This window comes from Plecotus auritus (genome assembly GCF_963455305.1).
Source record: "Plecotus auritus genome assembly, chromosome: 5".
NCBI lineage: Eukaryota > Metazoa > Chordata > Mammalia > Chiroptera > Vespertilionidae > Plecotus > Plecotus auritus.
Genome location: NC_137776.1, coordinates 148,304,902 through 148,593,259, shown reverse-complemented (window position 1 = coordinate 148,593,259; position 288,358 = coordinate 148,304,902). Strand labels below are relative to the sequence as shown.

Below are 288,358 nucleotides of genomic sequence, written 5' to 3'. Positions count from 1 at the left end.
GTGTGCCCAGGAGAAGAATTTGAGCAAGATTTGGAAAGCAGAAGTAATCATTCTTGGGAGGTTATGAGAGTCAAGCCAGGAGATTTTCACAGACCCATTTCATAGTCCTACTTCAGGAACTAGTCACAGTTCTTAAGCAGTTCTAGCTATTCCAGGTGAGATTCAGTGACTACTTTTCTGATTCTGGAGCTGAGGCTTTTCAGATCTTTTCTCTCCAGCTCTTCTCACATTCACATCATTCCTTATTCCTTCAATGCTTGTATTACCTTTGTTTTATTTATTTTATTTTATTCATATATTTTTGTTGATTTCAGAGAGGAAGGGAGAGGGAGAGAGAGATAGAAACATCAATCATGAGAAAGAATCATTGATCGGCTGCCTCCTGCATGCCCCCTACTAGGGATTGAGCCCACCACCCAGGCATATGCCCTCGACTGGAATGGAACCCGAAACACTTCAGTCCACAGGCTAACACTCTATCCACTGAGGCAAACCAGCTAGGGCTTGCCTCTGTTTTAGATGCTACACCACCTCTCTGAATTATCCCCTAGTCATTCATTCTCTATATCATTACTCTCTTCAATTATCTTCTTAGCACATCCCGCTAGCATTTTCCATGCTCCCTACACTGCAAAAGCATGAATGGGAACTTTGGCTGTTTTGTTCACTGCTATACCTCCAATGCATGGCTTGTGATATGAAGTCCTACCTTTGAGTAGAAGTTCTAATAGCTTCATAATTATGAAACTTGTAAGAAGTATACGGTAAAAGTAGAAAGGAGATTGTTACTTGAGAATCCCACTAAATATCAATCTATAGAGTAGAAATCAGTATGATTTTTTTACTTCTTTTGCAAATGAGGTATAGATGCAATGATTAACTACCTACTATAGACAAGCCAGGAACTGTGCTAGGCACTTTTACATAAATTATCTCTTACTTTTCTATAAAATGAAGTGTCTGAATCACATGTGCCTAGATTAATGTACGATTCAATAAGCTGCTAAGAAAACTCAGACCAGATGTCTCTATCTTGAATCTTAAGATCTTGCTTGGCCCTGGTCCTGTTCTCTCTAGCCAGAACACAACAGCAGGCTCTTGGAAGGAAAAATGAACTATTTAAGAATTTACTGATGGAATCAGAGGATCACAATTTGATACAAACTCAGAGAGCAGCTCAGAGTCTGCTACTTAAGGTTAGAATTTGTTATGCTGATGCCTCATCTTAAAGCCTGGGAATTTTTGTTGGCCATCCACCAAAGCAAAAATGAAATACTAAAACACTACAGTGGTGATGTACATGAGATAAGTGATAAAGGTTCACCTAATTTGCAAATGGCTCTCTTTGATGAGCTTCTTTGCATCTTTCAATCGCTGACTTCCAGTGCATTATGGGTAAAAGTGTTCACAGGTCTGTGATTTTCTGCTTCCTCTTAGGCACATGGGACTGCACTTTCCAGGACTCTGGCAGATAAATGGAATTAGATGGCTGATTTCTAAGTGAGAATGACTTATGCCACTTCTGGTCAAGGCACTTAAAGGCCGGTGTGAATGCTCTGTGCTTTCTCTTTCCTTCTCAGAGACTCTGGAAACCATGTTTTTGAAATGGCAGTGACACAATATAGTAAGTCTCCTTCAGCCTGGATCTAAGTAATAGTTTGGAGCAAAGCTTTCACTGTAGACCCATATAAGATAGCAATGTAGAATCTATTAAATGAATAAAAATTAAATCCTTTTCTGTTAAGCTACTGAAATGTGGAGACTAATTTATTACTACAGCATAACAGCCGTGGGCAAACTACGGCCCGCGGGCCGGATCTAGCCCATTTGGCTGTTCTATCCGGCCCGCGGAGCTGAAAGAGCGGAGGGTTCTCTTGCTCTCCCCTCCGCTCCTTTACTTTGAATTTATATTAGTTCACACAAACACTCCATCCATGCTTTTGTTCCGGCCCTCCGGTCCAGTTTAAGAACCCATTGTGGCCCTCGAGTCAAAAAGTTTGCCCACCCCTGATCCTAACCTGTCCTGACTAACATCAACTCCAAGATGCTCCTTCCTCATAATTTCTACTGATAAGTGAATAATGCTTAGTGAGATTCCAGGTAAGATTTTGAGGGACACTGCACTTTTCTCTCTGGTATACAAAAACACTTTATATAGATTGTCTCCATTATGCATATAACATTTCCACAATAAAAACTGTAATGACCATTTTCATGTGAAAACTAAGGTTCAAAAAGTGAATTGATTACCCATGGATAACCACAATTCATTGGAAATAGCTGTAAAGAAAATCAATATGGACTTATTCCCAGCATCAGGCCTTTTTCATTCATAAAATAATCTCTTGGGCTTTTCTGGGATAGCATCCATTTCTTCCCTCTTATAAAACCCCTTACCAGAATACCACAGTGCTGAAAGGAAAAAGTAAAAAATATAGTAGTAGCCTTTTAAATATAAAACCTGAAGTAATTGTATTGTATGGCATGTCTGTGGCCTTAATGTAAATTATTTTTTTCTTCGATTCTTTCCTATTCTGCTAATAGCATGGCTTCCAGAGTAATCAAGTTACCCAGCCAACTAAGTTCTTGCATTACTAAAAAGTATTTCCCGAGAACAGCGTGTAGCCACTAAAGCTTTTTCCCCCATCCTGTGAAAAATGTAACACTGGCTAAAAAAGAAAGCCATTCTTGGAACCAGTTTGGAGTTTGTTGGTTTTTTTTCCTTCCCTTCAGCTTATACTAACAATTTAAAAGCTGAATAAGAGTGAAGGACTATATTGCATTCATCATCAACACTAACTATTCAACTTCTGGTTGCCCTTCAGGAAAAAAATTACATATATATATATATATATATATATATATATATATATATACATATATATATATATATAAAATTAAAATTTATAATAGAAGCCTTTTTAAAAAATCAAATAGAATGTTTAAAAGTTTGAATATAATAATAAATAATAGAAGCATAGAATAAAATAAATTTATTTTTAATAATCATTGCATTCCATCCATGAGCTTTTTAATTCATCTTATGTAGAATAGATGCATCCAAATAAGAATAAAGAGGACTGGCATTTTAAAAAATCATTGACTATTATTTCCTCTTAGTATTTGTCCACTCTAACCAATCCAACTCAAGAAGCAGAGTAGACAGAGCTCTCAGTGGAGAGAAACCCCTATGAATCCCGAGATAGAATTTATATATTAATCAGTCGATGCATGAAACATACAGCTGGACCTCAGTAAAATGGGCTTTTGATGCCATTCCTCTTTTTGCTGTAGTTAGCATGGCTGGGCCTTCTTTCACAGGTGATTTCTGTTCCCTTATGCCTGCCTCACTTCTGCATCTTCCCATCTCCTGACTTGGGCTTTATCTCCTATTTCTGGACTCAGGCTTGTCTTTTGAACTCGATGATTGTGTCAGGCAGTAATTGTTTGTTTCTTCTGCTCTCAGTTTTGTTGTTTTTTATTTGCTCTCAGATCTGTTTCTCTGTACATTAGCAAAACAATTAGAAAATAAAATCTAAAACACACGTATTTACAGTAGCATCAAATAATATCAAATATCTGAGAATCCTATCTAATAAAAGAGTAATATGCAGATTGACCATCACTCCAACACACAAGATGGCTGCCCCCATGTGGACACAAGATGGCTGCCACAAGATGGCCAGCAGGGGAGGGCAGTTGGGAGGGACCAGGCCTGCAAGGGAGGGCAGTTGAGGGTGATCAGGCCTGCAGGGGAGGGCAGTTAGGGTTGACCAGGCTGGCAGAGGAGGGAAGTTGGGGGCGACCAGGCCTGCAGGGAAGGGGAGTTGGGGGGGACCCAGGCCTGCAAGGGAGGGCATTTAGGGGCAAACTGGCTGGCATGGGAGCAGTTAGGCATCAATCAGGCTGGCAGGAGAGTGGTTAGGGGGTGATCAGGCTGGCAGGCAGAAGCAGTTAGGGGCAATCAGGAAGGCAGGCAGGCGAGCAGTTGGGAGCCAGCAGTACTGGATTGTGAGAGGGATGTCCGACTGCCCTCGAGGGGTCCCAGATTGGAGAGGGTGCAGGCTGGGCTGAGGGACACAAACCCCTGTGCACGAATTTTGTGCACCGGGCCTCTAGTAAGTCTAATAAAAGATGTGAGAATCTTCTACAGTGAAATTAAATAACTCTAATCTGTTCAAAGATGTGAAAAAACACACCCATAATAATGAAGGGATAAAGCATGCCGTATCCTCACATTTGTTATTTAATGTGCTAGTATTAGTAGTAGTACAACCCAACAAGCTTCCTTTAGTTGGTTTTTGCACAGTATACTTCCTCTATACTTTTACTTTCATCCTTCCTGTGTTATATATTAAAGTCATGTATCTTATAAACATATTTTATTTTCACTCAATCTGACTGTTATGGACTTTTATTGAAATATTTTCTGCTTAAATCTTTTATTTATCCTATTTGTCTGTTCTTCATTTTGTTTTCTCTTTTTGCTTTCTTTTGAATTTGCCAAGTAGCTATTATTCAATTTTTCCTCTTTGCCAGCTTTTAGTTATGCCTCCTTTTATGATTCTTTTCATGATTACCCTAATTCTCTCTCCTGCTTTATCTAATCTCTTGTTAAAACAATCTATTGAGTTCTCAATTTCAGTTCATAAATTTCTGAGTTGTAGAAGTCCCTTTACAGTATTTTTTTATAGGTTCTAATTCTCTTGCAAAATACTCCATTTCAGCACTTTCTGACAATATTATTGTCAGTACCTGGATTACCTAAAGGTGTGTAGTCTTCGTGTTTTTCCTCTTGGATATCAGTAAATTAGTCTTGTTGGCATATCAGGTAAGATTTTTTTGAATGCCAGGCATAATGTATTTAAAAATGTAAAAGTTTCTAATAATGTTTTCTTCAGAGATAATTTAATTTTTTTCAGGCAGCTAATTGAATGAGGAAATTATTATTATCCAATAAGAGATTGAGATGATTTGAGATTTGAGGCCTGTTTTGGAAAATCTAGTCTAGTTTCAGTTTATACTTATACCCAGGGTTTAGACCTTCAGAAGACTCAACCAAAAGCCCGGGACATTTATCAGTTTCTCATTTTGGAGAGCTATGAACTCTAATTCTTGTCTTCTGAGCACCCCAAAACTGTGAAAAGCTCTGTACCTCTTCTGCTTGAGTTCGTGGTTTGTGCTTCCCTCCAGATAGAATTCATGTTTGTTTGTTTTATGGTAGGGACTTGGCAGCACTAACAACTTGAAAATTCACCAATAAGTTTTTCTAGCCATATTAGTGATTGTGCTTTGTTTTTTTTTCAATTCTTTTTTTATTTGTCTTGCCAAATAAAAAATGTCTCCTTCTGAAGGACATATAAGAGACCTGCAGTATCCATAGGGGATTGATTGCAAGACCTCCCACAGACACCAAAAGTCCCTGTGGTATTTACATATAACCTACATCCTCCATATACTTTAAATCATCTCTAGGTTACTTATAATACCTAATACTATGCAAATGCCATGTAAATCATTGTTAGGCTATATTGTTTAGAAAATAATGACAAGAAAAACACATCTGTACATGCTCAGTACAGATGCAACCATTGTAGGCTAACTATACAGTACATACACATCAGCAACAATGCAACATTTTTCAAATATTTTCAGTCCACATTTTCAGTCTGCATCCATTGGTTGAATCTGTAGATGCAGAATCCATGGATACAGAGGGCCAACTGTATATTTTTTAAGGTTCCAAGTGAGGGTGCTGACATCAGCTTTATGTGGAGGATGTTTATCTTCCATCCCATCCTCCCTGGGTTACAAACTCTGTCTCCTATTCCCCACATGTGGACCTTTAACACCTAGGGTTTTAGCAGATTTCCTCAAGGCAAAAATCCAGCTCCTGTTCTCTGTTGCCTCTCTTCCTTCTCATGGACTCCAAATTCCAGTTATCTTATATTAGAGGCCCATTGCAGAAAGATTCCTGCAAGAATAGGGCTTCCTCGGGCCTATTCCTGCAAGAATAGGGCTTCCTGCAGACTGAGCGAAGCAGAGAAGGCAGCAAAGTCTGCCGAGGCCCCTGGCCCAGCTGACAGGCCCGGACACTTCCAGAGGCTGGGGAGCAGTGAGGCTGGATCTGCCACCGGAGTGGGCAGATCCTGCCTTGCAGCTTGGTCCCCGCGACCCCTGGCCAGGCCCACAGGCCCAAACACTCCAGCAGCAGTGGCAGAGGGGCAGATCCAGGCTTCTCAATCAGACCCGGACACTCCAGAGGCGGCAGAGCAGCGAGGCTGGATCCGCTACTGGAGTGGGAGGATCCTGCCTCTCCGCTTGGTCCCTGCAACTGCTAGTTGGGCTGAAAGGCCAAAATACTCCAGCGGCAGGGCTGAGGGGACTGGGCGCCGCCATCTTTGTGATGGAGTGACGGTTAATTTGCATATTACTCTTTTATTAGATAGGATACTTTAATCCCAGCTCAGACATATATACTGTATACTAGAGGCCCAGTGCACAAAATTCGTGCACGGGGTGGGGGGGAGAGCTGTCCCTCAGCCCAGCCTGCACCCTCTCCAATCTGGGACCACTCGAGGGATGTCCGACTGCCCATTTAGGACTGAAACGGTCAGTCGGACATCCCTCTCACAATCCAGGACTGCTGGCTCCCAACTGCTTGCCTGCCTGCCTTCCTGATTGCCCCTAACCGCTTCTGCCTGCCAGCCTGATCACCCCCTAACCACTCCGTGCCAGGCTGATTGATGCCTAACTGCTCCCCTGCCAGCCAGTTTTTCCCTAACTGCCCTCCCCTGCAGGCCTGGTCACCCCTAACTGCTCTCCCCTGCAGGCCTGGTCCCCTCCAACTGCTCTCCCCTGCAGGCCTGGGTTCCCCCCAATTGCCCTCTCCTGCAGGCCTGGTTGCCCCCAACTTCCCTCCTCTGCCGGCTTGGTCACCCCTAACTGCCCTCCCTTGCAGGCTTGATCGCCCCCAACTGCCCTCCCTTGCAGGCCTGGTCCCTCCCAACTGCCCTCCCCTGCTGGCCATCTTGTGGTAGCCATCTTGTGTCCACATGGGGGCAGGATCTTTGACCACATGGGGGCAGCCATCTTGTGTGTTGGAGTGATGGTCAATTTGCATATTACTCTTTTATTAGATAGGATAGAGGCCTGGTGCATGGGTGGGGGCCAGCTGGTTTGCCTTGAAGGGTGTCCCAGATTAGGGAGGGGGTTCCCTTGGGGCGAGGGTCCTGTGGTGGTCTGCAGGCCGGCCACGCCACCTGGTGACCCAAGCGGAGGCCCTGGTATCTGGGGTTTATTTATCTTCTACAAATGAAACTTTGTAGCCTAGAGCGGAGTCAAGCCTTCTGCTTGCTCCGAGGCAGCAGCCATTTCTGTTGCGATTTATGTATCTTCTATAATTGAAACTTTGCAGCCTTAAGCGGAGGCCTGGGCTGGCCAGGGTGTGCGGAAAGCTTGGCTTCCTCCATCTCTGGGGGCAACCCTAGCCTCCTGCTCTTTCCAGCTCCATGGCTGCCGCCATTTCTGTTTGGATTTATGTATCTTCTATCATTGAAACTTTGTAGCCTTGAGTGGAGGCCTAGGCCCGCAAGGGCAGGCGGAAAGCTTGGCTTCCTCCATTGCTGGGGAAACCCAAGCCTCCCACCTGCTCTCTGTGGCCTTAGCCATCTTGGTTGGGTTTATTTGCATATTTGCTCCTGATTGAATGGTGGGCGTGGCTTGTGGGTGTAGCAGGGTGATGGTTAATTTGCATATTACTCTTTTATTAGATAGGATATTCCATCTAATATACATATATACATTTTTTGCATGTTTCTCTTTTTTTTTAATAAATCTTTATTGTTCAGATTATTACAATTGTTCCTTCTTTTTCCCCCATAGCTCCCCTCCACCCAGTTCCCACCCCTACCTCTGCCCTTACCTCCCACCACTGTCCTCATCCATAGGTATACGATTTTTGTCCAGGCTCTTCCCGCACCCCCCACACCCCTTTCCCCTCAAGAATTGTCAGTCCACTCCCTTTCTATGCTCCTGATTCTATTATATTCACCAGTTTATTCTGTTCATCAGATTTTTTTATTCACTTGATTTTTAGATTCACTTGTTGATAGATATGTATTTGTTGTTCATAATTTTTATCTTTACCTTTTTCTTCTTCTTCCTCTTCTTAAAGAATACCTTTCAGCATTTCATATAATACTGGTTTGGTGGTGATGAACTCCTTTAGCTTTTTCTTATCTGTGAAGCTCTTTATCTGACCTTCAATTCTGAATGATAGCTTTGCTGGGTAGAGTAATCTTGGATGTAGGTTCTTACTATTCATCACTTTGAATATTTCTTGCCACTCCCATCTGGCCTGCATAGTTTCTGTTGAGAAATCAGCAAACAGTCGTATGGGTGCTCCCTTGTGGGTAACTAACTGTTTTTCTCTTGCTGCTTTTAATATTCTTTGTCTTTTGCTCTTGGCATTTTAATTATGATGTGTCTTGGTGTGGTCCTCTTTGGATTCCTTTTGTTTGGGGTTCTGTGCGCTTCCTGGACTTGTAAGTCTATTTCTTTCACCAGGTGGGGGAAGTTTTCACCGGGTGGGGGAATTATTTCTTCAAATAGGTTTTCAGTATCTTGCTCTCTCTCTTCTTCTGGCACCCCCATAATTCGGATATTGGTACGCTTGAAGTTGTTCCAGTGGCTCCTTACACTATCTTCATATTTTTGGATTCTTTTTGCTTTCCCGGTTGAGTGTTTCTTGTTTCTTTGTATTTCAAATCTTTGACTTGATTCTTGTGATCCTCTAGTCTTCTATTAGATCTCTGTATATTTTTTATTTCAGTCAGTGTATGCTTAATTTCTAATTGGTCCTTTTTCATATCCTCGAGGATCTCACAAAATTTATCGGCCTTTTCTAGAAAATTCTTGAAAAACCTTATAACCATGGTTTTGAACTCTATATCCAGTCATTTGCTTTCCTCCATTTCTTTCATTTGTGATCTGTTTCTTTGTCTCCACATTTTGGCTGCTTCCCTGAGTTGATAGAGTGGCTTTGTGTGCTAGGTGTCCTATAGGGCCCAGTGGCTCAGCCTCCCCAGTTACCTGAGGTGGACACTCTTGGTGCACCCCTTTGTGGGCCATGTGCACAGTCTTGTTGTAGTTAAGCCTTGATTGTTGTTGGTATCCCTGGGAGGAATTGACCTCCAGGCCAATTGGCTGTGAGGATCAGCTGTGTCTATGCTGGGAGAACTTCTGTGCTGGAGACACCCTTATGAGACAAGACTTGCAAAAGCCTCTGTGCTCAGCTTGGATGGGGCGGAGTCTCAGGTTAGAGCAGACAGCATTGGTTTCCCATCAGCCCTGCCCTAATAGGCCCCTGTGTCTCAGTGTCTCGTGGTAATTGCTGCAAGCACCTCTGAGAGAAAGCCGCCCTCGAGTTCTGTCCACTGCCAGATAGTCCAGTTTCTTCCCAAATGAGTCTGGGTCCCCAGAGTCTCACCCGGAACTAGAGTTCAGAGCCGTCTGGAGCTTTTGTCTCCCTCCCGCTTGAGAAAGCCAGACGTGTACTCAGTTGCCCACCCTCTCCACGTGCACGCCTCAGTACCTTTGCCTTCCACAGTTCCTCTGAGTTTTAGTGTGCTTTTCTCTTTCCTGACAGTCCAGTTTCACCCTGTATGAGTCTGGGTCCCCAGAGTCTCGCCCAGAACTGGAGTTCAGCACAGTTGGGAGCTTTTGTCTCCCCCCCACTTGAGAAAGCCAGCCATGCATTCAGTTGCCAGTCCTTTCCGAGTGCATCTCAGTACCTCTGCCTCCTGCAGTGACTCAGTGTGCTTTTCTCTTTCCTTCTAGTTGTAGAATTTCCACTCAGCCAGCCTTCCTGTGGTTCTGGATGATGTCCATTTTGCCTTTTAGTTGTAGTTTTGAAATTGTTGTGTGAGGCAGCAGTTTAGGTATTTACCTATGCCGCCATCTTGGTTTCTCCCTACATATATACATGTTTAATCTTTATTAATTTTTAAATCATTATGTCTAGTATTTTTAACCTTCTCCACCATGAAATGGACTAATACACACCAGTGATTAATACTGGTTATGGGAAAGTGAAGAGAAGGCAAGTAGAGAGAAAAATTACCAAGTTTTTATGTTGCTTTATTCCATACTAGGGGCCCAGTGCACAAAATTCGTGCACTGGGGAGGGGTCCCTCAGCCCAGCCTTCTCACATACTGGGAGCCCTCAGAGGATGTCCTACTGATGGCTTAGGCCCTCTCCCAGTTGGGAGCGGACCTAAGCCGCAGTCTGGCCTCCCTTTGCGGGAGGCCACTGGGCTGATCAGGGGAAGGCGCCAGCCCCATCACCCTGCTGCTGCAGCCACTGCCAGTCACCAGAGACGCCAAGATATTTTCATCAACACGGACTCCAGTCCCTTCACCATGAAAAAAATGACAACTTTCTTTAGGCATTTTCAAGATGTGTCTTTCATAGGATATGACATTTCTTTCTTTATTTTTCTTTTTATCCTCACCCGAGGATATGTTTCCATTGATTTTTTTCCCCTTCCCTCCAATCCCAGGCTCGGCCCCTTCCTAAGCCTAAAGCCTCCGCCCCAGGCCTTAGGTTTTGGAAGAGGGCACCCTCCACCCCTCCGATCACAGGCTTGGCCCCTTCCCAGCCTAAAGCCTCCATCCCAGGCTTTAGGCTTGGGAAGCGGGCCCCCCTGCCCCTCCAACTGCAGACTCGGCCCCTTCCCAAGCCTAAAGCCTCCGCCCCAGGCTTTAAGCTTGGGAAGCGGGTTCCCCCCCTCATCTGATGGCCAGGTGGGAGTGACCTGGGTGCTAAGGAGGTTCCCGGGACCCAGGTATGTATGCAAATTAACCTCCATCTTTGTTGGGTTAATTTGCATACTCACTCTGATTGGCTGTGGGGGTAGCACAGGTATGGTCTATTTACATGTTTCTCTATTATTAGGTATGATTACAAAAACCTAATATGCTAAGTGCCCGGCCATCTGGACATCCATTAAACGAATCAAAGCATAATCCTATATAATAAAGAGCTATTATGCAAATGGTCGCCACGCCCTCGCACCAGGGCTGGGGGACCTGAGGCCATGCCCCCCACCTGTCGGGGCTTGACAGGGGACCTGAGGCCATGCCCCCCGCTCAACAGGGCTTGACTGGGGTGGGGCTGGATGGGTCTGGGTCTCGCGCGATTTCGAAGCGCGCACAGGTGGGCAGGGACTTGACTCCGGTTCCCACAGCGTGCCCCAGACTCTGACAGGAGGGAGATTTTCATATACATTTTACTAATTTTCTTTCATCTCTGACACTTCTATTATAGAGAAAGGGCAAATAGCAATATTATAATATTTCCTCTAATTAATTCCCTTTTAATGTGCACAAATTTTGTGCACTGGGCCACTAGTTGCTAATGATATGCTAAGGCCACTCAACCACTTGCTATGATGTGCACTGACCACCAGGGGGCAGACGCTCCGACTGGTAGGTTAGCTTGCTGCTGGGGTCCGGCCCATCAGGACTGAGTGAGACGGGCTGGACATGCCCTGGAGCCCTCCCATAGTCCCTCCCTGGCTGGCCAACCTCTTGTGTCCCTCCCCGACCCCGATCGTGCACCAGTGGGGTCCCTCAGCCTGGCCTTCGCCCTCTTGCAGTCTGGGACCCCTCAAGGGATGTCAGAGAGCTGGTTTTGGCCCAATCCCGCAGGCCAGGCTGAGGGACCCCACGGGTGCACAAATTCATGCACCGGGCCTCTAGTATTTTTATGTACATTTTATAAAGTTTGGAAAGTTAATGAGATTTTTGCAAAACAATATAGAGAAAACATTTTTTTAAATATTTATGTAATCCTTTAACTTCTCTATGTACTTCATTCTTTAAGTGAGCTGCACTACTAGCAAGTTACATATTAGGTACACATTAGGGTTATCCCTAAGAGAATCATGTTTACCTTCAGCTTTTATCAAATGTCATCATATAGTCAAGTCATATGAAATTCAGTGTTTTATAAATTATAAAAATGTGATTGAGGTCAACATTTATTACATCACTTACTGCCCTCAAGGAATTATATAATGGCTTAGAGCCAAATTCTCAAGCCAGCTACAGCAACAAGGTTTGAGCTTTATAATGTGTATAATTATCCTTTTCTTTTTATTTGATCCTAACATTTTCTTTTTTGTGTGTGTGCCTTTCATTTTGGTTTGCTGTGTTATAAGCTGCTTCAAATCATCAAAGGGAAAAATGGATTTTTTAAATGTGTATTCAACAGAAGAGAATTCTGAATTTCAAAATTAGATTTTTCTGAAATATTATCAAAATGAGAACTAGTGATTGAGCCACTTGTCCTTTGAGTCTTTGTGGGTCACAGAGAATGATCATAAAATTCAATAAAAAGGTGTTAATAGGGTTTCTAATAAAAGATTTAATTCTGTATAGGTAAGTGAAGGAGTATTATGACCAAATTCACATTAATTAACTTTGGTTTTGGAAATAAAATTATAATTGATATATAATTTTTGATACAAAAATTAGATAATCTATACCACTGCATTTGACTATGCCACTCAATTTTGTATTAAGTCTATTTATTAAATAAAAGATTAATAACAAATGATGAAAATTTGTATGGACTAGAATATGCACTAATAATTTCTTTGAAATTCTTTCTCTTAACATTTTGAAGTCAAACTTCAAAGAAAGTCAAAATCACAAACACTTCGAGACATTATTCTCTGTTTTATAATTAATTTATATCAATAATTAGGAAACAAAATTTATATATTAAGCAATGTGAATCCTTGTTATAGCTCCTGGGGTGGAAGAGCAGCTTCACCGCCCACTAAATGAGTGATTTTTGTGCTATTTACTTAACCTTTCTGTGCCTTCCTCAACTATAAAATGGAGATACTGATAGTATCAATATCATATGATTGCTGCAAGAAATAAAAATTAATATTTGTATAGCATTTACCACAATTCCTGATACTTAGTAAGCCCAAAATAACAATTAGTGATTATAATTATCAGGCAAAATTTTTTGTATTACAATATATAAATGACTAAGTATTACATCAGTAATCTTGGAAACATTTTCCTCCCTCCTGTTAAATTAACCCTTAACCTTCAGCATAATGACAAATTTTGTTTGAAATAAGGTTATTTGTTATTGAATTTGGACTTCCTTTTAAGGTGGTACAAAGAGTCAGTATATATTCATAAAAACAGCATAAAGAAGAAAATCAGTAGACTCAAGTTCCAATTCTGAATTAGATTCAAACTTACCGCTCAAGATTATAATAAAGGAACACACACACACACACACACACACACACACACACACACACACACACACCACGCATTCACACAATACCCTTTGAAAAGATAGTTCTTATTCTAATGTAAGAAAAGGAAAGCAGCATTTACTATTAATTCTGCTAGATAGTTCATCAACAGTATCTTATGTAATCTTCACTGCAACCTATTAGGTAAATATTGTTATCTCCAATATGCAGACAAGAAAACAGAGGCTCAGACAGCTTGGGCAGCTTGTCTGCACTTACTGAGTTATGAATCGCAGTGCAGGAGTTCAAACCGCATCGACTACAAATGGCTAACACATTCATTGTTCCTGATGACATTATTCATAGAGGAAAGTTGCTCAATAGATGTGTGGGGCTTTATTAATGCTTAATAATACAGAAACCAATGTCTTAAATTAATCAATCAATTCTTTTTCTACTCTACAACATGCAAGTCTTCTTGAAACATATATTTTAGTGACAGCCCATTAGATTAAGATTTTAATGAGTAAGGTATTTAATCTATCCTATCTAATAAAAGAGTAATATGCAAATTGACCATCACTCCAACACACAAGATGGCTGCCCCCATGTGGTCAAAGATGGCTGCCCCCATGTGGACACAAGATGGCCACCACAAGACGACCTGCAAAGAAGGGCAGTTGTGGGCGATCAGGCCAGCAGGGCAGGGCAGGGCAGTTGGGGTGACTGGGATGGCAGAGGAGGGCAGTTGGGGGATACCAGGCCTGCAGGGGAGGGCAGTTGGGGGGACCAGGCCAGTAGGGGAGGGCAGTTGGGGGGAACCCAGGCCTGCAGGGGAGGGCACTTGGTGGGGGAACTAGGCCTACAGGGAAGAGTAGTTAGGGGTGACCAGGCCAGCAGGGGAGGGCAGTTGGGGTGACTAGGCCAGCAGGGGAGGACAGCTGGGAGTGACCAGGCCTGCAGGGGAGGGCAGTTAGGGGCAATCAGGCCAGAAGGGGAGCAGTTAGGCTTCGATCAAGCTGGCAGGGGAGTGGTTAGGGGGTGATCAGGCTGGCAGGCAGAAGCGGTTATGGGCAATCAGGCAGGCAGGCAGGCGAGCGGTTGGGAGCCAGCAGTCCTGGATTGTGAGAGGGATGTCCGACTGCCCGTTTAGGCCCGATCCTGGTGGGATCGGGCCTAAACAGGCAGTCAGACATCCCTTGAGGGGTCCCAGATTGGAGAGGGTGCAGGCTGGGCTGAGGGATACACACACACCCCTCTCCCACTCACCCCCCTCCCCCCGTACACGAATTTCATGCACCAGGCCTCTAGTATATATATAAAAGCCAAGCAACTAGAAGGACTGGAGCGACTGTCATTATGACGCGTTTTGCAGCAGGCCAACTGGTCCAATGGGGGCGGGGACGGCCAGCCAACCTCCTATGGTCCTTCCCCCCGGCCAGCCCACCCGCAATCGGCCCTCCCAACCCAATCAGGGGTGGGGCTGTCCAGCCAACCTCCTGCAGCCCCCTGCCAGCATGGCCCCAATAGTACCCCCCCCCCTTTCGGGGGCAGGCTGGCTGACCAACCTCCTGTATCCCCTCCCCCCGGCTGGCTAACCCTGGTAGGCCCCAATCGGGGCAGGCTGACTGGACCCCACCAGTGCACAAATTCATACACTGGGCCTCTAGGGTTACTATAACTGCAATTTAAGGGTAATGAAAGAGAGGTTGCTGCTAACAAGGGCAGAGATGGAGTGATTTGTCTGACTATCCCAAATATAAACCCATTTCTAACCCTGCAATGTAAGAAGCCAAGTGTTTTTTTAATATCAGAACACTGCCATCGTTTCATATTTAGAATCTGGTGTGTGAGAACTAAGAGAAAACCTCATTTCAAAATAACCATTTCCCAAGGCTGAGATGACCCACTCATCCACCTAAGTCCATTGCTCTTTCCAAAGGACAGACAGGACAATTAAAAACTCCACATGGAAAAACATAAAGGGGAGTTTAATCATTGACACTTGGTAGAAATATCAAGCATGAGCTAGAGAGACAACGGCTTTGGAATCCTTTTTGAAGCAACCCAGGTAAGAAAAGCGATTGGCACCAGCATCGAGTCTCTTTCTCAGTTCTCTAGGAGAGCTCTTTGCTAAATCTTTCTAATACCATCAAGCCTGCATTTTTATTCTTCCTGTACAAGAGCTTGAAATCAATTCACTGTCAGGCAACAGCGGTAGTATTTGTCCCTTGTCCCCGGGAAAAATGGTTAATACCAAAAGATGTTGATAGCTTCTATTTCTAATGGGAAGGTTTGATCAACACGATTTGATGCACATGGAGGAAGGAGGATGATAAATTCGGAGACAAGCCAGCCCTGTCAGGAGCTACATCACTTATAATCCTGCCAGAGCAGACAACGTGATTGTATATCCTCATTAATGCTATAATTGGTATCTGGAATCTGTTCAAAAATGCTGATTTACTTTGTAACGGAGGATTATGGCTGAATTTGGAGTTCTTTATGGTCTGCAGATGCTTGTGAAATTCAAATATAAAAACTGTCAGCTAAACATCTCATGAAAAGCCGTACCTTATACTAATCCAAAGGAACATGAACAAGTGCTTGAGGGGATGAAAATCCACAGTGTGTTTCAGCAGCTAACCACTTACAGGAACATTAACATTCCCGGACAGGGCTGCTCGCTGAGTTTCTAAAGTAACTTAGGAGCTATCAGGATTCAGTTCTTAACAGACTTCAACACAGTGGGAGGAAATTGTCAGTCACCAGCCTCCAGTATTTATGAATTATTAATGTTGGCTTTCTGGGGATTTTTTTTTCAAGTTTTGCTTTTGTGTGCGTGTTCAACTGAGTAATTCAATAGACTGATGGAGACATGAATAGATATGCTAACTAGCACCAAGGTTAACCTTTAAAGTTCATTAAAGCTGTCAGCTTTCAATGAAATATTTTCACGTTCCTTTTTTTCCCTATGAACTGGAATATAAACATTATTTGTACACTGGGATCAGAGGTGCTTGGGATAAAAGGAGACGCCACCCTGGCAGCGATTTTTTTTTTTTTAAATCAAGACAACACGAATGGGTTTATCAAGAAAGGCATCTTTAAAAATTTTTCTCATTTACAAATCATGCCACCAGAATATATTCATGGCCTACCTTTATTACAGTAGTTTTCAACAAAAAAAAGGGGGGGGGGGAGAGAAAAAGTGATGGCATGTCCCTATTGCTACAAAAGCTCTCAGGAAAAGGAAAAAAAAAAAAAAAAGAGCGGGAGGGGAAGGGTCGGAACAAAACCCACATCCTGCATTCATGGTCAAGATGGACTTTAAAGCTGCTAACAACCTTTTGACAAAACGGAGATTCTTTTGGGAAATACTGGGAAATGCGGGGGCCCATCATGAAACCAATTATGAAGTGTTCAAAATCTTCAAGGATGCTGTATCCATGCACACTTGCTGATCAAACCTAAACTATAAAGCCCTATTAAAAATCACTCTGCTCTGAAATAGTTCCTGGCACTCTTTAACTTTAAAGTGCTCCACTTTTTCCTGCTGAGGTTTGGCTACCATATGGAATCATCTGTCACCTCATATCACAGGCGAGGGCTCTCCTACGGGCCTTTCCAATCACTGTGCATTTCCAAGTCCTCCTTTTATCTCACTCCCGATCAAAACAAGAAGTGAGGAAATGTGAAATGAAATAAGGAGACGTGATCCTTTTCCCAGTCTTTAACTGCCCACCGGTTCGCAAGGATTCCATTATTAAGGATACAGAATAAGAAAGCTGCCCATTCTTGATGTGTAACAATAAATGATGTAATCAATTTAATATCTCAGCCTTCTTCTAAAGGGATCTTCATTCTTCTTTATTTTTTTTCCTCCACCACATTTCTTTGATGTCAGCAAGAAATATAAGAGAATGATTTTTATCGAACTTCATAAAAGTGAAGGGGAAAAATTGAAGCAAAGAACATTGGTCTTAGAAATACTTGAATTCAACACTTAACTCCCTTACCAGATCAAAGACATAACCCACATCTAATTTTCAAATTTATGTCTACCAATAGATGCCCCAAATTCGCAGTGCACATGCTCCAAAGTAGGGGCACCCAAATTATGACCCATATACTAACTCGGCATCTTTTTCAGCATCTATGCCTTTGAGACTGCCCCCTGAAACCAGAACTAAAGAAAGCAGCTTTGAGCAATTGAAATTTATTATTTACTTCCCCTCCTCTCCTTCAAAGCTATTTTTTCTCTTTATTTTCTGATATCTATCTTTTATTATCATTTATAATATAGCAGTATATATTAGAGATAATTTTTAAATTATTAATGTGCTTTATTTGCTTTGCATTTCCAAGTGCATGTCCAAGAGCCTCCATCTGCCTGGGGAGATGTGTTAGGGAGGGAAAAATAAAAATAAAGACTGATGTAATATTCAGCATCTGACATATGAAACAGGATTTAGCAGAAAGTCGGTAAGCTTAAGAGCCATGCAGTTTTAGAGAGAAATGATTCCCTAAATGCTTTTATTTCCTCCTTTAGTTTATTAACAAGCAATCCTGGAAGATCCATGCCCATTGAGTTCTTCTTAGTGTTGACAAAACCCCATTTCTACCTATTCACAGGAAATCTCTTGCTTAATTGTAGAAGATGAAAATGTAGGTAGGGAAAAACAAAAAAAACTCCTCACTTGGGACTTGGGGGATTATAGGATGAAAAGGAAGAAAGAAATGAGATTCGGGTGTTCAGTCTTGTGTCTCCTGATGTCCCCCTCTCAGACTTTATCCCAGAGAAGGTGGTGTATGCTATCAAAAAGAAAAAACCTCTAAGAGAAGGAAATTTTGCTCCTCTTTCTCCATTTGGGACTCAAGGAGGAGAGGACTGTGCATAGGACCTCACACCAACATATGGCCACTCAGCCTAATTAAGAAAGAAGGCCATGTGGTTAGGCAGAGGGATCTGGGATAGCAATGCTGATTCTCCCTCAAGACCCTTGGCCTGTGGGCACCTGAGTTGAGATCCAGCCAGACTGATTTGGGGCCTGCCATGCTGGGGCCAAGTGACACCACAGCAGAAGTTAGAGCGCTAAGTGGGAGGCCTGATAGAGAACAAGGGTCTGCACCATGAACACTCAAGAACCAGAAAATGACGGGAGCCCCCATCCATCACCATGGAGACACCTAAGCCCCTCATATACCCAGATGCCATCCTAGGAGGGGAAATAAGAGGAGGTGGTACCTAAGCAATTTTACCTAATAGAAGTTGAACACTTTCTAAAGAAACAGTTTAAATTTTTTGGATCAGACCAAGTTTTATTCTAAATTGGATATTTTGTCATGTTTCCCTACTCACTCTCAAGAAGAATTTCAGAATTAGCTCCTCAGGTGATTCATTTGCACATTAAGTTTAAGAACCATTACCCAAATTTATAGCCATCCTTGCTAAAATGAAAACTAATCTCTTGATTAATTGATTATGAGAAAAACAGATATTCTTTTTTTTTTAAATATTTTTTTATTGATTTTTTACAGAGAGGAAGGGAGAGGGAGAGAGAGCTAGAAACATTGATGAGAAACATCAATCAGCCGCCTCCTGCACACCCCCCACTGGGGATGTGCCCGCAACCAAGGTACATGCCCCCGACCGGAATCAAACCTGGGACCCTTGAGTCTGCAGGTCGACGCTCTATCCACTGAGCCAAACCGGTTAGGGCAAAACAGATATTCTTAGAACTAAAGTTAGTCAGAAATTTCTCCCTAGGATCCTCCTAGCAAAACTCCCATGCAATGTTTTCAGTAGCAACCTTTTAGAGAACACACAAAATGCACTTCTTGGGATTCTTCTAGAATATTCTTTGCTATATGATGATGGAGCCTCAACAAAAAGCAGTTCATTAAAAACAATCTAATGCTGAACCAACACTGTAAGAAGAGGATCTAGCTTATTGGTGGAGCTTGGTTCAGAGGTTAATTTTAGAATATCTGGTGGAATTGATTAAATGAAAGGCTTTGGAACAAGCTTCCCTTTATAAATGTTGTTTCAGCTTGAATTTTGCTAAATGCTGAGTGGGCCCCAAGTTCAAAAAATACTCATTGTGGGGCTAGCTTATGTGCCTCATTAAATACAGACATATATCTAAACAAACAATATATTTTGGTTTGATATCCTTTATAAAATTTGAGTCACAGACTGGGTGGCTTAAACAACAGAAGTTTTTCTTACAATTCTGGAAGCTACAAGTCTGAGATCAATGTGCTGGCAGGTCTTGTTTCTTCTAAGGCCTCTCTCCTTGGCTTGCAGATGGCATTCTTCTCCCCACGTCTTACTGTGGTCTTCCCTCTGTGCACGTCTGCGTCTTTATCTCTATCTCCCCTTCTTATAAGGACATCAGTCATTTTGAATTAGGGCCCATCCATATGATCTCATTTTACCTTACTTACCTCTCCAATGGCCTTATCTCCAAGCCATGTTCTGAGATGCTGGGGGTTAGGCCTCCAACATATGAACTTGGGAGGAGGTGGTGACACAATTCAGCCCAAAGCAAATTCCTAAGTAGGAGATCATAGTGCTGGCAACAGGAATATGTTCAGGGTGAGTATGTTCCCCAAAGTCAGACCAATAAGATTCAATTTCTCTGGGGTAAACAAGAGTCTCTTTTCATTGGAAGTTTCAGCTTTGGAAATCTAGCCAGGAGTTGGTCAAATGTGCATCCCACATCTGGGATGGGCTAGAGTCAGTTCCCCTGAACCTCAGAGACTAAGAGTGTGGGAAAAGTAAGCAGACATTGTGCAGGTTCAGGGCGCCAAGGGCTGAGTGGTGCATTGAGAGGGTAAGTGCAGGATGTGTTCCAGGCTCCAAGGTACCATGCCGCTCTGGAGAATGTTTTGTACATTCACAGAGAGTTGCCATATACCCTAGAAGCCCTGGTATAATTAGGAGATTGGGAAATGTGTGGTAGGCACACAAAACTACCCGAGGTGCACTATACTTTCCCCAAACCCTTCTATTCCAGTCCCCCATCTCTTCCTAAGCTTTTTTACATGCATATTTAATGTATTCTATGGGTCTCAAGTTTATACATTTTGGTCCACTAATTATACAAAAACAGAGCCCTCTCTGTGTCATACTTCATGGAACCCTTGTGTCTAGAATGGGACTCCAGGTTCCCAGGACCATAGGCCTCTTGAATTAGCCATTATTTTGTTCACACATCTCACACACAGGCCCCTATTCTATGGAATCCTTCTATTTCTACCTCCAATCTATCTTTCAGTGGCCAAGGTCTTGCTACCATGTGCTCCTTCCTTCCTGAAGCTTCCTGTGAGGTTTAAGATGTGTGTGTGTGTGTGTGTGTGTGTGTGTGTGTGTGTGTGTGTGTGTACTATTTATTTTTATTATCATAACACTCAGCATTTGATCAGACAAAAGTAGAACTACTATGAATGGTCTCAAATATAAATGTATTCTACCAGCCGTGGGCAAACTACGGCCCGCGGGCCGGATCTGGCCCGTTCGGCTGTTCTATCCGGCCCGCGGAGCCGAAAGAGCGGAGGGTTCTCTTGCTCTCCCCTCCGCTCCTTTACTTTGAATTTATATTAGTTCACACAAACACTCCATCCATGCTTTTGTTCCGGCCCTCCGGTCCAGTTTAAGAACCCATTGTGGCCCTCGAGTCAAAAAGTTTGCCCACCCCTGGGTTAGACTGTGCCTACTTATGAGAGCTTATGAAGCAGTGTGGGCAATTACGGTAATTTGCAAACTGCAGTTGGGAAGGAAAGTGGAAGAGGATGAGAAGACAGACAAACTGCAACCCTTGAGAACAAACTGGATCTCGAATCTGCTGTTCGCCACCTCCAACCCTAGTGCTTTGGATGGTCTGCAGGAAAACCTGTGCTCTGACTGGGACTTTCATGCCCACCCAGTTCAGGAAGTGAAGAAACTGAAAGAGCAAATCTGGTGGGAGCCAGGGTGGGTGTGGGAGTGGGTGTCCACCCAGGCAGCACTGTGAGCTGGCAGACAAGAGACAACATGTGTGAGCTGCCACCATGTCTGGCATGCTGTACCAACCTTCCAAAAATAACCAAATGGCTTTGGCTTCACTTTGGCCTCTCAAATCTTGTACAAATTTTTCTAGTGGCCAACTTGAACCAGAAACCAAAAGGGAATGGATATTCTGGGAAGTGTAGTTCCGCTTAACTAAATTGGCACACTACAAACCACCAGACCTAGCAAGTCTAAATGTATTTATTTGACTATAAAAATGTTGTCTATTTTTTAACTGTACCATACATAAGTCTATATTAAGGCTATTTTAAGAAAAATACACTCAAAATAAAACTGCATAAACCTTTGCTAATGACTAAATACAGGTTAATGTCTTTAGCTGGAAAGAAGTATTAACAGATCCGTGTTGAAAGGTAATCATTTTTTAGTCTAAATGTGTCATACATTGTACATATACTAGTAGAGTTTACACAATGACTTCACATGTATTATTACTTAAATATCCAGTCCTCCCCATGATGTGTAGGGCCTGATGCCCACTGACCCACTCACTATACAGGGTAGAGCAAAGGAAATTTACAGTTGTTCATATGGAAAATAATGCAATAATTAATAAATAATAATATAAGAATAAACTCTGTCTTACATACTCACAACTATAAATCTACTTTTGCCCCACCCTTTATAATACCCACAAGACTTCTGGCCCTATCCACTTGGGACTTCCATAGGTTTCATTTTGACCCACAGCTTTAGGAACTTTAAAAGGTCAAATCTAGCCCTGGATGATGTTGCTAATGGTTAGAGCATCAGCCCACACACTGAAGGGTTTTGGGTTCGATTCCGATCAAGGTTTGCAGGTTTGATCCCCAGCCCCAGTTGGGGTGCATATAGGAAGCAACCAATTGATGTGTCTTTCTCACATGGCTGTTTCTCTCTCTCTCTTTCTCTCTCTCTCTCTTCTCTCTCTCTCTCTCTCTCTCTCTCTCTCTCTCTCTCTCTCTCTCTCTCTCTCTCTCTCTCTTCCCTTCTTTCCACTCCCTTCCACTCTCTCTAAAAATCAGTGGGAAAAAAAATATTGTTTGGTGAAGATTAACAACAACAAAAAAATGTCAAATCTAATCTCTAATCTGTTTCCATGTTGATAAATTGTTGGAATCTTCTGTTATGTAATGTAACTATTCACTTAAAGGGGGATGCATCTATATAATGTAGAACTATTCAGCTTTTACAACTGATATTGTAGAGAAGCATATTTAACACATTGTGGACAGATCACAAGAATTCTCGCTTCATATTACACAGTGTTTTACAAAGTATCGTACTTTAAAAAGATATTAGCTTGTAAGAACATGTAATAAATAACTTCAAAATGCAATGGGTATTTAATTTTAAAGCGTGCCTTCAATATTTATGTAAAATGTTTTATGTACTCGTTCAATAGAAACTTATCTCGCCACTGGGTAAAGCTAGCAATAAAACTACTGGTCCGCAATGTGTTAATTACTCAGAACTATAGGAATTAAGAGGAAATAAGTTATATAAGAACACAGTCTCACTTTTATAATCCACAGCACATGTGTGATAGAATCGTCCACATGCAGACAAGCTGACTCTAGGTGCTTGGCTATAGTATTTGTTGCTGGCAGCTGAGAGTCATATGAAGCAGAGACACTAAGAATGTATGATATGAATTAACTTAGAAACTTGGTTTGTCTTTTATCCTTCCGCTCTAGTTGGCTTTAGAAACCTCAAAAGCTGCAAGATGCGTAAAGTTTATCTGGATTATCTTGTCATTTGGAGCACTCAAGTGTCTGCTTCAATATGCCTTAGAATCATAATTGCCAAATGAAAGCAATACTGTGTGCTTCTCACATAGCTTCTCCCAAGGATCCCAAAGCACCAGAAAAATGCTGCTTTCACCTCCCTTCACTTTCCTGAAGAAACTCAGGATATAGTCCTGGACAACTTGACTCCTAAAATATATCAATTAATCCAAAGATAAACTGTCAAGAGCATGTTTCTACAAATAGATATATTCTTATTCCTATATATATATATATATCTATATATACAAGTATATATAAATATATAGATAGATATCTGAAAAAATACCAAACTTTTTGTCCTATGGATTGTACCATACTTTTTTTTTCCTTTCTGCATCTTTGTACTGGCCTTTCAACTTTTAAAAGCAAATGGTATTCCCTTATTATTTAAATTCATAACAGGATTGCAACCAGAGATAACTGATTCCCTTACATATGTCTGCAGCTATGTGATGCTGATGTATATCAGCTTTAGTGATTACTGGGTAGAAGCCATTCTTTCAGCCCTGTCTTCCACTCATTAGCATAGTTGGATCCACATGGTACACGTCTTGCCCAAGCTCTTTCTGCAGTCAGCATCAGTGACCAAGAGAAAGCCCTTGGTATCCTCACTCCACACTATTTCACACCAATCTATTTTTTCTTCATTATTTTCATTCTCAAATTATGATTTGGTCACACAAGGTTCCTATATATACACGTATTTTAAATCAAAATCCAGGGTAGTTTGAAAGACTGTAATACCTTCATTTATAATCAATACTTTAAAACCATTTATTTGATAACTAGAGGCCTGATGCACGAAATTTGTGGAAGGGTAGGCCTTCCTTCCCCCAGCTGCCGCACCGGCTTCCATCTAGCACCCGGGACCCAGGCTTCCCTCCCAGCCCCGGCTTTGTCCAGAAGCTCGTCCAAAAGGACATCCGTCTAATTAGCATATTACGCTTTTATTATTATAGACTAGTGGCCCGGTACATGAAATTCGTGCACATTAAAAGGGGGGTAATTAGAGGAAATATTTTAATATTGCTATTTGCCCTTTCTCTATAATAGAAGTGTCAGAGATGAAAGAAAATTAGTAAAACATATATGAAAATCTTCCTCCTGTCAGAGTCTGGGGCACGCCACGGGACCCAGAGTCAAGTCCCCACCCACCAGTGGCACCTCAAAATCGCACAAGACCCAGACCCAGCCGGCCCCACCCCCACTGGGCCAGATCCAGACCCCATTAAGCACCGCCGGGTAGGGGGAACAGCCTCAGGTCCCTGCTGATTGCTCCTTAAGGCTCATTATGGGAACTCAGCCTCCACTGTGAGTGCAGCCATCTTGTTATGGAAACCCTGCCTCCGCTGTGGATGCCGCCATCTTTGTGATGATGTGACAGTCAATTTGCATATTCCCTCTTTATTAGATAGGATTGTTGTAATATATCTTTTGGGGTCAATTTTGCCTTCTATGAAAAATATGCATTATGTCTTTGTTTATTTATATGCATAATTTTTAAGAGCCTTGGAAATCTAAAAAGTCCAGAGTTACTGTTACCTGAATATGTTTAAGAGACCTACTCACTAATTTGGTGAAAGAAATTACAGTAGAATTTATACATACATGAATGAATAGGTTATATTTTTAAAACTGGCATTTTTCTCCCTAGAATGTGAAATTTTTTTGCTTTGCTTTTATTCCACACATTTAACTTTGAAATAAATAGGTTGCTCCATACCCTAGTAATTGTGGATGGACAGGGTCACCAGGAAACAATAAAACTGTCAACACAAACTAACGACAACTGGGCACAAGGTAGCAAATAGGACATGAGTGTTTTATGAGAAGAGGTCGGGAGGTTCAATTCACGGGAAAGAAAGATGGGTTTTGCCATCCAAACAGAACACAGTTTACAAGTTAATTAGGCTTCTAGAACTTGTTCCAGATGGGGAAATCGCGTGGGAGAGAGATACATGTCAGCAATGGAGGAGTCAGGGATGAGACACAAAGCCACAACTTGAGTTGAGATCAGGGAAGAAGTTGATTAGGTCAGGAAGAAGACAAAGACATGGGACCTGGAGCAACAGGGGGAGATGAGGGCAGCATAAAGCCAGAGATGAGGCCAGAGGACCGGAAGTGGGAGAAGCACAGAGCCCTCCCTGTGCTAAGGCCACGGGCATACCATTAGCTCTCTCCTTCACCTGCTGTTTGTGGCCACCTGGTACTGATGTAGACAACTCAGCCTCAGAACCAGAGGCGGTGCTCTGCAGTGGGATTTCCCAGCTGAACTAAGAAGTACTGGATCAAACCACCATGCTCGTCTATGCTTCATGTGTCAACCTGCTGAATCTAAATTATACCTACTTTATATTTTTGAGGATTCTATAAGGTCAAATTAATTATATGTAAACAAAAAGTTAGTTACATCAAAATATACATATGTTACGTATTGTGCAAAATCTACATTAAAAGAGTACACATCTTATGTATGGGAACAGTTATTAACTAGACATTGCAATATACACAAATACTAGATCATTATGTTGTATACCTGAAACTAACGTAATTTTATATGCCACTTATACCTCAATAAAACAAATTTTAAGCAAGAGTACACACATACTGCCCTCAGCAGTCCCGGATCTGTCTCTTGCTTCAACAGTATTTGGATGAAACAGACCCAGGGACACCTCTAGCCCCTACCACACTCCTGCGTCTATTCCAGTCACCACCTTTGGAACCACCTCCGAGACCAGCCAACACACCGTTGTTGTTTTTCTACCTTATCTCCTTGTTGCCGAACAACCATGAGCTCCCAAATTTGCCAGAATTATCCCTCCTGAGTGGAGGCTGCAGTCAAGGACCTGGCCATCCTGCATCTGTGGGCCGCGTACACCTACCTCTCTCTGGGCGTCTTTTTCCACCTCAATGATGTGGCTCTGGGGGGTGAGTTGGCTCTTAAAGTTGTAGAAAGCGTGGTGGCCGCATTCTCTTCCAGGACGTGCTGAAGCCTCCCCAAGATGAGGGGGCAAAACTCAGGACGCCATGGAAGCCGCCCAGGCCTTGGAGAGGAACCTGAACCCTTTTGAAGCCGCAGGCCCTGGTTCTACCCGCGCAGACCCTCCGCTCTGTGGCTTCCTGGAGAACCACTTCCGGGGTGAGGAGGGGAAACTCATCAAGAAGATGGGCGACACCTGACTCACCTCCGCAGGCTGGTGGCCCCCAGGCTGGGCGGGGCGGGTATCTCTTCGAAGCCTTTGGAGCCCAGAGGCCTTTGAGGGGCCCCTCTGCATTCCCCTGTGTCTAGTTTTTACCTGAGCCTCTCCCCAATACTACTACCCATTCTTTTAACCACCCTGAAGCCCTCTCCCATGCATTGGACTAAAATGGAAACAATAAAGCAAAAAGAAAAAAAAGAAAGAGTACACCTGGTACATAAATGCAAATATAAAAATGATACTCTGCAAACCTTCCTTAACAGAGTCCTGTGACCTACGACCACACTAGGAGGCAGGGCCAGGCTAGGGTGAGAAAAGTGAGACAGTCACTTCAGGTACAAAATTTAAAGGGATGTCAAAAATCTTAATCATCAAGACAGGTAACATTTTAATGCAATATTTATTAAAAGATCAAAATTTTATCTATGATGAACAAAATATCAAAATGTCCATGATGAACAAAATATCAAAACTTTAAATAAAGACGATTCTGTCACACATGTGCTGTGGATTACAAAAGTGAGACTGTGTTCTTACATAACTTGTTATCTCTTAATTCCCATCGTTCTGAGTAATTAACACATTGCGGACCAGTAGTTTTATTGCTAGCTTTACCCAGTGGCCAGATAAGTTTCTATTGAACGAGTACAAAAAACATTTTACATTTCAGGGCTCACCTCACCCCTCACCCTAGTCCTGTAGGATTCTGATTACAGAGGGGTTTTTTAGCGCCTCCATGAATTTTCCACCCAGGAACCAGAGCCCAGTGTCTTGTAGGCTTCACCCAACTGCCAGCCCTAGTGTGAGGTCTTTGATGAAAGAATAGGCCACCATTAACAGTCCTCTGTCCTTCCAAGTCCCCTAGCATTTCCGCTAAGCTGTTGGAGGGGCAGCCCTTCTACCTCCTCAGGTGCCAGAGTCCCCTCCAAACTCCAGTCCCTGGCTTTTCTAGGCCCCACAGATCCAATACCTAGCTCCAGAGTTAGAACTGATATTATTAGCTTCTGCTGAGTTAACATCACCTGAGTTATGTGCTCTCCCACCAGCCCATCAATACTGGGGAGTGGGACCCTCTCTATTAACTCTCATTAGATCACCAACATCCACCACAGTTCCTGGCACACCCCAAGCATCCAGTAAACACTTGAATAAACAAGGGACTCCTCCTTAGGCTACAGGCAGAAATGAATAAATCAGAGACAAATCCCCAAAGAAAAGGAAAAATTAGTGGTGGCTGAAGAAATGAATTAGCAGGCTGCTTAAATTGCAGTCTGAAGAATCTCCATTCAAAACATTCCAATCGCTTAGAAAATAAATTGGCAAATACTCATTTGACACATTTGTATAGAGCAGGAGCTTGTAGCCTGAGGCCCACTGGGGAGGAGGCTTTGAAAATTCAGAACCCTTAAAATTAATTGCAAAGCATATATGCATGTTTTGGGGGTGAGTAGAAGGCAAATACGTTTCTTGATTTTGTTAACAATCACTGTTCTAAAGATTATATTAAATGGCAAAGTTCATCCTAGACTTGGCCCAGTAAAATATTTTTTATAAAGTAAAATACCACTAATTATGATGCAGTTCACTCTAACGTGGGGGGCTGTTCACTGATCTGGGGGTTTTATAGTAGCACCAATGACATGCTCTTTAAATTCTATTACTACCAGTACACCTCTGTCCATAGTGTTCTAAAGTTGATTATTTGGCTTGGGTTAGACAGCCTGGAGCCCTGTCAGAGATGGACAGAAAATCACATCAAGTGTCCCAAACATAAAGCACTTTACAAGCAGCCCTCGCCTCTGGCCATTTGGCAACTTCACCAGCCCCTGGAGGAAAAATGTCCGTGTAACACCTGATGCTGCTTTCCTCACCTATTAGTGTCTCTGCCCCTGCCCCTGCTCTCCACTGCAATGCTAAAAGTTCCCGCACACTCAGACGCACAACTGTCCACAAGCATCTTAGATTTAATGATTCTAGGTACTGGCAGGAATCTAATGTTTGTTCCAGAAGTTTCCACACAGAACCAGGGATTAAAGGGTCATATTTTACTTCCCACTCTCATCCCTGCCTCCTCTCACATACACACCAGAGAAATATCTGTGTTCTGTATAATACTTACTTGGGGGAAATAGATTTATAAGAGGGCACTCATTTCACAGAGGAAGAGAGAAAGCATTAAGCCATTACTATATTACTCAGGACTCTTAGTAGCAATGATACTAGTAGAATGCCAGTCAGACTGCCTTATGGTAGAAAAAGAGTAGAGGGATGTATCAGCTTATAAAGGAAATGACAGGGTTGTGGGGATTACCAGCCTCAGGAGAGGCTGGACCAGCAGCTCTCACAGGGTGCTCAGAACTGGATCGCTTTCTGTCTGTGTGTCAGTTCTCTCCCAGTTGGTTTTATTCTTAGTCTGATCTGATCCTTCACAATGTCTGCCGGACAGCCCAGGTGCCCACCCCCACACTTCAGAAATATCAGCAAACAGCTGAATTGCTCAATAATTTCATATTCAGTCCTGACATTGAATCTCATTGTCTAGGTCTCTGTCACATGTCCATTCTTGAGCCAGTCATTGTGGGCAGAGGGCATGGAACAATCTGATTGGCCAGACCTGAGTAACATGCCTGTATCTAGAACTAAGGCATGAGACCAGCATCACCCAGACTGTGGGGGCTCAGAGCAAGGAGCTGGTATTTTCTCAGAGGAAACTCAGGGTGCTGTTAATGGAAGAAAATAATATGATGCCAAGCAGTCTGTAATAAACAAGCATACAAAAACTAGACCCCATTGCAAATGGGGAGATTAAATGACATGCCCAAAGTCAAATAGAACTTAGGAGTGACAGAGACAGACAAAAACCTGTATTTCTTTTTCTTTGAATATATTTGACCTGTATTTTTTTATTTGCAACTTAGGTGGATATATTCATTTGCTAGGGCTGCCATAACAAAATACCACTGCCTGGATGGCTTAAATAACAGAAATTCGTTTTCTCACTGTTCTGGAGGCTGGAAGTCTAAGATCAAGGTGTCAGCAGGGCTGCTTTCTTCTGAGGCCTCTCTCCTTGGCTTGCAGATGGCTGTGTCCCCCTGTGTCTTCACATGGATTTTCATCTGTGTGTGTCTATGCTCTATTCTCCTCTTCTTATAAGGACACCAGTCATATTGGATTTGAGCTCACTCCAATGACCTCATTTTAATATAATTATGTTTTTAAAGGTCCTATCTCCCAAAGAGTCACATTCTGAATTGGGTTAGGACTTCAACATATAAATATGGTGGAAGAGAACATGATGCAGAATATAACTTTGAGTTTCATTACACCAAGCAAGTTGGATGTACTTTACATAAGTGAGTGAAGGTAAAGACATAAGCAGTGACCACACACATAGAGATGGGTATGAATGCATACCTGCCCTGGCCATATATGCATAGGGGAACACGTTTGCCATCTACATTCCCTAGTGAGTACACATGTACCAAAGATGAACTAAACAGGGGAACAGCCTTTTGCCATCACAAATTTTGCCTATTAAAGGTTACATAAACTATGCTTGCAGCAATTTTAACATTTTTTTCAAATAAACTACTTCAAAAACTAGCAAGTTCTCATGAAATTTTTATCAAATAAGATAAATCTTTTACCCCATTTATACAAATGTCAGCCTCCACATTATCTTTTTCACACTTCTTATGCATAGGGCAATAAGGAATGGAAAGTACAGAGATTAATTTAGGTAACAATTACCATAATTCACAATTGCATTAGCACCTATTAAGGTTCATTGTTCTGTGGAAATTTTAATGATACATTCTTGAGTGAATAAAAGCAGAAGATGATTGGAAATAAAATTGTTTCTATGTATGCTGACAGGACTGCTGAGTGTAATAATATATTTCAGAGGCGACCTGTTTGGAGTTTACTCCATAATTTTATGTAAATGTTAATAACTTCATGTGTTCTTCCGCCTGGGTTAAATGCTAATTTGTGTTATTCCAACAAAGAGAGTGCTGCAGGGTTATTAACAAACTTGCTCTGCCAAGGAAGCCGGCTTCTGAAAAATAGCTCCACAGACTTCAAAACAACAAAGGTGTCTTCTCACTAGGGGGCTGCCAAACTTTTAGTTTCAAAAACAGCTACTCATTCTTAAAATGTGTAGCCAAAACCCAAGAAGTAAGAAAGTATTTCCTTAAGTATAATCAAGTACATTCATAATGTTGGTTTGCATCAATTTCTTCAGTTCCAAAGGTAGATAGAAATCTTCTGTTTCTAGGTACCATAAATGTAATATGTGATACAAATGGCTCTCTATGTCCTGGTTTCTTCCAATTCTTAGAGATTAGAGTCAGCACATAGTAGGTGTTCTTAAAAATGTGCTGACTGTAAGAAAACTCCCAATATTTACAAACCCTCATTCAACAAATGGGAATAAAATGTGTTGAAGTGTAGTGTGTCTGTTTTGCATCTGCAGAAATTCTCACCCTTATTGCCCATGTATGCATACCCTCAAATCAATAGAGAACAAGAACAGACACAGATGGAGAAAGAAGAGGGTGTAAAAATAACACAGCCTTTTAAGAGGGTTGAAAAACTATAGTACTTTCTTCCACAATTTCATTATCACATCCTAAAGCAAGACAATCAAAACATTCTGCTTCAATATTACAAGGTATTTTGGAGATGAGTTGGAAAACAGTCAAATCATTTGCTTTGGCCTCTGAGTGCCACAGGGAGGAATTGTGGGATGTGAGTTTTTGAAGGAGACTTGAAGGTCATCTAGTGAGAGAATGCCCCAGGTGGTATGACAACCCCAGCCCAATTCACAAGCCAGACACATTGGATGCCTGGCTTGTCTAACTCCAAGATCCATGGTCCCTTCTCTTTCATCCACAGCCCAACCCAAGGATGACCAGTCTGAAATATCCTCCTGTATTTTTTGTTTTGTTTTGTTTTGTTTTGTTTATGGCACCATGGAGCAGTGTTTTAGGGTGAAGAAATCAACAGTCTTTGATTCAGTCCAGTTAGAATGGGTCTCAGCTCTTCTGCTTACCTGCAGCACAATGTGGGCCAATTGCTGACTTGTCTAAACTATCCCAGCTCTTCAGCAAGAATATGTGAATGATCAATCATAGAAGTTCTTGTTCTGAAACAGTAGCAAGGATCTGGTTGAACATTCAGTTGAGTTCTAAACTATAATTAACAGAGGATTATAGGAATTGCACTGATAGCTGTCTGATATTATATGAAAGCATAACCATATTGTTCAACATTGTAATCAGCTATACTATAATTTTTTAATTCATTTGCACATTTTCTAGTTCCACAGAATTCTGGGGGTTAATATGCTGTGCTTCCTAATTACTTACTCATAAAAATGATTTCTCTCAGATATTTCAATATCTAAAGGTCAATCAGTATTGATTTCTCTACCAGTGTATAAGTTTGCCAAGTCAACTCTCATTTGAGAAACATTTCTCAAAAAGAATGTCATCATGAATGTTGTCATCAAAATCACTATCAATAAACCTTAGGTGATTTCCTCTAGTAGGCAAAGGCTTTGTTCCTAAGGGAGATGCTAATCAGGTTTCTGGGGACCAAAATCCGTAGTAAAAGTCTACAGTTTTCTGAACTCCAAGGTGGTTGCCTGAATTGCATTTAAGTTCTTAACTTCAATTTTACTTTCCTTTGTGAGATCCTATTTCTCCAGTACCTCTGCCTTCTCTGTTCTCCTTCTCTCTGTTCCAAACGTGCTTACGCCTCCTGTTCTACTAACGCAAAAACATGTTTCATAGATAGTCTCTCCATAGCAAGTTTTGCCAACTTTATCCCAGTTTCACAAACACATATACAGAGATGTCACATGTAGTGATAACATGGCCTAGAGTAAGATAAAACAGAAGCCAATGGTGGATAAATTTTAAAACAAGGCACTATTTTGGTGATTCAGATAGCAGATGTCAACTCAGAATATATAGTGACACATATCAGGAGGCAACTGCTGTTGAGAATTTAGGAACTACAAATAACTATTGAATCATTTCCCAAGCAACTCACCATGCTAAGGAAAGAGTCAAAAAATAGAAGTACATTGAGTACTTCAGCTTGTCTCCAAAGTTAGGGGCACTGATTACTTATTTTTATTCTTAAATGCTCTTCTACTAATATGAGCTAAGTCTGTGTTTATCACCACCAGACCTATAATTGCCTTTTCTGTCAATATCTGCCTTCTTACCCAGTTTTCATTTTCCAACAAAGTACTTCAATTCTTGAAAATTTAATAAAAATATTTGTAATCTATCTGTCTTCCCAAGACATTAGAACCAAGCTGAATGACAGTAGGGATCATATCTCTGTTTTGTTTATTGCTGTATCTCCAGTCCTAGAAGAGTCTCTGGCATGTGGTAGGTGCTTGATAATATTTTTGAAAGAATAAGTGAAGTGCTCATGCAAATATCTGGTACCAACTACTTAGGAAAGGCAGGGTTTTGGGTGACCAAGTAATTGATGCCATAGAACATTTTAGTGGAAATGAGAAGCATAATGGGACTAGCAAGTGGCTTCTAAGTAAACTAGAGAACTTAGGGAAAGAAAATGATGAACTCAGGGCTTTGATTTATCAGCTCAAGGTCTGAGTAAGGGATCAGAATCTTCTGTGATATCCCTACAAATAACTATTTTTTTCCCCTGTAGACACAGGGCCAAAAGTTCTAAAAAAACAAAAACAAACTAAAAATCAAATCTTTCTGTAGTTGAATTACAAGGCAAATAGAATTCACAACCCCAAAGGGTTTCTTATGGTAAAGTTAGGACATTGATTAAGATAAAACAGAAGTATTAATTATTTTTATTCCTAAACGCTCTTCTACTAAAAATTAGAATTGGGACACATGGACAAATTGTAGTGAAACTGGAGACCACAAACCCCTGAATTCTGCTGAGGATCCTTTGCAGGTAGAAGCCCTTCATCCTGATGGAGGTCGGTATTCTGTTGCCTAAAAACTCTACAATAGCTTCCTTTGAGGAATTTCCCAATCCTCCTGAAGACCAGCACTACCTATCCTTGTTTCTAGACTTGAAAGCTGACTCAAATCTCATCAGGCTCCCTGGTGAGTCACCGGATATTGCAAGATATTGTTAATTATACAACAGAAACCTGAGGAACATGTATGGAAATGGATTCTAAGGGTATTGGTTCAGGATAAAAGGAATATAAGGGACAAAGATGAAATCATTGATGTGAAGGTTCTAAGCCAAGATCCTGGATTCAATGGGCCACTTTATGTGGCTCTAAGAATTTGCTTGGCTAAATCACTGAAATCTGGTAGCTGAAACACTAAATGAAGATGAAATGACAAAACTCCATTGGTATGTTGTAGAAGACAGTATCCAAGGCCCAGGAAATTAGAATGCTAAACTAAAATTATCATTTAAAAATTGCTCACCCACTGAAAGAGGGTCCGGAAAATGCTTGGCCAAGGCAGTGAGAAACACCGCTCTAAAGGGAACAGCTGCATCCTGGAAGCTCTCTTCAGTGTCTCTTCTCTGTGGATCAGTAATTACCATGAGAACTGCTGCTACTGAACTGGGCTCCCTGCGTCAATGCAGGGGATGGAGGCAGGTAGAAAACAGTAAGCTGAGTGTGGGTACTGCAATGGTGGTGAGCTGAAGCAGTAATCAGGTAGCTTCACCTACAGAAATCTTTGTCATTGGCTAATTTATCATATATTCTTGCAACTGATTTGATTAAACAAGAAAGCTCTTGGTGTGATAAATACAGGTCTAATATTGATCACCACAAATGTTTATTCAAATCCTTTGCAACTGAAATCATTGCAGCATTATTCACAATAACCAAGACATGGAAACAATGTGTGTCCTTCAATGGATGATTGGATAAAGAAGATGTGTTACATATATGCAGTGAAATACTACTCAGCCACTAAAAAAAAAAAAAAAAAAAAAGAAAGAAATTTTGCCATTTGCAACAATATGGATGGATCTTGAGGGTTTTATGCTACATGAAATAAGTCAGATGAAAAAGAAAAGAACCATATGATTTCTCTCATATATGGGCTAGAAAACCAACTCATATATGGGCTAGAAAACAAATGAACAAAGGAAACCAACATACAAGCAAACAAACTAAACTAAACAATACTCATGGATACAGACAACAAAATAGTAGTTATCAGAGGGGCAAAGGGTGGAAGCAGAATGAAGAGAGTGAAAGGTCAAATACAAGGTGATAGAAGGAGACTAGACATCAAGTGGTGAGCACACAATAGAATATAGTGATATCATATTATAGACTTGTATACCTGGAATTTACACAATGTTATTAACCAACTAGAGGCCCAGTGCACAAAATCCGTGCATGGGGGGGTGTTCCTCAGCCCAGCCTGCACCCTCTCCAATCTGGGACCCCTTGAGGTATGTCCGCCTGCCCATTTAGGCCCGATCCTATTGGGATCAGGCCTAAATGGGCAGTCGGACATCGCTCTCACAATCCAGGACTGCTGGCTCCCAACTGCTCGCCTGCCTGCCTTCCTGATTGCCCCTAACCGCTTCTGCCTGCCAGCCTGATCACCCCCTAACCACTCCCCTGACAGCCTGATTGATGCCTAACTGCTTCCCTGCCAGCCTGTTTGCCCCTACCTGCCCTCCCCTGCAGACCTGGTCACCCCTAACTGCCCTCCTCTGCAGGCCTGGTCACCCCTAACTGCCCTCCCCTGCAGGCCTGGTACCCCCCAACTACCCTTCCCTGTAGGCCCAGTCACCCCCAACTTCCCTCTTCTGCCGGCCTGGTCACCCCTAACTCTCCTCCCCTGCAGGCTTGATCGCCCCCAACTGCCCTCCCTTGCAGGCCTGGTCCCTACCAACTGCCCTCTCCTGCTGGCCATCTTGTGGCAGCCATCTTGTGTCCACATGGGGGCAGGATCTTTGACCACATGGGGGCAGCCATCTTGTGTGTTGGAGTGATGGTCAATCTGCATATTACTCTTTTATTAGATAGGATAAAGGTCTGGTGCATGGGTGGGGCCAGCTGGTTTGCCCTGAAGGGTGTCCTGGATCAGGGTGGGGGTTCCCTTGGGGCGTGGGGCAGCCTGGACGAGGGGCCTGTGGTGGTTTGCAGGCCGGCCATGCCCTCTGGCGACCCAAGCGGAGGCCCTGGTATCTGGGATTTATTTATCTTCTACAATTGAAACTTTGTAGCCTGAAGCGGAGCCAAGCCTTCTGCTCGCTCTGAGGTGGCAGCCATTTTTGTTGGGATTTATTTATCTTCTATAATTGAAACTTTGTAGCCTTAAGCGGAGGCCAAAGCAGGCTAGGGCTGCAGAAGCTTGGCTTCCTCCATCGCCGGGGCAACCCTAGCCTCCTGCTCTCTCCAGCTCTGTGGCTGCTGCCATTTTTGTTGGGATTTATTTATCTTCTATAATTGAAACTTTGTAGCCTGGAGTGGAGGCCTGGGCCAGCAAGGGCAGGCGGAAAGCTTGGCTTCCTCCATTGCCGGGGAAACCCAAGCCTCCCTCCTGCTCTCTGTGGCTGCAGCCATCTTGGTTGGGTTTATTTCCATATTCACTCCTGATTGGCTGGTGGGCGTGGCTTGTGGGTGCAGCAGAGGTACGGTCAATTTGCATATTACTCTTTTATTAGATAGGATGTTACCCCAATAAATTTAGTAAAAATTCAAAAATATAAAGAAAGCCCTGGCCAGTGTAGCTTGCAAATATGGTAGGTTTGATTTCCAGTCAGGGAACATACCCTGGATTCAAAATCAATTTTAAAAAATTTTTATAAAAAGAAAACCATGTTCAGGTTTCTCAGAACTGATAACCAAGAATGAGATCTCCTTAAGGATGCTTTATTCACTCTTGGCCTTTATGTGACCTTTAATTTATAAAATAAGATTTCCTCTTGTCCTATATCTTAACTTCTTACTTTCTTTGTGTGTGGGGATTTGATGATGGTGACAAGAATTTATTATTTTTTTTCTTTGCATTTTGAAGATGAAAAATAATTATCTGTGCATAGTTCAAACTTATGAATTATTATTGGGGTAATAATAGTTATATGTAGTATCTACCTGAAATGATTCTATAAATTAAGAAAAATCTAATTTTGATTTCTTTTTTAATGGTATTGAATTTGGGTACATTCAAAAAATGTCCATGAGGGTACTCTGTGGGAGGTGGGCTTCATGCTGTTGTTGCCAACAGATTTCTGGCATTAACATCTCAATTCCCTTTTTCTTTCCCCTTTCACCTTCCCTTTATCTTCAAAGACTATTATCCTACAGTCCAACCTGCTTTCTCTCACGTGACATGAGCACACATTATTTCTCACTCAGCACTGCATACTACAGTTTGCCATTAAGTTTAATATCTAACTATACATGAATGATTACTAGCCATCTGAAAGTCAAACCACACTATGAGACCTCCCCTACTTCACACCAAAGGTTACAATTTGTAACAATATTTGTATTCCCTTAGGAAAATTATTATATAAATTTCTGGAATATCTTCACACTCGATATTTAAATTCACATGATCATGCAATCATTCTAGTAGAGGAAATCTTCCTGAATTTTTATATTGTCATTAGAAGTGTAATCTTGCTTAAAGAAAAAGAAAGTTATTAAATTGGAAGAGTTTTATATCTCCAAGTGAAGATTCTGAATACGGCATCTTTGAAGAAAAAGAAGAGCTACTTTGGATAGAAAAGTCCACTCGGCCATGTGCTTGTCATGTTGTAAGTGCTCATAAATACTTGTTACATGAAAATTGTAAATTTCACCCACTCCTAAAACCATAGAAAGCTTTTCTAATTTTTCTTTTGCCACTTTTAAATAGCATACCAACTTATTTCCACAATAAAAAGAAAAATTTCCTTCTACACCTACCTAAAAATTTAATTGTAGTGAAGGAGTAAAGAGAGAGAAAAGATTGAGAAAGAAAAGAGGAAAATAAAGAAAAAAGAAGAGAAAGAGGAAGACAAGAGGAGGAAGGAAGGAAATGAAACAATCTGCCTCCACATTTGGTTGCTGTCCTGAGATTAAGCCCAACCACACAAAGCCCAAAGGAAGCAAGCCTCACTTCACATTCAGCTTGCAATTCATTTTGTGACTCTATCTTCATGCCAGCGCATTTATCTGCAGTTTAAAATGTGTTATAAAGTCAAAACTTAGAAGTAAAATTCTTTCACTTCCTAACACTAGAGTAAGCGTAATACATCTGCCTGTTTTGGTTCATTTCTAAGCATTTCTCAAAGGTTAGTTCCACTTTGCCTAAAAGATAGTATTTTGAACCACTGAAAACTGTTTCATCAAAACTTCATCATAATTTATTTTTTAAAATTCCCCATTGGCAGATATTACTATTGAAATGGTTTAACATGAATCACCTTGCCCTCTTAATTTTATTTCTAAAATGCCTCTTGAATGTGCCCTTTGCCCATGCCCGAGGCACTGTCTGTAAGTCCTGAACACCTCCCATCAGGCCTGGTATGAGGTCCTGGGTTGACTTCTGTTCCAATCTTTTCTAATTCAATTATTTCTTTAGGCTGTTATCAGGATTATTTTCCCATGACATAAAATAAATCGTGAGTTTATTTTCTTCCAAAGCCTTCAGTGATTTTCATTTACTTACAGAATAAAGTCTGAACTGCTTCAAGATCTTTTATCATCTAGTTCCCAAATACCTTCCCAGCCTCAACCTCTTCTTCATCCTTCTACATATATTAGATTTTTGTACCAATGAGTTTCACAAACATTTTCACATTGCTTTGTCTTTGCTCATGGGAATTTCTCATCCAGAATGTCTTTACTCTGTTTTTATAGTTATGGAAATCCTAGTTCAACTTAAATATCACCCCCTTATGGAGCCTTGGGTTCATTCCCAGCTGTAGGTCATTGCTCTTTCCTCCAACCTCCTATACCACCTGGAGTAAATTAATATAGTAGTGTTGGAAAAAGTTTAACAGTTCAATCAAACTCTGTTCAGGGATCATCTTGGTGTTAGAGAGATGACTTCATTTCCAATGAAATACTAAACAAATGAGGGTAAATAAAAGAAGTATGTATCGACTCCTATAACCCAAAACCCAGTTGAACTGGCTGAATGTAGTACCCAGCCAGTTCTCAGGGATCTGCCCTTCATATTTCTTGGATCTGGTTTCTTCCATGTTGATTTCAGTCTTCAGCAGATCCTTCACTCGTGGGTGATAGGAAAGTGGTTCTCAAAAGCCCCATCTTTACACGGTATTTTTAGCTTTTAATCTCAGAAGGAGAGAAATCCTCTTCCACAGCACTTATATCAACATCCACCCCCAACACCACCACCACAAGACACGGATTGCTCCTGTCTGGGTCATGTGTCCACCTTGGCTCTATCCCTGTTTCTGGGAAGTTTGGATTCTCTGATTCGCCAGCATAGATCATATGCTCATTCCCATGGTGAAGAAGGTGGGGCCAGTGACAGACAAGTACATCAGAACCCTGTAGAGTGAGAAACAGTCTTCAAGAGGATAGTGACTTGTATGCATTACCTCCTCTATTGGATACTTGTATTGTGTCCTCTGTTACAGCTCACCGTTTAATTCTAAGCTTCTTGAGAACAAGTTACTATACACATGCAATAAATATTAGCCAAATCCAGTAAATGTTAGCTGAGTGAAGGACAAATCAGGCAGATGACAAATGAAATAGCAACCAAAGTTACCATTTTAATAAACTAAGTTGTTGTTGTTTTTTACATTTTCATAGCCTCATTAATAAGGGGATATTTTCCAGTGATTAAAGGAGATTAGAGTTCGCAGAAAGTGGGGGAGAGGTTAATATTTAAGAAACAATCTATTTGTTTAAAATATCACACCCCACATGCTTTTAGCTATGATTTGGCTAGAAAAAATCTATTTAAATTAAAAATGTTTGACTTAGAAACATTATTGTTTTTTAGTAGATAAAATGTTGATGTAGTTTATTGCCATCACTAAGACAATAATGCTTAAAACCTGCCTTTGTAACTTCTCACAATTTGGCAGTCAGTTTTGTTTTATACTCTTAGAAAGTATGAAGTCTTGCCAACTAGATTATTTAAATCTTCAAAGTGGAAAATTAAAGACTAGTTCCTCATTTCTTTCCTTTTCTTAGTAACTTTAAATAATCTAAGAAAATAACCCTGCTTTGCATGTTTTTGCTTGAAATAGCCCAAGTGCTTTATGTAAACTAGTCATTTCATTAGCATGATGCTACACAAGACAGGTGATCACACTTGGCCATGACATGGACAGCATAGCACTGCACACACCTAATTTGGATTGTTTCCTTTAAGAAACTTTTTTCTCTCTCTCCCTTTTTAAAAATTGATTTTAGAGAGGGGAAGAAGAGAGAGGGGGGGAGAGAGAGAGAGAGAGAGAGAGAGAGAGAGAGAGAGAGAGAGAGAGAGAGAGAGAGAGAAACATCAGTGTGAAGGAGTAACATCCATTGGTTGCCCCAACCAGAGATCAAACCCAACATCTGGGTATGTGCCCAGACCAGGATTTGAACTGCAACCTTTTGGTGTACCAGATGACACTCCAACCAACTGAGCCACACTGTCCATGGTTCAATGAGCTTTTAACAAAGCAGTTTCTAACCTTGTTTTCATCAAATCTTGGTGTAAAGGTTAAGCATTCTGGATTTGGAACCAGACTTAATCTGATATTAAATCTAACTCTGCCACTAATTCGTTCTGGGCTACTTAGCCTCCCCGAATTTCAGTTTAATTCATCTGTAAAATGGGACTAATATCTGGCTCAGCGATTTGTGAAGATTAGAGAGGATTCTGTGACATTGTGTATGAAGTTCATGGTACATTCTAAAGGTTCAATATATTATTATGATGGCTATATTGTACTTCTACTGGTACCTATTGCTTTAGAGAGAACATGAAGCTGGAAATCACAGGGAATGGAATTTTCTTTTTTGTTTGTTTGTTTGTTAATCCTCACCTAAGGATACTTTCTCTATTGATTTTTTTAGGGAGAGTGGAAGGGAGGGGAGAGACAGAGAAAGAGAAACATCAATGTAAGAGAGACATACTGATTGGCTGCCTCCCAATCAAGCCTGCAACCTAGGTACCTATCCTTGACTGGAATCGAACCCTTGACCCTTCAGTCAAAGGCTGATTTTCTAACCACTAAGCAAAACCGGCTAGGGTGGGATGGAATATTTGAGCAGTTGTATTAAAAATACTCCTGTTTAAAATGGAAAATGTTTGTGATGTGAATGTTGGCATTTAAAAGACAGAACGATGTCCTTATTTCATCGCTGATATGATTGATGTTCTGCTTTCAACTCCTGGTGAACTAATGTTTTATTCTTGCAACTCCTACCCCCAGCAATGTTCCTCCTCCCCAACTGAGACTACCAGTATTCTGTGCCTAAAGACACTGCCTCCATAGATAAACCATGAGGATCACAGGCCAGTTCCCATGTGACTTTTCACCTCCCACAGGATAGAAATAGCTAACTCTATCTGAGATTAAATTTAATCTTTTGGGAAAATGTAAAGCTGCAGTACTCCAATTTCTTAAATATAAAGATGTGAGATGAAGCGAGGCATGGCACACAGGGAGATCTAACAAGGCATCCCTGGGCCCTAATGAGGCCCAAATCATGAAATGTCATTATGATTAGAGTCATGGAAGCATCAGAGTGACAGAGGCCTGCTTAACTTTACAGTTGTCATGATTCTGGACTGAACATACTACCTCCTGTAAAGAACACTTAGGTTTAGCACATGAAACAGCAGGTGTCCATTCTTATGCCAGTCCCCACCCACTGTCATTAGAAACTTTTTGTTTTGCAAACATTTCAAAATTACAGCAATGTTGCAAGACCAGTTAAGAAAGCTGTGTTACTTTTGCTCAGATTCACACATTTTGTTTTGAATGAACACATGTTCAGGATGTTAACTCATTATTAATGAGGGAAACAGGTGAATTTTATAATCAGTTCAAAGGTTCATTTATAGATCAGGAATATGGAAATGAATTTGCAAATGGATACAAAACTGGCTTCTTCCACAATAGGGGAGGGAGGTCCGCTGAGCCTCCACTGGACAGAACTCATTTGCCTGCCTTCAGACAAGAATTATTCGGCTTTGCCATGATGATTCACTAATTTTTAACATTCTGCCACATAGCTATGCCCTTTTCCTCTAATTAAACTTTTTCTGAACACTTTGGGAATAATTTGCATGCATCATGCCCTATATCCATTCACATCTTTAATTCACTATGAATTGTGAGAGAAAACACATTCCCTTACATAACCACAGCAAGTCATTAAATTCAGAAAATGTAACTTTGATACAATACTTTACAGTCCATGTGGTCAATTGTTCTAGTAAAATTCTTTTTTAAAATATATTTTTATTGATTTCATAGATGAAGGAAAAGAGAGAGAAACATCAATGATGAGAGAGAATCATCGATTGGCTGCCTACTGCATGCCCCACACTGGGGATCAAGCCCACAACTACCCCGGCAAGTGCCCTGACCAGAAATTGAACCATGACCTTCTGGTTCATAGGTCAATGCTCAACCACTGAGCCACTTCAGCTGGGCTGTTCTAGTAATATTCTTGATGGCGTTTTTCATTCTCTAGTACTGAATTCAGTCCAGGGTCATATATTTCATATAGTTATTGTGTCTCTTTAGTCTTCTTTATATATTTTAGAAAAATTTGCAGTTGGAAATTTAGCCAAAGATTGTGGCATTTCTGTATTTGCCTGTGGGTTTGTGTTGCTTCATTGATGATAATATCCTCAGCTATTATGTCAAAAGCTGACTTTTTTTAAGAAATGCATTTTGACTCCAAAGTAATACTTGAGGGGGAAGGGGGAAATAGCAAGCATAAATCAGAACATCAAAGGAAGTCCCATCATGCCTACAGTGTACAAATAGCTGTTGATGAGTTTGCCATGCTTACTGAACTGAGTAAGTATAAAAGCTTTTCGTGTGCATTTCTATTTTCAGGCCCCATACAGTACGTTAACCTCAGAATATCAAAAGGAATCAGGGGTTCTGAGCAGAGTCGCCTGCGAAGCAGTTCGAGTGACACTCTTCATTACACTATCTAGATTCAGGCTTCAGACAAGCAGAACCGGCACTTTTCCAACCTCTCACCTAAAGTCAGGCATACACAGTCACCCAAATCAGTGGCTGCCTCCCCACAAGGGCCCCCAGACCTCTGAGAATGTGGAGTCCACCAAGGCCCCCGGAAAGCTGAGCCTGAAATTGTTAGGAAGAAGCTTTTTGCAAAGAATCTCTTCTTGCGAGGCCCAAATAAACAGCCCCTGCAAGGCTGCTCGCCACACAGTATGTCAGCACGTATTATGCAGTCTGGAGCTGAGGGGATGTGTCAGCTGCCCATTAGACCACACTAAAATAGAATTGCTGGGCGCCTGAAGCATGAAGCATGATATTAGATAAAGTGATGAAATTGCACTCGATTAAAGAGCCAGGTCAAGGACAGTTACCTCAGGAAATTCCTTTTTTCCTTGAATATCCTCGCAACTTTGATGAATTTATCGTTTTCTTGCTTATTTTTCATTATCATCTGGGGCTTTATGAACAATAAAATGTGCCCTCAGCAGGCACTGACATATTGGAGTGATCAGAATCATAGGGTATGTTGATTCAAAGAAGGAAGGTGGGGGCGGGGGTAAGAGGGGATTGACATTGCAGCAGGTCAAAAGCCCCTGGAAATGTTGGATTGATTTGCTTAGACAATTGTTTGATTTCTCCCCCCCCCCCCGCCCCCTCTCTCTCTCTCTTCCCTCTCTCTAACCTCTAACTCATTTTTTCCCTAGTAAAGGGATAGGAAAAAGAACAGAAAAGGGTAATCTTTTTTATTTTAGGCCAGTTGAAGGATAGGAGCAGAAGCATATGGCTTGGCAGAAATTTTTATTTTTATTTATTTGATTTATAAGGACAGGAGAGAAATGCTTCTTGCAAAGGGCTTCTTTTATCAAAAGGACTTGCAGGCTGAAAGTAAATGACTGCATACCTGCCTTGCTTCTTAAAACCAAGGGTGGAAAACTACAGCTAGCCAGGGGAAAGCTGTCTGGCTGTTCCCAGAGTAGGAAGAAAACGCATTTTGGTTCATGAGGACTGTACTCTGACTTAATTTTATTTATAATAACATTCAAGAAGCAAAAGACAATGAAATGTGAATATTCAGAGAACTTCAGTTGCACCTTTAGAGGGTACTGGTTCTCCTAATCCCTCTCCCATCCCTCATACACTGCCATGGAGACGGAGGTTCTGAAGTCAGAAGGACGTCCCTGGTCATCCCCAAGGGAGCAGCACCAAGGCCAGCTAACAGGATCACATAGAACTCTAATTCAGTTGGTTCAGTTTCTCCTTCTTCAGGCCAGAAAAATCCACAGTTGCAAACATACTCATATGGAGGCTTGGGAATACGTCTGAGGTATAAGCTTTCAGCATCATTACAAACTCAAACTCAATACATGATTGAGTTGCCTGAGTTCAAGGACTTTGTGTGCAATATTTTAACTTTGGTGCTCAGGTCTGCCCTAGGTCTGTAGTCTGCTGGAGGTTTTACATTCCTCTTTCTCCCTTCATAAAACAGGAATAATATTAGCATACTGTACCTCTTCTAACCAACAGGACTGTTAATGAAGATGAAAGCAGTTCATTTATGTACAAGAATGTTGAGTTCTTCAGGGAAAATGTGTTATCTAGATCCCAAACAGTGCCATAATTATATTTCCATGACAATCTTAAATTTTAATATTGGGGGACCGACCAAGAATTTGTGTTACACACTGCACTTATTTGGAATGTGAACCAGAGATACACTTAAAGTTTAGATCTTCTTAGGCATTACCTGAATGTCTCCAGTAATTAAACGTCTTTTATAACATTTCCTAGGTAAGAATCAATGTTCAAGGAAAGACTATGTTAAATAATAGCCTGGTGGGACAGGTAGAAAATGCAGGAGGGCTTGCTGGGCATAGTATTGGTGCCTCAGTCTTCATATCTGATAGGACAAAAAAAGTTCCTTTTAATTACAGAAAAAAATGCACAATTATTTGCTATATAGAAATATTATAGACAATTGCTTTCGGTTCTGATCAACTGTAATCTTTCTTTTTCCCCTTGGAACTAATAGGTTTTGGGGTTTGTTTGTTTTTCAAAAGATTGAAGTGGTTTGAAAGATCAGAAGGCAGTTGTGCTAAATTCTCTATTATTAACATGGGAGTGATAACAGCTTTCTTATCCCTTGGGAGCAGAGGCAGCAGTAGGACGCCGTGGATTTCTCAGTGCAGTAGTCGCAAGCTTTTCACCAAAATAAAAGAAGGAATAAGACTAATAAAATGATGGCTCTGGTACTTTCTCTAAGTAGGATGTGAGGGTGAGAGACACACAGATAACAGTGAGGGCCAGGAAACGGGTGGGGTTTTAAAACCTCCCTTCCACTTTCTCAGTGAGTTGGATCCTGTTCTGTTGGAGGCCATGGACTGCATGGCTTCATTTAACACGTTTTCTTCCTCTTCACCAAACCTTGGGCAGCACCAGGCAAGAACTGGATTCTACTTCTGGGTCATCTTGCTCACAATGAAAATTACAAGTTTTATCCTGAGTAACAATAAAAAATAATTCCTTTGAAGCCTCTTCATTGGCTCTTCTAATGAACATAGTAGAGAAGAACACGCTTTTTAAAAATCACCCTCCTCTCTCCATGATACACTCAGTAAATATTCCATTATAAGAAGGGTTTGGTTTCCCTTGTGGATCATGAAATCTCCTGGGTTATACAAACAGAAAATGCAGTTCAAAGTACCTCAGAGCTTCGCTCGAGGCAATGGGTGCTTTTTATTTTTTCATTCTTTTCTAAGAGGCTCCAATTAGCCCAACGCTCATTCGGTTTAATAATGGAACAGGAAACTTCCTACAGGCGGCTGCAACAGAGCCTGAGTGGAGTGTGCTACCCTGGGAGAATCAGGTCATTTTCATATCCGCTGGGGAAACACACGCCTCCTGAGAGGAAGGGATGGGGCAGCTGACCTCCCGGGGCAGGTGGGGACTCCCCTAGCAGAACATTCCCAAGCTGTGCTGAGGTGAGGTCTTGTCCCAATCAAGTCACCTTTGGGTTTTCTTCTTCTCCTTTTTAAAACTGATGTGATTATTGCATTTACTTCATTTTAACATTAGAGAACTGAAAGGAGGAAATGCTCTTGTCTTCTAGTCTGAAGGGCGCGGCGTTTCAGTTCTGAACACTGATTTCTGTCACCTCTGCCAGCCTGAAGAGAGAGACACATTTCTTTTTCTCACCCTGATGCCTTCAGTGACATGACACACGGATGATGGACTATGTAATGATTTCACCAAGCCTGATCTTTCTGCCTGGGGGCACACATGGCACTTAAAGCCTCAGCGAAGGGGGAGGGTATTTATTATTTATTTATTTGTTTGTTTGTTTGTTTGTTTATCTATCTATCTATCTATCTATCTACTTAATCTCTCAAGTCAAGAAACCAAAATATTTAAAAACCTACCTACTCTTTAATCTTTTACACAGACGATTTTTTTTTTTTTTCTGAGTAACTGTCCCCAACAACCAAAATGGTCAAGTTCTAGTTACAAGAAAATTATACTAATATTCTAATTGTGATTCGTTCATGTTTTTAATTGCTGTGGTTTTTGTATGACACACTCACCCCACCTCCCACCCCTGCTTTACCTGGGCACTGCGCAGAGGACAAATTACTTGTCCTTCAATCTTAAGGTTAATCCATCAGTCATGTCACTTTGACTGATTACTTTCTTCCCCAAGGTACCACATGGCACACACTTTCTGCTGGATTCAGCTAGATTCGTTCCCCTCCGGTTCACTGTGTTTCAGGTGATGTGATGTGCCAGGGACCTTGCTCACAGCCAACACTGGATTTCTTAAGAGCACTTGAGCATCTCTTGAATGACATGGGAATTCCTCGAACACCACTGACATGGTGATTCTTTAGCATAGGCCATGCCATGGTCTTTTTTTTTTCCTTCCTGCCTAGCTTATCCAGGGAGGGTTTAATACAGGGATGAGTGAGTGAACAGAAAGGAAATGAGGTAGGTCACATAGAACTGGGTTTTAGATTAATTATAGCCACACATAACATTAAAAATTAAACTACGTTTGAAGTGGCCTCAGGAGAAATCTGTCAATTCTCAAAATCCAATGGCATTTCAATATCATTCAGGACAAAATTGAAAAGTGGCCAATTGGTCTTACAACCTAACATAAAGTGTGTAAACAAAGAGCATAAAGGAATAGCAGAAATACATTTTGTTTAGAAAGGCCTCGACAATTGAGATGTGTTCAAAGACGGCTCTCAGTGGCCCTGTCTGTAATATGTTGTTAATTGTGACGAAGGTTGATTGAATTTCAGATCCCAAGCAATAAAGGAGAGAAGAGGGGTAGGTACTGCTGGTGAGGGAGGAACAGAGGGATAGAGGTTAAAGAAAGTATCATTGAGAAATGACATTTGATCAAGAACTTGAAGCAAATGATTATGTCAGCCTTATAGAATCTTTCAGGTAGAAATAACAGCAAGTCAAAGGCCATGAGGTAGGTTATGCCTGATGAGGAGACCAGGTTCTCATAGACTGTTGATGTAAATGGGAAGATAGAAGGATATGTGGGGCCATACGGGGACTCTCTTCAAGATGCTTGACACTAGCAGGCATGACCCAGTAGACTGGGAGAAATTCATAGAGTAGAGAGAAGGGTGGGAGAGGGGAGGTTTGGGGAGTAGGTAGGTTTTTAAATAAGAGAGGGGAGATGAAATCTGGTCTATATGTGGAGAGTTGGCTGTGGAGGAACTTAACAGTTTACCTATTCATGGGCACTCCCCAGGGAACAACGGAGACTTGGTATTGAGAGCTTTGAAAGTTCTCTTCTGAGAGAGAGAGAGAGAGAGAGAGAGAGAGAGAGAGAGAGAGAGAAGTCATTGAGAGTAAGAACAAGGAATAAATAAATAAATGCTAGAGGTTTGAGGAAGGAGAAAATGTCATAAACTAGTCATGTGGGGCAGTGGTTCTCAAAGTGTGGTCCAGGCCAGCAGCAGCAGCACCTGGGCACTTGTTAGAAGTGCAGCTGCTCAAATATCACCCCAAACAGAATGATTCAGAAACGTTGGAAATGGGGCCTAGCAATCTGAGTGTTCACATGTCTCTTTCCAGTGACTCTGTGGTAGTCTCAAGTTTGAGAACCACTAGTTCCGGGTAACAGGAGAGTGACAGATGGTGGAAATGTATGATTGGTGGACAGAACAAAGGACTTCCTTTAGGACAGTGGTCGGCAAACCGCGGCTCGTGAGCCACACGCAGCTCGCGAGCCGTGGTTTGCCGCTCTGTTGACTAATGAGTTTGCCGACCACTGGACTAGACTAAAGGTTATCATGTAGTTGGAAGCTGTGAGGATTAGGCAATTGTTGCATACTGTGTGCAAAGAGGTAAAGGGTAGTATATGACAGTGGTCGGCAAACTCATTAGTCAACAGAGCGACAAACCGCGGCTCGCGAGCCACGGTTTGCCGACCACTGCTTTTAGGACAAAGTTCAGGAATTTAAAATGAGATCATTCAGCAAGCTTGTATGGCTTTCTCCAGCCATGACCATCTCTGTGAGTGCCAGAGCAAGCCAAGAACAATTAAATAAGACTGTTAAGAATATGTTCAAAGGCATAATATAGTGATGGACCATCACATAGTAGGTAAGGTGGGAACCAAAGGATCATGAAAATCTATGACCAATGGTTAATAGCTCCTAGTGGGGCCAAAGTTTCTTAGAGTTGGGGTATTAGTGAGAATGGGCTGGAAAGAGAAAATGCTTGAAACTGCAATTCTGGAGGAGTTACACTTGCTGCTATTGACATGTCTAGGGTATGAACTTTGGAGTGAGTGGTGGAGGCAGAGTAGAGATATGAGAATTGGAGAAGATGGCATAAAGAAACTGAGAGTCTAGAATATTGGAAAGATCATATACATGAATACTGGATTCACCAAATATGCTAAAGAAGTGGTAGTGAACCAGGAGCTAAAATTTTCAAGAAATTAGGATTTCAATCCTGGGGGGTGGGGGCGGGTGCGCAGGTTGTAGGTGACTGTGACAAGCTGGAACACTGATTGATAAAGACCAATGACATGACATTTAAAGATGATAATTTTGTTGTTGTTGTTGAGGTGGTGGTGGTGGGAAGAGGCAACATGAAACAAAAAAGATAACTGCCCTCAACCTCCAGGCCTAGAGGTGCAATAATCTTGCAAGACACAACAGCCACCAATTCAGGGGGCTGGGTGAAAAGCAAGTCATTTCCTGAGAGGAGAGTCAGTTCATTTAGAGCAAGTGAAAGGAAAGTTCTGAGAACTGTGAGGGAGCTCATGTCTGAGCATGAATTCCAGAAGGCAGTATGGAAGGGCTCTAGGACTTGGGGACAGGTTGTAGAGTAGATGAGAAAAGGGGAAATATAGAAATAGTTAAGGACAAGAGTCCAGGAAGATGAGAAATGATTGGGAGAACTAGGCTTCATGTGGGTTCATACATCAGAGAACGGGGCACAATGAGATTTGCCTCAATATTCTCAAAGTAGACATTGAGAACAAGGCTGGGAGTGTTGTAGGGCAGTGAGAGTGGGGGTCTGGCCAGGAGCGTTATCAGGCCCTGTCTGTATTCCTATTAAAAGTGGTATGAGGCCAGGCATGGGCTGTCTTATCCTTGGAATCTGGATAGCTAGGAGACAAGTAAAGACTGGGTATGAGTAATCTTCAGTTGGATCTATAAATGTCTCTCCAATCACAGTAGTTTGGAGGTGTCTTAGAAAATGGTGTTGGAAGTGAGGTGAAAAATAGGTAAGAGGAGACTACTTTAATTTCAACAACCTAAACTCAAAAGTTACGAGGTAGTAATAAAAGTTCCACTTATCTATTCTTATTTTTGTTAAGCCTTGGAAGTGAAAAAAAAATATGTAAAAATGTCTGAATTTGTATCTATTTTCCCTTCAGTTTTGTGAGATCCAGTGATTGTACCTCAAGTAGATCCACGGATATAATTTCCAGCAAGAGGGACCCCTTCATCCCACGTTGATGCCCCATTCATTCCTCCTGGCATGTTTCCACATGAGGAGGTATTTGGTTTGTTTACTGGAGAAGAGATTCTGGCTTGGTGGCTTGAGCACAGGTCTTTGGTGTGAGGAGTATATCTGTGATGTACAGGTACATACTTTCCTGGGGATGCATACCTTGAAAGCAGTGAAAAGGACTACCAAAACAGCAGTGGTTTTGGATGCCAAACCATTTCAGAACAGCTAACTCCAGAGGAAACCTCTGCAAGTCTGGCAAGAATTCCAAGGTCTCCCTCCGGGCAGTACACACTCAGTTTTCACCATCTAAGCCCTTGCTTAGTGTGGAAATGCTCAAACGCATTAGAATCCATGTAATATGCCTTTTGTTGCATGATATCATATGCAGAGAGAGAAGACCCATTTCATGCACTCGCCCTCATAGCTAGGCTTAATGTGTGGCAAGGGAGGGGACTGATGAAACATAATGCCTCAATGATTAAAGATCAATTGTAGAAGTATTTAAAGAGAGCATTATCAAGGAAACAGGTAACAGAGGAATGTCTGGACAGCTGCTAGCCACTTGGAGTATCTGAAGAGAGCTGAAGAGATGACAGAAAAAGATTTGCTTCTCCAAGGACTGCACTAAGAAACAAAGCAAAACAAAACAAACAAAAAAGTGTGAAATGACAAACAACCTTTAAACCTGTAAAGGGACTTGCCTTTACAGTGGAATGTCAGTCCCTTTCTCAGCCACTCACTTTTCATTACTGTTACCACTAACCACGTTAACAGTTTCCTCTCTTGATATTTTCTTCATTTAGAAAATGTCATTTTAAAAACACAAACGGAATCAAACTATAAATATTATGCTGTAATTTTGTTTTTAATTTAATGTGTTTTGGCATGAAGATTTACTGTAATCCTTTTTTCAATTGTTTAGTGTTCTATATATAGGTATGGCATAATTTATATAACTCATCTCTGTGAACATTGAAATGGCTTTTATTTGGGTCCATTATAAAAAAAAACACACCCTGCAATGGATATCCTTGTGCAAGCCTATCTATGGCCTAAATTCCTAGACGTGTAATTCCTGGTCAGAGAATGCAGCATGTTTTTTAGCTTGATGAATAATGCATGTTATTTTAGTTTCAAAGTGTTCTTATGAATAAGTCAAAGATAAATAAAAATATGAAACTAAATTAAGAAAACGTATATGATAGACAAAGAGATACAGTTGGTTATTAAGAAATGAAAAGATACTCAATGTCATTTATAATTAAAGAAATAACAATTTAAACACAATTGTAATTTACCTATAAAATTGATAAATACTTCTAAGTTTGATCCTACATGTGCAAGCAGTTGTCATTTGTTTAGAAGGCTCCTTAGCAATAGCTTTGCCAATGTTTTAACTCCCTAATGCCCTGCCACTTGGCCTCAAGTTACATACACTCTACTCACCTGATTAGAAGATCTTTAGTCACTAAGTATAGTTTATTCCTCAGTTTAGAAAGCTATCTGACTCATTATGGATTGATTTACTAGTCTAACACTGAAAGCATTTTATTTCATTCATTTAATGAGTGTTCATTAGGCATCTACTATGTGCCACTGGAATGTAGTAGGGGGTACAGTGGTAAATAACAATGGATGTGGCAGACAAGGCCTCTGTTCTCTCAGAATTTTTATTCTAATGGGAGAAGGTGGCAACAAGCAAACACACAATCTGATATATGTTGTCCAACAGGAGCTGACAAGTGCTGTGGTGGAAACAAGACGGATAAACTGATGGCAAGACAGGTATTGATTGAGCGGTGGGGGGTTATTTAGCTAGGATAACAGATACTATCTCTAAAGAGATGACATTTAATCTAAATGCTGAATGACAAGAAAGAGCTGTCATGCAAAGACCTGAAAAGAGCCCTCCCAGCAGAGACCACAGCATGAACAAAAGCCATGGACTGGCAGAAGGACCAATGTTGGAGGGTGAATTGTGTCCTCCAAAAATGTACATGTTAAAACTCTAACACCCAATGTGACAGCATTTGGAGATAGGGCCTTTAAAGAGGTAATTAAAGTTAATGCAGTCCTAAAGGCAGGGCCCAATTCTAATATGACTGGTGGCCTTATAATCAGTGGAAGAGACACCAGGAGTATGCAGGCCAGAGGGAAGGTGATATGAGATGGCAGCCATCTGCATCTCAGGAGGAACTAAGCCTGCTGCCACCATGATCTTGAGCTTCCTGCCTCCAGAATTACAGAAAACAAATGTCTGTTGTTTAAGCCACTTGTCTGAGGTATTATGTTGTGTAGCTCAAGCACACTAAGACAACCAGCATGGCTAAGCTTACTGACCAGAAGGTAATAGGGAGAACATAGAGTTTGAGATGTAGGCAGAAGCCAGGATGACAAGGGCTTTAAGGGCCGGGGTTAAGAGGCTGGGTTTGGTTCTAAGAGTGATGGGAAGCATGAGAGGGTGACATTTTAAAACCTCACTCTGACTGCTTTGAAGAGAGCGGAATGGGATGGGCCAGTGGTCGGCAAACTCATTAGAGCCAAATATCAACAGTACAACGATTGAAATTTCTTTTGAGAGCCGAAAACCAACTTCTGTGCATGGGCCACGAAGTTTCAATCACACTGTACGTGCACGCCCACACGTGGTATTTTGTGGAAGAGCCACACTCAAGGGGCCAAAGAGCCGCATGTGGCTCACAAGCCGCAGTTTGCTGACCACTGGGATGGGCAAATGGAAAGCAGAAAAGACATAAAAAGCTCTTCACAGAAGTCCACGATCAAGAACAAATGATGGTGTTGGCTAGAGTGTAGAGATGGAGGTGGGGAGAGATAAACCAATGGGGGCTATGGTTTGGGGTAGGCAAGGGGGTCCCTCCTGAAGGCAGGGTGGTGAGAATGATCCATCTTGGTAATACAACCAGTAAGTGATACTGCGTTTATAGAGAATTTTAAGACAATAATAACTCCGACCAAAATCCTCCTCTGTTTTTTGTTATCATCATGCGCTGACAATTCTAGCTAATGTCAGTGATAAAACATTCCTCACAGCAAGCATGGACATCTCCTCCCATCTCCCACCACCCACAATGGTATCCCACTGCCTGGACCCAGACACTGGGAGAGGAAGTGTGAGCCCAGTACCCACCAGTTACAATGAGGCTAAATGAGTATTTCAAATTCTCCTTATAAGACCAGCAACTTCCCCTTCCTCCCCAAAGGATGAGCAGATAAAGGTGTGAATGAAGAAAGCAAAGAAAGCAACAGAATCTCCTTTGCCAACATTTTTCCTCCTGATGAGACAGAGATGATCTTTCTTCTGTGCCTGAGGCACAAACATAGGGAAAGGTGGCAGGGTATCCCAAATTCTACTCAGCCTTCTCTTCTATCTCAAACCTTTGGACTAGTGGTTAAGGCTACAGTCAGCCAAGGACAAGGCTATCCCCTGAAGGAGGGTGCTAGCAGCGTGTCAGGGCAGTCCTGCCTCTCTTGGGCAATTCCCCAAAACCCAGCAAGACTCTGAGTCTCATTTCCTGGCTGAAGTGAGCTGCGTAGCTTAGCTTGTGCACCAAGAGGATAAGGAAGGGTCATACAAGGACATTAAGTTATTTCAAAGGCTCAAGTTGAACTGTAGGCTGAATTCTTATCTCAAACTATATCCCAACACATTGGCCAAAATAGCTCACCAGAGATTATGGATCCAAATCACACAACATTGATTCCCAAATATAAACAACGGATCACTTCTCTCACTGTTAAAGTTCTCAAAGAAATTAGTGTTCAAGAGGGAAATCAAAATGGAAATCCCTTTCCCTTTCCTTTAATTCTTACCTTCCTCTTCCATTTCCCTACCTGTTCAGAGCCTGGGAGTCCCACCCAGCTGCTGCAGGTTGTGCCAAAACACCCTAAGAATGGATTTGTCCACCCTCAGAATCTAACGTAACCCACGTTTCTTAAAGACTCAAAAAATCACCTGCCGAAACCGGTTTGGCTCAGTGGATAGAGCGTCGGCCTGTGGACTGAAGGGTCCCAGGTTCGATTCCGGTCAAGTGCATGTACCTTGGTTGCGGGCACATCCCCAGTGGGGGGTGTGCAGGAGGCAGCTGATCGATGTTTCTCTCTCATCGATGTTTCTAACTCTCTATCCCTCTCTCTTCCTCTCTGTGAAATATCAATAAAATATATTAAAAAAAAAAAAATCACCTGACTTAGGAGATGACTGAACGGAGCATCAGACACATACAAATAGTATTCTTCTATGATCCCCAGTGGAAGCATATCAGAAATAGAAGCAATGTGCCCCTTTTGCTTCTGCCAGCAGTGGATCAAAGCTGAGACTTGGTGGAGGAAGTAGCACAGAGAGGGGAAAAAGTATGAAGAAAAAAAATCATCTTGTCTTTAGAGTTGCCAGGATGCCAGTTACTCTATGCCAGCTGTCTGGAGTATACAACATGTTCACTTAAACTCAATGGGGAAAATTTTTCATCATGAGCTTCCACATTCTGCCATATGCTCCACCCTGAGCCTTACATAAGGCCAAAGCTTCCTTGCCTGAGCCCCTGCTGTCGGAACTTTCTCCCTCAAAATGCTGAGGAGAAACAGGCCTCCGTTTGCCATGTACTTATTCCCCCCAAAACTGCAGTAGCTGTGGATTCCTTTAGCTTTGTGTGGATATCAGAATCCCATAAATGTGTACTTCAGTGGCCTCTGAGAAATAATGACCCCAAAAGCTTTGTCTTCTCAATTTTTTTCTTGATTTAACTGCTCAAGAGGCAACAAAAAAATCCCTTATTAATGAACCATTTCCTGGTTCATTAAGGCCACCAAGCAAATATCGGTGGCAAACCTGGCTACTACTAAATGTGGTGAAATGAAAGTTTGATCCTCTAACCCCATGGTGGGCAAACTGCGGCTCGCGAGCCACATGCGGCTCTTTGAGTGTGGCTCTTCCACAAAATACCATGGCCTGGGAGAGTCTATTTTGAAGAAGTGGCGTTAGAAGAAGTTTAAGTTTAAAAAATTTAGCTCTCAAAAGAAATTTCAATCGTTGTACTGTTGATATTTGGCTCTGTTGACTAATGAGTTTGCCGACCACTGCAGTGGTTCTCAACCTTTGTAATGTCACGCGCGACCCTTTAATACAGTTCCTCATGTTGTGGTGACCCCCAACCATAAAATTATTTTCGTTGCTACTTCATAACTGTAATTTTGCTACTGTTATGAATCATAATGTAAATATCTGTGTTTTCCGATGGTCTTAGACTCTACAGCAGTGGCTCTCCGCTAGAGAACCACTAGCAGGGTCGCCTAAGACCATCGGAAAACACAGATATTTACATTACAATTCATAACAGTAGCAAAATTACAGTTATGAAGTAGCAACGAAAATAATTTTATGGTTGGGGGTCACCACAACATGAGGAACTGTATTAAAGGGTCACGCGTGGCATTACAAAGGTTGAGAACTATTGCTCTAACCCAAACAGCTCCATAGGCCAGGACTAGAAGTTTGCTGAAACAGGTGTGCACCCAGGTGTGCATACCTGGGCATGGGATTTGAAAGAAGATGCCAGTATTTTTCCAATGATAAGACAGAGTAACTCCACCTGTTAGTAAAGTGTGAGCCATTGAATACAAGCCTCTGACTCTTTAGATTGGCTACTTCTCCAGTAGCAGTGGTCGGCAAACTCATTAGTCAACAGAGCCAAATATCAACAGTACAACAATTGAAATTTCTTTGGAGAGCCACATTTTTTAAACTTAAACTTCTTCTAACGCCAATTCTTCACAATAGACTCGCCCAGGCCATGGTATTTTGTGGAAGAGCCACACTCAAGGGGCCAAAGAGCTGCATGTGGCTTGCGAGCCGCGGTTTGCCGACCACTGTCCAGTAGGAAAGAGTAAGGTACAGAGAAAGAGGAGAGAGATTGAAAAAGGGAGAACACCAAGTGTTTACTGTAACACTTTCTCCTTTGTTCAGAGTGCCAGACTGAGAGGCATGAGTGTATTAGTGGTCAGGGTTCCAGCAGAGAAACAGCAACAGTAGTGTGTGTGTGTGTGTGTGTGTGTATGTGTGTGTGTGTATGTGTGTGTGTGTGTGTGTAAAATAATATGTATTGCAAGGAATTTGCTCACCCAGTTGTGAGGACTGGCTAGGCAAGTCTGAAATCTGCAGAGTGGATCACTAGGAAGGCCAGGCTGGAAACTCTGGGCAGGAGCTAATGCTGCTGTCCACGGGGAACGTTTTCAGTCAGGGAAATCTCAGGCCTTCAACTGACTCAATCCAGCCCACCTGGATTATCCAGGACAATCTGTTTTGCTTAGAGATAATTGATTACAGCTGATAATCACATCTACACAATACCTTCACAACAATATCTAGGTTAGTGTTTGAATAACCAGGGACTATAGTGTAGCCAAATAGACACATAAGACCAAGCATCATGAATAGTGAGGAGAAATGTCTACCCTCCTCCAACATCTGGGGTAAGGTGAGGGGGAGAGTTTCAGACAGTGAGAGCAGCAAGCACAAAGAGGAATTGGGGGAAACTCAGAGCGAGGAAGAAAAAGCTTAGAGTTCGATTGAAAAATAGGCAGAGGCAAAATCATGAGTTCTCTGGAATTTTAGAGCTAGAAAGTTTGAATTTGATCCAGATAGAGAAGTCTTGGGGTTTTAAGATAAGAATATGTGAGAAATGTGTTGTGCAAAGATCAAGTGGGTGTCTTATCAGAAGGGCCTGGAAGAGGCAAAACTGGGGACCAGATGGCCAGCGAAGAGATAGTGGAAAGGATCCAGGTCAGAAATGTGTTTCTAGGGGTAATGTGGAAGAGCAGGGTATAAATTCATCAACTCTTTAGAATATTTAAGAAGTTGAATTTTCAACACATGGTAAGGATTGAAACTGGGATTGGGAAACAGAGAAGTCCAGTTGGCTGTGATTTTGGTCATGCATTTGCTGAATTAGGGAATTGAGAAGGAGATAGGATTGGTGTGCCCTTTGCTCACATGTCCTGTGTGTAATGGATTCCATATGAGAGGGTGTCTGTGAACATCCACATGTTGATAGGCAATTCTAGAGCCCTGGGGAGATGATTGAGCTAAAAATAAAAATTTGTTATCTATCCATATATATTTAATAGTGATTTTTGCAACGAGATTATTTAGGAAGTCTGAAAGCAGAAAACCCCAAAGAGAATAGGAAAAGAGGAAATGAGAGTATAAATGAAGAGAAAAGGGCCAATGAGAGAATCTTCAGGGACAGTGACATTTAATGGGTTGGGTAGGAAATGAATCTAGTGAATAACAAAAATGAGATGAAGAGGAAGTGCATGCTCTTTCCAACCACTCCCTAAATGATGATTTTTAATGAAGTGCTACCTTTCATCCTCCTCCATTGCATTTCACCAAGGATTTGTGAAATGCCCTCTGGTGTGAGACACTATTCTGGAGACACAGCGATGAGCAAGTTATGACTTCAGCCCTCAAGTACTCAACACCAGGGTCCTCTACATGGCCACTACTGACAATTTGACTCAGATAATCCATTGTTGGGAGAGGGGAGGCTGTCCTCTACATCTAGGCTGTTTAGTAGCAATTCCTCTACCCCAAATATAACAGCCCAGAGTGTCTGTAAACATTGTCACATATCCCCTGGTGAAGAAAATTCACTGCCAGTTGAGAACCACTGCCCTGAAATCAAATGGCAGAGATAGACATAATAACCAGAAAAAATTACATCACGATTAACGTTATAACAGGTTTACTATTGATCAAGATAGTTGCAAATGACTGAATCCATTCTTGCTATATAATCAGAAAGAAATGATAAATATTGCCAGATATTAGGTAGCTTATGGAATCCCTTGAGACTGCACGGAACAACACAGCCAGAAAAAACTCTGAAGCACACCTCCACGTCACCCTGGTGAAACACCACCACTCCACCACCTCCACTTGACAGTGAGTATATGAGACAGGGTGCCAGAGCCCCCACAGCTACCCTCAGGAAACCTGTCCACACTTCTGCCCCCAGAAGTTCCAAATGACCTTCCCATGTGATGCCTACCCGCTCTCAAATTTTCCATCGGTATGTCTGATTGGCGAAACCAAAGTTACATACCAGGTTGTGGGAAAATAGTGCCAGTTATGAAGCAAGGAAATGAGACGTTATTCACAATTTTAAAATATAACATCCCTTTCCAGCTTACAACCTTTGAATTTTATGTTCAAACTAGAGGCCTGGTGCATGAAATTTGTGCATGGGGGGGTGTCCCTCAGCCCAGCCTGCACCCTCTCCAATCTGGGACCCCTCGAGGGATGTCCGACTGCCCATTTAGGCCCGATCGATCAGGCCTAAATGGGCAGTTGGACATCTCTCTCATAATCCAGGACTGCTGGCTCCCAACTGCTCGCCTGCCTGCCTTCCTGTTTGCCCCTAACTGCTTCTGCCTGCCAGCCAGAAAACCCCTAACCACTCCCTGCCAGCCTGATTGATGCCTAACTGCTCCCCTGGCAGCCTGTTTGCCCCTAACTGCCCTCCCCTGCAGGCCTGGTCCCCCCAACTGCCCTCCCCTGCAGGTCTGGTCACCCCTAACTGCCCTCCCCTACAGGCCTGGTCCCCCCCAACTGCCCTTCCCTGCAGGCCCAGTCACCTCCAACTTCCCTCCTCTGCTGGCCTGGTCCCCCCCAACTGCCCTCCCTTGCAGGCCTGGTCCCTCCCAACTGCCCTCCCTGCTGGCCATCTTGTGGCAGCCATCTTGTGTCCACATGGAAACAGCCATCTTTGACCACATGGGGGCAGCCATCTTGTGTGTTGGAGTGATGGTCAATTTGCATATTACTCTTTTATTAGATAGGATAGAGGCCTGGTACATGGGTGGGGCCAGCTGGTTTGCCCTGAAGGGTGTCCTGGATCAGGGTGGGAGTTCCCTTGGGGCATGGGGCAGCCTGGGCGAGGAGCCTGTGGTGGTTTGCAGGCCAGCCACGCCCCCCGGCGACCCAAGGGGAGGCCCTGGTATCTGGGATTTATTTATCTTCTATAATTGAAACTTTGTAACCTTGAGCGGAGGCCTGGGCCTGCCAGGGTGTGTGGAAAGCTTGGCTTCCTCCATTGCCGGGGAAACCCAAGCCTCCTGCTCTCTCCATGGCCGCAGCCATCTTGGTTGGGTTAATTTGCATACTTGCTCCTGATTGGCTGGTGGGTGGGGCTTGTGGGTGTAGCAGAGTGATGGTTAATTTGCATATACTCTTTTATTAGATAGGATTCAAAGTCATAAATAAATATCTCCTTTATTCCTTTGCATGAGCCTTCTATTTCTAACTGACTTCTACATATATTCACTGAATGACCCAACCTGTATTGCAGCTTGATTCCTCTTAATAACCACTCCATTCTACCGGGTGTCCAGTCAAGAAAACTTGGCAACAACTTTGATGTCTCTTTAGTCTGTGTCTATTCAGCTGTCACATTCCATGGACTCGCCGAAACCGGTTTGGCTCAGTGGATAGAGCGTCGGCCTGCGGACTGCAGGGTCCCAGGTTCGATTCCAGTCAAGGGCATGTACCTGGGTTGCAGGCACATCCCCAGTAGGGGGCGTGCAGGAGGCAGCTGATCGATGTCTCTCTCTCATCGATGTTTCTAACTTTCTATCCCTCTCTCTTCCTCTCTGTAAAAAATCAATAAAATATATTAAAAAAAAAAAAAACATTCCATGGACTCTACTATCCCATTCCCTCTGTCCCCAGTTCAGGTTTTGGACATTTCTCTTAATTTATGTGAGTCTAGCTAGTTATCCTATTCAAGCTCCTTCTCTCCCTAACTGCCTGAGTGCAGAAAGAAGGAATTAAATTCATTGAAATTCTATGATGTGTCAGATGTTGTGGCAGGGATTTTGCATAACTGATCTCATTTAGAAGCAACTGGATAGTGTGAGAGGAAGAACTATAAAGTAAGATAATTCTAAAAAGCACAAGCAACCAAAAAAATAGATCAATTAGATTTTACAAAATTAAAGTCTTTTGTGCATCAAAGGATACTGTCAAGAAAGTGAAAAAGACAGCATATAGAATGGGAGAAAATACTACAAATCATATAGCTGATAAGGGATTAGTAATCAGAACACTTAAAGAACTCTCACAAAGAGACAAACCCAATATCACACAGACAAATGCATTAATTAAAAAAATAAAAGATAGCATTTACTCCATCAAGGATACCTGAGCTTTCAGATCTTGAAGAATAGTATGTTCTTATAATTTCCTTTTTAAACATGATAACCAACTAATGGCTTAACAAAATGATGAGGGAAAGAGAAATCTGTAACATATATTTAATCTTGTGCTTTTGTTAGCAAAACAAATATGGAATGAACGTGTTTTTACCACATCTGCTTAACCTTGGAAATTCACCCTTCTGTTCGCTCTTGCTCTGGAAGTTTTAAATGGCAAAGTCATTCCTGGTTTCATTTGCAGTCTGAATGAGTAATTCAATAGTAACAGTGACATCTGAAACATTTGTGGTTTTGTGTAACATTTCCTCTGAGAATTCTAAATAAACCAAAAACACTGAATAATGCAAAGACCCTCCTTAAAAACTATAGAAGAAAACAAGACAGTGAAAACAACTCTTTTTTGTAATATAGCCTTATTAATAGCAGAACTCACATGACCTAGACTTGTCTTTTGACCAATCAATTCATTAATAATAAATTTCCGTAAACATCAGTGAATTGGCATCTAGCTCTCCTCTTCTGAGCTAATAACAATGTTTGCTTAGTAATAGTAAAATACAGGTGCGGTTTTTTAACTTTCCTTATTTTATTTATTTATTTATTTATTTATTTATTGAATCTTTATTGTTGAAAGAATTACATATATTCCCTTTTTTCCCCTTGATCCCTTCTAGCCTGGCCCTGCCCCCAAAATACAGGTGTGTTTGTTTAATTAATCATGTAAGTTGTACAATATGTTCATAGAATATAAAATGATTATCAAATAGATTTTTACATATATATATTACTATCCCCTCTACTTAAACATAAGTCAGGAGGTTGTATGTAATATTCTAGTTAAAAAGATACTCCAGTAAACTGAGCCTAAATCCATTCATGCTAGTGTAGGTATCTTTTTAAGGTGTGCACACAGTATTAATTGATCTCCCAAACTAAGATCTCCCATTTTTAGATCGTAAGTATTTATAGTAACTATAAATCCTTTATGAATTAATCAGACAACTAGCCAAAATATCAAAATACTTCAAAAGAAACTTCACAAAAATACTATGCTTAAGTTTTCTCCGCTACTTCTGGCTAAATAAACTAAAAAAAAAAAGAAAAGGGGAAATTTCCTCCAAGCATAAGGAAGCAAAAGACTTCAGAAATCCAAGAGGAATGACCCACATTTTAAAAATAATATTGGGTTTTAAATTAAAAACTTAACTAAATGTGGATCTAGAAATCAATGTGCTCTGCCTCAGGGCCCGAGGGAGAATTCCAACACAGTTCTAAGTACATAGTAGGTGCTCAGTAAATCATTGCTGATTGGTAGAAAAGCAGTGACAAAAATCTCAAGTTTTTCTATAAATAGGCTGAGTCAAGGTTTTCTCTTCGCCTGAGGGTCCACTTTTATTCTATGCGATGTGGATGAGCCAGAGAGTGTGACAGTAAGATGGCAAAAGGAAGTAAGACAGAGACACCCATAGGAAGCTGTGGAAGAGGGACTTTGGAATTGGCAAAGACAAAAAGACCAGTTTTTTGTTCTCCTACCCCTTCAAAAACAATTTTTTTTAACTGATGGTATTTTCTCTATTTTCTAGTGTGGGAGCTACCAGTCACATGTGCCCATTTAAATGGAAATTAATTAAATGGAGAATAAATCTGGGACAGGCCTAGCTCTCCCTCATCAAATGGCCCTCATAGCTCTAGTGGGTAAGAAAAAGATGGCTTCCAGTTTTGAGTAATTATTGATTCCTTCACCTCTTCAGGTCCTCCTCAATACCCAAAAAGTACACAAAATGGGGGACAGCGGGACCATCTGGGGAACTCTCCCCCACTGTTTCTTTAATCTCCTATTGAATGACACTTTATGGTGCCCAGATAAATGTTATTGCTCCCTGGGTGTGCTGTGGGTGTTTATACAGAAGGTGTAACCCTGAGGAGACTAAAGCACCGAGAAACTGAATGGTTACTGTTCTAGAGGATGACAGGTGGCACGTCCACGAAAATTAAGGAATATTTTTCCAAAGCGCACTGGTCAAGTGATGAGTGTCACATGCACCTTCATCAATCCTATGCAAAAACACCAGTGCTTCCCTCTCTTAAAGGTGTTACCATTAAAAGGGAATTAGCCTACTTAGGAAAGAGGGCTGTGTGTATTAAACTTGAAAACAAGATTTGACAAGGTGACCATCTGTTTTCCCTTTCCCACTTAATTACAAAAAAAAGAGTGGTACTTGAAGCCAACCAAAATACCCGGGGAGGAACTGGGATTATGACATATTCATTTTCTCTGCAAAGCGGAAACCTCACGCTTGCTCATATGGCCACATTGATGAGCAGCAGAATTAGGGACCCTGAGACTCATCTCCCACCACAGCCACTGGGCTTGAAGCCAGCCAACCTGAAAACAGTGACAAACTGAACCCACTGGTAAAGCCTTCCCTGGGGAGGGACCAATGCCCCACTGGATGGCGCTTGCATGAAATCATCTCTACCCAAGGTCAGAGTTTCTACCAGCAGTTTGTTTGGTGTTTATTGTTTTCAAATAAAATATGCTTGAATGCCAATGTAGGGAAATAGCTCCTTGTAATGGAAAGCACCACACAGAAGTAATTACTTCAGAATATTTGCCCTTGTGTAGACATGAGTTTGCAAGAGCAAAAGTAAAATCTGTGTCCCTTAACTCCTTGGTATTTTCCTGAAAATATAGTGACCTTCATTCTAGCGCCACTCTCTAGTGTGGGAGCTACCAGCCACCTGTGCCCATTTAAATGGAAATTAATTGAATTTAAATAAATGTACATTTTAATGCCTCAGTCATACTAACCACATTTCAAGTGCTCTATAGCCCCAGGTGGCTAGTGACCAGCACATTGGATGGTATAGAGAACATTTCCACATTGAAAGTTCTACTGGGCAGCACACTAAAAAACGTAAGGCTGCCCCACCAGTGTGTCTCAGTTGAGTGTCAACCTATGAACCAGGAGGTCACGGTTCGATTCCTGGTCAGGGCACATGCCTAGGTTGTGGGTTCAATCCCCATTAGGGGGTGTGAAAGGAGGCAGCCAATTAATGATCCTCATCATTAATGTTTCTCTCTCTCCCTTTCCCTTCCTCTCTGAAATCAATAAAAATATATTTTTTAAAAAAGTAATGCTTTACTGAGATGGAAATGGGGAGGTACAGATAGCATATTCTTTCAAGTTCAAGCTTTGACTCAATTCTGCCTTTTACTTGGGCAAATGACGTAACTCCCTAAGACTCAGTTTTCTTCACCTAAAAAATGGGATAATAACAGTAATGCTTCATAGGATAATTATGAAGGTTAAGTAAAATAATCTAGGCCAGTGGTCGGCAAACTCATTAGTCAACAGAGCCAAATATCAACAGTACAATGATTGAAATTTCTTTTGAGAGCCGAAAACCAACTTTTGCGCTTGGGCCACGAAGTTTCAATCGCACTGTATGTGCGTGCCCGCATCTGGTATTTTGTGGAAAAGCCACACTCAAGGGGCCAAAGAGCCGCATGTGGCTCGCAAGCCGCAGTTTGCCGACCACTGATCTAGGCAAAGTATCTAGCATATTATACCACATCCCATAAATGTCATTTATTACTGCATTTCATCAAGTCTAAGATGCAGAACTTTTTCACATTTTAACATATCACAAATTCACATGTAATTCATAGTCAGTGCCAAAAAAAAACTTGGCAGAGGAGTGAGTTGTGACATGGATGTCAATGCCTGCACATGTGCCAATTAATATGTGCCTAGAAGGTTATAGATTCATCTGAGTCTCACCTAAGCTCAGATAGAAGCTCATTAGCATGAAATGCATTTGAACTTTATTTTAAATTTGGACTGTAATTATTATTTAAAACTAGAGGCCCAATGCATGAAATTTGTGCATGGGTAGGGTCTCTAGGCCTGGCCAGCGATCAGGGCTCATCTGTGGGGCAACTGGCGGGGCAATTGGGTGGGGGGGCGCCCTGCTGACATCCGCCTTGGCTGGCCTGGGGCCTGCAGGCCGGGGGCAGCTCCTTCATTGAGCGTCATTAATGTTTATTAATGTTTATTGCATGTAACATTATTGCATGTAAGCCCGGGTCCTGGGTGCCAGCAGCCGGAGGGAAGCCAGTGCCAGCAGCCAGGAGAAGGAAGGCCTACTCTTGCATGAATTTCGTGCATCGGGCTTCTAGTAATTTATAAAAGATAGACTATGAGATGCAGTGGAGGAGGTCACCATGACAATACAGACAGTGTCCAAAATACACTCAGGAGCACATTTGAACTCTAAACGTAAAAAGACTTTGGCTCAAACAAAACTTATGAACTAAAAGATGTATGTCTATCAGAAAGAAAAAAAAGTTGTGAATTTTTGTAGGTGTTCATTTTTTTCTAAAATGCTGTTTCAAAATTAATGATGTATGGAACAACTTATGGTATCAAGTATCATGAAATGTGATTATCAACAAGAGACACATGAGGAAAGCAAAAGGTAAATCCCTAAATCTCCTAACATTAGCACCAGAACACAGTTTGTTTGTTTTTAGTTGTTCTTTTTAGTCCTATTGTTAGTAATATATTTCATCCGATTCAGAAAATTAGTTGTAAAACACATAATTATTTTAACAACCACTAAGAAAAAAAAAAACATGCCAACTAATCTGATAAAAGTGCCTTCTTATTATTTAGGGTTTTATTTTATACTATTGAAATGATTAATTAAACGTTTTTACTGAGATTTATGTCATTTACCACTCCTGTGTATCCACAAAAAAAGTAAAATATTAACAAAAATGTCAATGATTAAGATACTCCAAAAATTCTTCACATAAAGCATCCAACAGGCCTTGTAATCCAGGCTCATCATGAGAATATCGTACCTGAGTACTCTGGAGGAAAATTAACAAGGATTGAACATCCATCATCAGCCCTAAAACAGTTCTGAGTCAAGGCGGGGTGGGGCACCCACGCAGGGAGAAAGAAGGCAGGTGTCCGTCCATACGGAGCCAGCACTCACCTGGCCACCAGCAAGCCTGAGAACACCCCTTTCCCTTACACAAGCCACCCCACAGTCTCACAAGTCACTTTTCTGTCCTGGTGTTTTACAAAAAATAATCTTTTCTGGGCGTTTCCCCCCTCTGCTTTTTAAAAGTGTCCTCATGCATTAGAAAGAATTCAGGAAAACAATAACAATAGCTGAAGAAAAAATTACTGTCCCAGAATCTCATCAATATTGGCGGCAATTTGATATATTTCCTTCCGATTTTTTCCCTGTACACTAATTATGAGAAGACTGATTATGCAATTTTGTTTGTACTGTTTTCACTTAGTATTTCCCAAAGCAATAAATGTTCTACCAAAAACATGCAGAAGGGAATCCAACAGGAATCACTTTTGTATTCAAAGTGATTGATTTCTGTGTTTTCCCACACGATTTTATTGAAAGATAATGTATATTTTTAATAGAACTTGAGAGCGTGCTCCACTATTGGCTATGGACTTTTCTCCCAAGGGGCTGACAAACTGTTGGCAAGTGCTGACGCTGCTGCTTCTCTGACCTTCTCAGATGACGTTAGGACCTATATTTCTTCTTCAAATGTCTCTACTTGGTTTGCTGTCTGAAACCTCAAAGGATCATAGTGGTCCAGTCATGAATAAATTAAATCCCTACCCTTCTGCTCTGTTTTTGTGTTTTCCTACACACACGATGACTTTTCCTATCAATGCACAATCCATAGTATAATCTTTTGGGGGGAAATTTTTAGTAACAATTAAACTCAACACATGGAATAGTGATAATGCCCACAATAAGGCTGAAGTGAGAATAGTGTAGTCATACCACATGCTGAGGCAAGGACAACATGGTATAACCATCACCTGAGAAATTACACAATGCTTTTATTTATGGTAAGGATCACCCTGACTTCAATGTGTAGAAAATGCCATCTTAAAAATTAATGATTATCAGTTTATAAGGAAATATTAAAGGTGTGCTAAACTAATACTACGGGGATCCAGTCAGCAAAACCCAGACCGCAGGAAACTCTGCAGGTCAAACAAGCTGGTTTCTTCAAGTAAGTTACAAGGGAGTTGGGGACGGAGGAGGAAGAGAAAAAGGAAAACAATAGATTAACAGAGACTTAGAAGACATTAAAAATATATCAACCCATCTCAACGTATTACCATATTCGTGAGACAACTGGAAATGTGAACACTGGATAGTTTAAAATATTAGAGAATTATTATTCAATTTTAGGTGTAGAGATGGCATTATGGTTATATTTTTTTTTTTGAAAGAGCCTTTATCTTTTAGGGATACATGCTAAAATATTTACAGAAGAGATGAGATGAAATCTGAGATTTGCTTCAAAATAATGTGGAAGGTAGAAGTGAACAGGGGCGTGTCTGTGTAATAGGCAGACCTCTAAAAGCGCCCCCAAAGATCCCCAACTTCTGGTAGTTACACCCTCATGTAATTCTCTCCCCTTTAGTGTGGGCTGGACCTAGTGACTTTTTTTCTAAAGGATAGAATTCAGAATGGATGATGAAACACCTCTCTAATGATTTGGTTGCAATAGACTGTGACTTCCTATCTTGCTCATCTCTCTTGCTCTCTTTCTCACTGGTGCTCTGATGAAGCAAGCTGCCCTGTTGTGAGGTGCTCTGTAACAACACCCACCTGGAAAGAAAGGGAGGGAGGTCTCTTTCCAAGGGCTCAGGGGTAAATGAATCCTGCCAACAACCACCTGAGTAAGCAAGGAAGTAAATGCTTCCCCAGTGAGATTTGAGATGACTACAGCCTTGTGGGAGACCCAGAGCCAGAGAATCCACATTAGCCCTACCTGGAGAAACCATCCTATCTAATAAAAGAGTAATATGCAAATTGACCATCACTCCAACATACAAGATGGCTGCCCCCATGTGGACACAAGATGGCCAGCAGGGGAGGGCAGTTAGGAGGGACCAGGCCTGCAGGGGAGGGCAGTTGGGGGCCATGAAGCCTGCAAGGGAGAGCAGTTAGGGGCAAACAGGCTGGCAGGAGAGCACTTAGGCATCAATCAGGCTGGCAGGGGAGTGGTTAGGGGGTGATCAGGCTGGCAGGCAGAAGCGGTTAGGGGCAATCAGGAAGACAGGCAGGCAAGCAGTTGGGAGCCAGCAGTCCTGTATTGTGAGAGGGATGTCCAACTGCCCATTTAGGCCCGATCCTACTGGGATCCCAGTAGGATCAGGCCTAAACGGGCAGTCGGAAATCCCTCGAGGGGTCCCAGATTGGAGAGGGTGCAGGCTGGGCTGAGGGACATACACTCCCATGCACAAATTTTGTGCACCGAGCCTCTAGTGAGATAATAAATATATATGTTGTCTTAAGCTGCTAAATTTGTGGGTAAACTGTTTTACTCCAATAGATCACCAATACATTATGCGACCAGACTGGCCATGGTTTGATGATTTTGAGGCCAGTGAAAAGTGTATGGGGGTTCATTTCTTCTTCTTTCTACTTTTGGATATGTTTGAAATTCTCCTTAATAAAGAACACTTAAAAAGCAATCAGTGAAATTTGGTGGTAAGAATTCACTGCTTTTCTTGTCTTCTGCCATTTAATGGCAGTATAGTTATTTTCCATATGGCTAAGGTTAGTCTGTCTCTTCCATTTTGGTATGTTTTCTATTCTGATTTGTCTACTGGGCTCTGTAAGACAGTAAATATTTATTGAGTATCTGCTAAGTACTAATGAAAATGTGGCCTAATGCACTAATTAAAAAAAAAAAACTAAGAGAAAAGACTCTTCTTAAATTAATTTTATAATCAATTTGGGAAATGGCAACAGGATAAATGAGTATAAACTGAAGTGATGATTAAAAGAATCTATAATAATAAAAGTGTAATATGCTAATTAGACTGGACAGCCAAAAGACCTTCTGGAAGTCATTCAGGATGTCCTTCTGGATGAAGCCAAGACGACAGAGGCAGTTTGGGGAAGTCAGGCAGGCAGAAGGGTTAGGGGCAATCAGGCAGGCAGGTGAGTGGTTAGGGGCAATCAGGCAGGCAGGCAGAGGAGTTAGGGGCAATCAGGCAGGCAGGCAAGTGGTTAGGGGCAATCAGGCAGGCAGGCGAGTGGTTAAGGCGATCAGGCAGGCAAGAGAGTGGTTAGGAGCAATCTGGCAGGCAGGCAGAGGCAGTTAGCAGTCAGGCAAGTGGTTAGGGGTGATCAGGCAGGCAGGCAGACAGGTGAGCGGTTAGGAGCCAGTGGTCTCGGATTGCAAGAGATCAGGGATCAGGCCTAAACCGGCAGTCGGACATCCCCCGAAGGGTCCCGGATTGCGAAAGGGTGCAGGCTGGGTTGAGGGACCCCTCCCCCCCCAGGACAAATTTCATGCACCGGGCCTCTAGTATATAAATAAAAAGGGGGGAGGAGCTCTGGCATTAAACTAAGGAAACACAGATAAGGACAAATTTGTTAGTTCAATTTCTAGGCTTTGGATTAATTGGTGTCTCTGCTTTTGTTTTGTTTTGTTCTGTTTTGTTCGATCTGCCTTAATTTTTACTATTTCACTTGTTTTTAAACCTCTATTGGCAGGGCAGGAGAGAAAACATGTAATTCAGTAGTCAGATATTCCCCCTTGTCAACACACATAGAAAATGCTAGAGATGATGGGGACAAATAGCAAAAAATAAATATTGAGTTAATTAACACAAATTAAATATTGAGTGGAGACTTGAATTCCTACCTAGCATGCAGCTTGCAGATGCATTATAGGTCTAAGTTTATAAGGTCACATCTCGATAAAATTTAACAAGTGTTTTAAATATTTAAAGTGTTTTTTATCAAACCCACATGTAATTTTCTTATCTTCTTTTGACAGGGATAATTTTAAATGAGCTATTTGCCACTTTGTTCTCATAAAACGATTATAGGATGTGACTCACTGAGGCATAAATTATGTGAAAATGCTAGAAAGACATCTGCTGAGCATCAGCAATTAAGGGCCAGTAACACGGCATCCGTGGGAGCAGGTTTCTTTCCCTTGCGACCTAGTCCACATGGGGAGAAACTGTGTATAAGTAGTTCAACGTACAAGTTCTGGATGGAATCACCTGGATTTAAACCCAAACTCTGTTACTTACTCGGGGTACAAACTTGGGCAAGAGCTTTAAATGCTCCAAGCTTCAGGGTACTCACCTGATGAGAGTAAATTATAATGTAGTTAACTTCTCTCTGTGTTACAGGGATCCAGTGAAATAGCACATGTAAGTGGCTTAGCACAGAGTGAGGCCCCATAACTGTCCCTCATCATTATTATTACCAAAACCAACAGATCAGAGACTCTTGGCTACCCAAACCCATACTCTTAGGATGTATGAATGTGAATTATGGTATAGAGTACAATAAACCTCCCACTCCTCTTCACTTAATATTTTCATGTGAAAACTGGGGAGGTAAAGTTAGGAAGATAAGTTTATACACATAATTTGCTTCATTATGATATTGCAACATCATATACTTTTAAGATCCTAGTACTGGCCTAACTCAGTGGTTCTCAACCTGGGGGCAGTTTTTGCCCCCTAGTGAGTCCGAGGGGAAATTTGACAATTTGGGACATCTGAAGACATTTTTAATTGTCACAACTGGGAAGGTGCTATTGTCATCTCATGGGTGGAAACCAGGGATGCTGCTAAACATCATACAATGCACAAGACAGCCCTCAACCACAAAGAATTATTCAATTCAAGGTATCAGTGTAACTGAGGTTACGAAATTCTGCCCTAGATTTCTCCTTTTAGTTGGCCTTTAAAGGTTTGGAGCAAGCATTTAACAACAGCTAAGACTGCTTTGAAGCTCTCTTGCTTTCAGCCAATGGAACTGCTCGTGATTCTTTAATCACAATGGCCAAGACTTCAGAAGGCCTCTTTCTGATGCTGTTAGCTAAAATAGACTTTACTTTTTGAGAAGTAAGAGTAAAAGAATAGTTATACCTTGAATAAACAAAAATCTCATATTGTTCCTCATATTGTGACCTGGCAAAACAAATACATATATTGTACATGTTATAAATATATGACATATAAATAAAGATAATGCACCATTTTGTACTTTCCTCTACCAAGAGTTTGTGACCCAACTGACCCAACCCCACTGCATGTTAAGGATGAGTAGAAGAGGGTAGAATTGAGCACCACTTATATTTCTTCAGTAGCTCAGATCTTCCAACCAACCCTCCGCTCCACTTCAGTCAAAACACTTCTGACAGGCTCTGTGAATATTTCTCCACTAAAAACCAACAATAGACCCCCACTGCCATCAGCTAACACACCATTTCACACCACCTCTTATTATTTGAAGAGGTTGAAACCAGAAGTCATATTTTTCCACACTGAAAATATTTGAATGGGCTGTCAAAAAGCCTCTCAGAAATGTGCCCCATCCAACAGCAACAAACCCTGTGCAAACAAATCAAGTGGTGCAGAAATCCTTTGCACAAGATGATAGGGGAGGCCTCCATGCTGACACTGTAGGCAAGCCAAGTTTTCATGTACTTGGATGGCTGACCTCCAACTTCTGACATATTCATTATATTCCAGCATGTCGGCTGCAGATTGCATTGAAGTGATGACAGCTACAAGACAGCCAACGAGGAATATGGCCATTCTGGCAACAGGTGGCCTTTCACTTGTACTGGGAAAGTTAATCTAGTTTATCATCAAAGTATATTATGTTCAAGGAGTGTCATGTTTTGAGAGTTCTAGTGACAGATCAAATAGAGAAAGCATTCTTCCGTGGGACATGACATTTTGGGGAGACCAATCCTTTCAAACCCTTCATTGTTTATGCTTGATTCAGATCTGTTAAGTTACTCTATTGTCTCGAGGTTTACCTTACAGGTTTCAAATTATGGTTTGTGTCCCTTGTCAAAGGCTAATGGAGCACAATCTCACCTTAAATAATCAAGTGCCTCTACTGTAAGGAAATTTTAATGACCTTAATTTGTCGGCAGAAAAAATATATTGAAGAAAGGGCCAGCAGCAAAAGTATATTCATATCCAATGCAAATTGACCATCACATTTCAAGATGAATTTTCAAATTATATATGTTCAAAACCAGCTCTGCCTACCCCCATTCAAAATATAATTTTTAAAAATAATCAGTAACTTCTATCCAAGGCTCATAATGGAGAAACAATGGCCCCTGGAGGGTACTAACTTCTCTTTGGGTTTAACCTTGGATTTTGGCAGGAAATCCCTCTCCAACCTCTCTCCCATTCCCACTAAAGCCTGAGATAAATGATGCTACATGGTAATATTTACTCAGTCATCCATTCCATGGCTGCCTTCCAAGTTGGATGATTATGTTTTGCTGCACTTTGGACCTCATTTGAAGAACTCTTAATACTTCTAAAACATAGGGAGGCAATCAAACTGCTCATTTGCCTTGTGGAAAATAATTTTGATTTGCTTGAAAGTCTTATATCCTATTTGGCTCATTCTTTATAAAGAGTCTTAATATGGGAGAAATAAAGTAATACTATTTATATTTATTTCATTCTATGTGAACTCTTTTTTTGCCCAGGAGCAGTTCAAAACATTTAATCTCTAAAAGCAAATTAATGTTTCTAACCCACAAATACTTTTCTGCATTTAAAAGGATAACAATGGCCCCATAAGCATACATAGAGAAGATTACCTATTCATAATGCTTCCCTCCTAATCTTGGTCTCTAAGAACTAGGCATCAGCCAACTCATCTCAGATTGTTGATGATTCTATAGCATTAACCTTCCATCCTAGCAATCTGGCCAGTGCTTCCTTGGGTATTGGTCAAATTGAGTACTTTCAGGCCAACAGTCTCATATCATGTAGTTCTTCTAGCCACTGAACACTTCAGAGAAAAAGAAATATTGACACATGTAAAGACATCAGAGTGACATGATTTAGTTCTGTTCTGAGTACTCCATCCACCAATCACTTAAAACATGAATTCAGTATTTTGTTTTATCTTACTTAAACAATCACTTACATAGCTCTTAGGATGTGTTAGACAATGTTCTCAGTACTTTTCATATATATTAAGATACGTAATCCTCATAAAAATACCATGGGGTAGATACTATTATTACACAGATGTGGCAAAAGTAGGTTTATAATTGTTCATATGGAATATAATACAACAATCCTATATAATAAAACGCTAATATGCAAATTGTCCCCTTGACCGGGAGTTCGGCCAACCTCCCGTGTCCCCTCCCCCGAGGCTGGCCCAGCCCAATTGGCCCGACCAGGGCAGCTGGCTGGACCCCACCCATGCACAAATTTGTGTACCAGGCCTCTAGTTAATAAATAATAATACAAGACTAAACTCTGTGTTTCACATACTCACAAATGTAAACCTACTTTTGCCCCACCCTGTATCCTTCTTATTGATGAGAAAACTGAGGCACAAGAGGATAAGTGACTTTCCATGGACACTTGTGGCAAGCCATGTTTGAGCTTCATTAGCTTTGCTCCAGAGTCCATGATATTAACTACAGTGTTATGCTATCTCCACCAATAGCATAAGAACAATACTAATAATACCTACAATTTAATGAGCCACTATGAATGACATCTTTAATCCTTACCACAACCCACTGATGGAGATATGATTATCATCCCCATTATGCACATAAGGAAACTGAGGATTAGGGAGGTTCAATCACTTACCTAAAATCTCACAGCTAGCAAGTGGAACTTGGGCTGGAGATTGTGGAAGTAAAGAGGTGAAACAGAAAACAGTTCTGTGTCTTAAGCTTCTAATAGGTTATGAAAGAAGATGTTCATTGGTCTGGAAGCAATTGGGGACATTTTTAGAAGTGTGATCTTTACTATTCCTAGAAATGGAAAGTGAAGCTGAGATTCTGATGTGCTGGCCTTCCTCAGACATTATAAGTCCTATTTCTAAAGGACTTGGAGATTTAGTTGTTACTCCACTAGGTTAATCAGACCCTAAATCTTTAAAAATACCCAAAGCTAATTCACTTATGAAAGGGAAGTAAAAAAAAAAAAAAAAAAAAAAGAATCATTTCACAAAGGTAAAATTGCATTGCCTTTAAGAATCCCAGCATTATATTGCTTATTTTTTTAAAATTATAATTAGAAACGTAAAACATTGGCTTAGAAAATATACTGATATCAGGAAATAAAACATACTAGCAAATGTCATTGTTTTATCAGGCAAAATACAAAAATTTCATAAAAAAAGTAACACAAATAAATAATCACAATAAAATATTAAGGTTAAAATCCCCACAAATACTGGAATATTGTGTAATCACTTAAAATTATGTTTACAAAGATTGTTATGGGCTTGAGATAATGTTTATGTTAAACAACAAAGTAGCATAAAGTCCGTATGTAAAGTATAAATCCAATTCTTTTTTAAAAACCTATTCTTTTTGTCATTTATATGCATACTAGAGGCCCAGTGCACGAAATTCGTGCATGGGGGGGGACCCTCAGCCCAGCCTGCCCCCTCTCCAATCTGGGACCTCTTGAGGGGTGTCCGACTGCCCGTTTAAGCCCGATCCCACCTCTCACAACCCAGGACTGCTGGCTCCCAACCGCTCGCCTGCCTGCCAGCCTGATCACCCCCTAACCACTCCCCTGTCACCCTGATTGACACCTAACTGCTCCCCTGCCAACCCGATTGCCCTTAACTGCCCTCCCCTGCTGGCCTGGTCACCCCTAACTGCCCTCCCCTGCCGGCCTGGTCACCCCGAACTCTCCTCCCCTGCAGGCCTGGTCGCCCCCAACTACCCTCCTCTGCTGGCCTGGTCACCCCCAACTGTCTTCCCTTGATAGCCTGGTCACCCCTAACTGCCCGCCCCTGCAGGCCTGATTGCCCCCAACTGCCCTCCCTTGCAGGCCTGGTCCCTCCCAACTGTTCTCCCCTGCAGGCCTGATCGCCCACAACTGCCCTCCCCTGCCGGACATCTTGTGGCGGCATCTTATGTTCACATGCAGATGGCCATCTTTGACCACATGGGGGCGGCCATCTTGTGTGTTGGATGGTCAATTTGCATATTACCTCTTTATTATATAGGATAAATTTCAGGTGGTAAATGCACCAAAATGTTAACAAAGGATAGTCCTAAACTGTAGGATTAAAAGTGGTATTTATAGTAGTATTTATACTCTTTATATTTTTTAAAATTTTTACAATTCAGCATATATTACTTTAATAATCAGGAAAAAAAACTAACAGCAATTAGAAAACCATGGACTAATGTCCCACTAAGGTATCTATTGTGAGCATTTTGCTTCCACAGCCCAGGTCTGAAGGACTGAAGACAGGTTCTCAAACTAAACTGAAACCTAGCTAGAAGGCTACTCAACCAAGGAAAGGCATAATATACAGGAATAATAAAAATCATTGTCAATATGGAAAAGTAGTGTGGGAACCTTGATCATAGTACACCGGATGTTCAAGGCCAATTTGAGTGTGGGGGCCCTGTCCAGAATACACCGGATACTCAAGGCCAAGTTGCCATAGACAGGTGCAAGGACACAGCAGTTTCACTGTTTGTACTGTGCAGGCATACTTTTCTATAACCCAAATACTGAGGTCACTATTTTGGCAAGAAGCCTCTTTTCTCTAAGTTGGTAAAAGGATGTGTTGTTGATCAGCCAGTACATGGCTGCTTGGTATGGGTCCTGTGTTTGTAATGGCTACATGGTCTGTAATAAAGCCTCTCTTATATACATAAAAAAAATCATTGTCAAAAGAGCCAGAGAAACAAATGAAGTCGATCGATGGGTGTGACAAAATCCTGTGTGTGAGCACAATAGTACCGACCCCATGGGATATGTGGAACAAAGTCCATGGTCTGGAAGAACAGAGCAGAAGAGGAGAGCTGGAGCAGAAGACGATTAAATTCAGAAAGAGGACCAGACATAGCCAGAAGCTACAGACCTTTACTTTTGTGACTTAAGTAGCTTAGGGAAGGCATGCAGGCTGTACCCCAACCAAAAAGACAGATAAGCTCTCCCCACCCCCTTTCCCTTGCTTTGTGGTTTAATGATCATTTGTTTGCTTGGTACCCACTGCCTCCATACTGCTATCATTTAAAGTAATTCCTATATGTGGGGCTCCTATATGTGGGGATTTCTAGATACTTATTTATACATTTATATATGCAGCACATTTAGGCAATTTAAAGGATAAAATAAAACTACTTTTAAACATTCTGTGAATCATGATAACTTCAAACTATCAATAGGTAATCCCTTTGTTGTGGGTATAAATTCACATGTGAAAAGGCCTTCCTGGTAATTTCCAAGCATTAGGTCCAATAAGTTAGATGATTAGATTGTTATTGTTTTATCTTTTAAATGGATAAATATGCACTTATATTAGGGGTGGGTTAAATGTCAGCTCTGCCATGTTCTTGATGTTTGCCTGTGCTTAATCGTTGTTATTATATTTTATCTGGGATGTATTTGCAGGAATCCTTTAGTCCACTTCCCATCTAAAGGTTGAGATGCAAACAAGATTCCCTATAAAATCAACTACTGAAACAGGCCCATATAGGCTATAAGAGGTTGCAGAGAAACCGGTTTGGCTCAGTGGATAGAACGTCAGCCTGCGGACTGAAAGAGGTTGCAGGATGCTGAAAGCAAGAGAATGGACAACCATCTGCCAACATCCCATTTATTGTGGAAAACTCCAAAATAAGTCACCTAAAGTAAATTAAATACACTATTAGTAAATTTTATTTCTTTTTTTATAATATGTTAACAGAATTAGAAGATATAACGATAAGTAAAATATTTAATATTTCCCCACCAAAGCTCAATAGATACTTTCATGGAGTCATGCTTTATAGGCTATAGACAGTCTACTATATTATTTCCCTGAGTTTAATCAACAAACAAGGTCCCCCCCCCCCCCCCCCCGCTTTTTTGGCAAATAAATGTAAGGACAAAATCAATAACAAGTGTGCTTACATTTCATTAGCTTAAATTCATATTCGCTAAAGGAATATGCATATGTTTTTTGTTACTATTGGACTTCTGAGCAAAAGGAGGGAGAAGCTCAATCTGAAGACTAAAACTGTAGAGCCTTTAAATATTTGCTATTCCAGTTGTCCTGCTTTCCTTCTTTGAAAATTGGCAGCTCTGGAGTTCAATGCATTTAGATATTTAGTTTATGTTAAATCAGCACAATTATCTTGTAAAAATTCTGCATCATAAGTGGTTTGGTAAGCACATTAGCTGATTCACATATTACCCAAGAGGAGACATGTCAACCAGAGGTGCTGATAGATCTAAGTTTTAAATTTTCCAAATACAACAGCCACTTATCTGCATGTTTAGTAGCCATGTTTGCCATTTTACTCATTATTCACCCACGATCTAAACTTTTCTTCTTTATTTCTCTTGGTAATGAGAGAATTTAAACACCAATATCTCAGCCATTTAGAGACATTCATAGTATGTCATCTCTACTGATTAGCAAACTTTTAAAAAAATTGTATCTACTTTTTCCCTGATCTATTTTGTGAAAATTCCATTATCATTATTTCCTTCTGCTAACAAACTCCATTTGCTTTTTGGCTATTATCTTTTCCTTGTCATTCATAACAAATGGAGCAGAACCTTGTTTAATTTTTTCCCCATCTATTCTACTCCTGTCATGCTTTTATTCCCCCTTACATATAGATCTAAAAATAAGAAAAGGAAGCAGTTCATTAAAAAATTATTTGAATTCTTCTCGCAGCACACAGGCTTTCATTTGGGTGTCAGGTTAGATTCTTTATCTCATTTTTATTCTCCCAATTGGCTCTTTCTCCTAGCATGGAATACAAGGAAACCCTTTAAAATAATCTTCCTTAAAGTCTGATACCCACTGTTATGATCTATAAAACTAATTTGTATGATAGCCTTCAGTTAACCATGGTAACTGGAAAAATATTGGCCTGTTATAATTAATTGAAAGCTCTTAAAAGGCGCCAGATATCATAAGACACAGCTCTTTACCCTCCACCAAACCTGCTCCAATATTCAAATAAATTATATGCATTCGAGAGATAGTATCCTAAACTTTCCATCTATTTTCCAGTGGGCATGCTAATAGACATTAAATTAATTGAAGGGAGAGTGCCAGAAACAATAATAAAAAATGGCAGTATAGAGTACTAATAGCAATTCTTAAAAGTAATTACTTCTTGGAAGGAGTGTGTGAATAAGAAATGAGAGACAAGGTGAAGAGGCATTCAGTTGCTGCTTATACCCCCTTCTGTATCAATTTAATATTTTATAGCAAGCATGTATTTGTGATGGTTTAAAATAATATAAAAAAGGAAGAGAGCATATGAAAAATAATCACCTGTTTAAGTTCAATGCTTCTATAAATAACTGTAAAAAATAATTAATTAATTACCTGGATAAGTAATTAGCTATTTCCAGCAAATAATATATCCTAAAGTTATTGTCAAAACACTAGTGGTTTTTCTGAGTTAAAAAATAGCTATATTTAAATTATATTAAATTCACATTTATATTAAGTATACTTATAATATGTTACAGTGTATGTTTGTAAGTCAAATGTATCTTTTACACATCTTGCATATTATGTTTTTTTTACAGTTTGTTTTATTTATTTATTTATTTTAAATAAATCTTTATTGTTCAGATTATTACAGGTGTTCCTCTTTTTTTCCCCCCATAGCTCCCCTCCACCTGATTCCCCACCCCACCCCATGCCCTTACCCCCCGCCACTGTCTTCATCCATAGGTGTAAGATTTTTGTCCAATCTCTTTCTGCACCCCTCACACCCCCTTCCCCCTGAGAATTGTCAGTCCACTCCCTTTCTATGTCCCTGATTCTATTATATTCACCAGTCCATTCTGTTCTTCAGATTTTTTATTCACTTGATTTTTAGATTCACTTATTGGTAGGTATGTATTTGATGTCATTTTGTTGTTCATAATTTTTATCTTTACCTTTTTCTTCTTCTTCCTCTTCTTAAAGAATACCCTTTAGCATTTCATGTAATCCTGGTTTGGTGGTGATGAACTCCTTTAGCTTTTTCTTGTCTAGGAAGCTCTTTATCTGACCTTCAACTCTCAATGATAGCTTTGCTGGGTAGAGTAATCTTGGTTGTAGGTTCTTGCTGTTCATCACTTTGAATATTTCTTGCCACTCCCTTCTGGCCTGCATAGTTTCTGCTGAGAAATCAGCTGAGAGTCATATGGGAACTCCCTTGTAGGTAACTAACCTTTTTCTCTCGCTGCTTTCAAGATTCTCTCTTTGTCTTTTGCCCTTGGCATTTTAATTATGATGTGTCTTGGTGTGGTCCTCTTTGGATTCCTCTTGTATGGGGTTCTGTGCACTTCCTGAACTTGTAAGTCTATTTCTTTCATCAGGTAGGGAAAGTTTTCTGTCATTATTTCTTCCAATAGGTTTTCAATATTTTGCTCTCTCTCTTCTTCTGGCACCCCAAAAATTCAGATGTTGGTACGCTTAAAGTTGTCCCAGAGGCTCCTTACACCATCTTCATATTTTTGGATTCTTTTTTCTTTTTGTTTTTCTGGTGGGGTGTTTTTAGTTTCCTCATATTTCAGATCTTTGGTTTGATTCTTGGGGTACGTTGATCTACAGTTGAGTTTCTGTATATTCTTTATTTTAGACAGTGTATGCTTAATTTCTGACTGGTCCTTTTCCATTTTTTTGGCATTCTCATTAAGATCCTTAAAGGTCTCACTAAGTTCCTCAGCGGTTTTTAGAAGATTCTTGAGTAACCTTATAAATGTGGTTCTGAACTCTATGTCATCCAGTAGTTTGCTTTCCTCCATTTCTTTCATTCGTGACATGTTTCTTTGTCTCCACATTTTGTTGCTTCCCTGTGATGATGGAGTGGCTTTGTGTGGTAGGTGACCTATAGGGGCCAGTAGCTCAGCCTCCCCAATCATCTGAGGTGGACACTCTTGGTACACCCATTTGTGGGCTGAGTGCAAAGTCTTGTTGTAGTTAAGCCTTGATTGCTATTGGTACACTGGGAGGAATTGACCTCCAGGTCAATTGGCTGTGAAGACCCGCTGTGTCTATAATGGAAGAACTGCTGCACTGGAGACACGCTTATGGTGCAGGACTTGTTTCAGTGGAGCTTTGGTGCTCACCGAGTCTGCCTCTTGAATGTGTCACTTATGGATGTGAGGAGTTGAAATCTGGTGTCTCACACTGACCACTAGGTACACTGGCTTCTGGATCTCCAATGGGGTGCAGGTCAGCTACTGTCTGAGGCCACCCAGCAGGAGCTACAGCGAGAACTACAGTTTTCTCCTCTTTGCTTGGGGTTTGGAGGTTTTGGAGCTGTCTGACCCAGGCTGCAAGTTTGCTAGGTTAAACTGTGATAGGGCAGGCCATTCATATGCTAAAGCCACTGCTTGGAACTTGGGTGGGTTTGTAGGTTGTGTGGGGCAGGGTCAGGGAGTCACTAGGCTAGGGTGTGGCAAACAGCGATGGCTGCCAGTTAGCCGGCTCTGCGTCTCCGACTGCATCCCCGGGTCCCGCGCCCCGCGCCCCAGCACAGTAAACAATTATTCCTGTGTGTAGCCCTGCAAGCAAGCCACCCTCACTTTCCGACCCAATGGAAGACAGTCCAGCTTCTCCCCGTAGGAGTTTGGGTCCCCTGCGTCTCCACAGAAACTGGAGTTCGGAGTAATTGGGAGCTTGTCTCCCTTTGGGTTGAAAAAGGCAGCGCTCTCAGTCGCCCGCCACCAGCCCAATTCTCGTGCCTCCATAGCTCAGCTTTTTAGCGCTTGTGCACATCTCAATGCTCTTTTCTCTTTCCTTCTAGTTGTAGAACTTCCACTCAGCCATCTTTCCCATGATTCTGGGTGATAGACGTTTTGTCTTTTAGTTGTAGTTTTGAAATTGTTGTGCGAGGCAGCAGTTTAGGTGTTTACCTATGCCGCCATCTTGGATCCTCCTGCATATTATGTTTTAAGGTCATTTTAATGGTTGAGGTCCATATAGGCAGTCGTTGGATGCCCAGGCATTCAGTTCAGTTCCCACCTGCTCTGGATAAAGAATGAGGGACTTTATCCAGAGCACTTAAACTAGAGGCTCTGACCAGGCACACCTGATCACACTGGGATCCTGCCAAACGTAGAAAAGAGGGCAATTACAGTGAAAATGTGCAGACTAACCAGTGATCTCCTGGTCGCTTCCCTGGTTACCTTTCAGAACGATGGCAGGCAATCTCCTAATGTGCCCCATACTCACAGGAAAATGGATAAATCTGGATGACCTAATGAAATTGTCAGCAAACCCACCCAGCAAAGGCCACCAGTTGCTAAAGCCCCGAGCTTTCACTCACCTTTATTGCCTTGTTTTTCCATGTGACCATTTTGGCCAGAGATCTCCAAGGGTTCACCAACAACAAGTATGAAAATGCAAGATCAAAACAAACAAATATAGAAAAAATGCAGAAAAAAATAAGAGAAGAAAATTATAATTAAATTTTCAAGATGTTAGAGGAACTCATCTCCATGAAACAAGAACAAAATGCTATTTTTAAAAAAGAACATGGAAACAATAAAAAAACTTACAAAATTAAAAATATGACAGAAAGAAATGATCGTAAAAACTTAACCTTCTGTGCCTATTTTCTCAGAAATCAACTGATGTATTCAACCAAAATAAATAAACTAAAACTGAGGAATACTTGTCAGATAATTCATTTTTGTCCTGATTTACTTGAATCTGTTTATCTATCTATCTAGTGTTTTATGTACTATCCTACAGGAATGATATCATACTTTGCATATTGTTTTATAAATCACTTCTCTCACAAAATAACATATCAACATCCTCTCATAGCAAGTAATACAGGTCTACAGATTTTCATCACTATTTTAAACCCTGTCTAGTAAGGCTTATAAGCATTATTGCATTTTATTAATCCCAATTTCATTTACATATATGAAATAATGTAGCATATACTTTATGGAAGTGTCTTCTTATGAACTGGAATGTTTGAGGGGATCTGTAATACCTCTGCTCTATGACTTCCATGGCCCACACACTGGAAGCTACAGCATTACAGGGAAAAACACGCTCATCAGCAAGGAACCAAAGTCCCTTAGTCATGTGAATGTAACACACCACAGGTGCCAGGTGGAAGTCAGTTTCAGAACAAAGCCCTACAGTGTCTTGAATTCAGAAGGAAAAGGAATCTTAAAACAGCATGATAATAAAAAATAAAATAAGAATACCCAGAAAGCCTACAAGCAAATAGTCTATGAAAAAGATGTTGTCTGTTTATTTTTATTTAGATGGGATTTTTATCTTTAAGATGAAATATTTGAGGGTCTGTTTTTATTAATACAACATGAATGGGGGTGTGCCTTTATGCTGGTTTTTTAGCTCCTCAAGGGATTGAAAGTAAAAGCTACATCACAATTTAAAACTTGCTTTTCTGCACTTTTCCAAACCCACTACTTTTGCCAATTACATTAAGGTTAGAATTTGCTGGAAGCCAAGAATATGACCCAAAATAAGGCACAGTCTCTGCCCAATATAAATATCACCGAAGTCGTCTGCTTTCAACTGCATGAATGTTTTGTGGTATTTTTCCTAGTTATTCTCCTGGAAAATCCCTATTAACATTACCAAGTAACTCCAGTCCAAGAAAGAAGTCAATCAAGATCATCTGAAGTCCAGAAACCTGGCTCCCCGTGATCCAGCACCATCCGTAATGTCTGAGAGCCAAGTAGACCAGAGTAAGATGACACTTCCTGTTCTTCCCTCCTGGTGTCGGCCTCAAACAGGTTTCCTGCCATGAACAGCTGTCACCATAGAGAACTTCCCAATTGCATCCGACCTGGTGCAATATGTGTCAAAAGAAAAATTATTTTCTCATTAGTCTTGCTACCTTAATACCAAGACAAACACACAATTTTTCCAAGTTGAGAGGTAGGAAAGTCTGATGGCTCAAGTTGCTAACCAATTACTTGTTCTTTCCTAAACACTCACTTCAGAAGATATATTTTATGTTAATGTCAATTTATACAATAATATTTGAATTTCACTGGTGATTACTGCCAGCTGAAAATCAAATTCACAAGCATAACACCACTGAAAATGTTAAGCTGTAACTGTATCGCCAGCCCTCAGAAGAATGCCTGGCACACAGAAGGCACTCAATATATGTTTGTGGAGTTAATGACTATCCACAATAAATAGCAATTTAATAGCCAAAAGAGGGGATATGATTATGCTTGGGGAGTGTGGGGAGGGAGAAATAAAGGGAAGAAAAGGGAAGAAAAAGAAGGCCTTAGAAGTAACCATAGAAGGTTACTAAAAGAAAGGATGGACAGAACAAAAAGAGGCTATAAGAACCTGAGTAGGAGAAGCCAGAAAGATAGAGAAAAACCTTCAAAAAAAAGTTATGGAAGAGTAAACAGACTATTTCAGGATAGGGTATAATATTTCCCCTTTTTTCACCACCCTTTTTCTTTCTCTACAGTCTTCTTAAACAAATGGATCAATTTTCACCTTTAAATTTCATTCTGATCTTTTATAAAAACTAATTTCACATATCCATTATTGAATCCAGTACAAGAACAAATATTAGAAAAGAACTACTTTTTTCTTTTTTTAATATATATTTTTATTGATTTCAGAGAGGAAGAGAAAGGGAAAGAGAGAGAGAAACATCAGTGATGAGAGAGAATCATTGATTGGCTGCCTCCTGCGCGCCCCACACTGGGGATCGAGCCCACAACCTGGGCATGCACCCTGACCGGGAATCAAACTGTGACCTCTAGGTTCATAGGTCTACTCAACCAATGAGCAACACCGGCCAGGCAGAACTAATTTCAATAGAAGCATTTTTCTCTTTTAATAAGATAAATGGATGGATAGATAGATAGATCGAAGATACATGAATGGTTTAATTAATACCTCACAGTATCAATTTCATTTTCATAGAAAGTAGCCTGAATAAAACAAGTGTTCCAATAAACAATGAGAAGCTGCCTCACTTTTTGTATCTTGGAAATTACACAGCATCCCTTTTGCATATTCTATTGGTTGAAGCAATCATAAGCCCACCAGATTCAAGGGGAAGAACAGACTCAGCCTCTTGATAGGGGAGTAGAAAGTCCCATTGTAGAAGAGTGTGGGAGACTAAAGCTATTGTTGTGGTCATTGTTGGAAAACACCATCTGCCCCCCTGACTTTCTGAAGCTCCAGGTGCGGCCTAAGGCCTGGAGCCATCTTGTGCTACTGCCTTTCCCTGGGAATGCTCCTTACCCCGAGACCAAACCTTCTTCAATCACCACAAAATTTCTTGCTCAGCTGGGGTTGCTACATTCAGTACCATCAACTGAATTCCTCAATCACTCAGTCTTCTGAATGCAATAAGAAAATAATGTTTTTCATGTACCAGTCTTGTAGAAGAGAAATATTGCCATGGGAGACTGGGAGAACGAGGTGAAGGGATTAAGAAATACAGATTGGTAGTTACAAAACAGTCATGGGGATGTAAAGTACAGTATAGGGAATATAGTCAGTAATATTGTGATAACTATGTACGGTGTCAGGTGGGCACTGGAACTATTGGGGGGAACAGTGTAAAGTACATAATTGTCTAACCACTATTCTGTACATCTGAAACTAATACAAAATAATATTGAATGTAAAGTATAACTGAAAAATAAAATGTAAATTAAATATTAAAAAAAGAAAAAAAAATCCTTCTCCTAAACACAAGAGCTTACACTTCCTCCCTATTCTGACCCTGATGGAATAAGGTCCTCCTTCCTCAGTGCTTCATTCTGTAGTTCTTACTATTGTCCTTACCAAATAGCACTGCAGGGATCTCATGGCTTGTCTGTCTCCCAACTAACCCACTCAAGAGGGATGGTATTTCATTCATTTTTGTAAAATGCAGGTCTAACCCTAACTAACCAATCCTGTCTTGAAAATCATAATGCCATAATGACATAATGCCAGGACATGGAGACAGAAAACCTGGATTTCTATGACACAGGCCAATGCACTCAACTTCTCTGAGCCTCAGTTTTCTCATCATTAACATGGGCATATGACAACCTGACCTGCTTATATAACAAGGATTATTTTGAGAATCAGCTGAAATGATAGGCTATAAAATTACAAGGCAATATTTTCTAAGATTAGTTTCTAAATATAGATCTTTACTCTTTATTGTAAAAGCTTATAAAATTCAGTACTTTGCACTAAATATTTTCTCTGGTCCATCAATCATACCAGACTCTGTTGACTTTAGTGTTTAGGGTCATAAATCTAAACTACACGAGAATATAAATTTTAATGCACTTTAATGAACCAAGCCAGAGTTTAAAACAGGTATATCAAGTGGTTTTTCCACAGAGTATTTCAATTCAAAGCAGGAAAATAAATTCCTGAGTAAATAAAGAATTCCTCAGGAGCACAAAAGAAATGAAAAAGGGCCCTGGCCAGTGTGGCTTAGTTGGTTGAGCATCACCCCATGCATCGAGAGGTCTCCAGTTTGATTCCAGGTGGAGGGCTCGATCCCCAGTAGGGAGCTTGCAGGAGGCAGCTGCTCAGTCTTTCTCTCCCTCTCCCTTTTTCTCTTTCTAAAAAGTCAATAAAAACATTTTTAAAAAAGAAATGAAAAGGCCGAAACCGGTTTGGCTCAGTGGATAGAGCATCGGCCTGCGGACTGAAAGGTCCCGGGTTCGATTCCGGTCAAGGGCATGTACCTTGGTTGCGGGCACATCCCCAGTGTGAAGGAGGCAGCTGATCGATGTTTCTCTCTCATCGATGTTTCTAACTCTCTATCCCTCTCCCTTCCTCTCTGTGAAATATCAATAAAATATATTTTTTTTAAAAAAAAGAAATGAAAAGGGCACAATAGATCACTATGAACTTACTAAAGAAATGTGTAACATCTTCCTAAGATTTTACTTGGCATTTTGCATTTAGAAATAGTCTTCTTTAAAGTACTTGTTAAGAAAACACATATCAGTCCTCATTCATTATATCATTTTTTTAGAGAAATAAAATAATTCACCCTCAAATCAATGAGTATTTGCTACTTGGAAAGCAATGAAAATTAAATCATGCTAATAGTCCTTCTTTCAAGCCTCAAATCTTATTTTCTCAAAACAAATACTTACATATAATAAAGACTGTGAGGTTACTACATTTAACAAAAACAAGAACCAAATTATAAATATTCCATACTAACAAAATTGGTATGATTTTTCTCTGGGGAAATTAGCAACTCAAAATCTAAGAGAATATGTGATGAGTCAAGTATAATTTTTATATTCATTATCTCTAATGCATAGAAAATTAACAAAATATAACTGAGAAAAATAGACATTAATTAATATTTATGTGCAATTAGTTTTTATACAGAAAGGTTTCCAAACGAATCTTAATCATATTGAGGGGCATTTCCCACTCATACTGACATGTATCTACACTTCTGTCTCTGATGTAGACATGGACCAGAAGTTCCCATTCTACCCAGGGAACTAAGAAATGTAGAATATCACCAGGTGATTCAGATGGTTAAGCAGGCTTGGAAACCATGACCTGAGTTACATTCCATTTGCCAACTTCTTCCTGCCTCTCCTTGTATCTGTCTTTCAAATTCTCCATCCCTTATTTGGCCCACTTGGCTCTGTGCCTCTTTCTTCCAGCTCACAAGTGATGCTGGCACCATAACACCCCAATGTTCTCAGGGTTAACCAGTATGATTTTGAGTCTTTAGGACCATGAAGGGCCAAAAAAAGGTGACGAAATTGGTCGTGTTGCCAAAGCAGAACTGTGAATCCTCTGTATTGCAACACTTTAAAAGGTCAGGAGTCATTTTAGCAAGAGAGTATGCTCACTTCTCAGCTCCTCCTGCAAGCAGAAACCAGTCCTCAAAGAAAAGTTAATATCAACTGCTAGTAATGCAGGGGAAGAGAGCATGGGGAGGAGCACTATGAATATGATGTTCCTTAGCCAGAAAATCAGAGTTGATGAAGCAGCTCATGTGGTAGATTCACAGCATTACTCTAAACATCCCTAAATCCTTTTCCATGTAACTTGGCAAAGCCTCCCACTGTGGGCAAGGTGATTTGCTCTGCCCCTTACTCTGGATCCAGGCATGTGACTTGTTTTGCCCAGTAAAAGGAGGTATTGGTTGCCAGCTTTAGCAAATAAAAAGAAAACAGGAACCCAGATTGAAAAATGGTATGCCATTTCCAAGCCTAGACCTCAAGAATCCTTGCTTATTTCTACTAGCCTTTGTGCCTCATCTTCCTAAGCCAGTCTGGTGGATCCCAAAGGACTCCTTGAAGCATGAGCAATAGACATTGCTAGTCATAGGCCAATGAGCTTGTGGTTATTTGTAATAGAGCATTATTATATTAATAGATTGCCAATATAGCCCATAAAGGGAAATAATTATGCAATAGTGGAGTCTGTGAATTTGCTAATTAGAGATTGTGGTTAGCTATTAGAGCTGATTAATGATTTCCTTCTAGATGCTAATAAATATGCACCTCTCCCTTCCCACCTCATCCTTGAAACATTAAGGAGGGCAGATCTTATTTTCTATTCCTCCCCTCATAGACATGAGCTAAGACCTTCCTACCTGTCCATTACCCTCCCCACCTCTACCTCCAAGAATTGGGTAGAAGTCCTGGCATTGTCTAGGGCAATATAAATAAAAAGGACTGATTCCAGCAGGCTTATTGTTCTGTGGCTTCCTAAGTAGTCAGGCCTGATAGGTTTACCTAACATCCCTGAGCAGGGCCAGAGTAGAGGCATATACTAGCCAACTGGAGCTACTTCGGGTAGGATGTGCAACAGTATGAATGGAACTCTTGGAGCCTCAGTTGGTGGGGATAAAACAACCGAAACCATATAGCAGAGTGAGAGTAAGACAAGTCCTTCACCTCCGTGTACAAATGGCCAAAGGAAATGGCCTCAGAAACTTATCCTGTGAATCCTGAACCTTTTAGCTAGATAAAAAATATAAAAGGAGACCAGAGAGAGTAGAAAAAGGAAATTGGCAAAGGTTTTTTATTCCTTTTTTTAAACTTCCCTTTTCTTTTTCTTTTTTTGAAGGTGTTGCTGTATTGTGAACCCCTATCCTCCCTTTTGTGGAAGAGTGATGGGGGTGCCACCTTCTGTCTTCAAGAATGGTGACGGAGAGTTTTGAGGACCCCTCCAAAAATGTTGAGGCCCATTGGGCAAAGGATCCTGGGAACTGATGTGAGGCATGCCAGAGAGAGACCCAGTTTGTCTTGTCCTGCTCAATAAGGAAACACAGCAGGTGAGAAGACCCCAGCAGAAGGAGATGGAAGAATGTCACTGGACACCTATGGGCTGAGAGAGGAGTTACAAATGACCAACTGCAGTTGAGATGAGTCCCCATAGATCATGGAAGCTGCAGGAGGAAGAGCTCAACAGGGTACCTAAAAGAGCCCCAGCCCTAGCTTGTTTGGCTCAGTGGATAGAGTATCGGCCTGCGGACTGAAGGGTCCCAGGTTTGATTCCAGCCAAGGGCATATGCCTGGGTTGCGGGCTCAATCCCCAGCGTCCAAGAGGCAACTGATCAATGATTCTCTCTCATCATCGATGTTTCTATCTCTCTATCCCTCTCCCTTCCTCTCTAAAATAATAAAAATATATAAAAAAAAGAGCCCCAAAAAAGCAGTCATGGAGAAAAGGTCTGTTTTAATCATCAGCAACCTGACAAATCTGGGCAGCTTTAGGCCCAGGGTAACAAAGCTGCCAACCTCGTGAAAACCATATTGTTCCCTTCTCTTCTCCTACTTTAACCTTGGAAAGGAACCAGCAGGTGAGGAAATCTGCAGGGAGGAAGAGGTGAGCAAGAAGGACAAGGTGAGCAGGGTGGGCGGGGAGTTGAGAGGGGAGGGGAGCAGGGAGAGGCAGCTGAGAAGTGAAGACCAGAGAACCATTCCTGAAGTAGGTCAGAGCTAAAGAAAGGCTAAAGATTGAATGCTGTCACATTCAAAGTTTTGATTAACATCTTTACCATGACATTCTAATTACTGCATTGAGATTGTATTTGCAACCTAAGGTGACCGTGGAGTATCTTCCTAACTAATAAAAGAGTAATATACAAATTAACAATCACTCTGCTACACCCCACAGGCCACGCCTACAAGCCACACCCACCAGCCAATCAGGAGTTAGTATGCAAATTAACCCAACCAAGATGGCTGCTGCCACAGAGAGAGTAGGATGGAGGCTAGGGTTGCCCCGGGTGATGGAGGAAGCCAAGCTTTCCGCACAACCTGGCCGGCCCAGGCCTCCGCTTAAGGCTACAAAGTTTCAATTATAGAAGATAAATAAATTCCAACAGAAATGGCTGCTGCCACAGAGCAAGCAGAAGGCTTGGCTCTGCTCAAGGCTACAAAGTTTCAATTGTAGAAGATAAATAAATCCCAGATACCAGGGCCTCCGCTTGGGTCACCGGGGTGTGTGTGGCCAGCCTGCAAACCACCACAGGGCCCTCGCCCAGGCCGCCCCACACCCCAAAGGAACCCCCACCCTAATCCGGGACACCCTTCAGGGCAAACCAGCTGGCCCCCACCTGTGCACCAGGCCTCTATCCTCCTATCTAATAAAAGAGTAATATGCAGATTGACCATCACTCCAACACACAAGATGGCTGTCCCCATGTGGTCAAAGATCCTGCCCCCATGTGGACACAAGATGGCCACCACAAGATGGCCAGCAGGGGAGGGCAGTTGGGAGGGACCAGGCCTGCAAAGGAGGGCAGTTGGGAGGGACCTGACCTGCAAGGGAGGGCAGTTAGGGGTGACCAGGCCAACAGAGGAGGGAAGTTGGGGGCAAACAGGCTGGCAGGGGAGCAGTTAGACATCAATCAGGCTGGCAGGGGAGTGGTTAGGGGGTGATCAGGCTGGCAGGCAGAAGTGGTTAGGGGCAATCAGGAAGGCAGGCAGGCAAGCAATTGGGAGCCAGCAGTCCTGGATTGTGAGAGGGATGTCCGACTGCCTGTTTAGGCCCGATCCCATGGGCTTAAAGGGGCAATCAGACATCCCTCGAGGGGCCCCAGATTGGAGAGGGTGCAGGCTGGGCTGAGGGAAATTCGTGCACCGGGCCTCTAGTTTATATATAACACTGGAGGCAAAAGCCGTAAGATTTGCCAGAGCTGATATCTGGAGCAGGGGATATTAGTCTCATGGAATCAGTCTTAAAGGTATATTGGGTGCAAGACTGACTATAGTGCTGTGTTTTGTTTATGTCACAAATGATGGCTGTTAAACTTGCCTGTTACATACTGTGGAAGCTGCGTTTTTTACTCGATTATTTATACACATCCTCTCCAGTGTCTTGTCTGCACTTAAGAATGGGTGAAATTCTTTTGTTTTCAGTCACTGGATCCTGGCTGTGGTCAGAAAGAGACTGTAGGTGGTGACTTGTTAGGGATCAACAGTACTGAGTGTAAAATATACAAGGTAGACTGGAGAGACGAGGGGACATTTTTCACCTCCTTCCAGGTTTCTGGTGATCACGTGGACTGAATGAGCCGTGTCCAGTCCAGCCACCTGCTTCCAAAGACCCCTCTTCTTCTGTGTCTTCCACAGCCCAGCTAAGTTGCCCAGTCCTCATGTTTTGTCTCCATGTATTTATATAAGATCTCCCTACCTTGGGAGTCTGCTAAATAGCCAAAGCCAGTGTCCCTCGAGAAAGTGGAGATGAGAATTCATTTCAAGATCTAGAGATTGTCTAATACTTCATTGGGCTAGGGGCCATTACAGATCTAGAATATTCCCTAGGTTTTAAAAACATATGGAAAATAATAAAGTAAAATTTAAAACACCAGTGTAGAAATAGAAGCAGAACCTTCTATTCATTTTTTTTCTATTTTTGAACTATTGAACTCTGTCCTCAAGCTATATAAAAATGATCACAGCTTATTATTTTTAAAAAGCAAAGGTAAGCTTTGCCTTGGGGCTGGCGAGGCTAATCCTCAATCAGGATTATTTTTTATTTAAAGGTAAGTTATTGCTTACATTACCCTATCATCTCCTCATGCTGTGCTAGTCCAAGACTGGTGGCCAGACCACAGTCTCCCTGGCAGGGAAGAGTCCGCCTCGCCCTTCAGACTAAGACTAAGAGAGGAGTGAGGAGGACAGCAACCCCGAGGGAACACAGCGAAGCCCCCCTTCGCTGATAAACCAAGCTCTCAAAAAGGAAAGGAGATGCTAGTGAGGACTTTAGAGCATGCCCCCCGCCAAAAGAAGCCTGTTTAATTAATTTTTGAAAAAGCAAAAAGGACCAAGAAATCACTGGGGGGAGGGTGAGAAGTATTGATTGTTTAGGGAGGAAATATAGCTACCTCTACCCTAACTGGTTTGGCTCAGTGGATAGAGCGTCGGCCTGCAGACTCAAAGGTCCCAGGTTCGATTCCAGTCAAGGGCATGTACCTTGGTTGCGGGCACATCCCCAGTGGGGGTTGTGCAGGAGGCAGCTGATCGATCTTTCTCTCTCATTGATGTTTCTAACTCTCTATCCCTTTCCCTTCCTCTCTGTAAAAATCAATAAAATATATTTTTTAAAAAAGAAATATAACTACCTCTGGAACAACAGGGGTATGAACTTCACAAGTCCCCTTATACACAGATTTCTTTCAATAAATGCTGTAAATGTATTTTACTTCCTTATGATTTTCTTAATAACATTTTCTCTAGCTTACTTTATTGTAAGAATACAGTATATAGTATAATACATATAGCATACAAATATGTGTTAATTGACTTTATATTCTTGGTAAGGTTTCCAGTCAACAGTAAGCTATTAGTAGTTATGTTTGTGGGGATCAATAGTTATATGTGGATCTATGACTGCATGAGGGGTTAGCACCCCTGTCCCGCATGTTGCTCCAGGTTCAATGGCAGATCTGGACTGACTTGGTGTGGAAACCCTAAACTGTAGATGTGTCTCCTCCCTTGGAGGGTTCACCTGCTGCTGCCTCCATCCACCACACAAATCTTCACACTTTCAGAAACATTTGATGTTCTGAGTTCAAGCTGGACTATGGAAGAGTTTTAATCTATTTCAATTCAACAAGAAGTTATTGGGAATCCAGTTTGCACAAGGCACTGTGCAAGGTGACATGGAAGCAGCAATACCACCCTCAGAGAGCTTTCTGTCAAGGTTAGACATGAACAAAAGCAATAACGATAACTACAAGATAGTCTTTGGCGCATGCTGTAATACAGGGAGCACGAAGGAGAGAAAGACTAAATCCAGCTCAATGCAGGGGGAAACATGTTGGGGAAGCTTATAGTCAAAGCAGCCGCTGAGATGCACATTGAAGGGTATAGAGTATTTCAAGAGGTGGAGGCAAAGGAAAGTGCCATGGAAGACCCCGAGGATAATGAAATCGTAGCATTTCCACCCTGCATTGGACTAGCCCATCCTAAGGCCAGATGGACAGAATTCCTGAAGATCTTGGCATTGGGGGTGAATCGGAAACACACAATGTGTTGTCACTAAGGTCATGGGATAAGAACAGAGCCAGGGAATCAGGCCCTGCTCCTTCTCCACCCTTAAAAATGCCTGTTTTCACAAATAGCTAAGCATTTCTTGGTTCATAATGAGCTAGTCCAGTGCCATCCAGTCTAGGTCCTGGTGGCCCTTCACCTGCCACTATGGTAAATGGCTACTGTGAAAAACAGCACAATGGCAATACTTGGGATTTACAGCCTAAGTTTTGACTCATTTGCCTTAGTCAATTCCACATCCTTTCTTACTCACTTTACTTTAATTTTCCAATATTATCTGCCAGCAAGCTCCCAATAATCCCAGTTTATCTTTCCACTGCAGTACCATAGGTGCTTTGATAAGACCACCAGGGTTCAACCAGTGCCTGCCTCTGGGCCTCCTGCCCTGGTCACATCTGCAGGCAAATCTCACACCAGATTCTACTGAGTTCAAAGAGCAGGAGTGGGTCTCAAATGCAGTGGAGGGCTGCTGCCATCCCACCCAAAGTATTCTTCATTGCCAATGGAGTAATTGGGTATTTAATTCCATTTTTAATCTCTCTTTATTTGTTTTAAAGTAGCCATGACAGAAAATACAATATGCAATTTGGATTTTGTTCCACAGATGGATTCAAATGGAATGGGCTATCACAACTCCTTTAAAGGGTCATCTGAGAAGGGATGCATGTTGATGCCTTTGCTTTGGAAAGATGTGGGATGTTTTCTTAAGGAAGCCTTTGGAGCAGCAGTTGCCAACCAGTGGTTCGCAGACCACTGGTGGTCCGTGAGGTACAAATGGTTGGCAACTGCTGTTCTAGAACCACAGGCCCAAAGTCAGAGACTGATGGGAGATCTATAAACTACAGGTGTCGCCTATAGACATGACCACCAGGCCACCTGCTCCATGGCACAGTCAGGCTTAATATCTCCCCAGTCTCCCCCTTTCTCTGTCTGCACTGTCTGTCACTGTCTGAAACAAACATGTGAATTGCTTAGTGAAAAATGGTTCAGAACAGATCATTTAGGGGAAAAAATATCTGGAAATTGCCACCTTGAAGTCAATAACTCTGAAGCTAAAATGACTCCTAGTAATAGAAAGGCATGAAGGGAGAAACCAAGATGGCGGCATAGGTAAACACCTAACCTGTTGCCTCGCACAACAATTTCAAAACTACAACTAAAAGACTAAACGTCTATCACCCAGAACCACGGGAAAGCTGGCTGAGTGGAAGTTCTACAACTAGAAGGAAAGAGAAAAGAGCATTGAGACGTGCACAAGGGCTGAAAAGCTGAGGTACGGAGGAGCGCGAATCGGGCTGGCGACGGGCGACTGCGAATGCTGCTTTTTTCAACCCGAAGGGAGACAAGCTCCCGATTACTCCGAACTCCAGTTTCTGGCAGACGCAGGGGACCCAAACTCATACAGGGAGAAGCTGGACTGTCTGCCATCAGGTCAGAAAGTGAGGGTACTTTCTTGTAGAGGTGCGCACAGCAATCATTGTTTGCTGTGCTGGGGTGCGGGATGTGGGGACTTGGAAACGCAGAGACAGCCATAGCTGTTTGCCACACCCTAGCCTAGTGATTCCCTGAGACCCCGCCCCGCACAATCTACAAACCCACCCAAGCTCCACACAGTGGCTTTTGCATATAAATGGCCTGCCCTATCGCAGCTTAACCAAACAAACTGCAGCTCTGGTCAGACAGCTCCAAAACCTCCAAACCCCAAGCAAAGAGGAGAAAACTGTAGTTCTTGCTGTACCTCCTGCTGGGTGGCCTCAGACAGTAGCTAACCAGCACCCCATTGGAGATCCAGAAGCCAGTGTATCTAGTGGTCAGTGTGAGACGACACCAGATTTCAACTCCTCACATCCATAAGTGACACATTCAAGAGGCAGACTCAGTGAACACCAAAGCCCCACTGAAGCAAGTCCTGCCCCCTAAGCATGTCTCCAGTGCAGCAGTTCTTCCATTATAGACACAGCGGGTCCTCACAGCCAATTGACCTGGAGGTCAATTCCTCCCAGGGACACCAACAACAATCAAGACTTAACTACAGCAAGGCTGTGCACACAGTCCACAAAGGGGTGCACCAAGAGTGTCCACCTCAGGTAACTGGGGAGGCTGAGCCACTGGGCCATATAGGACACCTAGCACACAAAGCTACTCTACCAACTCAGGGAAGCAATGAAAATGTGGAGACAAAGAAACAGATTACAAACGAAAGAAATGGAGGAAAGCAAATGACTGGATATAAAGTTCAAAACCACAGTTATAAGGTTTTTCAAGAATATTCTAGAAAAGGCTGATAAATTCAACGAGATCCTCAAGGATATGAAAAAGGACCAACTAGAAATTAAGCATACACTGACTGAAATAAAAAATATTATACAGAGACCCAACAGCAGACTAGAGGAACGCAAGAATCAAGTCAAAGATTTGAAATACAAAGAAGCAAAAAACACTCAACCGGGAAAGCAAAAAGAAAAAAGAATCCAAAAATTTGAAGATAGTGTAAGAAGCCTCTGGGACTTCAAGCATACCAACATCAGAATTATGGGGGTGCCAGAAGAAGAGAGAGAGCAAGATACTGAAAACCTATTTGAAGAAATAATGACTGAAAACTTCCCCCACCAGAAGAAAGAAATAGACTTACAAGTCCAGGAAGCGCACAGAACTCCAAACAAAAGGAATCCAAAGAGGACCACACCAAGACACATCATAATTAAAATGCCAAGAGCAAAAGACAAAGAGAGAATATTAAAAGCAGCAAGAGAATAACAGTTAATTATCTACAAGGGAGCACCCATACGACTGTCAGCTGATTTCTCAACAGAAACTATGCAGGCCAGACGGGAGTGGCAAGAAATATTCAAAGTGATGAACAGCAAGAACCTACAACCACGATTACTCTACCCAGCAAAGTTATCATTCAGAATTGAAGGTCAGATAAAGAGCTTCACAGACAAGAAAAAGCTAAAGGAGTTCATCACCACCAAACCAGTATTATATGAAATGCTGAAAGGTATTCTTTAAGAAGAGGAAGAAGAAGAAAAAAGTAAAGATAAAAATTATGAACAACAAATACATATCTATCAACAAGTGAATCTAAAAATCAAGTGAATTAAAAATCTGAGGAACAGAATAAACTGGTGAATATAATAGAATCAGGGGCATAGAATGGGAGTGGATTGATAATTCTCAGGGGGAAAAGGGTGTGGGGGGTACGGGAAGAGACTGGTCAAAAATCGTATACCTATGGATGAGGACAGTGGGAGGGAGGTAAGGGTAGAGGGTGGGGAGGAACCGGGTGGAGGGGAGCTATGGGGGGAAAAAGGAGAAACAATTGTAATAATCTGAACAATAAAGATTTAAAAAAAAATAGAAAGGCATGAAGAAAGCTTTGCCTCTCTCTGCCTCAGTTTCTCCCTTTGTGCAACGGGGATAAAAATGGTGCCTACCTCATAGAGGGGCTACGAGGAATAAGACTAGAAAAGCGCTTAAAAACAACCCAAGGCACATCATAAGCATCAGTGAGCGCACAGGATGAATGGATATAGTGTCAGCCCTGCAGAACGCTCAGCCCGAGCGGCGTGGCGTGATGGAGGCTGAGCAGGATGCCATGCCCACCTCTTTGCTGCTAACCAAAACCACACGCCGAGAGGAATAGAAAGGCTTTCTAAAGAAAGAAATCCTCCTTAGTCATAGCTTCAGCTCTTTTCCTCACATCCAAACCCACCCCTGTGCCGTTACAGTCTCAACCACAAGCGTGGTTATGTGGCTTTCAAATGACCACACGCCCCACCAATGCTTTCCTTGGCTTAACAGGCGTCTCAGGCGGTTGCATGCTCCATTGTCTCAGATCACAATCAATAAGAAGGTGTGGGAAGCTTGGAGAAGCCCCATGTAGATCCATTCCAGCAACTTCAGTGATCACTCCTGAACAGAATTAGATCAGTGGGATTTCGCTCTATCCTTTCTGCTTAAAGGGACACATACCAACAAGCCTATGAAAGAAAACCCAACATTCCAAATGACTTGTGTGGAGATAGGATACTTTCACCCTCTCACCCCTGATTTCCTAGGGACTCTGCCCGGAATCTGGAGATGAAGATGTGTCCACCAGGCTCCGCTACAAGGGAAAAGGGAAGAGAACTAATCTTGCAGTCTCCACCACATGGCCTGCTCTGCTGAGTTCTCTTCTATCAATTAATCCAACTAAAGTTCACATTATTAGAAGATCTCTAGATTTTTATGCTAATTTCCACTTCCGCTTTCTTAAGGGAATCTGACTTTTAGATTCCCTAAACAGAACATGTGTGGTAAATCATTAAAAAGATGTATGGAGACATAGTCTCAGGGAAATCCCTGGAGAAGGGGGTTCTGTTGGCTGCTGCTGACTCAGCAAGGGCATGTGTGCATCCATTTTCCAGATGAAGAAACTGAGTCTAAGTAAGGTCAAATGGCATCTGACAATCACACAGATACTAAGTCTGCACACCAGGAGGACTGATGTTACTATCTATCTGCTTTCAAGTTCAAAATCCTCTCCATCCCACTCCATGGTCCTCCAGTCTCACGAGCATCTTTGGTTCTTGCAGGAAGTAAACAAAAGGTAAAACGAAAGTGGTTACCAGACCTCATAGGCAGGGAAGGGTCCATTCAGCAGAAGAATCCAGGCTGGATGCACCTGGCCTGTGGTTAGGTACAGTCCTGCTGGTCATTTCTGAAACAGAGAGAGGAATTGTTCTCATGCCTGCTTTGTCCAGAGTGAATATAGTTGGAGACAGGAAATGGGCCGGCAACTCAGTGACAAGAAGAAAAAGCAAAGCAATACTGCAGAAGTGAATCTGAGGGGGGTTTTCTGCTTCCTTCCTCCAAGTGGAGTGCACTATAGTTCAGCAACCACCATGGGGGACCCAGAGACCAGGCAAACAAAACCACCAATTCAGATGTGCATTGGAGTCTCAAAGAAGTTCCAAGGGGCCTCCGGTGGGGTTGGAGTTGGAGTGTGAAATCCCCAAAGGAGGCAGCCTTGGATGAGGAGCCCTGGAAAATGAGCCTCCTGCTTTCCAGAGGCAGAGAGTGAGGAGAACGGGCTGTAGGGCAGATGTTCTGGGCAGAAAAGAGCCTACAGGTACAGAGTAATTCTGATAGTCCTAGATAGTCTATAATGGATGGCTTTCCCACTGCTAATTGAATTTCTTTCTACAAACTTACATGTATAGAACTGATAAAAGATTTTCCAATCCCTGCCCATCTAGAGAAGACATTGCCTGGGAATGAAAGAGAAGGTAATGAACCTGAACTAGGGTCCTGATAGCAGTTCTAAATGCGTCCCTTGTCCTGGCTTCATCCAACAGAGATGGTGCCCAATGCTCTTCGCAAATGTCGGGCTCCTTACCTGGTGTGTGGACTTGGTGCCCGCCAGGACCTTCCCTCACCCCCCACCCCCGCACCCCGCCACAAAGTGGCAGCATCACCTGCAAATGGAGCTGGGGCTGCAAAGCTGGTGAGGTATTGAACTGACTGCTCACAGGAAGTGGACTCCATGGATTCCTGGGGAGGGAAAGATGCCACATTCAAATCCAGACATCATTCTTCCTGAAGAAAAGCAAGAGAATAGATCATTGCAGCAGGTTTTTTTTTTGTTTTTTTTTGGGGGGGGGGTGTTTATTTTTTAAGAACACATAAGGAAAGGCTGGTTCTCTGGCAGGCTCTTTTTTATTTCTCTGTGTCATTAGAGGTGAAAGCTATTAGGTATGAAGTCTGGCCTACTTCAAAGCTGGAGGTCTTGACTTAGGGGATCATAATTATTTTAGTTTCAACCTTCCCATGGTATCATCACTAAAATGTAAGAAAAGAAAATGCCTAGAGTTGAGGTTTTTTTTAAAAAAAAGTCATTAAAAATAAAGTACACAAAGTATGAACTCTAAAATACGTGGGGGAAAGATGTGTCAGAACTCTGATAAAATGGAACAGGAGGAAACATGGAAGGCTTGATCTTGTGCAAACTGGAACTCCACTGTAATTCCTTTACTATTTCTTCAGAAAATATTTCTTTACTATTCCTTCACGTTATTCATACTAACCTTGTTAATGTCACAGCAGTAACATGGAAAGAAGAATGTTACACTGACAAAATTCCACCTATTTTATTCAGACCTAGGATGGGTGTTTGAGCTGGTGTATCTCACTTTATGTATGTAACAGATGGGTTGTAGGGAAATTGCAAGTATTTTGGGCACAGTATTATAAATGTGTAAGGAAATGTCACTACTTAAAGGTATTTATGTATTCAGTAATTGTTAAGTATTCGGGTAAATTATTTTGTAAAGATATCAATCTCTTGGTAGAGGCCTTATCTCTCTAAATATACCTGGGTTTTCACATTCTGAGATTTCCTACAGTGAGGCAGGACTGTGTTTCATCATCTTACTAGAGGCCCGATGCACAAAACTCGTGCAAGGGGCTCAGCCCTCGCAGCTCTGGCTTCATCTGGAAGGTCGTTTGGCTGTTTGGTCTAATTAGCATATTAGCTCTTTATTATATAGGATTATTTCTGATTGGCTTGATTTTTCTTTAAAGAGTCTTGTACAATTTGTACTGCTGGTATAAAAGTATACGAGCCCTGACCCTATAAGTGAGAAGATAATAAATTGGAGGCCACTTGGGTACAATTTGGCATATTAACTCACCCCTGATTTAAAATTTAACCTAATAGAATGAAGTCACAGCTGGGTGGAGAGAAGAATGGTTTCCTGCCAGTCAGTGTAGCACTGACTCAGTAGAGAGAGGGACCACTGGCTCCCGGATGGGTAATAACATGGGCGGAAGGGTTCAAGTTTCCTTTAACTCACACATAGCCACAGACACACATATGCACCAGCCCTATTGCATTACTTAGAATGCAAGTTGTTACAACAAAGATCCCAAATTATAGGGGTTTTAAGAAAGCAACTTATTTCTCACACATAAAAGGAAAATTTAAGACTATCTGGCAACTCCTCATTTATCGGGGACTCAGTATGCTTCTAGACTTTCTGTCCTCTGTCATTGGCTGCCATCCTCATGGTCCAGAATAGCGGACAGGCAATCATTCCATTTTCCAAGAAGTATTAGAGAAGAGAGACTGTTGAGGGAATTTCATATTTACTATTTAGTCTCCCTTTCTGAAGTAATGGGAGCCACATGGCGGCCTGGAATAAAGTTCCATTCCCAGTCTCCCTTGCAGCTAGAACTTCTGGCTAATGGGAGGCGAGGGAAGGAGAGGTGTGTCACTTCCTGGCTGTGTCACTAAAGGCGGTGGCAGTGTAGCACTTCTTCCTCCCTTTCATCTATCTGGGACGAGGTCAAAGGTTACCAGGACACACAAGGGGCCACTACACCAATCTTAGCCTGCATTGCCTACATGAAGACTTTTACATGAGAGCGAAATAAACTTCTATCTTTTCAGCCCCTGCTATCTGGGTCTCTGTTAAATGCTGCTGAAACTAAAGCCTACCTAATACATTCATCTTAAGGGAATTTCATGGAGAGAAAAAGGTCAATATTTTAATTTACTAGGGTGCCAAAGTCTCACCAATAGCCCTTTCATTTACACATTTAATAACATTTACCTAACATCTGCAATGTTCCAGACGGTGTTCTGGACCCTTAGGGCAATGCAAAATGAATGTGCCCTGCTTCTTCCCTCAAGGAACTTAATATCAAATAGAGGAAAGAATTAAGGGAGCCAATACGGTGGAATGCTAATGTGCTGGGCACTGCTGTCACCGTTCTCACGTATTTTGCATCATTTGCATCTCACTCCTCATTTCATAGATTTGGACATGCAAGCTCTGAGGGCTTATGGAATTTTCCCCGGATTACACCTATAACAAGTGGGAGGATCAAGATTTAGGTTCAGAATTCTGACTTGAGTCAGTCAAGCAAAGAGGCAAGGTTCCCTGTGACAAGGGCCAATACTTCAAATGCTTCAGCTGATGTGCAACTAACTTCTTGAGAGGCCACCAGCCATTCTAGTTTCCCCAATGTCACTGTGTCCTGGATCAAGCACAGCTTGGTCTTCCCCTTCTGTAAGGAAGACTAAACCCACTCAAGGCCATCACATCTACCTCATGGGCACTTGCTTTTCTTAACCATTTTACACTAACTTTATTCAAATAGAATCCTATCTTCTAGAATTGCTATCTTCTCTAGCATTATGTTTTTAAGATTCATCCACCTGATGCATGAAGCTATATTTTACTTACTTTTGCAGCAGTTGTATAAATGAATATCACAGTATGAATGTATCCCTTCTATTAGGTGGCCATTTTAGTTTTCTGTTGGAAATTTTTGTTATTAGAAACTACACTGATGGGAATATGCTTGTGTATTTCCTAGTGTATATATGCAAGAATCTCCATAGGGTATACACCAAGGAAGGGAAATGCTGGGTTGTAGAGTATTTAAATGTTCTGCTTTACTACATAAGATCAAACTGTTTCCAAAGTGGCCACACCAATTCACACTGCCACCAGCGTGTATGAGGGTTCTTTCTGCATTGTGTCCTCACCAACATAGTGAGACTTTTTTTCCCACTCTGGTGGGTGTATAATGATATCTTATTGTCATTTTAATTTACATTTCCATCAGGATATGCTTTCATCACACGTGGATTCAAGAAACTAAGATGAGAACCCAAAGCGATTTGTCAGAAATATTCTTTCAAATTGGGTAAACTTCACAAGCCAGGCCCCTTTTTATAACAGAGGTCAAATAATTGGAAAAGGCACAATGATTCATTTTTGGGCCTTAGGAAATACCAAAGGGCTTATGCTACTGTTTGTGGTGTAGGTTAAACAGCTGTTTCTTAAATGGCTCCTTTTAGGGGGTTAATGTTATTATCTAAAGTCATGGGAAAAGCAAGTACATTTCAGGGAAATTATAAACATTTCTTTTATCTTACCAGATAAAGAGATTTAGTATAAATCCTAATGCACCCATTTGACTGTACACAATTTATAGCGGATGAAGGGTTTGAAACACTTTCATGTAAACAATCCTGGGTTTTTTCGAAGGTTGCTAAAAGGCTGTTTGACACTTTTGGTAAGTGGGGAGCATCTCAGAGTAAGAACCGGTTCTGGATAATATCAGAATTTATTTCCCACTAGCAAAGCAGCTCCATTAAGCACTGTTTTCATCTCTGAAGCCTTTACTTTTATGTAATGTTTACATCATTGACACCTTCTATTACTGAATTCCTAATATAAACAAGAGATGTAATAAGCCCTAATGTATTTTAACGAGATTTTAAGAAATGTCGCTATGGGATGATGACAACCAAATGGAGTACACATTAAAGCAAAATTTTTATAACACCTCAATCTCATGGGACAAAGACAACTCTATAATTTAAGTCCAGGAGAGAAACATTCTCCCTGTGTTTATTCATCAATTAGAATTTGATGGACTCCAAATGTCAACGAACCTGCCAAATTCCCTAGCACAGCCTTTTAGCAGAAAATTAGAAACTCGGTTCTATTTGAAAGAGAGACGTGAAAATAAATTTACTTTGCTCCATAATATCTACATACTCATGACAATTGTGAGTTTTCTGAACCACAACAGTAATACATGAAAAGCAAATCTTTGTAATTTAACATCTTAATGCAATAACATGAGACAATCCATCCATGACTAAAATTTTGCCTGATTTATTTTAGCTGAAAAGGGTTATTCTAAAGTGTGTTTAGTAACCGTCTGACAAACCTAGATGGAAGGGTGCTTTCTAATTAATTCCCATCCCCATGTTTTTATTCTCTGGGAGGCTCTGTGGTGCTTTCTGACAAAGACCCATGAGTCCCAGGCAGTGACAGGGTCATTCTGGAGGGAGAAGGCCAGTGTACATGCCTCCGACGAGGGCTTGAGTGTGGTCTGTGGACTGGCGTCAGCCCATGAACCCTTTTACCAGTCTTCAGTAAGAACGGAAAGCAAGTGGAGTGTAAGTGTTTAAAACTTTTATAGCAACCACCCAAGGAGCGGTTGCTTGATTTATCTCCCTAAATAGGACATTTTACAAAAGAACGGGTGAGAAATTTATAAAAATAAAAATAAATTTATTAATTAAAATTTTTTTTCAATCCTTGCCCTTCACCATAGATAGTCTAGGGCCGTGGTCGGCAAACTGCGGCTCAAGTCACATGCGGCTCTTTGGCCCCTTGAGTGTGGCTCTTCCACAGAATACCACAGCCTGGGTGAGTCTATTTTGAAGAAGTGGCGTTAGGAGAAGTTTAAGTTTAAAAAATTTGGCTCTCAAAAGAAATTTCAATCGTTGTACTGTTGATATTTAGCTCTGTTGACTAATGAGTTTGCCGACCACTGGACTAGACTAAATGTTACTATGTAGTTGGAAGCTGTGAGGATTAGGCAGTTGTGGCATATTGTGTGCAAAGAGGTAAAGAGTAGTATATGACAGTGGTCGACAAACTCATTAGTCAACAGAGCGGCAAACCGCGGCTCGCGAGACGCATGTAGCTCACGAGCCGCGGTTTGCCGACCACTGGTCTAGGGGTAATGTTAAAAAGCAGATTCTTAATCACCATCGCAGAGATTCAGATTCAGTAGATTTGAGGTGAGGCTTGAAGTTGCATTTCAAACAAAATCCCAGGTGAGGCTGTTGCTGCTGGTCAGAGCTACTAGTACACGTTAAGTGGCACTGGGCTAAATCAAACAAGACACTAGATTCTCCCCACTTGTCACTGATGACTGACAAACCTGGATATTTTAATGTAGTGGTCCCAAATATCACACCTTTCAGATATTTATATTTGGCGCCTCCTGTGCTTTTAGGACAACATGGAAGTTGCCATGTGTCCACCTCAGAGGGTTATGCTTTTTAAGACCTCTCCATGTTACCACGCTCCACCCTCTCGGAACTGGCCCACGGTGACATTCTGAGCTTCCTCTTCCACTGTTTGAAAGATTTGCCAATGTGTTAACAGCACACAGCACGCTGGGTCTCAAGACTATAGCAGGCAATGCCTTCTGGAAATAGACATGGATTATAACCGGCATCTGGACTGACTGGAACTTTTAAGACATATTCATGAAAGAGGGCAAATCCATCCAAGCTGCTCAAGTCATTTTAATGACTCCTCTGAGTTTCTTTGTTGCAGTTCCTAGAAGACCAACCAATTCAAGTTCTCTTCCAAATGAACAAAGCCAAGCACTTAGGAAATTAACAGCCTCTGAAAACAGTGGTCACCTTCTCTCCTCCTGTGACTATTGGGAGAGAACCCAGCAGCGCCTGGGCCTCTTTCAGGCTTCCACAGGCAGCACTGCCGTAGAAATGCAGGCGCTTTCTGAAAGCCAGGGCAACTCCATCACTAAGTCCGTTCTCACAGGGCGTGGCAGGCTTTTAGAGAGATGAAACTACCCTTTCCACTGCAAGAAAATGATGAATTCCCCAATGGGACCCCTCTAATCGTCCATTTGCTCAGTTACAGTGTACTCCCATTGGCCAATTATCTAGTTTGATCCACATGTTTGAATAAATGCTTTAGATTCTGGGAAGGGAGGCACAATTCAGTGAGCCGCTTGTACGTGAGAAAGGGGCCAGTTCTCTTAAAGGAGGAAAATGTTCTCAGGGATCTGAGAGAGTGAAACCAAATCTCTAAATAAAGCCATTTGAAGAAAGTTCTGAAGGACTACGTTTTAAATTCTGAGTATATCCCACCTAAATATCTGTGTTTGGGTCTCTGCACCTCAGTTTTCTGGTCTGCAAAATGGGAATAGTGATAGTACTTACCGCATAGAGTTTTGGTAAGGATGACATGAATTACTGAATGTCAAGACTTGGAAGTAGCCCCTGGTATATAGTAAGTATTACATAAAATTTCCTAGAATCTCATAGTTACAAAGTATCTTAGTGATTTCGTGTGCTCCCACTCCACTCCCAGTAACTAGCCTAAATATGAATATTAGCCATGCCGGAGTATACTGGAAATAGCATAGACCGACTCTGCCCAATAGAAATATGAGTCACATATGTAACATTAAATTTTTTTTAAAATAAAAAAGCGTTGAAACTACTTTTAATATTTAAAATTTTAAGCCAATCCACACATACATTATCATTTAAACATTTCATCAATATAACATTTCTTAATAAGATATTTCATATTCTATGTTTCACAATAAGTCTTCGAAACATGTCTATTTTAAGTAACAGCACATTCCAGTTGGAATGCTAAATTTCCATTGGGAATACTTGATATTTTAGATTTCATAAAATTTTCAATTGAAAAAGTAGATTCATTTATCAAATTGTTACAGATACACTTAAACTTTTTTCCATAACTAAGTGGATTTTTCCAATAACTAAATTCAGTATGAATTTTTTAAATTTAAGTTAAAAAATTATAAATTTAGTTTCTCAGTTGCACTCACCCTATTTAAGTGCTTGGGAGCCACACATTGCTAGTGGCTACCATATTGGATGACACAGGTGCACACTTTGAAAACAGACAGTCCTGCCACTTCATCATACAGTTTTGGACACATTATCTAACTTTTCTTAGTCTCAAGAATATTTCTGGTTTACAATTTATAAATATACAACAGAAAAATATAATGTCCTCCATCTATTATCCTCAGGAATATTAGAAGTACTACATCTAAAATGCATAGCAGTGATAACAGATTCTAGAATTTCAAGTAAATGAAATCATACAGTATGTAGTCTTTTGTGTTTCTTTTACTCTGCATAATGTTTTGTTTGTTTGTTTTGTTGTGTGTGTGTGTGTGTGTGTGTGTGTGTGTGTGTGTGTGTGTTTTCAGCCTACAGCACCCGGAATTCCCAGGCAGTCTTCCATCCAAGTACTAACCAGGCCTGACCCTGCTTAACTTTCGAGATCAGATGAGATCGGGCGCATTCAGGTTGGTATGGCTGTAGATTGCATAATGTTTTTGAGATTCATCCATGTTATTGTGTATTTACTCCTTTGTATTACTGAGTAGTAATGTGACTAATTTTAATCAAGAGAACTCCTGACCTGACTCCACCCGCCCCCCCCGCCCCACAATCAGCTATTCCATCCTTTCACAGCTCAAGAAATTCTTCATCCTGTCAATCTAACATGGACCTTTCTAATGTTTCTAGCTTTTGATGCTAACTCAACAATTAGTGAAAGTACTTTTACATCATCCGGTAAATTTTACGTGCAGTTAGAAGTTCTCCTGAGCCTTCTATGGAGAGGCAAAGCCTTCCTAATTCCTTCAGTCCTGCAGACAACGTCTTAGTTTTCACTTCCTGGTCATTTTCTGTGTTCACTCTTTTAGCACAATTTTCAACTCATATTTATTTGTTTTCTTGTTTATTGAGTATCTCCTTTATTAGATTCTAAGTTCCATAGGACAATATCATATCTATTTTATGCACCAGGGTCCACCTAGCACTTAGTACAATGCCTGGCAATTGGAAAACCCTCAACAAATATTTGTTGAATGAGGGAGTATTTAAAGTACAGAAGGAAGTCACTTTTGAACATGTTGTGTTTTTGTCTATATGTTAAGTATACATGGGACAGCAGGCAGTGTTGGGGGTGGTGGCAGGGCAAGCCTGGAGCTTGGAGAAAACACTAATTTCTATGAGATCCGCCTCTGGAAATGCACTAGCCAAATGCACTGACTTCATTCCTGGCCAGAAGGATAAGCTTGAGTCTCCATCTGCATCCCTTTTCCAGTGACCCAAAGAGTAGCCTAGACCAAAATCTGAAGTTTCCCTTAAAACCTAAAATCAATCATAATAAGCTGGGCCCTGCTTTTATTTTCCAGCCTTGCTTAGGTCTCCAGAATTAAGTAGGACACTGAACTCTTACCATCATGCCCCAAGGTCCAAATGTGGGAGAGGAATTTTTAAATATTGATTTGTTTTACTCTGCCTATGTTTTTCTTTCCCCACTTTCAAGCAGAAAGCCAGACCTTTGTATTTATTTCCTCGCTTTAAAGGAGTCTGTGATCCATAAAGGCAGAAATTGCCTTTAGGTGATTTGACTCTCAGGCTTGTTTCTCCAGAAGGTAGGGATCTTGAAAGAAACATCCTGGGGATGGGAAGGAGGGGGAATGCGAGGGTTGTAAAGAAAGAAGAGCTATTTCCCCAGACTGGAAAGGGGTTCACGTTGGCACACCCCTCAAACAGGGTGACTCACACCCAGCTTCCCAGCACCATGGAGGGTGGCAGGACCCCAGAAGGAAATAGCTGTGGGCCCCAGCAGCAGTGATGACTGAGAGGGGTCCCAGCTCCGCAAGGACCTCCCGCCTTCAGTGGGTCCCGAAGCCTGGGACACACGGTTTCAGTGGTCAGTCTGACATCCTAAAGTGAGAGGGCTTTCTTCTGATTTTTGTTCGATGTCCCCAGAGAAAGAGAAAGAAGAGAATTCCATCCTCATGTTCTCCTTTGTAATGGCTAAGATTGCATTTTCTTGCTGTCTAGGAGAGGTGGAGAGACTCAGGGGTAAAACAATAAGGAAATATTCCATTTATTAAGCAGTTGATAGTTTGCAGTCAGATTAATAAGGACAGAGAAGAGAAGAGGAGAAATAAAGCCATAACAAAGAGAGGAGAAAGGGAAACAACAGAGAATGAGGGGAAAGAAGGCAAAATGTGGCAAGAGTTCAAATAGCAGCCCACCCACCATAGAGCTAGATAATTGTAAAATAAGTTAACAAGCTGCTAAATCATATATTCTGTCTCATTCCTTGACAAATGAATAGTCACAAAGGTAAAATGAACAACTTTGTTTAAAGCTATGGTTTTTATATGACTGAAAGTCAACACACTCTCAAAGATGACTGGATTTAATTATATTGTACATGTCTGGATGTTTACATGATGGGCTAGTAATGTTTGATAAGTAATAAAATAGCTCATTAATTCACAGATACATTCCATAAATTTTTTTTCTTGCCTTTGTTTCAGCAAAACACTAATTATGCTACCATCAACTCTCCCACATATTTTATATTCCATTGACAGTAATGCTAAAAGAGACATTTTCTTGAAATATTACAGTTCTCAGGTAATTTTTTATTATTAATTTCTATCTGGAGAACATTTATTCTACTAAAGCAGTAGCAACTGAAGTTTCTAATCAAATGCCTTTATATGTCATGTTCAAACATTGTATTTGAGTTGCATGCAATAGCTTAGTGTCAACACAAAAATATACAAAGTATTTTAATTTTAATATGTAAATTCTCATCATGATTTCCACCATCTTTTAATGTAACAGGTAGAGCCATATAATAATGTAAAGAAAAATACTTTTCACATCATATCTAGATCCGCATCCATACAGATTTAGCAGTCATTTGGATCATTTTAGAAAACGTTTCTAAGATTCCATGTGCTAGTGCTCTTTGCTAATTTGTAAATACCTCTGGAACCATAAAGAGAAATAAAAAAGTGGATGCTCAATACTACTGGGAAATGATACTTATCACAAGAGACCCTGTCACATTCACACTATTAGAGAAAGTGATTTGACAAGTTCATTAATTTGTCTTCTCTTACCTGAGCACTTCTGCTGCTCCGATCTTTCCACGCCCATCAAGGTAGTGTCCATCTCTGGTGCAAGTAGCAGCATCACAGCCCAAGGTGTTCATGGCATCTGGAGTCACTTTTTCCTTTCTAAAGACAAAGGACAAGGATAGAGAAGCAATTCCTGGGGCCTGAACAGTGTCATTTCTGAAAGTGAGCAAGTTAGGGTCACACTCTCCCAGCACTGCACACTGGACCCCATGTGACAGAGGTGCCCACGTGTCCTTTCATTTATTTGTGTCTCTTTGTGAAAAGTGGAGCTCTCTAAAGTGTGAGGCCAGGGTAGAGTCCTTTTTGTCTGGTTTAATTCAGTACTGAGAAGGAGAAAGGGGAATGAAGAGCGGGAAGGAGACAAAAGGAAAGAAAGAAACAATAGATGATAAATAATCTCAAACTACTTGCCACACCCCCAAGAAATAAAAGCCTCTAACCTAATAGGCTCTGTCAAAGATACCCCTAAACTCTAGAGTGCCCCAGGGGAAACTTCAACTCAGCTAGGTTAAAGGACTTCTATAAACAAATACATGCAATTATGTGAACCCATGTATTTTATGTAACTTATATATAATTACATTATATATAATTTCAATATGTAAATATATATCCTCTTATGTTTTTTTTATATATAGCAAATGGAATTCTTTCCTTCTTTCTGTTTCCTTCTGCTTTACCCCTTTTTATAATCTCTTCACTGATGGGAATTTGGGGGTGTGAGTGTAGGATGGTGAAGACAATAAATAACATATTCAGCATTACAGGTCCCCAGATTTAGGACTTCAAGGAACAGTAAGATTTTTTTTTTTTTTTTTGGTAAATTTAGAAATCCATAAGGAATTGACCATTTTCTGAAGAGGAAGGGTAAAATAGGCTTTTGAAAATAAACATCAACCACCTGTAATTTCCATCAATTCATGGAAAAGACATTTCTAACACATATACACACAGTCATGAAGAACATCAACTTAGAATAAAGATCATTTCTTTAAATGGATTCATTTTTTAAAACTGACTTATTACATTTATTTATTTATTTGTTTGTTCATTCATTTGTTGAAAAGATCTGGTGAAAACATTATCAGGAACATGATGTCGTCCTTGGACGACTTTTGGGATCCTGCACCTGGTGTGCCCAACCAAGATGGGCCCATGAAGCTCTTACAAGATCTCAGTGAAAGACAGCAGAGCTTGGATACTGTAGGACACATTTTTTGTGTGAACAGGTTGGTGAGGAATTTATCACTTATAGAAGTCTAGAAATCATTGGGTATTTTCATTGAATTGGCTTCAAAATATCCCTGCAATGGTGGTCCTGAAGTAACAAGTCGTCAAGATGTATTTGGCTTATTTAGATGTTAAGCATAACAAAACCAATAATATATCCATCTAAATTGAACCAGGAACTAGGGAAGGATGGAGAGAGCACAAGATGTCACCGCGAAACATACGACCAGGTGAACGGCACAAACACATGCACTCTAAGGGCCCAGATGACAGCTGGATGACAGCCATCCCAGAGGAATGAATGAGGACTTTTTGCTCACCTTGAAAATTGAAAGGCTCACAGAGTGTTGACAAGTGGCGTTTTAATCCCCTCTGTAATGCAGGCCTGGTGCTGAACTACGATATGTAACCTCTCAACAGAATTGCCAGCGTGGCTGGCCTCTGAGCTCTCACTGCTCCCCTGTAAAAGTGAGAAGGCACAGTCACACCCCAGGCTGCATGGCAAAGGCTCACTGGCCTCCTAGGATAATCAGGCTTTCTTCTCAATGCAATCTACAGCGTGCTTTCCTCACGGGAGGAAAAGACGAAGCAGCTGATCATGGGCCATCAAGCTCAAGTTGGGTAGACTGAACACACCACTTACTGGTTAGACTCTGGGCCCATCCCTTTATTTCCCTGAACCTCCATTTCCATGCATTTAACATGGGCTGATGCCACTTACATAACTGTTACCAAGGGAACTAAATAACATGTTGTAAATGCAGTAACCTACTCAGCAGATTCAATTATCTCTCTTCTAATGATACTATTTTCCTACCTGAATATGGACATACCATCATCTGCCCAAATTTTCTATAGGCCCATCATTTCATAAAATGACTACCACCATCAAAAAATGAGGAGGAGGAAGAGAATGCCTGTCATCTTAGAGGATGAGATGTCACCAACTACCTGTGGGCAGCCCTGATGCTCTGTGAACCCTTGGAACTCCCTCGGCCTCCTCAGCTACCCTCCAGCCAGCCCAGCATCCTAAACCAAGCATGAGGTTTACTGCTACAGGAAACACCCCAGCTTTTGAAGGAGCACATTCAGGAGAACGGCCATTTGCTGGGCCCCTTTCCTCCTTCGGTCACTACTTGCCAGCTCACAACAGTTGAGCTGTCCTATCCGATATGCACTAGCTGTCTTCATACACGTGCAAAAAAATCACAATGGAAGCTCCCCTCTATGGCATGAACCGGATTCCTGCTATTTATAAACAGCAGCCCACAGGCAGGCTTTCTTCTGTAACTTGCATTTCTCAGCAAGCTGCACCAGAATAGAGATGTGTTCATACTTTCCAGTCACCCAGATTGCCACTTCAAAAAGGGAGTGATAGACAAATATGGTGCAACCCGTTTACAACATTTTCCCATGTTTAACTTCCAAAGTCGAGCGTATTAAGCGCAGTTGCCAAAACCAATTTTTTTTCTAAATGCAATTTTTTTTCTTAGTCTCTTAGTAAATGGTAACTGAATTTTCCCCCCTACTGTTTCTTCTTAGAGGCCAAGAGTTTTTCACTCCCAATCTGTAATACCCTGGCTGGGCCATCACCCAAATGGCTTTCACACTTAAAGTGAGAAAGAATTAAGTGCTCCTGTAATAAAAAAATAATAGTTCTGTCTGCCTTGGAGTCACAAAACTCTCTTTCCAGAACTATTGCTTTGAGACCCCAAAGCTAAGTGTACCAATGGGCCTATGATGGTGCCACGAAGGTAACTAGAGAAGGAAGAAAATTCCTTCGTTTCTCTGTCTGGAGCACATCCAGGTGTGTTCTCCTAGTTTTTACCTACAAATGTTTTAGGGGTTAGGAGTTTTCACATCTATTCTCTGGTTTTCCTACAAATGAGTTTGGTACAACTTCAGAAGTTGTCATCTTGGTATTATTTCCACATAGTAACAGGCTAAGCTGGTTGCTGAACAGATTTTCCTAAGTTAGTTAGAGGGAGATTTCACCTGTGCTTCTAATATATATAAGCAGTAGCTCAACAGGCAGGCTTTATTCTATAACTGGCATTTTATCATATTATCATCTAATATGATATTGAATTTATCTTAATGACAGGAGGAAAAAAGCAGTTAAACCAATCTCCATCAGTGATTCTTCTCTTTGGAGGGCTAAACAAATCTCTTCATATCTCAAAAGTATATGTTATCCTGTAATCTGTGTGTATCTTTTACAAGGCAAGCTTGCCGAGGGGAAGAAATATTTGAATCAATTTGCCTTAAACATCTTTACCTGTAACACTAAGCATTACTTCTTGTCAATCCCCTATAACGGTAACCTTATAAATCCCAGTTTTATTTAAGGCCAATCTCAGAGTAGTGGATGTGGCCTAGCAAGTCTTTGAGGATTTTGCTAATTCATAAAACACTAGATTTCAGTTCTTCGTACCCTGTGTTGTTTTTTCCCCCAATTAACTGTAAATGTTCAAGTCATCATTTCCTTTAAGTGTTTACCCTTACATCACTTCTAAGCAAGTCTAATGACATTTTTCAAAAGCAATTTTAAAAAAATCGATGGAGATCAGTGAGACCACAAAAAAATAGAGATAAGATCTATATTTTGAGAAAGGGATAGCTCTGAAAATCACAGAGTACTCAGTTTAGCTTTCATACTTTGAAAAATGCTAGAACAAATCATCAAAAAATCAATTTGCAAACACACCCATACGATTGCAGAATCCCAGGTAATAATCAACATTGCTTTGTGAAGAGCAGTCTTGTCAGAACCATCTACTTTCCTTCTAAAACACAGTGACAGGCCCGGCAGATCAGAGGGATGAAATAGATGTAATGGAACTTGAATTTTACAAAGCTCTTGATGCCATCTTCCATGATATGCTCATCAACAAATAACTTCAGAGGAAATTTGTTGTCAAGACACAGCTCTCAGTGTCTCAGCTTTAAGTTGGTGAGTAGGGTGTTGGGTAGAAGCTATTTGGTGTGATATTTGCCCCAGAAATGAATAGCTTCTGGATGGTCTATTAGGCTCATCAGTCCCAAACACAGTCCTAGTACGGGCTCAATCAACACTTTCCACTTGTTCAGTGAAAAGATGATGAGTAGGAGAGCTATTGCTTGGTGAGTCATCATGACTCCCAAGTGAATGGGTGGGCGGGACCAGCATATTAGGGAAGAAGAAAATTTGCCCCTCCTTATGCTAAACAGTCCATTTGTGTCATTTGCCCAGTTCTCCATTGGAACATTTTCTAATTGATTTGTAAAAGCTAATCATATATAAAAATATTAAAACTTTGTCATATATGTTAAAAACATTTCATACTATGTTGTTACATAAGAGTGACTTGAAGGTTAAATAAAGAACTACAGCCCCCATTCCTTTTTTGAGAAAGTATTTTAATTGCTCTTTCAGGGAATTCTCTAACACAATAATACTCACCAGCTCTTAAGAATCATTAAATTATTTGAGTATAATGAGAATATAATCGCCACTTAACATTTTCTTGAAACTTCCAGATTTCGTTTAACTCTCTGCCCTCCCAAGGAGAAATAGTGCCGCTGCCTCTAAGAGCTGACCATTTTTGCATAAAGGAAAGGCTCAAGTACTATCGGCAGGTTCTTTCCAATCTTGACATCTCCCCATCTTGACAACTTTCCTTTCTTATTTCTATCAAGTCAGTTTCCTTAGCCTCCGTCTTCTCTCTATAACTAAAGAAAGTCTTCTTTGTATAGTTTACTCCTTAGATGTTAAAAAAAAATGCGTTCAAACAATAAAAATCCCAAGAAGTTACAGTTATAGGACTTTATTATGCTTATAGAGAAAAATAAATAGATATGGCTATAAATGAACAAGCAACCCCTGAAAGTCATTATTGGTTTAATAATAATTTGGAGGGAGATCAGAAATAAAAGGTGATGTAAAGAGAACTGAATAATGGAACTGGATTTATGTAGGAGGAACAACAGTTATAGACACTATGTTCTGCATATTTATTGCTGCATAATAAATTACCTCAAAACTTAGTAGTGTAAAGCAGCAGAAGTTTATTATCTCATAATTCTTATGGGTCAAAAACTCAGGAGCAGCTTAGCCTGGTGATTATGGCTCAGTGTCTTTCATGAATCTACAAAGTGTGGCCAGGGCTGAGGGTCTGCTTCCAAGCTCACTCACATGGGGGTTGGCCAAAGCCTGAGATGCTCAGCACACCGCTCCCTTGGGTGCTCACAGTAGGGCAACTGGCCGAGTGAATGGTTCAAGAGGGAGGGAGAGAGAGAGAGCAAAACAGAATCCAGTGTCTTTCCTGAGAGACAGGAAATGACTCATACCACCTCATTTGACAGCAGCACTCTAGAAACAATGGCGCCTTGGGCTTTTGAAGTCTCTGAAGAGAAGAAGCTCTCTGCTTCCTGGATCCCCAGGCTGCTTGCTCACTTGCTGTTTGATTCTGTGGCCTATCCTCAAGGCCTTTCAAGAGATGCTCCTTTCCCCTCTCTCTCTCTCTTTTTTTTGTGCTTAAATTCTTTGAAGTTTCCCTGCTCTCTGCCATCTCTTGGCATTTGCACTGGTTTCCTCTCCCATTTACATAAACTCCTTATCGGATCAATCACTACACATTCTCCAGGTTTCAGCTTAGATGTCACTTCTTTTTTAAATTTATCCCAACTCTGCCTTCTAAAAGCCAACCCTGACCCTCAAATGGGCCGTGATCCCTTCTGTGTGGTCCTGTAGTGCTCTGAACTCTCCTAGCATCATACCCATCCAACTACGTTTTCATCAATTACTTATTTACACGAAGTCCTGTTCCATCCCTAACTCTGTGAGGTTAGGAACCATGTCTATTCTGTGGATTTCTGTGTCTGTGTTTAGCTCATTTCCTTAAGATTATGGGTCTTAGAAAACTTTGGAAGAAAACAGAATTTTATTTTTAAAAAGTTTCCTCCATCTTCATTGTAAACAGTTGTGCAATATTTTCTTTTTGAACACCATTGCCAACCTGCTTGATTATTGCCAACTTCTATGCATATCCATTAGTCAAACTATAGTCTGGAAAGAAATATCCACTAAAAATGCTCTCTTATGTAATAGCATGCGGGAAAGTGGGTAAATCAGGGAAGGAGTTAACATTTCTCACTGCCCGGTGTGCCAGCCACTGGCATCATAAACAACCGTTACCTCCAAAGAGAGGGTGACATGAGCAGGGCATCACTGTCCAAATCTGGACAGAGTGATACTCCTGACTGTTGGAGATTTCAGGAAAGATTTTTTAGAACCACAGATGAACAGGGTTATAGTTTTGCCATATCCCTAAAATATGATCCTTAAAACACTCATAGCTGCTCACTTCTCCTCGAGGAACCCAATTACGCACTTGTCTAAACAGCCATGCATCTCTGCCCTGGTTCCGGCAGTCCCGTTTTTCACAGGAAAGCAATCAGATAGTAACTTGACTGGTCCGAGTTCTATGATGAGATCTTAATTAAAATTCTACAAAGTCATCTCTTCGAACACCCTAAAGAGTGGTCAGCAAACTCATTAGTCAACAGAGCGGCAAACCGCGGCTTGCGAGCTGCATGTGGCTCGCGAGCTGTTGGTGGTGGAGAGAATTGACCTTTTTAATAGAGGTGCGTGTTATCAAGCACTTAGTACATAATCAAACTGTCCCTGAACCAGAGCAATCAATCAAAACGTCTTTGTGGACCCAGAATAGTGGCTCCCGGGATTTCAAACTACCTGTGTCCTTTGCCTTGAAGCTTAATCTGTCCTGTGAGCAGGGCCTCCAGTCACCTCGGTGAAATTTTAACATGAGTGAAAACTTCTGTTTTAACCACCATGGTTGGGCCTTTATGAGCTCATACATCAAAAGACACACTAGTAAACAAAGAAAATCTTCCCATGTGATCCATCTTTCAAATAAGACTATTTTTTATGCTACAAAGTGCTTTACAAAAAAGACAAAACAGTCCCAAACAAAACACACCCTTTTATCAAAAGAGTAATACAAAGTAAAAAAAAAAACACATTTTTTTTAAAGTTTGGAAGAGAAAATAAACTAAAATACTTCCAATTATAAATTGAAAAATATCACCCTAGCTGGTTTGGCTCAGTGGATAGAGCGTCAGCCTGCGGACTGAAGGGTCCCAGGTTTGATTCCGGTCAAGGGCAGGTACCTTGGTTGCAGGCTCCTGGCCCTGGTCTGGGGGCATGCGGAAGGCAACCAATTGGTGTTTCTGTCTCTCCCTCTCTCTTTCACTCTCTCTAAAAATCAATGGAAAAAATATTGAGTGAGGATTAAAAAAAAAAAATTGAAAGATATTTTTGGTGACACATCTTTCTTGAGATGCTTTGGTTACCATTAAAGTAACCAAAACTTATAACAATGCCTGTTGACTAAAGATCAGACTTTTAGTCACGTAGAAAATAGTATCACCAAGAAGCAAGCTTCTCAGAACTGAGACCACTTGTAGCAAAGCCCAGCTGAACTTTTTTAAAGAAAATGTATGAAAGTTTGCTTGGGCATGGTGAAAGAGTAATGTTCAGTAACTGATTAGAAGAAGAGAGCAGAGAGCACATGGAAGTGGTATATGGGCGTGAGACAGAGCAATATAAAAGAGGGAGCCAAAGGAACACCCTGGGCAACCGTGTTCCGGTCACTGACCTGCTGACCGTGGGGAGAGGCGGAGGACACGGGCTCTATTCAATTCACTTGTCATTCAAGTCATTTGACATCTGTGGATCCAATTTCTCACCTGTAACATGGGGAATACAGAGGTACAGATCCACAAATCCCTACTTACAATGCCAAGATGGAATATTCGAAGAATACCAGGAAGTTTTTTCATGATGCATTTGGAGCAAAACTTCCAGCTATAAGATGAGTAAGTTCTGGGAAATCTTATATACAGCATGGTGACTATAAGTAGCAATACTGTATTATATATTTGAAAATTACTGAGAGTAAATCTTAACTGTTGTCACACACACAGAAATTGAGGTGATGGATGTGTTAACTAACCTTATTGTGACAACCATTTCACAATATATATGTATCAAATCACCACCTTGTATACATACCTTCAACTTACATAATATGTCATAACCTATTAAAGCTGTGGGAAAAGACAACTTTATAAACCTGAGCACCACCGTGCTGTATCTTCTTCCCCTTGCAGGTCTGTGGTTGGGTTACAAGTTTATATGAGTTTTACAAACCTAGTAACACGTAACAGGAAAGAGACATCGAACACTGTTTTTTATAACTTGTGCAAAATCAAATCTTCGGCAGAAAAAGTCAAACAAGCGCAAAATTCCACAACGCGGAAATGGTGTCTTCCAAGTCTGAAGGAACTGAACACAGTCCTTTTGGTTCTTCTGGCTCAAAGCGCATCCACAGGTCTGCAAGGTCCAGCCCAACCACTCAGTGTGAAAGCGAGTCCACCCTCTCGGAGATGGTGGCTAAATCCTTCCCTCTCAGCCTGAGTCACCACTGAAAATCTCATTAGGGACACTTTACCCTTTGTTTTTAAGACCATCTCTCAGGAACCCAGTGTCGGGGAACCAAGGCCACTGGCCTCAGAGTCATCTTCACAACTGTCTGGCGCCCAGGAGGCTGTTCTTGTCCACACTAAGACTTTGATGCTTAAAGATGTGCCTGGAGTCAGGTGGACCCACCATCATTGTAGAAAGCCCGAGTTTCCCAGGTCAGTCATAAAACTTGAAATTACATTTCATTGACACTGATTACTTGGAGAAAAAATAAAAGGGTCTGTGAAAATTTGAAAGAGATTTAAGAACAAAGTTTAACACGATTTCTTGAATGAATCCAGAAACAAAGTCTTGTTTTCATTCACCAAGGAACCGATAACAAGCTTGGGGGTGGGGGATGGGAATGCTCTGTTCCCAGCTGCACCAGCCTCCTCTGCATTGGATGCACAGTGCCAAGACTTGACCTAATAGATGTTGGGGGCAAGTAGGCTTTATAGTGAAGTTCTTCAACAAATAAGAAGCTGCCCTGTAAGGAAAACTGCTCTGCTTGCTGCATGGCAGTTCCAGTTCTCACTCCAGCCCTTGTGACAGTTCCTGTCCGTGTCTCTTCCTGTCCCCACGGTGCTGGTCCTGGGAGAAGGCAGGCACATGCTGACCTGGTTGTTTTCTTTGTTGGAGCCCTTGTGATCACAAGGCTGGCAGCGTTCTTTGACACATTCTGCTACTTCCCCAACCCTGGGGATGAACAACAATCTCTAGCTCAAGTCCAACTCTCTGCTACATGACACAGGATATGGCCAGGGTACTCCCTACGGTAGTTTCTGTTAGAAGAGACTGTAAAGTTTGGGAAATGGCCAACTCTACCTGGGTGTGGGGAGAAAAGCTGGGCCACCAAAAACCATTTGGGCATTAGTTTGGACCGTAACAGAGTCCAAAAATTTACCCAGGAGGTTTTCTGATGTGCTCGGGTTAACAAAAATGTCATTTCCACGGTCAGTTCTGAAAACATTCTCAAAACCCAAATACTTTACAAGTACCTTCTAGTATGTGTGTGTGTATCTTGCTGGGCTCAAGTCAAATAAAGCATGACATTTATGAGTTTATTCTTCCAAAATAACATTAAACTTGTTGGTTCTGGATGTTCTCATCAAGCCACAAGATGAAGTTAATGGGGGAGAGTCCCTGCCTGTGGTGATGCCAAGGCTCACCAGGGTCGCGCCTGGGGAAGCCCACTCACCCACGAGTGGGTTTTTGTCTTGTATGTACTACATTCAGTCCACAGTAGGCACATATATCACAGGAACTCAGAACACAATTTGTCATGGATTTAAGGAGTTTTCCAGGCGTTTTGTGATGCTGAAATCTCAAGCCAGTTAACTTGCGTGAAACAGAAGCAAACAGCAGGGAGGTGGAAGCATCTGGAACATTTTCTCGTTTTTCTTCCAACCTGCCAACTTGGGCAACCGGCATGGAATTTTAACTGCAACTCGGAGCCTTGGGGTTCAGGTCAGCTAGTTTTCTGTGGGAGGGTAGGGAGTTTGGGTGAACCACTTTTCTCATACTCCAATCCTTTGGGTGCCCTGTGTAAATTCAGTGTTCCAGCATCCAGCCTGTGTAGGCCTGCTGTGACATCAAGGGGGACTTCTGCAAAAAGGCTTGTGCTCATGATTTTCCTCTGGACACAGGCAGTCCTGAGGGAATCCTCCTTCCCTGCAAGCCCAATACCTAGGATTCCAGCTGGGAATTTCCCTACTAATTCTACCCGAGACCCAAACAATTCTGTCACTTGCTGCCAAAAGCCCCAACAAAACTAAAATAAAATGTTAATGGCAGCTTATAACCAGAGTTAGCTCCTACCATCATGAAAGCATCACTGGTAAAGTGTTGTAATACCCAAGAGGTTTTCTGATGTGCTCGGGTTAACAAAAATGTCATTTCCACTGTCAGTTCTGAATAGAAGTTGGAATAGAAAAATAAATCAATGCAATTAGCTTAAAACAACAGGACTGGTCGGTAGCCTCTGATGGGCAGCAGGCCCCACAGCTCACTGGTGAAGGTCACTCTACAGGTGGCCCAGGAGTTGGGGAGCTACTGAAATGAGCAGCCTGGAGTGTGAAGGAATTAAGTTTTTTTATAGCGACATCTTGGCAATTTTGTAATTGCTTACTTGATGCAGTAAAGATTTCCTTACAACAGCCAAAATTCTCAGCTGACAGTGTCGGACTTCCTGTTTCTGTCTGCAGCCTTCTCACTCTGGAGTGTCAATCCCACGGCTATGAGAGATGCTTTGAAAGTTTCTATCCCAGGACTGTGCAATTCCAACCACTTGTAGTTGTTTCAGGGCTGCAGTTAAAGTTTCAACGTTCACCATTCCAGGAGTCAGCTGATTCTTTGCAGTTCACTAGCCAAGGAGCCAACCTAGCTAAATAGTGGCTCAAAGGTGAGGTGTGGATCTGCAGACACTTGAAGATCTTTGAGTTTTCTCTCCATTTCACCTGCCATCTTAGGAAGGTCTGATGGCTTTAGTCTGGATTTTTTTCCCCCCATTTCTTAGTAATTCCACATAATTCAATCTTTCAGTCCTATACCATTCTGTTCTTTCACTGGAACTAATTTTCCCCAGAGTGTTTCCTATCTGTTGTTGTTCAGACTCTGCAACACCATACTTGGGAGTAAAAACTATGGTAAACCAAATTATGATTACATCAATAACATTAAGATTTCTGTGCAGGTCAATCCAGGCCTGAGTATTCTATAGAAGATACTAGAAGCCCGATGCATGAAGATTCGTGCAAGAATGGGCCTTCCTTCCCCTGGCTGCGGGCACCGCCATTGCTCTGGCCAGAGCCACCTTTCCGCCTTCCCATGCTGCCCAGAGGCCCAGAGCGGCTGGGGTGGTGCAGTATACCTGCGTCATCGCCATGGTGACAACTCAAGCATCCCGCCCCACCCCCAGCCACTTGGCGCCTGTGTATGCAAGTTAACCCGCCATCTTTGTTGGGTTGATTTGCATACTCACTCCTGATTGACTAGTGGGCACAGTCAATTAGCATGTTACTCTTTTATTAGGTAGATAACAACTGAATCTGATAAAACCTCTGCAATGAGAGGAGACAGATGCCTATTTAAAGAGGTAGGACTATTTACGAATTTATCTCAACTTTTATTCCAGTACAACAGACAATGTTTGGGTCAGAAAAAAACTGAAGGACATCCCAGATTTGACATATTAGACACCAAAAGGAATTAAGTTCCTGAGGGTGGCACTTCCTCCTTCTGGAAGCTTAAATGCAGTATGCAAATGTCCTACTGCCAAAATGATTTTACTCCAGATCTCACTTTTTAAGAAGTTTTAGTAAGGATACACTGCAATTAATTGAGCTAAGAATACTTTAAAAATGTCATCCTCTGATATAGCAGCTCTTACAGTACTCACACTTGAAGTGCTGCTTCCAACCCTGTGTTGATGAACACTGAACTCTTAGCACAAGAAGTCAACACCTCTTGCCACTGAGCACCGAGCACACGCCATACCACCGTGGGGCTCTTGTCTCCCTGGCTTCCACCCAGTGAAGCCTGAAAATAGCAGGGGTATGAGTCCCAGGAATTTAAAATTCTTTAAGCTCCTCCTTATGCCAAATGTTCACACCCAATCAGTAGCAGTCCAAGAGGTCTTGTGCTGTAAGAGACTGTATGCACTATGTTGGGAATGTTTCCCAAACCCACATGGCTGGAAATGGTATGTGTGGGTGACTCAAAAGCATCGTTGGTCTCACAGACCTTACCTTAATGATGGAAAGGTTCTATCAATTTGTGTCATCCCATAGCCACCTGTGACTACTGGACACTTGAAATGTAGTTAGTGTGACTGATAAACTGAATCTCTAATTTTAATAAACCTACTTAAACAGGCACAGATGGCTAGTGGTAACCATACTGAGCAGCAGTTCTAAAGCATCAAGGCTTTGAGTAACAGGACCACTTTTTGATGGACAGTATTTTTATGCACCAGAGGCACACAATAAATATTTGGTAGCAACCTGTCATTGATAACCTCTCCCCCTCTAGCTCTTCTCAAGTAAAAGTAAATATAAAAATAAAATAGCAACAATAAAAAGCCCACATTAGTTTAACACTAATCTCCTTGAGTAAAACTAATAATTTTTAATAGCTAGAAGTGGCATAGTCCAAGACAAAAATAAACTGTTGCCAGCAAAACAAAGAATTAGAAATGAGCATATTAGAAGTTATTTATGTTTAATGCTTAAAAGTCTGAATGCACAAACAATCTACCATTATAGAAGTACCGGTGGTCAATACAATGCATTAAAACTATGTACAATGCACAGTTTAGTATCAAAATCTTTCTACACTGTAGGGTTTTACGAAACTGTTAATGACATCAAACACTAAGCACTTAAGACACCAGTTTTTTTCTGCTACCACATTAGGAACGTCAATGGACAGCCCATTTCAACTTGCAGCATCCATCCATTTCTAGTATGAAATTAAGTAATTTTCTACTTATACAATAAAGTTTATCTACACGGTTCTCTTGATTTTGATCCATAGCAGCAAAGGCACTGTACATCAGCAGATCCACAGACTTAGAAGATTTTTAAAGCATTCAAACAAAAAATAATAAAAAAAGGAGTCACATATCATAGTTTAACAGCAACAACGACAACATAAAAGATAACACAATGTTTCTGGCACAATGGCACAGCCTGTGTCCATTTCAGGGACATCCAACTAAGACATGGAAAGAAGCGGAGGTAAGGAAGTAAGTCCTCATCCCAGGCGAGAGTCCATTCTTCCTGGGGGTCAGAGGGAGGTCCTTGCAAATCCTCCTCTGCTGTCCTCGTTTTGTAAAAGACTTGACCTGCACAGCGGGAGGAATCTGTGCAGTTTGCGAACATGCCAAAATATAGCCCATAATCTCTCCCAATGACAAAACTGCCCCAAGAGAAACATCTCCCTTTGCAAAGAAATGTGGCAAAAATATTCAGAGGGATTAAGTTCTCTCTTTGAGGCCAAATTTAACTTGTTCATTTGTCTATAATACAATAAAAAAAAGGAATTAAGAACATATTACAAAGACACTTGCCAACAAGTAAAAAAAAAAGAAAAGTCCAATTACTTTTATCGAATATAATCTAAAGCTATAGATATACTGATTAAAGTTGTCCAAATAGACTCAAATGGATATGATGTGGCCTGTCATGTTCTAATTGTTCAAATTTCCAAACATCTTGAAAATAAGTAGAAAATAAATCTAACAACACAGCAACATATTGCTTCAATATGTAATTATACATTTCACATCTCTATACAGTCATTAGTCTACATTTAGTGACATTTTTAATCAATTATTTTAAACCTTCCTTTCCCCTCCTTTGCCAAAAAAAGGGGGGAGGGGTACCAAATACAACGCATCTTCATTATCAATGCAGGAGCAGACAGCTTTATTTAGTCAGTCATTGTTAGAAAGCCTTCTTTAAACAAAATAAATATATTACAGATATAATACATAAAGTTTCCGTTCACTGTTAAGTATGTTATTCCATGTTCTTCCAAGTAGAGAGCTGAAGATTTGGTATCACAGGTTCTTAATGACTATTCACAATTCCATAGCAAGGAGGAGGGGGAAGGAAGGGGGCTCGATGCCACTACTGCAATGAGTATTTGAAATCCTTGGTTTTAGACAGGGTGAGGAGCCTGGGGGGGCTGACAGAACAAAGTGCTACAAGGAGAAGGAGTCCAGTCCGCATGGAGATTTGTCCTTAATAAATAACTTCGTAAACCGTGGCTTTCTTATCCCCAGAGCCAGTGACAATGTATTTGTCATCCACAGAAATGTCACAGCTGAGCACCGATGAGGATTCTTTGGACTGGGAAAGAAACATAAAAATAAAAAGATTAAATACAAAAGAGAAGCCCATTAATACTGCGAGGCAGGACTGGAGAACTTAGAGCCAAGAGAAGCATAGTGCGTTCCGCTGCCCAAAAAGGAGCCGAAGCAGGAAAGGCAGTCATGGGTGCTTCCTTAATGCAGCAGAGCCAGGCGCCCTCCGGGGACACTTCACCTGTTAGTCTACAGGCTCTTTCTTGCCCTGGGTACATCAGGTGTCAGGCAAGTTACCTGATGAAGCCAGGCCCTATTTCAAATTCTGTTCTCCAGACAGGTCAGAGCAGAGCGTAGTATGAAAACCCTCAGCTTCACTCCTTTGACTTGGATTCAGGTGGAGCTACCACCACCAGACATGTCACTTAACCTGCCTGAGCCTCATAGTTCCTTTCCACTTGTTTGTATCTTCTTCTCTTTTTTCCAATGTCCTATAGTTTTCTGAGTACAGGTGTTTTGCCTCATTGGTTAAGTTTATTCCTAAGTATCTTAATTTTTTTGTTACAATGGTAAATGGGATTGTTTGTTTAGTTTCTCTTTCTGAGAATTCATTATTGGTGTATAAAAAAGCCATCGATTTTTGGGTGTTGATTTTGTATCCTGCTACATTGCCAAATTCATTTATTAAATCTAGTTTTTTGGTAAAGTCTTTAGGGTTTTCTATGTTCAATATCATGCAATCTGCGAATAATGAGTTTTACTTCCTCCTTTCCAATTTGGATGCTTTTTATTTCTTCTTGTCTGATCGCTGTGGCTAGGACTTCCAGTACTATGTTGAATATGAGTGGTGAAAGCGGACATCCCTGTCTTGTTCCTGTTCTTAGGGGAAATGCTTTTAATTTTTGCCCACTGAGTATGATATTGGCTGTAGGTTTGTCATATATGACCTTTATCATGTTGAGATATGCTTCCTCTATTCCCACTTCGCTGAGAGTTTTTATCAAAAATGAGTGGTGGACTTTGTCTAATGCTTTTTCTGCATCTATTGATACAATCATTAATTTTTGTCTTTCAATTTGTTTATGTGATGTATCACGTTTATTGATTTGAGAATATTGTACCAGCCTTGCATCCCTGGAATAAATCACACTTGGTCATGATGTATAGTTTCCTAATAAAGGCACACAGGTGAAGACATCTTACTTGTCCTGCCCTCTCTAGAGGGTTGCCATAGTGTTTAAGTAAGGTAATACATGGGCCAGAGCAATGGAAACATTGGGATTAGCCAAAGAACATGTATGCAAAACCCATGGATGCAGATAACAGAGTGGTGATGGCCAGAGAATAGGGCAGGGGTAGGGTAGAGGTGGGCAAAGAAAGGGGAAATGGGAATATCTGTAATAGTGTCAACAATAAACAAATAAAATTAAGATAAAACACTACATTTTTTAATGGGGAATGTAAAAATATTTCTAATTTTCCCCTATTAAAACTGAAAAACAATTAGCAAGCAGGGAGGGGGTCAATAGTTAGAAAGAAAAATGTATCACACTTTGAGCTCTTGGATAACTTGTTCAATTGTACTAACTACAAAGGGGTCAATGTTAACTTTTAACTGAACTGTGCTAACAAACGATCAAACAAACAAAAACACCCTCAGGATTTTAACTAGGACTTTGAATACTTAAAAAATAAATGTTTGACATGCAGCTGCTAACCTACTACCAGTGTTTCTCAAACTTTTTTTTTTTTTTAACTGATTTTAGGGAAAGAGGAAGGGAGGGAAGAAAGGAGGGAGAGAAACATCAATGTGAGAGAGAAACATCGATCATTTATCTCATGTATGTGGTCCGACCTGGGATCAAACCCCCAACCTAGGTGTATGCCCTGACTGGGAATCAAACCAAATCCTTTCTGGTACACAGGATGATGCTCCAGCCTACTGAGCCACCCAGCTGGGGCCCTCAAACTTTTTTGATCATGACCTGAATACATTTTACTTCACAACTCAGTATACACATAAGATATATATGTATACTTGCTATAAAACATGCACTCTAATATTGTTGTTATTTTTTAAAGGCCTAGTTGGGAACATATAAAAGGCTGTGACCCACAATACAAAAAACTTGCCACTGTATTAAATTATAAACTTTATGACAGCAAGAATCAGCAATTTTTCTTCTATTGATTACTTTGCACAGTATTTTCACTCAATCTATATATTTTTTGATTCAATTATAATCTTCGATGACTTAATATCACTAGGTCAAAAAAACTGCAAATGTGTTGTTATTCCTACAAAAAAAAAAAAAAAAGCAACCCTAAAAAAATAACATCCTAAGTAAATAAGGTTAAAAAGAGAATCTTCTTTAACTTGCCTATAAAATTCTCCATACCAATAAGAGAGTGAGGAGATTTTGTGTGTGTATCATGTCTAAAATTTAGTTCTCTTACAAATAATTTCACAAACTACAAAAAGTACCACTAAATCATTAAGCATAAAAGTTTATAAAATTAATCAAGATTTATTGAACTTTTTTCCATAACACTCTTTTTTGGAGGGAAAATTCAAAGAAAGAGCAATAATAATAATAGTAGTCAGCAAAATGCTAAAATATTAAACAAAAATTTTAAATAAACCATGCAAACAAAAAAGGATTACAGAAGCAAAAACCCTCCATGACAGCGTCTAAAGGGGTTGAGGCATAAAGAGCTGGCCGTGCAGCAGGCACAGCACCTGAGCTCTGGGCGCAGAGAGAACCGGAGAGGCTCCCAGCGGCTCCACGGCTTGTGGCTGTGACACTAGCCTCCCCAGGCACAGTCTTCTTTCTCTGTGCAATGGGAATCACACTAGCTCCTACTTCCTAGGACACTTACCTGCCCATTACTAATCTGCAAGGACGCACAGAAAGAGCTTGTTAAACTACTCCCATGCAGTGAGCACAAGGTAAGTGAAGGCTAAACCAGTTGTTACCTGGAATATACTGGCTCCATACGGTGTTCTCCAGGCATTCAGAAGGTTGTCCTTCCCAGTGCTCACAAACCATTTGCCTACAGGAAGAGGATTTCGAGAAAAGCAGTGTTCGTGATACTCTGTCAGACACTGAGACCTGCTTAACAGAGCTTCAAGCTATTCACAGGAAACTCGTCTAATTTGCAACAAACAAGAGTTGTTTTCACTGAAAATTATAGCCTACGCTCCTACATTTACTCGATTATACTATGACAAGGACAAAGTGGCTGAATGCCAGAAAATTGCATGGCATTAGGGAATTAGGCATGTGTAATGAAGTGTTAGTTTTGAGGAGGGACATGTTAATGAACTGCAGGGCCTGACTTAAAATGCGTCAGCAGGAGGTCAGAAGGCAGGATTCTGGCTGACAGAAGAGGACAGAGGGCTTGCTTACCACAGTGGGCAAACTTGAGTGACAGCACGCAGCTCTCGTGCAGATGGAGCTGATACTTGTCTGGCTTGGTGACATGGAGCACTTCCACATTACTGTTCTCCATCCCCACTGCGAGCCACTCTCCAGTTGGGCAGTAGCCCAGAGAAAATATCTAGAATTAAAACAGGTGACAGTTATAATGGCTACAGAGGACACACTTCCTTTAACTGGGAGGCACTGTTTCTTCTGGGGATACTACTTAAATTATAAAGGCAATCAAGATTATTTACATTGTACAGGGCAAAAAAAATCAAAGCCAAAGAAGTGATCCCAAATTAATGAGACAGATCTCCACAAATATAATTTAGTAATAAATGATGTACAATTCAAATACATATAGAGTAATGGACTTTGAAATAAAAACATGATAAAAGCTTATAACAAAAGAGATTTATTAATCCTTCAATAGAATATATACTGTTTTATGTTGATAGAAAACAATGGAATTTTCAGCTATCTAATCCAGAGTCAAAAGTGACTTTGTCTCACCATAAAGGAAACGCCCCTTCTTAAGCATGTCACATATTTCACAAAACCAAGGCTTCTGAAATGTTATGGTGCAAGACCGCACCTGTGAGGTGAAGTCGTGCTGCTGCAGCTGCCGCCCTTCGCGCAGGTCCCAGGATCTGACCGTGTTGTCCAGGCCGCCCGTCCAGAGCTTGGTGCCATCATTAGAAATGTCAATACAGCTGGCCCCGTCTGTGTGGCCCTGGAATTGCCTAAAAATGTCAAAATGAAGAGAAAAATTCTTGAAAAGTTAGTTTTTAGGTGAACTCGCTTTAGAATTCCTCAGCAATTTCATTGCAGATCTTATTTATGGATTTCATTATGTTTTCTGATTATTCTTAGTAATGACAAAGCACATATGTAAGAGAGATTACTGTTAAATTGAGAGGCTGTATTTTTATTTACCTTTAAACACTTAGGAAATACTTGAAATTACTGTTAAACAATAACTGATGGAAAAAAATCTCCAACTGAATTAAACAAATAAAAACACAATGTGGCATATGTATGGACTATGTAAGCCATATTCGAGGCCTATCCTCCTGCTGAGATATGAGGAAAGGAGAGAATGCAAGAGGGAGGAGGGAATATCTCCCTTCTACAGACTATGGGGAAGGGCGCAGGGAGAAGGAATTCTTCCAGGTGCAAGTGCAGGTAGCTGTGCTCTGGTAAGTAAGGCACACGAAAGAAACTCAGGGTGACTCAGCTGCTGCAGGAGCTGGTACACTGTCAAAGACACTGGGGGAAGAAGGGATTAGAAGCAGTTCCTCTTAAGAGCCTTACCCAAAGGAAACACAGTAATGACTATTTTGTTATTGGAATCACACAAAGAGCTTCGTCCTGCTACCTCTTACAACAGACAGCAGAGGCCTCTTCTCCTGCACATGCCCCCGACTTGTAGCTAGGCTTGATTACAACCTTCCCACACCCATTAGTGGATCACACCTCTGGCTTCCTGCTCTCTCTGGTGCTGACATGTGGAGACTTGTTTCAGGGCCTTACATATCAACACCACTTTCTACAATCTAATTTCTAAACAGACATCTTAGTTATGTCTATCCACCCTTAAAGGCGGGACTACAGATAATCCAGACTTTTCAGGGTGAACAGCACCAAACACATGCCTGGCCCATGGCAGGTGCTCAACAGTCACTTGCTGAAGAACGACCATATCAGATGTGTATGACACCAAAAGCACCACACATTGTGAGTCTTCTCGGAGAGCGTCTATCGACAATGGCGTTTGTTAGCAAGCACAGATGGCAAATTACGGATGTTTAATAAGCTCATGAGGTCATGACAACCTTATGTACATTACTTATGTAAAAGTGACCTCATTTTTTAAAAACCTGATTTGACACCACTTAGTATAATGTCAAAAAGAAAAAAAGGAATAAAGAAGGCAACCCCATTCATCTGATAAAGTTTATGGCAGAAAACAAAGATTTTATATTAATAATGTTCCTAGCATCTTAAAATGGTCCTATTTATAACAATTTTTAGTAAGATAGTTCTATTTCATCTTTTAGGCAGACAGACATGCATGCAGATCTCAGGTACAATGTTGTACAACAGCTCCTCCTCCTTCCGTGGTGAGGAATCCTGCTCACCCACCTCACCAGCGTCTGGTTGTGCAGGTCCCACACGGCGATGTTGCCGTCGCTGCAGCAGGAGAAGCAGACCTTGGAGTCAGGGCTGATGGCCAGGGCGTAGCAGGCGGGGGCCGAGGATGTCAGCTCTGCCTTGATGCGTGGGGTTGGCGCGGCCAGGTCCCAGATGGACAGAGTGCTGGCCTCCCCTCCCACAATTAGGGTGCGACCATCAGGGAGCAATCGGCAGGAACGGATGTAGTTATCCCTGTTCTGTAGAGACAAAAACCATCAAGAGATTACTCATGAGGAAAGGAAAACAGCATTAACACGAGAGCAGAAATCCATAAAGTATTGTGTTCCCTCCTGGTTTTAATGAGCCATTTTTACTTATGACAATGATAAAGTGGATTAATGCTAGAAAATTACATGAAATTAGAGAAGTACTTAAACTTGATCTACAAAATTTAGCACTGAGATATTTAATCTTAATTAGCATATAAATGCAAAGATCTAGACCTACTCCCACCACCACCAAATCAACCAGCTGCCTGAGTCATTTGCACACACAGGCGCGCACGCTCATTAGCGCAGCGACCCTCACAGTCCTGAAGCAGCCATGCCTGGGGACTTGGCACACTCGACCTGGCGGGGGAGAGGTCCCACCACTGCTGCCAAACTGCCAGGCTGCTGAGGAGACCTAACAGTCTCCTCCTTCCACCTGGCCCTGCATTACCTGGGTAAAGGCTTTGTGGGTTTGAATGATTAAGCAGCATCAGCTGGAGGCAAAATATGATTAAGGAGCATTAAAGGACAGAAAAAAACACACAATTTCTTCTCAGTTCATGAGGTCACAGGAATCTTGTGTAAGTTAATTATGTTAAACTGACCTAGCATCGTACCGTAGCAAAATCCTGCTGCTGGTCTAAGAAGAAAATCAAACTAAAATTTCCTTAAAAACTCAAGGACAAATACCCATGAAACAGCCAAAGGGGTCTGCAGTGTTGGTCACAGGATATATTAAGTTACTCTTGTTTTGCAATGTGACAAATTAGGACAGCTAGATGCACTATCACAGAAACCACGTGGGCTCTTTCCTACACCCCTTTACCAGATAGAAAAACAAGTGGTTTGCAGGCTTCTAGGCACTGAGACAGCTGATAACAGCTATCCTGGTGCAGTGTCACATGAACAACTGGATAATTCCGCCCTAAGGAACTGAAAGAAAACATGCATCCTCGCCAGCGCTTTAGATCTACACATGAAAGACTACAAACCACTGAAAAAAACTGTCCATTTGGGATCAACACCGTGTGTGGCTCGTACATCCTGGTCTCTCACCGTCCCACACTATTTTCTGAATGGAGGTCTAAGCCCTGTGCATCATGCTCACTCACCAGACAGTCAAGCTGAGAGACAGGGCTCTTATTGCCGGGGTGGCTGATGTCCCAGACCTTGACGCAGCCCTTCCCACCCGTGTACACGTGTCTCGTGGGGTTGCTGATGGTCACTGCGCACACCACCTCCCCATGGTTCAGAGTGTTGATCTGGCGAGCGTGTCGGGGGATGCCGGGTCCGATGAGGGCATCAGGGGGGAAAGGGACAGGCTGCATCTGCCCGTCTGCTGTCACGTGGAAGGAGTATGCTCTAAGGCAGCGGAGGGGAGAAAAGACAGGAAGAAGGGAATGTAAAGGGTGGTACTTAACTGATCAGTGCAATGAGATAAAACATTAAACATTCTCAGCACTACTTATAATTTGCAAACAAGTCAAATTTACCTAGTACAGTGGAAAGAATATAATTTTCAGTCACAGCTAGAACTATAATCACTCCTCAGGTCAACTCTTTACTAGCCACTGTATAACTTCAGTAGTCACTTAGGGCACTGCCTTCCACTATGGATGATTTAGAACCTGTGATGAGATTTTTGCCTATAGATCATTTCACACCAATCAAGACTTACTGATTGGAGATCAATAAGCCAAAACCATGAAGCTTAAGGAAGATCCAGGCCTACATGATGAGGTGGCAAATGTGCCGCAAATGAAAAAAAAGAAAAAAAGTCCTATAGGACTTGAATAACAAATCCTAGTAATTCTAAATGGAATTAGAACCTGAAAGTGTCCTGTGTGACTGCCCCCAGGCCCACCTGTGGATACCTCTCAGCAGCTCCATCTCCAGTAAAGTACCTGGTTCGCAATGCAACTTAAATTACAGCATCTCCCTTACGGACATCTCTATTCTGAGGGCACTGAAGTCAGCAGGGGATGAGAGTGGGCTGTTATGCCTCTGGAGGCAGGAGGTGTGGGCGGTGGCGGAGGTGGGGGTGGGCGTAGGGCTGGGCCTGTCTTGGGGGCATAGAGCCCATTTGAAATAATGCCATTCTGCTTTGGATGGAGCTTCAGAATGTGCTGTTTATGGAAGAAGTTGACCAAAGTCATACCAAGGGAAAGCATCTGTGGGTACACAAAGGACAAGTGCTTGGAGCAACTGTAGAGAAGATTTAGAATCAAATTAAAACAGTTTATGGTTCCTTAATGCAAAAATCTACAGGACAGCCACATTCATCAAAATTCAGCCCATCACTGAGGGGCCCCATGAGGTTGAAGCACGTTATGTGGCTATGGAAGATGTGGGTGCCAGAGAGCGGGGAGAGCTTTCTCTGTCTCTGCAGACCTCAGAACTGTTTATAGAAGAAAAGCAGCATGTCAGACTTGCTGAGGGGGAAGGAGGAGGGAAGCTAGGAACACAACAGACGCAAGGTATTCCTTTGGTCAAATCAATAGAACTTGGAGAGACCGCGGATGTGTGACCTGACACAGAAAGGTACTGAGGACGACTCTAAGGCTTGGAGCCCAGGTGACTAGGTAGACCGCAGTACATTAGAAGGTTTGGTTTTCTTCAACTTGAGGGCCTAGGGAAACCCAAACAACTCAACCAGAAGTTGAGCACTGTTGATTCAAGAGAGAAGTCAGGCTAAAAGGTCAGTCTGGTCATCCACAAAGAAGTGATAGTGAAGCTAAGGAGCAGAAGAATAATCCTGGAGCAGAGTATGTCATGAGCAGAAAAAGATGCAGACTACTTTTAAGGAATCTACAGCAAGAACAATCAGGAAGGCAGATAATCAGGAGAGAAGATGCAATGGAAAGAAAGGGGGAGAAGATGGTTCATTATATGACAACCAAGAGATTCATTCATTCAACACTCATTTCCTGGGTACCCCAGAGTGCCAAGCACTATGCTAACAGGACTGGGGATACAACAGAAAGAACAAACCCACATACCCCTGTTCTCCTGAAGTTACAGCCTGGGGGTGGGTGGCAGTAAGTGGGTGCAACGGCAACTTCATTAGTGAGAGATTCACATAAATAAATATTAAAACATCAGATGGTCAATGCTGTGAACCACGGCTCTCTGGCAACTTGACATAGTGAGAGGACAGGGAAATGGCAATGGGGCTGCAATCTAGGAATGGGTGTTAACTTCCCCAGCAAGGGTAGTATGAGGAGGAAAAGCATGGAAAACTGAAGAGTAGAGTGAGATACAATGCTTATCATTTAGTCAGAGAATATTTATTAAATGCCTCAGGAGCCCCGTTCTAGCAGGTGCTGGGGAATCAGAGTGAATATGACAGACAAAGCCCCTATCCACCAGAGCCTACATCCCAGAAGGGAAAACAGGTATCATATCACCAGATAAATAACCTCAATGGTGGTTAGACACTCTCTCTCTCTCTCTCTCTCTCTCTCTCACACACACACACACACACACACACACACACACACACACACACTTTTATTTTCAGATAAAAGACTAAAAGATGCAGGGAGAGGTCTGAGGTGAGGTGGTGTTTGAATGAGATCAGAAGGAAAGACACAGGCCTTGCACATGTGAAGGGGAATGTTATGGAAGAGAAGCAGCAAATACAAAGTCCTTGAAGCAGAACCAAGCGAGAAGGCTAGGCCCAGTGGAAAGGGACAAGATGAAGAGAGGCAGGCAGGGCCATATTCACAAAGGTTTTTTTAGGTTGTCATGAGGAGTGTGGACATTATTCTGAGCAGAATGGGAAGTCACTGAAGACTTTGTACACGGGAGTGACATGATTCAGTTAATGTTTTAAAGGATCATTCTGATTGCTGGGTGAAGAGTGAAATGCTGGTGGTAGGATAAAAGGAAAAGTAGCCAGGGGCTAGTGCCGTATAATCTAGGGGAGAAGTGGGTAGCTAGGGCTTGGGAGACTGTGAGAAAGCTGGGAATAAATTTGCAATTCAAAAATTTACTCTGGCTGGGAAGGTAGAGGAAGCTGTGTTGGATGGGGCATTTGAATTTTGAAGGTGACACAGTGAGGGGTGATGACAAGGTCTTCGTAGTGAGTGTGTGAGTAGGTAACAAAAGTTGAAAAAGGCAGAAACTCACTGGAGGTGACCTGGTCCAAGACCCAAGATGCAGTTACTGTGGGACTGACTTTGTGAACGAACACCAGGTCACCCAGGATGATGGTGGACTCTGCTGGGAGGGAGACCCTAAGCCAGTGCCAAGACCTTAATAAATTGGGGAAAGTCCCCCAACAAGGTGGAAAAGCAGGTAGAGTCCAAGGGCATGAGACTGGAAGGCACAGGGTTTTCACAAAAAAGGTAAAAGAGTTCGATTCTAGAAGAGACCTGAGAAGCAAGTGGGGATGGTGGACAATGACAACACAGCCTTTATCACCCCACCATGGCCCTGAGGATTGTGGGTATGAAACAGGGCTGCAGTGGAGGGGCCCCTCAGGAGAGAGCCAGGTGTCGGCTCAGGCAAGGAGGAGGTGGTGATGCCTGTAGAGAAAGGCTGAGATTCTGAGGGATGATGACCGAGAAAAAGGCTAATTGATTTAGCAATTAAGAGGTCATGAAGACTAAATCTTAAAGGCAGGGAAAGAAAGGTTATTCCAAGTTTAGATGGTGTTATACATTCTTAATGATAATTTACTTGAAAAGACATCGCTTCTCTCCTCTTTAGAATCACTAAGTGGTTTTTAAAGAGCTTTGAGAATTTAAATAGTTAAGAAACCAGACATACAATTTCTTTGGAGGTTTACAATAGGAGAAGTCTTCAATTTAACCACAACCACTCTCTGAACACCTACCATGGTCCTGGAACTTCCTTATTAAGAATTTCAAAAGTCTATTTGCATTAAGGACATAATGTGGTCCTCTGTTTGCTTCAAGTTTATGTGAGATACTCAAGACTGAAAAAAAATAAAGCTCTAATACATACTATGTATCAGATTTCAACAAACTCTTTGATGTGTACATTGCAATAAGAACTGGCATGAGTACTAAAAGCCAAACTTTCTAGATATCAGAGCTACCCAAGCTTGAAGAACTATTCTTTTTCTATCCAATTAGATGCATCAGAAAGTACACTCTAAGCCACATACTCTGATATGTCATGCTAAGAATACAAAATCAGGCAGGGCACTGGCCTTATCCACAAATGGTTTATCATCTAGGAAGTGTGATGAGAAAAGTACAGAAGTGACTATAATACCAATGTTGCATTGATGTTATAATAGATTCAGTTAATGCTTAGTGATTAAGTGCAAATATATATATATCGTACTCCTTGTCACCATATATATATATATATATGGTGACAAGGAGTATGATGGTAGGAGGAATAACATAACACACAATTATTTCAATAATCTAGATGAGTGGTAATGAAGGTCCTGAACTAGAAAGGAGAAGAAGGCTACACACTAGAAGCAACAGATAAGAGGATTCTGTAAGACTGAAATTATGAGATGTGAGGAAGGAGCCAATAATGGGTCAATTGGGAGAGGGATTTTGTGAATATGATAAATTTGAAGAGGAAGTAATACATACCATGATGCCTAGGTGAGAAGACCAGCAAATACCTAGAAACACAGGGCTGGAGGGAGAGGGTGTGGGGATCCAGAGAAATACTAGGTGTACCGGTTAATAATGCGGATTTTTTTCAATAGAGGGAGTTACACATATGTTGACATATATGCAATTTGATATGTATGCTATTTTGTTGTATTGACAGCAAGCTTCAAAACTTCATATGTCAAATTTGCTGAAGGTGTTAACATCATATTTTTATGCTTAAAAATGTCGAATTTCGTGCCAAAAAAAAGAGTATTTGCAGGAAGTTTTCATACATTAATTTTGAAGAAAAAGTTATCGTATACTTCGGGAAGCTTATGGTGAACATGCTCCACCTCAAGATACTTTTGAATGCTGGTTTAAATGCTTTAAAAGTGATGATTTCAATGTGAAGGACAAAGAACGTCTAGGTCAACTGAAAAAAGTTTGAAGACCAACAATTATAAGCATTATTGGATGAAGATGTGTGTCAAACTCAAAAACAACTTGCAGAAAGATTAAACGTTGCTCAGCAAACAATTTCCGATCATTTACAAGCAATAGGAAAGATTTTAAAGGAAGGAAAATGGGCGCCACATCAACTGAACGAAAGACAAATGGAAAACTGGAAAGTCATCAGTAAAATGTTGTTTCAATGGCACGAAAGTCTTTTTTGCATCGAATTGTGACTAGTGATGAAAAGTGGATTTATTTTGAGAATCCCAAACGCACAAAACCATGTGTTGATCCAGGTCAACCATTAATATCGACTGCAAGGCCAAATCACTTCGGAAAGAAGACAACGCTCTGCGTTTGGTGGGATCAGGAAGGTGTGGTGTATTATGAGCTTCTAAAACCAGGTGAAACCGTTAATACTGATGGCTACCAACAACAAATAATCAATTTGAACCACGCTTTGATCATGAAATGATTAGAATGTGCCAGAAGACACGGTAAAGTAATTTTGCTTCATGATGACGCACCATCACATACTTCAAAACCAGTCAAAGACACGTTAAAAGATCTTGCCTGGGAAGTATTAACCCACCCACTGTATTCCCCAGACCTTGCTCCTTTAGATTACCACTTGTTCTGATGGATGGCACATGCACTTTCTGAGCAGCACTTGTAAAGTTCTATTGGGACGTTATCCACAAATTACCTGAAAGATGGGGGGAATGTGTAGCTAGCGATGGACATTACTTTGAATAAAGCACTTTTGATGTTTCTCTTGAAATTATCGCGTTTTCTTTGATTACAAAATCCGCACTGTTAACCAATACACCTAGTATATAGTGACCAGTTGTGCACACAGGCAGGTGAAGCTACTAAGAGCTAAGAATGGATCTCTAAAGCAGATGGTGAAGAGACATAGGAAGTTTGAACTTTCTGATAGAACTGTACTTCAGTCAAGAAATCTGCACATCATTCTTTTTAAAACATGCGCATCACAATTATTTTATTTGGATCATCACCTTTTGATGAAATCCTAGCTTAAAGAAGGTCCTTGGCCTTCGCACCTCCTTTACCCTCACTAAGAGGCCCAATTCTGTAATGTTACATTCTCCCTTCTCATACTTTGCAACACCTTTTCCAATTTTTCAATGTTTCAAGACTGAACTTAGACCTTGAATTCACAATTAAAGGTCTGGCTGTTGTACTTTATAAAATATGATAGAAAAGTAGGTTCTGTAAGGAGCATATGAACTTACTAGTAGGTTAGCCAGTCAACAAATACTTGAGGATTTACCATGTTTCAAGCATTGTTCCTATTTTGAAAAATCTTGCTTTATAAAAAACAAACAAACAAACAAACAAACAAACAAAAAACAGCAAGAAAAGACTTCTGAATTGTGAGCAGCTTAAACCCCATAAACCTGAGGTCTTTGTTATGGCTAAATTCACATGCCATAGCCTGTAATACAATTAGTACCATGGTTTTAATCGAATAGTTGCACACTATTTATAGAAGCCTCATTTAAGCAGAGTTGAGAAAGTCCATTTTGGCTTATGTTGAAATTAAACTATGTTGTCATTCCAATTACATACTGAGTGGAACCTTTGCTAATTCACCAGAAGAGACTAGAGCACCCAGTGTGAATTATCAAATAAATGCTATTTTATTCATTAGTTTGGAACATGCATTTAATTATAATTTTTTATAAATCTAGGAATTCATTTTGTAAAACTAATTAGGACAGAGATGCTCAACTCTTAAAGTCTTTCTGGGGAAAGGCAGTTACTGTGTGTGTGTGTGGGGGGGGGGGGGTGGGGGGAGTGAGAGGGGTGACCTTAGGTGATTTATTATGTTTTACTAGTGTCCCGGTGCACAGATTTGTGCACATTGAAAGGAAATTATAAAAAATATTTTAATATCGCTATTCGCCCTTTCTCTATAATAGAAGTGTCAACCAAATTCATGATTGACAATGACAGATCAAAACACATGTGCAATTGGCACCAGCAAGAACTTTATATGTATTGCGCGTGCACGAGTCAACTTAGCCTTTTATATATATAGATAAAATTGCTTAATTTGACCTGATTTCTGATTTAACTAAACTTTTTCCAGGCCAGTGAAACACCCCAACTTCTCTTTCAGGTAATTGTCAGCAACACAGCAGTAAATATCAACACGAAGCAGATTATTATTGTAGATCACACAGGGAGAACAAAGGGTAAAATATTTAATTGCAGCAGTGTTTGACTATATTCTGAGCAGTGAGAAAACCTGAAATCATTTTCAAGTTCCACCATTTCTTACTTCTTTTCAGTAGGGTCAAGTTTCTAAGCTTTCTAAATCTCCATTTTCCGGCTAATGAAAAGAAAATAGGATTCCACCAAGTCTCCTCTCTACCTACTCCGGGACTTCAGTGAGGATCAAATGAATGAGGCACGGGAAAACTCTTCACAGACATTTGGTTAAAGTGTAAAATGTTTCCATCTGGCTAATAAAGCAAGTAGTGTTCCTGGGCTGAAAAAACTGCAAGGAGGCTATTCGATAGGGAGAGGAAGCTGGGCATTGCTACGTGATGTCATTTAGCATATTAGCCTTTTATATATATAGATGTTCTAACACAAAAAGTATTTTTTCTGTTGAAAAGTATGCACAACACCAAGTTTCACAATTTTGTATCTTATAATCTGAAAAGTCACATAATCAGTATAATCATTTCTTTTCTAAACATCTATAATAAAAGTATATTATCTCTATACCCATAAATGAATGTGAATTTATGCCTTGATGCCCTGTTATAGAAAGACATCGCAATAATAAGAATGTGGAATTTAATGTACTCAATCTAAACTACTTTGGCCACTTCTGCACCCTACAATATGAGGTTGAAAAACTGGTAAAACCCTGGGGCAAAGCTAAACAGAAAATAATACTGCAGTTGAGTGAATAGCCACTCTGTATCAAACATGGTAACAAACATGTAACATATTGTCTTATTTCATCCTCATATCCTCCTTGTCTGGTGATGCAAGCCCTAGTTTACAGATAAGCCAACTGAAGCTCACAAAGTTAAGAAACTGAACAAAGTCACTCTCTTCACAATTGTAAATTGGCAGAGTCAGAATCGAACTTGCATCTGTCTCACTCCAGAACCCATACTCTGTGGACCATACCACATTCTCTGGGATTCCTGGTGTCAATTGCCAATTACATTAGTTGTGACTCTTAGCACTCCTAGGAACAAAATTTCTCAACTATCCTCCAACCCATCAAGCCTTCTAAAAGGCTTTCACAATGTTTATAATACTGAGAGTCAAGACTGGGGGAAGGAAGGGAGCCGCTGGGCAGCAGCTGAGAGAAGCACCACCTCATCTGCTCTGGTGGTTTTACTATAGCTGTGGGTGCAACTGCTGTTTAAGCAGTGATTGCAGTACCTCGGGATGATGCCTCTTCCCTAAGGGACCCCCTCCATCCCCATAGCTTCATATAGAACTCATGGGTATTTGAGTTATTTGATTAATCCTTTGACCTTGTTATTTAGTCACTGCTTGCAATAGACCAAACTTTTCACCTTCAAATACATCAGAGTTCTTGGTCAACAAGACTTGTCAGTAAACAACTATTTGTAGAACACACATACGTACACAGAATTTTATGATAATTGATTATACCTTCAACTCTCAAGGAACTTGAAGTCTAATTTGTCTTGCCTCCCTTATTAATCAGTCAAATATTTACTGAGCAACTTGACTACAGAGCCAGCACGTGTCTGATCCAACAGAAAAGACGATGTAAAGCAGTAAGTTATAGAAGGAAGAACCAAGAGTTTGATTTATCAGGTGGAAAGTGAAGAAAAGGGTCACAGTCAGGAATGATTAAGACTGAGGGGCAGGCAACTTAGGGAGAGAAAGAGAACACATATGTGACAAAAAGGTGAGCAGTCCCTGAGTGTATACTTAGTAAATAACTAAGCAATGGGAGGTCAGAAAAGGGAGAGATTGGCACATATTTTCTTTCTTTCATCCATCCATCCAATAGGTATAAATTGTGATCATCCATCCATCCAATAGGTATAAATTGTGATCAACAACTGTGAACCAGGTACCATTCTAGGCACTGGAGCTACTTCTGTAACTGAAGAGCCAAGAGCTCTTCTGCTCTGTTATCATGGAACTTACATTCAAGTGGGGAGAGACAGATAATGGCTATAGACAAGTATGAAAATGGCAAGGAACAAAAAAGAACAATGATGGGGAGAAAAGACGAGCAGGATGCTATTTTAGATAGGGTTGTCAGGGCTGAACACTCAAAGTGACATCTTAGCAGAGACCTGAAGTGAGACAATAGGCCACAGAAGACCTGAATGTGCACAAAGGACCAGAGAAAGCAAATGCCCCAAGGTAGGCAAGCCAGTAGGGAGGCCTCTGTGCCAAGGGGATTCGGCTGCTACTAAGGGCCAAGTTTGGAAAGCAGAGGACAGGTGAGAAAGCACTAGTAATTGGGGAAGCAGCATGTATATGGTGTGTATAGGTAACAGACAGGATGCCAGTGGAAAGAGCAATGAGGATAGAAAACACATGCGACTAATAAGGTAGAGAGGGCCTGAGGGGATGCTTCCCAAAAGAGAGGAAGCAAGCTGGGATTTTAAAGGAAAAGCCAGTATTGTTTTATAGTAAACTAGAGGCCTGTTGCACGAAGATTTGTGCAAGAATAGGCCTTCCTTCCCCTGGCTGCCAGCACCGGTTTTCCTAGAGCACCCGGGATCCAGGCTACGCTCAGGCCGCCACCTTTCGCCTTCACTCTGGCAGGAGCCTTCAGTCTTCGCTCTGGCTGGAGTAGCTCCCTCCACCCCCCACCCTCCCCATTATAGCAGGCATCCTGCCCTGCCCTGCCGCTCTGCGTCTACGTATGCAAATTAACCCATCTTTGCCGGGTTAATTTGCATACTCACTCCTGATTGGCTGGTGGTCGTCGTGGAGTTACAGTCAATTTGCATATTTCTTTTTTATTAGTGTAGATGCTTTGTATCTGGGAATATGAAGCCAAATAGCAGAGAGACCTGGCTATAGTTATATTAATTGAAAGTTATACTGGATTGAAATGAAGAATGTGGAATGAGATATGGCAAGATCGGAATGTACAAGAAGAGGCTGGAACAATGATGTGTACAAGTTTTGCATTCATGACTCAAGGGGTTCTGTGAATAGAGGGACTCCAAATACCCAGCTCCCAAGACAAGAAGCCAGCTGACAACAGAGCAAGCCAACTTTTCTGGAAACACAATTGAGCATAAAACCACACTTTTTTCTTTTCAGCCTTTAAAGTCTGGCATGTCTTTTCCCAACATGCTCAAATTTTGAGCATCCAGGTTTACATATGAGACCTTTTTTTTTTTAAGGCAACAAAAGAATTGCCTCGAAAACAGTAACAGACGTAGAGAAAACCTGACTGCTGGAGATGCCTCAGTAATTTGCATTTTCATATTAGCAGCTCAAGATTTTAAATTGAAAACACAAACCCCACCTCATTACCTCTTTCCTTATGCTAAGAGAAAATGGAAAATACTTCACAATGAAAAAAATGCAAGCCGCGGGAACTGCCCTACACTGTCTAGCAGTGCCCAGTTTAAAGGGCCAGCAGAGCCCAGGGCCTGGCACACAGTGAACTGGGGAACAGAGGTACTCACGGTTTTCCTCCTGGAATGCCTGTCAGGTTTGGAGGTATTGCTGGCACACGCATGTGATGGTGTGGATCAAATCCAACCTACATTTTTTTTGCAAGCAAAATAATAAATATAGACAGTTACGTTTACTCATTTCATCTTACTCAATATCTTTTCTAAAACCTGGGAGACAGATTCTTTAAAAATAACATTTTAGAAACATATATGGAATTACCTATTTATTGATGAAATGATGGGATGTTTATGATTCCAAGGTAACATAATTGGGAGTGGCACATACATAAAAATATACTAGTAATTATTCATGCTTATTATGGAAAGAAGCACTCACAAAATTATTAAAATACTTGCTATACTTTGGTAGATTTAAGATTTTTTTAAATGGAATATAAAATAAAAAAAGAAATTCCCTCACAAAAGAAAATGGATCTCATGATATAATTACATATAGTTTAATTTATAAATACACACTATAAATAACTCAAATTATACAGACCACATTAAAAGAACACGCATGACAATCCTCTGTGCTCTGAAATGTTTATTTTGTAAAAACCCCACAGACGTACCACTGGTGATCTCCCATAGGCAGCGGCTGCGGCGGCGGCAGCAGCAGCAGCACTCATCTGCGGGGAGATGTTGTGCAGCCCTGCATAGGCGGCTCCAGGGCTGGTCAGCTCCCCATTCATCCCCGCATGGGGCACAATCCCAAACGGGGTTGGATATGGACAAGGAACTGCCATTGGGGTCCTTAGGCTTGAAGCTACAGACAAAGATGGAAGGAGGAAAGAGGAAAAAAAAGAACACAGTAACAATAATGAAGTCAGACATTCTTATATACATTAAAAATAGGATCAATGATTCAAATAAGCTTATTTTTATATTCTCAAAAATCATTCAGGCCTTCATCAGAGTTCGTTCATTCACTTTATTTTACTAAACATTTACTATGTGCCAGACATCGTGCCTGATCGGGTTAAATAACTTTGTCAAACAGACAATAAATGCTGGTTATTAATACTCTTAAAGAACTGCACTCTTTAAGCTGCTTTAATTTCTGTAAAAAACAAGCAACATATAAATATGGAGAAAACTTTTTTTTACTAACCCAAGGGGTCGACGCCTGGCGGTTTTCCAGGTACAGGCCTCAATCCAGGAGTGGAATTACTGCCCGGGGTGGGTGCATCGGTTCGTGGAGTAGGGGTATTGGACTTTGAAACAGGAGTAGTAGATTTTTCATTCTAACAAGAGATGCAATAAGATACACTGGCAATGAGAACACAGTTTTAAGAACTATGTTCAAAAACAATGATGTTTTACATTTTAAAAGAAGGTAAAGAAAAAAAAAAAAACAGGAAAAGGTTCTTCAGCTTGGGCCTTTATTTTCATTAATTAAAGAAAGCTAAAAGGAGTTCCCCTTGTATGTTCAGGAGAACATACAAGGAAGCTGAATTTAGAGTCAAGTAGACCACTTCCAGAAAACTGGTGAGTGTCCTATGGAGGCGAGCAGGTCATGCGTTCTATGACCACCACTTGCTGGTGGCTTTAAGACTGAATGGTTTGAGTTGGGCTCCTGGTGGATAGTTTAAGTCACTGGGACTTCCTGGTTAACAGATCCCATTAGAAAAGATACAAGCCTGAGTCATCACACAGATCAGCACAGAGGAGTCGCCATTACGAAAAGGCAAAAAGGCCAGAGAAACAAACAAACAAAAAAATTAATCTAGCTCTCGGTCAGACATAGTCCATTAATTTGCAGAAAAACAATGAATTTTCTTTCCTTTAGCAGTGAATTCAAAAGGTTAGTTAAAAACTAAATTTGTACTTTTGTTGTTCTTGTTAATGTTATGTTACAAGGAAATAACAGGTGAGGAAAAAGGAGGGTGCCACAAAAAAACGAAATTAACTGCATAGCCACAGAAGGGGTTATGAAGAGATCACCCTGACTTGCCAGCAGTTTCAATTGCATTTCTGATTTGTAGTGTGAGTCAAGGTGGATTTTTTTAAATGAAAGATTATTTTTTAGATAGAAAAGTAAAATTATTGCAGTCATATACATCATGGTAATTCAACCAAAACTAGCAACAAAATCACATCCATGCCAAAAACTAAATTTACCATAAACCACAGGTGACAAAACTATCTGTGACCCCAGCGTGCATTTCTTCATCTTCACTAAGACATGTATTACTCAATGTCCCCACCTCCCACTCTCGCCTTGCAGACTCACAAGACTAACATCCATCACTGACAAATCGGTAAACCCATCTGTTCCAAAAATGCTTGTCAATTAAACTTGAATGCTGAACATACACATACATTTGGAAATAAATGTCCTATAGAAAAATGTGAAAAGAAAAAAAAAAGTCAAACACAACCATCCTGAAATAGCAACACTGAGAAAGATGGTGAACTGCTTACAAGGCTAAGTTCTTTGGATTTGGAGGAAGGAGTACTGCTGGAGGATGCAATTGAGGCTGGGCTGATGGGGGCATCTTTCTTGAGCAGGCGAGTCTTGTCCAGGCCATTCTCTCTGGGGGAATGTGCTGGGCTCCCTCGAGGGGAAGAGGGATCCTACAAAGTAACATCTCAGGTATTAATGCAGCACAGAACATTCACAATGCTGGAGTACTTGGGTGTGGACGTTTCTAACTGTAAGTATTTAATAGCTTAGAAGTGCAAAATGTTCTGGAATAGATAAGAGTCACTGAATCACTGAAGAAAATATTTATTATCGAGGTCAAAGAAAATACTACAAATTTACAGTATTTATTTAAAACAAAAATCCAAACCCTAAAATTGGCAAGTCACTTGTCAATAAGATCTATAGGCTAACACAGAGGTCTGGTGTGCATTTGTGGTGGTAGCAAAACACACTTGCACATCACAGAAAGTAATCACAATAACGAGCATCGGTAACATAGAAAGTCAGTAATACGCAAATTTTCCAAGTAAATATAAAGCAGGTCCTTTTAAAAATTAAGAAAACATTGCAGATACCAATTCTTAGGCCACTAGTCATTGTTAAAGCTGGGTAAAAATAGGAAGTTAAATGAGTTGTAAACATACCTCATTGGAAACATCAACCACCAAGTTGTCATCACTCTTCTCACCATCGCTGTCCTGTATTGACAAGTGACAAGTATTATCTCCTCCCCCAGTTTAAAAAAAAAGAATCACACTAGTTAAGTCCAGACTAACTGGTCATGTCTTATAAAAATGAACTGTACCAAACGATGCTAAACACTCTACAGTGTACTATGTCCTTTAATTCTCATGCTGGAAGCTCTGAGGTAGGTAGTATGATGATTCCATTCTACAGTTTGAAAAATTGAAGCTTATAGCTTCCTTGTTACTCTATACTATCAGCAGCAAACTGGCACACCCACACTGAACCTGCCTACACATGGGTATGATGTATTCTGTTAGTGTTTTTAAAAAAACTGGGTAAGTAGCCATAATTTTAAAATTGGCAGTTTTCAGATGAAAATCCTTATTTTCAGCCTCCGTCCCTCCCCTCTCCCCCCCCCCCCACCCCGTTTGCCCCTCAGGCCTGCAGTCCTGCTAGGCATCATCACAGGAGGTGAAGTGGGGACTGCTTGCTTCCATCCCTGTCCCATCTGGCTTGCTCCCTTTACTATGCAACCAAAAGAACCAGTCACTGAAGAAAAATGAGTGTCAACCAATGCCAGGGACATACTGGATGTCTCTGCAAGTCCCAGGCCATAGACTCTGTACTCCTCAGCACAGGAGGTCATCTAAACATTGTAATAGGTTTCCTATGATTTTATATTTTTCTTTAACATTTCTAGCTGTCCACAAAAAATTCAGCCACCTGGAAATATATGGAGGGAAACAAATACATCTATAGAAATAATAATATGGAATACCCAAGTTTTCTATTAGTTGCCAGATAAAGCACTCTGTTCTCATCACATACATGTGTGCACTACTGCACCCATACAGGACTTCAGGCTAATCAGTTAAGACAAAACTTTGTCTGCAATAAATTTCCTCCCCTTCTAGGATGTTGTTATCCTGTATTCTAGTTTTGGCTGGTAACAGTTAAAGGGCAACATGGCCATAGATAAAAAGCAAGGTAAACTGGCCTCCCCCAAAGCAAAGGTGAATGAACCTACATAACGAGCTGCAATTTCCTTTTCTTCAGTTTTCTGCTTTTTGCTATCAGAGGAGTAGTCTGTGGAGTTTCTGTGCTTCTCAGCACCTCGGAAACTGGCTGACGGGGATACTGAAGAGCTCTGCAATTAGAAAGGGAAGCAGAGTTGAGAGACCATCAGCCATTAAACAGTGTGGGTTTTCTTTTTAATTTTTATTTTTTCTTTATTGATTAAGGTATTACATATGTGTCCTTATCTCCCATTGCCCCCCTACTCCCCCTCGCTCGTGCCCTCACCCCCCAGTGTCTGTGTCCATTGGGTATGCTTAAATGCATGCATACAAGTCCTTTATCATTTGAGACTTTATCTCCTTTTTGTTCTTTAGTACACACTTGCAAAGCTGGTAACAAGAAATAGGAGAGAGGAGGAAGTGAAAGGAAAAAGAAAACAGATATATAGAGAAAAACAAGGAGAAAAAGGGAAAAGGAGCAAGAAAAAAGGAAAAAAACAAGACAGAATCAGAGATGAGACAGAGGAATAAAAAGGAGGCAGGGAATAGTGCAAACTCCAAAGACAGAGAACGGTTATGTCTAAAGGAGTTGCATATATTAAACTATTAAAGGAGCTTTAGAGAACTGAGAAAGGAGGCAAATACAAGAGAAAAAGTAAGGAAGAAAAGGCAGGCTTCTTTTTTTGAAGTTGGCTGGTTAATGGGAAGTCAGTATTTTAAGGCTCTACAGAGAAACTGAATAATTTAGAGGTCAACTTGAGAGATAATTAGTAGTTCTTCAATGAAAAAAAAAAAGAGGAGAGGTACTCTTTGGGGATTTAAGCATCCTAATATGATGAACATGTGCACAATTTACAGAATTTTGGTTCATCCCACACCTTAAGGGCTTGGGAGATGCAGTGACAGATTAAAACAAAACAATAAAACTTACACCTGCAAAAATACACTTTTTTCCTTTCTGACTCCTAGAACTATTATAACCCCATTCCTTTTTCTCTCTGGAATCCCAGGAACCCCATTAGGTCCAGGGAATTGAGGAAAGTGGTTCCTCCCTCGGGATCAAGGTCAGGGGCAATCTGTATGAGCTCATGTCACCTCTGTCATCTCTGCTCTTCCAAAGAGCTCTTAACCTGAGAAGTCCCATACACAGAAAACAAATACCACAGACAAGATCTGAAGCACATAGAATGAATAAGTCTGTCTGCCATTAAGGCCAAGTGGTTACTGGGCACATCTAGATTGCATTAGAGCTTAAACCCATAGATGAAGAAGTAAAGAAAGCATTGATAAAAACTGGAACTAACCTTAAGAACTAACTAAGTGGCTAGTGACTCAGCTTCAGAAAGACCAAACCAAAGCTCTACATAAAGATGAGGTATAAGAGAAGGCTCAGGGATGAGTGCAAGGCTAACCTGCTGAGGGAGGACTGAAAAGACCTGAGGAGCCAGTCCCTCAGTAGGCACCAGGGCAAGACTCTAAGTGCCAAATTAGCCCAACCTGAGGTCCCAAAGGGCTGATTTAAAGGGCAAGAATACTTGAAGATAAGAACAACAGTTCTAGGAAGAACAACGAATCACCACAAGAATATCCTTGCCTGGCATCCACATCAGTTCAGAAAATTGTTCAGTGAAGGTCTTCCATAAAATTAACTCCTTAGCAAAATAGCAGACATTTGTCGTAGCAATATCTTTACCAACACCACTCCTAGGGCGATGGAAACTAAGAAGAAAATAAAGAGGACTACATCAAAATAAAAAGCTTCTGCAAAGCAAAGGAAACCATCAACAAAACAAGAAATCCCACTGCATGGGAGAACATATTTGCCAATGTTATCTCCAATAAGGGTTTAATCTCCAAAATTTATAGGGAACTTATACAACTTAACCAAAGGAAGATAAACAACCCAATCAAAAAATGGGCAAAGGACCTAAATAGACACTTTTCGAAAAAGGACTACAGAAGGCCAGGATACATATGAAAACATGTTCAAAGTCACTAATCATCTGAGAGATGCAAATCAAAACAACAATGCAGTACCATCTCACACCTGTCAGAATGGCTATCATCAACAAATCAACAAAGGACAAGTGCTGGAGAGGATGCTGAGAAAAAGGAACCCTCTTGCACTGCTGGTGGGAATGCAGACTGGTGCAGCCACTGTGGAAAACAGTATGGCGTTTCCTCAAAAAATTAAAAATGGAACTGCCATTTGACCCAGTAATATCACTTCTAGGTATATATCCCAAGAAAACAGAAACACCAATCAGAAAGGATATATGCACCCTTATGTACATAGCAGCACAATTTACCATAGCTAAGATTTGGAAACAGGCCTAAATGCCCATCTGCAGATGAGTGGATTAGAAAACTGTAGTACATCTACACAATGGAATACTACGCTGTGGTAAAAAAGAAGGAATTCTTACCATTTGCAGCAGCATGGATGGAACTGGAGAGCATTATGCTAAGTGAAATAAGCCAGTCAGAGAAAGATAAATATCACATGATCTCACTCATTTATGGAATACTAGAGGCCCAGTGCACGAAATTCGTGCACGGGAGGTCCCTCAGCCCAGCCTGCACCCTCTCCAATCTGGGACCCCTCGAGGGATGTCCGACCGCCCGTTTAGGCCCGATCCTACTGGGATCAGGCCTAAACGGGCGGTCGGACATCCCTCTCACAATCCAGGAATGCTGGCTCCCAACTGCTCGCCTGCCTGCCTTCCTGATTGCCCCTAACCACTTCTGCCTACCAGCCTGATCACCCCCTAACCACTCCCTGACAGCCTGATTGATGCCTAACTGCTCCCCTGACAGCCTGATTGCCCCTAACTGCCCTCCCCTGCAGGCCTGGTCCCCCCCAACTGCCCTCCCATACAGGCCTGGTCCCCCCCAACTGCTCTCCCCTGCAGGCCTGGGTCCCCGACAACTGCCCTTCCCTGCAGGCCCAGTCGCCCCCAACTTCCCTCCTCTGCTGGCCTGGTCACCCCTAACTGCCCTCCCCTGCTGGCCTGATCACCCCCAACGGCCCTCCCTTGCAGGCCTGGTCCCTCCCAACTTTCCTCCCCTGCTGGCCATCTTGTGTCCAGATGGGGGCAGGATCTTTGACCACATGGGGGCAGCCATCTTGTATGTTGGAGTGATGTTCAATTTGCATATTACTCTTATTAGATAGGATAGAGGCCTGGTGCATGGGTGGGGGCCAGCTGGTTTGCCCTGAAGGGTGTCCCGGATCAGGGTGGGGGTTCCCTTGGGGTGTGGGGCAGCCTGGGCGAGGGGCCTGTGGTGGTTTGCAGGCCGGCCATGTCCTCTGGCAACCCAAGCGGAGGCCCTGGTATCTGGGATTTATTTATCTTCTATAATTGGAACTTTGTAGCCTTGAGTGGAGGCCATGGCAGGCCAGGAAGTGTGGGGGAAACCCAAGCCTCCTGCTCGCTCTGTGGCCGCAGCCATTTTTGTTGGGATCTATTTATCTTCTATAATTGAAACTTTGTAGCCTTGAGCAGAGGCCAGGGCCGGCCAGAGTGGGCAGAAAGCTTGGCTTCCTCCATCGCCGGGAAAACCCAAGCCTCCTACTTGCTCTGTGGCCAGCCACCATCTTGGTTGGGTTAATTTGCATACTTGCTCCTGACTGGCTGGTGGATGTGGCTTGTGGGTGTAGCAGAGTGATGGTTAATTTGCATGTTTCTCTTTTATTAGTGTAAACAATGAACATCATACACTGATGAAAAGAAATAGATACCAAGACAAAGAAGCATCTAACAGACTGTCAAACTACAGCAGGAAGGCAGGGAAGGGTTGGGGAGGAGGGCGTAAGAGATCAACCAAAGGACTTGTATGCATGCATATAAGGACAACCAATGGACACAGACACTGGAGGGGGGGGGGGGGGATGGGGTGAGGACATGTGCTGGGGAATAGAGGAGGCTGGGGGGAGTCAATGGGGGAAAAAGGAGACATATGTACTACTATTTATAATTCTTTAAACAAAAAAATTAATAAATGAAATAAAAAATAATAAAATTAACTCCTGTACTTTTTTTCTTTTAGTTTGCTAGTAATAATTAACATTTATAAAGATACACAAAATTTCTAAGGACCTTTTAATTTACTATGGGAGGCAGTGTGATAACCAGAACTTTGGGCTCTATATTCTGTTTTACTCCCATGGTACCATGATGCCACACATTCCTTTTTGGCTAAACTTTCCAAGCATGTTGTTAGAGGAAAACCAATAAACTTTTCCCTCACCTGGGTTGGTGTAGCTACCAAGAGATCACCCCTAGTGATCATCTGTAGTGATGACAACTCCACCACCAGCTCCAAAGGCAGGGATGTAAGGTGGGAGTTTAGAGGAGGAGAACCATCAGAATGACCAGTGAGTGGGTTCCCACTAATAGGAATTCTTCCTTCCTGTACCAGTTCCTCTCAAGGTTTTTTATAAATACTCTTCATGCATGCACCAAAACCCGTAACTATCCATATCAAACGTTCATCCTTAAGCTTAGTGGCAGAAAAGATGGCAAGCATTATTTAGTATAGATGAAGACTGAAACAAAACATTAGAAGCCGAACGATTTTAAAAGTGGATTGCTTCTTAACTATCATATATCTCCAGAGTCCTCCATCCCAAGACATAAGACTTGGTTCAATGCTTCTGCTTTGCTTTCACACCATGGCTCAATGACTCAGGTTTTCATGACCATTGCTCCACTGAAATCATGCACACAACCATCATCTGTGAGTTACCACAGTTAATGCCAGAACCCATATCTCGTTTCTCCCCTCTCCAGTCTATCCTCTACATTTCTGGGACTCATACTTCCCAGATATTCAACAAACTGAATCCCTAAAAAAAGCAACAAGTGGTTTCCCACCATCCAAATTTCTGAATTGAGTTTCTTTCCTAAAGGCCTTCATTTCTTGCCCTGATGCAGGGTCCTGGCTTTTCTCAGCACTATGAGCTTACTGTTCCCCATTCTCCGTGTATTTATATTGCATCTATAGTCTTTTTGCCAGGCTCCCGAGAAAGCCCTTTCCCTCAGCATCTTTTGAAATTTCCTCATTCTTAAGAACCAGCTTTGCCCTAACCGGTTTGGCTCAGTGGATAGAGCGTCAGCCTGCGGACTCAAGGGTCCCAGGTTCCATTCCAGTCAAGGGCATGTACCTTGGTTGCGGGCACATCCCCAGTAGGGGGTGTGCAGGAGGCAGCTGATTGATGTTTCTCTCCCATCAGTGTTTCTAGCTCTCTATCCCTCTCCCTTCCTCTCTGTAAAAAATAAAATATTAAAAAAAAAAAGAACCAGCTTTACTAACATTTTTCAAAGCTTCAGACACTGGTAGGTAGAATTAATCACTCATCCCTCTGTTCCCTTAACATTTTGTTCACCCAAGGAACAGAGCCCTGATTATAATTTTATGGCTACTTGTTTGCAAGGCCTCTTCCCACTCCAGGCTGTAGGATCCTGGGGGCAGGGGAAGCTGGCATAGGGAGCAGCACAGAACTGCCCAGAAATGTTTTTTAACATAAATGACAAAACATCCCCTCTGCATATTCCTTAATCTTAATCCCAAATTCATATGATACAGTCCCCTTCAGATTGGCCTCTAGGCTGAACAGTTCCAAGGGAAACCATTTGCTACAGTAAGATCTGAGTAGTGATGCCCCTTGGAACTGGCAATTTGGAATCTCTGTCTCTTCTTCACCTTTACTACTTCACTACTTCTACAATTGATTTTAGCCAAAAGACCGAGAAGTGATAACCTACTTCTAAATGCCTTAATCCTACTAACTTGATATTTTAAAAAATTAATGTACCTGTGTATGATTAATAACTATCTGATTACTTTGATTCTGATATACTTTATTGAAAGTTATTTCCACTCTATCCAAAAGGACAAATTGATTTGTAAACAATGATTAAGTACTTTCTTAAAAGTTAATACTAAATGATAATGCTTATTTAGATTTTTATGCTTATTTATTGGCACACACATACAAATAGCAGTATTTTATTTGTGAATTTTACTGTAGATCAGAGGTACATGTTGGAGTTTCCTGGTAGAACAATAAAGTAGTTAATTATCACTAGCATTTAAAGGTTAAGCTGAACAATGGGCACTGGAGCAATAAGTGCTGTTTAATAGCATGATTTCTTTGGAATCAAATTGGACTTGGCATGGACTCTCATGAATCTTACAAACGCACCATTCTGCCACTGAAGACCACCTCAGTCTTTGCTGGGATTGTGAACAGGAGGGATTAAATAAATGCTGATAAAGACAACATCACACTTTTACAAGAAACACTTATTTTAATTTCTTTATTCTTATTTTAAAAGCTTACTTAGGTGAGCCATTTCCCTCCCTTACTACATAAGAAACTATTGGAGCTGCATCATGATTCTGTAAAAATCTACACATCTAGAAACATTAAACATAAATCTTTTCTTACTACAGTTTGATCATGTAAATATACTAGCAAATTTGTTATGAACAGAAAGCCTGTGGCCAATCTAAAGAGGGCAAAATACCTTAAATGTGAATATTTAGTAAAAAGCTCTGAAAAAGAAAACAATCACCTAGAATTAACTTTTAAAAAAGCTCTGTATTTTTAAAAAATTAACACTTCTATTGGAATATTAAAAAGAACAAGATAGAGGTTTAATGAAAGAAAAAGAGGAGGGAAATAAACAAGGAGAAACTAAAGGGAAATAATTTATAAGCCTTATTCTATGGAAAATCCTAATTGCTTTGTTAGTAAAAGATAAGCTTTAAAGATAGTTATAGGTAACACTAGAGGCCCAGTGTACAAAATTCGTGCACTGAGGGGGGGGGAAGGGTCTTCTCAGCCCAGCCTGTGCCCTCTCGCAGTCCGGAACCCCTCGCTTCTTACCCCCCGCCTGCTCGCTGTTCCTTACTGCTTGGCTTGCTGCTCCTTAGCGCTGCCGCCGCTGCTGCTGCGATTGCCAGCCCTGAGCCTGGATTCTGGCTGAGTGGCGCTTCCCCTGTGGGAGCTCAATGACCACCAGGGGGCAGCTCCTGCATTGAGTGTCTGCCCACTGGTGGTCAGTGTGCATCATAGCAACCAGATGTTCTGGTTGTTCTGCCATAACGGTCGCTTAGGCTTTTAATATATAGATTACAAATCATGTTTATCTCAAAATGAGAAAAATTATAGATCCTAGTTTGAAATCCAACCTAGACTTAGTAAGGCTGTTTGACAAGTCGGCTGGAAAAGTGATACCTCCAGCAATCTAAAGAGATGACTCGCCCCTTCACTTTATTCCTCTGCCACCTCATGATCAAAGATGGCCTTGTATAAGAAAGAGTTCTATAAAAACCATTACCCCTAGAAAAGGTAGTATTGTTATAATTAGCTAATTTTAATAACAGGGCACACACAGACTTTACTAGCAGGCAAGAGCATCCTCAGAGTCAGACTGCCTGGGTTTGAGTCTAGAGTCTTCCACTTAATAGGTGTGTAGCCTTGGGGATGCTGCTGTTTCAACCAGTCTGTGGTCAACAATACCCCACCCTCTTCCTCAACTGCACTGCTTTGGAGAACTAAGTGAAAGAATCCACATAAGGTACAAGGCACTGTCCCAGGCAGACAACTGAGCCCTCTACAATAGCAACTCAGCACTATGCTGTGGATTGCCCTCTATTTTAAGCCTCACATAAGGACTACTATAGGTATTTGTGTAGCACTACCCTTCAGCATAGATATACAAATAGTCCATAATGATAGGGTTTCAATAGGCTACTATTAACCAAAATATCTCCTTTCAACAATCACAGTAAGCTTTTGGTTTAATACTACAGGCAGGACTATAAATACCACCTCCACACTGGACTTTCTAATTTGACTTCAAATGCACATCAAGCTGATTCCGCTTTCCCTATGCATAGGTTCAGCGCTCAGACTTCCCTGCTTACTTAGAAGATTCCAACCAGAAAGAATATGCTAAAGGCCAAGTGGACAACCAGGATCAAGAACTCTAAACTCCTTTGTTACTTATGTGTCCATCAGCTACGGCCTTCAAATACCCCATCTACTTGGCACTAAATTGTAAATCTGTTTCAAACAGATAAAGGGGATGATAACAGGGCAGAGGGCACCACAAAAATCTACTCTACCTGTAGTTTATTCTGTACAGGAATTAGTTTTGTCAGGAACAATTCAGGGGGAGTCTGTTTATGGCAGTGGGGATGGGTAGGAGGGGGAGGACAGAGTCATAAGCCTTGTAGAACCTTTATTGATGCTATAACCAAAGTACCCAATCACCATTTCCTCTGCAAAAGACCAATAACTAGAGCAGAGACGAATATTGGTGACTTTCTTGAATTCAGAAAGGTCAATATACTCCTGGAGTTCCGCAGGGACTCAACCCACTCCTAAGCAGAAACAAACTCACAACCACAATCTGGTCACCAGTCCTCAGGCATTTCAGTTACAAAATACTTTCAACAAGTCCTGAAGAAAAAAGAGTATTCTGAATAAACCTATGTACAGCAAACCTCATCCCAGTGCATTTCTGATTGAGATTTTATGTAAACAAAATGTTTACATGTTCCTGTACATAGAGCTCTTTTTAACTGATAAAACATTTTAAAATTTATTATCTAAGGGAATAACCAGGAGAGATGAAAAAAATAATCCTCAACTGGGAAAAAGTAAATATAAGAACTTTTAAAAAAATTATTTGGTCAAAATGCACATCTCTTACTGCCTGATAACACATGCAATTATATGTAAATTAGCTAAAAATGTCTAACATGTTAGTGGTGAAATACTTGACTATGGTGTCAGTTTATTGCTCATTACAATAAAGCTTTTTAAAATTAAAGAAGTCATTAAAAACACAATCTATATATAACCCTCAAAGAACTCACTTTTTTCAAATTAATGTAAATCAAAATTAATCTTCAAAAATGACTGGGACTTTCTGCAGACCTGCCCTTGCTAAAACAAGATTTAATATAATCTCCATATAAAGTAATGGGTCTGTTCTTAATAAAGGTTTCACCTTCTATAACATTTCATGAACAACAAGTTCTTTAAAATGTTCCATTGTTGTCTTTGTCTTCCAGCTTCTGCCCGGGTAAGAGACACTTGGTTTACGATGAATTTCTTTTGCAGGTAATAAAAATTCTATCAAACCAGAGAGGCAGTAGCCACAATGGTCATGCTATGGGTACGCAAGTCAGAGAACCCTGGGCTCAAAGCCAGGCTGTACCATTTGTTGTACGACCACGGGCAAGCTAATGAATCTCTCAAAGCTTCCGTTTCCCGGTGGGTAAAACGAGGATAACAGGAGTACTTCTTTGGAAGGCTGCTGCGAGGATTCAGGAGTGCTTGCATGCTATGAAGCACAGCACCCAGCACCACGAAGAGCTACTGCTCATGTGGAACCCACCACACAAACGTAGTCCACTTATGGATTCACTCAGTATTTACTGAATACCCTTGCCCTCCAGTAAGGATCCCTGAGGTGAAAATACTTACTGATAAAATACAGAAGTCCTACATAGTTTTTTCCTTTGTGTGGTACAATATACAGCACTCCAGTATTCAGTCACTCATGTTTTGTTGCCATGGATTCAGCATTATGTATTACTTGGTCAGGATAAAATGCTGTAATAATTTATAAGGCATCAATAAAATTGATTTTAAATTAGAACATTATCTTAATGTCCTCTTGGGGTTTCTTGACTGTTATTTCCTCTTCCTGGAATAAAGCTGTTGGATCCACCCCAGAAATTTCATTAAATACTGTTACTTTAGCTGGTGAGCTGAGCTGCTGGAACAAGATGCTTTGATAGCAAAGATATAGGTTTAAATCTTGTGTAGATGCCTTAGTTTCCTCTCGACAGCCATTGGCTGCATGTGGTCCAAAGTGTGGTTCACATGAGGAAGGAACTACAGGAACTGAGAGAGGACAAGTACATTCCCTGACCACTGATGGAGGAGAGCCCAAGCACAAGCTAAATTAGTCAAGTAATCTCACTCCTGAGTTTAGAGATGGCAGAGGATTAACAGCCTCCCACAGACCGTTAAGAAAAAAAAGAAAAAAAGAAAAGCCAGTGTACACAAATGTAGCACAGAAGTCACTTACATCTTTTACTGGTAAACTGACTAATCACCCAAGGCCACTGCATGCTCTCCAATCCAATTGACCTCCTCCAAGTTTGTAAGACCTAACATTCCTACGTGCACTTGTACTCCACCAAGAAATCCCTTCCCTCTACAAATCTTGTATGCAGACACTATGTACATTAATCATATAACTCACCACCTTATTCTGAGATTACTTTTTTCCATTTATCATCTATAAAATATATCCTAAATCATTCATTCACCTATTGCCTTATAATCAATGTTACTAAGTCTCATTGACAAATACGAATCAGTACATGAGTTTGATTGCCCTAAAAACAAGGGGGGTGGAGCCCAAAAATTTCCTTCCTGAATTTTCTGGTAAGGAGAATTGATGTTAGATTTATTCTTATACTGTGCTCTGTTCTTGAATCAAAATATGTACATACTTTTTCTAACAGCTGCTTTGAAAGAAGCTCAAGTAGCGTAGCTAGCTGCTCAGAGAAAATAAGTGACTCAGCTTTAAGACTTGGCAAGCTGTATCTTAATGGACCAGAATCCTCATTTTAGTAACTATTAACATTTATTGAAAAAGGAAGTATTTTCATATTGCTATTTTTTCCCAGTAAACTGTTTTAATCTATCTGAAAGGCTAAACATTTTTTTTCTTCCAAAGTGTTAACTCTACAGAGCATCACATATATCCTTATGTATTATGCATGCAAATGTACTCTATAATCTTAGAGGGTAATTCCACAGGAAAAGAGAAAGAAATGACAGTACATCAATTTAAAGGTAGGATGCCTAGCAGTTTTAGGATTGCTAATCCTTAAAAACTCCAGGTCTTCTTTGTGCCACCACAAAGGGTTAAATAGTTTTTAGTGATCACTTAGTTATTGTGATTTTAAGGCCTTTCATTAAAGTACTAGAGGCCTGGTGCACGAAATTCGTGCATGGGGGGGTGGGAGGAGTGTCCCTCAGCCCAACCTGCACCCTCTCCAATCTGGGACCCCTCGAGCGATGTCCGACTGCCCGTTTAGGCCTGATCCTACTGGCAGTTGGACATCCCTCTCACAATCCAGGACTGCTGGCTTCCAACTGCTCTCCTGCTTGCCTTCCTGATTGCCCCTAACCGCTTCTGCCTGCCAGCCTGATCACCCCCTAACCACTCCCCTGCCAGCCTGATTGATGCCTAACTACTCCCCTGCCAGCCTGTTTGCCCCCAACTTCCCTCCTCTGCCGGCCTGGTCACCCCTAACTGCCCTCCCCTACAGGCTTGATCACCCCCAACTGCCCTCCCTTGCAGGCCTGGTCCCTCCCAACTGCCCTCCCCTGCTGGCCTGATCACCCACAACTGCCCTCCCTTGCAGGCCTGGTCTGTCCAAAATTTCCTCCCATGCTGGCCATCTTGTGGTGGCCATCTTGTGTCCAGATGGGGGCAGGATCTTTGACCACATGGGGACAGCCATCTTGTGTGTTGGAGTGATGGTCAATTTGCATATTACTCTTTTATTAGGTAGGATAGAGGCCTGGTGCACGGGTGGGGGCCAGCTGATTTGCCCTGAAGGGTGTCCCGGATCAGGGTGGGGGTTCCCTTGGGGTGTGGGGCAGCCTGGGCGAGGGGCCTGTGGTGGTTTGAAGGCTGGCCACGCCCCCCCGGCAACCTAAGCGAAGGCCCTGCTATCTGGGTTTTATTTATCTTCTACAATTGAAACTTTGTAGCCTGGAGTGGAGCCAAGCCTTCTGCTCACTCCCAGGCAGCAGCCATTTCTGTTGGGATTTATTTATCTTCTATAATTGAATCTTTGTAGCCTTAAGCAGAGGCCAAAGCAGGCCAGGTCTGCAGAAGCTTGGCTTCCTCCATCGCTGGGGGCAACTCTAGCCTCTTCCTCTCTCCAGCTCCATGGCTGCTGCCATTTTTTGTTGGGATTTATTTATCTTTTATAATTGAAACTTTGTAGCCTGGAGTGGAGGCCTGGGCCGGCCAGGGTATGCGGAAAGCTTGGCTTCCTCCATCGCCAGGGAAACCCAAGCCTCCCTCCTGCTCTCTCCGTGGCCGCAGCCATCTTGGTTGGGTTAATTTGCATATTTGCTCCTGATTGGCTTGTGGGCGTGGCTTGTGGGTGTAACAGAGTGGTGGTTAATTTGCATATTACTCTTTTATTAGATAGGATTGACTTGAGTTGTGTTCTAGAATAGAACTGACAAACAGAAATAGAATGTGAGCTACATATGTATTTTAAATTTTTATAGTAGCCAGATTTTAAAAAAGTTAAAATAAACATGTAAAATTTAAATAAATTTCATTTAGCCCAATGTATCCAAAAACGCCGTCAACATGTAATCAATATATAAATTATTAATGATATATTTTGCATTCTTTTTTAGTACTAGGTCTTTAAAATCTTTGCCCTTACAGCACATCTCAATTTGGACTGGCCATATATTTCTGGTGCTCAATAACTACATGTGGCTTGTGGCTACCATATTAGATGGCATAGGTCTAAAATTTCTTGAATAGGAATCAACACCTATTAATAGAAGCATCTAGTGCATTATAGAAATACAGGCCCAATGTGGCGGCTGCCTCTTTCCTCCAATCTCAGTTGAAAGCCTCTTTTCCTCGGAGTGCTGACACCCCATCTCTTTCACCTCTCAGCACAGGCTTCTGCCAAGAACTCTTTTTCTCAGACTCTGAGTGACTAACCTCTTTTCACCTTTTATATCTCAGCTTTAAATGCCACCTTCTTAGAAAGATCTGGTGAATGATACTATCCAAGATTCCTCCTGAAAATCTCTATCAAAGCCCCCTTTTAAAATTTCCTAGCACTTGTATCACAACTATTATTTTGATTAGAAGTTCCTGGAAGGCAAGGTCTATGCCTGGTTTCATCACATGAAAATCCAGTAATTGCTTTAATGCCTCAATGAACAGCTGCTGAACAAACAAATGAGTACAACACTTGACTTGCTCATGCACCAATGCTTATGCATATGTCTTCCTTATGCCCACATTATTTTCATTATGTTGAGATTAGAGATTAGGCATTCCTAACAGGCATGCACTATTGTATCTTACTTCTTTGTATTCTTAGCACTCCATATGATTGCCAAAGTCAGAAGAATAGCTGTGTGTGTGTGTGTGTGTGTGTGTGTGTGTGTGTGTGTGTGTGTTATATGCAGGGGCATGTATGTGGGCACACCAAAGAAAGGAGACAGCCTTCAAAAGTGGTAATTTTGAAAGTGATATAGCGGTAAAACAATTTTCAGGACTGCATTGATATTAAGAATACAAAAAATAAAAGTGAAACAAAGATCAGAATGGTAACAGGTAGAGAAGAAGGTCAATAGTGTTGCCTTTTCCCTGTTTGCTCCCCTAATCAAATGCACAGGCCCCTTCCCCCAAGGTTAGCATAGGCTTGACCGCTGGGTAGGCATGCAAGAAATATGTGTTGTTGCATAATTGTTATCAGGCCTCCAATTTTTCTCTATTCAAAAAGGGTTAAATTTTCAGCATGAGGGAGACACTTTTCAACTAGTTAGCCCTTGTCCTCATCCTTCATCATGTACTCATCACCTGTTTGTGACCAGGGAGAAACAAATCTCACTCAAGTCTGGCCACTGAAAAGGTAGGATTTAAATGAATCCTGCCTGACTGACCACCGCGTAAAGGGTGCAGCGCCAGCAGTTTTTCTGTGGCCGCTTATTTGGAGAATGGGGATCCCTGGAAATGTCTATCCCTCAAGGAGGTATGCGGTAAAAAGAAAAAAATCCTCAGTACTCCTTTTTTTTTTTTTTCCTGGATAGTAAATCACCACCATACAGGTGATGAAAGAGAAAGCCAAATATAGGGCAGACAGATATAATACTTTTTGTTTTGTTTTTTAAAGAGCTTTACATTGGTCTATTTTTAAATCATAGACCATCATCTAGAACTCTATGTGAATTTTTTATATATAAAGCATTAATGTCAGTTTAACAATGACTTCAGTATATGGAGGAATGAAAACAAATGAGATACAGCTACTTAGAGACATAATTTAAAATCATTCCAAAGAAATGATTTTTAAGCCGCAGCTTTCATTTGACAACTTAGATCTAAAGTTGCGAGGATTTGGACAAAATAAATAAACATTGGAAGAACAGGTCAATTTATCAAACTTGTGCCACAATGACTCTGGTCGAACCATGGCTGAGTTGTTGAAAGGGAAATCAGGTCAAGGTCAAATCTCCCTGCTCCCCTCAAATAATCACAGGTCACTATGGAAAATGTCCCAGAGCTCTGTCTACTTGCCATCCCAAGCAAGTGTGAGTGCTGCTCTGCAGCTTCTACTCCTCTGACCTTTCCCTCCTCCATCTCCCTCCCTTTACCCAGCCCCCACCTGCCAGCAATACCTCTGTCAATACTTAGTCCTGCCAGTTGCACTATGGGCTAAAGAGGTTGTTGACCCTTATTCTAACATGTCCTTTTAGGTTAATTACTTTTGTATACTCAGTGTACCCAGTGACATTTAATCATTATAGTGCTACTCGGGTAAACAGAACTGAATGGAGCCAACTGCAATTTGGCATCGAGCTAAATGGTGCAGTAATAGCAGCATGCTGAAAATGGACAAGAAAATACTCTCACTCACCACACTGAGAAACGAGGCGAATACCATTCGATCAATCACTATTTTATTAAAAAGGAAGAACATCAGCTCAGTGGAATGCCTTTGCTATTTAATAGGAAATATGGCTGGAAGGACATCCTGCACTTTGTAGCATAAGTACACTCCAGTAAGTATTTGCTGAATGAATGAAGATAAAAATAACTACAAGTGTAGGTATGATTTTTGTGGCACGTCAGTCTCTCTCTTCACATGTGTGCGTGTGCGCACACACACAGACAAACACACGCATGCACGCACACATGTACACACATCCCATTATAAGACAGCCCTCTGCTGTCAGCCAACAGTCTACTATCATGCTAGTCTTTTGATTTATAAGCATCCAGGGAACAGGCACCTTGGATGCAAAAGATCCCACAACCTAGTACATACAAAAAAGCATCCAGGACCACAAGATTAATAAAAATGTCATGTCGCAGAACTTTGAGCCATTGACAAAATTTGCTAGAACAGGTACCCATGGCCTTCCTTCTACCGGGAAGAGAGAATGGGTCAGAAAGGCCATTAGCAGCCTTGACAAAGCCAGCCAGACCACTGAAAGCAGGTGACTCTCCAGTACTTTCAATATTAGTTAGTAAATGGAAAAATGAGGCTTTACTCCTCTATCTGAAGAATAATAGGCTCTGCAAGCAAAGGCTCATGTTGTGACGCCAGTCGAGTCATGTAGTGTAGCTGAATGGCTACTCTGTTGCTAGACACTGGGAACACCAAGTGAATAAGGCACCAGTTTCACAGTGCTGTGGGGTCTAGAGGGAAGGGGATGGAATGGAATAATAATTACAGGCTCTAGTGGCAATTTTCAACCTTATTCATCTCATGGCACACATAAATTACTAAAATTCTGCAGCACACCAAAAAATACAGTATTTGCTGATATGACAAAAAAAGGGGTGGAAGGCGTAATTTTGATTCATTCATACCGGACAGCTATTGTTGTGCTGGCTGTTATAATTTTTTAATTTGATAATCTAAGGGAAGAGAGGTCAGTGCCCCTGACTCAATAGTCAGATACTGCACGCTTCACAAATTCTTGTGGCACACCAGTTGAAAATTACTGCTCCAGAGTGAAGAGCACTCAGGTTTTAAATCTCAACTCCAGTACTTATTAACTGTGTACTGGCAATGTTAACCCCTCAAGGCCTCAATTTTCATACCTATAAAACAGAGATAAGGATATTTATCCTACTGAATTGTCATAAAGTCTAAATGAGATAACTACATGAAGTGGCAGGCACACTACCTTCCTTTCATGCTTATTTCTGGAATCTGCCCTAAAAGACAAAGGCCAAGCCTTTACTAGCAACTCAACCCAAACCAGGCACAGCAGGAGGCCTGGAGAGCAGAGGTGAGGCTGTGACTGTTTCCTCTTGGCCTTCCTTTGAAAGAGGTCAATTGGCACTTCCTCAAGCCTTGGATTCTGGGAGAAAACCACTGTCCAGATTCAAACATTTCAGAAGGCATGTTCTTCAGTCTAGGCATCTATCTGCCATCTTGGCTTGGTGCCCCCTTTCAAAGTTCAGCTCTTTCTTCTTATCTGTAGAATGCATGTCAAACCCACCTTTTAGCATGACATTGAATTAAGAGTGACACTGGAACTTGACAAATGGCATCAGGACTAATGGGGTGAGGGAACACAGCATGTATCCCTTCTTAATAACTGAATACCATCAGCTGCTGAATGGAGTCCCAACTATGTGCCAGGCAGTCTGCTGGGCCCTACAGCACTGAGACTCAGAACACAATTAAAGGGTGGAGGAGGACCCTGCCCTCATAGAGCACTCGTTCTAGCAAGGGATGCACAAATAAAGTCAATTAAATTATTATTAATAAAATTAATATTAAAAAAGTACAAATGACAATGTAGTACAAAGGAGATAAATAGAATGCTAAGACTGAGACAAGAAGGTGGTCAGCGGTGGCCTCTTCAGAGAGACAACATTCAGTCTGACACTGAAAACAAATGTTGGAACCAACCATTTGAATAGCCAGAAAAAGAATGCTGTAGACAGAGGGAATGGCCCCTGAATAGTCCCCAAAGGGGAAAACTTAAGGTGATAATGGAGGGACAAGAAGGCTAGGTGTGGCCATGGAAGGAGAGTATAAGGAGACAATGTGGGGAGGAGAGAGGGGCTAGGAAGGGCCCAGCAGGCCATGGTGAAGTTTGTGTTTTATGCAAAGTGCCACCAACGGGGAACAATGAGATGACATACGCGTATGTATTAAAATCTCCCAGGAGTTCTTTAGAAAGTTCTAGGACCAGAGTCAGAGTAATACTTTTAAAAGCACTGCAGAACAGAAGAGACTGTGTTGCCCAATACGAAGCATACACTATAAACCTTAGAGGTGTGCTAAAAATAAAATAGTAAAATTTCCAATCAGCTCATCCAAGCTGAGCTGTCATCACTTTTGGTGTCCCTCCTTAACAAGTGTTGTCAGTGTGGGCTTGAGTGGGCCTGCACGGCAACAGAGCTCTGGAGGGAAGCAGCATCTGCAGAGATGCTGGTGTCTCGGACTGGAAAGGGGTGCTGGAGAAGGGAAGAAGATGGACTGAGAGAGAGATAGAGGTGTAACTCATTGACTCATACAAATATAGGTATGTGTGTGCACATAAGTATGCATGGGTCTAAGTATATATGTATGTGTATAATTAGAATGGAATCAGGTGTGTCAACATAGTGATGTCATCTTCATGCATCTGCAATCTGATATAGGCTCTTATTGGAAAAAGAAAGGGCAGGAGTCTTAGGTAGCCCACAAGAATGCTCCCACCCTCAAGAGGCTCATGGGTTTATTACAGAAGGGAGATATACAACTGGGAGGGTTAGAACTGCTGATCTAATAAACCTGAATTGCATTTCCACAGAGTGGTAGACCAGGTATCTGAGATAGATGCTAAAGCATAAATGCTGATTCTTACTCCAAGAAACTTGGAAAAAAGGAAAAGAAGACACATTTCTGTGATGAACAGTAAACTGAATTATACGAGCACAGGGAGACATGAATAAGAAACGGTGCTCTCAGGTTTCAGAAGTGGGAGTTATCCACTGAGGCTTCCTGTGGGAGACACAGGCCCAGGAACTTTTTGGGATGGGGGAGTAAACACTGTCCTGTCTTGTGGGACAATGGACAAGGTCATGAGCTGGGAGGGATAAGACAAATTGGCAGGTTTCAAACAAAATTCAACCCTGGCTGCTTGTCATAATTACCTATGGAGCTTAAAAAACAAACCAACCCCAAAACAAAACAAAAATAGGCCAGCCCGGGCCCAGCCTGACTCTTTGGAAGCCCCCATATGATTCAGAGGCTGGGAGCCTCTGGTCTTAGAAATACTGAGAATCAGCAGGCACTGTGACTGCTATCAGGTATAAGGTCTCAACAATGAGACCCACCTACCCATTAGCACCCACCACACCTCCAGCCCTTTCAGAGGGCACACAGTTAGCTCGGTGGTAGTGACTACATCTCAGACTTGATCTCCCTGTGGCTGTTCTCCTCAGGATGAACTACATTTAACTAGTAAGAAACAACATATTTCAAAATCAAAGTTTGGAGTTGGGAGAGAGAACAATTCAATCACAACCATGTCACAAAATGAGGCATGATGCTCTTTATATGCTCTCTGAATGCCTGAATGTGGTGTTCCTATGTGTGACCCTACAATGCTGACAAAGTGATGTATTCTGATTGCCATAATTAAAACAATAGCCTCAATAAAGTGGGCATTATGAGATAATTGGCCCTCCTCAGGTATTAAGCAAACTGTGGTAAAAGCCAAGGATACTCATTGCCAAGGTCAATTACAATAATTGCTTATCTGAATTACATTATTGCTATTGTAAACCCCACTTGATTAAAAAAATAAAACTATAAAAACTGATCTAACATACACCACAGGGAAATACATGAGGAGTTCTTGTTGCATGACTACTGGTCATTTAAGAATTCCGGTAAGCAACCTTATCCCTTTAAAGTATGTTTCCTCAGTTTTGCAGTCTGAGTTCACTAGGGAAACATGCCTACCAGACATTAGGGAAGTGGCTCAGAAGGGCAACATGTGTTAACATATAGAAAAATGAAGAGGCTCTAAGCTAATCATATAAACAGTGGGTACAAGAGAAAAACAAATGCCGCAACTCCTTGAGTTGCACCCTTCACCCCACCATCAACACATTACAGGAGTTCACTGCCTTTGCAAAAACGGAGTTTCAGTTAGCCTGGTGGGAAGGTATTTCGCCCTGCACATGCCATTGTCAGCTTGTCTGCATTTCGCCAGGCTCCAGTAACTAATGCTCAACCAGAAAAGAATCAGGAAAAGCTTTGAAGGCCAGAAGAGTGAAAACAGAAATTTTGACCTTCCTTTGGGTAATTGGAATGTATCTGGCAATCGAAGAGTATAAAACTTCTTTTTTAAGCTGTGATTAAACATCAAGACTTTGATGTTTTATACAGTATTTTTTCCCAGTAATTAACTGCGCTAATGAAGTTAATTAGTGGGGGAAGAATGCCGTATAAAACATCAAAGTCTTGATGTTTAGTGTCACCATCAGTTCAACTAAACAGTAATAAAGAAATAATTTCTTAAGCGCATTTATGCATGCTCAGCATTTCTATTTACCAGCTCAAATTGTCTGACAGGAACGTTTTTCAAAATACCCAAAGATGCTATCCACAATGCAACCCCACTGCACTGACAGCAACAACATACCATTTAATGTGGTGTAATTAAGTGGCCAAGAACGCCACATAAAGCAAAAGAATTGAGACATTTAATCATAGTTAGCAGGATGATTATAAATCTACCATTACTGTGTGATGAAGGAATGGGGGAAACTCAAGGCAAATAGCCACAAGAACTATGTAACCTGAAGGAGAATGCTAATTATGCATTGGATAGTGGGTTTAGCTTTAGACTGAGGAAAAAAAGGGAGGGGAGCCAAGCTATAAAACAAGAAGTTCAGACAGCAGATCTATGGAGCACTATCGATGGCACCGAGTGCACTTTGCACTCTCCTCTGAACACAGTATGCTGGGATGGTAAGAATCCCGGAATAAGAAGACCAGCAAGCAGTGGGGCTTCTCATTGTGAAGGTCACAGCTACTAATAGGCTCTACCAAACAAGGCAAGGAAGTTCTCATCTTTAGCTGGGAGGGACCAGAGAAGACATCTAGCCCCTTACTACACACAGTGTGGTGCCCGGTCCAGTAGCACCGAGATGTGAGCGCTTGCTAGAAATTCTGCACCTCTGGCCCCAACTCCCCAGACCTACTGAATCAGAATCTGCATTTTAAGTCACATGTGTGCTTCTTATGCTCATTAAAGGTTGGAGGAGCATCTATCTGCTTCCACCCCTTCACTTCATATAGGAAGAAACCTGAATCCCAAGGAATTACGTAACTCACACAAGGTAACTCAGATCTAGAAGACAATCCAGTCCTCTGACTTTAATAACAGGCACATGAAATGGTGCCTGGATACCGTGAAAAGAAACAAACTGGTTTCTAGAGCAGCAAAACACCATTAATAAAAGAGTACACAAAAGAGGTCAAGGGAATGACAAAGGGGCCTGCTTCATTAAGTCTGACAGATCTGGGTTCATATCTACTTGACTTAGGCCAAGAACTCTATCAAACATGTATGAAGTGAAAACTTACAAATTCTGTAAAAACGAAAGATGAAAAGGACCTCAAAATGTGCCAAAAAAAAAAAAGAAAGAAACTTAGGCTATTTTTTTGAAGGGAGAGGAAGAAGAGAAAAAAAAAAAAAGGCAAATGTGGCATCCAAGGGTCCTCTACATGTGACTGCAAAGGATGTGGATTGCACAAGTCAGGACTGTGACTGTGCCCTGCACAACTGCACGGGCCACCCAAGCCCATGGGCAAGTTTGTTGCTTCATCTAAGATTGGATTGAAAGGTCAATTAGAATTCCAGGGGATAAAAAAAAAAAAAAGGGAATAAGAATGCAGGCTATATAGAAGCCAACTGAGACAATTTCATCAGACTTGTTAATCATATAATGAATGTGTCTCTCCCAATGAAATGTAAGCTCCATGAGAGTAGACACTTTGTTGTCTTTTTTAACCACTATAGCCCCACAGCTATAGGTCAGTGCTGGCACTTGGCTAGGCATGGCATAAAAAAATTTTGAAAACATTTAACACATAACAGTTTTGTGGCTTGTTCTATATAGATGCTGACAGATAAACTTAACTCTTGGGAGCCATATTGGTTTCCTAGGGCTGACCTAACATACTTCCAACAAAGCAGGTAGTTTAAAACAATATAAACGTAAATGTATTCTTCCACAGTTCTGGAGAATAGAGGCCCAAGATCAAGGTGTCTGCAGGGCCACTCTGAAAGTTCTGGGGAAATTCCTTCCTTGCCTCTAGATTCTGGTGGTTGTTGGCAATCCTTGCATTGCTGGGTTTGTGGAAGCATAACTCCAATGTCTGCCCCTACCTTCACATGGCCTTCTTCTTTCTAGTTTATGTACTTCCCTGTCCCCACACCAATTCCCAGTAATGGTGACAATGTCACTGAAGTATCTCAGTAACTATTTCCTCTAGATGACTTTCTCACCATATCCATATGGCCTCAGTGTCAAGATAGAGGCGCCGGCTTTATTAAAACTAGGATCCCTATACAAAAGTTCTCCCATCCATTTCCTGTATCTTTTTGACTCCTGCCTCATCTCTACCTAAGAAATTCAACCTGTAGCCCTTCTCCAAAGACAATATTTACAATACAAAAATGATAAACATGACCATCCAAACATTCTCTGACTCAACTTGAATGAGTGAAGGCAGCAACAAACAAGGTGTGACAGATCCACAAAAATGCTCCTTATGCAATATATGGTGGGTCCTTTAAGACACAGGGCTACTGGGTTGAGGAAAAGCTAAAAGTACATGAGCTATTTCCTTGAAAAAAATATTTTTAAGTTTAATGATATGCCTAAATAATGTGAATGATACATAAATTTTCTTTGTTACTTAGGAGTCAGTATGTGCATCAATAAAGTTTCAATCATGAAGTTACTTCTGATCTAAAACTACTTTTTGGGTAAGCAATAAGCAAACTCAGGACCTTTTCAAAATTCAAGCCAACATAGCTAAGAAGCAGAAATCATACTCTCTTACATCCTATTATTCTGCCAAGAAGTTAAGTGTGATAATTCACATTCAGACATATGACCTTCTGTTCAATTCACATGAGTTATCTTTAGATATTTTGTGACGACTATTCTTGGAATTTAAGTACCTCATAATAAAATCCATCTTTCGTTTTGCTTTTGTTTAGAAAAGGCTTGAATAATCTCCCTAAAATGTTGTTCTGGCAAACACTCTTAAATTATGTAATTCGCCAGGTTCAGTTCTGCTGGTACAATCACTTTCAAAGAAGATGGCTATAATACATTATCATTACAGCCATACAACCCAAGTTGAATTTTCCTTGGCTGAATTCCTAACATTTTAATGCTGAAATTGATCTGTTTTAAAAACATCATGTGAAGGGTTTTTAAATACCATACATGCCCAAGCTCTTTACTTTAAATGCTTTAGAAATGAGCTTGCATAAACAGGAAAAAAAAAATCTGTTCTCTAATCTAGCATTAAGCATATTTTAAAGAACAACAGGCATGTTTCCAAACAAACTCCTGCAGTATACAAATTACCCAGCAGGGATGAGGATAACCTAGGGAAAGCTGACATTTCATCAAAGTTGTCTTGGAAACTATATTCTTTGTATTATTTATAACACAAGAAGTGTGTATTTGGGCATGGGCTATTTCTTTCCCAGCAGTCAGATTGTGAGGCTTCCAAGGTTCTAGTCTAGTGATGAGGAATGGGAGTGTATGTAAGCTCTGAAATTATGCAAGACGTTCATAAGAACATGGGACCACCATGAATCATAACACCAGGCTACAATCTGGTTTCTACTTGGGCACATTTTTCTTTACCTGTAAGACCATTGTGTAGACAAGCTTTAATAGTGGCCACAATTTTTCACACCTCCCTGTATCTACATTTGGCAGTGCTCTGTCATACTGATGTCAGACTTGGTTATGTGACCTGCTTTGGCCAAGGACTCAGTAACACACCTGATGCAAAGAGAGGCCCTCTTGGGCACTGCCACTGTCAAAAGAACAAGCCTGCTGGAGGGTAACGAGATCCCTGGGGAAGAGCCAGGTTACCTGAGCTGAAGACATTCTAGAACACCCAGCTGACTGAAGACACATGAGCAAGTTCAGCCAAGATCAGCCAAGCCCAGCTCAGGGAAAAGGACTTCCCCTGACAGCTGACACAAAGACTAATGAGATGTAACAACTAGCTTTCATTTTATACGTACTAAGTTATGGAAAGGTTTATTACACAGCAATTACTGGCTGATATAACCACTTAATTGAGAATATGCACTATAGAAATAAATGTCCCCTCCCCCTTTTAAGCCATCCATATTAGGAATAGATGAAAATAATGTATATTAAAAAGCAAATTCATGCCTTTCCTGGTTCTCAGCCTCATGATTTCTAATACTTTAAGAAATGAATCAAAATATATAGAAATGGTAAATGATCATAAACTCAAACCAAGTAACATCTGAAAACACTCCCTAATTTTCAGATTGTTTCCACATTTCATTGTATATGCCCTCTGCCCCACAAGTTTGTTAGGATAGTATTACCACCATGTTAGTGATGAGCAAACAGAACTTTAGCAAGATTAAGTGACTGCTTAAGGTCATACAAATACAAAGAAGTAAAACTGGTATTAGAATATAGGACACCTGACTGTAGATCTCAACTGATTTTCACTAATACCCTCATAAGAAATAAGAATATGGCAAGGTCAGTGACATTACTCAACACTTAATCAATTCATAGAGTAATAAAAGAAGATATACTGATGTACCTGAAATAATTCAGAGGAAAAAGAATGTCTCACAGTATGCACCCTAAATTACCTTGATATTCCAGGATTACATAATTTATTCATGTAGCGTAAGTTTTAAAAAATCATTTATTTAAAAAATAGTGACTATTTTCCCAAATCAGTATTTTTTAAAATATTTTCATTATTCAAATTGTGTATACAACTTTGTGAAGCAAAGGAATTTTTAAGATAAAGGGATGAAAGTAATGAATACCATCGTAAAATTCGTCTCGACAGGCATTGTGGAAGCTCTATAATTGGTTTTCTCCACATTTTATTATTAAAATAATTCTCATGTTTATGCTCAGCTTAATTCTATATATCATTTTCATTAAAATTTCTTCCTGAAAAGAATTATGAAGAGGGATAAAAAGCATTCATCTTTTAGGATTAGCATCTCATGAAAAAAACTACCACCTAAGCCCTAGAAGAATGACCATGACTGGAGTCAGTTGACCAAGGAGAAGAGGAACAGAGAATGAAAGAATTCACCTAAAGACAGGGAGGAGTAAATTGGGAATTAAAATCAAACGTTGGGCAACTTTTTCTGTAAGGACCTTGATTGTAATCATTTTAGGCTGCAGGCCACATATGGTCTTTGTTGCATATTCTTGTTTCTTTGTTTATAACTCTTTAAAAATATAAAAACTTAGTCTTAGCTCATAGGCTACAAACAAACCCAGAAAATGGACTTAGCCTGTGGACTATAGCTTGCCCACCCCCTCGTCCATGTAGCTAAAACAGAATGTGGTGTATTCCTACAATTTTTATCATCCAAAAACTATCACCATCGACAATCTTATCAAGAGTCTAGCATTTGCTCCTCAGGGTGCACTAAGTAGGACTCCAGAAAGGAGAGATGAGGGTCTGCAGATATGATCTCCAGTTCCACCCAGGAGTCATTTCACCACTCAGATGCTTGAGTAATTTAATTTTCATAATTTTAAATGCAGGGGAAAGGTCTTAAGTCATGATCTGATAACTTCAGTTATTAGTCAACTCAGTTTCATGGTTTAACTTATGTCTAGGATTCTGGAGAAAATGTTGACTGACTGGTTTGGGGTAGAATGGGCTAAAGCTGCCTGAACATTCTCTCCCTTCACTGATTTATTCAAGAGTGTAACAAATGACTACTGTAACAGAGGTTATAGGAATACAGGGATGTTCAAAGCTGAAAAGGACAAGGTCTTTGCCCTAAAAGAGTCTTGAAAAGTTAGAGATAAGATAAGCACATCAATTCCAAGGCTACAACTAGAGACTGCATGTCGGAAAATCCTTTGGGGCCAGATGTGCTTTGAAATCCAGTACTTTGATAATCTGAGAAAGGTAATGATACATTTATTGTAGCAGTGTCTAAGATAACACCTGGACAGTCAAGCATGAATATTTCTATAGTCAAGTCAGTTTTCTTACCAAATGAGATGCAAAAAAAAAAACACAACAAAACAAAAAACCAACAAAACAAACAACAAAAACTGCTTTCAGAGCTTTTTGTGTTTCAGAGTAGTGGATAAGGGATTGTGGGCCTGTCTAATCTTAGAAGAGTTGGCAAATTTATTTTATCTATCTCTCTCTCTTTTAAAATAAAATTTTAACTTAAGAGAAACACAGAATGTGGTGATTTCAGATCCAAATTCTAAGCAATTGCCAACCTCTGCTGAACTAATGTGGCCTTCTTTATGGCATCAGATCCTTATAGCAACAGGTCACCTGATACACCTGTGAGGTGAGTTCAAGCTAATTAAGACTTGACTTTTAGTAGCATTTTCTTATGCCACACAAGAGTCATAAAAAAAAAGCAGATTAAAAAACTACATCTAGGAGGTAGTTAAGAATCTTTGGGAATTATGTAGCATGGCTTTCTTAATAAATTACCAATCAAATCACTAAATACCAAGAGAACACGCTCAAACACCCAATAATAAGAAAGCTAGAGATCTTCTGACCCTCTGAGTATATATGTCCTGTCACTCTATAGGGGAAAAGTCTGTGCCCAATTCACCTTTTCTTCTGCTACAAGATCTGTATGCAGCAAGCCCCTTATCAAAATATAACAAATACATCAAAGCCATTTTCATTGGTACACCTAAACATGAAGAATAAAACATATCATTAATTTAACTGGCAGATGGCAAGTTCCTTTTACCAGAGTAGATAGAGTATATCCAAGACTCATTTTATTTCAATACATAACTTGCCCCAGATTGAATCTTAATTTAATGTTTAGATGTAGACACAAGCTTAGAGAGCTTTCAGTCCAACTACTTTAATGTTAATACTAAGTAAAAGCAAATGAAGGGACTTGTCTGAAGTCCTATAGTTAGTAAGAAGCAAAGCTAGGATTAAAATAAGATGTCTGCATATGTCTACAAATTCAATCTGGCAATGAAATTCTGTTGATAAACTACTACGTTTATCGAATACAATATGTACAGGTTAAAGTCTACAGATTGTTTTTGGTCTTACTACACATTAGGTTCACAGAGTCAGAATTAAGAGGAAACAAAGGTTCTAATTATCAAAGAGACAGTATCATATGTAAATGGATGAAGCTCATCATCCCTGGACCTAAATATCCTGGATCCTTGGTAAGCCTGTGCACAATTCCTTTTCTGCCTCATTATAGTTCACATATTTCCTACTAATTTCTGTAGCAGACACAGGGACTGTATTCAGTATTAAACAGTTCCCTGAACTTGTATAGCAGTTGCATCACTCACTACTTGTTTTGCTAACAAGATTCTCATTTCATACCCACCTTTACACACAAAAAATAATTTGATTAAGACTACCTCGGGTAAGGTTAACCTTTCAGTAATGTTCCGTCTGAAGTTTCTAAGTTTGATAAGTGTAAAGAATCTTTCACATTGCCTACTTCTGATTCTATAATTTAAAGAACACCCACAATTAGACCACATTTATACAGATAGGAAATTAATGACAAGCCTAAAAAATCCTGATGGTTGTGAGGATGTCACATCTTAAAACTTCCAGGATAGTGCAGACTCAATGTAAGTTCATTTGGTTATATATAATTTCAGAATACAGAAGTATCTTATAAAAGAGCTTAATGAATAAGTAACTACTAACAAGTTTACAGGACCCATGATTATCAATTTAAAAAAATTTAAAAATGTCTACTATCATCTTGTCCCTGCTGTTATCTTAGTCCAGTACTTATAGGTAATTAAAATTACCATCTTGAAGAACAAGGAAAGGACACCCTAAAATGTGACAAGGCACAGAAAGCACATGGACCACATGTCTGATCCACAACACATGCTCCAGATGCTTAATGAAGCTATTAATACTGTTTCTACTGTGGATGCATCTTCAGAAGAACAGAAAATCATGAAAATGCCACAAACTGAATTAATCTAGGCACTACAATTTTTAGCATGCAAGGAGTGTTTTGAATTAGCCAGAATACCATTTTAAATACATGATGTTAGTATTTACTGGGAAATGAGACTGATTGCCAAGAACTTTGCAAAGTACTTTACACACATTGTCTCATTTAATTTTGTAGTAACACAATGAAATGGATAATATTATTACTGTTGTCATTATTATGAAAATGACAACATTACTGTTGGGAGAAACAGTAATTTGCTAAGTCATCTATCCCTCGTCTATGGAAGACTGTAATTTGAACCTAAATCTATCCAATTCCAAATCTAGGCTCCTTCCATTATACCACCGATTCATGGCTAAATCCATAATTCTCACTGAATTTTCAGGGGGAAATAAAGCTTCAAACAGAAAATAAATTAAAATATCAAAAAAAAATCTTTGAAATACATGTCTGAGTCAGCTCCAGCATTCCATTTAGAATACCTGAATGTACAGAAAAATAACACCTGGTTCTAAAATACTGGGGCTTCTGCATAGTAAAATACTACTATTAAATAAGAAAAATGCTTCAAAAGGTTTATCATAGAATACACCAATAAACTCTAGGTTCAGAGAACCTGACCAGTCATGCAATATGATGAGAAACCTGTGGCTGAAAGAGAATAGAGGGCACACTCGAGGTCAGATAAGGGAGACAGATCCCCTGATTCCCAGTCCAGAACTCTTTCTACAATATCCCTAGTTCGTGGCTTCCCCCCCTCCTTCTTTCTACAAAACAAACAAACAAAAAACACCTTAATGAGTTAGACTACTTAACCAAGACAGTGTCAGTGGTAACAAAAGCAATAATTTATTTACTTTATCCATTGTGCCCTTTGCTAGAAAGGCCTTGGGGAACAAAAACAGTGAAGATCCCATTAGAGTATCTAAAACAAACATCAGTGGCAATTAACAGATCATCAAATATGACAGTAGAATAAAATGTGCATAATAAAATAGGTTCCCTTACTGCCTCTCTTTACCAGGGCACACTAGGTTTAAGTATCTTGCATGATGCCTGTGATCCAATCAGATCAAATTGGCTGGAATAGGATTCTAAGACATCTCTTTCACCACTTTAGGTCCCTAATGTAAGCTGAAAATTGTGTTTAAAAGAGAAGCAACATAACTAATCACAGTGACACTGACAGTGCTTAGTTAACAAAAGAGGAATCTTGAAAATGATTAACACTCCCCCCCATCACAAATAGCTGTTAATGATTATACATTCTGGATTTACAGGATAGCCTGGTAGCATGCTTTATTTGTTTTCAATAAAGGTGGCTTCTTAAATGTAGAATAAATGAGATTTAATTTCTCTGTCTTAATTCTTTTTAAGTGGATTCACAAATCAGTACAAAAATGCTTTTGTCAAGCCATGGGGCCTAATTTGGTATTCTAAAAGTATAAATCACCATCATATGCAGCCCTCAACTTAATTCCTCCAGTTATCCTCAACAAGCTGATATAGCACTGGAATCAAGCACTCATTCCTCTGTGACTCCCACCCAACCATCCCATCTATTCTATTCTAAAGGTATTTAATTGTCAGTCCCTCCTCAATCCATGTCATAAATCTCCAAAAGTCAGTTAATAGGTCAGCAGCCAAAACATTGAAAGCATGAACATTTGTTCATCAATTAAAGATCAGAAAGCATAAATTTAAAAATTATAAATAATTATGATATTTAGTTTAAAAATATCACCAAATGTAGTGGTTTTTTAAAAAACAAAACAAAAAACTACTCTTGCTTCTCCATGAAATGAAAATGACAACTATAAAATCCAAATTAGAGAATTCTATTATTGTAAGAATATTCCTATTAACCTCCAAAAACTGATGAGACTATAAGTTAAATTCTTTCTCAGATATTTTAATCTGCATAAAATTTAATTAACCAGATTCTGAGTAGTAAGAGGAGGAGGATACATCTGCTAGATATGAGACATTTAACACAAAACACACATAGAACTATGTGTGTGTGATGACATTCCAAAATGCTGTGAAATAAAAATGGTCTCAAGTCACCATTTTGGAGGCATACAAAATATGAACTATTAAAAATACGCCACCTCCTTCCTTTGTGCAAAGCTTATACTCCAAGGAATATGACAGGTAAGTCACACAAAAGAATACAGAACAACAGCATTGCTACAGACATACAAAATCAGCATCTATTTAGTTTGGATTTTTGTGGATGTGACAGACAAGAAAAGGAAGAAGCTCATGTATCACTTATTAACTGACTTCCTGAATGGCAGGCTGGGTCTCCTCATAGATGGCTCTAATATTTACTTGGCCTACACCAAGTAAGGTACATCCAGATGAGGTTTAAACTGACCCTGGTATAGAGATTAAGAGAATGGGCTTTAGAAATTAACTTGGTTCTGAATAGCTCAGCTGATAGCTTACATTCATAGCTCAGCTGATAGCTTACATTCTCGGTGACTGTGCACAAGTTGCTTAGCCTGTTGCTGTGTCTTATTTCCCTCATTTGCAATTTAGAAATAACAATAAACTCTACCTTAGTGGGCTCTTATGAATGAACAAAAGGACAGTGGTAAGGACCTGGCCAGCACACAGTAAATGCACCCTTAGTGCTATTTTTATCATTGTCCAAGGTCAAAAAGCTAGCAAGTGGCAGAGTTGTCTCTAGAACCCATGGCAGTAGCCACAAAGCACACGCTTTTCATTCTGTACTAAGCAGCCTTCTAGCAATTTTCATAAACATAGAGAAAAGCAATAAGTTACCTCTGAATTTTTCTTATCTGGGAAAGAAAGTCTGAGGCAAGTGTCATGTGCTAAGACTAGAGAAGGCGAGGGCAATTATGAGGAAGAACCCAGGGTGATGGGCCCAGGGCCAGCCAGAAGCAGGAGCCATCTGGCACTGACCAGAACTGCCCCTCTACAAAGTCATCCCACAGAGGAGGGCATACACAGCCAGGACTGGAAGCAACTGGGCACAAACTACTCACACATGACAATGACCAATCACTATAACTATTCCAAGCCTGTGTTTTGTTTCACATTTACTACATTTAATCAAGTTGTGGCCTGTGGTTTTGGTGGCTTACAATGAATGAAATGTAAATTATGCTACTACTTTAATTTCTTTTTAGAGAAAAGTTTACATGAAAAACTTTCTAGGTATTAAAATAACAAACTAAAACATGCAAAGTAGGGAATCCACAGGAGCATTTCATTTGGGGTAGACTCCTCCCACAAAAGCAAATACTTCAATATGGAAAGTAATCTGTAAGGGAAACTACAATTTAAAAATCATATAGTATATTCCAAAGGTAGACAAACATTTTTGAAATCAATTACCACCAATCCATGTACATGGATTCCAGGAGGTAAGAAAACATGAAGGAAAAACGTCCAAGACTAACCCACATTGTTTTCTTTTAATGGAACTGGGTTCCATTCAATATTGTTTTAAGTAAGTGGACAATTGGTTGGGGGTCTAGAAAATGTTTGGTTATAAGGATATTTTTGTTGTAAAGATATTTGTTATAATCAGATTTGATTTGTATGTCTTCCAAAACAAATGTTGTGACAACCATTAAAAAATTTTCTAGGATCTTAGGCCAAACAAAACTAGATCTTTAAAAATTTCATTCCTTGTAGAATGCGCAATGTAGAATGTACAATTCTCTCTGATATTTATTCTGAATATTTCAGTGATGTAGCTCCCACATTTTTGAAAGCCAAGGGCAGATAATTTATAGCACGGTTTCTGAAACTGTGCCCTTTTCACTGGTTGCTGGCATTTAAAGCATGTTTTCACACATCTTGCAATGTTCTAAGACTAACCAAATTGATTGGAATTACATTTTTAAAGCATTTTTAATTGAGTCCCTGGGCTCAGAATGTTCTACACCTCACCTGCCCTCACTTGCACTTGTTTCTTTACCAGAACTCTAATGGTGGCGTAGAAAGTTTCCACTTCTTCTAATCCTTTTCTCTATGAGTTTCTAAGTTACATTAATGCATATTCCCTTTCCTTATCTTTTAAATAAAATAAATCTCCACAAAAAACAACACAGTTGTTGTTTAGTTTGACAACCAGAAAAATCTGAATTCCTCTTCAACAGATTCCCAACCTGAGCTAAAAAACTTTCCAAAGTGACATCTCAGGTAGGAGAAAGCAGAGGGGTGCAAAGAGCCAGGAATTCTCAAGCACAGCTGACCCCAGCAAGGCTTCCTGGGCCTTTGGTGGAGATAGCACTTTCCTAAATACAAAGGTTTGGTGGTTGAGAACAAAGAAAACATCATCTAGGGAGATGGCGCTTAACATCCAGGAGGTAATTCTTATAAAAACAGTCACCTGAAAGACACTTGTAAGGCGCTTTGCCAGGTGGCCCTGGCACCGTGGAGAGCTGACATCCTATCTGCTCAAATGCCCTTGGAGGCCCAGTCCCTGTGGGAAAACTGGCTCTGTCAGCATCCTTACCATGAGGGCAAGCACCATCCTATGCCCAGGGTGGATCCTCTTTCCAGAACTCTGGCCCTCTCATCATTCCTATTAAGATAATATGGAAATTTGCTAGAACCCTGTTGGTGTGACTCTGAATAATGCAAATTCACATTCTGGACAGCCTCTCCCCACGACAGGAGACAGGAGGGTTCCCTCATTTGGTAAGCTCTGAGAAAGACAGCTTGCAGTAAGATCCGGATCACTGAAATGGCACACGCCAAAAAATAAGCCAAGACAAGCAAAGTAATATTCCAACAGCCTAAAAAGCACAGGCAGTATAAAATCTTTCAGACTGACATTTTTTAGAGAAACTGAGGCTAAAGTCTCTACTGAAAACACAGCAACCAGGCTATCACCCTGTGGGAACCCTCCTCTTCTCACCATTCACATTTATGAGAGCATTTCTCAAACAGGGCTGGGCTCTGTCCTTACCCTACCCGGCTGGGCCTGGGCCGGCTGTCCCCAGAGCACCCTCAATAATGCAAATGTCCTTTTTTCCTCAGAGGCACCCCTGCCAAAACATGTTTCCAGTCTGCTTGTCACTGCCTCGTGAGATTCCTGTTAACTCAGCCTGAAGGGAAAAAAGGAGCTGCAGATAAATCAGTGTTACAGTGCAGGGAAGTATGTTCCTTTCCAAAACAGCCAACCTTACTGACAAGGGATTAGGCGTCTGGGTAGTAAAATAATGGAAAGCAGCAAGTCTCTCTCCTGCTCCACAAGCATCTGTTGGGTGTATTCCCTTCTCCCCACACAATTAGGGGGATGCCAGAATTGTTATGGCTTACCAGACTGGTGGGAGAAGTCCATTTTACAGATAACCTGACATGGCAATAACGGAGGCTCTCTGCAAAATGCAAGGTACACTGAGACCATGGTCACAGGCCACTCCCTCAGTGCCTGTAAGGCTAGTTAGTAGCTTCTCCACCCACCAGAAGCACACAGTGCCAGCACAGCAGGGCAATCACTTTTAAAAAGAGGATTTAGATTGAGACTGACAGGAACCCACAAGGTTCTCCCTGTTTGGTCTCCAATTTCATCTATTATGAGTGGCAAGTGGTTTTTGCTGTAAAATACATAAAAGTCACGTTCTCGGCCGAGGCTGAACTATCCCGAAACCTGAAATCCCTTTTGGAATTAAATATGTGCTCAGATCAGCTAAAGTTAATTCTCAACCATCTGCACGTACGAGATCCATTTTGTAGATTTTTTTTACAGCAAAATTTTAATCCCAGAATAATTTTCCCCACAGCCTGGCACATTTCTAGTTTACTTCTTTCTGCTGTCAGTCTGGTGCTTGCCTGTGGAATGCAAGTTAATTTAAATATTAAATCCCAAAAGAATAAATGAAAAATAAGTTATTTTCAAATTATCCATACTGCATACTAAAAAAAATAAAATAAAAGTATAAGGCACCTTTGAAAACTTACCTTTACTATCCCCGTTAGGAGTAAACAGAATGTGAGAGAAGTAGCTCGTCCAAAGTCACAGGTTGGTAAATGTCGAAAGGCAGGAGTTGAACCCAGGCCCCCTGACTCCTGAGCTTGAGTTTCTAACCAGTATCCCAGCACTGTCTTTCACCAGCAGGCTGGCTAGAGGTCACAGGGTATCACAGGCACAGATGTGGATATGTCACAACACACACCAGCTTCCCACTTCAGTAATGTGGTTCATACAGAGTGTACAAAGAGCCACCCTGAGTCACCCTTTTCAAGCGTGTTATTTTAGCTGTAAGAGCACAGTGAGCATAAGAATACCCATTGAGTACTGGGAAAGGAGGAGGAGGGAAGACAGACCCATCTGTCTATAAAACCGGCCTCTTCCAAAATATGCTTACCCTTGTGGCTCTGGCCACTGCCTCAGGGGTGCAGGTACCAATCTATTTGTCTTGGCTAAGTCACTTTCTCTTGAACTCATTCTTTTCACTTGTGAGCTTTTTATTGCATTTTTGCCCACGGTCTCTCATAATTTTGGAGTCATGTTGAGTCAAGTCTGGAGTCTCAGCTCAGTCTCTCTTTTCTTCTTCTAGCTTGTTAACAATAATAAACTTCTTGCCTCACTATCTTTTCAAGTTTCCTAACTTGTATGATTTCCTAACCTCTTCTCTTGAGGACAAAACCCTGGAAAGATACCAACTTCTCAGTCACAGAGATGCATTTGTCTCCACTTGGTACCAGACCTTTCAGGGGCTTCTTCCTTACAAACTTCAGATCTAGGTCCCTACACTTGATCATCTAGTACTGAAATAAGCAAAATGTCACCTGTGAGCTGAAACCTGGGGAGCATTAATTTTGTGTTTCTTTTTAGCAAACTACAGAGCACGGTCACGTAATATACACTACCATTTCTGTTTACCCATAAAGTCACCACCTCTCAATGGACTACTAGTCTCTAGGACCAGAGATGCTGAAAAGATCAAAATAGTCTACCATTCCCACTTTTAACATAAACAGTAGATTCTTATCATTTCCCACTATAATTCGTTAGGACTTGGTCATATGAGGTACTGGAACCAAAGAACAATGACACAAAGGTACAAGCCATTCTTCTTGTCACTAGTAGGGGAGGGGAATGTAACAGATGAGGTAGGAGAACAGAACACATAAAGAGGAAGCACCAGGCTTCTCCTTGGTCCAGCACTGGGACTCCCCAGTATTCCAAATCCTTTCCTTGCCAGGGAAGGCAATTCTGTGGCAGTTATCTACCTACTGCATTCTGGTGAGCTGTGCTGGTTAGTGCTTTTAAACAACTCCGGTAGACCTATTCAGATGAAATCTGCAGAGACCTTTCTCTGAAACCTGCCCACATCCACTGACCATCTGCACACAGAAAACACACTCCATAGCTTTTAAGGCAATACTCAACGAGAACTTTCATTTCAAGAAATTTTAAAGGGAGAAATATGCACACAATCCTCAGCCAAGAAGAATCTATATTTTGGTTTGTGCTAGGGAAAATACATGCACAAATGAAGCCTGCGGAAGGACTAAATGCAAAATGAAATCACTGAGCAGAAGGACAGCGGCTTCCCCGACACTCAATCATTTTCAGTCACACTATGCTGTCCGGTAACCTGCATTGATAATTCCTCATGAATAAAGTGCCAGCATTACCATCTGCAGCTACGTTGTTGACATGCTTTTGCTATTTCACTAAAAATACCATTAATTTTCTGGCTTCACAACAGCTGAGCTACTCCCAATTTGAATATACAAAAGAGTATTTTGTTTAAACCAAATTAAAAGCGTTCCAGTAAATGACTTCCATTTTGCTAGCTATACTATTTTAGCGTATACTGTTTTTCTTAATCCTCCCTACCTCAATGTCATGCCTGTCATCTCCCCAAGCCAAAATACTTCCATTATTAAAAAAGCTTTTTTTCCCCCCTAAGTTGGGGAGGGGGAGTCCAGAAACTATTTCTGTTACAGCATTCCTAGCTAGCAACACACCTGAAGGGCATTAAGTATAATGCGGCTTTTTAAAGGTTATAAGACATGGTGGCTCCTTAATTCTCTCACCTCTTTGAGCCAAGGCAATAAACAGCAAAGGACTTTCCAGTTTCGTACCCGAAAACAGCTACACACACACACACACACACACACACACACTTTATACCTTCCATTTCCCATCTAGATAAGTTCTGACATCCCCCATTTAAGTCAGAATGAAAACCACAACTGCTGCCAAGCCCTCCTGGCATCTCACCACTTTATTTGTTCCCATTTGTATCTAATGCTTTTGTCAACAGTTCAACAAAAAAGTCAAAGCAAACAACCCACTGCAAACACTGGGGGTAACAGCAACAAGCATGAATCCCTCACAATTATCCAGCCCAGCTGCTCTGAGCTCGCTTGGGCTGCTTTCATTTACAACAGTGTCAACAAAAGACCGAAACCCAATAACTAGATGGGTCAATCCAGCCACTGCATACCCGCTGGAGGAGGAAACGCCGTGCGCCTCCTCTGCTGCCTGGGCAAACAGGTACAGTAATTCAGTCAGATGGACAAGTGCTTGTCTAATCATTTGTTATGTGAATTATTCAACAACTTTCCACGTAAACTACTAAACAGGGCTCTTGAAATATTTGTGACACTTCCAGCTGTCCGACTGCCCGTGTGGGAGCACATGAAAGGAACAAAACCATGAAAACAGAAATCATGACCTGAGTTAGTTCCCAGGGATAATCTAGAGCCCAGCCTCTCCATCTAATCCTGTTAAGTCTAACCTGGCCTGGCACTTACCACCACAGGCTGAAGCTTCACTATGAACCAGACTGGGACTCAGCCGTCAGAACAAACCACAACCATGGCCCTTGGCCATCTTTTACCTTGTTCGACTTTACAAGTTAACCCCTCCCTTTCATAAGCACTGCCAATAGATACAGTATGTGTTTATGATTTTTAGAAGTATTTTAAAAGTATAGTTAGATATGTATTAACAAGTTACAAAGGGTAGTTTAAAAATACCTGTTTCTAAAGACTGTATTTTAGAATATCAATTTATGGACTAATTTTGATTAAAATGTTGATGTTCATTTAACAAAGAATTATTTTGAGATGAAACAGTTGCAAATTCCCACTTCTCTTTCTTTCCTCTTAAAATGTATGGCTCGTGAAATCATATACAAACCAAACAGCCTGGCAAGAGGGGCCCCTGACCTGGGGTCTGGGCCCTCATGCAGCTAAGCCCCTCTTCAGGACCAAGGGAACACGCCCACACTCTGCCCACCTGCTGTAGACCATGAGCTGGATACCGGGACCCTGAAATTCCCTGCCCAAAGGCCCAAGTTCAGGATTGATCAGTCTTTTTCCTAGGATTTTCAGGGGTAAATTAAGCTGTTGGTTTGAGCACACCTAGACCTGAGGGCCAGCAGCCACTGGGGTGAAAGGAAGCTTTAATATGACAAAGAAAAAAAAGGGGGGGGGGGTAATAGCCCCGTGGTGCCAGCAATGAAAGACAAGGCGCCTGAGAAATTAAAGTTCAAACCTGGCCTTTCAGATCATAATGAGGGTATATTTATTAAGTGGATTTATAACTTTTAAATACTCAGACATATATGAGGGCCTTCACTTTTATTCTTTCCCAGGCTCACAATTTGCCAGGGGTGGTCCCAACAGGAAGGTATCATATACAGTTTTAGGGACCCCACCTTTTGAGATGAGTCCTATCACCCAATGCACTATAATCTGCATTTAAGAAAACCATGCAAGATTTCTTCCTCTTGAATACCTTTTGTTTTTACAGGTCCACATATGCACACCAGTAATGAAAATGTTCATTTTATTTCGATAAATTCTTTAAAAATACAGTAATAGTTAAAAATAAAAGTCAAAGATTATTGCTGTTTGCTGGGCTATCACATATAGTAGGGATAAAAAAAAAATCTGAATGCTAGAGACCTTTTCTCCTCTAGATTATTTGTAATCTCTTTACCTTCCCAGCCCTTGAACATCCAGATTACAAAATTACTGCCTTTAACACAAACACAGATGAAGGAAACAACAGAGAGTCAAACTCATTCAACTAATTTCCATTCTTCACCATAGCCAATTTACTCACTGCCATTTATCACTGTGGTGGAATTTCCCCTTCTTACTACAAGTGTCTAAAATTTTTCAGTTTGGGGCATAAAGAATTATGCTTTCAAAAACCAAATACTAATCCAAGATATGAAAAACACAACTTGAGAATTCTACTTCCTTCTAAAGGACTCTAATAATGCCTTTAACTGTTGTATTTCTGAAGCTGTATTTCTAGAAAGTTGGTACCTAAAAGAATAAAATTTCATCTGAGAGCAGCAACAGAAAACCTTTAAAAGAAACTGCCTGTAAAGCAAGTAAGGGGGTTCAAACACCCACAAGTCCAACATGAGTATTTTCTTTTGCTGATTCCTACAAAAAACTAACTGAATGCCAGCAAAAGGCAAGGTCAAGATTGGGAGTCTACAAGTCACCACTGGTGCTGTCAATGTTTGCTAAAGGCTCCCTGTTTGCATGTATTTGCACATCAGCCCTGGCAGCTTCCTGGGAATACTGCCTTCAGAAGCCAGCCCTCCAATCATCAGAAGCTAGTTTTATGCGCACATTTTTAAGGAATTCAGAACTAACCGGAAGCTGAGAGAAATGAAGAAGAACGATCCATTAATATATTTTACTCTCCACAGAAGGCAGCATATCTCAGTTCCATACTTTAATAGGAAAATGATTTGAGGCCAGGAATTGAATCTAATCTTTACTATGTGCCCCCAAGAATGCAATGCAGACCTATTTGCCCTCTGGTTGCCAAATCAATACCTACTGACTAACTTTAAATATTTTATTTAGGTTTCATTGCTCAACTTTTAAGCTCATCTATCAACACGAACAGGTTTCAAAGTCAGAAACCATTAAAATAGTCATTATTGGTTAGTTGTCTAACAGAATATCAGGAAAATCTCTCAGCTACAAAAGTACCTTTTTAATGTCCAAAGGAAAACATGCAAAGATCAAAAAGTAGTTCTTCCTACTTAAGTGCCCTCAATATTATGACTATCAAGCAAATCGAATAGACTAGCATGCAGCTCACACTTTAATCTTAATACATTTATTAGAGAAATTTCTCATCCTAAATAGTAAACATACAGACTACATCCAGCATGAGTGAGGTGTCAAATGGGTTGACCCCTAAGGAACAATGCAAAAAGAGGGGGGGGGGAAAGAGGAGAAAAAGGGAAGGGAAGAGAAGGGTATCCTATCCTATATAATAAAAGCCTAATATGCAAATTGACTGAACAGCGGAACGACCGGTCGCTATGACGTGCACTGACCACCAGGGGGCAGACACTCAACGCAGGAGCTGCCCATAGGTGGTCAGGGTGCTCCCACAGGGGGAGCGCTGCTCAGCCAGAAGCCAGGTTCACAGTTGGCGAGTGAAGCAGCGGTGGCAGGAGCCTCTCCTGCCTCCATGGCAGCGCTAAGGATGTCACTGCGAGAGGGCGCAGGCCGGGCTGAGGGACCCCTCCCCCCAGAGTGGATAATTTTTGTGCACCGGGCCTCTAGTTGAAAATAACAAGGGTGAGCAAAACAGGTGACAAGTGAGCATCTGGCAGGACAGGAGGAACAGAACTGGCTGCAGAGTGGTGCTGCACTCTGGAGGGAGGGGCACCAGTCTCAAGAGGGGGGCAGGAGCAGGAAAGGGGAAGTAGTGAGGAAAATCCTGTTAGGAGAGGGGGAGTCACTATCCAAAGGATTGCTCCTGAAAGCTTCTCTATTTAGTCATTGTTAGTTCTATTCTCCCTAGGGCAAAAATGTCACCAGTTTAGTTTAAAATTTCTCTAAGTAAGGTCAGACTAGGATACTACCCGATTTATCAAAACATCCCAGACAAGGCAGACAATTCCAGAGTCTCATTCAGACTAGTCCAATATAGTTTGGTTATAATCCCTGGGGGGAAGATCCCTGGGGAGAAGATCCCCAGGGCACAGGCTGGGCCTGGGTTTGGGACTGGGACAAAGATGTAGAATATAACTGGAGACCTTTCAAATCCTGACAACTGTGGTATAAACACAAGTGATTATTTCAATTTTCTCTAAAGATTATTTTTTTCAGGGCAGCCCAATAAACCCAATAATGCTCAGATTTACTAGAAAAATTTTTATTCATTTCCCCATGCACCAGAAAGTAAGCTAATAATGTCCTACTGAGAGTGTTGTTAGGCCCAATCCCTCCAATCCCTCCACTGCTGAATGCACCACCATGATAAATCTCCCCTTCCTTGCCATTCCACCATCCACTTTAGGGCAAGGCCCTGGGGACCGCTCCAGATGACCCCTCCACACACCATGTCACAGGCACAAGCACCAGTGGCCCAATCAGTGACAAGAAAAGAACAAACTAAAAGAGATTAATTCACAGATGTTCATGCATTTCACATACAGTGTGCCCCATGGTCGGTTGCTAGGGCAACGGGAGACCACCAGTAAGCGCTTTATTGGCTTTATGAAGTGTGTCGCAGGGACTATAGTCCGAGAATGCTGCATAATAATAGTGTAGCTTTACTGAAGCCTTGTTTTGTGTTTATCCACTTTTAACCTTCTGAGTATTATCAACATCGTTATGCATAGCCTTCAAACCCCCTACCACCACCACCACCACCGCCGCCTCCAAACTGCCACAACTTCTTTCTATCTAGGAACATTAAAATGCATCTCCTAGGGGTCCATTTTGGGAAGATCCACGTTAAACTGCTCAACCAGTTCCACAGGGGGGTGGGGAAGAAAAAACACCTACAACCATTTAAAGATCACTATATTAGTGCAGCCAACCATATCAACCATGCCTGAGCAGCATTGAAGCTACAAAACCAAAATACACACATGCCCCTTATTTCCTCAGCATCAGGAAGAACCCTGCTTTGCATTTTTTTTAGTCAGTTTTCACAGATGGAGCAGCAGAAACAGCAGGCTTATCAGCCCCAAGTCTCTTCCTATCAAACAGAATGTCCAACAGGATGGGAATGTTCTGCCTCTGCATTGGTAGGCCAGTTGCAACAGCCACATGTGGCTACTGAGCACTTGAAATGTGGCTAATGCAACTGAGAAACTGGGTTTTTAAATATCATTTCATTTAAACTAATTTAAATTTAAATAGCTTCATGTGGCTAGTGGCTACCATATTGGACGGTGGGGAGGTTTAGAGGCTTACCAGTGCAGGCTTTTAAAAGTTCATAAAAAGCTGTCTCTCCATGCTTTTATAGTTTCTGCTTAATTCATAAAAAATATAACTCCAAGTAAATGTACACAGAACAGTATTCAGGACTGCGGCTGCCGCTCACTGTGCCCGTTCCAAACAGTTCTCAGCACTCGGCCTCAGCAGCCTGGTTCTTTGTCCAAAAGGCCCAGAAATGAAGACTGACTTCCCCCCTTCCCTCCCTTCCCCTCCCCTTCTCCACTCAAGGTGGGAGGTTAAAATCACAAATGTCACAACTCTCAGAGCAGAAGCACAGATCAAGTGTTAATCTAAAGGGAAGGGGTGGCTGAGGGGGAGAATACAGGCTGATGGGGTGAGGGAGGATCTGGAATGAAGAGGAGAAAATAAAACCAGTGAATAGATCAGTAGAAGCAACAGCTTACATTCAGATTCACAGGAGAAAGAACACACCGAGACAATCATTTCCTGGGAAAAGCTCAAGCCTAATGAGAATTTACTCTGCTCCTTTATGTGACAACCAGCCCTTTTGTGGCACGGGCTTCCTGACTGACAGGAACCTAGGGCCCCTTAATAGGATTTCCATATTATTTCCAACACCTGCCCTGAAGTTATTTGTTTACATTGAAGGAGGCAAGATTCTCAAATCAGACATCTGCCTTCTAGTTCAGGCATATCTTAGGAAACCATCTAGAAAGCAGCTTTGTTACCATGGTGACATTTTGATTTTCCTTCTTCAGTTGGCTTAAAACATTAGCATTTCCAATTTTATTTTGTTGTTCAAAAGGCCAAATGTCGCCCAAGAAAACAGAAGTTTAAAAAAAGATAAATGAATGAAACACTCGAAATTTTCTAGAATGAAAATGACCATAAGGAAGAATGCATAAAAATGAGGTGGTATTATATGGCTTCTCTCATTGGGTGGCATCATTAACCTGTTTACCTAACCACCTCCTTGGTCCTTACATTTGAACATTTAGCAACTTGAAAAGTACAGATTTGGGAAAAATAGTTCAAGAATCCTTAGGATGTGACACAATTCATTAATGAGTCATTTTCATAAAAAAGAATTCCTCAAGCTCACCTTATCTCATCTTCGAAAGTTCACTTACAATACTTAAGCCATTTTAATGTCCATCTTACTTGCCTGCAGTTCAGTCAAGGAGAGGATGATAAAGAACAGGAAAGAGTAAGCTTTTCATGAACATTCAGTGGTTGAAGAGGAGACAGAATATCAAGCAGTGTGAGGGAAGACAGGCAGACTGTGCGTGAGTGGATTATGTGTGTGTGTTGTTGTTGTTTTCCTGCTTCTCAGGAAGCAAAACTGGAGGCCTCATAGAACCTCGGGGAGGGGGGATTTGGCCACCAATTACAACTATTACACATAAACACATTAAAGTTCTAATACTAGTACTTGAAGCTTAAAATGTTTTTTAAAGCAGTATACTTTATTACATACAGAAATAAATGGATTGGTTCTGCATAATGAATCTGATGAACTTAAAGTAATACTTTATTCAATATTTAGATCATTTCTAAGATTTAAAGTTTTGATTTGTCATATCTAAGATAGCATTATTTAACCTTGAAATATGATTTTATTACTTTCATTTAAGAGCAAGCTTATTTAAAAGAATTACACAGAAAGTATTACTCAGCAAACTTCTTTCTAGCCCTCTTTCATGAAGCCGGAATTCTGTTCAATCCTGTCCCAAAGCAGTTGCCATGGTAATAATTAGATATGACTCCTCTTCATGTCCAAAATTATAACCTTTGTTAGTAGTGGCCCCCAAGTATAGAGTCTTTAACCCAGAATTACTTTAAATCACTGTAGAACAAAATATTTAAGTTGGATAGAGGTAGTTGTCACAGCAGAAATTAAGAATGCAAGAAATGAGAGAATAGTTTATGGGAAAATGTTAGTATAAGAATGCAGAAAAGGTGAACAATTCTTTGGAAGAATTATCTACATTTTGAGAAGCAAATGTGAAATTCAAGTGCCAGTTATATAAAACTTTATGGTGTAGTATTTTTGCAAGAGATGAAATGCATTCTAATTAAGAAAATTAAAGACATTGGACATCAGGATGAAAACGTTTGTTATAACTAAGAGGGTTCATTTATGGAGGAAAAGAATTAAACCACCGTTGCCAAAAATCAGCTTGAAAAGGCAGACCCCCACAACCAGCCCACCCCTGTTAATTAATATTTGTTCTGCTTTGGTGACTGGTACAAGAGGGCACAACAAACAAGCATGTCTCCCCCAATCATGCTCACCACTTGTGGACTGGCTATGCCCTAAAGATATTTATTCATCTCTTGGACAAACAATTACAACATATTTTCTGGAATTAAAGCACCTGTTACATTTCACAAACCTTACACACCCAGAGGCAGGTATCAATTAATACTGAACAAAGTACTGCATCATAAACCCACAGAATAAAACTTCCTGATAGTTCTTTGATAAGGTAACTCTAAATAGTAAAATACATGGTAGAAACAAATGTCTCAACAAAGAATTGAAAAGCAACAGTAGTACCGAAATATTGAACTTCAAATTACCAGTTAAACATTAAATGCTTATAAGGCATAATTTAAAACACTATTCCCTTACAGCCCAACACCCAAAATGAAATATAATTACATTTGTGTTTATTTGGCTAATAATATGGCTAATTTTATTGCTGAAACATGCCCTTTGGTATAAGATTTTTATTGTAAAATTCATTTCTAGGATAGAGTTGAATAACATAAGAAAATATCCACATTCCAAATGTGTAGAGTAGTAGCTTGGAGATCCAGGAAGTTAAGTAACTTGCCCATTGACACACAGCTTGCCTAAAGAGAGAGAGGATATCTAGCACAGAGTCAGGGTTTTCCTAATTCTATTGCAATTCCTTTCTCAAACTAATCCTTGATTTGTCCTATGAACTTCCACAAAGAAGAATTTTTAGCTTCCCTCAAGGAGCTAAAAATTTAGTGGGAAAGAACTTGACTCTGTGGGAAACAGGCATCAGGGACACCACCTACAAGGAAATAATTTTGCTTAATATATTTTAAAAACCCTACTTAAAAAATGTACTTTGAAAGCATATCTTATACTTCTGTTTGGAAAGTGGAGTTGAATTTTAAGCACATCACAGTCTGTATTTAAACATTAAAGGATGCAAAAAGAATTCTATTTATTGATGATCAGCATACATTTCTAGATATTTTACTCCCTTAATTATTGGTAAACTTCATTAAACTACTCATCACTAACATGTACATACAAATCTAGACTTAGCTCTTCAACCAACATCACTATCCATCTCCTTCTGGCTCCCCTTTCCTCAAGTGGTTTCTTCTCTAGTATTCTCCCACACAGTACATGCCAAGGGGTAAACATATTAAAGGCACCTCTTTTTCAGACTGATATTCCTCTGAAACAGGAAAAATGGGGGTGGTGGACCAAGTCACACAGGTCACACAAGATCCTGGACTGTAACCCTGACCATTAAAAGTCTGGATTTACAAAGAGATATAATCATTCTGTTAATTCAGACTAAAAACCCACTTTCACCTGTAACACCAACTAATGAGAGCAAAAGTTCTTTTTTGGTCTGAAGCATACACTTCAATTTGTACAGAAAAACAGCTCTAGTCTAATTTCCCACTGATAAACCTTTATTGTCAACAGAAAATAAGTGAAGAGACAGGAATAAAAGCAATGCATGATGGTTTAGTCATCTACATAGAATATACACCAAAATATAGCTGAGGTCAAATAAACAGGCATTGCCTTGTAACAAGTAATGAATGGATCATTATGAAAACACTTAAAAACAAAGAATCCACATAGGAGGAGAAAAAGCTTAGCATATACACTCACAGAAAAGTATTAAGCTTGAAAAATAACTGTATACAGGGTGGGGCAAAAGTAGGTTTACTGTTGTGAGTATGCAAAACAGAGTTTATTCTTGAATTATTAATTATTGTATTATTTTCCCTACAAACAACTGTAAACCTACTTTTGCCCCACTCTATATATTAATTTTTTAAAGCACGCAATTCATACTTATCCTAGCAAAAATTGCTAAAACTATAGAGTTCAATATTGGAGGATTGTGTGGAAACATAAACAGTGCAGGTGGCATGTTAAAATGGTAGTGTTCCTGGAGATAAATTTGGCAATGTATAAGTCACTAAAAATGATCATACTATTTGATGACCATACTGCATTTTGGGGAAGATATTCCAATGAAATAATAAAAATATATACCACTTAGAGGTAAGAAAGGTACTAATGCTGTATTTTACAAATAGAACATGGCAAATCCCTTAGAGACCTGACTTGAGGAGATTACTGTATTCAGGAGGACTATGTAGATACATATAAAGGACTTATGAAGTAATAAAGCATACAAAATAATACCAAGTTGGGAGAGGCCATAGGGGTAATCAATAGCTGGTGATAATGAATTTTGCTCTTTATATTCAAGCTGGTCTTGATTTTGGTGCCTATTTTTTGCTCGAAGGTATTAGAACTGTCAGACATTTGGAGGGGGGTGGATAATTAGACTAATTTCTCAACTTCAATTTCGTACTGAGATTTAGGCAATTTGTCCTTCACAGCTCTGAATCATCACCCTCATTCCAGCCACTCAGATGAAAACTGACAGTGATGTGAGGAAACTAATCATTCCTTCATGAGCTGGTACCTCAAGCAACTGGGAAGCAATTGGCAGCATGTGGGGATGTCCTCTCTGCCACCACCTGTAGCCAACCAACTTCTACCTCTCAGCCCTCAGTAGGAGTGATGGACAGGAGAAAAGGGAAGGTCCCATCACCTCAGAACAGACTTCCTTGGTTTTCACGTATGTCTTTCATGGGATGGATGAGAGAAATGGTTTTAAACACTCTAGAACAGTGGTCGGCAAACTCATTAGTCAACAGAGCCAAATATCAACAGTACAACGATTGAAATTTCTTTCAGAGCCGAAAACCGACTTCTGCGCATGGGCCATGAAGTTTCAATCGCACTGTACATGCGCGCCCGCACATGGTATTTTGTGGAAGAGCCACACTCAAGGGGCCAAAGAGCCGCATGTGGCTCGCGAGCCGCTGTTTGCCGACCACTGCTCTAGAAGGCTGTGAGAAGCCCCCACCCAGAAAAGAGAAGTGGGAACCTATTTGGAGGCTTTTTAGAGCTTTGGGCTTTCTACTCTACCACTAAGCATGAGAGTGGATCATGGTCTGTTTCTTGCCATTTTAAGCTCCCAAATCTGGGGTTTACTGTTGGCACATGGAGTCACTGGATAGCCAAGTGACAAGCAGGTGTCAACAACCCTAGAACACACACCATTCTGGTTTCTTATCACCAAATAAGTTGATTCTTGGGCTCCTACAGTGCTTTCTCCTTTAGGTCCATGTTTATATTCACCACCAGTGTTGAAAAACTTCAGATACAGGCCTGCAAATAACAGGCTTAGGAATGAACTTGGCTACTGGAGATATATAAAACAAGATCAATAAAGCCAATAGCATGTGGTCTAGTGTCCACAGAACTTTTAAAAAAGAGGAAAAAGCTCAACACTTTAAAAGGAGAATTTCATTCATTTTATTTTACACCTAAAGGTAAAGCACTTTAATTACCTGAATCTTTACATTGTTTAAATTTATATTTTATGAGCTATTCTGACATCTGCTCTGTTTAATAATCTGTAACATCAAGAAAACATTTTAAAGTGTCTTTCACAATTAAACCTATCCACAACCTTGTATAAATCAAAATTTTGCTACCATATCAAAATGTTACACTGGGGCTGTATAACACTACCCACATCCTCATTACATGCAACACTAATTACTACCAGCAGATTCAGAATTTTCTGCACATTAGAGGCTTTTAGAGGAGCTATAAAAAATTTCAGGCACCATTAATTTAAATTTGTATTGAAATTTCCTTTTGACAGATGGCCAAAAATTACTTATTATTTAGAGTACCAGAGCTGCCTGTTTGCACATTAGAAGAGGAAAGGGAAAAATTAAAAGCAAGAAGGAAATTTATGTCACGTTCATTACCTGTTAAATGTTAAGGGGCATTATCCTGCATGAATAAATTATTCCATACAAGCCTGACTCCAGCTGCAGGCAACTGGCATGCTCTGGCTGATAAAAACCATCTCAAGTGACACAGCAGACAATCATAAAAAGCCCCTCTTAACCAGAACCACTTACAGGATGAGAACGATGGATGGAACAAGCAACTAAGTGCTTCTCTGAGCGTCACAGAACACAGCTACGAAAATTAGCAAACTATTTCACCTTGCAAAGCCATAGGACAGCCCCAAACATGACTCAATGACTTCAGATTTGGGAATGATACTCCCTGCCCCAATCTATTTGTGGCTACCATTCCATAATAAATCAAGAAAAATCATCCACCTCTATTACCTTTATGTTTTTCCCCTGGTTTCTAGCCATTTAGAAACTCACTCCCAGACTCATACTGAGTGATTATAGATGATTTCAAAATACACCCTACTCTAGTGTGAGGGAATATCAAATGTAATTAACACAAAAGTGTGCACTGAAGTGTAAATATTTTCACAGTCTTCTGGGAGTGGGGCAGGAGAGGAGGCTTTTGTTTAGTTCACTGGCCTGACTAAAGGTATGTATTTATTATAAAAAGGCAGGGACTGTTTATATTATGGCCTCAGAATAACTAGACAGGCTTTCCAATAGCTGCTACCAGCTAATCCTGGTCAGTGTATTTACTTACTACTGCCTAAGCACACAAGGGTGGAACATTTACAATAGTCTAAGAGTGCTTTTTAATCTAGGTATGATATGCATATTATATAACAAAATACAACTGTAAATGCATTAATTAAATAATTCAATATGTGTTCTAATTGTAAATGTTGACATTTCTATGGGTGGGCAGATGCCCTTTCAAATTACAAAGATTCTTGAAGGGTAAAAGGTATTAATTTTTATTTTCCATTATTTAAGGCCTTTGGCAAAAACCCTACTTCCCTTTGATTGAATAAGGACAGAAATAAAGAGGCATTCCAAGTGACAGCACAAGTGGCTCCAAGGGAAGATTTTATTCTTCATACATAACTTCATTAAAAACTGCAAGAGATCTCACTGCCTGTGCTCCCAAACATTCAACTGTGAAATACAAAGTAACTGACAGCATCTGTACTTTGGTCATCGCTTGAGAACTGTCCTGTCCTTCCTAATTTACACAAAACACAATGGCATACACAATACAATTATACATAATCAGTACCATATTTACATTGTGCCTGGCTCAAAAGTGATCAAGCAATTTTCATCCTATTTTACTCATTTCCTGCCATGGTAGCCTGTTTTTCTTATTTGCTTACTATATAAAATCAGGGATCTTTAGCATATCCCATTCTGGTATTACACAAGCATATCCAAATCATTAGGTCCTTGATACTCTCTTCCTCTTTCCTGAAAACTTGTTTTCAGAGATACAGAAGGCAAATAAGACAGATACAAAACTTAAGGAGAATAACTTGCTATACTGAAGACCAAGATGTTAATGAATTTAAAAAAAAACTAGAGGCCCAGTGCATGAAATTCATGCAAGGGGCTTGGCCCTCACAGCCGTGGAGGCTTGCCTCAGCCCTTTCAGCCACAGCTTCGTCCAGAAGGTCTTCCCGCTGTCTGGTCTAATTAGCATATTACACTTTTATTTTTATAGATTATCTCTGGTGAAGAAAAATGCTTTTAAACAAATGTTTTGTAAGGAGTTTTGTAGGATGAAATTATTTCCCAAAATACGAGACTAATGCGTATTTCCTTATAAACTAATTTATTTACTTCATTATTTATTTATCCTATATCCAAAATCTGAAGAAAATCAGCTTTTGCATTTGTTTGTTTTTCATATGTCAAGACATAAGAAAATGAGCAACGCAAGCCAAATCTCATAATTCAATCTTGGTATACAAATCTAATTCCAATAGAGAAATGGGACTAATATTTTCAAAAATTTTAACCACACAACTGAAAGTAATCCAAAAATGCAGCTAACCACTATTTGGTAAGGCCCACCAAATCATTCTCTAAATCTCAACTCCATTACTCGATATACTCAGATCACTCTGAGCCCTTTACAGCCATTCCTTTGCCTGTGAATTTGAGTCCTACCTTGATGGAGTCTCTGTCTACAAGCAGAACAGCAACAGCACACGTAGATCAAGTGGTGGGAAGAAGGAAAAAGGAATAGAACTAGTTAGTTTACATAAAAGCATACATTTATCAAACCTGATCACTGCTAATCATAAATGGCACAGATGTCAACTTTGTGATAAAGTTAATTATCAATACTATTCAACCAGATTCACAAAGGCCAATCTACCTCTGACACAATTTCAGAAACTAAAGCTGGATATTCCTATTCATATTCTTATCAACTTCCCCGCTTATGAAAGTGTTTATAGTTATGCCTTAGCTCAGAACCATAACAGTAGGATAACTGGACGACAAATATTGCAGTGCTTCTAACATCAGAGATGGGAAATTTATTTCACGTGATAAATATCTTTTACCCAGGATTTTAATTCATGGTAATGACATTGCAACAGGAGTAGGTAAGAGGTTTTAATTATGAACCACCCTGGTGCTAAAAGTAAATTCCCACAAAGGAAGGCTGGGAGAGACCTTTTCATTTGCTTTTCTACCATTAACTAATAAAAACTATTAGTAAGCACCATACAAACATACAGTCACATCAAAAGGTCTCTGCACCATCATTTACTTTAGTGGAGGAAGGAAACCAACCTAAAGAGCAGAACTGGCCTTTAAATCAAATATGCTGCACAAACAATTGTGTTTTCATAGAAAGAAATGAGTTAATTTCATGCTTGTAATCAGACTGCGTGAGAAAGGTAGTTAAACCAACAGATTCACTAATTTGGGCTGTATTTCCTCAATTACTCAGACTACTAAAATTGTTTTCATACCTGTGAGATTTTTACTGTACTATATAGGCTGATCTGATTTATAAATAATAATTGATTCTGTCAAACAATAAAGTAAGCCTTTATCAGTAAGTCTTTCCCCAAAATAGATTTGGTGAAAATAAGCTAGTAATGACACTCACTATTTCAAATACAGAGCATTGTGGGATTTCATTATTGATTTAGACTCAGGGAACATAGGAGATAGTAGCAAGAGATCAAAGGTAATAACTAGGAAACAGAACCCCTTACCTAGGAGGAGTGCATTAACTTTTGCCAACCACTAGGGTATCTTTTGGCAAAAGACTGCTTCCAATAATTAATTTACCTTCCAGCAGAAATCCTTTGTTTTTAGTCAATGGTAAAATTAAATCCAGAGAGAAATAGAATAAACAATGGCATGAACAGCAGGTAATGTCAGGCTGACATCTCAAGAGAATGGCTCACCTCTTTGGTGATCATTGTCATGGTGCTTCTTCTCATCTTTAATTGGAAGGTGGGACTGGCCTCCCAGGGCACTGGAGAGGGCCAGAAGGCCGGCACTGCTACCAATGGGTGGAATGGCAGGAGGCTGCAGCCCCGAAGGGTGTGGGGTCAGAGGCACAGGCAGACCATGTCCATGTGATAAATGCTGGGCCTGGAGTTGTTGCTGCTGTGAGAAATGAGACAAAGATATTGAACTTGTTCCCTAAATCTGCACCTGCCCTCACCCAAATAAAAGGAGAGAAAAGACATACAATAAGATCATGGAAAACTCAGCACCCATGAAAGAAAGATTTAACCTTTATATATATTTAAAAGAGGAGGGAGAAAGATGTTTAATGGAGAAATGTTGTCTTTTGACTTAGATCTTGCAATGCACTGTAAATCACTTAATTTTTAAATAGTGAAATTATCTAAGTAACTTTTAATAGCCGAAATTCAGCTTTCTTTAATAAAGCATCTATATTTTGTTCTCCAAAACATAAGGCCGCACCATCATGCATTTCTAATCAAAACATATACGTGACTAACTGTTAAAGCAGTTATGTTGAACAAAAAAAGCTGAAAACTGAGAAAATTAGTGTTAAACAGTTCTCCCAGAATCACTGCACAGCATGCAGTGTGAGTTAATTTGAAAGAGAAAACCTGAATTAACAACCCAGAGAAGGAAACTGGTTGCAGCCACCGTTTTAAGCCCCTTTAAGTGTCCTCAGCGGTACTTGAGCAAATTACTAAAGAAAATCTAATGTAGCAAGGCTTGGGTCCTCCTGTAGGCTTGCTCAATAATGCTGAAATAATTGGGCACTCTGTGCACGTTTAGTGATGCTCGAATGAAAAGCTAGAGCCTGCCCTTGTACTCTTCCCCGGCAGCCGCCTCTGTGTTGTGACAGGTTTATCTGAGTGGGACTGTGAGGCATGCACCAGTAACTGTGCTGACAAGAGTTTAAAGTCATTTTTACCAGCACACTGGCAACACACGGAAAAGCCCTTGAGAGGCTGGAATGGGAGTGCTTGACCTTAGCAGAGGCTGCATCTAGATTGAGGCTGCATCAAGCTTGGCTGTGGGCAGGCCTTGCTGCCTCTTCTAGTGGAGAGGGGGAGGCAAGAAATGACAGGAGGATGTTGAGTTAATATGTCCCTCAACAGAAATCCCTTCAACTTGAGACCCTGCTTAACAATGTTCTATGAGAACAAGTGCTGAGAAATTCTCTAACTTCTGTAGTGATTACATTTTAATTAATGCCTTTAAATAAATTACCTGTCAGGGCCATCCTCTGATAGCCCAATATAATTTCCTATAATTTTCTAAGCAGAATTTCACAAAATAGCTTATTAAAAATATGTAGGGTGGCAAATTCTGCCTCCCTTCACTGGTGAGAGGGATCCTAAAATGCATTTATTTTTAAAGAAAGTACTTGAAAGAAAAAAATAAGAATTTTTTTTCTGCTCCCAAAATTACTTCCATTTCCTTCCTCTTCCCCTCTATATGGCTTCCTGTGTCAGACTATAAAAGCGAAAGCATAGCACTAATTACTAGCTCTTTTCTCCAACTGACCTGCACCTATATTCTGGCTTCGTGCACTTAAAATACCACAGTAAGGTACTAACACTTCTAAGGCAAGTTGACATACATAAGATGGAAAAAGGCAGTGCCATGCATGATCCAGATACTCCACCCAGCCATGCACACACCCAAAACCTGCCAAAGCAATAACTAGCTGCCTAGATCAAAATAATGTATTTCTTCATTTGTGTGGCCAAATTCATGCTCATAATTCTTTATGTACTGTTATTTAGTTGTGACCAGAAAGTATGACCACACAATCACATTTTCTAAATGTGTTGAAAATAATGCCTATGAAGAAAACAAGGCCTTCAGGTAAATATATGGCAAATTTATTTCAAGACCTTGTTCAACTGAAATTGCCAGAAAATTGCTCCAATTTTCTTTCTCCTCTAAATCCCCTAATACTTTGTGTGTATGGATTGAGCACGTAGCTACTTTCTATCTCAGACCAGAGTGCAACTGGCAAGCATTTATTAAGAGCCGGCATATATGTCTCTCTGATCATCTTTCCTAGACTCTAAAGCTCTGTGAGAACCTACATCTGACCCTAGATGATTAAAGGGCACTGAGACACTCATTTAATATCTGAGCTATTTAAAAAGATACGTCTATTTCTTTAGACATTAAAAAACAAACAAACCTGCATCCAAAGGCAACACCTTCAGAGATACAGGTGTTTCACTTCTATTCTTTTCTTCTAGCACAAAAAATAAGCACCAACATTCCCATTTTTCCATCTGACCAGGAACTTTTCAAAGGCAAAAACTATACCCTATCTGTCTGTTGCACATGCCATTCATAGTGAACACTTCCTGGGATCCTCACTTGTGCTCTATTCTACCCACAGAGCTCTAACACTACCTTACCCTCTTCTTCCCTATGCCTTAGAGGAGGCGGCCCCCCTTTCCCACCAAGGCTGACCCTTCCTCACCTGCACAAGCAGAATCATCTTTCCCCCTCCTTTTCTCATTGCTCCATCAGTTCTACATCTCTCTTCCCCATCTTCATTGTTCTGCCACTGATTGTGTCCTTCTGCTTGCAAGCTTAATACCAGGGTCCCTAACATTTTGCTTAAGATGAACTGCTTATCTAATGCCAAAAGAACTTGAGGTAGCCTTTTTTTCAAGAGGGAAAAAACTATATTTTAATGAAATTTTGTGTCCTCCATTGCCCCTAAGAGTGCCTTACACATTAATTGGCACATAAATATTTTTAAATTTAATTAAAATAACCTTCTTTTGCCCTCTCCAGCTTCTGCCATATATATACATACACACACACACACACACACACACACACACACACTAGAGGCCCGGTGCACGAATTCGTGCACGGGTGGGGTCCGGCCAGCCCGCCCCAATCAGAATCAATCAGGCCGGGCCAGCTGGGGGCAGGGGATGCGGGAGGTTGGCTGGCCAGCCCCACCCCTGATCAGAGTTGGCCGGTCGGCCTTCCCCCAATCGGGGGGTGGGGGGGGGGCGCGATCGGGGGCAGGGCTGGCCAGGGAAAGGGGTCGCGACTGGCTAGAGGAAGGGGCCTCAGGTGTTTGGACAGTCGGCCCTGCCCCCTGGTCAAACTCCCGATCGAACTCCCAGCAGAGGGGACAATTTGCATATTAGCCTTTTATTATATAGGATGTGTGTGAGTGTGTGTGTGTAATATATCTCACACACACACACACACACACACACACACACACACACACACACACTAGAGGCCCAGTGCATGAAATTCGTGCACTCAGGGCAGGGGGAGGAGAAACCCTCAGCCTGGATTGTGAGAGGGCGCAGGCCTGGCTGCGGGACCCCACCAGTGCATGATCGGGACCAGGAGACATACGGAAGTTGGACAGCCGGGGAGGGACTACGGGAGGGCTCCAGAGCGTGTCCAGCCCATCTTGCTCAGTCCTGATAGGCTGGACCCCAGAAGCAAACTAACCTACTGGTTGGAGCATCTTCCCCCTGGTGGTCAGTGCACATCATAGCAACTGGTTGACCGGTCAACTGTCTGCCCCCCTGGTGGTCAGTGCACATCACAGCCAAGCAGTTGAGTGGCCTTAGCATATCATTAGCATATTACACTTTGACTGGTTAAATGGCCAACTGGACAACCTGACACTTAGCATATTAGGCTTTTATTATATAGGATATATCTCCTTGTCTTTGCACAGCCAAACTTCTTTTAAAAGCAGATTCCACTTCTCAACATGCCCCTTCCTCTCTAACCCCCTGTAAACTAGGTTTTAGGCCCACCATTCTCACAACCCTGATGACCATTCAGACAGTAATTACTTCAGTTTCCTTCTCTCTGACAAGCCTGCAGCCACAGGCAGCATGTCCTCCTGCTGACTGGCTCCCCCACCTACCTAGGGAGCATTGCCACCACCAAGGCAGCTCTGCACCTCTCTGCCTGGGCCCCTTACATCTCCTTCTGGGATTTTTCTTCTCCCGCTTACTAAAGGAGAAGAGTCCTAAATCTTTTGCTCATCTCCTGTGCTCCAGTATCTCTGGTCTAGTTTCTTGCCAGATAGTTCCACTTGGCAGTCCAGCATTTTCTGAAAATGAAAATGTTTAACACAAATCCCCTAAGTAACTTCTACTGGGTCAAGATATCTATCAGTCACCATCAATTCGTTTTTCTTCTGTGCTCCTCTATTCATAAACACCGACTCCTGTCCATTCTCAAATAACCTTTTATTTCTACTGCCACCACACTAGTCAGACCCTTATCACCCCATACTTTGATTACCACAAGTCTCGATTAGCTCATTTCCATTCCAATCCTGCATTATCATGGGAAATTTCTTTTTCAAAATTCATGTCATCTTTCCTCTCTTAGAACAACCTCTCCATTACTTATCTGAATTAAGTTGCACTCACCGATCCCAGCTCAGCTCATGTTTCATCTGTTCTGCAAAGACTTTTTCAAATACCCCAAGTGTCTGCTGTCTTACAGGGCTCCTGGTACCATTCACTGATACAAGCTGCCTTTTAATGGCACAGTTATCCATCTTTTTATGAATAAGAAGACCTGACTTGCCAATAAGATTCCAAGACTCTGGAATGAAGAGACCAGTATCAGGCCTCTTTGTACCTCTGGCACCTAGAGCACCACTATTCAGTCATATGAATATGTATTTAAAGCGTCTGATGAATTAAATTTCTACTAAATATGAAGAGAGTTCCTATATACCTTTTGCCCAGCTAATGTTATCACCTTGTATAAGCATATATTTTTATCAAAACTAAAAAATTAACTCAAGTACATTACGATTGATCAGATTATACACTTTCTTCAGAGTTCCCCAGTTTTTCCACTAAAATCATGCTCGAGGATGTTACACTGCATTTAGAGAGGTTCTGATTTTTCCCTTGTTATCATTCCAAAATAATAAAGCCGTTTTCAAGACTTTATGAATGGCAATATCCACATTATAGTCAGATTGCTTAACAGAATACTCCTTGAGCTTAGGTGAGAAATAAATTGAGAGTGGGCTACCATAAACCCATTTTACAAATCATCCATTATACATTAAAGATATCAAACAAACAAACAAAAGCACACTCAGTAGAGAGACCTATAGAAAAGAGCAATCTTTATCATATAAAATTGTAAGATTAAATAAGTCACCAAAAGCATATGACAAAAATTAAGATAAATACACTGAAATATTATAATGGGTTTTAAAATGTTTACTTCAGTAAAACAAACCACTTTCTGTATTCAGTGGTCATTTTTAAGCTTCTTTGTAAGTTTTCACCTTAGAAACTACATTAGCAGTAGAGTGGCAGATGCACTTATAATTGATAATGACTCCCAATTAGTCAGCAAAACCAATGTATTAGAGGCAATCTATATATATATATAAAAGGCTAATATGCAAAGTGTCCCCTCAGGAATTCGACCAGACCAGGAGTTCAATCGCTTGCTATGACATGCGCTGACCACCAGGGGGCGGCGCGAAACAAAGGAAGGCCCTGGCCAACAGCCAGACAGCCCCAATTGCCACCCAGGCCTAGGGACCCTACCCGTGCACAAATTTTCATGCACCGGGCCTCTAGTCCTATATAATAAAAAGCTAATATGCAAATTGTCCCCTCGCATGCGAGTTTGACCAGGGGACAGGGCCAGCCGGCCAACTGCCTGTTCCCCCCCGCCTGGTCAGCCCGGCCCAATTGGCCCCAATTGGGGCAGGCTGGCCAGACCCCACCTGTTCATGAATTTGTGCACCAGGCCTCTAGTCTTTAAATAAAAACACTAATGTCACCAACAACTAACCTGAACTTCACCCTTTCTTCTATCTGTAATAATAAAAGCGTAATATGCTAATTAGACCGGAGATCCTTCCAGAGGACCTTCCAGATGAAGCCAGAGCTGCGAGGGAAGCCTGGGTCCCAGATGCCTGCTGGCAGCCGGTGGGAAGCCCAAGTTCTGGGTGCCTGCCAGCAGCCGAAGGGAAGCCCAGGTCCCGGGTGCCAGAGGGAAGCCAGTGCCAGCAGCCGGGGGAAGGGAGGCCTACTGTTGCACAAATTTCATGCATCGGGCCTCTAGTTTTAAATAAATGGCTTTAACTTGTCAGATTTTTAAAAAACACACACACACAAGAATTCAATATATATAAAAAAAAAATCTCTATCAAGTCTTCTCTACGACAGAGAACAACTCAAAGCAGACTTCCTGGAAACAGAGTCAGTTTTCTGTGGATATTGTTCAAGAAACTGAGAGGATCATCACCTCAGGGACTGTCCTACAACACAGGAAAAGCTTGCTCACTTTTCCCCCGTCCTCTGATTTCTGCCTCTGCCGCATCAGTGTTAATTATGGAGCAATTAACCTGCAAAGGTTTACTACTTTATCCTCTAGTCACACTCACACTAAGAAACAAGACAGAAGGAAAGGAAATGGATAAGAGCACTGATTTGTTACTAAGATAATTTAAGATAAATCCCCACTCACGATAATTATAATTCTGCAGTTTAAAAAGTTTTACTTCGGAAGAAAAAAAATCAAAACTATCAAGCCAAAGAATCAAAGAGGGGGGCACAGACCAATTAAATATTTAAATAAAATACACTCTACATAACCAAAATTGAGAAACTAGGCAGTAGTTTTCTTTCCACCACCCTGCATTTCTTCTACACTATCAACAGCAGAAGAAACCTTAAAATCCTACTTAGAAGCAATGATACCCAGTAGCAATGAGAACACTTAGTGCCATATCTTAGTTGCTTTAAAAAAAAAAAAAAAAAAAAAGGCGAGCAAGAAAGCTATGTAGTCTAATGGGGAGTGACAAATAGGACAACGAACAAAACAGAAGAGCATTCATTGGCAAAACTTGAGACAATATAAGCATCATAAAGAATAATAACTATAATAGATTATAACACATTCTTAACAAGTTTCCAGGACTGAGCTGCTTTAGCAAATTAATCAAACCGAAGAAGAGGGTTGTTGGCAGCACAGATGATAACCTGGACTTGCAACTGGCATCTGAAGTGGGGGTGGTGAGCTGTGTCGTAGGGCTGAGCCCTGAACCTGTGGAATCTAATGCTATTGCCAGATAGCATCAGAATTGAGGTGAATTGTAGGGTACCCAGATAGTGTCAGAGAATAGCTTGGTGGTGTGGGAAAACCACCCCCACATTGGAATTGGAATTGGGTGCAGAATTTTACAGGTCAACACCAGCCCATGTGAGGCCCAAGATAAAGTCATATCAGCATTGAGAATGGCGTCCCTACCATCCAGTCCAGTGGTATACTGGCTACACCATCAGGACCTTGCCTAACTAGGGAGGTCTTAACATAAGAGGTAAGCAATCATTTATTCATAAAAATCAATAGAGACAGCCACTCTGGGAAATGAGTTGAACTGCCACCTGAAGGATGAGAATGAGAGCATCTTGCAGAGAGCTGGGAGAAGAGAATCAGAGATGAGAGAAAAGCAGTTGCAAAGGCCCAGAACAGGAAAGGCCCTGTAGCAACCAAGGAAGAAAAAGGAAGTCTGGTGGGAACCCAGCAAGCAAGAGAAAGTGTGGTACAATGCAAATATAACGGAAATCAGATCATGGTTTCAGACTCATCTAAGAATGCTGAGACCTTTAGGCTGTGGTGAGTTTTTTTGGTTTAAAGTTAGACTTTTTGTTTGTAGTTACTGGTATAAAGTGGATCATAATCATGTGTTGGCTATGTGTTACAAATATCTTCTCTCAGTTTCTGGCCTGTCTTTTCCTTTTCTTTAGGATGTCTTTTGATAAACAGATGTTTTTAATTTTAACTGAGCAATATTAACAATCTTTTTTATTATAGTTTGAGCTTTTTGTGACCCAGTAAGAAATCCTTTTCTACCCCAAGATAAAAAAAAAAAGGTTCTTTTTCTAAAAAGGTCTTTTTGCTTTTCAGATTGACTTCTGCACATGAGACAAGTAGATCTAATTTCACTCTTAGCACAAAAATAACTATCCCCTGGTACTATTTACTACTGTCCATCTTTCCCCACAACTGAGATGGTCCTTCTGACATTCGAGTGGACCTATTTTGGAGTACTTTATTTCATTGGCCTACATAAAGACTAGTAAGTCTTCAGCTGTGAGGAAGGCTGAACAGAGCCCCTGGAATGCTTTACCTTCCATAGTAGGAGGTAAGCTCTGTTCTGCCTGCAAGAAAACACATCCCCAAGCCTGCCTCAACACCTATCTTTGCTCAGAAACCATTCTGCGGTTATTAGCTGAAAGAAACCCAAAAGTAACCTCTGAGCTTTCAATCCCAGTAGACAGCAGCTTAAACTGTCTTTCTCCCCTCAACAGTTTCTTCTCCCAGATTATTACTGTGTCTACAAATTGCTTTGGGTCAACCCAGAAACACTCTGGGGAAATAAGTAAATAAACATACAACATGACTGCCACTTTGCTTTGAGAGCATAGTGGCACTGCCCTTATTGGTCACAGAAGACCACCTGGGCCAAGATAAACTCTCCCCTTTTTTATGAATCTACCAAAGGGGAAAATGTATGAGAATCACAAAGAGCAGACTAGCTGTGGAGTAAAAAGGGTTCAAGAAATGTGCCATTTTTAGTTTTTCTACAAAGTCTAGGATGGGAGAAAGGGGTTCGCTCTAAATTCTTGATAATTATTAGGTCAACATTGTTATTTAAGTTTGTAATATTACTATATCCCAAGAATTAGCTGTTATTCACAAGTAGGATAGACAAAATTTTCTCAAGATGGAGAAATGGAGGCAGAGGAAAAGTACAGTTTATCATATGGCAATGAAATAATTTCAAAAATATGCTGGCAATGCCTATGGTTCTAAACTAATGATCCTTGACTGGCCTCTGGTGTGAGCCTTTTATGGTCCTCCTCTACCAGTCATCTCCCTCCCTCTCTCACTGCTCCTCATTCGCCTGGTAACTGCTACCCCATTCCCACTCCCCTTGTCCTTGGTTCATAAGTTTATATAAACATGACTTAACCATGTATGTATGTATCCTTCCCAAGAAACCATAAACACCAAAGAGGCAGAGACCAGTTCTCAGTAGTCATTGTGCCCCAGAACTTTTAAGCAGTGATTTTCATCCTTTTTCATCTCATGGCTCACATATATTACTAAAATTCTGTGGCACACCAAAAGCTGTATTTTTTACCAATCTAACAAAAAAAAATAAGTATAACTTTTGATTCATTCACACTAGATGGCTATTGTCATTTTCTTTATTTGACTAGAGGGAAAATAGGTAGGGCTTGACTAAATAGGCAAGTATTGCATGTTTTGAAAATACATGCAGTACACCAGTTAAAAACTGCTGCTTTAAAGGATGACTCCATGAATAGGAACAAACAATCAGAAAAACAAGTAAACTGAAGGAATATTTGCTTGCATGTTTTCTCTTCTGATATGACCACATGATGAGCTGCTGGCTCCAATTATTTCTTCTTAATCTAAGCATAATCCCAACCAGTCATTATTATTCATTGTTAGTTAAAGCTTAAAAGTTTAGTGTGGCCAACTTATTTTCCATAATACCTCTGACAGTATAAACAAAATAGCTTTGTTTTGTGTGTGTGTGTGTGTGTGTCTGTGTGTTTTAACCTGTCAACAGTTCAAGAAACTCCCCAACCCCTGGGCAATATTTAGAAACAAATTCAGTGTAAACTCAGGATTTCCAGGCTTCTGAATCATTGTCCAGTATTATCTCATTATAATGCTATAGACCAGTGGTCGGCAAACTCATTAGTCAACAGAGCCAAATATCAACAGTACAACGATTGAAATTTCTTTTGAGAGCCAAATTTTTTAAACTTAAACTTCTTCTAATGCCACTTCTTCAAAATAGACTCGCCCAGGCCGTGGTATTTTGTGGAAGAGCCATACTCAAGGGGCCGAAGAGCCACATGTGGCTCGCGAGCCGCGGTTTGCCAACCACTGCTATAGACAACTGTTTTCTGTCTACGTGTACTCCACCAAATATTTTATTATTTCACATCTAGATATTGTATAGTTCTAGTCCTATAAAGCACAGGTTCAAACATTTTTTGATATCATGGGAACCTTTATAATTCTAAGACCAAAATTTCTTCTCCAGAAAATGTGCACCACTACCACCTCCCCACAGACACTCAATTCTGCAAACATTTCGGAGAATTAATGGACAGCCTAACACCCAAGCATGAAATCTAAGAAGATCCATGGACCTAGGTTTAAAACACCTGCCTTGCCGTGGTGTTTATGAAGACTCTTGATTCTTACATATGAGAGTAAGTGACAACACACAGGAAGAAACCTAGTATGATATGAGTCAAGGGTATCCAAGTAAACTATGGAACTAATATATAATATAATTCAGACAATTTATGCTAACCAATTAGTATGTGCATCAGGCACACCCAATTTCCATTTCCCTCGCTGAGCTCTGAACACTAAACACTGGGCAAGCCTATTAGCAGATAGGGATGAAGAAACTACTGATCTTAGTGTAAAAGAAAAAAAGAACACGGAGTTGCGGGAACAAAAAAAAAAGTTCGTGAGCTCTGAAGTCTAAGTTTAGATCCCAGTTCTGCCACTTTGTCCCTGTGTGGCCTTCATAAAACTACTTATCCCCTCCTTCAGGGCCTTGGTCTCATTATTTGTAAAGCTGGAACAATAATCCTATTGCCTTCCACATGGGGTTGATGTAAAGATTAAACAAAATAACACATGCAAATGCTTAGAACAGTATAGTACCTGACAAAAAGCAAGTACTCAATAAATATTTTCTATTTTTTGTTACCCATTTGGGGGAAAAAATATAAGCCTGAGGATATAGCAAATCTTAGAGAAATAACTGACACGAAGGCTCCCAAACTAAAAAAAAAAAAAAACACGACTCCATAGTCATCAAAACAAATATATTTACAAAACCATACAATGTCAGAAAACTAGATGGCACTTTAGAAACTATTAGCTCCATCCTTGAATTCTGCAGGCGAGAAAGTGAAATCCCTAAGATCATACTGTAAGTGACACCCAGGATAGTGTATTTCCTACTAGTCCATGTTTTCTTTCAATCTTGGTTCAAAATTGCGGAGGGAAAAATCCAAATGTGAAAATAGTTCAAAATAGAGTATTTGTTCCTTTAATAAATATGAACATATCTTCATTAAATATTATAAACACAGTACTGCATGTGTACTGAACAAAAGTTACTGAGTACTCATTGTACAAATATTTAATGAAATTAATGAGCTACATATTGTTCTAGGCACCATGGCTATAAAAGTGAACAACATCTCACTTGCTAGTGAAGGGAGAGTGACACAGACATCAATAAATGTTAAGTGCCATACGGAAAATAAAACGGGTTAATGGGATAGAGAGTGAACTGGGTGAAGAAGCTACTAAAGTCTGCCAGCCAGGGAAGTCCTTTCTCAGGAGGTTACATCTGAGCTGGGACTTTAAGGATGACATGAGGAAGACCATGTCAAGACACAGAGGATGAGTTTCTAGAGGTGAAATAGCTGATGCACACACCCTCAATCAAGAACATGCCTGGGTGACCCAGGGACAGAAGAAAAAGGCCAATGTGGCTGAAGGGCAGTCAAGTGAAGAAAGTGGTGTGTGAAGTCAGGGAGGCAGGTGAAGGGTAGGTTCACACAGTCTTTTTTTTTTTTTTAATTTTTTTTTTTTAATATATTTTATTGATATTCTACAGAGAGGAAGGGAGAAGGACAGAGAGTCAGAAACATCGATGAGAGAGAAACATCTATCAGCTGCCTCCTGCACACCTCCCACCGGGGATGTGCCCGCAACCAAGGCACGTGCCCTTGACCGGAATCGAACCTGGGACCCCTCAGTCCGCAGGCTGACGCTCTATCCACCGAGCCAAACCGGTTTCGGCGGTTCACACAGTCTTGAAGGACATGGTAAGAAACTTAAGCTTCATTCTAAGCAAAATGGGCAGCCATCAGAGAAAGGTTTTAAGCAGGGGAGCAACTGGATCCAATTTATATTTCAGAAAAAGATTACTCTGGTTGTTGTGTGCAGAATAAAGCGCAGAAAACAAAGGCACAAACAAGCCTCCTAAGGAGGAGGCTACTAGAGACTAGAAGAAACTGTACCTGGGGTCAGGGGGAGATGGAAGATGTACTCACACTTGAGGGAATACTTTGGGGTCAGACCATTTTTGACATAAGAGAAAGTTTTTCTATTGAGATTGGATTCTTTCCCATATGTCAGTCTCTAGGATACCAACAGTAAGAACCTGAGATCTGAAGGGTACTGGAAAGACGGCAAGAACAGTTAAGTACTAAATAAGCACAAGATGTAATGGAAAATATCAATAATGAAAGCTACAGAACACAAGACACATATCATTGGTAAAAGAACAGACACTCAGTTTAACATAAGAGAATACAGTCCAGAAATGGACCCACACATATTGTCAATAGATTTTCAACAATGGCACAAAGGCAGTTGAATAGAGAAAAGACAGTATATTTAAAAAATTATGCTGAACAACTGAACCACATGTCCATCTGGAAAATGGAAGGGAGGGAAAGAGAGAGAGGAAGAGGAAGAAAGAGAGGAGAAAGGAAGAAACTTAACCCACATCTCATACCATAAATAAAAATTAACTGAAACTGGATCATGGGCCTAAACATAAAATTTCTAGAAGAAAATCAGGGAGAAAATCTTTGTGGTCTTGAATGAGGCAAAAGATTACTGAGAGATGATACCAAAAGTAAGACTCATAAAGGAAAAAAAATTCATAAATAAGAGTTCATCCATGTTACTTCTGCTCTTCAAAAGATACCATTAAAAAAATAAAAGACAACTACAGATTGTAAAAAAGATATTTGCAAAATACATAAATGAATTATATCCAGAATATTAAAAAGCTTTCAAAACTTAATAAAAATAACTGGCAAGGAAAAAATGAGGTAAAGATACTTATCAAAGAAGATAGCAAATAAGCACCCCCTCAAAAAAAGACATTCAACGTCATTAGCTGTTATGGAAGTGCATAAAAACTCAAGTTTCACCAATCAAAAATTGGACCTAAATAGACACTTTTCAAAGGAGGACATACAGAAGGCCAAGAGAAATATGAAAACACTAGAGGATTCATGCATGGATTCGTGCACGGGTGGGGTCCCTTGGCCTGGCCTGCAGGGATCCAGCTGAAACCGGCAGTCTGACATCCCTTGAGGGGTCCTGAAGTATGAGAGGGCACTCTGCAAAGTTGTTGTCGCTCAACAGCTCCTGCATTGAGCGTCTGCCCCCTGGTGGTCAGTGAACATCATAGCTACCGGCCACTTGGCTGGTCAGCTGGTCTCTTACTTAGGCTTACATATATGTAGATGCTCAAAGTCACTAATCATCTGAGAGATGCAAATCAAAACGACAATGAGGTATCATCTCACACCTGTAAGAATGGCTATCATCAACAAATCAACAAACAACAAGTGCTGGCGAGGATGCGGAGAAATAGGGACCCTCATGCCCTGCTAGTGGGAAGGCAGATTGGTGCAACCATTGTGGAAAACTGTATGGAGTTCCCTCAAAAAATGAAAAATGGCCCTAACCAGTTTGGCTCAGTGGCAAGAGCATCGGCCTGCGGACTGAAGGGTCCCGGGTTCGATTCCAGTCAAGGGCATGTACCCTGGTTGTAGGCACATCCCCAGTAGGCGGTGTGCAGAAGGCAGCTGGTCGATGTTTCTCTCTCATCGATGTTTCTGGCTCTTTATCCCTCTCCCTTCCTCTCTGTAAAAAGTCAATAAAATATATTTTTTTAAAAAATTCAAAATGGAACTCCCATTTGATCCAGTAATCCCACTTCTAGGAATATATCCCAAGAAATCAGTAACAACAATCAGAAAGGATATATGCTCATAGCAGCACAATTCACCATAGCTAAGATTTGTAAATAGCCTAAGTGCCCATCAGATGAGTGGATTAAAAAACTGTGGTACATCTACACAATGGAATACTACACTGCTGTAAAAAAAGAAGGAACTCTTACCATTTGCAACAGCATGGATGGTCCTGGATAGCATTATGCTAAGTGAAATAAGCTAGTCGGAAAAAGATAAATATCACATGATCTCACTCATTTGTGGAATATAATGAACAATATAAGCTCATGAACAAAAATAGATCCAGAGACATAGAAGCATCAAACAGACCATCCAACCTCAGAGGGAAGGTAGGGGAGGGTGGGGGTAAGGGAGAGAGATCAACCAAAGGACTTGTATGCATGCATATAAGCCTAACCAATGGACACAGACACCAGGGGGTGAGAGCATGAGTGGGGGGGGGGGGGGAGGGGGGAAAACAACACAAATTCCACTACTGATCTATCAGAAATGGCTAAAAACCTACAATTCCATGTGCTGATAAGGATGTGGAGCAAAACTCTCTCCCACATCTTAGTGACACTACAAATACTGTGATCACTTTGAAAAACAATACGTCGGTTACTTAGAAAGTTAAATACAGACTTACCATATAACTCAGCAATCCCGCTCCTGGGTAATGATCCAAAAGAAATGAACACATATTCATTTACAAAAACCTGTATATGAATTATTTATTGGAGCTTTATTCACAATCACCAGAAACTGGAGATAAATCCACGTGTTCTTCAAGGAGTGAATGGCTAAATAAAGTGTTATATCTGCACAATGGAATATATTATTCAGCTATACAAAGGAACTCATACTGATATAAACAACCAAATCACGTGTTGTGTTTAATGCAAGATGAAAATTCAAAAGACTACATACATGGTATATAATTCCATAAATATGACAGCCTCTAAAAGGCCTACTTTGGGCCCTAGTTGGTGTGGCTCAGTTGGTTGGAGTGTCGTCCTGTGCACTGAAAGGTGGCGAATTTGATTCCCCAGTCAAGGTACATGCCCAGGTTTCAGGTTCCATCCCAGGCACTGCAGGAGGCAACCAATCAACGTTTCTCTCTCGTCCTTCCTCTCCCTAAAAAAATCAATAAAAATATTTTATGAGGCCCCCTCTGGGATAGGGAAAAGAACTGACTACAAAGAACAAAGGAATTTGAAGGAGTAAAGCAGAGCAGAAGAGAGATACTCTAGTCAAGCATGTCAAACTCGCAGCTGGCAGGTTGCATGCCACCAGCCGCAAGTTTGACATGCTTGTTCTAGATCTTGATAGTGGTGGTATATAGTTACATGACTGTATTCAATTGTCAAGTCTCACAGAACTATATACTAGAAGGGGTAAATTTTACATTATGCAAATTATACGTTGATAAATCTGACTTTAAAAAGAATACAGAATATATCAGCAATGAATGTGTGCTGCTAGATTCCTAATTCCACACATTCACAAGTATAAAGAAATATACAAATTTGTAAATGTATGCAACCTCATTTTTATTATTTTTTATTATGTTTCCCTTTACTCTGCTATCCTTGGAAACTAAAGTCTTATTGAAATTAAAATGTGTTAATTAAAAGTTGATTAGGTATAGTAAAATGTAAAACCTGAAATCTTACAACTACCAAAACTTTAATGATTTAAATGTAATTTGAAGATCATTTCAGAATACATTTCAGAAAACATTGAAAAATACCATTCTAAGTGAAAATAAAATGTGCCCCTTTAATAGGACTTGGTAAAGGTACTTAAATATTTGGTGAATGAATGAGTAGATTTAATGATTAAATCACTCTTACTATTCCTAAAAGATTCTACCCTTTTAGCAAAGATGCTTAGAACACTCAAAATCACAAATGCATTTTTTGGGCAAAAGAATTCTCTCGACTGATTTCCGAGAGAACTCTGAGGAGGACACACACCAATCCTGCTTAAAACTTAGCTTAAGCCATTAACCTTTAACTGACCTATTTGGAGTGAGCCTACCTCATCCCTCCCTCCCAACTTTGAGGGACACAAGGCAAGCTGGGTCCACAAGAGAAAAGGTCTGACTAAATGGAAGTTGGTGATGTTGCTTGTAGGAACACTACTGGGAAGCAGTCAGTAAGAAAATTAGAAAAGATGTAGCAAAATGAAAAGAACAAACAAAAATGCTAAGCAATAAAAAAGGATAACAATGTACAAGCTTGCAAACTGCTATGAGTGTAACCTGCTTCTCTGTAGCATTTCCATCAGGATCCCTGGGCCCCTACACAGGCCTGGAGTGAATGAAATGCAGATTCACAGACCTGGGAAACTGCTTTCTCAAGTGGAAGCCTTATGTCCACAAGCCTTAAGCAATTTAAGATACACCCACCCAGACACACTAGGCAACTCTTTTAACACTGTGTGCTGAACTCTACCCTGATCTGTGGAAATACATTTATTAGGAGGAAGGAGGGAAAGAAGGGCTCCTTCTCCCTCTCCCCTCCACCCAACAAAAATAAACATAGTAGCACTTCGTGGTAGCAACAATTAAAAAAACAAAACCTGAGACTAGGTTCTAGAAGTTTCTTATAGAGAAACTTTGCAATAGAAATTAATGTAGTACAGAACATAAGAACAAATTAGAAATCCTGTCCTTTACCTAGGTTTTTTGGGAGTTCTGAAATGGAGGCAGAGCTGAAAAATGATTTAAATAATGAGTCTTTGTTATAAGAAGAGAAATTACTGCCTCTTAGAGCCTCACTGAATTATAGCACAAAGATTAGATTATGACCACATCACTGATCGACAGTACATGAACCAGTTAAAAACAAGGGTGAAGTGCAGACCTACAACATAAAACTGCTTTCTTTGGCTTATGTGCAATCACAGCTTTATCATACTCTGTAAGAGTGGTGAGCAAAGCCTTACAATTGCAGAAAACCTGCCTTTGGCCCCCAACCCCCATCCCAGCAAGCTGTATACATGAAGCAGCCAGTGGCCAGAATATCTTATAATATTTAAGCTCTAGGCACATTGTTCAGTAAACATAGCAACAAAGCTAGAATAACAACCTCTGATAAAATGTAAATCTAGGTTATAGCTCATTTTTAAGTTTATCCTATATAATATACATTTAGAAAATAGCAGTAGTAATCAGTTGGGAGAAGAACAAGAAAGGGAAGCTCACCTAATAAGTTTATTGAAAAGTATTTATTTAAAAAATAATGTAAAAGCTGAGCTGTTCACAAATCATGCTTCTAGCCTGTGAGATGAGTTTAACTGCCTACCTATACCAAAAAACCTCCTTACAGAGCCTGAGGCCTGTGAGTCCACTCCCCAGTGTCTCAGTTCCTCCAGGAAAGCAGAGGAGGAACAGGGCTTGGCTGTAGGTAATTTTGAGAGATGATCCCAGAGCAGGAGTAGGGGCCTAGGGAAAATGAATCAGAGGAGGGAAACACAAAACAAGGATGTATTCTTGATCACTACACCAAGAGTTGATCATTACCATGGGCAACTTAAGCTCCACCCCGCTGGGACCCTTTGTGGAGGAATGCAGAAAGCACTTCAAAATTGTCCACCCAAGGGGCAGGAGGGGCACATTCCACTGCCTATTTGCCTGTAGATCCAGGATTTACCCCACAGGGTGGTGACTCTCCCACCTTGCAGAGCTGCATATGCATAAATGAAAAGTGGAGTCCCACAAAGGCCCCAGGAAAAGCTCTGTGGCTGAGCAGAGCTGTCCCGCCAGGCCATAGGTAAAGGCAATGGCTAGAGAGAAAGGGGTTATGAGTGGGCCCAGGAAGAACAACATTTGTTTTCCCAGAAAGATAATAGCACAACTACTGCAAAACGAACAATACCTCTGGAAAGAAAGCCCTTTATTATCAAACACAGAAGAGATGAAAACAGGGCTCTTGGATACTTAATACATTTTTGCTTTTGTTTAAAAAGTAGTTATATTTTTTATTTTATTTCAAATTTTGTGTTACTGGAGTTTGTGTTGTAAGGGAGGGAAAACATACACACTCGTTTTTATATTTGCCCAAATATTTATATCTTTTAGGTTTTTTTGCCAAGTGCTAATCATCTTTTAAAGGGACTACAGGGGAAATTACCACAATGGTACATCTAAATGGCTCTGAAATTTAAAATGGCAGCTTTTAAATCTACAATGGAAAAAGAGTGGCATATATTTGAAAACTGTCATACTGCAAAACCTCCTGCCAAAATGCCAATCTGGAATGTATACATATATAATTTAAGGGCCAATCATATGACAAGGACAATAAAACAAAATACTAAGAGGAAGGAAAAAACCCCGAAGGTATTGTCTTTCTTTTACTTTTTTTTTTTTTAAATAACTCCAACACATTGGGTAGTAAAGGCAAAGTCATTTAAATCATTTCCTTAGTAATACAAGTAATATTTAAATAGATTTAATAGTGCTGCTCCAAACCAATGAATTATGGGTTTAAAACCTATTAAAATGTAATGTTTTTTTCCTGAGCTGAGAGGAGAGAGATTTAAATCCACTGAATTTTAATATTTCAGCTTGAGCTGCAGGAGGTAGAGAAGTCCAAATGAACTATTCCATCAGCACCATTCAAGCATGAACATTTTAATCAGTTTTACTTCCTTGGAGTTCTCTAACACAGTTTACGCTGTCATTCTGAAAGCACTTAACACAGAGAGTGTGAAAAACCACCAAGGCTTGTTATTGCCTTCACAATTGATGGCAAATAATTTTGCAGACTTCCTATCATTAAAATGTCACTGCTAAAAATTGAGGTTCAGCATTTCTTGTGCTAAACCGCATTTTCCTACAACACCATAGCATACCTGTTCTGAAGAATTTTTTAAGGGGTGTGCTTTTTTTAAAAATGCTTTATTTCTATCCTGTTTTTTTTCTCCAAAGAATGAGGTTTAAAAAGTGGGGGGAATCCACAGGAACCTCATTTCCTATTTTTACAAGCTAAACATTTTCTTTTTCAATGTTTATCCCTAATAAAACTTTTGTTTCTTAATGGTAGCTTCTTTGGTGAAATTTTATGAGGTTCCTATGTCAGCCTCCTTTATTAAGCATAACCACATTCACACAGCATGTGCTGATTATATAGTGTAATGGATTTAAAAAGCATTTTAAGATAGTCAGATGACTCAATTTAATAATATAGGAAATGAAAACATCATTTCTAATTAGATCATATTACTGATTTAAAACTACAATTTGTGTGTTGTTCCAACAGTGTGATCTCGCAGAGATTCTAATTTAAAAACACAGTGGCTAGTAGGACACATGACAAGATCAAGCTAAATGCAATTTGGAGGGAACTCCAGGAAGGCTTCAAGGAAACATGAGCTACAACGAATTCAAAACAAAACACAAAATATTAATTGTTGAAAACACAGGAATTTTCCTGTTTTTTTCCTTATAAATAAAAGACAAATGATATTTAACTTATTTCAATCTATCAACAGTTTTAAACTGAACATGACCTGTGAAAGAAATCATTATAACTGTGTTTCATTCCATTAAGCACAACTAGCTTATTGTCAGGAGAACAAGCAGCCTCTGCAGGTTCCGGGCTCACTACAGTATTTTGCATTTAAACGGCATGGATCACTGGTTTGGCTCATTTACCAATGAAGGTAGAATAATATTGCAGAGTTAAAAAGGTGCTTCATCAGGTTTCATTAAATCTGGGAACATTTGCACTTGTCTGGATGGTGTGCATACATATAAAAAAGATACATATGTAGTGATAAATAAATGAAGGTCTGCAGACGCTTAGATGGGTCTTTTCTTCTCAGGAGAAAAACTTTCATCCCCTCAGTGCAGAAAATCATTGCAGACTACAGTCTAAGACTCAAGTAACAATCTAAAATTGACCCCTCATCAATTTTGCTTGCAGGTCAAATCACCTCACAACTCAGCCATGCCCAAGGGCAACAGCAGGTGCATTTAAAATTCCACAATGTTACAACTCAGAAAGTACTAGACACAAGGCACTACCGGGGCTGAAACAAAGACCAAGGAGACAGAACAGCAGCAGCAGAAATGCATCATGTGTTTATTTTCAAGCTCTTTCCTTCTCCCTAAAACTGTGGGGTTTGTTTTTCTATTTCTGCAACCTATTTTTCAGAAGTCAGACTATGTGATTTAGACTTCATTTTCTGCTCAGATACAAATAATCTGGAATTGCCACCAGATCCACCAGCTCTACACATGCTGCTTTTGACAGCATGCAGCTCTACTGAGTTAGTTCTTCAAATAAGTTTTTAGGTCACAAAATTAAATTAGTTTTATTTTAATAATTAAATCCATATATACACAAACTATATCAGTTATTCCACTACAGTCTAATAAATAGCCCGTTCCCTGAGAAAAGGCAACCTGCCATCCCATTCAAAACAAAGTATGCAAAATGAAATAGATACAAAAGAGTAATAAAATATACTTTATGTGAAGTATATCTCCCCTCATATATCTGATTTTTATATCTTCCCTCATATTTTTAAACAACATCCAACACAAAACAATGTTTTTTATTTAGATTAATCTCTCCACTGTACAGACAGTAACTAATAAGACTCAAAAAAGAAAAAAAGTGTTCTGTTTTTCTAGAGAAGACTGCCAACCATGGATACCTATATTTTAGTAGTTCCTACAAACAATGAACTCTAAGCCAGAAATGAACCAGCAAGCTCGCATTCCACCCATTCTCACTCCTTCACCAGCAAACAGTGCAGTACCTGACAAATGTAGGTTCTATCCTTAGTGACTAATAATACCTGGTGACCTAATAATACATCCCAATGTGAACACAGCACACATTTCAAGCAAGCACAGCTGGTATCTATCCTATATAATAAAAGCCTAATTTGCAAATTGTCCCCTCAGGCTGTCGTTCGACTGCTCGCTATGATGTGCACTGACCACCAGGGGGTGGCGCAGAACATGGTGTACGTCGGCAATGCAGTGCTGGCAAGCAGACAGCAGTGGAGGCGCTGCTGGTCCCAACCAGCCCCGACAAGAGTGGAACCACGACGGAATGGTGGAGTAGGTGAGTGGGCGGTGCCAGACCAAGGCGGGTGTAAGCAGGGGCCCAATCGCCCCACCAATTGCCCCACAGAAAGCGACCCAATGATGGCGGCAGGGGGCAGGGCTGCCGCCTGGCTCCCAAGTGCTGAGGGAGCCAGTCAAGAGGCCTGGCTGCAATCGATCAACCTGCAGGTGGGATGGTGGAGCAGGTGAGGGGGCAAAGCCAGGCCAAGGCAGGGTGCCAGGAGGGGCTGCAGGGCTGCAAGACTGGGGGCACAAGCTGGGGCCCAATCTCTGCAGGCCACCCCGAGGGACTCCACCCGTGCACAAATTCATGCACCGGGCCTCTAGTCTATATATATAAAAGCCTAAGCAACCATTAGACCAGTGGTTCTCAACCTTTCTAATACCACAACCCTTTAATACAGTTCCTCATGTTGTGGTGACCCTAACCTTAAAATTATTTTCATTGCTACTTCATATCTGTAATTTTGCTACTGTTATGAATCGTAATGTAAATATCTGTGTTTTCCGATGGTCTTAGGCGACCCTGCTAGCGGTTCTCAACCTGTGATTCATAGGTAGCAATGAAAATAATTTTATGGTTGGGGGTCACCACAACATGAGGAACTGTATTAAAGGGTCGCGGCATTAGAAAGGTTGAGAACCACTGCATTAGACTGTTCAACCGGTAGCTATGATGCACACTGACCACCAGGGGGCAGATGCTCAATGCACAGGCATGGAAATATGGAACAGACGGATGAATCTCACAGGGAAAGGGGGAGGGTGGGAAGAGATTAACCAAAGATCTTATATGCATACTAGAGGCCCAGTGCATGGATTTGTGCACCGGTGGGGTCCCTCCGTCTGGCCTCTGGGGATCAGGCTGAAACCAGCAGTCCAACATCCCCCGAAGGGTCCCAGATTGCAAGAGGGCATAGGCCAGGCCGAGGGACCCTACCCGTGCACGAATCCGTGCACTGGGCCTCTAGTTTTACATATAATTCTAACTTTAAAAACAACGCTCTGAAATTTTAGGAAATAACTAATTGTGAAATCTATTCCTCTCTCATCTCTCCCCCAAACCCTCAGGGAAGAAAATGTGTGACAAATGAGTCTACATGGCTTGTTCTGATTCAGTCTCTTCTTTCCAAGGGCACTTCTGAAGAAATAAAGGTCACTTCATTCCATGTATTACATCTTCTAACTCAGTATTTTCGTGTGGTCAGAGGGACAGAAAATAAAGCTCAAAACAGCTCATTAAAAAACAAGCTACAATCAGACTATCTGCTCAACCACGATCGCAGTCATACCAGAGTTCTGATTTCCTTGTTAAAAGACAGAGGCATAATTGAAGCAATATCTTCACTTCAGATTGATTATCAAGCGACCCTTATCCACATCTTCACTCAGCAATTTGAATTTTAATGAAAGTAAATGCAATAATTAGCATTTCAAAGTGTGTTTGATACACTGGGGGAAAAAAAGAAGACTTTTGTGTATAATCTATACACAAAAGAAAAAATTGGGGAGGGGCAGAAAGAGGCAAGTACAGTTGTAGAGTCTTCATTAAATAACGAAGGAACTGCTTGTACCACAGCCACATAAATAGAGATGTGAATACTGTGCTCTTTCGGCTACAAGTTCTCACTTGATTTCTAAGTTTTAGCACCTTATTTTATCACTTGTTACCTTAATCGGGGGTGAACAAAAATACAAGTGGAGTTGGAGTGACTGCCCAAATCTATGAATTCCAGCAACATTATTAATGCTACTATCACCAGGAAAGATTTTATAACTGGGCCACTGATTTTCTAAAAGGTGTTGTTCATCTATCATTTCTACTACAAATGGACGCTAGTCCATAAGAACCACACATCACAGAATAGAGTAGCAGGGTGATGCAAAAATTTTATTTCATTAAAAATGATATTAAGATACTCTGTATTTGAGGAAAGATAAAAGAAATCAGGTCATTTTAATATCAGGGAGATATGAATCTTTTTCTGGCATAGGTTAGCAACAGAAGCTGACTGCAAAGGAAAGAAATATTATGAAAACTATCCAGTCTCTTTAGGGGAGAGTTTTCAGGAATATGTGAACGTGAATTGGTGAGAGTACCATCCAAAGTTTCTAAGGAAGCCAGCAAAATTCACATGAGATTAAAGGTAAAGTGCTTAATTTCATTTTGTGGTCCTCAACTGCCTTTTGCCCTTTTGATGAAATGGAATTTAAAAGAGAATGAGAGAACTGATGACAAACACCAAGATCAGAGCTAAAATGGAAAGGCCACGTACCCCAATGATGGCGTTCAGTTCTGCCATGGTCACCTGCTTGGCCCGTTCCACAGCCTGCACCACTTGTTGCTGGTGCTATAAATGAAGATCAGAAACAGAATACAATTATTTGTTTTCTAGTAGATCAAGAATAGCTTTCCCTAGCATGTCCTCTAACTTCAATTACATGCAAAACAGGATTTAGGGGTCTCCACATTTCAAAGAAACGCCCGGGTAGTAGATGACTAAACATCTATAGTACATTTGAGTCTAGACTGCTGAGAAGCAACTGGGCATCCAACTGTGCCCCATGAAGGATGCTCCCTTACAACTGGTAAAAGCAGCTTAAATTATACTTTCATCTCAATGGTACACTTTGACTCAACCTCTTCCCACCAGTACTAACAAATAAAATACAACAACCCATTTCATCTGCTTTCTTTGTACTCCCTCTTCTCTACCTACCTACATAAAACATTATTCAAAATATTTCCTAGAAACACTTATTTTTAAAATTTCTCCTAATTTTGTTAAACACTAGAACAGTGGTTCTCAACCTTTCTAATGCCGCGACCCTTTAATACAGTTCCTCATGTTGTGGTGACCCCAACCATAAAATAATTTTTGTTGCTACTTCATAACTGTAATGTTGCTACTGTTATGAATCGTAATGTAAATATCTGTGTTTTCCGATGGTCTTGGGCTCTACAGCAGCGGTTCTCAACCTGTGGTTCACGACCCACAGGTTGAGAACCACTAGCAGGGTCCCCTAAGACCATCGGAAAACACAGATATTTACATTACGATTCATAACAGTAGCAACATTACAGTTATGAAGTAGCAATGAAAATAATTTTATGGTTGGGGGGTCACCACAACATGAGGAACTGTATTAAAGGGTCGCGGCATTAGAAAGGTTGAGAACCACTGCACTAGAAGGATATGCAGAATTGAACTTTTATGTTTCATCTCTAAATGTGAAAAGAGTTCATATCTTAATGTAATGAAGGGCTACATATTTGAAAGGGATTTAAAATGTACAACTCTTGCTACTAGTCAAGTTTAAAAATTCCAGGTATTTCTTTTAAATGCAATGGAAAAACTAAAACCTACAAGTTTAAGTCATTTTTTTTGGGGGGGGGGGGAATAAAATGGATAGTATACAGTCATTTCTCTATCCATGACTCAGTTCTACAAAGAATGATCTTGATTTACTAATATCTTACTCATATTAGTAAACTGTGTGATATTAGAAAAATTAAATAGCACAGAAGTCTCCACATGGAGGCCCTCACATCTGGACATACCCAAGTGCCCTAAATACAAATACCTTTCCCACCTAAATACACAACATTCTAGGATCAGTCTAAAATAGACTGCACTCCTTTTAACTTGGTTTAGTGGATGAAGAGCCAAAGGGACTGTCCTGTGTCCCTGGGAACAGTCTTGTTTTGGTTGATCCCAATTGAGAAAAGTAACTAACTTTCTCCACTGCTTTGAAGTGAATATGAAGCTCAGTTATCATACTAAGTAGTACATACAAAGAGCTAAGCCATCATGAAACATGAAATTCCCCTTGAGCTACCTGGTACTACACATTCCAAAACCCTCAAATAAATAATTACTGAGGTTAACTAGGGTGACCACCATTTCCACCGCCCAGCTGTACAGGGGTAGTGGAGGAGGTGATGTGGGAGAGGAAACTGCTTTAAATTAGTTATCTACATGTGGTGTTTTCATCCCTGATTTCCTAATAGTAATATGTATTTTGTGCCTATAACTAATGGGGAAAAACATGTCAAATAATAGATCATTGCATTTGAAGCTTTTAATAAACTCTAAACATTAAATATACCTTTGATTATTTTTAATTGTAAGACTTTTAAAACAAGGGCTTAAGAAGCAATCCTGATGTCTTTATAGATATCCCTGTCCACTCTCTTACTCTTTAATAATATATCTGCCAAAGTGAAATACTTCATTTCTCTCTTTCTCTGAAGAAAAGTAAAAACCCTAAAAATTGCCCAGCTGGCGTGGCTCAGTGGTGGAGCATAGACCTATGGACCAGGAGGCCACGGTTTGACTCCTGATCAGTGCATATGCCCGGGTTGTGGGCTGGATCCCCAGTGTGGGGTGTGCAGGAGACAGCCAATCAATGAATCTCTTTCATCATTGCTGTTTCTATCTCTCTTTCCCTCCCTCTCCCTTCCTCTTTGACATCAAGGAAAATATATTTAGAAAAAAGAAACTAAAAATTTATGAAAACACTAGAAGGAGTAGAGGGGCACAATCAATAAAATGACCAGTTATTAACAGTAATTATCCCTTAAAGCCAACCTGACCATGTATGCTTACTGAGTACCTACTTACTATGTGCCCAAGTACAGAGCTCACATTTAGATTAAGGTGTTCTGGTTATCTGAGTAATGAAAACGGAAGTACTTAGAAAGCAGAGAAAAAGACAACATGTAGGACAACGATTCTAGGATTTATTTAATACCCAAAGTAAGTATACGGACAGAAATTTTTATGAACTTTTCCACCTTTTATTTTCAATAATGGAATTGTTGAAATTCAACAATGGCCGCTCTAAATTTCCAAAAACCCGAAAGCCCAGGACTCACATGTACACATATCCAACACACAGATCATTCATTCTACTCATGCATCCATTCATTCAACAAGCTTTTAGGTGTGTCTTACTCTCTGCCATTTCTGTATATTACTAAAATATCATCTACTTTATATTAAGCATTCAAGGAACAGTTCCAAAAGATAAAAATGCAGAAAATACATCTAGTTAGGGCCTTTCTACCATAAAGATCGCTCAACTCTTGCTTCTTAAACTGTATTCCAACTGCCAAGATAGGCAAAGCTGCCTCGGCTGTGGGGATATCTTTCTGCCTCAGTATTAAAATCAAATGCATTGATTGAGAAAGCCAGAAACACACCAGTGAGCCATAACACTGACATCTGATGTTCCTATAGAAATTTATTAAAAAGCTAAAATGACAATGGAAGTCAAGACTCAGCTTCTTCCTTGTCTCTCATGGCAATGGCCATATAAAGCCACATCTGAACTTTACTTATAGTTAGAATTTTATTTCCCTATTTCTGCGAATCATCTGCTGTTTAAGGAAAGAGCCTTTGAACAGAAGCTCCCTAAGGCAAAAGATGCCTCCTCCCCTGTGTGCTCTGAAAGCGCCAGAAACACCCCCACATTGCTCACTCAGCAACACACTACCATTATACCACAGACAAAGAAGTGTGCACAAGGTGTGAAAATTAAAACGAGAGAAGGGGCAAATGAGAAGAAAAAAACACAGTAGCAGCCCATAGTACTCTCATAAACTGACCCAAAGGAAGCATTTTTTTTTTCTATGTTCAAATTTTAACAAATAACTTCTCTGAATCAGAAAATACAGCAAGTTTTTCACATCTTCTTAGAAACAGAATGGCTTTCCCATTATTTCTGCCATCTCTTCCCCTTTTCCTTCCCTTCCCCATCTGTTCCTCTCCTCCCACTCCACCCCACATTTCATTTCCTCTCCCACTTCCTGCCTATCCCCTCTGCCACCTAACCACAAGTGATGAAGCCACTCTAGATCCAGTAAATCTGCATTAAGCAATAATCCTTATGGCCTCTTTTATTGCTCAAGCTGCTCACTCAGATATAAGCTCCTAGTTTGAACTTTATACCAGCACCAACAAATAAAATACCACTGAAAGTGTATTAATAAGTCAAAGGTAAGATGGGAGTTCCTCTAACCAGAATTTGGATGAGATAGAGATAGAGATAGAGATAGAGATAGAGATAGAGATAGAGATAGAGAGAGAGAGAGAGAGAGAGAGAGAGAAAGAGAGAGAAAGAGAGAGAGAGAGACACAGACCCAATTATTCTTTAAAATACTCTTGATTTATAATTTTTAAAGAATCCTTATTTAAAAAAAAACACCTACATTGAGATTATGGTTATCCAACTCTAAATTTACTAAAAATCATTTAACTGTACACTTAAAATGAGTAAATGTTATGATGTGTAAATTATATCTCAATAAAATCATGTGATTTAAGGAATACAAGCATCTTTGGGAAACATGGTCACTAAATGAAATTCTATATATTGAATCAACTGACTACTTACTTTGATCATAAAATTATTTTTTGCATTTGTTCAGAAAAAGTATTGAAAATATAGACAACATAAGCTCTTAAGTCCAACAAAGCCTGCTAAGAAACAGACCTTAACAAACCACAAACTACAGTGTGTACAATGGATGTTCAATCCTCTCAGGAGATTTTATGACAATACCTGCCATGCAGAAACTTTTCAAGCATGGCAATAGATATGGTACTTCTGATAAAAAGCGTAATTTAAAAAATACCACTCTACAACAACTTAGAAATTTTTAATACCCCCATTTATTGATAGGAATAGTAAAGGGAAAGTAAGGGCAATAATGTAAAATGAAGTAGGGTTCTTATAATGCACAATAATGTTCCTTACACATGGAGATCCAAAAGTGAGCAACAGATAATGGCCCCACACTCCTCAAAGAGCTCCCAGACATACAGGAATGCAGGATATAAAATACTAAGGAAGGTTATTAAAAGAAATGAAAAAGCATTCTTATTCATCCATTAAATATTTATTTAGCACCTACTATGTACCAGGCACTATAGTAGGAATTGAGATAAAAGTAATGAACAAGACATTCAGTGAATTAATAATACTGAAGAGGTTTTATAATTACAATTAGAGGATCATTTTCATGAAAAATATTACAGGATGCTACATAACCACTTACCAGGGAAATATCTAATTGAATCTCAGGCTTGGGGGAGATTCCCTAGGGAAGCTGACGCAACAACTGAGACCTAAAGGATTTGCAGGAGTCTTGTGAAGAGCAAGGAGAAAAGAATTTCTGGGAGAGGGAATAGTTTGGCTAAGGTCCCTGAAGGAGAAAGGAGCTTGTCTGTCAAGGAAGAGAAAGAATGTGTGTCCGGAGGAGGAGATAGGGTACAGGAAAAGTTGGGAGAGACAGGCAGGTTGGATTTTGAGGGCCTTCTTGGGAATGCAAGACACAATCCCAAACTCTTTAAAGTGGAAGAACAAAGGCAAGTGCATCAAATCATTGGAGTACGCATACACATACTCTATAGAACCACGTACTAGTGGGAAGTGGAATCCGCAAGGCAAGAGGAGGCCAAACAGAGAAGGACTTCAAATGTGCAAAGAAGTTGGGCCTGACCCAGTAAAACATTTTTTATTAAAAATGTTTTAAGCAGCTGAGTGCTATCAGTTCTGCATTTTAGTAAGATATACCTGGTAACAGTAAGAAGGTGGATGGCAGGGAAGTGAACCAGACTGAAGGGAGCACAGTTAGAGGGTTAATCTAATAATCTAGGGTGAAAGATAGTTAAGCTTAACTTGGACCAAATCCCTTCCTACTAATAGGAATCATTAACCACAGGTACAAAAAGCCACTCACTCAGAACTAGAAAGGATTTTTAGAAATCATGACACCCAGAATCCAGTAGTGCCTGAGCACTGTAACAACCAACAAGTCTCTCCATATTTCCAAATGCTTCCATATTTCCAAATGCTGCCTGGGTTGAGGGGATTGGAATGGTGGCACTGCCTTACCCACAACAGGCCAAAGGCCATTACTATATCCAACAGATAAATCTCCCCTGTCATACCCTAAGGAGTAGTCCAGCCTGTATCTGCTTGATCACATCCTTTGAAAGAGAATGCACTATCTCATGGATAAGCTTTTTCCATTTGGGGATAATGGACTCTAATACTGAGTAGAAATTGAGGTAGATAACTTCTTCCCACTGGACCCAGTCTTTTGCCTCTAAATTCTCCTCCACTGGAGTGCACTTTGAGTATTTGAAAATGGAATAATATGTGTTTTCAATTTTCTGTATTCCAGGTTGAACATCCTCAGGTCATTGGCTCTGGGCCTCTCATTCTTCTGGCTACTCCTCTGGTTTTGCTCAATGCAACTAGACACAATACTTCAGGTACAGCTGAGCAGATCAAATCTGAATGAAAAGTGTCACTCCATGTGCAGTAAGTCAGCCTGAAATCCTACCAAGCCTTTTTTCAGAAATTCTACCATTTATTGACACAAATAAGCTTTAAACTTAACCAAAACTCAAGTCAGCCTTTCCTAAACGGTATTCCAAAAAATTTAAGTCCCACAAGAAATTAGGTATTACAAAACAAACAACCCCACCATGTTTAATTTAGCTAATACCTGGTAAACTGCAGGTCTTCTCTGAGCTTCAAATCTCACAGAGAGTGAGTACCAGTGCAAGGCTTTATAAACAATTTCGGCTCTGGAATTTTGGGATTAAAGCTTTCAGCACACTGTGGGATTTGGGTTTGGCCCTGCCTTCTCTACTCTCACTCACACAGAGACAGGGCATTCTTCACTGATATGTCCAATAAGCTCCACAAGTCTGTGCTTCCAAGAGAACTTTCTGCAATGCTGAAACTGTCCTAGGTCTGCGCTAATATAACCACTAGCAACATATGAGTGGGCACAGAGCAGTTCAACTGTGGCTACTGGAGCTGGGGAACTTAATTTTTAACTTTATTTAATTAAGTTTAATGTAAATCTAAATAGCCACCTGTGGCTATGGCTACTATACTAGACAATGTTGCCCTACTTAAAGTATTTTAAAGCTTAGCTCCAGTAATAAACTAATCACTACCTAACTGAAATTCAGACATGAGTCAGTTTCTCAAATACATGTTAATTTTTTTTTAGACACACAGATAAGGATTGGCACTGCTCTTTGGAAGGAGGCCTACATTGAAACCCCTCCTGAGAATTATCTTTCACTTACAGAGGGCAAACAGGCCATCATGTCACCATAAGGATTTCACCAAACATCCAATTGCCACCGTAATCACATACAATAAGCCAATTAGTCAACCATGGAACATGGGACAGGATTATGCTCTCTGATCCCTCATTCAGTATTGTCAGGGGTGAGGGGTGGGGGGGGGGGAGGGGGGATTTTTAAATGAAAGGTTATCCTATGCAAGAATCAGAAAACTGGACCAAATCCCCTAAAGCCCCAATCTAGGTGTGCTTACTCATTTCCAGACATTCCTTAGATATACAGAACTATCATGACACATTAACCAACACTGACAAAAATGACCCTGGCTGGGAAGCAGATGACACTGTGAAGACTGCTGCTACTTAATGAATGACTTCTGAAGATGGTCTTCCTGGTGTCACTGCATACTTATCAGGAGATCTCTGGTGATTTCAGCCAGCCTCTCCTACATCAAACCATGTTATCACAAGCCATTGATTTCCTTACAAAGTTAACAAGCAATAAGAGGAGTTAACCTGGTGCCATTATGAAGCGAGAACACTGCCACCAGTGCATGTAACCATTGTATTTTGTTCATTTCCTCCCTGAGGCTCAGTATGAAAGTGGCTGATCACATTTTTCAACTTCCATTTTATAATTATTCCATACATGCAAAATGTGGTTCAGAGTAATTCAGCACCATTTTAAATTAACCCAGATGACAAATAAATAGCATTTAAGATACACCCATATCTCATAATGTAGAAGGGGTGTGTTTTCCATCAAATTAAAAGGATCAAATCAATGGCTTGTCTTATATAGAAATTCATGTATCATTTCATTTGACTAGTTACTCTATTAGCCTATTGGAATTAGAATTTATATAAATACACATTATCATTATTATGTGATTCTGTATTATTTTCTACTATTTAGATGTAATGTAGAGCACCCAAATAAATCTACAGAATTCTGGAGCAAAACTCTTAACTACTTGGTACTACTCACTAGAAAAGCTAACAGGGCAATAAATACCAAATTTGGGATTAAGTTAAATCTGCACCAGAAAGCATTCAAAGTTGGGATGTTCTCTTTCCCTAGGTAAATATAAGAATAAAAAAAGAAAAAATGTTCACTTCTAATTTTCCTTTTATATTCCAAAACTTCTAATGATCATAGAAGTATTGTTAAGTGTGGTCAGAAGAATGATTTGCATTTTTTTAATCCTTACCCAAGGATATTTTTCCATTGATTTTTAGAGAGAGGAAAAAGAAAGAGAGAAATATCAATGTGAAAGAAACACATCGATTGGTTGCCTCCCAGATGTGCCCAGACCAGGGTCTGGGCCAGGGAGGAGCCTACAACCTAGGTATGTGCTCTTGACCCGAATCGAACCCGGGACCCTTTGGTCAGGCTGACGCTTTATCCACTGAGCCAAACCGGCTAGAGCTCCAAACCGGCTAGAGCTAACTTGAATTCTTTATTTCATTTGTAAAGTCAGTATTTACAGATGCAAGGAAAAAATAGCTGCTCTCTGGTAAACCCAGGCCTCTAAGGTGGGCCCCACCAGGACTCTGCTACAGGGCTCCCCTACCAGCCTCTAAGCAGCCCTGCTTCCACTTAAGTAACTCAATCACCAAGAAACTTAGCTATGGATTTACAGAGAAGTGGGGGAGGTGAGGGATATCTATCCTCCTTGGCATGGAAACAAGTTGTAACATTCTGCTGAAAACAAGGTTAAAGATGAATGCTATTTCTCCAAAGGTTACGATGACCAGGGGTTTAATAAATGGGAATTAGAAAGCCACTGGTCATAAGGAATTGCTTTTATGGTCTCTTGCTCTCTCCATACAGTACACACATTTCAGGTTACTTTAGGCTGTGGTCTGGAAATGGTTTGAGGACCAAGACCATTAAAATGGATCAAGTCTGATGCTGCAAAACAACCAACCTGAGCTTTTCTGAGCTGTCTTATAATTCCACAAAACAAAACAGTAATTAATCCAAAATATCCTCCATGATTTGGGGGGTGGGGGAGGCAGGGAGATTGTAAAAAATTTTAATTCCATTTTCTCCAGATCAAAGGCAATACATATTCACAAGAATATGCCTGATGTCTGAGATATGTGAGGAGAAAGTTCTAAGTTAAAGACTTATAAAATGTTCCACTCACCAGAAGAGATTTTCTTAACATAACTTCTCACTTCAATTAGCATTTTCCTTCTAGCCAGTCTACTACAAAATAGGGCAGACGTATGTGTGCTCTGCTACATCCCACCCTTCAATTAAGAGGTCTTCAAGAATCTTTGTACTTTGAAAAATACAGGTATAAACATAAGTTGTGAATCTAGAACAGGGTGGGGAATGTCCGGCCCGTGGGTTAAGGCCCTCAAAATCATTTGGTCTGGCCGTGACAAGGCATTAGGGGTGAGTTAGTTAAATATTTGACCAAATACAGCAGGCTAATTTTTAAGTTGATAATTTTTCATGTCCCACCAATTATGTTATAAATATCCAAATGGCCCTTGGCAGAGAAAAGGTTCCCCACCCCTGATCTAGACCTAGACAGCCTAAAGGGCCCATAACTGTTCATCTGGGTTCCTTTCCACCTCCTGTGAATGTATGAAGGATAAACAATCCCTGATGGGTGCTTTCCTCCTTATAATTCATACTTTGGAGGAGACTTCTATATTCTATAACAAGAAATATGTGTTTATATTTTATGTGATAGATTAAAATACAAGTTTTACTAATTATAAAGTCAGAGCTAAAGTTTTCATATAAAGACATACCACTGGCTCAATATGACTTCCCTTCATATCAACTATGACAATAATAACAATGGCCACTGCTTTTATTTATATGCAGCATGATGTCTAGAAGAAACTGCTAATTGTCCCCTGATGTCCCTTCTCTTATATTAGTATAAGGTTTAGGTGAGCATAACGGCCACTCAGCCTACATTTCGAAGTCTTCCTTGCAGCTAACTGTGGGCAGGTAATTAGGCACTGATGATTGCAAAGTGAGCAAAACATCTTTAACATCATACCATTAAAAAAAAATGGCATGTGCTCTGTCTTCTCCTTCCTCTGGTTGGGGCAGGATATGATGCTACTAGTGATGATGGTAATCAATACAAGAAGAACACCAGAGGCTGTCGGTGAAAATTTATTACATTACTAGAAACCGGGTGCACGAATGTCATGCACGGGGGGGGGGGCGGGGGGGGGGGGTCCCCCCTCAGCCCAGCCTGCACCCTCTCCAATCCAGGACCTCTCAGGGGATATCCAACTGCCAGTTTAGGCCCGATATCCAGAGATCGGGCCTAAACCGGCAGTCGGACATCCCTCTCACAATCCTGGACCACTGGCTCCTAGTCGCTCACCTGCCTGCCTGCCTGCCTGGTCACCCCTAAGTGCCTCCACCTGCTGGCCTGATCGCCCCTAACTGCCCCCAACAGCCCCGCAGATCTGATCACCCCAATTACCCCTTACTGCCACACCCCTGCTGGCCTGGTCACCCCTCACTGACCCCCCTGCCGGCCTGGTTGCCCCCAACTGCACCCCCCCCCCCCCCGCCAGCCTGGTTGCCCCTGCTGGCCTGGTCACCCCTCACTAACCCCCCTGCCGGCCTGGTCGTCCCACACAGCCTGCTTGTTCAGTCGTTTGGGTATCCCTCACTAAACCCCCCCTGCTGGCCTGGTCATAGGCAGCCATCTTGTGAGGGTGTGACGGTCAATTTGCATATTACCTCTTTATTATATAGGACCGTGGTCGGCAAACTGCAGCTTGCGAGCCACATGTGGCTCTTTGGCCCCTTGAGTGTGGCTCTTCCACAAAATACTACAGCCTGGGCGAGTCTATTTTGAGGAAGTGGCATTGGAAGAAGTTTAAAAAATTTGGCTGTCAAAGGAAATTTCAATCATTGTACTGTTGATATTTGGCTCTGTTGACTAATGAGTTTGCTGACCACTGATATAGGAGGAGAGTTGAATATCATCTTAACTCAGGGCACAGTTGTATTTTTCAGAAACTCACTTAAGTCACCAAATTAGCTACAGCTGTTTCTATGCAAACTGTTCTGTGAGAGAAAACAGCTTTTATCTTAATTACTATTCCTTTGATATTAAAGCAGCCAAATATCCAGGTAGGATCTTTACACTGTCACAAATCCTTATATAACAAACCAATAGTATAAGTTTCCCATTACACAGATGAGGAGACTGCAGCCCAAGAAGTGAAGTATTTTACCCAACATGATAAAGGAAGCAAGTGGCTAAGCCAGGATTGGGCTCCAGGTGTGCCTGACCCTCAGGATCTTATCACATAGCATAACTCTACCAATGAACTCTGTTCCTTGTTAGAGGAGCAGTGAGTTTCAGAAAAATACAACTGTGCCCTGAGGAGAGAAGATTTCCAACTATAATGTAATAAATTTTCACCTACAGCCTATCAGGAGTTTGAAGTTCTCAAAGGTCTTAGGAACACCTGTTGATCACCATGAACCATACCCTACTTGTCTCAAAAGTAAACAATATTATAATCTAGGAAAAGAAGAGTTCAAAAAACACAACTGTTCTCCAAATCAGGTCCTCAGCTACTGCCTAATTTAATGCTTAATCTAACAGGTTAAGACCGTACTTACAGCTTCAACAAAAAACAAAGTACCCCCTCTTTCTGAAAGATAATCTGTGTGGAGCTACCTGCCAGCTGCTAAAAGCAGCCCCTAAAGCTGCAAGGCCGAGCTACCTTCACAGGAAGGCTGCCAGCCAGTGTTCTGAAATACTACCATGAACTCTTCCCAGCGTTTATTAAGTCCTTCCTCTCCAAATGTCTTGGGACTCAAAATAAGCTTGACAGAATCCATTTCCCAGGAAAAGAAAAACAAAACAATACTATCCTAAGTGCTTTACATTTCAGTACATGTGATATACATTATAAAGATGGGGTTATTCCCACCATTCTATAGGAATACTAAGGCTCGGAGAGATCAACTTTCCCAATACAAAGCTAGTAAAAGGCAGAGTTGGTCTGATTCCAAATTAGCAGAAACATTGCACCTTGCTGCCAGGGTGTAACAAGTGCCTATAGTTTTCAATCTACATTAGAAATTCCTTAAAAGTATGTTCTTGGGAAAGGAGGAGAGAGACACTGGTGGCAAGTCTACTTACTGGCATCCTCCAATTTTGCTCAGGGCCCTAATGTTTAAGGGTCTACAAAAGCTGTATCCTGAAATCACTGATGAAAAAAAGACTCCATCCACATAATCTACTTGTAAAACCAAAACCAGCTTCAGCTAAGCCATCAGGTATGTTTTGAAACCAGCCAGATCTCAACAGGATTGAGAAGTTTATTTTTCTATATAACTTTGTGGGTAAAACACAGACCCCATCCCAAACCACGATTCCTTCTGAGGTGAGTGCTACTGGTTGAGCACCCTGAATAGTTGTCATCTATGGGTGGACCTTTGCTTGCTGACTGGGGAGAGACACGTGTTTGCTAAATGGGAAAATTAATTTTTGGAGCTAGAAGAGAATCACTTTGGAGGCTACCTAATGCCTCACTGAGATTTTCAGCTAGTGTCAGCCACGGGTTTGGTTTTAATTTACACTTTTTTTCCTTTACCAGAAGGACATTAGAGAGAAGATAACAAATTCACAATTTCCCAAAAAACAATGACTACAAAGAGGAGGGAGGGCTGACTCCAGGTCCTCTCACCAGGAAATCTAGCACTTCACTGCTGCTGTAGCCAGTACTGATGCTAGTAAACATCAGGAGGTGCTTACTATGTGCTAAATTTCATGTACATAATCCAAGTAATTCCCAAAGTGACTGTGTGTTCCATGCTATTATTAACCTCATCACACAGATGAGGAAACTGAGGCTTAGAGAGGCAAATCACTTGCTAAAGGTCACCCAGCTTAACTCAGTTACAGAAAGCCACTCAATTTGTAATAGGGAGGCCAAGGCTTGACCCAGATCTGACTGTCATCATCCTGGCATTTCTTTCTATGGAATTGCCAACTGAGAGCTGATTATTTTTAGTTCCTTCGCTGAAAATAAGGCCCAAAGTGGGATAGAGAAGAGCTTCCCACTACTACACGTTGAGGTTTGCCTTTTAAAGAAGAAATTTGAGGGCAGCGGACTATAGATTAGTCTTTACCCATTCCTAAAAGCCAAAAGAAAGGAGGAGAAAAAAACAGCTTTAGATGGGTAAAGTCACACAAGCTTTCTCTAAATTCTGATATTAGGAATCCTGTAAAATTCTAAGAACTATAACTGATAGTTACTGTAATGACAAGAGTTGGCAATATCTTTAATGCCTGGACTTTGGAAGTAGTTGTATGTGAGTAAACAAGCACATCATTAAAATATATACTGACTATAATTTTTTAAAATTTTCAAAATGTTTTAGTGAAATCGAATAAAAAAAATAATTTTCTCTGTATTATATCCATACACTTCAAGAACTTTTTTTGTTTTGTTAATCTTCATCTAAGGATATTTTTTTCCACTGATTTTCAGAGTAGAAGGGAGGAAGAGAGGGAGAGGTGGGGTGAGAGAGTGAGAGATAAACAATGATGTGAGAGAGACATCACACATTGACTGGTTGCCTCCCTCACCCAACTCAGTTACATGCGCTTGACTGGGAATGGAGCCCTTGACCCTTTTGTCCACAGGCTGTCACTCTAACCACGGAATCATTCTGGCCAGGATCCTTCAAGTACTTTTGATCTACACTTATACAACTTATTTCTAAAATAAGGTCTTGCAATTAAAACTAAATTTAATAATTTCATTCAGTACTCTGTGTGTGTGTGTGTGTTTTTAATTTCAGAAAATGTGGTACACTAGACACAAGCATTAAGCAAGTACATTAATCAGCTCATGGGGGCTAACTTAAAAATAGACGTTACCTAAATGTATGTAAATTTGCCTCTTGTTCCTATCAAATTCCAAAAAAAATCTCTCCAACCACTGTCCTGTACCTCATGTACTAGTCCTTCAGAGAAGGTGTGTTTTTTTTTCTTTTCTCTAAATGCAATCATTTAATTTTAAAATAAAAACATTTTAAAATAAATTCTAATACCGCAGCTGCTGTTTTGGCAGTAAGACTGTCATACAGAGAGCTGGTGTTAAAAGATCAGATTAAGAGCCTTCAGTCCTGGCACCAGTGAGGCTCGCAGCCATGCAAGAGTGATTTTCCATGCCTCTGAAGAGACAGGAAATAGAATTCATCTTCCTCTAATAACCTGCCTCCTCGCCTCCCTCCAGATTACCGTCCATCTGGCCTCAAGGTAAAGGCAAGGAGTCTGATACTCACAGAATGCCCAGAAGGGAAAAGAAGGTGGGCAATGTTCAGACACAAAACATCAGAGAAGACTGGATTGGTCAGGAACAAACATGTCTGTGGCCCACACATTAGAAGATATAAACACACCTTAAGAAACTGAAAAAAGATGAGCCAATTAATCCAAAGTAAGCAGAAGAAAAGATATACACAGAATTAGGATTTAGAAAACCATGACATAGGTCATTCATTACACATGAATCAAGGATTTCAACCAAGAAATGTCAAAAGTAGCAGGGAAATAAACAGTAAGTGATGAAATTAGGATGCCTACTCTCGCACCTAAAGCAGAAAAGGAGCTGCCAGTATCGCCCCCATGGCTTTCCTCTACAGGGTACAACTTCTCAGCCAATTAATTCCAGTCCAGTCTTGCTCAGCAACACTACCATTACACATTTTGCTCCTACTGGGCCTGCTTACACAAACAACATAACTCACGTGGGAAAACAACCTATTGGTAAATCAGCTCCACCAACACCCCCAAGACCTCCTTCCACTTCTAAATATAACACCACAGATCCTGCAGTAATGCCATGGGAAGAAACTGTCTAGTGATTATATAGAGGTCTGTGCCTGCAGAGTTCTAATCCACCCAGGGATAATTCAAACTTCTGCCTTGGGTTGTGTCACCTCAGCCTGGGTACAGCTCTGTGGGTTACACATTCTTCCCATTCTCCATAACGCAGAGCTGCTTCAAGTCAGAAGAAACACACACTGGTCTGGAGTGGGCAAAGGGCACCCACGCTTCCTAAAGGAATGCCTACAGGCCCCTTGACTCTCCTTCACCACCCCATCTAATCTAGTTACAAGCAAATCCTGAGTGGAAATAGGTAAATGGAGAGACAGTGGGTGGTGGTTCTGTGGTAACAACTAAAGGGGGAGAAAGACAATACATCCTTTATTATTTGTGATACAGAAGAACGTCTGAATTCAGGATTTTAACTTACATGCAGGGTTTGTGAATATGAGCACCAGAAAGGGATATATACCCAATGAAAGGTAGCCATGGTTACTCAAGTCTAACCCAGTTCAGACCAAATAAGAGGTCACAAAGAATCCACATCTCTGTAACATATATGCATCGCAAATACCCTCTGCACACTAACATCATCAGATCGTGCCCACTGGTGGGCAGGCGACAAACCACTCTCCTGCAAAGCAGGGACAGACACACTTGAAAGAAATGAAGGGTAGGAGGAAAGTACCTCCGTGCTTTCTATCCCACAACACATAGCTCTGTGGCTGCAAGACATGCAGATATTTCATTAAGTTAGCTTCTTCTCACAGCTGATCTGCCCTGTGCAATGAAGGATTCAGTAATACAGAATCAAAAAGTATCCCTTTCCAGAATGCTCACCTAAATTTCCAACTACCCAAAGCAAGCAAGCAAATAAACAAAAAGAAAAAAAAAAGCCACATGGAAGCCACCATGCACTAGAAATGCACCTCCTCATTCCAGCATGTGTGCATCTGTGGACAGTGTGCACTCCAACAGGTGGTGAGCAAGAGAGAGCGAGAGAGCTGCATGCCCCCTGGCTTTGGCAATGCATGAAGTCCATGGCGCTCAGAGCTGTGAGTCCACTGAGCCCATCTTGCATCTTTTCTCAAATGCACAGGCAATACAAAGACTTCATGAGGTAACAATAGTAACTTTTTAAGAGCAGCTAGACAAAAGTTACATTAGTTTGTGTTTACTACATAAAGTACTTTCTGTTTGATACCTCTTCTGACAACTCATTGCCCAGTGACACAAGTATAGAAAACAAGCTTCTGTCTTCTGGGCAATTTTTAAAACTACCTTATTAGATGCCATTAAGACAAACAGTCATAATTCTGAGTAACACTAAATTGTCCAATGACAGCAAAATATTTTAACAACTGAATTTTTCCTTTGCATATTAGAAATATTCTATTATATAAACACAATTATTTTCCACTGAATGTAAGTAAGGTGTAGAAGTTGGAATATAACACTGTACCTTAGAAATGTGCAATACAAACACCAAGAGGCTGACAAGGGCAAAGAGTCAGTCCCACAATCCCCCTTCTGCAAAACCACTAAAACGGCACCTTCTAGCCCAGTGCCTGAAACCAACTGCCTTACCTCTTGGGACAGGAAAGGAATGACTTGTGCACAGATAGCATTCAGCCTCTTGACAATCTCTGCCTGTAAAAAAAAAAAAAAAAAAAAAAAAAGAAAAGAAACAAAAAAAAAAAAAGGAAAGGAAAGCAATAAAGAGGTCAGCTGGTTACAAATTCCCAAAATATTAACAGGATGATATTAAAACACACTTTATATTCTGGCTGGTATATTACACAAGGAAGAGGAAAACGCTCATCAGCTAGCCCACTAAAGGGCAGCAGTGACAACAGTACCACATTAATAGTACAATTTATTAACCAGAATTCATTTTTAAAAGTCAACCTTCAAGAATCAGGACAACATAAAAAGAAATTTAATTTTCATAACTGGAAATCAGTTTTCAAAGCTTCAACAGGACCCTTATTCAATCTGATGTGGGTTTTCATAAAAACCCGAGTTTTTAGAATTTAGGTAAGTATGCATTCTTCTCTATATCTCAACTTCTCTCAGTTAGTACTCACTAGGATTTTATAATTAAATCTCCAACCTCCCCCCAAAAATACCACCCAACCCAACCCCCAAAAGTTGATTAATTCATATCCTTAGCAATAAATTGTTGAAAAATGGCATGTCTTCTTTAACCATAAAAATTCCCAAGGGTATTAACTAAGGTTTCTGCGTGAAGAGGTTTAGAACATGCTAAAAATCTTTCTATACATGCAATTTGTGTGTATATGCAAACTAACCTTGGGAACTAATCATTGCACTATTTATCTGTAAAAGTCCCAATAGTGTCAGATAACAGATTTTTCTCTAATAATTTTTCTAAGTATACACATTTTACAAAAACAGGATGCTACAGTAAGTTTGAAGGAGGGAGGAAAGGAAGGAAAGTCACTACTATGTTTTCTTTATTTTTTTAAGTATATTTTATTAATTTTTTACAGAGAGGAAGGGAGAAGGATAGAGAGTTAGAAACATCGATGAGAGAGAAAAATCAATCAGCTGCCTCCTACACACTCCCTACTGGGTATGGTGCCCACAACCAAGGCACATGCCCTTGACCAGAATTGAACCTGGGACCCTTGAGTCCACAGGTTGACGCTCTATCCACTGAGCCAAACCGGTTAGGGCACCACCATGTTTCCTTTAAAACGCTACTCAAAGCTTCACCAATGTTCATCTTAATTTGTATTAGCAGAATAGAAGCCCAGTGCAGGAAATTCTTGCAGGGGGTTGGGGGAAGCCCTCAGCCCGGTCTGCACCCTCTTGCAATCTGGGGACTCCTTGGGGGATGTCCGACTGCTGGTTCAGGCCCGATCTGGCAGTCGGACATCCCTCTCGCAATCCGGGACCGCTGGCTCCTAACTGCTCACCTGCCTGCCTGATCGCCCCTAACTGCTTGCCTGCTTGCCTGATCACCCCTAACTGCTCGCCTGCCTGCCTGCCTGATCACCCCTGACCACTCATGTGCCTGCCTGATAGCCCCTAACCACTCTGCCTGCCTGCCTGATCGCCCCTAACCACTCTGCCTGCCTGCCTGATCGCCCCTAACCACCCTGCCTGCCTGCCTCATGGCCCCTAACTACTCTGCCTGCCTGTCTCATTGCCCCTAACCACTTGCCTGCCTGCCTCATCACCCTTAACCACTCGCCTGCCTCCTTGATCACCCCTAACTGCTTGCCTGCCTGATTGCCCCTAACCACCTCTGCCCCAGCCCCTGCCACTGAGGCTTCGTACGGATGTCTGGAGTGACGTCCAGAAGGACATTCAGCTGTCCAGTCTAATTAGCATACACTTTTATTATTATAGATTATTATTATAGATGGCTCCTTATAGACTTTGGCATGTGACAGGTAAACACATTTCTTTTATATACATACAAATAAAATAGCTTATATTTTACTGATGAGGTGGGCAAAAGGAGAGGAGTACTGAGAGGCAGATAACATAAAGCAATTATTATTTTTGAAACATCCTATATAATAAAGAGCTAATATGCAAATGGCCATCACACCCTCACGCTGTCAAGCCATAATGGCTCAGACACTCAACACTGAAGAGAGAAGAATGGGGACCAGCCAGGCACAAATGAGCTCACAAGAGAGGACTGGGGACCAGACAGGCACAAATGAGCTTGCAAGAGAGGAATGGGGACTATCCAGGCTACGGTCCCGAGCACCTGCGGCTGCAGCCCTAGCAAAGCCGCCCACCCATGGTCCCCTGCAGTTGCGGCCGGCCCAGGCGAAGCCAGCCTGGGTTCTGGGTGCCTGTGGCCGGCCAGAGAGAGGGAAGCCCAGGGTCCCGGGTGCCTGTGACACACCGGAGGAGGGAATCCTGGGTCCCGGGTACAGGACGAGGCAGAGGTTAGGGCTGATCAGGCCAGCAGGGGAGCAGTTAGGGGCGATCAGGCCAGTAAGGGAGCAATTAGGGGTGATCAGGCAGGCAGACAGAGGTGGTTAGGGGCAATCAGGCAGGCAGGCAGAGGGGTTAGGGGCGAACAGGCAGGCAGGCAGGCAGGCTAGTTGTTAGGAGCCAGCGGTCCCGGATTGCGAGAGGCAGTCGGGACATTCCCCGAGGGGTTCCGGATTGGAGAGGGTGCAGGCCGGGCTGAGGGACACCCCCCTCCCCTGCACGAATTTCGTGCACGGAGCCTCTAGTTCTTAAAATAAATTCCATCAGGGTCAGTTCCTCATTTTTTAAAAGAACAAAATGCTCTCTTTTTTACTAAGTCATTACCAGAATGAGAGTGACACGCCTTGTGCATTCTAGGTTTCCTTCTCTCATCAGCAACCCTTGACTTGACAGCAAAGCATCTTTTAAATGCCAGCACCTTACAAACTTTGCCAGCCAGGAGAAAACACAAATTCACCAAGCTTCAAACCTAAAATTTCCATTCCAGTTCTGCATTCCTAACAGGATGGACAAAAACCCAGCACCAACAAGGAGCAGTGAATAAGGCCCCAACTGTGCTGACCTGATTTAATTTATGGCACTGGCCCCATGGAGCATTTAGCTATCCTTTAAGAATGCTTAAACCACCATGAAAAGCTGCAATGGGAATCACCAAACCCCTCTCCACCTGGACGAACATACCACAATGGTTATGGGGTGAAATTCCAGTGTGAGCTGAGAAAATAGAGTAGCATTCACCAGACTGAAAGCATGGTGTCTCAAAGGCATTTGGTTGTTAAGCTTTCTGCATCAAGAGGTGGAGGGAGAGAGAATAAAAGATAATGAGACACTTTGGGGCAGACCAAACTGATGATTCTAATGCTTAGAACCATCTGCCAAGCATATTTTCCTCATTATGTTGTTTACATAAATAAAACAGTCCCTTGCTAGGAGGGTTGAAAAATGTGTGGGCACATAAGAAAACTGAGTTCTTTAGTTTGCCTATAGGCAATAAAAACTACTCTAAGGAAACTTAGCTGACAAAACAAAGACCAAGAGGTATTTATCTGGCTTCTTTAACTTTGAACCTAGGCTATTTCAAGTCTGAACAACTAACTATGAAAAAGAGTCTGTATTTTCTTTAAAAATGTAGAAAAGTCACTTTATTGGTTCATATATGTTAACACGCACACCTAACAGAAAAAGCAGAGGGGGCGACCTTCCAAACATTTTCTTTAAAGGCCTCCTTTTGTTTAAAAGACTTCTTAATTTCTTTAAGTTGTCATGCCAATGGATTTTCATGGTCAGGCTAATTGGCAGCAGGGGGGTGGGATGTGTGTGTGATTTCATAAAATTAAGCCAGTCATTCTTCACTTTGAAAGCTAAAGTTGCCTCGGAAACACTGCTGCTTCCATGGTCATCTAATTTTGCTTCTTTTGTCCCATAGGATCCAGCTTTAGGGAGGCATCATTTATTTACAGGCCTTTCCACTGGGCTTCAGTGATCAACCAATAATACTGTGGACACACACTTCTAATGGCCTATGTTTTGAAACTGAGTCTAATCTAATGGCGTGAGGACCAAACTCCTTTTCCAGCACAGCCATTAAGGGATGTAGGTTATTGCTGTTGTCACCATTGATATTTGTCATTGTAATGTAATTAGGGCCCTAAAATGATGCATTACAGCCCTTGGCATAGCTTCTATTAAAATCTTTTCTTCTGCTCACTGAACTGCGACCTGCTTTCTGATGAATAACAGACAGACAGCTTTAGGGTAAGGAGCAGATTCATCAAAGAAGTATTTTTCAGCTTTGGGTAAAGAGAGGGGAAAAATAGGCAACCTAGGAGGAAAAGCACTAGGGGAGAAAAAGCCACAATACACACATTTGAATTTCATCTGACCACTTGAAATTCTGATTGCATCTGATGAATCTTGCTTAGACAATATATTCTGTCTTCGAATCACATGGTTAATCAGGGTTCTAATCTGCTATCCATCAGCCTATGCCAGCATTGTAGCTTCCAATCAAATTTATAGGTGATGTGGCTCATGCATCCCTGAGCAAGTATGTTCACAGATAGCCCATTTAAACAGACAGAGATTCTGAAATACTGCTGGTTAGGGTTACTGGATGTTATCATGGTATTCGATGCTTTATGGACACTGCTAACTATTGTCCTCAGTTGCCCATGACATACCAAAATAGCATTAATGGCCCCAATAAAAGAACAATTGTTCATGTCAATATATAACAAAAGATTGTTTTTGCAGCCATAGTTTGTCAAATACTTTAACAATTTTAACACTTCTATTACGTCTTCCTCTATCCATCAAAATATTCATTATAAAAAATAAGTTACACATATTTTCCCCACCCTCAACTCACTATCATTCTATTTCTTTCTTCTATAATTTCCCACCTTTATTCCACCTCTCCAATAAAGAGGCAATAAAATTGATAACCATCTCTAATTTTTTAAAAAAACTGTTTGAGCTATATATTTTAGAAAAAAGTTAGCTTTAAAAAAGGCATGCTATGAAAATCCTTTACTTATGCACTTCATACCTGGCACATGAATGCTGACATGCTAACTCCAAAGTGGTGATGGCCAGTGGACTAGCAGCACAACCAGTCAGTAACGAAACAGAAAAGTACTGAGAAGAACCTTTTATCCCTTTTATCTTCACACTCCAACTCAAGAATCATTGAAAATTATTAACTACCTTGCAACATGGAAAAGCAATGCCATGCATTGAAAAGAATGCCACGATTCAATCACTTGATTACAAAGCAAAAAATACTAAAGCACACAGTATCAAAAACATATTTTCTTTATCATATATAACAAATTACATTAGTCATTTAAGTAAGACAAAAAACTGGTTAAGCCTATGCTTAAATTGAATTGCAACCTCTCAAATAGTTCCAATACAATAAATCTAAATTTTATTTAGATTATTTCTGCCTACATAATATTCTTTAAAAAAATTTAAAAATTTTTATTTTAACCACATAATAAACTTGAGAGAAAGTACAGATGACTTTATTTTAGTAACCAAAGAGATATATCAAAATGAATAGTTTTAAATTTTTTCTTAGAATTTTTAGCCTCTCATAGAAATAGGAAAAACAATATTACACATTTTTGAAATAAAACGGAATAACAAAACATTAGAAAACCATTTTAGCAGCCAACCAGAAAAAAACAAAAAAAAGAACAAAAAATGTCTAAACAATTATAGTTTCAGAAAAACATTCCTTAATAACATCTCACGATTAATGTTTTCTACAGCAGTTTCTTTGCCAAATTTTTTTCCCAAAGATGAATCTATTTATTTTATTATGTGCTTATCAAGAACATAACACCCACTATGTATAAACACTTTTTTTAAAAAGTGAAGAATAATTCCTTCTTATTCTGTCTGAAATCTGTTTTGGAATAAGTACAAATAAATCTTGCAACTCTCTCCTTCACCCTCCCTTTACCACTAACAAGAACCAAGACTATAATTTTAATTCAATCAGAAAATTATCTCCATTTGTTCATCAACCTACTCCAAATTTTCTGAGAAACAGTACAACTTTTGGAACTGACCTTGCCTGCCTCTAGATTTAAAAAAAAAATCAGAACTAATGAGAAATTCTTCCCAACTTAATAAAAATCCATACTAAAAGTAATGAAAATATTGCTCTACACTGACAACTCAGATTTTATCTCATCAAAAATTCAACTTTACAAAAGATCTAAGAACATGTAATGGATAACACAAATTTTATGTATTTTTTTGTTTTGTTTTGTTTTGTTTTAAAGCCCAACTGGAATAAGGCTTAGAGATTTAGATCAAAAGTGTTGTCAGCATACTTCAAGTGATTACTTTATATTACTAACTAGAGGCCCAATGCACGAAATTCGTGCAAGAGTAGGACTTCCTTCCCCCAGCTGCCAGCACCAACTTCCCACTGGCACCCGGGACCCGGGCTTCCCTCACAGCCCCGGCTTCATCCGGAAGGACGTCCAGTCTAATTAGCATATTATGCTTTTATTATTATAGATAAAGCAATAAAATGAAGTAATAACATATTAACAATCAATTTAATAGGACAGCTATCAGTTCCCTAAAGGACTGATTCAAACTACCAACACTTTTTTTTTTAACAAGAATATTTCTCCTCAGTACCAAGAAGGAAGTGGTACTAAGGAGCGCTCATTTAGAATTGAAAGTGCCAATGTTCAACCATTTTTTTACCCCTAACCCCAGAAGTTTAACTAAAGCAACCTGCTTTGTGTTTTGAACTCATATATATGCGATTTTCCTGTGCGCTAAGTGTGCACAGTTCAGCTAACTGCACACACTGAAGTGCTCCATTTGTTTGTCCTAAGAAGACATATGAGTGCTACAGTAGGAATATGCAGGACAGTATCTTTCCCAGAGAGTTATCACAGTATACCTGCATTTCGTGAAACTATTCCCATCTGTTGTCAAAGGTGAAGTAATATTTTACTAAAGCATTTTGTTAGAAAAAAGGGCCCCTATCTCTCACCCCATAGGCTTTTTAAAAGGCCTTTAAGGAAAATCCCAGATATTTGACTATTATTTTACCTACAACTTCTGGGCTCTGGTTATTGTGGTTAAATACTGTTTCAAATGTTAAGAGTGATATAATATCAAGGCTGAGAATGATTGATGAGCATTGTGCCTGATATCCAGTTACTCCTAAAAGGTCAAATCATTTCAGTTCTCAAGTCTAAATAACACTGTCACCAATGTAATCACTGCTTTACTCAGCTCTACCACAGAGGTGGGGCAGGGGAAATGGAAAAAAGGTGTGAGAGAAAAGTGGGATGTCAGGAGTAGGGAAAGAAAATGTTTTTCTCTGATGAGCTTAACTTTAGCCTTCAGGGAACAAGGTGGGGTTGGTCACAGACCCTGATTATTCTGTACTAAAACACCCACACCCAAGTTGTGCAAATGCTCATTAACTCAGTACTCCTGGGCCAGCAAGCACTACCAGCTACTTTTTGATGTCTCTTCTTCTCTCCCTCCATCTCAGAATCTCTCTCTCTCTCTCTCTCTCTCTCTCTCTCTCTCTCTCTGAACCTGAATCTGAATCTGAATCTCCTTCTCTCTCTTTCTTTTTTCCCCCTACTATTTCCTACTGACATAAATGTATAGGAGCCTTCCAATGCTGATGTATGATTAAGCATTATGATAATTAACCATAGTGGAGGGGACAAATATTCCTGTGCCCATCATAGGTGAATATCATTCACTGTGTTTTTTCCCCACATGATGTATGTGATTAAAATGTATGTGATAAAATACCTAAAAGACGAAGGAACTTTGGATACTGGAATAAAACCAAAAAGAAAAACAATAGTTTCTTACCAAGTTCTCATCAAGGATAGCTATCACCAGGAAAACAATAAGACACCTTCTATACACTGAGAAATATGCTGTATTTCTCACCCACAGAAGCTAAAGACTTTGTCTCTTTTTTTCTTATTTATCTCCATTTCTCAACAAAACTTCATCAATATCCAAAACCCCTCAACACTCTCTTTCCTCTTGTCCTTTCAATTCTAGCCTCTATTGCCCTTCCTCCTCCCAAGTATATATAATTTCAAATCTGAAGCCATCACTGCCAAGTTACCCTTCCATCCCCTTGGATTGTGTTCGTGCCTTGATAAATAGCCAGCTTTTATTAAAACAAAAGTGTTGCTCTTCTGCTGTTTGCACTTGCCAAATAATACCATTACCAACCAGGTCCAGGCACAGCAGACAAGTGGACTCCGCAGATAGAGCAAAAAGAAGGGGGAGAAGCAAAGGTCTGACCCTGGCATCAAAAAAAACAGGAGTGGACAAAGCACGGCAAGGATGAAGGTGGGTCCCTCATCTGACCTGCCTTTCCCTGATCTTTCCAGGGCTAGTCCCTACTTATCATTTAAGTCTTAGTCCACAGGACACTTCCTCAGACATCCTTACTCACCCCTCCTCTATGATTCCTTCTCCCACTCATCCCACTCACTCTGCCTATTACAGTCTTTTCTTCACAGCATTTATAATCATCTGAAATTAGCTAACATGTTTTTGTTTTCATGAACTATAGTACTTCTACAACTTTAATGTGCACACTAATCACATGGGAATCTTGTTCAAATCCAGCCTGGAGTGGGGCCCGAGAGTCTATACTTCTGACAACCCAAGGTGACACTATGCTTTGGGGTCCACAGACCACACCCCGAGAAGCAAGGTTTCAAAGAATTGCCTGGTATTTAGAAGACACTCAAAAACACCGGTTGAATGAACGGAAGTAACTGCAGCTCAGGTTAGGTTGCAATCTCCTGAAATCTTTGCAAGCATGCTAAAATTGGGAAAGTTATAGCAAGACCTGCTTTAAAGTCTGATTTGGTTTGTTAACCTTCCTAACACATACCTTTTCTGGCATTTAGGATGCCAAGCAACTCAAAAATAATAAGTGATCATAGTGGACCCCCAAAGGAAATACAAATTCACTTTAGACAATTCCTCACTGATAAGTAAATGATTAAAGTTCCATTCTGAAACCTTCGCAGGACATGTTTTAAAAGACTATTTTAGAAATGCAATAAAGGAGATGCCACTTAACCTCCCTCCTGAGATAACTCACACCAGACTGCCATCACCTGATTCACTAAAATTAGGATAACCATTAAGACGGCACAATGGATGGGCACCTTGTGTGCTGAGTCACGATAATCACCACAATGATATCTCCAGAGTGAACCAGGGGGATGATTCCAACAGCCCACAAAAAGGCACCAACATCCCTGATGTCACAGGAAATAAGAGTGGTTCTGGATACACTCAGCACCTGGAGAGTCAGAAACAGGTGTAGGGAGCCAGGGACACAGCTGTAGCATGAGGACTTCTAGAGAGAACATGCCATGGGAATTCCTTCCAAACGAAGCCCAGGAATGCTGCAGCTCCACATGAATGGGATTCCAAGTATGGATTCAGGTACACAAAGACCCTAACCCACTGACCCTGACAAACCTGTTTAAATATTCTCACTGTAGAGAGTTCTAATAATTAGAAGTTTTTACTTAGAGCCTACTAATTCCTTGCCTGTTTTTATTTTTTGTCATTGATACTGGATGTCCTACACAAAAGCCCACTATTGCTCACTGATTCCTCACCTAAACTCATAATTTCTCACATAGGTGTGACTCCTGGTACTCTGGTTAAAAAATTAAAAGAGAAAAAATAACTCCAATACCATATACCAAGAACTCTCTCTAATCAGAAAAGTAATAGTATTCTCTCTACAATCAGGCTCATATCTATTTTTCCTTGTTTTCTTCTTTTTTAATACTTTACTAGGCAGGTTGAGAAAATTAAAGGTATAGAAAACTACTGTCATCTATATTTGCTCCTGTATTCCTAGTTACTTTTAAAATGTATTTCAAGCTTTTAATTAAATTGTGCAGGCAGTTTAAAATATTTAAACACATGTACATTAGTAAAAGCCAAAAACATGACGGTATTGCTTTCTGTTCATTCAAATATTAAGCTCCTACTATCTATCAGGCCTATTTTAGGGGATGAATGGAGACACAAGGGTGAACAAGGCAAATAAGTTCCTGCTGTCATGAAGCTCACATCACAGAACGGGAAACAGAAGCAAACATATAAGTATGTAAAGAAGAATTTCAGATGCTGAAAAATGCTGAGAGAGAAGCCTGGGGCAGGGGGTGGTATAGTTTAGATACAATCAAGGAAAGACAAATAAAAAAGTGACTTAAAAGCTGAGATGTGCCTGCGTACAGCATGGCCCAAAGCAGGTTCTATACTAAGTTTAACAGATGTCATTAACAGGTATCACATACGTAAGAGCTCTCTGATCAGATTACCTCACAGAGGTTAAACAGGTTTCTTTCTTGTTGAACATCTCAGAACCTCTTACTTGATAATGTTATAAATCTGTAGAAAGGAGCACATAAAATGCAGTCCTAATCAAACTTATTTGACTATAAAATCCTTTCTTCTCAACGCTCTTAGAGGTGATTATATTTTGTGGGCAACACTGAGTCAGTCAATGGTGTCCAACCCTGGCTTTACACTAGCATTACAAGTGTATCTTTCATAAACACCAACACCCAGGCCTCACCCCAGACCAATGAACTCACACTCTCAGAGGGTAGAACCCACCCACCAGTATTTTATTTTAAAACTCCCGGGGTGATTCTAAAGTACAGTAAATATTGAAAACCATTAAGCCAGAGCACAGGATGCATGCAATAAAAAACCAAGTGGAAAATAAGGACAGAAAGGGTTCACTGGGGTCAGACTGTGGAAGGTCTTGAATGCCACGCTAAAGAGCTTGAACTTTATTTGGAAGGCAGCAAGGACCTATCAAGGACAATTCCTAGGAAAGCTGTGATAAATACCAGACAGGAGGTTAAGACACTCCAGTGCATTTCTGCCCTGCACCCCCCTTTCTTGCCACTGATTATATTTAAGTGGCTGTGGAAGGACAGAAAAGATTTATAACCACAAAACATACCACAAGAGGAAAGATGGAGGATGAAAGATAATTTCAGAATAGAAACATTATGAATTCCCATAACACCACAGACTTAGGAAATTCAACAAGATGCTTTCAGATATCAGCTCATTCATTCACTCTTACCCTAAGCTAGCAGCTATGGTAGAAACAGCAGTGAATGCCCAATTGATCTGGGCCTTGAAGTTTTTATTATCTAGTGAACCAGAAGAACAAATGGAAATAAGCACAGTAACAGACACCATGTGGTATCGAGGTGGTACACAGAGAAGCCCTAGAAATGCAAGTGTAAGGATGGCAGAAACCCCTTCTGGCTGAAGTCATTACAGTGGCTTTGGGGAGAGAGCAGCATGTAATCCATATCAATTCTGGTTTTCAACAGTTGTCTACAATTCTGTAGGCCAGTATAACAGTCTGAGAAAAAGAATAGGTGAACAAGAAAGATTTATAGAGCTCATAATCTAGCAAATGAGATAGACATTTAAGTAAAATGTGGGTAGTTTTAAATGCTTAATAAGGGACTGTTTCCCTGAGTAACTCTTGGTGACGTGAGTCTGCTAGACAAAGAAGAGCAGGGAAAAGGGGAAAACATTCCAAAAAGTGAAGACATTCAAATTGGACAAATGGGACCAAGTGAAAGGAATGGGCAGCACAGAATGAGGCTGGAAAAGCAGATCCAGCAGAGCCTAGTGTACCAGGATTATCTCCACCAAGGTCAGACCAGGTAGGAGATGAGAGCATTACTCATGGTGAGAGTCATCTTAATTATGGTGTGTCTAAGGGTGCCAGTCATCGTCATCGTCGCCATCATCACCATTATCCTAAAATTCATGGAAAGTTCCTTAAACTCAGAACAATTTTAAGAGGATTACTTCTGTCCCATTTTATAGATCAAGCCAAGGAAGTGTCAAGTGTTAAGTAACTCACCATGACCAGACAGCTGGAGAGAAGTAAACAAAAGGAGAAGTAACTGGGAGTAGATTCCAAGAAACCAGGTGATGGCCTGAGTGCAGCTAAAGAGTGAGAGGGAAAGGCAATCCTCACCTGCCTCTGGATTTCTGGCTTGAGAAATTGGGTAGATGCTGCTGGCATTTCCTGAGGTAGAGATCACTGGACCAAGAGCAGGCTTGTGCAGGAGGATATCATTTTAGGACATGCTGAGTTTAAGTACCCATCAATTCTCAGTTACATATAATGGTCTCAGAAGAGACATCCAGGCTACAGAAAAAATGTGGTGAGCCATCTACTTAGCAGCATGGACAAGATCTCCTATGTAACGGGTAAAAGGAGCAGAGAAGAGCACAGAGGCATGTTGGAGATGTTGGCTGGATTTCCAGGAGTAGAGAGGGCCCCCAAAGAATAACCCAACGTAAATAGGTAGAGAAGTATACCCTGAGCTCCTTCAGCACCTATAAAGGAGCAGAGAGGTCAAAGGCTGCAGGTGCCAGAGGCCGGCACAGCAATCCAGGCATAATAAGAGTCTGGTGGAATGATGGTGAGGGCGAGGAAAGGAGACATGCTGCACAGAGAGATCAGCAACAATGAAAGTAAGAAGTCCATGATTCCAATGTGTAAAGCCTAGATATGGTGCTACCAGGCATTAAAATAGGAAGTCACAAGGCTGGTTTCAAGGTTTGCTTTGGGGGACAGTACTGGAAAGGCAAGGGAAAAATCCAGACTCAAGTAATAAAACAATTTGGAGAGCACACCAGATATTGTAAATGATACAACTGTGGAATCAATTACCACATTGACCCTAATTACTAATTCAGCTAAACCATAACTCTAAGCAAACCCCTGAGTGGTTTGGGACTCCATTTCTACAACCATGAAATGGGAAGAATAATAGCTGCCCCATGTCTGGTTGGCAGAAATATTTATGAGGGTACACTTATGAATAAAATCCCTTAAAGTAAGTAGTTCTGTTCTAAGACAGAACTGAGATTAGATAGTGCTACAAATTGAGTAGCTGTATTGTTAGGTATCGATTCAAACTTAGGGCACTTCCTGTCTCTCAATTAAAAAGACATCCCTGGGGTGGGAGGTGGGGGAGCAGACTCACTAGCACAGTAACAACAGAGGACAGTAGGACAGTGCCTCCAGACTGATTGGAAAGAGAAGTGAGGTCACAGGCCCAGTCCCAGAAAATTTGCTATTTCTCTACTTTCTTGAACTGTGACCCAGAAAAGACATTCTCAGTATTTGTATTTCGCTACTGGCAAAGAATCTCTCTTCCTCTTTTCTTGGCAAACAGATACTTGCCCTGGATGCAGTAAATTTTATATATAGTAGTAAAAAGTAAAGAATATAAGGCGGGGGGGGTGGTGGGGGGAGAAAAGAGGTGGAGGGGAAGTTAGGCTGAATTTCAAAGCTTGCAATTTAAAACTACATAACAGTTGTGTGAGACTTATATAAATATACTAGAAGCCCGGTGCACAAAATTCGTGCACGGGGGTGTGTGTCCCTCAGCCCAGCCTGCACCCTCTCCAATCTGGGACCCTTCGAGGGATGTCCGACTGCCCGTTTAGGCCCAATCCTGGTAGGATCGGGCCTAAACGGGCAGTCGGACATCCCTCTCACAACCCAGGACTGCTGGCTCCCAACTGCTTGCCTACCTACCTTCCTGATTACCCCTAACCACTTCCAGCCTCATTGCCCCTAACTGCCCTCCCCAGAAGGCCTGGTTACCCCTAACTCCCCTCCCCTGCAGGCCTGGTCCCTCCCAATTGCCCTCCCCTGCAGGCCTGATCCCTCCCAACTTCCCTCCTCCGCCGGCTTGGTCACTCCTAACTGCCCTCCCCTGCAGGCTTGATCGCCCCCAACTGCCCTCCCTTGCAGGCCTGGTCCCTCCCAACTGCCCTCCCCTACTGGCCATCTTGTGGCGGCCATCTTGTGTCCACATGGGGGCAGGATCTTTGACCACATGGGGGCAGCCTCTTGTGTGTTGGAGTGATGGTCAATTTGCATATTACTCTTTTATTAGATAGGATGTGCTTTCCATTGAGTAGATGGCAAAATGAAAAACAAAAATTCTGTTTAAGGCAAGCTATTTAGAATTCAGAAGTACTAAAAGAACTTAAGTGAGTTTTGCATTAACCAAAGCAAACTGTACTGTCTCTTACAGCTTCCTACTTGCGGAATCTGTGTAAACTGCCTTGACTATTTTGCACATGTCCCCACCATCTTGAACTGAATCATACCTTTAACCTAACTTGTCTTTAAACTTACCTTTTATTTTTTGGGTTACATTTCCCTTTATTTTACTAACTTTGACTTCAGTCTATTCCTCATTTATAAAAACAACCCTAATAAACCTTTTGGTTGAGTAAATACTCTATTGCAGTGCTACTGGAAGTAGTCAATCCCCAAATTGTTATCCATTGACAAGAAGATAATGGGCTTGTACTGGAATTAAATAAACTATTGTTTAATTCAGTTACGTGGATTTTTTAATTCTTTTTCTTTTCTTAATAAAGACATTCTTGATGAAGTAGTGTATTAACTTATAGTCTGGCACAAGCTCCTTATTGTATCACCCACCTTTAAAAACTAGTTCACAGACCTGCAGCAGTCCACAGACCTCACTGAGTAGCACTGCTCTAGAGCAACACTTCTAAATCATAAACTGCCTGGGACTTCAGAATAGGTGATAGGGATATTCCTTCAGGGCAACAAACTCTCCAACACATCCCCAATAAATGGTGCAGTACATGATCCCCGCGCTAGTTTATGCAGAAAAGGGGAAGTGTTCAGAGTTATACTTAACTACTTAAGGGTCGGTGACAGCGTAAAAAATCAGCTCTGCAGACACCCCAGCTAAGGTCTTCCCACTCATCATGCTGCCTGCTAGTCTGTTGCTGTGCTACAATAAACACAAAGTATACACAGTTCTAAACAGTATTTTCTTATTCCCAAATGACAGGATTAAAGAAGAGCATGAAAAACATGACAGCATAAGGAAGTTTGTGCTTCTACCACAACAAAATAAACTGCAAAACTGGAGTTTTGCTTGCTCTTTAAATTACGTTTAATATATTTTCTGAAGAGAATGTGCTCAAAGAGAAACCAAATTGAAATAAAATGCACTACTTCATGACTCTTGTTGCCCACTTAACTAAAATACAGCTCAGGAATTAGAAGGCACTATGGGTAGGGTAGCCACTCGAGGATAAAAAGAAAATAGACAGAATTTGAAAGTGTAAGTAACTATTAGAGTAGGGTCTCAGTGAGCAGAGAAAGGAGGAATGAAAAGTACGAAAAGTACCCCTCTTCTAGGCAGTAGTGTGCCAACCCTTCAGCTGCCAGCTGGAGCTCGGGCAGGCTACCTAAAGCAAGGTACAGTACCATTAAAATTATTTAAATTGGCTGAGTTATTCCAGAGATGCAACAAAGGTTATGCAGATACCACTCTATGTATATAGACATCCTAATCAGGGGTCCCATTCAAGCAGCACATGGATTCCCATCTATACTAATAAAAGGGTATGCTAATTAGACCGGAGACCTTCTGGACGTCCTTCCGGACAAAGCCATGGTGGCGGGGCCAAGGCAGGGGCAATCAGGCCAGAAGGGGAGGGCAGTTGGGGGTGATCAGGCCGGTGGGGGAGGTCAGTTGGGGGCGAGCAGGCCGGCAAGGCAGGGTGGTTAGGGGCAATCAGGCAGGCAGGCAAGTGAGCGGTTAGGAGCCAGTGGTTCCGGATTGCGAGGGGGATGTCCCAGATTAGAGAGGGTGCAGGCCAGGCTGAGGGACACCCCCCCACCGTGCACGAATTTCATACACTGGGCCACTAGTGTACTATATAAATTACACCATGGAAATAAGAAATGACATAGATATGAAAGACATTTTGGAGATTTCTGGCTCCTTGCTACTCAAAATGTGGTCAGTGGACCAGCAGCATTAGCATCATCAGGGCATTAGAAATGGAGATTATCAGGCACTACTCCAGACCTGCAGAAATAATCTGATTTTAACATGATCCCCAGTGGCTTGTATGCACATTAAAGTTTGAGAAGCACTGCTCTAGATCACTGGTTCTCAACCCTGCTGCACTTTAGAATTACCTTGGAGCTTTCAGAAAAATACTGATGCCCAGATCTCAGGTTAGGGACCCAAGAACCAGCGTTTTATAAAACACACTGATTGAGTCCTGTTTCCTCATTTTATGGCTATGGATAAGGAGCTGAGACTCAGAAAAGTTAAATGATTTACCAAAATTACAGGGAGTTACTGGCTGAATTAAGAGTAGATCCTAAAAAATATTTAGGATTGTGTTGCCCATAAAAAATTTTGAAGCAACCATAGTTACCAATTAACCAAAATTAATTTTAAAGATCTAAGGTTTCATTTTAGTATACATTATATTGTACTTCTGTACTTTTTAAAGAAATAAGGGCACATTATGCTTATTTTTTGTGCTACCCTTTGGAACGTAACCTGTTTTTTCCATAGGGGGTTAAGAAGCACAAGTCTCCATCTACCACAGCATTTAGGTCAGAGCAGCAGAACCATGGGTAAGTCTTTTGATTTCTTTTGCTTTCTAAAATTTCTTTAATGTGAATACATTATGTTTTTAGCCAAAAAAAAAAAAAGCACTTCAAAACTACCTTTTAAAAGTAATCTCACTTTAACTTAGATTGAAAAGTGCAAAAAAAACAAGAACAAACACTGTGTTCTGATTATAAAAGTTTCCCAAAGCAGAGAACTGATACTTAACACACCTAAGACAAGAAACTTCTGCCACAACTGCTGACCCTTTTGGTGGTTGATGATTATGCCATTACATTTAAATTGCCCATAAATTAGCACTAGATACATGGGCATGTGGTGGGAGGTGTGGGTGGAGTGAAGGAAATTAAAAGCTGCGGTCAGACTTGAAAAAAAATACCCCATAAAGCAATGTATGTTTCTCACAGTTGAAACAGACTGCATGACAGACAGCAAAACCACATTTCCGCTTTTTTTTTTTTTTTTTTGGAATGGATCTGTGGCTTCATCCACCAAGCAATATTTTGGTTTACCAAAATGTACTCTTATGGCCTTTTTAATTTCATGCTTACTTAACTTTCCTTACCATCACTGCTGTTCCCACTCAACTACAGCAGCTTAAAGACTAGCATCTAAAGGAGGGAAAGTTTAAAATACAGTTTAAAATGCCTTACATTAGGAAAAAAGGAAGAAAATTAACCGCACACTTATAATTCACATGACTGAAGCATCCATTGTCATTTTAGTATTTAACTCATACATAATGAACAATGAAAAGAATTTTTTTTCAAAATATAGTATGTCTCAAGAGAATTAGACTTGACCTCATGTTTACATGAAAATTCTCAACACAAAAAGGATAAGGAATCGCTGACCTATTCAGATTTCTTAGCCAATAATATAAAAATTAAAAAGAAACAGAAGAATGACTGAGCAGAGTTTCCATAGCTGATGAATAATTTAGAGCAGCTATCGCCAACCTTTCGGACCTCGCGGACCACCAGTGGTCCGCGGACCACCGTTTGGCGACCGCTGATTTAGAGCATCTTGTGTCTATTTCCAATGTTAGAAAAAGTTTAAAAAGTAAAAAAAAAAAAAAAAAAAGTAATTTTATATTATGCAAATTGACCAAACGGCAGCGGAATGCCTGTGGCCCCTTGCCCCGCGCCCCCAAGCGGGCACCCCCACCCCAAATGGGGGCGGGGCCAGCCGGCAAACAGCCCGCATCCCCTCACCCCAGCCAGCATGCCCCTGATTGCCCCCATCAGGGCAGGCCAGCTGGACCCCACCAGTGCACGAATTTGTGCACCGGGCCTCTAGTATCTTTATAAAGGTAAAGGCAGTAATCAAGCAAAATGAAGAGAAACACTCTCTCTCATACACTGACACAAAGGTCGAACACCTTTCTTAAAATCCTAAGTTTTTAAAACCACTGCCCACAGAGGGCTGCCTGGCAAAGTTCACTATGGTCTGAGGTACAGAATAAAGGCACAAATACAGGTCTTGCTGAAAAAGAATCTGAGAGATTCTTTGCAAGAGTACTGATTTGCCAGGAGATGAAGGGAAAGTGCTGATATGAAGACATGAATGAAGGTGAAAGAAGCAACAAACCCACTTTCATTCCCTCCTCATCTTTCTATCACGTCTTAGGCACCCCACCTGCTAGTATAACCAAGACCAAGTTTCCTTTTATATTAATGGTATTATGATTCTGCCAGTCTGCAGAGGTCACTGTCTTAGGCCTTTTTCCTATGCATTTACACACCATCCGATGAGCTGTTGGGTAACTTGGGTTTCTCCTTTCCAGCCACATGTCACCTGCTTAACCCTGTCCCTCTCCAATATTTATTGAAGATTTGCTGTCAGGTCCCAGGCTAGCTGCTGAGAATAAAGCAAATTAACCAAACAGACATGATCCTTCCCTACTATCTGATTAATCTTCCCTTTGCTTTCCTTCAATAGCCCACGTACCAGAGCTAGCATTCAAGGCCTATTATAATGCATCCCAAACCTACCTTCTTACCTATTCTCTCCTGTATCATCCAACCAAGCTGGAAAGCTAACCACAGCCTGAATATGCACAGCAGTTTCCTTCCTTTGTGGCTTCCATTTGGAATCCTCCCCTTTCCTTTCCTCCTGCCTAAGTGACTCCCTGCTCTGAGGTGCCACTAAAATGTCCCTATATCCTCCATAACAGCATCCTTAATCACTCCTGAGCCAGAAAGACTTCTTCCTCTTCTCCCTATGTCAAAACAGTGTCATCACCACACTGCCTTGTACTGTTTACACTAGGCCAAATGCCATAAATAAGATTGGAATCTCCATGGAGGCAAGTGCTCTACCTCCTAGCCCTCAAAGCACCCTGAACATAATATGAAGTCAAGTAACATTTGTTGAATGAATGATTAAAAGCCATCATTGCCTTTGCCTTCCATCTGAGGTGTCCAACATTCTCTCTTAACCAAATATCTCTCTCAGTGAAGGAAGACAACAAGAACCTCATGAGGATTAAGTTCTTTTTCAGATTTAATTCTTTAGGTTATAATCTTCTTTATCTTTGTAAGTCTAGCTCTAGATATTTCAGTATGAGAAGATAAATATTTTCATTTAGAAAGATAATTTTGGAGGTAAGCCTCAAACACACAAAAATGACAAAAGCATACTCCCAAACTATAAAACTGAATATCAAAGAAAGAGTGAAATTTATAAATCTAATCTAGGAAAATGGCATGAACTCCATCTCACAATCCAACAAGGATCTCACCAATTTTTTTCTGTATGCATCCTAAACTGATGCAAAATATCCTGAGTTTTTGCTTATATTATAAGGAAATCCTATTAGCTCTCCTTAAATCTGGTTAAAGCAAGCCGAACTATGGGCCTCCTTCTTAGGCCCGCTATATCGAGCATTTGGCAATGAGCTGCCATGTTAAAAAGCAAGGTTTTTGTACATAAGATGTACTATGCCTGACCTAGACTCTCCTAAATCTCATGATTGTAAGAAAAAGCTTACAAGGAAGTGGAGCTGTCATCCCCACATTCCTGGAACTTACATAAAAGAAAAGCTCACTGGAATTTTGCAGGACACAATTCCTCCATTACGAAGCCCAAACAAGCATTTTGTCTTTCCCAACTTAGCCAAGAAAATGTTCAAGCAAGTAACTGTGGAATTACCACTATGCTTTTTATTGGCCACTTTAGGTGAACTATAATATTTTTTGAGGTTAACCAAGGCAGGCATACTTAGAGGTAATAAGCCACACTCTAAAACAGTTCTGTTCCCCCCCAAAATCAAAAGCCTTTAAAATAGTTACCCACATTCATAGCACAGCACAACAGAATATGCAGAGGGGGTGGGGGGAAGTCAGCCCAAGTAAAACGAAGGTTCACTGATCAGTGCCCACACATGTTACTTAGAAAATCCAACATTACATTTTGTTTATTTATTACAATGTGATCAGGGCCACACAGAGACAAACACAATGCACTCTGACCTAACCATAAAGCCAAGCATGTCAAACTCAAAGGCTAACACCGGCCAAATAAACAAGGCATGCAGCCCATGGGCCGCGAGTATGACATGCTTGCATGAAGCTAACTGAAAGAGCAGAAGGACTATTTTGCAGCAAGATCTGCCCTGATCCCTCAGCTGGACAGATCAGACCAAGGTGTCATGTTTATTTCTCAAGTGGCCCAGTCTATCATCTTTGTACTAAAAGCACTGGTATTATATGTAAACTAGAGGCCCAGTGCACGAAATTCATGCACAGGGGGTGGGGGTCCCCTCAGCCCAGCCTGCACCCTCTCAAATCAGGGACCCCTCAGACATCCCTCTCACAGTCCTTGACCGCTGGCTCCCAATCGCTCACCTGCCTGCCTTCATGGTCACCCCTAACTGCCCCCCCTTGCCGGCCTGATTGCCCCTCACTGCCTCTGCATGCCGGCCTGATCGCCCCTAACTGCCCCCCCTGCTGGCCTGGTTGCCCCCAACTGCTCCCCTCTGCCGGCCTGGTCGCCCCTAACTGCCCCCCCCCCCCGCCGACCCGGTCGCCCCCAATTGCCCCCCCCCCTCTGCCAGCCTGGTCTCCCCTCACAGCCTGCCCGCCGGACTGATCGCCCCCTGCAGCCTGCTTGTTCAGTCATTTGGTTGTCCCTCACTAAGCCCCCTGCTGGCCTGGTCGCCCCACGCAGCCTGCTTGTTCAGTCATTTGATCATCCCTCACTAACCACCCCACGCAACCTGCTTGTGTTCAGTCGTTTGGTCATCCCTCACTAACCCCCTGCCCGCCTGGTCTTGTGAGGGCATTACCTCTTTATTACATAGGACTAGAGGCCCGGGGCACGAAATTCGTGCACGGGGGGAGGGGAGTGTGTCCCTCAGTCCAGCCTGCACCCTCTCCAATCTGGGACCCCTTGAGGAATGTCCGACTTCCCATTTAGGGAAGTTTTCCTAAATGGGAAGTCGGACATCGCCTGATCACCCCCTAACCACACCCCTGCCAGCCTGATTGATGCCTAACTGCTCCTCTGCCAGCCTTACTGCCCCTAACTGCCCTCCCCTGCAGGCCTGGTTCCCCCCAACTGCCCTTCCCTGCCAACCCAGTCACCCCTAACTGCCCTCCCCTGCCAGCCTCATTGCCCCTAACTGCTTTCCCCTGCTGGTCTGGTCCCCCCCACCAACTGCCCTCCCCTGCAGGCCTGGGTCCCCCCAAACTGCCCTCCCCTGGAGGCCCAGTCCCCCCCAACTGCCCTTCCCTGCAGGCTTGATCGCCCCCAACTGCCCTCCCTTACAGACCTGGTCCCTCCCAACTGCCCTCCCCTGCTGGCCATCTTGTGGCAGCCATCTTGTGTCCACATGGGGGCAGCCATCTTGTGTGTTGGAGTGACAGTCAATTTGCATATTACTCTTTTATTAGATAGGATAGAGGCCTGGTGCACGGGTGGGGGCTGGCTGGTTTGCCCTGAAGGGTGTCCCGGATCAGGGTGGGGGTTCCCTTGGGGCATGGGGCAGCCTGGGCAAGGGGCCTGTGGTGGTTTGCAGGCTGGCCACACCCCCCAGCGACCCAAACATAGGCTGGAAGCAGGTATCTGGGATTTATTTATCTTCTATAATTCAAACTTTGTAGCCTTGAGTGGAGGCCCGGGCAGGCCAGGGTGGGAAGCTTGGCTTCCTCCATCGCCAGGGGCAACCCAAGCCTCTGGCTGGCTCCAGCTCCATGGCCGCCGTCATCTTGGTTGGGTTAATTTGCATAGTCACTCCTGATTGGCTGGTGGGCGTGGCTTGTAGGTGTAGCGGAGGTACGGTCAATTTGCATGTTTCTTTTATTAGATTATATATTTTTTTTTACATGTTTTACAATGACTGCTCTAGTTCTGCATCATCGTTACTTTAGTCTGAATAAAAATCACTTAATTCTAACTATCTACTAATTGACTGTGGGACTTTTAACACCTGAGTCATCTTATTCATCTACATGAAGATGAAAATCCTTTAGCAACATTATTATATGAATAAAAAAGTACCTGATAAAATATAAAGTACTATATCTATCTATCTATCCATATACAAGGTAGGACAAAAGTAGGTTGTTTGCATGGAAAATAATACAATAATCCTATATAATAAAAGGCTAATATGCAAATAGACCGAATGGAAGAACTACCGGTCGCTATGACGTGCGCTGACCACCAGGGGGCGAGCGCAGAACATGGCAGGCGTTGGCAGCAGGCAGCAGAGTACAGAACATGGTGGGCGTCAGCCGTGGCGAGATGGTGGAGCAGGTGAGTGGGGTCGCCAAAACAAGGCGGGGAACCGGTCGCTGTCATTGGGGCAAGCCTCTGGTGGTTACGGAAAATTCTTTGCTCCCGCGCACTGTGGTCCCACCCAGCACTTGTACCTGCTGCCAGCTCCAGAGCCACCGCTTGCTCCTCAGGACTTCTCCACCTCCCCCTGCTCCTGAGAGGCAATCAGGGCCGGCAGCCGCCTCTCACGCCCACTGCCAGCGCCGGAGCCACCACTCACACCCGCTGCCAGCACCCAGCGCCGTGTCCCAATTGCTCGGTGCCGTCAATGAGTGCAAGTGGCAGCTGCCAGCCCCAATTGCCCGAGGGCTTCTCCACCTCCCCCTGCTCCTGAGGGGCGTTCGGGGCAGCAGCTGCCGCTCGCACCTGCTGACGGTGCCAGCCCCGCTCGTATCTACTGCTGGCTCTGGCTCCAATCGCTCTGCACCATCAGCGGGTGCAAGCGGGGCTAGCACTGTCAGTGCGTGGGATCAGCGGCGGCGGTGGTGGGAGTGGGGCTGGATACCGACAGAAGACCGGGGGCCAAGGCAGGAGGGGCCAGGCAGGTGCACAGCAGATGGGCCGAGACCCACCCCTGTGCCTACAGCAGCCTCTTGGCCCACAGCTCCTTTCAAGGTGCACGAATTCATGCACTGGGCCCCTAGTTAATAAATAATACAAGAATAAACTATTTCCCATACTCACAACTGTAAACCTACTTTTGTCCCACCACGTGTAAATAAAATATGAAGTACTATATATAATATAGATAGATATCCATTTATATTCATAGCTTTACTAGGTTAATTTTGGACTTAAAAAATAAAACCTCTGAAAATAATTGTTAAAAGGGACTTTCTGAGACTAAAAGTGATAGATGTCTCAATTTCTGTTCGCTAGGTCACAGAAAATAACAAATTAAAACCAAACAGTCACCTCAGACCGAAGGAGCTAAAAGAGATCTTGGTCTTCACTTACACTCTAATTTTAAGTTGAAAAGAGCAGTCCTGGGGAGTTAAGGTACTAGGCAATATCACACAGCTGGATACCAACAAGATCAGAACTAGAATCTGAATGCTCTGACCAATCAAGTATTCTAGGGGAGGTAGTAGAGTATGCTGGTAATACACAGTGTTCCAAACGAAGCACTTGGAATAGAGCAGAAAAAAGTATCATATCAGTGATCTGAAATTGAGTCAAAACCCAGGACCTATTTTACTGGCTGGCTGATCTCACATTATTTAATTTAGCTACATCGCAGCCTTCTCATATATAAAATAGAAATATAATCAATTATAATCTCAGAAAGTTGTTGAGAGACTAAGTAAAATATTACCTGCACAAAAAGCTAAGCTCTCTAAAATAGCTTTTTGCTATGATTATTACTCATTCAACAACACTATCCCATCTTCACTAATAAAAAAACACGTCTTCAAAGTTCCTTGTCCCTTGAAAAGAACTAGAAGCTTACACTTTTACCGATTTGGAGGGAAGTTAGCTGAACACACCACAGTGTAGTTAAGATCAATATCTCCCCACACTCACTCAAACCACATGCACACTGACCTATTAATAGTACAAGAATTCTTCATACACACTGACTAGTGATAGAGTGATGTTCAAACTGAATTTTAAATTCAGTTAGGAAGGATTCATGTTTGCATTTTCAAAAAGGCAGATTCCACATGCTAAAATAAACTCTACTGCAACTAGCCTAACTCTCTACTGAAAGGCACACCAAGTTCAGTTGCTTTTACTTTCCTTTCTGCCTTGCACTTTTCCACAAATTTAACAAGTAAGTACCACAGGCCTATCTAAGCTTGGAAGCTCTGCATTTGTTATCCAGCAACTGATATATATCCTTAAAATTATTAAACCACATATATTCTTGGCTAGCTCAATCTGAATGCAAGTATTCCCTCATTCACCAAATATTTTCTGAGCACCTACTGTGTGAGAGGCACAGTTCTCAGCACCAGGGACACAACAGAGAACAATCAACACCCCTGTTCTCATGGAGCTTACCTTCTAGTGGGGCAGGGGAGACTGGCAAGAAACAAGTTTTTATCTAGTACGTTGTGTCTGCACAATACACTTTAGGAATGCAGGAACAGCCAGTTTTATTAAGCACTTTGCTAAAAGGGGATCTAGACTTCATATTTTAAGTTGTGGATCCTAGCCTCCCTTTGGGCAAGGCCAAGACATAGAAGGAAGAATACAGAGGCTTTGTACTCACGCACAAACACACAGATCAGATCTCTAGCTAGAGATGATACCGTAACACCTCCTAGACTGCCAGTAGCACCCCTTGCTCCTCATATTGCATAGCGTCAAGAACATCATAAAAACAAGCACACTATTTGCTGTTTGAAAACAGGCTGATCAGTGAAAGGAGCCCTGGAAGGGAAGTCAAGAAACCCATTTCCTTTTCTGCCAGAGATTCTGGCTATGCAACCTCGGGCCGTTTGCAGACCTACATAAATCCTGGTGTTCCCGCTAGCATGCTGATCCTCCAATACTCTTGACACTGGGCTAGTCTAAGCCCTTAAGCCGCAGTGTCATCTGTTTAAGAAGGCCATTGGAATGACACTGCTTGGCAAACTGTCGGGTACTCCACCAACAGAAGCTATTTAAATAAGTACATGGATCCAAGCTTGCTACTTGCCTTATAGGAACATCAGGAAGGTTAAGAAGAACATATAAAATGCCTTAAGCTCTCTGTAAAGAAAGAGTACTAGAGCTCATAAATCTCCGATTATTATTCTTCCCAGTTATATGTTCTTGCATTTTCAAATTCTTTAACCAAAATAATCCATACATAGCAGGACACATAGTCAGAAAATAAGAACAGAATCCTAATTAGAATAGTAACTGAAATAAGCTTGCTAAAAAAAAAAAAAAAAAAAAAAATCCAGAAAGTCAATATCCACCTCCCTTCCCTGAACCTCTCACTGCCTAAGTTGCTGCAAATACCAGGTCACAGCAGAACCTGAGGCACACTGGGACCAGCCAGGCTGTGAATGGAGCCCAAGGCCTGCGCCAGCACAGCAGCCATCCTTTCTTTCCATGAAACACAGAAGTTCCCTTCACAATACAAACTGTAAAGTACTTGTGGGCAAAATCCTCAAAAGTGAAGACAAACTGATCTACTCACCAGAAAACAGAATACCTAGGGGCATCAGGAAGGATTTCTCTTCTGCTTCTTTGACAAGCCAGCTAAGAAAATTCACACCTTGACCTTCGTCCCCCTGGATCGAGTACAGATTACACACTGCAACTCTCTGAGGAAAGTTTTGGCTTGGTGGTAAAGAAACAGCAAGAGCTTGGCATAAGCGCTGGGTCAAGTCCAATGAAAACAGAGAGGGTATACAGATTTGCGTTGATGAATGCCAGCTAAATCCCTCTTTACAGACATAAAACAACTACCACGAGCAGCTGTTACTAAGGCAAAGTCAAAACAACTCCAATTTTTGTTTGACTGTAAGTTTTGAGGCCCTTCCCCCTTAAAGTAGAGCAATAATTTCATGAACTGTTTGCAGTGCACTTACTCCACACAAGTCAGGTCCTAAGCCTTGCAGACTGTCATCACCAGTGGAAATACTCAGCTGCGGCACCTAACAGCCACGCTCCCAAACTGATGATACCTTTGTCACAGGGCCCCGGGTGTGCTACCATTGCTGCAGTGCTAGAGTTCTCTAAGAGGAAGTGGGGGGAGGGGTCAAGGGAAAGGACCTTCTAAATATCACATTCCTTTCACTGGCTCCATAGCCATCAAATACACTATTGCTGAAGTGATAAACCAGACTAACCAGTCAAATCAAAGGCAATAAAAATGTTCTCATTAAAAACAAAACTCCTAAGTGCACATTTTAAACATTTAATTCCCAAATGACTTTACTATTTGATTGTGCAAAAAGATTTTTTTAAAAAAGGAAAATTCTAGGAAAGATTAAATGAAGAATGTGAGATAATGCTGGTGCCTGCACTATCTTGACTTCTCCAAGGAGGCTGCAACAGTACCTACTAGAAAGACTCTTCTTATTCTCAGCCCATTAGTCCAACCTAGCTTAAAGGATTATTACTTAGGATACAAAGAACTTTGCCCAACAAAACGAAAAAATAAACAATATCCAGCAGAGAATACGGGGCAGTGAGAAGGGAATATCTCTTTGTTTGAATGCTGCAAAGCAAATCTTTTAACAATAACAGCAAAACATTTGCCTTCATTTAAGTTGGAGTTGCGTGTGATTTTTCTGCAACTAAAAACCTCTTTCTGAACTACAAAGAGGCCACAAAACATCACATTTTCCCCTCCCAGCTTCCCCCTTCAAAAACCCACAAGATGGTGATTAACAAACAGCCTCTTGTCTTCAGGCATAGTTTTAGAAGCCACAAGGAAAAGATAAAAGTTAAATGGAAGAGCAAGTTTATAAACAAATGAGAAATAGGTTGCCCAGGGAGGAAGCAAACGAGATCTTGATAAGCAAACAGCTCTTCGCCCCATTTGTGGGGAAACTCCATGTCAAAGAAAGCATCGCCTGCCTTCTTAGCCACTAAAAACAGTCTGGATGGAGTCCAGGCCCAACTTTCTAACTCTGTGTAGGCAGAGCTGCAGAGAATGCCCATCAACCCAGGAGTTCTGGGTATGAACCTGAAGTTCAGTGACTCAAGGACAAACCCAAGGACTCTCCCAGCCTTCGAGAGGCTCTCCATTCCTGAAATGAAGAGGCTGAATCTCCACCCTGCGCAGACCCATCTCTTAGGAGACATCCTCCGGGGTAAATTCATCCTAAATCCTGAATCCACTACCTAATAACTGTATCACCTTATACAGATCTGATCCAGTATAATTATCCTTTAACTGGACATAATCCCTTTTCTTAGAATCATTCTGAGAATGAGAATCTTGGCAATGTGCCCCATCAGTGGTAAGCATGTGCTAGATATACCAGTATCATAAACATTCGCTTCCATTAAAAGGAAATTCCAATTCCACTCCACAGTTACTGCTGTAGGTGAAACATGTTCAGATATCCTATGAGAACTCAAGAATGAGAAAATTAAGAACCCAACATGCAAGAAAAAATGAGGGAAACCTATAACATCCAGAAAACACTCCTAATTATGCACATAACCTAACAGGTAAAATTTCCTCCACCAGATCTGCTTCTTTTGAAGATTCTGTGACAAATAAAATGATAGGTCACTGGGTCCTGCCCAAGGCACTGCCACTTGGTATCAACTGTCCTAATGCTAGCTCCTCTATCAGTTTTGTAAGAAATATAACAAAATCTACATATATCTAGATTTACCAAACAGGGCAGAAGTTGTCTTCCTACCCCCAAAAATGTCCAAATCAGAGCAGCAGGAAGAAAAAAACAAACCACCAATAACATCCATTTGGCTACTATTAATTATGGAATATTATTAAAGTACTAGAGGCCCGGTGCATGAAATTCATGCACGGGTAGGATCCCTAGGCCTGGCCTGCGATTAGGGCCTATCTGTGGGGCGACCGGCGGGGCAATCAGGGGGTGGGAGGGGGCCCCCCGCTGGCATCCGCCTTGGCTGGCCTGGGGCCTGAAGGCTGGGGGCAGCTCCTGCGTTGAGTGTCTGTCCCCTGGTGGTCAGTGCACGTCATAGTGACCGGTTATTCCGCTATTCGGTAAATTTGCATATTAGGCTTTTATTATTAAAGTATAAGTAATCTTAAATTGGAAAAAATGGCTTTAAACCTTAATGAAAAACAAACAAAAATGCAAATAAACCCACATCATACATGGGCATGATCACCTAATAGTACCTGGAGTTTTTCTGCAGTCATCAAAATTTCACTTATAATCTCTCTCTGGGATTTTCCAGTCTAGTAGAGTCCACCCACGCACTGTTCACCACCTCTAGATTATTTACCAGTGTTTATACAGAAAAAAAAAAAAGTTCCCTCAGCTAAATTTTTATTGTTTTATTAAGTACTTTCAGATAGAACACCTGAGATCTAATAGTTCACTTTCATTATACAAGTTTAATGACATCCTTTTCTAAAAATCATAGTCATTGTGTAAGAATACAAGATACATTTTTGCCTACATTCTCAAACACCTACTCCTGCAAATCTAACCATATACAATCTAAGACAGGAGATGGGCAAGAAATCAGTATTGCTCAAAAGAAAAGTTTTCTTACGGGAAATCTGGTTTAAACAGAACTTTAAACAAACTGACTTCCATTGCAAGCACTGGAATAAATTTACTGCAGCCTAGAATCAAGTACACTCAAAGCTGCAATGTCATGCCAGTCATATATTACTTCAACCTCAGTAAATCTCTTTCTACTCTCCAAATCCTCAGCTGCTTTCTAAAATAGTTCACGAAAAAGCACCAACCTAATTAACAACAGCTTCCTCTGCAACTGTGGCCTTGATTTCACTTATTTACACATTAACTGCAGCCTCTTTTTGGCCAATCCAGTCTATTCTCTTTACCATGCCGAGCCTTTTATCTGCCCTGGACAGCATTTTCTCCAGCAGATGAAGTAGATGCCGATTGATTTGCTGTCGAGCATGGTAAATTAATAGCAACAAATTGCTGAGGGCCCGTCTCACTGCTCCACCATGCTTCGGCAGTTTTGCTTTATTTGCTCCATGATGGGCAGCAGTCGGCCTCTTCAAGTCAATTTCTTCTTAACAACCTGCAATACTTTTCAATGGTGAAAATAGAGCTGTTCCTTGTAAGTCAGAAATCAATATCCTATTGCCCTTAGAAAATGCTAAACAAGCAGTATTGGCAATCCACTTGGTACTAGAGGGTATCAGATATAATGCAAATCCATATTGCTTCCCTCCTTGTAGTTATTACAGTTTGCTAAAAGGTTCCTAATGTCATTTATCATCATTTACCATCGACCAGAGAGGCTACAATTATGATATCCTATCAGTTGGCAAGGCCCTTTCATTTCTATTCAATTAATATTTTAGCAGCACTCAAATGGTTTCGGCCCAAATCTCATAATAAAAGTTACATGGCTTGGAGTGAAACAGGAGTTTTCTTGCTCAGATTTTTAAAAAATAGTAACTTTATGTATCTACACATATACATGCATACACACATGTATTTATACACACACATGCATATATAAATATGCAGTACTTTTTTAGGTTGTGTTATAGATTTCGAAAATGTTCTAATTTCCAACATTCAAATACTAAGCTAAATATTTTTAGAAGCAAAGAGCTTCAGACTACAGAATATTAACTATAAGGAAGTCATGAGATGTTCTCAAAATGTGGTAAGTTCATCTCCATTTACAGTTCCTAGAGGATGAATTCACATACTACCTATTTTGCCTAATCTGCATCCAATAACTACTGTTGTCAGATTAAATCAGGGCAGTCTTCTTTAATTACAGCATTACAGATGAAGGTTGGGAACAAGTAGCATTTAGCAATGTTATCAGCTGCATGCATCACCCTGTTCTGCCCATGGTCACTGACCCATTTAGAAGCCACACTGTATTTATAAAAAGGAACAATCAGCAAAAAAAGTAACAACTAAAGGATGGGTAAAATGCTCTATCCACAAACAAAACACAACAACTCCACACTTAGGAAAATCCTTAGGGAATAAACACCAGTGTTCTTTCATTATTAAAAATCCCATTATGAAGACATCACAATAAAACATGTGTCATTTCTAACCATGTCCCATTTGTCACCTTCACTTTCATACTAGAACTTAAGACAGTGGCGAAGCATTAACTCACATTGCAGCCTAGAACACTCCTCCCTAACTCTTCTGGGGTTTTTCCCCAGCTTCATCTGCTCAGCTCTATCAATCCTACTAAAGATTGCCAGAAATTAGATTCATATTTTATGCTCTAATTCCATGTCATGTCACCAAGTTCCCCTTTAAAAAAAAATTTCAACTAATTCTACCAGACTAATGCTATTTACTCAGTTACCAAAATTTAAATTAATTATGTTCTCAAACATAATTGTTAAAAATTGGCAACATTATGCAGGCTTAATTAAGATTAAATCCAATTTACTAAATGTACTTTAATTGGTACTAATTACATTAGCTTTCATTTCAGAATGACAAATTCCCCATAGGTTTCACTTTATAGTCCTCTATCAGAATCAACACAGGGTGACTGACAATGAGCATCATACAGAAAGGGGAGGGGCTGTAATACCAGACCCCCAACCCTGTTTGTCACTGCTTTGTGCTTTTATCCTTTGATCAATTTGCTAAGTCACAGAGTCATGACTCCATCACAGCCATCATTTTCTGTTCCAATGAAAAATTTCTCTAAAAATAAATACTCTGTGGCTGGCAGCAGCCAAGAAGAACAGGAGCATTAACCAAAAAAATACACAAAGGTTTCAAATATCAGGGCCACCGATTACTAGGGTGCTTCCAAGGACTCCGGGGACTCCTATTCTTGAACCCTTCAGAGACACAAATCTAATAAGTGAATAAGCCTAACCCGATCTTGAGAACTAGGCCCAATTATGCCGCAGGGCAACTTCCCTGCATTATTGCTGCTTTCCATTATGAGGGTATCCAAGGAGTGCATCTGGAAGAGAGGCCAAGAGGAACTAAGGCTGTCTGCCTAGGAAAACAAATAAAGACAGATATGCCTCTGTGCTTAAGGGGGAAAAGAAAGAAAATATAATAAGTAGGTGGTTTGCAGGGCTGTCTGTATTTCATAATGTGATAAACTGCCCTCAGGATTCTTGATATGATTGAATTTAAAAGCAAGAGAAAAAAAGGGAAAATGTACTCCATTCTCAATTTTAAATAGATGGCATTTGAGGCCAGCTGGGGAAGAAAATGACAGAATTACGAAAGTATAAAATGTGCAAAATTAAGGGATCTCCCATACAGGCCCTCCCCCACCAAAAAAAAAAATACATACAGCCAAACACTATCAACTCTGTGCATCCTGTAAATGGTACAGAAAGGCCTGGAAGCTAACTGGCTATGGTAAATAAGATACAGGAGGACAAATAAAGGGACATTAATCATCTGGTCCAATCTTTAAAAAGACACCAATTAATCTTGGGTGGTGGGGTGAGGACAAAAAAAAAAGACAAGTTGTATACAAGATACAGACCTAAAATGACATGTAATGAGGATAATTAACAAATAGTATGTCTCATATAATTTATTCCTGTAAGGTAGAGCTACGGGGAGTCCAACAGTAAGTTTCATGGGTTTTGTTTAAGCAGGAGATATTTACATTACTAATCTAAACAGAAATGGCAAAGATGCCAAAATAAGAATCTAATTTTAACATGGAGCAAACTATATTATAATGCTGATATTGACATAACCAAATAGTATATAAAGTAAAAAAGGTATCTGAAATAAAGACTCCTCAGTGTAAGAACTCATTTTTCCCCCCAACTTTTTCAAATACTGCCTATCTGATCACTTACTATCTAACAGTTATCTTTTAAAACTGCTGAGTATATTGAGTACATGGTAATTAACTACATCCAAAACGGAATCCATAAGTAATAAAAGCCTAATAATGTGTGATCACTTCATATTTTTTAAACCTAGAAAGTAGTGACATCCACCCTGAATATAATAAGAGATGAAAAGCATTGTTTCCCAAGTCTTATCCCAGCAGGTAAACACATACACACCTAACTCTGAAATGGTTGAAACAGACCTGAAGCACTTTCACTAGGCGATCACTAAAAACAAATGTCTCCTAGAGGAATTATTATTGCCAAACAATGTTTTTATGTATATGCTGTTTTTCCATCCAGGAAATATAAGCCATTTTACACACACACACACACACACACACACACACACACACACACACACACACACGCTGTTTGAATCACACTTCTCAATGCTTTCTGACTAATGATTATCTTTTTTCTTTTCCTTTTTTGGCTGTACTAATTAATAGGTTTCAAGACCCAGTGTTGAACCTTACATCCTCCTATCAGCCGTGTTTATGCGGTACAAATTTTGGAAGTAACAAAAGGTAAGATCCAACTAAATAGCCTCAGGGGGACCAGTACAAAGATTTTACATCAATTTCTTTCATAGCGCCACAGATTTCATTTTGATCCTCCCAGCTCACCCTCTATCCATTCTTTCACACCAAGCCAATGAGGCTCCACACAATTTAGTTTTCCTTTTTAATATTTTCCAAGAAAAACTCAACAAGTTTGCAATGACCGAAAAACATAAAATAAAAACAAAATCTATTTTAAAATTTAGCATCCTACTTTCAAAAGGGTACAAAGTTGAATATGCAGCAGACATTTTAAATCACTTTTTTAAATGATTAAAATTAAAATAATACATACAAAAATGGGAAAACCACACCTGAAAAAATAGCGTTCTCACCAGTAGTCTTTTAAAATACTGTAGTTACAAAAATGTGTATAACACTACAAAACATACAAGTTTCTTCACAAAATGTCATTTAAAATGGTTATAAAGAAATAAATAACTCACCTGCTTGTGCATTTCTATATTCAACCCATAGGACATCTCATAATACTGTCAAAGAAGGAAAAGCAATTAACTTTGTCTTTCATCAAACAATCTCCCTTGTTTGTTCAAAATGCCCCCAAGTATAAAACAAACATAAAAGCCTCACCTAAACCAAATATCCATGCCTATGCTGTTAAATGAGAAACATTCTACCACTATCTTCAGCCTAATAAACTAGATGCCACCCTAAAACAGGGACTCTAAGAGAGTAACTCACAAAACTGAGAAAATCAAGTTCAAACAGAGCATTCTAAACAGCTCTGGTTGTCTTTATATATCACAAGCAGGTGAATGAAAAAGGTCTGATGAAAATTTGGTGTCACAGAGTCTCTATTTCCTAGGCACAGCAGGCAAGTTAATGGCAAATATGTGTCTCAGACAAATGCAGATGCTTTGAAAGAACTGTTCAAAAAGGTGATGCTACTTCAGAGTTCAGTTTCTCAGACCTGGTGCACTGTAATATTCATACATTAAAAGGAAAAAGGCTTGACAGGAAATGAACGAGTTACTCTGGATCCTATATGAACAAGCATAAAAATATGCTTGGTAATACTTTTGAAAAAGCAGATCTGATTTTTTTGAACATGTGGTATGACTGGCATTATAGAAATTTGGTTATACAAATGACAACACTCCTCAAACCAATGTGGAAATTGAAAACGCACAACACACACACTCGTAACATAGAGTGGGGGAAATTTAAAAAGGTATCTGGTGTCTTGTTATCTGTTATTCTTATAAAGAAATAAAACATTAAAATTTCGACAGTTTCCAGAAAAACTGGTTAAAATTGTTTGGAGCAAAAGCAATAAAACAACAAAGAAAACATTTTGCTTGTGACTCTAAACAAAACATAAATGAGGTGGGGTGTTGCTTTTTCCTAATCTGTAGAAACAAAGCACAGAAAATTATACCCCGTGCAGGTGAACTTTTTGAAATTTCAAATCAAAGCTGGTTATCAGAGGCAAGTTGTAATGTCCTGGAATTACAGGTTGCTAATGGTCACAACCCCACAACCTCAACTTCACTGACACTGAGACTGTGATCTATCCTGCATCCTCCAGCAACGTGAAGGTATTTTTGCTTTCGGTATCCCAAACTATTAGACACTATGAATCTATGACACAGTTTTCTTACCATGACATAATGTCGCTGCATCTCGGTCTTCTCACTGGCCAGTTTCTCACATTCCAGCTTCAGGCTGTTCAAGACATAGGGAAATCTAAGTACAACACAGATCTTGACTTACATCCTTTAAATGTAAAGACACATTCTCTCCTCTAAATCATCACCTACAAAACACCAAGTCAACTATCTTAAACACCACCCTCATTATTCAAGGTGAGGCAGGAGAGAAAGGGGATGATTGGAAACAGCCTGGACTTGCCCTTTCAATGAGAATCAACTGTGGGGTTTTTGTTTTAAGAAAAACAAACAAAAACCCTCCAGCCAATTTAATTCCGGAACCTCATCCAGACTTGAATATTCACTAAATTCACTTAATAAAAAACAAGAAAATAAACATCGATGTCTACATAACCGAGCACAAATAAGTCCCCCAAAATGTCACAAGGGAATTTTTTCTTTAATGTTCCACGGTGAGATTAATGAAAATATGAATCAAGCCATCCCTTATGAATGATGTCTTCTTTTTTTCCCTCCAAAACAGAGAGACAAGTTGAATACCACCACCCAGGGGGCAAAGTGTGGATTGGGTTCAGTGACTTGTTTTGGGTCTTGCATTTATAAAATAAGAATTACACGTCACTTAGAAGCCAGTGAAAGAAAAATATTTCAAAAGCAATCTAAGCCTACTGATCGCTTCTAAAAAAATAAAAAATAAATTTATTTTTTCAGCTTAAAAGTAATGAAATCGCTCACTTGTGACTTCCCAGAGCTCGCGGCTCGTGGTATTTCAGTGAAATGGCAGAAAGAAGTGAGAAGGATCAAGCCCAGAGTAATAAAGAACCAAGGAAGTCAAAAGGCCCCTGAATCTTCCCAACCTTCCATTCTCCTGGCCCCAATAATCAATACCGAAAGTTTAGGCTCAGCGTTTTCCAAGTCTCTCCAGTTTCAATTGTTCTGCCTCTTTTTTTTTTTAATTTACGGGAGGGAGAAGGGAAGAAATGCTTAATTTCTTTACACCTGCCTAAGAAAAAGAGGCCTTGACATGCCCTTTCTGCCCACAAGGAAAAATTAGTAATGCATTTGTAGTGGGGGGGGGGGGAGGAGGGACCGATGGAAGGGGTGTTTGTGTGTAGATGTGGGGGAGGGGGGAGACAAGAGCTAAGCAAACAGGAGGATCAGCTAAAGTAAATATCATTACCTGTGATATTGAGCCTGTAAAAACTGAAACTCTTCCTTAATCCGATCACAGGACTCGGATATTGTAAATTTAAAGGGTTGAGCAGGCTGATGCGGTGCCTAAAGAACAACAATAAAATATTTAATTAGCCCACATCACAGGCGAGGCAGGGAGATGGAGAAAACACACCACGCGGCGCTAGCGGGGGGGTACCGGGGGGACACCGCTCAGGCAGGCAAAGAGCGATGAAAACTCTCCTCCCGCCACCCCCACTTCGCCGCACAGCCCCGCAGGAGCTGGTTTCGGGTGACCCCGGGCCCCCGCGTCATCCTACCCGCCCCGGATGCCGCGGATTGGAGACCCCGCTCCCCTCCCTCGCCAACTGCGTGCGCCCAGGGGCCGGCGCACCCAGCCACTCAGTCTCCCCACCCGGAATCGAAACTGGCCCGTCGGGGGGACTCGCGCCATGGCGTCGGGCCGCAGCCGGGTCTAGGGAGGGCGGGACGAGGCCACCACCCTCTCCGGCTGGACGGCTAGCTGGCTCGCTTGCTAGTCCCCATGGGCCCGAAGTGTTAGGGGACGGTGCCCCGCACTCCCGAGCCGCCGCCGGACCAGCCGCGCCGCCGCCGCCGCCGCCGCCGCCGAGGGCGCCCTCCCCGCCCCGGCGCGGAGTCGCGCCTCCTTCATCGCTCGCCCCCCCCCCTCTCCGAGTCGCGGCGCTGGGACGACAAACGGCTCCGCACAGCTTCCAGGGGCTTCAAAGACAACAATAAGAAAATGGCTACAACTCAATTGCCTCTCTGCACCCCCTCTTCGAGAGTGCCACCGCGCGGGGGGTGGGGGAGAGGAGTGGCGGGCAGCTCCCCGAGCGGGACGCAGGGTTCGAGCCGCCCTCCACGCCCCTGCGACCAAAGACGCAACTCCGCGCACTAGGGGCGACGCGGGGAATCTCACGCCGCCTGGCGAGCTCGCGCCCCCGCCGCCCGCACTCACCGGGTGTCTGGTCTGCGGGTACATCTTGCTCAGGTCGCGAATCATCCAAACCGATTTAGTGGGCTGCGCTGGGCAGAGGCGCGCGGCTCATTGGGTTTAATGGCCCGGAGGAGGAGGCGGCGGCGGCGGCTGCGGCCGGCCGGGTCCGAGGGGCGGCTCGGGCGGTCCCGACCCCCGCCGGGTCTCGCGTGATGCGGGCAGCAGGAACGTACAGCCGAGGCGACGGCGGTGGCGGCTGGGTGCGGGCGGGCAGTCGGGCCGCTCCACATTCCCTGCGGGCGTCACTGGCCCGCCGCGGGCATTGTCCGGCGCGCGTCTCTCGCGGCAATGCTCCGACGTTCGCTCGAGCCCGGCGCCGCAGCCGCGCCGCTCACCCGGCCGGGAAAGTGAGGGCTTCGTGCCCCAGTGCCCGCAGGCAGCGACGCCCGCCTGCTTGCTCGCTCCGCGTCCCACTCCAAACTTTTTTTATTTGTCTTTTAATTGGTTGTTATTCCTTCGAATGAATGATCGCTCTCTTCTTTCCTAAAAGCAAACACAAACTCCTTTGGTTCGGAAGAGGTCTCGGCCGTGCTTTTTGGTTTCTCTGGAGATTTTTTTCACTTCACAGCAACGATCTTTTAAAAGGCACCTTTTAGCTTCTTTTACCACATCTCATTTCCTTATTTTTCTTCCTTCCTGTTTTCTTGTCTTTTTTTTTTAACCCCAAATTGAAGGGGATTATAAAAATAAGAGTGAAACGCTTGCGGCTTTTTAAAAAATTTTCTCCCCTTTGAAACTCTGCGAACACCACCTCAAAATAATATACAAGTGTGTGAGAGAGGGGGAAGACAGCAGCCAACAGCCCAAACAGCGGCTCAGAACAGCTCTAACAACACGCTCTGTGTAGGTGACTTCTATGACCAAATTTAGCATCAGCTAATCATTAACATTCTGATACATATTCACAACCGTCCGTGGAGGGACCGCGGGGCATCCCGGGAGATGTAGTGCGCCCCTGGCGACTACAGCTAAGGATTCGGCCAGATTGACTACAATCACCGGCCCGCCACGCGACCGCTCTGGGGCGCTCTCCTAGCGCCCCGCCCACCCTCGGCTCAGTAGGCGTCTCCAGCAACCAATCAGAGATGGCTGAACATTAATCGCCGTTCTGTGTTACTGCCCATCATTTCACTGCTGACAAATGGCGAGCCAGGGAGGTGGAGCCTGCCGAGCTGGAACCCACGTGGGGGCCGGGCGTGGTCCGTAGTTGGGACCAATGAACAAAACGAAATGGGGCTGGCGTAGGCGGGGCGGAGTTGGCCTGCCCTAGGCGGAGCTGCGCCTAGGCTGACGTTCCTGAGCGCGAGCGTTCGAAACCGGCAAACATTTGTTCAGCTGTCAATCAAAGTAACGTGGGCCTGGGAGAAGTGGCGGTGGCTGCTGCTGCTGTTGCTGCTCGCTGCCCTGGCTGCATCTTCAGAATGGGTGTTGGTGGCGATGGTGGTGGCAAAATAAAGAGGGTGGAGTGGGCGGTGAGACTAGAGGTTAGTCTCCTTCTGAGTCTCGGACTCCCACCACCCCCCTCCAACCCAAACACCCCATCCCCATGCTCCATGGTCCTGACAGGAATGCGGACTAATTAGGGTCCAATGTCTCCTTAAAGAGACAAGCTCGGCCTTGTGTAACGCGCCGAAACCCCTGTTGAGACAAGAGAGGGAGGATCAGGCCGATCCCACTACGTTCGGTTCACATCAATTTTACGCGCCGCTGGAGCCCGTATAATTTTCCATGTGAACGCGGACTCGGGCCCCTGTGCTTGTTTTGAGCGGGCGACCGAGCTGCGAAACACAGACCCCGACCGGAGGGGAAGGGAGGGGGGGTGCTTCTCTGAGCCCCAAGGGGGCTGTGATTGTCGTTTAACCCCCGAAGCGGAGCCGCCTTCCCCAGCAAGGAAGTGCCCCAGAATGCTTCCTTCGCCTGGGAGTCCCGGGGAGGATAGGGGTGTAGCCAAAGAGTACTGGGGGCGAGGGAGGAGCTGGAGGCCTGTGGCAGGGGTCGCTCGACTCCCAAAGAAACTTTGTGGAGGCAGCTACCCGCACCCCGCAGACTGAGCCGGCCCGCACTAAAGCAGTGTCTATTGAGTGCCAGCCCCAGGCACTGGGAAGAAAACGCCACTGCGCACCTTGAGATGCTCCCTCCCCCAGTTCAGTAGGAAGAAGACAGCCCCTCTTTTTCCTGTTTTTTGGAGGAACTAGTCAAGTTTGTCGTGCTTGAAAAGGACGCGTGCCTGGAGATGGACGGTCTGAGGATCTGAGGGTCCACCGCCGCGGAGAGGAGGGCTGGGAAGGTGGAGGTGGCCCTGGGACAGAGGCTGGGGAGGGGCATTCTTTGGGGAAGGGGCTAAATAGGTGGGGGAGGACTCGGTGGAAAGAAGGGACAGCCGGGGCAGGCACGCCTCCACCCTTAGTCCTCATCTAGAGGAGGCCTGAAGCTCGCCGCCTTTCCCGGTGAGCCTATAACTTTTGGGAGAGGAAGGAATTTGGAAAAAGTCAAGTCACGGATTGGCTAATTTAAGAGTCTGGCTGGGTTTTGGACATTCATTTCTGGGCATCCTTTGCCTACTCTAACTTGAGACATTGGCCAAGATGGTTTATCATTAGTGGAAAACTATTCTCCTTAATAATATCCCTTGCCTTAGTGGACAGATCAAACAATGACCTAGCACATTATGTGAGCCTTTTTCTGTGTTGTGCACTAAGGAGGGCAGAGGCAAAGGAGGGCTATGGTGGTCTTCAACTTCCTCTAATAAGTTTTTTTATTATTATTAAAATCCTGGAACTTGCCCTGGCCGGTTTGGCTCAGTGGATAGAGCGTCGGCCTGTGGACTGGAGGGTCCCGGGTTCGATTCCGGCCAAGGGCACATGCCTGGGTTGCGGGCTCAATCCCCAGTAGGGGTTGTGCAGGAGGCAGCTGATCAGTGATTCTCTTTCATCATTGATGTTTCTGTCTCTCTATCTCTCTCCCTTCCTCTCTAAAATCAATAAAAATATTTAAAAAAAAATCCTGGAACTTGAGATCACAAAATGTTTCAATTAAGCAAATATCTTCTCCATCCCCAAAATAAAAGGATGAAGGGCTCTGTGGGCAGTTTTCTGAATCTTCTTTGTTCAATACCCCACTCATGGCTGTTGGGCACTTGAAATGTGGCCAGTCCAAAATGACATGTGCTGTAAATAAACAGACACCAATTTTGAAGTTAGTATAAAAATAGGAAAGTGAAATAACTCAATAATTTATAATAATTGCATGTTGAAATTCTAATTTTTAAAATATAATTGATTAAATGAAATATATTACTAATTTTAATTTGTATATTTCTCTTTACCTTTTTAACCCAGATACTAGAAAAATTTAAATTACTTTATGTGGCTTACATATTCCCATTGGACAGCACTGTTTTGCAACCTTTGCAAGAACCAAAAATTAGAAGATTAATTATATCATTTCTACACTAGAACAGTGAATTTTCTAAGAACATCAGCAAAGACCATGTTTTAGTCTACAGTTGGTAATTCGTTGCCACTGGAGTTTTTCAATAGTTTCTTAAGTCACCCACAGTGCCTCTGTAGAAAGTTCCATGTTATCTGTTCTTGCCAGAATCTTAGCAAGTTCCATGAGAAGAGGGACCTGTTGTGCTCATGGCTGCATTCCAAATTCTAGAATGATGTCTTGCGCATCGTTGGCACTCAGTAAATATCTGTTGAAGGCATTCTGAGTGCATGCCACAATGTAGGAAGCTTCCTCATCCTTTGGGCCACACTTCTTGAAATTCTCTGCAGTCTTTTCCCAGGACAGGGAATGAGAATCCTAATAAAAGATCCTGAAGAGCTATTGAAAGGGTCAGAGGACAAAGGGGAAAACTTGACTCTGTTAGGAAGTATCAAATCACTTGTAGCAGGATCATTTCTCCTAAACTTTCTCAACAGTTTGCGTCAACGGAAGAGTGTCTAGAGAAATGAGGATGTTTTCTTTATTTTTTGTAATAGTTTTAAAATACAGCACTTAGATATGCCTCACATTTTGCCTACAAGACAGAGCTACATAATCTACAGTGATGTCTCAGAAAGATGCCAAGTGAAGCAACCGGTGGCTCAGCCTGGGCCCAGACATAAAGTGGTGCCTATGGTTGCATTTGTCTCTTCTCTATGCTGGTGCTTCTCTCACTGTGCTTCTCACAAACTGTTGAACCGAGATATGAAGTCACTTGGGTGCTTGTTTTATCCCTACCGCACAGTGGGGAGCTTCAGAAGTTCCATATGGGAGAGCTTAGCAACAGCATTCATGTTGGAAACTAGGCCTGAGGGTTCCAATCCTAAAGTGGAGTATACAAGCAAGCAGTTGTTTCTGCTTATGTTATATGTTACAAATCATTTATTCTTCCATCAAATATTTATTGAGCACCTAATATGTGCCAAAATAAGGGACCTGAACAGGCTATTTTTACTTATTATCTGGGTTCCAAATGCATCCTCTTTGCCTGCTCTGTGAAAATGGAGCTGGGCCTTTTAAGTAGTTTCCTTTGCCAGCTGGTGCCAAAGCTTTGTCAATAGAGGAACTATAGAAACATTACAAGAGGAAAGAGTTTTGCTTCTGGGTTCTGGTATGCAAGCCAGACAGGTTCCTATTGCACAGGTGGCAATCAGTGGCACCCAGCAGCCAACAGCTTGCTTAAGTGGTTTTGGAGTTAAGTACCTCTGATGACACATCTCCCTGAATAGCTTTCCCTGGTACCCCAGAGAATGGATTTCCAGTAAGTTCTGGAGTATAGATTTCTGGCAAGTTCCAGAAGGCCAGTTTCCAGCAGGGTCCATCTGCTCCAGCTGTGTGTCCTCAAAAAAGACCTGGAGCCCAAACCGGTTTGGCTCAGTGGATAGAGCGTTGGCCTGCGGACTGAGGGGTCCCAGGTTCGATTCCGGTCAGGGGCATGTGACTTGGTTGCGGGCACATCCCCAGTGGGAGGTGTGCAGGAGGCAGCTGATCGATGTTTCTCTCTCATTGATGTTTCTGACTCTCTATCCCTCTTCCTTCCTCTCTGTAAAATATCAATAAAATATATTTAAAAAAAAAAAAAAAAAAGACCTGGATTTCAGCCATAGAGGTGGGTAAGTCTTGGGGAGGTGCTTTCTTGAGTCCTCTATATTGGCCCCAGGGGTAGCAGCTGCTCTTTATATCTGCTCTTTCTATATTCTTTAGGGCTCTCTGTACTTCTTACTCACCAGTCCTTCTTTATTCCCATTTCTGGTTATAGTTAATAATTCTGTATATTGAACTTTCCTTGCTCAAATTACTGTGTGCTTTTTCTCCTAATTAAACTTGGACTGATATCGTAAACAGCATAAGCAAAGTCTCTTCCCTGTAGGGCTTACATTCTGATAAAGGGAAGTAAACAAACAGTTGAACAAGCAGCATAATATGAAGGTGGCTGTATGTGACATGAAGAGAAATAAAGCAGGGTGAGGGGATAGAAATAACGAGTGGTGGATCTTGGACAAATGGGGAGTGGTGGAAATCTTCTCAGAGAAGTTGACACTGAGCAAAGGCCTGAATGTCAAGAAAGAGCCATCATGACAGAGATCACTGAGAAGCAAATTTCAGGTGGATGCAAAGGCTCCATCTCCAGAAGCACTGATGAATGTGAGGATTTTTAAAAGACTGGTGTGTGCCATAATAAAAATAGTGTAAAATCAATTCACAGTCATATCTATGAATCCAGATCATTTGGAACTTCTTATACCTGATAAAGGCATTTGTTTTATATCCTGAGTGTAGTGGAAAGCCATTGTTGGGGAAGGAAAGATTGTAAGCAGGGAGTAACAAGATCATTACAAATATGTGGTTTATGAGTGCCCTTATTCACATTTGGCCTAATATTAAGAAACACCTTTTTCCATATTAAAGAATAACCATTATTTTTATTTTGAGCAGTGATACTGCCACTACCTAATCCCCACTAATGAGTGATGGGTAAATTTTAATTTGCAATTCAGACATGTCAAGCTCTGCTTTGAATATACAACTGGAATGGCAATGATCTTAGAGAATCAAGGACATGATCCATTTCCAGAACAGTAATTGACTTGACACCACCTTCCCTTCTATGAGAAGATGGACATAACTGTATCCTATACTCATTATTTTAAAAGATTTAGTACATTAATGTCCATGAGAGAGCCAAGTTTCTGAGCTTGTCTGGTTACACTGAGCCTTATCTTTGCCAGCTACCTCTATGTTTAGTGGTAGGGATTGCCAAGCTGTCTTTTTGTTAAGATATCTATCTCTTCATAACTTGATGGATAAAAGGCAAGTGGACACCCATTGCTTTTTATTGAGTGGGGGCACTAGACTTGGGAGTAGGGTGGACATATTTGCATAGGGACCAAGGAGGTTTCTGGAAGAAAAGAACTCTCTTTATTTAAATGCTACATTGTTCGAATCCCTTGAGATGGTCCTCTTGCTGGCAAGAGGGAATGCTGAGGCCTTTTTTCCCTCTCCCATGGGTTGGGAAGCAGACAAGTTGGGGTGTGGAAGGTTGTCTATAACTCACCATGAAGTCAACAAAAGAATGGACCTGTTGGAGAAACCAAGATGGCGGCATAGGTAAACACCTAAACTGCTGCCTCACACAACAATTTCAAAATTACAACTAAAAGACAAAACGAACATCATTCAGAACCACAAGAAGGCTGGCTGAGTGCAAATTCTACAACTAGAAGGAAAGAGAAAAGCACACTGAGACTCAGAGGAGCTGCAAGAGGCAGAGGTACTGAGACGCATGTGCGGGAGGACTGGCAACTGAGTGCACAACTGGTTTTCTCAAGCAGGAGGGAGACAAAAGCTCCCGAGTGCACTGAACTCCAGTTCCGGGCGAGACTCTGGGGACCCAGACTCATATGGTACCGAGGCACACGCATGGAGAGGGCAGGCAGCTGAGTACGTGGCTGGCTTTCTCAAGCGGGAGGGAGACAAAGCTCCCGACTGCGCTGAACTCCAGTTCCAGGCGAGACTCTGGGGACCCAGACTCTGGGGAGAAACTGGACTGTCTGGCAAGCAGGCGGAACTCGAGGGCGGCTTTCTCTCAGAGGTGCTTGCAGCAATTACCATGGGACACTGAGACACAGGGGCCTATTAGGTCAGGGCTGACGGGAAACCAATGCTGTCTGCTCTGCCCTGAGACTCCGCCCCATCCCAGCTGAGCACAGAGGCTTTTGCAAGTCTTGTCTCATAAGGGTGTCTTCAGCACAGAAGTTCTCCCAGCATAGACACAGCTGATCCCCACAGCCAATTGGCCTGGAGGTCAATTCCTCCCAGGGATACCAACAACAATCAAGGCTTAACTACAACAAGACTGTGCACACAGCCCACAAAGGGGCGCACCAAGCGTGTCCACCTCAGGTAACTGAGGAGGCTGAGCCACTGGGCCCTATAGGACACCTAGCACACAAAGCCACTCTATCAACTCAGGGAAGCAGCCAAAATGCAGAGACAAAGAAATAGGTCACAAATGAAAGAAATGGAGGAAAGCAAACGACTGGATATAGAGTTCAAAACCACGGTTATAAGGTTTTTCAAGAATTTTCTAGAAAAGGCCAATAAATTTAGTAAGACCCTCAAGGATATGAAAAAGGACCAACTAGAAATTAAGCATACACTAACTGAAATAAAAAATATTATACGGAGATCTAACAGCAGACTAGAGGATTACAAGAATCAAGTCAAAGATTTGAAATACAAAGAAGCAAAAAACACCCAACTGGAAAAGCAAAAAGGAAAAAGAATCCAAAAATATGAAGATAGTGTAAGGAGCCCCTGGGACAACTTCAAGCGTACCAACATCAGAATTATGGGGGTGCCAGAAGAAGAGAGAGAGCAAGATACTGAAAACCTATTTGAAGAAATAATGACTGAAAACTTACCCCACCTGGTGAAAGAAATAGACTTACAAGTCCAGGAAGCGCAGAAAACCCCAAACAAAAGGAATCCAAAGAGGACCACACCAAGACACATCATAATTAAAATGCCAAGAGCAAAAGACAAAGAGAGAATATTAAAAGCAGCAAGAGAAAAACAGTTACCTACAAGGGAGCACCCATACAACTCAGCTGATTTCTCAACATAAACTATGCAGGTGGTGGTAAGGGCAGAGGGTGGGGTGGGAACCGGGTGGAGGGGAGCTATGGGAGGGAAAAAGAGGAACAATTGTAATAATCTGAACAATAAAGATTTATTAAATTAAAAAAAAGAAGAGGAAGAAGAAGAAAAAGTAAAGATAAAAATTATGAACAACAAATACATATCTATCAACAAGTGAATCTAAAAATCAAGTGAATAAAAAATCTGATGAACAGAATAAACTGGTGAATATAATAAATCAGGGGCATAGAAAGGGAGTGGACTGACAATTCTCGGGGGGGAAAGGGTGTGGGGGTGCGGGAAGAGACTGGACAAAAATCGTACACCTATGGATGAGGACAGTGGGGGGGTAAGGGCAGAAGGTGGGGTGGGAAACAGGTGGAGGGGAGCTATGGGAGGAAAAAAGAGGAACAATTGTAATAATCTGAACAATAAAGATTTATTAAATTTAAAAAAAAGAATGGACCTGTTGACCAGGTTCAGCCTGAGTAGCTATAGGCAGGGAGTTGTGGATGTTTCTTATTCTGAAAACTCATGGTTGCAGATAGGCATCCCCTTTGGGGGCTTACTCATCTGGCACTAATAGTGTGCTTTGGGATAAATGGCTGAGTGCATAAGGATGATAAAGGTCTTATAGGACCCCTGTCTTCAATAGTCACACCTTAGATCCGCAATCATCCTGAGTGTCTAAGAGGAATCCAGGACTTCTAGCTAGTCTGAACAATTAATTGTCAATATTTAAAGTATCTGTGAAGTTATTTATTCTCACATCTGATAAAGCAAATAATATATAAAAAATACATTATGAAAAATAACTCTCGTGCTCAAGAAAAACTCATGTTACCTTTACTTTCCTTGATTCTAGAATGTATCTTTAAGAGTGCTTTTCTTTCTCATTATCCTACCTTTAAATAAACAAGATAGTCTTATTCCCACTTTGAAGGTTAGTCAACTGAGGTTCAGAAAGAAGTTTGCTTGCCTAAGGTTATATAGCTTGTAAGTATTGAAGCAGAGATCAGAACTTCTGTCTCCTACCTCCTTATTTCATTCCTGTATAAAACCAGAGTTCCACAAGTGGATTCAATTAAAGTATGCAATGTAAGCATTACCCAACTCACCTGAATGCTTTACTCCTTTTCAAGCAGATGTTTTATTGCTTAAGTGGGGGTAGAGGATGAATCGGAGATGACTGTGTTGCAGCTGCCACTGGGCAAAAGCTAAACCTGAGGATTCCCAAGGCTGCAGGAAGCAAACCTGGTTCTCTTCTTCCTTCCCTCCCTCTCTCCAACCTCCAACCTGGGAGTCTCTGAAGGTGTGATAAGCATAGTTCAAGAGAGATGAATGGTGCGTAAGCTCTAGTCCTTTACTTTCCATTATCAGCAGGGTTCACACCTATTCAGCAGCTCTCTCCATGCCTTCACACGGACTCCCACTCCTGCTAACTATCACAACAGCCTGTAGGGCAGATATTACAGGAGACAAACTGTGTATTTACTTTCTGAAATGGGTAGCGTGGGAATGGGGTAGGTGTAGGAAGAATAACTAGATACCAAACTGCTCTGTGGGAGAAAATTTATGTAAGTCCAGTATTATTTTCCCTGAAACAGGCTCAAACTATAACCTACCATGATCTGGTTAACTTTGGTTAGTCCCTTTAACCATTCTAATCTCATTCATATGGTATCTCACCCATAAAGGAGGTATGATCTTTAAACCCATCTCTGCTAAATGCAAATATTTGTAGTTCTAAAAAGGTTTCATTTTATAACCTGAGAATGTTATAGAGAATGGATTTTTATTCAAGGTCATCTGTTAAGCTTGATCACTTCCCCCTTCCCCCTTTTAACACCTCCAAAGAAATGAACTTCTGGAATGAATATCATCTGGGGAAAGTGGAAGCAGACACATTTTGTTGAAAATTGATCAGTTCTCCTATAAAGTGATCAAAACAGAAAAGATCTATAGTCTTGATGCTAGGATGTGGGTTCCCACTGCTATAATTTAATTCAGGACTTGTCCTCAATATTATGTAGCCTGGAACAATTCTGGTAAATCACATGACTTCCTTTAAGAGAAAGCCAGTAAGAACAGTGTGAATGAGCCATCATTCACAGAATAATATCTAGCCCAGTGCACTATTACTTTTAAAAAAGATTACAATATTCTGGGAAATTTTCATTCATGGAGATACCCCACTGCTTCCACTGCTTAATTTTATATAGAACAATATTTGAATGCTTTTATTATAGACTAGAGGCCCGGTGCATGAAATTCGTGCACTGATGTGGGGGCATGGCCTGCGGGGATTGGCCAGCTGTGGGAGCGCCGCTTATCCTGGTCAGCCAAGCAGCTGTGAATCTGCCCTACTCATCCTGGTCAGCCAAGCGGCACCCCCATTGTGGGAGCACACTGACCACCAGGGGGCAGCTCCTGCATTGAACATCTGCCCCCTGGTGGTCAGTGCACGTAATAGCGACTGACCCTCTTTCTGCTGTTCGGTAAATTTGCATATTTGGCTTTTATTATATAGGATTTTTGTAAATATGTCCACAAAAGAGACCATTCGATACCTTATATCTATATGGATCATGGGTGTTTATATAGTGCTGTCACATATTATTACATCTGGTGAAATGTAAAGGCACTGAGAGGGAGCAAGGATGGGTATTAAAATCCCCATTTTACAGACTAGGAAACTAACAGTCAGAGGAACCAATGGCCTCTTCAAGTATACAACTAGTAAGCAAGCAAGTTGGAAATCAAAGTTGAGTTTTCAGATTCCACTTCTTTCCCACTACACTACAACTTCCTTTAAATGACTCACATCAATTATAATGCTTTGTGCTTTACAAAGTGTTTCCATGTGCCTCTTCCTTTCTTACAAACCCTGTTAGGTAGGGAGAGCAAGTATTGCAACCATCTTACAAATGTGACACTGTAAGTCTGAGAAAAGTGACTGGCCTGACTTGTGTGTGTATACAATATAGGTACACATCAACTCTATAATCTATATTTATATGTACAGTATATTGATATAAAATAATAATAACTAACATCCTAAAATGTATGTAGTCAGAAAGGTGTTATCAGTATATCCCATATGTAAGCTAATTGCACTCCCTCACCTTCCAGCCTGCTGGATTCCTTGCTCTTACAGCTCTTACAGGAATGATTCATCATCAGCTATGTACCATCAGAGACCCGACATCCTTCTCTGTAGCTCAGGGATTCTGGAGGGGCTCTCTTTCTCTGAATCATCACTGGCTGTGATCTCTTGCTTCTAATGAAAGCTTGATCTCCACTCTGTGCCTCCTGCTTACCTGTCTCTTTTCTATACCAGGCTACACTTTAGGATATTCTTCTACGCTTCAGAAATCCCCTCGATACAAACTGTTTATGAAGCACACTTTTACTGAAGGTTTGGATGATGGAGAAAGTTAACTCAGAAGGGCATCCAAATGAAAGTAGGCCATTAACCAACCCTGTCCCTTGGTTATCTCAGTCCTGTTGAACTGCTCAGTCATGGACACCACCCAGCTTTGTTCCATCTAGCAAATCTTCCTTCATCTCCCCTCATCGCATAGGAAAGGTCCCAATAAGTGCTTGGCAAACCTCTCTATTATACAGTTCCTACTGTGTGCTGCTTTTGTAGCTTAGGATTGATTTCTGAATCTGATGGATTTTTTCAACATCTGTATATAAAAGAGAAATGCAGAAATACCTCACTCATTCTCCATTCTCAATTTGTAATCCAAATCAAGACTTTTTAAAAATAATTAATCCAGTTTTTCATAACCTAAATAGAAATTAAGAATTTTTAAAGGGAAGCCATGCTGGAAATCATCTTATAATCTCCAGGAATAACATTCATCAAGGATTTAAATAGCAGCATAGACTCTTTTTCCTTTGCAGGCTTAAGAAATTTGGCACTTATGCTTTCTTGAAAGGAAACGGTTTGTTTTTAAGTCCTTGGAGGATTTTATATTCTTTGAAAATTGTAAAATATATAATTAATCATGTGGCAAATGATTTATTATGATGGTAATTGTCATGTAGAAGTAAAATTTAATAAGACATTTAAAATGTAAAATGAAAAATTGTCAAATGTTTATTGCAAATTGTATTTAAAAACCTTTTTATAACATTTAGACTTCTATGCAGCAATCAATGCTCTCTAACAACTTGCTCCCAAAACAGTAAACATGTGAATCATGTTGTAAAACTTAGATTCAGAAATGTACTCTGAGCTCTAAAAATGCTACCTAGTAATAACTGTACTGGCAAAAGGTATGCTAACTGTACATTTTCTGTCTGTTCTAGAATGTTTACAATAGCCTAACACAAACAACCATATTTAACAGTTAGCTTTTGAAAGTTCGCTTTTTGTTGAATGAAGTATGTTAGTCACATACATTTTTGAATTATTTATGCAATGCTTAGGAAAATTTATCATCAAAGTTGCATCAAAGTAATTTAATTAAATTTTCATTATCTGTATAGCTACTGCATGCACAACTAGAACTTTACTAATTATTAAAACCAAATATATGTGAAGTCATAGCTTATGGAGGAAGAATTGCCAAATAAAGTACTATTTGTCCATTCAGCTGGAAATTTAAATACTGGTTAAAAAAAAGTGGGGGTGGGGGGAGGATGTGTACTTTTGGTTTTAATCTTTTGAGTATCAAGACAGGATGTTGGAAAGCCTCTGATTTCTATTATGAACCTTGACTCACAGCCTTCTGTTATATCCTAGGAATGAACTGTACTTATTCTACGGTTAGGTTACATGTAATCAGTCCCACCGGCAGCTAACATTTACTGAGTGTGCCAAACATGTCAGATAAATGAACTAATAGAATATCTTAATCTTCATCTCATCTTCATTCTAAAGGTGAGTCCATGGACCCTTGGACAGGTTCCCTAATTTGCATAAATTTCCCAACCTACAAATTGAAGAGTAAGATTTAAATCCAGGACTGTTTTACTCTAAAAGGTTTTTTGTTTTGTTTTGCTTTGTTTTTATTTTCAGGGCGTAAGCTGTAATTAATGATACATTTTATGTATCTCTCTATGCTGTGGGATCTTCTTTAGAAGGATTTTGATATGACCCAGTGAGTCAACAAATGGTTGCTAAATTTATATTTCCTCCATTGAACAAGATTAAAACCTAATTCAGATTGTTTTCATGTTATGATGAATAAACAAATGGCCAACAACTCTATAAGACTATCTTTTTATTTTTTAATTCTCAACAAAGGAATAATCACTAAAGTTAATTTTTAAAATAAGAGAACTAGGAGCCATACTCCAGTAACTATCTAGAGCCCATCCAACATATTACTCTGGGACTCTGGAAATATTTTCCAAGTTTCAGGCATGGTAACATGCAAAAATTTATACACACACACACATACACACACATACTATGAGTATCAACATTTGATTTCATAGTTAATGTTCTGCACTCTGATGACTGTGTCCCCAAACCTTTAATTACAGAGGGAAACTGATAATAGTTAGTAATATAGTTAATTAGCTATATATCTTATATGTAGACCAATAAACAGTGTTCTAATGTACTTGTTTTGACTAGATGAATAATAAGTAAAACAAGAACAAGACACCATATTGTTTGAGAAGATCCTTGACACATTTTAGGTTGACTGTTTCATAAAGATCCTTTTTCTTAGCAAGGATCACTTGAGATAGTAGTCTAATGTAAAAAAAATAGAAAAGGAAAAGAAAAAGAATATCATGTTATTAACTGTTATTTTGCTAACAAACTTAGATTTATGAACACTATGTCAGAAAAATCAAAATTTCATATCAAAGTGGAGGACAGAAATAAGCCGAATTCAAGTGTTTGTGTTCTGAAACGCTGCTTAATACATTGTCCGGATTATACCACAGAAGGCTGAAAGCAAAACACGGGTGGGTCTGTCAAACAATCCCTGACTCTGTTTATAACAACTGAAGCTGTGCCTTTCATATCACAGTCCCATCAGAAAGGGGAGGGGGAGGAAGAGATAAGCCCATCAGTGAAATAGTAGCCTTTAACAACAACCAGTCACTTCCTGCAATCAAAACCATGCTAGCATATGGCTTGTTCAAATAAAAATTACTGGACTGGAGCCAAACAAGGAAAAAGTAATTGATAATGTGGTTTTTCAGAAACCATCCATCCATCAAATGTGTCAGTCCTTCATAATACTTTATTTCCCTTCTGAACAAAGATCTTTAAAATTCATTGTGTGCACTTAAAAACAAAGTGTCCTTGTGCTGGTTTATAAAGATTCTCTTTTTAGTTTGGGTTTGTTTTGTTATTTGATTACATTCCCTCCCATCCTGCATTTTTTTCTTTCCAGATAGTTGCTGGAAATTTCTGCCATTCTTAAACAAAGCATCTTTGTGCTGTATCAGCTTGCATTTTCCTTGGATTGTATTTGGATGATGCCTTTTCACTGACTTCAGCACTGGAGTATTGTGGCCACAGCTTTAGTAAGTAGACTGTAACAAACAGATTCACTGGCCCTTTTTGTGTGTTGCATCCTATTAACCTGCTGGTGGGAAATGCTACTCAGAGTAAGGCACAGGAGCAATTGCAAACAGGAGAAAAAACTGATGAGGAAATACTGGACCATACTTGCAGCCGGAGAAAGCCATTAACAGCTCATATGTATATATAGCTGTGTGTGTGTGTATGTTTTTGTATGCGTGTATACAGGGTGGGGCAAAAGTAAATTTACAGTTGTTCATATGGAAAATAATACAATAATTAATAAATAATACAAGAATAAAATCTCACATACAGCTGTAAACCTACTTTTGTCCCACCTTGTACATCTAAGTTCCACCTCCAATAATCCTTCCAATATATGTGAAAATCTCTTAACTAAAACATTTCATTCATTTTAGGATCCTAAATATCAGTTTGCAAAGCTGATGAGAGTTTAGCTCACCATCAGAATACTAAAGAAATGTCTGTAATGTGAATTTCAGCAGCATTCACTCCGCTCTTGACAATTTCCTTATTCAAGTCAAGCATTCTAGAGATTAAGTGCTACACAGACAACACACACACACACACACACACACATACACACACACACACACAGAATTTTGTCCCAAAAATATGGTAAAGATCACAATTTAAAATGCATATTTAAAGAAATATGGTAGTTTCCTAGAAATTGTATTTTAAATGATGGTTATATGGTTAAGACACTGAAAGTAGAAGAAATAATGAGGTTTTGGTGAAGAAAAAATAGGAAAAAGTCTGTGTGATTCTGTAAGTTTTTCACTTCTTTCATCTACCAGTTTGCAAAGTTGGGGCAATTATATTATAATCTCTTTTGTATACTTCTAGTACTATCAACTGTTGACCTGCCAATTACTTTAGGTTTATATTAAGATTTTGTCATCATTGACAAAAGACAGGCAAGCCAGGAGAACGGCCCTTACAGATAATTGTTTCTCATGCATCTAGCTAAGTCCTGGCCAGAGAAACCTACTCCCATCACCTCACTGAGAATCTCAATAAAATTTCTTTTTGAAAATGCAATGAAGAAAAGCCTCAGCAGTAGCACAAAACCTCTACATTATAAGTCCTGCCCCTGGAATTTATCTTTTGGAATGCTCCAAAATAATAGCTTAAAAAAAGACATATTTATATAAGATAATAACAATTTTCATTTGTGATCTCTATTCCGCCTATGAGATACTAAAATTGAAAACACACACACACACACACACACACATATATATATATATATTTGCTCCTCATCCCAAGATTACAACACAGAGAAATACAAATTTGTCTAAGGCTCCAGAGTTATTTTTGGTGGGAGAGATATTATCAACTTGAAAATGGAAAAAGGTCAACTACTAAGTCAACATCCACAGTTGGGTGCCTTGAAAATTAGATCTTATTTATTTATTTATTTATTTATTTATTTATTTATTGGGGGGAGGTGGAAAATTGCCAAGAAAGTCAATGATACAAATTCTGCCTTCAGTGGTACTCACAAAAAGTCTGTGGGAACAAGCAGAAATATTTTCATTCTTTGTTTTTCTGCTAGAATTTATTACAGGTCAGTTTTGCCCATTGCTCTATGGTAGGCCTTGTGGGAAAGAAAATTGAAACAAGATATAATTTTTAATGTGCTTTGATTTTTATTTGTTTTGTATTTTCTTAAACTGAGCTCCTCCTCATTCTACCAGAAGCATCCAAAAAGCATGCTTCCTAGAAGTTTAGGATTTTTATATAAGTAGTTTTAAAAAGAAAAAAAGAGCTAATATTCAACTTCTGATACCCAAAAGGATTTTTGTCACAGTCATTGTAGTCTTGAAAGCCAGGTTTGGTTGAAACAGAAAAGACTTTCCAAATTCTTCTTTTTTTTTTTTAAATATACTTTATTGATTTTTTACAGAGAGGAAGGAAGAGTGATAGATAGTCAGAAACATCGATGAGAGAGGAGAGAAACATCGATCAGCTGCCTCTTGCACACCTCCTACTGGGGATGTGCCCGCAACCAAGTTACATGCCCTTGACCGGAATCGAACCTGGGACCTTTCAGTCCGCAGGCTGACGCTCTTCCACTGAGCCAAACCGGTTTTGGCGACTTTCCAAATTCTTTGTATCCTCTCATCAAGAGCTAGGTCTGGCTGAATGGATGAGTTTCCTCCATGGGCAGGGAAAGCTAGGTGGTGAAGCTTGCTGCCCTGGGGTAGCAGGAGGATGCAATGACAAGAAACAAAAAGCCCAAAGCAGGCGTCCTCAAACTACGGCCCGCGGGCCACATGCGGCCCGCCAAGGACATTTATCCAGCCTGCCGGGTGCCGCTGCCTGTCCTACTTAGCAGCCGACTCATCCCGGGCCCGCAGTGCGCATAGGAATTTGTTCATAGGTTTTTTTTTTAAACTATAGACCGGCCCTCCAATGGTCTGAGGGACAGTGAACTGGCCCCCTGTTTAAAAAGTTTGAGGACCCCTGGCCCAAAGCTTATTCTTCTTGGCCTAGGGGGATTGTGGAGAGAAGGAAATGAGAGAGGAAGGTTAGTAGTGGTCTGGCCTGTGTCTCTGTATTTCTTCTTGAGTCCAACGTTTGGTGGATAGGAATATAAGTGATTCACTGATTTGATATACTCATATTTTCACACTTTTACATCCCTGAAACCAGGATTCACTGGGATGTCATAGTTTCCTAGACACTGTTATTTTCTTGATGCCCAGTTAGTCATTTATAAAGGGGGTCAGTTAAGATAAAAAGGAAAGAAATTATGTTTTCTATCTATATCTGATTTCTACTAAAAGTGAAAACGTGATTTGAGGATCCCAGAATAATGAAGAGACTACTCTCAAAAAGTCTAGAATATAGAGTAGTAATATGAGAACCTATATAAATATAGCATAAGGTACCCATTAACCTAAGAGCCTATGAGAAATCATCTTTCAACTATGCATAAATTAGCAAATTGTGATTCTATGGCCTATACTGTAGTATTAATGGTGTTTCAATTGAACCAAAGGATACTGTCTCTATTAACATTGTTTCTACATCTTAATAGCTCTCCTTGATCCTGATTAAGAAAGAAGCAGATGCTATGGGTGGGTTACCATCCTTTTGATGGTAACAGTTAAATACATGTGAACACGGAAGTATCAGAGTTGTGAAAAATCATTGTCTGCTTGCCAAAGGGCCTTTTCAAGATATAATGCGAAACAGTAAAAGAAAAAAATGAGCAGATGTCAGGGACATACGGAGAAGTGCATTTTGAGGGCTTGGCAAGACAAGTACTTTGTGGAGGAGGTAAGCAGGATTGGGAGAGGGTTAGAAATGGCTCCCTGGTCCCTCTTGGACATGTCAACTCCAGTGATTTGCCTCTGGTATCTTAAGTCCTTACCTGTGCCCCCCTAGTGGCTGTGGCTCAGGGAGAGAAAGGTAGTGGGCACCTCCCACCCTTGCTCTGGAGTTGAATACCAGGGTCTCATCAGCTACTGGGAAATGCTTCTCTGGGTGCTGAATGTAATCTGCTTTTTTTCTTCCTTCAGCCTGGTACTCCAGATTCCTGCGGCCCAAAAGGGTGGGTGTTCTGGGAGAACAGAGTATCCACTGAGTGGATGGACCATTCTCTCACAATGAGAGAATACATTGAACATCCCTTTTAATGCAAATGAATCCCCTCTTTAGAAAGCTTGGCTTATTGACTAATGACCATTATCACGGTGAGACCCAATGAGAGGAAGCAGTTAAACATGCTCTTTTTCCCCTTTTGTGTTTATAGCTGCCCAGAAATGAACATCAATATTTAAATGTCTGAATTATCTTAGGCTTGTAAAAAACCAATTAGCTGCTCCCTGGGCTCAGTGTTTGGGGCTTCCTCCAGGCAGGGTATGGGACTGTTTAGCTCTTGCGGTCAAAGGCCGGGAGCTCAGGAGAGGTCAGAGTGCCAAGGGTCATTGCTGGGTTAGTGGGGTCTCCTGGGACCAACTATCCTGAGGGGGGCAGGCCAGGGCGGGGTAAGGACTCTGTGGCAGCCCTTGTAAGGCTGTCAGGAAGGATTTAGCAGGATTGTTGGCAGGGCTTGGAACGCTTGGCCAGCATAGCTGCGTCACGAAAACACATTACAGCCTGGAGCCTCTTATTCTGGGCAGTTTAGGACCATCTCTGCCTCCAGGTACAAACCTCTGGGCTACCTACAGTAATCTTGGTTCCTCTGAAGAAGTAAGTCCACCTCTCCAGCCAGAGCTTACGTGTGTGTATCGGAGAGGAGGGCTCCATATTCAGACTTAGCATTTCCTCTTGCTTGGCATGGGGCAGAGGGAGTGCACCATGGGTACCAAGGCTCGTGTTCATTAGGAAGGTTTCCCACTTCCTTTGTGGTCTAGATTCCCATGGTTTCTAACTCTCAGAGGGCCATGATTATTGTCTCTTTTGTAGATTCTTTTTTCTGGCAGACATCACTATTTGTCTGCCCAATTCTTCCTTACTAATAGAACTCCATATCTGTTGGTGGCAACAAAGGACCCAGCCACAAGTGGGATACGTGATTCCCAACCTCCATGGCAACTGGGAGTGGTGAAAGAAGAGTAAGCAGAAGATGCCAGGGCAATGGTTTCTGGGGAAGATTTATGTCCCTTATCCAAGAGGACGGACGCAATGGGCCTGGCTCTTCCTGCCTTGACCTCAGATGTGTTGTCTGGGGCTGTAATGGGATCAGCACGTGGCTGATTAGAGTACAGAGGTCAGAGGCTCGTTCTATTTCTTACTTGCATTTATTCAACAATTATTTTCTGAGCACCTGCTACATTTCCAGCTCAGTGCACAAGACACAGACACAGGGTCCATATTCATTTCTCCTATCAGGTATGGCATCACCCAGGGCTCTTGTTTGTACCAGAAATTATTGGACTAAATACATTAAAATAGAAAATATTTTATATTTCATAGAAGATACTGGATACTGGTGAGTTGCACTGGTAGATGGAAAATGTGACTTAGAAAATGAACAGAAGACAGGGAGGGAATAAAGACATTAGGAGGCACAGCCCTGGTCACCCCCAGGAATGGTCAAGTTTGAATCAGGTCAAGGCCACCATAAGGTGTGGGCCATATCTATTGCTGCTGCTGACCTCCACTCATATTCTAGAGCCAATATCTCAGAAGCAAGCATCCGATTCTGATGAGCTTTCTCACAGGCCTGCACATTGGCAATTTCAGAAATGAGAGGAAGCAGGATCGGATGCCTCCACCCTTGCCCTACTTTTTGTGGATGGGAGTATTGCACTCACCCTTCCGCCAAGGTCACACTCCCAGTGCCCAAGGACAACCCCCAAAGGAGATAGTAGACTCTGGGAAGAGGGATCAATGTTAAGTAG

General features: G+C 41.1%; 1 protein-coding gene across 5 annotated transcripts; it reads right to left on the bottom strand.

The window, feature by feature from the left end:
- Positions 1-119,655: 119,655 nt before the first annotated feature.
- On the bottom strand, positions 119,656-269,219 carry LOC308247775 (transducin-like enhancer protein 4). 5 transcript variants are annotated; one of them, XM_080667326.1, is made up of 20 exons: positions 268,310-269,219; positions 267,338-267,435; positions 266,149-266,212; positions 264,973-265,017; positions 232,299-232,361; positions 216,026-216,100; positions 192,731-192,935; positions 191,472-191,488; positions 143,053-143,172; positions 141,983-142,036; positions 141,335-141,487; positions 140,022-140,154; positions 139,483-139,676; positions 138,917-138,993; positions 128,301-128,550; positions 126,929-127,176; positions 125,379-125,526; positions 124,769-124,919; positions 124,336-124,412; positions 119,656-121,404 (listed from the first exon to the last, which is right to left on the bottom strand). In XM_080667326.1, the coding sequence occupies exons 1-20, from the start codon at positions 268,352-268,354 to the stop codon at positions 121,297-121,299; spliced, it is 2,325 nt and encodes a 774-aa protein (XP_080523452.1). In that variant the 5' UTR covers positions 268,355-269,219; the 3' UTR covers positions 119,656-121,296. The 5 variants fall into 5 exon arrangements, with proteins under 5 accessions (XP_080523452.1, XP_080523453.1, XP_080523455.1 ...); XM_080667327.1 differs by having other exon boundaries at positions 192,731-192,932; XM_080667329.1 differs by lacking the exon at positions 268,310-269,219 and adding an exon at positions 267,746-267,979 and having other exon boundaries at positions 192,731-192,932.
- Between the last annotated feature and the right edge of the window lie 19,139 nt (positions 269,220-288,358).

What these genes read in the sequence shown, in the direction of transcription:
- LOC308247775 (XM_080667326.1), bottom strand. Translation starts at nt 268,354, where the DNA reads ATGATTCGCGACCTGAGCAAGATGTACCCGCAGACCAGACACCCG. An exon ending in TTACAGGCTCAATATCACAG is followed by an intron (nt 266,213 to 267,337) that starts GTAATGATATTT and finishes TGTCTTGAACAG; the next exon opens with CCTGAAGCTGGAATGTGAGA. An exon ending in ATATAGAAATGCACAAGCAG is followed by an intron (nt 232,362 to 264,972) that starts GTGAGTTATTTA and finishes TTTTTTTTACAG; the next exon opens with GCAGAGATTGTCAAGAGGCT.